This window comes from Haliotis cracherodii, unplaced genomic scaffold (genome assembly GCF_022045235.1).
Source record: "Haliotis cracherodii isolate W230 unplaced genomic scaffold, xgHalCrac1.p SCAF_1, whole genome shotgun sequence".
Classification (NCBI taxonomy): domain Eukaryota; kingdom Metazoa; phylum Mollusca; class Gastropoda; order Lepetellida; family Haliotidae; genus Haliotis; species Haliotis cracherodii.
This window is the reverse complement of record NW_027266264.1, coordinates 84,149,720-84,432,369: the sequence shown is the minus strand read 5'-3', so window position 1 is coordinate 84,432,369 and position 282,650 is coordinate 84,149,720. Positions and strand designations below refer to the sequence as shown.

The window sequence follows — 282,650 nt, the reverse complement described above, 5'->3', positions numbered from 1 at the left end:
GACGGGCAACAAGCCCTCTGCCCTCCACCCTCCATCAGAGTAGATATCAGGGGTGCTGAGGTAGATTATAATGCCCTTCTAGTTGTATTATGAAGGGCAACAAGCCCTCTGCCCTCCTCTCTCCATCAGAGTAGATATCAGGGGTGCTGAGGTAGATTATAATGCCCTTCTAGTTGTATTATGACGGGCAACAAGCCCTCTGCCCTCCACCCTCCATCAGAGTAGATATCAGGGGTGCTGAGGTAGATTATAATGCCCTTCTAGTTGTATTATGACGGGCAACAAGCCCTCTGCCCTCCACCCCTCCATCAGAGTAGATATCAGGGGTACTGAGGTAGATTATAATGCCCTTCTAGTTGTATTATGACGGGCAACAAGCACTCTGCCCTCCACCCTCCATCAGAGTAGATATCAGGGGTGCTGAGGTAGATTATAATGCCCTTCTAGTTGTATTATGACGGGCAACAAGCCCTCTGCCCTCCACCCTCCATCAGAGTATATATCAGGGGTGCTGAGGTAGATTATAATGCCCTTCTAGTTGTATTATGACGGGCAACAAGCACTCTGCACTTAACCCTCCATCAGAGTAGATATCAGGGGTGCTGAAGTAGATGATAATGCTCGTCTACTCATATTACGACAGGGGCAAAGTCCTCCACACTCCATAAGAGTAGATATCAGGGGTGCTGAAGTAGATTATAATACTCTTCTAGTTATTATTCCCCGCCACGAAGTGGAAGGGGGATATAGGAATGGGTGCCGTCCGTCCGTCTGTCACACTTCGTTTCCGGAGCAGATCTTGAAAACCGTACCATATTTCTTCACCAAACTTGGCACATAGCTAGATCTAGTGGTGAACTGGTGCCTTTTGTTAGTTTGGGATTTTTACAAAAGTTATTTTTTGAGTTTCCATGGCAACGACTTTGATTTAGACTGAAAATGGCAGTAGTCCTCGCTTCCAGAGCAGATCTTGAAAACCGTACCATATTTCTTCACCATACTTGGCACATAGATAGGTCTAGTGGTGAACTGGTGCCTTTTGATAGTTTGGGATTTTTTGGGGGAAAAAATTTTGACTTCCATGGCAACGACTTTGATTTAGACTGAAAATGGCAGTTGTCCTCGTTTCCGGAGCAGATCTTGAAAACCGACCAATTTTCTTCACCATATTTTGCACATTGATTGGTCTAGTGGTGAACTGGTGCCTTTGGATAGTTTTTTTAGTTTTTTAAGAGTTATTTTTCGAGTTTCCATGGCAACGACTTTGATTAAGACTGAAAATGGAGGTAGTCCTCGTTTCCGGAGCAGATCGTGAAAAATGTAGTTCATTTCTTTACAAAACGGCCCTGTGAACATAGTTCTCAGGGAGCTAATGCATTGCACACACCCGACATGTCATATTGGCGGGGGATGTGAGTATTTCATGCTTGTTTATGCTGACCTCCATCAGCGTAGATATCGGGTGTGCTGAGGTAGATTTTAATGCCCTTCTAGTGGTATTACATTAGGGGCAACGCCCTCCACCCTCCATAAGAGTAAATATCAGAGGTTGCTGAGGTAGATTATAACTCCTGTCTACACGTACATTGACTGACACCACAATCCCTCCACCCTCCCATCCTAGTAGATATCAGGTGAACTGAGGTAGATTATCACTCCTGCATAATGTACTATGAGAGGAGTCACAAAACATCTTTTGCTATGAAGTCAAAGTTATCAGTTGGGTCTGGGTACACTAGACAATAATTGAAGCTTGCATCAACTAGGAGAGGGCCAACAAGATGTCTGTAAATTCTATGAAGTCAATATTTTAGTTATCCAAGGTTCATGCAGGCTTGAAAAGGTCTGGAGTTTTAAATTCCCTCTTGAAAAGCCTAAATTTTTAGTGTCAACCTGGAAAAGCTTGGAAAGTCACCAAAATAGCTTTAAAAGTCTTGACTTTGTTCAAAATGACATAACCTTGTTAATAAAAGTTTTAAGACACACAAAACGTATAGTTATGTACAAAGAATGTTGAGTGTGTTTAATAACAGTGATAGATATAACAATGTGCCAAAAACCTTGAAGAATGCATAACAGACTTAATTTAAAGTATTTGTTGTGAAAATCATTCAATTGCCAATTTATGATGTTCATAATGCTTTTTAGGTCTTACAACTAATACATAGTATGCTGGATACTGACAGGCTGCTTCTTATAACCCAACTAAAAAAAATGACTTGAAAATGACAGTTGAAGGCCTCGAATGTTTATATCCCATGTATGTATGAACCTTGTTATCAGTTGGTGATGGGGTACACAAGATAATAACTCCTGAATTGAGGTACTGTGTCTGCTTTTGAACCAACTGTGTGACATTTATTACCATTGCCCATAATACATCAGATGGTCACAAGTTTTCTTCAGGGCCCTATTCCACAAGCTTCGTAAAAATGTTCTCATTATGCTTTACAGACTCCACTATTTCAATCTCATTAAAATCAAAATCTTAGTTCTCACTACCGCTAGACATCTTCCTGAGGCAAGGGACTGCAGTCTCCTCCCTTGCAGAACTGGGCTGGAATTATGGGGAGTAGTGCACTTTTTCAGATCCAATTAGCGCTGCTTCGCAAGCTTACCAATTTGGCAAATTTGTGCATTAATTAGCCGACGCTCTTCCACTGGACCAAGAGCGCCATCACATGCAATTAGTGCTCGTTTAACGGGTCATTAGCACCTCTTTAACACGCATGCACAGTTAACTAAACAATGATTGCACATGCATGTTACTGACGTCTCCATTCATCTTCTTGAAGAATCCACGCCTGCTATTGTCCATCAAAATGAGTAACCAATCGAGCAAAATACGTTAAAACAGGCTATACTCTAATAGGATTACCCTCATTGGATTATTGAGGACAGTGTGAAAAGGTAATTTATGGCTTAGCCTAGCCCTAAGCAGGCTAACCCTATGGATTGGAAAGGGGTGTTTGATAGGAAAGGCGTGACATTCAACTGTGAGACATGTATATAGCCTCACAACAGTAGTGCTTTGGCATGGTAATTGAGCTGTTGGTAGAGGGCAAAGCTGCACGCAGTAAACTGCATTGTTGCAGAATTAAAAAAAAATCTTTTCATGTTTTGAATCAAAGTGCTCAAGTAATTTGATGGACTTTGTGGGGTAAGCCTCGTTTCACTACAATGAAGATCCTTAATATCGACCAGATCGTCTTGCCTGGACGCCGCCATTTTGTTTGAAGCAAATGCAAGTGATATGAGAGGTGGAATCTGATTGGTCGTCAGTGTGGGAGACATAGAAGGGACATAATTCTCCCTATGTAGTCCAGGCAATCTAGGCCATTTTTTCACTAAACGTGGAACAAATTGCAACAGAATTTATTTAACCACAATGCATTTCTACAAGGTCCCAAAAACAACATACTAAAAGTCCCAAGCAATCCCAGTTTGGGAAATATGTCTAATTTGCATAATCCAATATGGCCACCAATTATCAATATATCTTCCATATGTCAGATGAGGGCAATGCTTTGATGAAAAAAAACATATGTTGTATTGCGAAATAACCATGATATGTTTCTAAAAAGATATTCACAACAACTGAACGTTTTTGATTATTGACAAATCTGCAAAAATTCAAGATGGCCGCCAAGTTTCCTAAATGTGTGTTTACACTGTTGAATCGTTTATCTCTAAAACAGTGTGCTAGGACATATATGCATATAACTTGGCACACTTACTCACTGAAGTATAGTTACCACTTTTAGATAAAAAATTCCGTCACCAGAGCCCCCTGGTGGCCCAAAATTCCAAGATGGCCGCCAAGAGTTTGATGGCTAGACATAGAATGTCAAGACACTGTTGGTCTCTGATGACATATTTGAGTGATTTGAACTTCTACATTGGGGTAAACAGACCCAAGGATGTATGTAGAATACTCAATCATTTGAATAAATCCAATATAACCACCAAATATCAATATTTATCTCTTAAATGACATGTTTTGGCGAATTTAGATATCAATGTTGATTGTTATTGTCTGAATCTACTTATTAACATGACAATAAAGGCTATAACAAGTTTCGTTTTCATTCCAATAAATACTTGTTGGAAACAAGTATGACCTATATGAGGTCCTCTCAGAATTTACCCCAAACCAGTTGTTTCCCTAGAATCAATGAGTTATCTCCCTTGTAGTTCATTTGCTTAAATTCAATATAACCACCAAATACCAATATTTGAATATAAATCTGAAACTCCATATCCACTGCGCATTCCGTCACATGATTGTGTGATCCATGAACATTATTACGTGATGAACAATGGAAAAAATGTCACAGTGAATGCTGCAACTTGACGTTGCAGGGTCATTATATACATGTACCTCTAATGTCTCAACAGGTTTGTCATCCCCCAAGAAGTCTGGTAACTGTTTATTGGTACAGCTTGTACCATGGTATTCCCTGCACACAACATTGCAAGTGAGACCATATTTCCGACAAGTGCATTTTCGCGTGTTACAGTCTTACTTTGAAATTACAGCAGATAATATCAAGGAGCGCTGAAGGTGCTGCAGTCTGATCTGACTGTGTTGATAAGCAACGTCCATCTGTCCTGTGTCATCCCTGCTTAAATGGATTCACATTGGACCCTTTCCACTCCTTTATCAGGTAGTTGACATGGGGGCTGTGGTATCTTGCGGCTGCAGATGTTGCTGGCAGAGTTAATGGCTCTTCATGTGATCAATTATTCGCCACCTTCTCCCAAAAATCGCTTGTATCATAAGCTATGCAGTCCTTCCACCTTATATCCGCCATATAAAGACATATGTTCACCTGCTTCGGTGATGACTTTTTCATCCCCAGTTTCCCTGTTTGGCTGAAATGTTTAGCCTGATGGCAGAACAAGGCATCATTCATGATTTTCTTCACTGCTAGGCCTTTTCCCAAGCCACACAGTCGAGAAGTGGTGCCAAGAATTGCATGTAAAAAGAGCACATGCTCACATACATCACTGCCCAGCAGCCGCTTTGATTGACCATGCACCAAATCATGTTCCTTCTTGAAGCTTGCTGGGGTTCTGGTGCCAGAAACGTTATGTGCTTCCTTTTCAACATGGTGAGGAAGCAGGATAAGCAAATCTGTGTCATCTCCAAACAGGACAGTGTCTGTTTTTCTTGCAGATGTGACAGCGTCTTGTTTTGCCAGCTTCTCCAGTTTGTCACCCAGATAGGCAATAAAATGCTGTTTGATTTTTGCTTTGTTCAAGAATTCCTCTTCTACGATCGAATGACCATTTCCCCCGTGAAATAATCTGTCTTACCAGAACAGGCCCCTGTTCTTCTCATGTGTGTGGCATCTTTCGTTGAAAGCCATGAAGCCATTGGCCATACAAGACAATGTTAGCAGCATATTTCTGCACAACATATAGATGGTATATACACTGTAGTTCAAATACGTGATATAAAGTAGAACCTCTTGGTCGGGGTAGCCCATGAAGTATAGCACTACCATCAAGAATGTACTGGACATTTCCAGGTTCTTGTTGTTTAACTTGAGGGTTTTCCAGATAGCATCAGCAAGGGTTGCCTTCCTGGCCTGCAGATAATTCAAACAATGCTGGCGGGTGACTACAGAGTTCTTACTTGAACAGTGCTGGTAGTTCAAGTAAGAACAGTACTGTAGTGGAGTGACAGTTTATTTCACAGAAAAGGGTCATTCGATCGAAGAAGGAAGCATTCATGAACAACGCAAAAAACAAACAGCACTTTATTGCACGTCTGGGTGACTAACTGGATAGATCTGGGTTAACTTCTGTACATACAAAACAGGCGAACATTAACTTGTGCCTTTATGTGATGTTAGGAGGAAGGAATGGATAGCTTTAGGCACAAGTGATTTTGTGAGAAGGTGACCAGGAACCTACCACATGTAGGCCACCAACACTGCCGCCATTGCAACCTCTGTAGCCACAGCCCCCCATGTCCTTTACCAGATAATGGAGGGGAAAGGATTCAATATGAATCCATCAGGGTGGGGATGACACAGGATAGATGGACGTTACTTACTAATACAGACAGATCAGCCTGCAACACTTTCAGCAGTCCTGGACATCATGGGACTGTAAAACAAGAGTGAGTGAGTGAGTTGGGTTTAACGCCGCTTTTAACACTATTCCAGTTATAGCGCGGAGTGTCAGCTTAATGTGGCAGGAAAGCCCAAAGTGATGCAGGTCTTAGACGTTTACCAATTCGGTGAAACCCGCGAGCACGGGTATGGTGCTGACAAACCTAGAAACATAATCTGGGCGAACCGGGATTCGAACCCACAATCATAGGTTTCTGGCACGCCCAAAGGACGCAACTCTGCACAGCGAATCGTGGCGCCTCAGACGACTGGGCCAACCGTGCCCCCCTGTAAAACAAGAACAAGCACTTACTAGAAATATGGTCTCATTTAAGTTTTGTGTGCGGGGAATGCCATTGTACAAGCTGATGATGTTCATGAATCACACAATCATGTAACGGAAAGAGCAGTGGATCCAGATTTCCAGATTTATATTCAAATATTGGTATTTGGTGGCTGCACAGGATTTCCACAAATGAACTACAAGGGAGATAACTCATTGATTCTAGTGAAACAACTGGTTTGGGGTAAATTCTGAGAGGACCTCATATAGGTCATACTTGTTTCCAACAAGTATTTTCATGAATGAAAACGAAACTTGTTATAGCCTTTATTGTCATGTTAATAAGTAGATTCAGACAATAACAATCAACATTGATATCTGAACTCGCCAAAACATGTCATTTAAGAGATAAATATTGATATTTGGTGGTTATATTGGATTTATTCAAATGATTGAGTATTCTGTTTACCCCAATGTAGAAGTTCAAATCACTCAAATATGTCATCAGAGACCAACAGTGTCTTGATATTATATTTCTAGCCATCAAACTCTAGGCGGCCATCTTGGAATTTTGGGCCACCAGGGGGCTCTGGTGACGGAATTTTTTTATCTAAAAGTGGTAACTATACTTCAGTGAGTAAGTGTGCCAAGTTATATGCATATATGTCCTAGCACACTGTTTTAGAGATAAACGATTCAACAGTGTAAACACACATTTAGGAAACTTGGCGGCCATCTTGAATTTTTGCAGATTTGTCAATAATCGAAAACGTTCAGTTGTTGTGAATATCTTTTTAGAAACATATCATGGTTATTTCGCAATACAACATATGTTTTTTTTTCATCAAAGCATTGCCCTCATCTGACATATGGAAGATATATTGATAATTGGTGGCCATATTGGATTATGCAAATTAGACATATTTCCCAAACTGGGATTGCTTGGGACTTTTAGTATGTTGTTTTGGGGACCTTGTAGAAATGCATTGTGGTTAAATAAATTCTGTTGCTATTTTTCAAGTGAAGCCTTATTTTTCCTGGACTAATGATCGAGTCCAGAAATTCTAGCCCATTCGGCAAGGGTGGAAACTGGACTTTTAAAGTCTGTTAATTCCCTTGCCACAGGAAGATGCTGCTGCATGAAGATCTGAGAACATCTCATTATGCATGGGTCATGTCAGACTAATCAGAGCTATGCCTACCAGATCAGGAAAGTGACATTCGGAATGTGTTTTCTAATCATGCAACCTCAAAAGATTTAACACGGGGTATTCTAAACCACAGTTACGGGTTTAAAAACTGAATCCGTCAAACTCATTGTTTATCTGTTCTTACAATGGGATAAACATTTGAACAGAGAGGACTTTGCATTGACCATGGGAACTACTGCCAATCTAGGCCATCTATTAGACATTCCAAAGTGTTCTTTTGTTCTGTTTTCAAATTTGAGACTTTGTCCAAAGAAAATTCAAAGCGAAGTCGCCTTTTTTAAAAGTAGTGTCGTATTGAGACACTGCCACTTTATGACTATCAATCTGCCATCTATTTTTATGAATATTAGAAGATTACATAGATGTAGTTAGTTGTGAGGCCTAACATGTGTTCCATTTCTTGCCATATTTTTATTTTGGCCTTGGTTCAACCTTGACAACATAATAGTTGGTGTCACAGGTGAAAATGCTGTCATGAGCAAGTAATTAAAATCAAAGTAGGTTCTTCTTAGACTGTAAACAAGATTTGGTTCCATGTGTGTTCCGGCGGAACTTTTACTACCAACATTTGTTCCTCTCGAGATGCATACAATGTCAAGTTTTGGAGGATATATGAATTTTAAGTATGGTACAAATACTTGCAATATATGCAACAAATCCTCTATGACATATACATTATTATTTAGAGGGACTGTCTTAATGGTGGTTCAGGCACAGTTTTACCAGACCAACTTTGGGAGATGCTGTCTTAAAGATGATTCAGGGACAGTTTGACTGAATCAAATTTGGGTGAAGATGTCTGAAGATGGTTCAGGAACTGTTTCATCATATCAGGCCAGCAGACCTTTTTTTTCAAAACTGCTACTGTTTTCGTTACCCCATGGCTGGTCACAACCAGACCAGGCATTACTTTGAATACTCAGGCAACAGCACTTTGCATTTTGCTGTAACACTTTGTATTTGTAACTGATAGCTAAATGCTACATGATCCTGTGATGCCAGTAACCCAACCCTAATCTATGCATATTTACCATGCTCCAAAGTATCTTCTTTTATTGATTGACTGATGAAGCTAAATTTTGACATGCAGCTTCCTTCTTATGAATGTGATTTTATTGTATTTTGCTTTTAAATAGTTAAAAAGTGCATTTTTAGAAAAGTATAAAACATTTGTTTTTAAAAAATACTGGGCACAGGGCTTAAATGTTGTAGGAATGTGATGACCATAAGAAGATCCAAGTATGTCCAATGCATCACTATTAATTTCACACTCAACATGGTTGTCCTTATTTTAAATGTTGCAGAAGCACGTAATATGTCTTCCCCCTTTAGCATTAATTTATCGTAACCTCACAATATATATTTGTACCAAAGTAAGGTTGAAGCATCATGAAATAACTTTGCAAGTCAGGTAAGCTATACATATTTGTAACAATTTCTGACATATTGCTGAATGTGGAGTTAAAAAACAAAACAAGAAATTAATTAGCAGGTGTGCTCTTTGTTGTATTTGTCACCATTAAAAAGATTGGATGGCAGAGGGAAGTCCCATGTCACAAATATCCATTGTCGTCCTTCATTCGTACTGTTTTGGCTGTATCTCGAGATATAAAGGTAAAAACAGTCCAAACATAAGGTAACAAATTCCCTGTGGGTCATATATTTTATAATAGTTAATCTTGTCTCTTAACATTAAAACAACTGGCATTTTTCACTTATTTTGATGACATATAATGCGGGGGCATATAGTCATCATCTGGTCTGTCCGTCAGTCCATTTCGTTTCCGCTTCAACTTAAAAACCGTGAAAGACTTTTCATCCAAACTTGGTACATCTATTAACCGTTTTAAGTGTAACCAGTTTGACTTTGACTCTGTTCACTGTGCATGTTGTGTTTGTCCGACCATATCTCTAAACCTAATAGGTATTCTTTCATGACACTTTGCACACACAAACACTGGTACCTTTTGATATATAGGGATTTTTAGAAAAACATATTTCCGTTTCCATGGCAACACATTTGACTCTGACACTGTTCATATTGGTGTGTACGTGACATAGAAATTCAAAGCTCAATAACTACTCATGTAGACTGAAAGGTACTTAGTCAATTTTAGCTCACCTGACTGAAAGTCAGATGAGCTTATTGTGTCATGGCCTGTTTGTCCGTGCATCCTCCATTAAGACGGTAAACATCTCAGAAACCACTAGATCGATGAATCGGAAACTCCACATGCTTGTTCCTCCCTCTTTCTTCACGAAGTTCGAATTCCATTTTCAGTAGGTCGTCGCCAGCCAGTGTTACCTGCATACACATCTCACACACACTTACACAAATAGGAAGGAAATATTTGAATTTGAAATATTTCTTGTGAGAATCGTAAGTTTTAGGAAAATGACACCTAAAGACGGTCACTTTCAACCCAGTTGTACACCAGTAGCCTTCCATCTTCCCGGGCATATCGTAATGTTGCTTGTTGACAACATGTTATTGATTTTGTATTCATGGATGCGACATTTTCTATATTGTGACCTGTCACTGTCTTATCTCCTGGCTATTTTAGCATGTGTACCATCCCAACAAGACCCTCTGAAAAAAACAGTACTAAACATCGTAAGACAGCTTCTGCTTCTCCAAACCACTTCGTTATAACAAGGAGAATACTTCAAATATCGTCATATACCGATATCGGACATATATCAAATATGTAAGTATTAAAATAGAGATGAAAAAATATTTTCCGATCTATCAACAATGAAAAAACAGTTAGAAAAATACCATGAAGAGGAGGTAAAAGGATCCCTAATTAGGAAAAGAATAACCTGGTACGAAGAAGGAGAGAAACCTACAAGCTATTTCTGCCATCTTGAAAATAGACATTATACCACTAAACTAATTAATAGCATTAAAACAGAAATGGGTGAAATTATTACAGATGGTAAAACAATCTTAGATGAATTAAAGGACTTTTATTCTAAACTATATAAACAGACCTACAATAATAATAATAATGTTAATAATAACCTGTTAGAAGAAATCAACACACCTATAATTAGTGCAAAAGAATATCAAGACCTAGAAAAAGATCTCTCAAAAGAGGAAATTAAAAAAACAGTCTTATCTATGAAAAATAATAAAAGTCCAGGAATAGACGGTTACCCTATAGAGTTTTTCAAATTTTTCTGGAATGATTTAGGAGAATGGATATTTAGATTCATACAGGAAACCTATGATGACAACTCATTATCATGTACAATGAACAGGGGAGTCATCACCTGTCTTCCTAAACCAAACAAAGACAGAAAATTGTTAAAAAACTGGCGCCCAATCTCACTACTAAACGCTTTATATAAAATTATCAGCTCATGTATTGCTAATAGAATTAAAAAAAACTTAAATACAATCATACACCATAATCAAACAGGATTTATTCCAGGTAGATGTATAAGCGAAAACACTAGGAAGCTCTATGATATCATCTTTGAAACCAAAAGATTTAACAAACCTGGCCTACTCCTACTAATAGATTTTGAAAAGACTTTTGATACAATTTCTAAATCTTTTATAATACAAGTAATGACAAAATTTGGTTTTGGACCGAACATCATTAAATGGGTAGGGTTTTTGACTTCTAATACCACTGCATCTGTTATGCAAAATGGACATCTATCATCATTCTTTGGGCTTGAGAGGGGATGTAGACAAGGAGATCCAATTTCACCCTATTTATTTATTATCGCTGTAGAAATTCTAGGTATTATGATAAGAACAAATCCAGATATAAAAGGTATAACAATTAACGATAAGGAAAGTAAACTAGGTCAGTATGCGGACGATGCTCAATTATTTCTAGATGGATCTGAAAAAAGACTTAATACTTCAATGGATACCCTCAACAAATTCTATCAAATGTCAGGACTTAAAATAAATGTAGAAAAAACAAAAGCAATTTGGATAGGATCATTGTCTGAAAGTAATCTAGTTTTAGCACATGACATTAAACTTGATTGGTATAAGGGAGATTTTGAAATTTTAGGGATAACTTTAAATGCTTCATTGAATGACCTCTGGGTAATCAATACTAGAAAAAGAATAGAACATATTAATAGACTACTAGCTAATTGGCGCAGAAGAACCTTAACTCTTATTGGAAAAATTACGGTTATCAAAACTCTTGCTATATCAACTCTGGTACACATCTTCTCTGCTCTACCCAATCCACCCAAAGCTTTTATTACCGACCTAAACACATTAATTTTTAGATTCCTTTGGAATAACAAAAACGACAAAATTAAGAGATCAACTATTAGCAGAAATTATGAAGATGGAGGTCTAAGGATGATAGATATTGAATGTTTTATCAATGCTCTCAAACTATCTTCATTACAAAAGTATATAAAAAAGTATGAAGATTCTATAACAATCTTCCCTCTAAAACATCTTTTCAAACTTGGTTCTAATGCTGTATAATGTTTATCTAAACATGACAACCCTTTTTGGAGAGATGTATTGTCTGCTTGGAAGATATTTTACCAAAAAATGAGTTTGTATGAATATGATTTAGACCACATTCTGAATCAACCACTCTGGCTGAACCATTTTTTTAATTCATCTTATATTATAAAAAACTGGTTTAATCGAGGTGTTCAGAGTGTTAGAGACCTTTGCGACAACAACGGTTTTCTTAGTTTTGAAAATTTCAAACAAAAATATAAGATCCAGGGAACTTTTCTAGACTTTCAAAAATTACTGAACAATATTCCAAAGAGTTGGAGATTTCAAATCAGAGACAAAACCCTTGATGTTAATGTAGTTCAGCTGAACAATGTATGTAAACACTTCTTTAATAACATTAAAAAATCAAGGACTTTTTATGATGAACTGATTAGGAATGATACCATACCGAAATCATTAGAATACTGGAATATGGTTTTTCCTCAAGGTTTGGATTGGAAAAATATACTTCTATGTTATAGAAAATGCACACGCGACTGTAAACTTTTAGATTTTCAATATCGATTTATAAACAGAATAATTTACACTAAGAAAGAATTATTCAAGATGAAACTTGTCGATGAAGATATTTGTACTTTCTGTAAAACTGCTTCTGAAGATATGTCTCATGTATCTTTTGATTGCCAATCTGTTCAACAATTTTGGCTTAAAGTTGAAAACTTCCTAAATAACAACCTGCAAACAAATTTTATCCTTTCGAAAGTTAATATCTTTTTTGGTGTTTCCACTCAAAACCATGTAACAAATCATATTATTATATTAGCAAAAAGATTCATCTACATATCAAACATAAAACAACAAGATTTATCTTTCGAGCAATTTCTTTCACTACTAAAAGACACAATTTGTTTGGAAAGTTTTATCGCTAAAAAAAATAATCAATTTAACCAGTATGCTCAGAAATGGCAAAACTTACAATTCATAATCTAACGAAGCAGTTGAATCATACTTCCTGTTAATTAGTAATCATTTATTTCTTGACAAATATTTATTATCTCCCTCTCAGTTTGAGAAAACGATACATCCAACACAACCTGCCTGTCCTCACCTATGAAAACTATAACTTGTGCTAATTCTGTCTTATATGTACATGTTAATACCTACACTTGTAACAATATATATGGAATGGAATAATAAATTTTAAAAAAAAAATTAACAAAATTTAGAGAAGGTAAGGCGTTAAGAGAAATCACACCCGGAGGACATTGAACAACAGGAATAAACAAGATGGAGCAAATATTCATATCATCGAATCTTTTTGATCACTTTTGAACGTCAAACGATGCAGCACTTGTTGAATTGGACTTCCGAGTCAATTTACGAATTATATAGAAATGCATCACTTTGAAATTCTAAAAAGTGGCATAACCACCTTAAAATTGCAAAAGGTATGGTTTAGATTTTGTTGACAGGAACGTCTTCAGATTTAGAACAATAGATATGAGTGGCTATGATATGAATTTCACACCGAACGAACTTTATTCATATCAACTATGTAAAATCAGTAGCGCAAGAGTTGGAAAAAAATCAAACCTGCCGATAATGAATTTGTTGTCTGCTGATAGAAATCAAACAAAATGCCTTCATAGTGATTTTACAAAAACTGATGATACAGTAGCATACTGGTACAGCAAAATGCATTAAATTGGTATTAAAGGTGGATACGTAAGTACAGCATATGTCTATTAACCTTTTATCAATTATGGTGCAATATAGAAATATACTTTTCGTATTTGTACCATCACATTCGAAGCATAACGTTTAGACAGATACAAAATAAATCGCCTATTTTTGTTTCATGTTCGCTGATTGGGAATAGACGTAAATATTAAGTTTGTGAATGTCATTTTACTGTATTGGCAGTAAAAAGGTTTATGCATTCCTTCCTGGTGACACACCGTTCGAGTTTGAAAAGAAAAGTCAACAACATGAATGGCATCCGGAGTGTTTCCGTCATCCTGCCAGCACTGTCGTCGTTCTGTGACTCAACGGTAACAATGTGTATATGTGGAACTGTTATCTACCATCGCACGACGTCCGCTTTACAGCAGACTTCGATCGTGTGTGGACGCTGGAGATAACATTGAGTTAGTGAGTGAATGTTGTTTAATACCTGTCAAACTTTGACGTCTCTATCACGACAGCCTTTTAAGTTAACGTATCTTGCCTAGGGAAACCAGTGAGTTTTAATATGAGCAACGCTCCGCGCCATCGGAAAGGCAAAGTCACAGGAGTACACTAAGTATTGTTCCATGGGATAGCATGAGTTGTGTTTAAGCCACATGAATAAAAAATTTAATTATATCGCGTCCTGTCAACGTAACGTGTGAGGACAGTCAAGAGATAAAGGCCGTAGGATTCGCCACACGAGTAAAATATGTGAAGCCAATGTCTGGTGTCCGGTGCCTTGATATTGCTGGAATATTGATAAAAGCGGCATAATAATATATCCACTGACTCTTAGACCGAGCATGGTTGGTACTAACCAAACAATGATCACGACATGAAACATCAAGAACGATATATTGCACCATGTCGAGAATCAAACCTCAAGTCTTCTGCGGAAGATTATTGGTAGGTGGGAAGGTATCTGAAAGTTCATCAGGAAGACTTGTGCAGAGTTCACTGACCATTCAAGGTTCTTTTCCACTGTCCGAGGGTCAAGTCTCGACTAATACAAAGCATTCCACACTTATCCCTAAGACGAGTCACTGTCAGACAGCTACGTACACATGCGATACAGGCCTTTGCTAGCCTGCAGTATCCCGCACCTCATCCACGACAGAGTTTGTTTCTTCCAATAAAGGGAAACAACATTGAACTTTCAGTCGTCCAGTCGGCGCCATTTTAACTAGCCCGCGTAATCACCAGGATCCAATTAGCGCCAGCGACCCAAAAAAAACTGGGCTTCTGACCAGCGAGGGGCCAACCGGAAAACTTTGTTGACAGTGAGGGGTAGTCCCCTCGAATCCTCGCATTTGATTGGATGATGCTTACTATAACCTTTCACCTTGCAAATTCATTTGCGCGTGTAAGTGTGTATGTACCATTATGTAGTTTGGTAAACAGAAAATACGTTTACGTAATATTTTTGTAACAGTTACTTTCAAAGGTGTATCAACGACCCTTCAGACAAATTGCATATAATACAACAATATCGACTCCCCTTCTTATCATTCCTGTTTCATGGTATAGCTCTCCACCTGTGTATTTAATTAGTGGTAGAACTACTCAGACAACTGGTAGTCATGATCAAGTGTGCGTTCGAATCAACCCCAAAAAGTACTAGAATCTGTACTTTGCTAAACCACTTTCTAAAATGGCATTGTGTGTTCATATCTTTCGGTCATGGGAGCCGTGCCAATTTACACCAGTCATTTTTGTGGAAGCCTTGGTGGCCGAGTGGTTTAGATCGCTGACTTTGTGTACTGGCAATTAGATGCCTCACTCTTGTAGTGTGGGTTCGAATCCCGGAATGAGGCTCATACCCAAAAAGTACTTGAGTCTGTACTTTACTAAGAAAGTGTTATCCCAAATATAACATTTGTTAAATCCTTGGTGGCAACTGTGGCAACAAAAAGTGGTGTCCGGAATGGAACCTACTCCAGAAATCAGATTGATATTTGTTCCCAGAAGCAGTGACACATTCCTCTCTTTGTGGTGGGCAAGGCTTTTGTCAAATGTGGCTGCAGTGAACCCAAGATTGTGTTTGTTTGTTGTTGTTTAACGCCTCACCCAGCAATATTCCACCTATATGACGGCGGTGACATCATGAGCATCGATCCACGCAATTGAGATACGATGAAATGCATAACCAAGTCACCGAGCTGACCACCCTAACCGGTAAGGCGGCATTTACGGCAAGTTATGAGTTGCTGAAGACCTATTCTATCCCGGATCTTCACGGGTCGTGAACTCAAGAAGTATCGAACAAACCATGGTCTCTGAATAAACATATGCAAGTGTTACAATACAAAACTGAATTGGAACAGCCCCTCTCCCCATAGTTTGAACTGCTTTAATAAATTACCCTTTGATGACTGATCACTGTAGCCTGAACTGCTCCAATAACAGATGTTCACATATTTGTCCGGGATAACAGTATTGTCATTTCACGTAATGACTGATTTCACAATCTGGCTGTAACATATACACACTAATAAGTGTGGAATTAATAGCAATTACACCTGTAATCCTGATTATTTGACCCTTGTGTAATTGCAAGCAAGTAGGTGTTGCGTAAGCAATCAACACATTACAACCAATTGCACTAAATTACCGCTCAAGCGCTTCCAATTGTATTTAATTGGCTTCCGTTTAATTAATAACGTATGAGAGACATTTGGCTATGTATATTTTTAAGTCTAAAGAAAAAAGGACAAAACTGCTGATGTTAATTTCAATTACAATAATGGCTGCTGTAACATAAGCCGATGGCCTACGCAACCTGAATAAACAACGATAATTTATGGATAATTCGTGGAGGGTAATTAACAAAAACATCTCCCTAAACTTGCTTCAAGAAAATTCGACTTCCTGAATTTACTCGCAATAACCTAATTATGATGCACTTGTTTGGTTTGTGATTTTTCATTAATGACAAGTGTGTATGTCGCATCAATAGTCTGTAGGTATGATCGTCGTTAATGGAGTGATTAACCAATAACAACGTAATAACTATAAATATAGCATATCTATCCGTGCAATTTCAATTCAAGTGGCTAGCCGGGAATTCTCAAACTTGTGTCCTGCACATGACTCTGCCCCTGGTCATGGTAATTAATCCAGCTGCTGTTGACAGCCCTGTGATTGATTAGGTAGATAGATATATTTAACGCAGGGAATATATACAACATAAATTCCCTGTTAAAACCTGTATCCCATCCATGATCAGAGTGCCTACGATACTGATTAGGAAATACATATATCATTTTCAAGACCATGTACGTGTGAAAGCTCATTGTGTTGACACTTTCTTCGTTGTGACATTAAAAGAATTAGTTGTTTTTCATTAATAACAGGCATCATGACCGTCCTTCAAATATCACGTTGCTGGTCCTCCCCTATTCCGGGGATTCCGTGTAGAATAATTCCCCAGCAACCTATGCTGGTCGTCCATGTCCATTTGTTCGCGACCCCCCAAAAACATGTGCTGTTCCTTAGTGATACCCGCTTGTAATCTACCAAGCACTGTACAGAAACACTGATGTCACGTCACATGATGACAACTCTGTTCATTAACTGTCGGTAGTTTCCGGAGTACGCGAGTACGTTTTAACGTTTTTTGTCACAAATATTGCCTTAAGATTTTCTTCCTTCAAGATGCTTGTTTTAATATGCTTTATAAATAGTTTAATCCCATATATCCAGCTTACTGTAAATCTCCTTTAAGAGTACCGTCACTTATTTAGAAAGAAGTACCTTTCATGCAATACATAGTATAGTTTCAGCTGTGATGCAACCGACTGAGAGAGGTTATTTTTATTTAAAAACCTGATTGTCTATTTTTAATTCCCCTTGAAGATCCGGGGTAGAATAGGTCTTCAGCAACCCATGCTTGCCTCAAGAGGCGACTATGCTTGCCGTAAGATGCGACTGACGGGATCGGGTGGCCAGTCTGGCCAACCTGACTTGGTTGATGCGTGTCATCGTATCCCAATAGCGTAGATCGATGATCATGATGTCAGTCATTGGATTGTCTGGTCCAGACGCTATTATTTACAGCCGTCATATATATGCTGAGTGCGGCGTTAAATAACAAACAAAACAAAACAAAAAAAGGCTTTCTAAAATCTGGTCGAATTACTCAAGCAGTATACATGTACACCACAGAGTACTTATTTGATCTGTACAAATTACAAAAAGTAATAATTTTAGTAGTACGTACGTACGTATAAGTGTAGTAATTACTCCAGGTCTAAACTTATCAAAACTCTGCAGTAAAGATGGACACAATAGCAATTGCATAACACTATAGCTTATAAAGGAAGGGGCACCCACTTCATGGCTCAGTCATTATGTTGCTACAGACAGGCTTACTTTCGCTTTGCGCCACAACAGTGCTTTGGGGAGTAGTGTATACCGTCGTCGATGATGTTGCAGTGAACGCTGTGATCAACGCGGGACTAAGATGTCACAAGACACCTGGCTTAGCGGTGGCAGTGGTGAAAGACGGCAACGTTGTCATGTCGCGGGGGTTCGGTGTTAGCAACATCGCCGCAGGAACACCCGTCACTAACACAACGTTGTTTGGAATAGCGTCGTTGTCTAAGGCGTTCACCACAACGTTGCTTAGTAAAATACTCAAAGACCGGACAAGGTAGGAAAACATACTTTTAACCACAAACAAATTATATTCAAAATCTACAGAACCAAACCTTAATGTCCTCATGCTCATTTCCAGGGAGCTGAGGGACAGAACATGAAAGAAAAAGGTTTAAGGCTGTTTTCATGGAGAATGCATTTTTCTGTTCAATTAATCGCAATTTGATTTTTTTTCACGAGCTGACAGTTACAAGTATGTTCTCTAACTTTTAAAACACACCTTTGCTTTTTAAACTTTGGCCCAAAGCATTCTTTCGAAAATTTGAAAAGTGCCTCTTTGAAGTTAGTATTTAAAATGCGCGCCGCCCTTGCGTATTGCACGTTCTTTATGTTCTCGGGTGTTCGTTTCGAGTTGATCTTTACAGTGCATGGTAAAAGGCGCTTTGTACAATTTCATTGGGTCCGAAACGAGTTTATCAATCCCTTGCACATGCTGATGGGAACTGTAAGAACGGGGCTCCGAACAAGGATATTGATGTTTGTCCTGTATTTTTCAGTATTCTCATCAAAGGGTTATCCAATTATTGTAACACGAACATCGTGATAGGTAAAATATCCGCCCAGTTGTTTAGGTCGCCCGGGGGTTAAAAATATAATGCAGGCGCGTCTTGTCAGATTGCCAGAAATGTGGTGACCTATTCACCTGGGACAGGTAATCCGTAATTCACTTTAAGCCATCTGTTAATCTCTAGCCGCTAAATAAGCACCAGTGTCATTAGGGCTTTAGAAATAGCTATACGGCGACCTTTATGATAGACTACATACACTGTGCATACAAGTAGTGAGGTGATGTGAAATGGGGTTTAACGGCGCTTCCAACATTATTGCACTTATATAGCGACGTGTGTGTGTGTGTGTGTGTGTGTGTGTGTGTGTGTGTGTGTGTGTGTGTGTGTACTAATGCCGATCTTTAGTGGTAGCCCACTGAGATGCCATGCCGCAGTTTAACATGAATATCCCACTCACACACAGTATACTGATTCCGAGCCGATCAGTCCCTATTTAACAACATTGATGCCGAGAGCCAGACAGGGTAACAGCAAGTACCATCTTTTAACGGCTTTTGGTATGACGCGGCTGGGGATCGAACACCGGACCTTCCTCTCTCCGGGCGGACGTACTACCACTAGGCGGTCCTAACAAATAGAAAGGCCGTATCGGTTGATGGAAAAGTATAGGTGATGTGAATAGGTTCGAACATCGCAAAACAATTAAAATAGTCGTATATGAACGAGTCACATCCTGCTTATTTTAAAATACAACGGCAGAGAAAATATTTAAGTCGTTCGTGTTTTCCGGTTCATAACACAAACTCCATTTCCAGTGAATGCGTTCCAATCGAAATGGGTTCCAAAATGGCCATTATATTCTTCAAATTGCACTTTAAATTTATCATAGCAAACGATGTGGTTGTGCGCGCGTGCGTGTGAGTGTGCACGTGTTTAACACCCCGTACCGTTGGAGTTTGAACATGAACCAAGTCACTGAGTGTGACGTAATGAACCACGTCAGTGAGTGACGTAATGAACCAAGTCACTGACCACCTCATCCACAAGTAATCATGTGTAAAAGTATACTAAAACCCCGCACATCACGGCATGGTTCACTGGACACGCAGAGGGGTATCGATTTTAAAATCTGATTTTAAATAGAGTGTATAAAACACAGCTCGGGGTTTTGCTATGAAACCCGAAATTGTTCATTCCAGGGATTATATATATATTCAAGCGGGTGAAAGGTGCATGTATATGAAAAACCTTTTTTGACTTTTAAAAGGACGTTAATTTAGGACTGGCGTGAGGGGAGAAACATACACGAAATACTAATGGACTAACAACATCAATGTAACACTACGTTGGATGTATAAGTTAATGAAGAGATGGCGACAGATTGGCATATTACCACGACATGGCAGTTTCGATGGTCGCCTGCAGAAATATCACTTCCGTTGATGTCCCCTGTCTGCGTTATCTCCATCGCGCCATCAGCATTACGGATGTCCTCAAGCCTGATTTCCCGGCGTCCCGACACAATATTGATGGGCCATTAACATTGTGTTGGGTGAACGCCGTAATATTAAACTTAGAATCTAAGAAATAAACTAGCGGGCAAAAGAAACACCACCAAATAAATAATGGTCGTCAGTTTTCAACAAATTTACCAAACAGCACGAACACAGTTGGGAGCACATAGCTGGAATGCAACTAACCTATTCCCTGTGAACATGTGCACGTGCTTCACGTGATTTGCGAGAAAAATGAATTTAATCACTAAAAATTGCAAAATGTGCAGAAAGTTACCCGTATGAAATTCTGGTATATATAAATATATCTATATATAAGCTTTTATTCCTCGAAAGGAGAGTACAATATGCAGGGCAAAATATTGAAAAATATTTAGAGGACTAGATACATGTTTTTAAAGTTCAGGAGTGAATGTGAATGGTGAAAGGTGCTGTATTACAGTCTTTGCATAGTTTATTGTATCTTCGTCTGGCAGAGGAAGTGGGGGGTCTGCACGAGAGCAGAGAACACACAAGATCAGAGTCATTTTTACTGTGGAGACAGACGCTCACTTCTACAGGACTACAGTCTATAATGTCCATCCAGAGACTGTCACGTATATGTGTACGGCACACACACAAACGCACACTGTAAACCAGGAGGTCACTGATGTCAGCATTACACAAGACGCGGGTTCCCTTTACTTTCCCTGGACTCCAGCAAGCACACAGCTTCACAACTAGTTTGCAGAGGGGCTTCATCAAGGGAAATAGTTGGGCAATCTGCCATGCAAAGTGAGGCTGTATTTCAGGATGGATTATTCTGAAGTGTTTTAGGTCTGGATCAGCAGCTATTCTACTGCTCTTTCTCATAAGTGAAGATAGCTTCCGTGACGATCTTCTTCCAGGAGATGTAACTCACAAAACTTCCAGAGTCTATGAACATTTCAAGATATTCTTTTAGTCCGTACTTCTTCACGAGTCGATAGACATCCGGGATGAATCCAAGTGAAACTGGACTACAGCTGATGTAGCAGAAGTGGCGGGTTATGAAGACACTGTGGGTTAAATTAGTGTGCTATATATAAGAAAGCTTTCCAAAGAACAACAGCTTCTTTTTATCAATTGCAGCTTCTGCAGGTAAGGTTCCCAAAAGAGAGTTACATAGGTCCGTTCTGGTGTGTTTGGGAAGTCCTTGTGCCATCATTAAGGCTAGTCTTTGTGAGCGTTCAATTGCTAGTAGCTCCCTCTGTGTCAAATATGACCACAACTCGCAACCATTCAATGCTTTAGGTAGGCATATTGTCTGGAACAACTTGAGACTGGTGAGGGGACTCCGTGCATTAGAGTGATAGCCTGATTTGATTAATGTGAATGCTGTAGACTTCATTTTCGAGCAAGCTGCTATTGTCCCGTTACACGAATTAAATGATTCATGAAGCTCTAATCCAAGATCGAAGTCGATTCTGCTTGTGTGATCGAATACTGGACAGTGCACCCAGCATGATAAACGTGCCTGCAGAGCTTTAAGTACACGGTTTATGGTCTTGTCATTTTCAAATACCGTTTTTGAATAATTGTTTTTTTATAATAAAACATCAACTGTTACTAACTTTTGCATCTGTTTTGTTTTAGACAAGAACATTGTTTGGTAACGTTTCTTTTGCCCGTCAGTTTATATGACCACTAACGATGATTATTATTTATGTAATCTTTGGAGGGTGTTAATAGCAATTTGAAATTGTGTCAGTGTTTCCAAGTTGTTGATATAGCTTCAACTATACTTCTTTTTTCATGATCCAAAACGCCTATCTGGAAAAAAACCCGACTGCCCCTAACGTGTCATGTTGTATGTTCACAATACTGAAAAAATAATAGAGTAATACAGTCGGTTTGACTGACATGTCAAATATGTAAATACGTGCTTGGTCATAGGTCTGATCAAATTTTTATCATATAGAATTCATTGACAGAACGTAAGCGTCCATCCATCTCATCCCGAGAATGTTCTATGGGCCAGAGGTCGGGAGAAATAGCCGGTCATGGCACAACAGCAATGTTATGCTGCCTCCAAAACTCTGTTGCAACACGTGGGACGTGCGGGCTGGAACTATGCTACTCAGACGGGACGTTACGTCCCAGCATTTGCACAGAGGGTAGAATATGATGTCGAACGATGTCGTCCCGGTAGCGTTCACCATTCAAACTGCCATTAACAATGATGCGTTGTGTTCTTCCATGAGTTGTGCTCCCTTGCCCCGGGAAGATGTACCATTACACTCCCACCCCTAAGCTGACGACGTTGAGTAACGTAAGCATCGCTGAAACGTTCTCCTGGACGCCTAAAGACCCTTGCAAAACCATCAGAGCTGTCCTTATTTGTGAACAGTCTACTGTCCCAGTCTTGTCTTCTAAACCTGAGTTGCTGTCTACACCAAGCTAGGCGTGGCTGACGGGGACGGGGAAGCAAACTTGGGCCTATAGCTTGAAGTCGGGGCCGCTTGTGGTGTTCCCTCAACCGATTGCGTCCGGTACTGCCACTCATTGGTCCATGAATTGTCCGAGCTGTCAATGTGGCAGTTTATTGTTTTATCGATTCCGTAGATGCACTAATCGAAAATGGTTGTCTTGTTGATGTGGCGTCACGCGTGGACGACCGACTCATGGCATGTCACGAGCGTTGCCCTGCTGTTGATAACGTCTCCAAAATGAGAAAATTGTGTTTCGATTTCCTGCTACTTCGTTCTGCGCCATTCCCGTTTGCAGCATACCAACGGTGCGTAGACGGTGACATTGTGTAAGCGTTATTTACGGTTAAGCGAAAGTGTTTTAATAGCACCTGATAGCTATACGATCATTGTGTGCTGTTCACATTATAAAACACTTGCATGAATACTATGCTCCCAACACTCAAACATGCAAATTGTGAATCGCGACCTTAAAGTCGAGATGTCTTTATGAATATGTATTGAAAGATGCATGATTTAGTTTCAGAATGAATTTATTTTTATTGAACTTTATGTGAAAAACAGTTACTTCTTTTCCGTTAGTATAGATATTTGCAGTTGTGTATCTATAATATGTTTATGGTGAGGACTACTTTAATGTAAAAGGGTAACACATTCTGGCAAATTAGCATCACAGTACAATAATATTGTGTCTGTATACCTACCCTGTCATGTTCATACCTTGTGCTTTGGAAAGGATCCACATCAGCAATACAGCTCCGCCCCTGTCTTTCCATGCATTACTGCTCTCCATTGGGGGATAATAGGACACAGCGTAGTAAGGTGACTTTGCCATACGAACTGCTAGCTCAGCATTTTTCCATCGACAACCCGATATCATTCAATCTTGGTCAGGATTCTGTAATCCTGAGTTCGAAAACCAGCAGTCAATCTTTTAACATGTTGTGCAGATTTTCAATCAACACGAACGTCTACAAAATCCTGGGTCGGTACAAGTTCAACAACACCCTGCGATCAGTGTACGCCACCGTGGAGGACCTGATGGCACACAGGATGGGCATCCCCAGGAACAACTACCTCCGGCTGGACAATACCCTCACACGGGAGAACCTTCTCAGGTGAGACTGGCAAAATAGAGGAGGGAATCTTTACGCCGCAAAAACAAATGTGCTGTTGGACTGTATGTACGTAAATTAGTATGCAAGGTGTCGAGGGATATGTACAATGTCTCTCCAATATGGTACTGACACTGACAGAATGGGCGTGGCCGCGTGTGTGTAAATGTGTCGTGCTTGCTTCTCAAAGTTCAAGCACCTGCCGTTAACCTAGTGGCTAAAACCACTCGGAAAACCCCGGGTGTGATTCCCTCAATTTGAGACACACATTCTTGGTATATGGTGATATATGGCTAGAATATTGATAAAAGTGTTCTAAAAGTCATTCTGCCATGACTTTGGAAAATATCGATTCTTATTGGTCAATCAGAGGTTTCAATGAAAACCTAAATGAAACAGTCGTCAGTATTCAAAAACGATTCGACTTTTCTATATTGTCCCCGATTTGAAAAGAAACTGCGCAAACTACTATTGTTTCGAAAATAGTACACATCTTTGCGTGTAGATGTCATGATGCTCAGTAAAACACGACCAATCTCTTTATTATTCTCCATCCAGAGCTATCGGTTAAACGTTCGTTTTGGAGATACATCAATCAAAAGTGCTGTTGCGAATGCTTCGCTCACTCGCACCAAGAATATAGAATCCTCCGCCCTGATTGGCTGACCACAAAGTTTACCTGACGTGACCTCGGGTTGATCTTCATCAGAAAGATATCGAATCGTAGTAAAATATCTGATTGAGGTGGCAGGTAGGCATGGTATTGGGGTTGGAGAAATTTGGGTGTGGTGGTGGGCGAGAACGGTTCAGATAAGGCAGGAGATATAAGGGAACCTTTTGTCTACATATTTTGATTTGAAAAGTCTACGGTTCTGCAGTTTGTATTCTATTTGTCTGTTATAAGTCGTGTCAAGTATCTGAAGAATGTGGGTGGATTCCGGGACAGCTTTGCCTACAACGACTTGATGTACGGACTTCTGACCCGTATCACGGAGGCCGTCACTGGCACCTTATGGGAAGACAACATGGTTGAACACCTCTTTACGCCCTTAGGAATGGACTCATCCACATTTGGCACAAGAGTGAACTTTTCCGCGCCAAATGTAGCGACACCATACGTCATTGAGAATGGTCAGATTGTAGCGGCCTCGACCCAGTTTGTACGGTGGGTGTCGTGTTGCCTGTATTCATGTGCGGTGGCCAATCGTGCATGAATTACATGATCGTGGGTTCAAATCTTTGATTCACTTTGATTATGTTTCTGGGTTTGACAGAACCGTACCCTTGCTCGTGGGTTCTCCAGTGTAGTAAACATCTAACCAGTGCATCACTTCAGGCTTCCCACCCACTGTTGCTTGACACATGCTGGTATGACTCAAAGTATGTTCAAGCCGTCTGTCCCTGTCTCGCTGTCTCCCTCAATCATATGTTCATATCACACCAAGAAATATTTGTATTTAGCTATGCTTTGTGCTGAATATAATTAAAGGTGGATTCCGGATTTGAAAACGTTGTGAAATGTGAAACAACATCAATCACTTGTATTTCTTGCCCAAACTGGACTATTATACACCACCATAATATAGCTGGAATATTGCTGAGTGCGGGGTAAAAACATTCAAACAATCCAGACTTAATTCTATTCAATTTCACTTCATAACAATTAAAAGCAAATGTTTTAATGTTGATTATCAAGCCTAAGTTTAAGCTACATGTCGAAGAAGAGCTCTGACATTAAATACGGAAAACGGTGAGGTAGCCAAGTGGCTGAGGAGTTGGGTTGTTCGGTGGAAGACCCGGGTTCAGGTCCCTACACCAGGCTTTTGTAAAATTCATCCTGGGTGTGCTTCGCCATGACAAGGGGCGGCGGGGTAGCCAAGTGGTTAAAGCGTTTGCTCGTTACGCCGAAGGCCCAAGTTCGATTACCGGGTACATGGGTACAATGTGTGAAGGACATTTCTGGTGTCCCCCGCCGTGATATTGCTGGAATATTGCTAAAAGTGGCGTAAAACCCAACTCACTCACTCGCCATGCCATGCCATGAACAATGCTGTCCGCGGCGAATATTCATGTCACGTGCTTTGACGGTTTATGAAGGCATGCGCGCATCTCTATTTCCGACGGTCAGATATAATATGAAACGATTTGTAAGAATTCTAACTAATTTTACTTTTCTGAGACAAGTAGATCAGAAGTCACGTGTTACCAAGCTATTCTCATATATCCATCAGTCACTGGGCAAAGTTGGGCGGTTCTGGCTCTGTGGTGAGCAGCGCAGAGGACATGACCAAGTGGATGTTGTTCCATCTGAGTGGCGGGAAAAACCGCCAGGGCAACCAAGTCGTGGCCGAAAACCTGCTGAAGGAAACATACAAACCCCGGAACGCTCTCGCCTCCAGTTCCATCAACACCTACTTCAGCAGACCCAAGACGCCGGTGACAATGAGCAACGACGGTTACGGCCTCGGCTGGAAGAGCGGGTATTACAGAGGTGGGCTTACGTTAGTCTTGCTTTCCTTTCGCATCATACACAGCGTACTATCAAAATGAACACACATACATGATCAGAAGGGACCAGCCATTGTATTATTCTGGGATGTTTGGCCATTTGATCCAGAAAGTACTGTTAATTTTTCGGCTCAATTGTGTGGCTTGAAGCAGTAACCGAAGGTCGTGTCGCTAATACCAATGGTATGGGAATGAGTGAGTGAGTGAGTTGGGTTTAACGCCGCTTTAAACAGTTTTCCATTTGTATCGCGGCGTATCAGCTTAATGTGGGTGGAAAGCCCGACGTGATGCAGGTCTCAGACTTATACCACTTCTGCGAAACCCATGGTGCTGACAAACCTAGAAATATAATCGGGGCGAACCGGGATTCGAACACACAATCATAGGTTTCTGGCGTGCCCAAGGGACGCAACTCTGAACAGCTAATCGTGGCGCCTTAGACGACACCTGTGTTTGAATCCTGAACTCACTCACCCACTTAACTTATTACATTTTCAATTGAAAAGTCAACACATTTAGATAAACATATATCACGACATGATGAAGTTTCATTGATCAAGTGCCATAAAACGGGAATATAAAGGATTTCTGTTTCTAAATAATTCGTTGAAGATAATACTGAAATATTTGTTTTGCCTCAGGTATTGAAAACATAAATGTTTGCGGGACATGCTAGATGCCTGAAGACATCGCGAAAGAAAGCTGTTCAGCTCCTATCTGAAAAAAGATCCCACCCAAACAGTCATCTGAGATGCGGAGTGTGATTCTGTAATGTAGCGACTACGACGTCAGTAACAGGTCCTGACGGGGACAAGTCACAATTATGCTGATGTTGACTGAAATCGTGTTGCAGGACTACCGATGGTACAACATTCAGGCACCACATTCGGCTACCGGAGTTTCCTAACCCTCATCCCGGACAAAAACCTGGGTGTGTTCGTGGTCATGACGGGCACCGACCCCAACTACTGGTTCCGGGGGTCGCTCAGTGCCTACCTGATGGACGTGTACCTGGGGGAGGCGCCCTGGATCAACACCAGCACCATCTGCTCCTTCCCCGACCCCTGGCGCACACGGAGACGTTCTGGGCGCCGTAATCGCCCGACAAGGGTCACGAGATACGTGAGTAGGGACACAACAGTCGGCTCGCGGAGTAGAGGTGGACGGGCAGTGCCAAGAACACTCCAAATATACCAAAACTGTTTATGTTTCCATGTGGTATCGCGAGTACCCCTTGTCTCCACATTCCGGGGAACAGTCTTGTTTCCGCCCTTGCCACATCCAGCCCACTTTCCTGTGCTGAATATGATTGGACTATCGCACATATCGATAGTCCAATCAGAGAACGTTTCACAAGTCAAACACCTTCATATGAAAGTGATTTACCGCTGCCTGTCTTTGTTGACACGAATATGTATTTTCATCTTTAAAGCCCCAAACGATTGCCTATGTTTTGGTGTAAGGCTAGTGGACACGCTTGCCTCGGGAAGGTGGTGGTTAAAATGTGTGACCTGATTTATGGTGTGTCATTGTACAAGACGATACGGATTATTGCCCATGCTGGCATCAAGTGAGTTGCCTGGTCCAGACGCGATAACGTTCAGACCACTGTGATATAACTGAAATAATGCTTACAAATATCATTGCCAAAAATAGTCCTCACTCACTCTTGAACGCTATTATTTCCACGAAAAATACTGTTTCAATAAATATGTGTGCCTTGATCATTCACCCTATTCACATCTATCTTTTGTTTTCAGCAGGCTAACCTAGCCCTCCCGGCATACACAGGCACCTTCAGGAACGAGGCCTACGGCAACCTCGTCGTCCACTACGACAGCGCGTCTCATCGGCTGAGGGCCATATATGGTATTGGAAGCTGGGTCCTGACGTCACGCGGTAGTGACACCTTTCGGGCAAACTGGGACAACCCAGCACCAACTCTTGACTTTGACTTCACGTTCCTCACGTCAAACGGGGAAGTATATGCACTGATACCTAGTTTTGAGAAGACATTGCCGCAGATATTTTTCCGCATCGGCAATGGAAATTCCATCATTAGTTGAACACGTAGTTCATATACAGGACACTTGTCTTTTGTTATCAAATAGCACGTTAATCCCATCTTGTGATCTGAGAGGTGAAAAGGTAAAAGGTCAGGAGATGAGATAAACATGTGTTAAGTAATGACGCTGAACCACTCATAATAATATCAACTTTATCAGGTATGAGATGGGAAATACATATTAATTGAGAAAAAAAGTCAAATATCCTTTCCTCACTCGTATTTGCTGAATGGTAATAACATTCTTTATGATAAACTATGGTTTCGTTAAAAGTAGTTCCGGAAGAAATATTTTGTCACAGGATCGATTTGTTTTCTGTTGTTTTTTTGTGTGGTTTTTTTTCAGGTAAATATATATACTGTATTACAAACACCATATTGTAATATGATAGTGATATACATAACTAAAAACACAATAAATATGGCGTTTTATGAATCATCGGTTTGTTATTATTTATGTCGATTGTCTAGAAGTTGGAAAATAATTCAGTAAATGAATAAAACATGGATTATATAATCAATATCACGTGACATGGTTGTTGTGCGAGTCCCGGATGTACTCTTTCTACATATGCATATAGTAGACTGGAGCCGTACATATGGTCAAGCCCACATGGCATTTGGCCCATGAAACGTATGGCAATACAGTGGACTATAACGAACTGACGCTGATTGATCACGGTTGCATATTCTGCTGTCCGACGACTACGGGCGATAGAATGTCATCTGAGGTTAAACAGCATTGCCATGTATCGTTCTACTCCTTTCATCTATCTGTAGTACGTATGCCTCGACTCCAACTAAGAGGTGAGGTGAAATGGGGTTTAACGTCGCGTCCAAGATTATTGCACTTATATAGCCACGTGCATGTACGTGTGTGTGTTTTGGTGGCTGCTTGTACTAGTCCGGACTGATGCCGATTTATAGTGCTAGCCCACTGAGATACCATGCCGCAGTTTAACATGAATATCCCGCTCAGACACAGTATACTGACTCCGAGCCGACCATTCCTTGTTTTAGCACATTAATGCCGAGCGCCAGACAGGGTAACAGCAAGTACCATCTTTTAACGTCTTTTGGTATGACGCGGCCGGGGATCGAACCCCGGACCTTCCGCTCTCCGGGCGGACGCTCTACCACTAGACCACAGAGGCGGTCCCCAACTAAGAACATCAGTCATGATGATGTGTTCTGTCGCTCGGATGTATACCCTTATGTGACGAGATTTTATAGATCAGCTCACGCTGGTGATTGTGTCCAGCGCTGCGACTGTTGTAAACCTGTGTTAAGTATCGGAGTTACGATCGTCTTAGCGCTACGATCCCTTTGTGGAACGGGGCCCTGTACTTGAACACAGATTTAATAGGTGTTGGCTGTGATCGCTTTGTGTAACTGTGTTCAAACCTATGAAAAACATTCGATAGGTCTGGGGTACAGTTCAGAGAGCGCATTACGTTTAGTGGAGATGTGAAGATCCTCCGTTATCGGAAGGACATATATGGGACGAACAATTGTGAACGAAATGAGTGAATGTTGTTTTACGGCACAGTCCGTAACCTTGAAGCCTTATCACGGCTTCCTGTGTCACGAATCTAGGCCAAACAAAACTTATGCACGTGATTCCACGACTTTTGCCACGATGACACACAATCAGCCCGCAACGGATCCTTATCGCCGTCGGTTCCTGTGACACAAATGGGGTACTAAAGAGACTTTTCTGCTTGGGGTTGCCACAGAGCCGCAGTAAAGTAAGGGGCCTCTTGACAGCAGAGGATAGGACTCGAACCCGGACATGTTGGGTTGGTGAAGTCTAGCCGCCACTGACGGTTTGTTCGCACAAGGCCTGAACTCTTTCTGGGCTGTGGCACAATATTGTCTTAAATAGTGTATTGCATAAAACAAACAGTTTTGCAAGATTTAAAAAAAAAAATCTATTTGGTACTGAAATAAACAAAATAGAGAGAAGGTGGTATGAGATTTCACGGGAAGATCATGTTTTCGAAGAGCGTCATGCGACTCTTGCTAAGAAGTTTCATCAGGGTTACAACAGTCAAGGCATTAGTAAAGATTAGTCAAGTCCGGTCTAAGGCCGATTTAATGGTGCCAGCCCACTGAGATACCATGCCGCATGTATCCAAATTGCGTGGATCGATGATCATGATGTCCATCACTGGATTGTCTGGTTCAGGCTCGATTATTTACAGACCGCCGCAATATAGCTGGAATATTGCTGAATGCAACATTAAACAACAAATCAACAAACAAACAGTTTGACATGAATACGCAACTCAGACATAGCATACTAACTCCGAGCCGGCCAGCCCTTGTTTTAGCCCCTTAATGCCGAGCGCCAGACAGGGTAATAACTAGTACCATCTTTTAACGTTATTTGGTATGACGCGTCTAGGGATCGAACCTCCGACCTTCCGCTCTACGGGCGGATGCTCTACCACAAGACCACAGAGGTGCTCTGATGATGATAATTAGAATCGTACACTGGGCTCTGCCTTCAGCAGAGATATCATGGATAGGGAATGGCCTTTCATACCTAGTCGTACCTGACGGCAACAGAGTCGCTCATTCTATCAATCACTGGTCTGGTCCAGACTAGATTATTCACAGACCGCCGTCATATTGCAGCAATATTGCTGAGTGCGGCGTTGAACAACAAACAACTAGGCGACTAACGGGATCGGGTGGTCAGGCTCGCTGACTTGGTTGATGCATGTCATGGATCCCATTTGCGTGGAACGATGTTCATGATGTAAATCACTGGATTGTCTGGTCCAGACTCGATTATTTACAGACCGCCGTCATATAGCTGGAATATTGCTGAGTGCGGCCTAAAACAACAAACCAAATCTTACCAAAACAACAAACAACTTCTACATAATCTCAACTGAACTTTGCGCTGCAATACACTATCATGGAATACACTCTATTCCTTATCTCCGTCATAAATCGGCCATGATGTTAGGAAGTTCACATCTGTTCTTTTTTTGGGTGACGACAACGGCACTGTGGGGAGTAGTGTATACCGTCGTCGATGATGTTGCAGTGGACGCTGTGATAAACGCGGGGCTGAAATGTCACCAGACACCTGGGTTAGCGGTGTCAGTGGTGAAAGATGGCAAAGTCGTCATGTCGCGGGGATTCGGTGTCACCGACCTTGCTACCAAAACACCTGTCACGAACACAACTCTGTTTGAGATAGCGTCGTTGTCCAAAGCGTTCACAACGGCGTTGTTGAGTAAAGTATTGCATGATCAAAGTAGGTAAGTAATGAAATATATTTTGACTCTCTGCTGTATTGTTTCTCAGCACCCCTCATCCCCTCCCCCCCAGCCCCCTCCATCCCCCGTCCACCCCCCACCCCCGAACGTTCTCCCTCTTTGACGCCAAGTAATTCTCATTACTAATTCTTATTTAGATATTTTATTACCAGATGATTTTTCCTGACTTGCAGCACAACACCCCAACCCCAACCCTATGTCGGCCCTTAACTTAGAACAGACTTGTCTTATGAGAGGACGGCTATTGTAAGCGTCGTGTAATTCGAACCGGGCTCAGCAAAGCTATGATGGCGAATGGACCCAGGGTATTTATCATAAATGAATCGATGATGCTAACATATACCAGTAACTATTTTGCATTTTGTTTCAACCCACAAAGCAAGTCATTCCCTGCCACCTCACTGAGTCTACGATCGGACAGGAAATACACGTTTGATGCTGACTGGTATTCTGTGCATATATCCCCAGTTACACTATCAAGACGAATGTGTACCACCTGTTAGGGAGGAACGGGTTCAACAACTCCCTGCGGTCAGTGTACGCCGTCGTGGAGGACCTGATGGCACACAGGATGGGCATCCCCAGGAACAACTACCTCCGGCTGGACGACACCCTCACACGGGAGAACCTCGTCAGGTATATAAGACTGTTCTAGCCAGACATATACACTTCAGGTATATCGCGAAAAGGGTAAGATGTCCTGCTTCAACGGTAGCACCCGCTACTCACGCAATTTACTAAAAAGGGCAGTTGTTTGTTGCCAAACGCCGCAATGCGTACTCCTGCCATTCTCATGTCTGTAAATAAACGAGTCAATCCAGTGACATGCAGCACGTTTACTAATTTATTGAAACTATAAATGACAAGTCAACTTTGATTTACATCTGCGTTAAAGTGCATAGTTTCAACTGGTCACAAGTTAAGAGAAACACTTCAGAAATATGTTCGTTTTACAACACTCTGAAGGGCAAGTTTAATGATTCAGTCGAAACATTATTTCTGCATTTCACTTAATTGATAAATGATACTAATGGTGAACCACTGGGACTTCAGTCCACCATCAGAACAGGGCCCTAATTCAAGGAATTATAAAACAGACAACAAGCAGTCTCGGGCACAGACCCAGTTAGATTTCATTGGGCGCAATGATGAACTAAATAATATCCGAATCGAAAAGTAAACTGTCCAGAATATGCGAGGAAAAAATAATAATGCTTCACAATGTTAATTTTTTTTTGTCTGCCACCAAAATTCCATTGTTGCTAGGTGTTATTTTTAAGAAAATATCTGGGTACTTTTTTCTTTCAATGTGAACTTTGAATAAGGATTCCAGATCGATAACGAAAACCGGTGGTGTTTCAGTGGGTGGCGATAGATCTAGAATCCTACTCAGTGTTCACAATCACAATATGAATAAATTGTTGTGTCCTGTGACAGCCGGGTGAAGTACCTTCCCAGCACCGGCGGCTTCAGGGGCAGCTTTTACTACAGCGACCTCATGTACGGACTGCTGACACACATCACGGAGTTGCTCACAAAGAAGACTTGGGAGGACAGTATGACTGACAACATCTTCAAGCCCTTGCACATGGACTCCAGCACATTCGGAACCAGAGCGGACCTCACCTCACCAAACATGGCGACACCTTACACTAAACAGGGTAGCAAGCTTGTAACGCCGTCGTCTGACTTTATCCGGTATGTGTGTGGCACTCCATAGTCATCTTCCCGAGGCAAGGGTGGAAACTGGACTTTTATAGTCAGTTAACTCCCTTGCCTCGGGAAGATGTCCATAGTAGGTATCAGTTGAGGTGAGAGAGTTTTAGGTCGCCTTGATACGTAATCCATCAAAGTTGGAGACAACAAAAATAGGTTTCACCCATTTCACCCATGTTGAGAATCGAACCAGCACCTTCAGCCTTGACAAGTGAACGTTATGATATTTGTTTGTTTGTTGTTTAACGCCGCGCTCAACAATATTCCAGCTATATGACGGAGATCTGTAAATAATCGAGTATGGACCAGACAAGCCAGTGATTGACATCATAAGCATCGATCCACGCAATTGGGATACAATGACATGCTTCAACCATGCGAACCTGACCGACAAGCATAGTCGCCTTTTACGGCAAGTATGGGTTGCTGAAGACCTATTTTACCCCGGATCTTCACGGGTGAACGTGTCCCCGACGTCAGTGGAAATTATATTTTTCTTAAAATAAAGAAAACATACCATACGAACACCTTATATGACTGGCTAGATACTACTTTAAAATTAAAGGGGGCTCTGGTAAAACCTAAAGCTGTAGTCTTCCAGGCTAAGTAGGAGTCCTGTCCCCACTGAGTTGTCTGACAATGCTGAGTGAGTGAGTATGGTTTAACGCCGCTTTTAACAATATTCACAAACTGTACCCATGTCGGGAATCGAACAAGGGTCTTCGGCGTGACGAGCGAACACTTTAACCACTAGGCTACCATAGCGCCCCTGACATTGCTGATCCAGAGTGGCAAGGGACAGGTTAACTGATTCTGTTATCTTACTGAAGTATCCATGACCTGTTTTCAAGATACACTCACATTATTCTTCATCAGTCACTGGGCAAAGATTGGTGGTTCTGGGTCTGTGATCAGCAGCGCAGACGACATGACCAAGTGGATGTTGTTCCATCTGAGTGGCGGGAAGAACCGCGAGGGCAACCAAGTCGTGGCCGAAAACCTGCTGAAGGAAACATACAAACCCCGGAACGCTCTCGCCTCCAGTTCCATCAACACCTACTTCAGCAGACCCAAGACGCCGGTGACAATGAGCAACGACGGTTACGGCCTCGGCTGGAAGAGCGGGTATTACAGAGGTGGGGTTTCTATAGATCAAGTTTTATGTAGGAGCGGTGGCTGAAAGTAACTACGAAAGGTATATATGCTGAACAACAAAAGTTCCTGTGACATTGAATAAGATTTAATGCAAAGTTATGTTTTTACCAAATCTGAAACAATTTCGGTTTGCAACAGATAAAAGAATCCTGTAAGTGTTCAAATGGTTTAATTTTCCATACTGACTTCAGAAAATGCGTGATCTCATATAAAAACATGAACATGCCAAAATGTCAATTTACAAATCAATAGCGTGTGTGTCCACCTCTGGCTGCGATGCAAGCAACACATCTTCGTCTCATGGGATGGATCAGGCGTCGCACAAAGTCCTGTGGGATATCTGTCCATATCTGCTTGAGCATGTTTCGAAGTTCATGGAGTGTCTGTGGTTGACGTCGAAGGCGCCGAACCATCTCATCCCATATGTGCTCGATTGGTGAGAGATCAGGGGAGCGAGCCGGCCAGGGGATGACATTCACGTTGTTTTGTTGAAGAGAATCCTGAACAAGTCGAGCAATATGAGGCCGGGCGTTGTCATGTTGAAAGGTAATGCCTGGTCCATGACGACGCAAAAACGGTAGAACAACAGGGTCAGTGATCTCGTCGCGGTAGCGCTGTCCATTGAGATTTCCCTATACCGCTATCAAACGGGTCCCTGTCTTGCTGTAATCCCACCCCATACCATAACGTTGCCGCCCCCGAACCGATCTTCTTCCGTGACACAATGATTGACGTAACGTTCACCTCGACGTCGGTACACTCGAATCCGTCCATCGCTGTGGCTGAGGTGAAAACGAGACTCGTCAGTGATTTGAACTTGTCCCCACTGCATGGCCGCCCAGCGTAGACGCTGTCTGCACCGCCGTAGACGTGCTTGATGGTGGTTTCCTGTCAAAATGGGACGTCTGGTGGGTCTTCTGGCGACAATCCCTGAACATCTGAGGCGGCGACGTACGGTTTGTGAAGATATTCGTCGAAGGCCAGGGATGCTTCTAGCAGTCACTGTTGCTGGCTGGAATCGATTTCGTAGGTGTGTTGTTCGAATCCGGTTGTCTTGTCGATTATTGGTTACGCGTGGCCTGCCACTCCGAGGATGGTCTCTGACTCCATTCGTCTGTTGCGAACGTTGCCATAAACACCAAATGGTGTTTCTGTGGACGTTAAATTGTCTTGCAACATCACCTTGACTCGATCCTGCTTCAAGCATACCAATGGCTCGCAGACGCACATTTTCGGACAGGCGTGGCATTTCGTAATGTTGAATGATTGCGTAATTTTGTTGTTTTTCTGAGTGGTTGTTGTCAGCACGATGCTAAACAATGCATATGGAATCCTGTTAACGCACATGTTTTTGTACCCATTCTTGGGTAGTGAAATGCATCGGACTTGCATGAAAGTCAACTTTTGCAAGGAATGCATGCTTTTCTGTAGCAGTTGCGATTTTGTGACTTGATTCCATACATGTACTACAATATTGAAAACCAAACTTTACTTCTTTGAAAAATACACTAAAATATTGGTGTCACAGGAACTTTTGTTGTTGAGTATAGTATATCCTTAAGGGTTTGCGTGTATTAAGTACAATACTTTCCATGCTTATTTCGACAGGCATCAAAGTGACTAGGTATTCTCTGTTGATGAAAAATAACCAAATTGGCTCCTTTTTTTGCCATTGTTAAGAGGTGTGTGAGTGAGTGAGAGAGTATGGTTTTACACCGCTTTAAGCAATATTCCAGCAATATCACGATGGGGGACACCAGAAATGGGCTTCACACATTGTACCCAAGTCAGGTATTGAACCCGGGTCTTCGGCGCGACGAGCGAACGCTTTAACCACTAGGCTACCCGACCGCCCCTGTTAGGAGGAGGTTGCGGAGTTCAAGAGGGGAAGAGAGAGTCTCGAGGAAGACCTTCAACCACTGAGGAAAATGTTGAAAACATGCATGATACGATTATGGATGATCGACGACCCATCACACGTCACGTGGCCAATATAGTAGACATCTCTTATGGGAAAGTTGAGAACATTCTAAGAAATGAACTAGGCATGGCAGAGGTTTCAACATGATGGATCATCTCACGTGATAACTTACGTGGTTTCGAGCAGACCTAGTTGATTTTGTATAGCGTTTTGTAACCATTGATGAGTCTTGGGTTAACCACTATCAGCCAGAAACAACTGTCAATGCAGTTTTTCTCCGAAGACAAAAGGAAATATTGTCCCATCAGCTGGCAAGGTGATAGCTTCACTTTTCCAAGTTTTCGAGGAATCCTAATTCGACAGTTTACGAACCGGATTTCGATTTCGTTGCGCGATTTTGATTGGACTATGCATAGAGTCGTTAGTCCAGCCAAACTGTAACTCCATAATACCAGCCTAGTTCGGCAAGGGTGGAAACTGGACTTTTAAAGTCAGTTAACTCTCTTGCCTCAGGAAAATGAGTGGATGATGTTGCAACCAACTCCATCAACACAGTGTATCATAGTAAAGCTCAGAACCTTTCAGCCTCCTCGTAATCCTAGGATAGGCTGAATCATTAGCTTTTGCTTGTTGTTTACCGACGCACTCAAGGTATACGGTGCCTGTAAATAATGGAGTCTGGATATTATGCGCAACAATGATCCACGCCGTAGGGGTACGATGACACTATGAACAATATTTCATTTATGTCTTGCAGCGTTTAGGATAATGTGGAAAAAAAACCTTAAAGGGACACAGGTCCTAAACCTGTTCCACTTCAGCACATATCACCAGCGGATCCTGACACTGTTGCAGGACTACCGATGGTACAACATTCAGGCAGCACATTCGGCTACCGGAGTTTCCTGACACTCATCCCGGACAAGAACCTTGGTGTGTTCCTGACCATGACGGGCACCGACCCCGACTACTGGTTCCGGGGGTCGCTCAGTGCCTACCTGATGGACGTATACCTGGGGGAGGCGCCCTGGATCAACACCAGCACCATCTGCTCCTTCCCCGACCCCTGGCGCACACGGAGACGTTCTGGATCCCGTAAACGCTCTGGGAGGAGGTTGACAAGGAGGAGACGTGCCACACACACTGTGAGTAAAGGATGGAACTGGAGAAGAGGACGTGCTATTAAATGCAATAATCGGTTCCAGTCTGGCTGAAAGAACTTGATGCTCAGTGGTAGAAATACAATGCATGAGCACATTAATGCCATTGTCCAATACGGTCTCGAAGCAACAGCAGCTTTACATCTTACGAGTCTTCAGGGCTATTTATTTTATATCCATTTCATTGTGACTTCGTCGAACTCAGGCAGGCCCCTCCACTTTCCCAACATCCGTACGGGCATAACAACATAGGGAGTAAGTGACGGGTGTGCCCACTATATCATTAGGGGTCTTGATCGTGGGCTCAGGTCAGATTGTTGGAGAAGTGAAATAACTGGAATAACTTGGTTTACATCAATTTTATTACCAATCTTTTAGAACACATGGATCAACATATATAATACATACATAATACATTTTATTATCAATAGTTTATGGTTTCACTATTGTATATAGATGACATATTTGATAGATCAACATCATTATATATCACATATATTTTGTTTTTAATTCATGTTTTACAACCAACAAGGGGAAAGCCGCGATTAAGTGAGACTGCCTTTCAACTCCTTTGAAGATACCTTATCTTCAAATTCGGCTTACATATATTTATTATGGTTTTTTTCGTGAAAGAGAACAACAAATAAATTCATGTTATCACTGGCAGTAGTTTCATGCATAAAAAGTGTATGTTTATCCCCAGGCTAACCTAGCCCTTCAAGCGTACACTGGGACGTTCCGACACCAGGCGTACGGCAACATCAGCATTCACTACGACAGCACGTCCCATCAGCTGAAGGCCACATACGGTATCGCCAGCTGGGTCCTTGCGTCACGTGGAGGCGACACTTTTAGAGGTAGCTGGGACAAACCGGCTCCCAGAATGGATTTCAACTTTACTTTCAAGACGTCAGCTGGACATACTTATGCTCTGATTCCTAGTTTTGAATCCAAATCTCCTCCTGTATTCTATCGAACTGGTAACAGTAACCCTATTATCGGATGACCTGTAACTGTTTCGAATAAACATTAATTGTTACTTGAAACCTGTATCGCCTGTAACTACACCGATGTTGTCATTTGTGAACAGGACAGTCTCCCTGGTCTAGTGGTAGAGCGTGCGCCCGGAGCCCCTAAGGTCCGGGGTTACACAAAATCATGTTTATCAAATCAGATGGAAAGAGTTGAAAACCACATAACTTTTTCATTGCAGCCTTACATGAAAACCTCTCCATCAACATGAAAATAATGTCAGTCACATTGTGACCAACTACTCAACTGACAGTAAGGGGGCCACAGGTGGCCCAGTCGTGTCAGGCGCAGCGATTCACTGTGCAGAGTTGCGTCCCTTGAAACCTATGCGCCAGATACCTATGATTGTGTGTTTCGAATCCGGGTTCGCCCCGATTATGTTTCTAGGTTTGTCAGCACCATACCCTTATCGTGGGTTTCACCAAAGTGGCAAACGTCTGAGACCTGCATCAGTTTGGGCTTTCCTCCCACATTAAGCTGACACACCGTGATATAACTGGAATACTGTTAAATGCAGTGTTAAACCCAACTCACTCACTCAACTGACAGATACTCTTAATGGCACACAGATAGAACGCTGCCACAGAGGTGGGGATGACTCTGGGCGGAGACACGCTAGCAGCATCATGCTGGTTTGTTTGTTGTTTAACACTGCACTCACCAATATTCCAGCTATAAGATGGTGTTCAGAAAATAATTCAGTCTCGACCAGACAATCCAGTGATTGAAATCATGGCATCAATCAACGCAATTGGGATACGATGACATGCATCCACCAAGTCAGCGAGGCTGACCACTGGTTGAAACAAAACCCTGATGGAATGCTGCCACAGAGGTGGGGACGACTCTGGGAGGAAACATGATGCTGGGCCACAACAGAGTTTCACCAGCCTTGAACACAGGATGCAGACTGGGAGTCATCATGACTCAATGCATATTTATTTGAGAGTCGCAAGCTCACTATAGCGAGCCATACATGAATTGAAGGGACTAAACAATAATAGATAATAAAGAAGAGGCAGAAATGATTTTATTTCAGTCATGAAGAGTCAATTCAAGTTACAGTCACCATTACGAAAATTCTGTTGTTTGAAACGAGCTGGGTTACCTGTAGATATAACCAGGCTAAACTTAACATTTCAGACCTCACGCTGTGCACAAAATCTACAGGTTTCCTAGCTCCTAATTAAGCAATTGATGTTTTTGTGGGAGCTGTTACAAACTGATAATAATATATTGTGTCAAGTAAGAAAAGATAGGAAGAAAACTGAAACAAATAAGCAGGATTCCTGTGTCTTGTGAAGGCCTGCAGTCCAAGCACCATCCACTCTCACCTCCTGCTGGTGCCACAACAGGGGCACCTGCTCAACACCGGACCTATACAGATCCCACTCATCTTCCCGAGGCAAGGGCTCCAACTGACCATAAAAGCCCAGTTTCCACCCTTGCCGATCGACGATGAAATGTCAAGGCTCGATCCTAGCACCACCAGTGGCTATTAGGAGTCCCTTCTATATCCCTCCTATTGACAAATGAGATGGCACCTCTCATATCGCTAGCAATTGCTTCAAGCACAATGGCTAGTGCCCAGTCAAGGCGATCTATATTGTAATAAAACGGGCCTTACCTTGCAAAGTGCATCAAAACACTTGAACACCTTAATGAAAAACATGAAAAGATTTGCAAAATATCTGTCAACATGTATTTATGGGTACATATGCTTTGCAAATCCTGCAGTTCGCCAAAATATGCATGTTGAAATCCGTGTCTAGTTCGTTGAGCGATTTTGATTGGACTGTGCATAGACTTGTTAGTCCAGGCAAAACAAAACTCCAGCCTAGTTTGGCAAGGGTGGAAACTGGACTCTTGTAGTCAGTTAATTCCCTTGCCTCAGGAAGATGGGTCCCACTATACACAGCTCCTGATATGCAGGTCCTAAAATATACTGTCCTGTTACACATGTCCGAGACAATATGTTGTCGAATAAATACTTAGGAAGCTGTTCATTGTAGCCATTATATACAGTCGATGTGTAGATTAGATATATAGACAATAAAACTTCATAAATATCACATTAACATCATCAATTTCAATAACACCGGGAAAAACAATATCAACTGGAACAAATGAGAGGAATTTTGATTATCAAATGATTAATACTGATGATTGATACCAGCAAACCTAGTAATACAATCAAAACTAATATGCCACATCGTTCCGTCATTACCATGGTTACATATAAGACAAGCACCACTTCCAATACAATAACATTTGTCTCTCATGGTGGCGGCATTTACCACTGTGCCCTGAACATGCTAAACTGCCTTAGCTAAAGTTCAGCTTATAGCAAAGTCAACATTGCTAGTAAAGCCATAATAAGTGTAATCATGGCAGTTAGCTCTTTGGTCATTTAACCAGGTGCTTACCACTTGTAAGGATATTACAACACTATTAGCAGAGTTCAAAGCATCACCAGACTACTGCGTAATAAAACAACAGAAGTATATTGATCACAATGATACAATTAGATTCTTGTGAACACAAAATGAATGCAAATTGAAATACATGTTTCCTCAACTTGTGTCGGTCTTGAAGTTGGAAAGAAGTTGGATAGAATCAGGGTCGAGGTTAACAACACCTTTATCAGGTATCCACACAGTTGGTCAATATTGGTCAATAACATGGGCAAACCTCATAATGGTCATAATCCCCTGGTGCACTTTCTAGATTTCTATAAATCGCCAGAGATGATTATGGGAAGTCCAGTATATTTAAGTTTGCATCCCCACTCAACAGAAATTATACCAGTTATTATACTATCGATGAATCATTCCATCCAAGCATGAAGTATACAATGTTGAAAGCTGAATCAAGTTCTCTGCATGACAAGCCACCACCAGTACCAAAGGCCACTACTCACTATCAGATATTGTTAACACTTCTGACTCAGCTGGTTCCGACATACACTGAACCGAGAAGTCTGAGATGGCCACTGATCCTGAGGAACGCTGAACAGACAAAGATAGACTGTCCGATATCTTGCAACCATTTTCCGTGGATAAATCCCCCACAGTGTTGGGCTGTTGGGAGGACTCCCCCTGCAACATCATCTGGAGTTCACTGGAATGCTGCTCCAGCTCATGCTCCTCCAGGTGGGACTCATAGCAGAACACCGCCCTACACACGCCACACGTCACACTCTGTTGCTTGTGCAGAAACATGATGTGGTAATTCAACTCCACCTTGCGCATAAAGGACTTTCCACACTCACTACAGATGTAGTTCTGCCCCGAACAGTTGAGAATATGCCCCTGGAATTCATCCTTCGACACCAACACTTTGTCACACTTCTCACACTTATACCATCCATTGTGTTGGTCAACATGAAGGACATACTTGTGAATATCGTGAAAAACTTCCCCACATTGTTTACATGTATGAACATCCTTCAACTTGTGAACCTGATCAGTAACATGCTGTGAACCTCGCTGTTTCTTGAGGTCTTTGGACTGAAACTGTTGGATGGTCTCATGGGTAATTCGATGCTCATTATGTTCCCTCTTAGTATCAAACACATCTCCACACACAGTGCACTTGTACACTACAGCAGGAGACAGCTTGCTCACATGGACCTTCGTGTGGTCCTCCAGCTCCTTGGCCGTCATGAACGACTGTGGACAGATGCTGCATCCAAAGGGCATGGACCCAAAATGGACATGCATGTGTTCTTCCAAGAGAGATGTAGATCTGAATGCACTGCCACAAAGTCTACACTGATAGGGACATTCTGTTGGCAGAGCAGATACACCTGAACCAACATCACGGAAGGAAGACTTGTCAGCAGATCTGCTTCGCCTTTTCCTGAGGCCAATCCTAAGTGATGCCATTTGTGTTTGGGTTGAAGTTCCGATAGTAAAGGGTTTGGGTCTTATCATTCTGAATTTACTGACCTGTTTAGCAGTTCGGACCTGGGAATGGCTTCTTTGGACTTGGGGTGAAATGTGACTCTGACTTAGAAAATTTGTGGATCCTATTCCAATTGTACTGGTAGTTGTGTCCAAAAGTCCTGACATCTTTGGCGTTTTTGCAAATGGCTCAGAGTTCTCTCCTTCATTGACACAATTAAGCATAGATTGTAAAATTGTAACATTTTGTTTCTTGGGTTCCTCTGAAACCTTTGAAGCTCCTACACTCTTGATGATGTTGAGCAGTTGTTGGCTGCAAGAGTTGACGTTCCGACTCAGACTTTCACACATGTCTAACTCCTGTAGTCCATCTACATTAGCTCTATCATGATTTATTGCCTGCGACATTGACTCAAACTGGTTCAGTGGGACCGCTTCTGCTGAATCCCTGAGATCATAGTTGGAGGCTGAACTCTCCTGTTTAACTGATGGAGTACCCTGGTCTTCACCAAGAAGGCTTAAATCCTGATGTTTTCTTTTATGTCTTGTGTTATATGAATGACTAGGACTGTCTAAATTTGTGGAAGCTTTAACCTCCATCAGTCCGCGGAGAATGGTGTCCTTATTGCCAGAAGAGGAGGAAGAGAGTCTGCTCAAAGACTGCAGAAATGTTGATGCTGAAACTTCAAATTCAGATCCACTGTCATCTCTTGGCCCATTGGTACCACCTTCAGAGGTAACCTCCTTCTTCAAAGCAGCTATCTTTTGACTTAGGGTTTGCTCATAATGTGGTCTTCCCTGTTTGGGTTTCAAGAAATTTTGAAAATCTACATTGTTCGTGGACTGATTATCACTATATTGTGTCCTTTGCTTCAGCATTGATTTTAATGTGGTCTCATCATTCACCAACAAAGAGCGCAAATTTAAGTTAGGAATATCTGAAGACTGTATTTTTGAAATATTCTTTGATATATTTGGTGAAGCTTCACCATGACAGCTGTTTGTCCAAGGATCTTGTGGTGTTGGTAACATGGGAGAGAATGGTTCAGACTTGACCTGCATCGTTTCCAAAGGGCTGCCAAGTGCAAGATCTGATGATTGTTCCACATGGTGAGTCCCTGCTGAATCTAACCTGGCATGGTGGAATCCTTCAGGCTGTGAATGGCTATCTTCCTCGTCTTCTTTGCTTTCCTCAGTTGAATGGAGGTCAGGTTCCTTCTTTATTCTTATGTTTTGATCATAAACTGAATCAGAGTCTTCACATTCCCTGGATGGAGTTTCTTGTGTAGCTAAGCTGTCATCCTCAGCCCCTGTCTTGGGTGACAGAGGTTCCGGCTTAATCTGCATTATTGGAATTGGTATGATCTGTGGAGAACTCTCAGCTGTATACCTACGCCTTGGAGACACAGGTTCAGTCTTTATATTGACCATCTCCACATCAGGTTCCTCAAGGATCTGCTGGCACTCACTTCCATCTTTGTCATCATCATCAAGATCACCATCATCAACGTCATCATCTGAAGTTGCTTGATCTACATACACAGTGTAGCCTTCAAATGTCTCCAAAGAGAGCGGTCTTTTCGTTTCTCTCTTTTCATCAGTGAATTTAGACAGTGCAGATCCTTCACATGATGTTTCATTAGGAGGAACATAAGTTGTCTCCAACATTTTCCTCAACAATCTTGTATCAGTTCTTTGATTTGTGACATCAGATGTAGACCCTAGATCTTCAGTGAGCATGGACTTCAACACACTGCCTCCATTAGAGGAGCTGTAGGCATTTGGAGAAAGGAACCGAGTGAAAGATAAAAAAGAGCCTGATCGTTGTTTCTTCTGGTGTTCCTGCAGAGCAATGTGCTGCAGAAGGAGGAATGACCGCCCAGAGATTCCCTCCAGATTCTGCTTGCCACCATCAGTGCTAACTGATGCCACACTGGTTGTGCTACTATTTGATGACTGTAAAGGAAAGTCATTCTTTCCTGGATCCTTATCCTGAACAGTTCTGATTAATGACTGGAGGAGCAGACTTGCACTTGGATGAGATCCACTGACCACAGATGATTGAACAGACTCTTCCAAGGCATTGTCTTCATGCAGTATGTTGGCTACTGACTTGACTGTGGCTGGAGAAATATCTGAACTGCACAGAGATGGCAATAGGTTTCTTCCACTTAAAACATTCTTAACTGTCTTCCTCAGAGTTTCATCGCTTTCTTTCTTTACCTTATCAGTAACATCCTGCCTGAGTAGCTTCCTATATTGTCCAAACATGCCTTTCGCTACAAGAGAATGAAGGTTGCTGATGTCTTTTCCTCCCTTAACATTTGATGCAAAGCTCACAACATCTACCTCTCTGAGACTGTACTTGAGTCTGTCAATCCTGCTTTGACAGGTGTCTCTGCTCCTTCCCCTCCCCCTCCCCCTTCCCCTTCCTCTAAAACTCCTTTTCCTCCTTGCACTTCTTGATCCATGTTTGTAATCACTGTCCCAACTGTCACCATCATCCCAATCAGGATCTGGACTCTTGTCATAGTCGGGGTCCAGATCTCTGTCAGAAGCAGTCTCAATTTCCTCCTCATCAGAGTCAACCTGATAGTCCAGGTAAGATACTTTCCAGTCTTTATCTTGAGAATCCTCAGAAATGTCCTCGGTACTTTCAATTTTTTCACTTGCACCTGGATCTGAACTGTAATGTCCTTCTGAAAGGATGTATGAAGCTTGTCCAGAGGAGAAGAAGTTGTGATGAAACCTCTCCGTGTCCAATGCCGTTTCTGCTTGCCAACCATCAGGAGCAGGTCCTGCTCCTCCTCTGCTACCCATAAAATCTTCAATGTTTGCTTCAAAAGTTTCAATCTTTATATTCATGTTCTCCCCCATCTTTCATCAGAATCGATTGGCATTGAACACATCTACAGATATTCCAACACCTATATCCAGACTTTTGAAGTTTGTATGTATTGGAAACTGTTACTCCTTGTGCTGTTGTTTCAAGGATACTAACTCAAGCTTCTAGATCTATTTTCGGTAGTTTTAATATCATGTTTATCTTCTTGAAGGCATATTTCCATCTGATGTGGTTTTCCTCACCAGCTAATGTTTACACTGTGTGGTTGCCTAGCTTTGTCCATCTGATTATTCATGGTAGGTAGAGACAAGGACACACCACATCACCATCTCCAACGTCTACCGAGAATAGGATTGCAGCCCATCCTGTTATTACACGTCACTACCTGGCAAAGAAAACAAAAGAAACAGCAATTATTACATGTTCTAAGATCAGCTGTTTTTGTGTCTTTTTCTTAGAAACATACATCCTAATGCAGAATGTTCTCCCATCGTCTTCCCAAGGCAAGGGAGTTAACTGACTGCAAAAGTCCAGTTTCCACCCTTGCCGAACTAGGCCGGAATTTCTGGGTTTGATCCAGTGACTATTTCGAGTTATGTCCCTTCAATAGTTATGGTCAATAGGAGAGAGATACCCTTCTAATGACCAATCAGATTCCACCTCTGATATAACTTGCATTTTTTCAAACAAAATAGTTGCATCCTGATCGATAATCAAGACATGTATTGTAATAAAAGGTGACTTCACGAACAACAGCAAGTCACGTGAACAACTTGATTAAAAACTTGAAAAGATTTGGAAAATATTAGTTGACGTTAAGTTGACCGTACACATACTTTGCAAATTCTGCAACTGAAATCGACCGAAATCTGCACAGCAGTTTACGAACTGGACGTTGATTTTCGTTAAGCGATTTTGATTGGACTATGCATAGACTCATTAGTCCAGCCAAAATATAACTCCATAATACCAGTCTAGTGAGGCAAAGGTGGAAACAGGACTTTTATGGTCAGTTAACTCCCTTGCCTCAGGAAGATGACATCTTACATAAAACAGACCACACAACAACATGTACAAAGCTTATTAATCATGTCAGTAGGAAACATTTTAACAACCACTTTTCCAACGTGATGGCTCAAGATTACCTCACGATGCTTTCAGCTCACACACAAAATACCTGGTGAGCAACACTCGCCTGTCATGTTTCATTTTAATAATTTTTCGATTTTCAATTCACTGAAACTCTATGACTGACTATGGAAATACAATGCAAATTACAAACAATATCATGAAAATCAAGCATGCCATAGGAAGAGCAACCATAGATATATTACTTCTCACAAACACATGCTCATGGAACTTCTGGGAATAGTAAACACCTATCATTATTACCTTTAACTTATTGAGGCGACCAATTCAGGACTTGGGGCGACCACTGGCACCATCACTGATTTTCAGTGATCCATTCATATAATCTTAACCTCTATTTTGCCCTTAAGGCCCAATCTGTTTTGGCAGATAATCTAGACTGCTTATTCTCGGACATTCACGTTTTATAGTTTTATAGATATTTGCACATGAACAGACTTGATAAAGAAATAAGATATCGTGTTTCTGAAATACCAAAGTGTCAGTTTATATGTATTTTACAACAAATATGTATATTATTTCTATAAAGTCACACCATTCTTGCACATCATTCTGATGTTTGTTATTTCTGACATGGTATAGATACATGAGTGGATCCAGGGTTTGCGTGCAAGCGTTACTGACAGCCTTCAGGCTTCAAAGAGCCATGTACAACCATCAACGCATGCCTGAAGCTGATCTACAAGTCAGACGTCTGCCAAGTGGGATGGTCTGCAGCTGATCTACATGTCAGACGTCTGCCAAGTGGGGTGGTCTGCAGCTGACCTACATGTCAGACGTCTGGCAAGTGGGGTGGCCTGCAGCTGATCTACATGTCAGACGTCTGCCAAGTGGGGTGGCCTGCAGCTGATCTACATGTCAGACGTCTGCCAAGTGGGGTGGTCTGCAGCTGATCTACATGTCAGACGTCTGCCAAGTGGGGTGGTCTGCAGCTGATCTACATGTCAGACGTCTGCCAAGTGGGGTGGTCTGCAGCTGATCTACAAGTCAGACGTCTGCCAAGTGGGGTGGTCTGCAGCTGATCTACATGTCAGACGTCTGCCAAGTGGGGTGGTCTGCAGCAAGACAACCTGCTGTGGACATCGACAGAGTGGGGTTGTATTCACAACATGTGTATCTGGCGCACAGTGACACATTTTATAAGCGAGATATAGCACTAACCATGTTCTTAACTGAATTTGGTTTTTACCTACTAACCAGATTCTCATTTTAACACAACATCTATTTTCAGTCTACAACAACCTCCATTCTCAACATCCATTCTCAGTTGAACACATCACATCATCCGTTCTCAGTTGAACACATCACATCATCCGTTCTCAGTTGAACACATCACATCATCCGTTCTCAGTTGAACACATCACATCATCCGTTCTCAGTTGAACACATCATATCATCCGTTCTCAGTTGAACACATCATATCATCCGTTCTCAGTTGAACACATCATATCATCCGTTCTCAGTTGAACACATCACATCATCCGTTCTCAGTTGAACACATCACATCATCCGTTCTCAGTTGAACACATCATATCATCCGTTCTCAGTTGAACACATCATATCATCCGTTCTCAGTTGAACACATCATCCGTTCTCAGTTGAACACATCACATCATCCATTCTCAGCTGAACACATCACATCATCCATTCTCAGTTGAACACATCACATCATCCGTTCTCAGTTGAACACATCACATCATCCATTCTCAGTTGAACACATCACATCATCCGTTCTCAGTTGAACACATCATATCATCCGTTCTCAGTTGAACACATCACATCATCCATTCTCAGTTGAACACATCATATCATCCGTTCTCAGTCTGCCTCAACATCCATCAGAGTGAGTGAGTGAGTATGGTTTTACGCCACTTTTAGCAATATTCCAGCAACATCACGGCGGGGGACACCAGAAATGGGCTTCACACATTGTACCCATGTCGGGAATCGAACCCAGGTCTTCGGCGTGGCAAGCGAACGCTTTAACCACTAGGCTACCCGACCACCCCACATCCATCAGAGGTTTGTTATGCACTATGTACTGAAATTAATCGTCCATAACGTTTTCATGACCCTCCCCAAAAAGACAAAATGCAAAAGCACTAAATATTGTATAAAATATATCCATTTTTTTCTTGACACTCCCCAAATGTGTATTATTTTTTATGACCTAACCCTTCAGAACCTCTCTCCCCACAACTAAATGGCCCATATTTTACACGTGACTTACTACATGCTAAGGGCTCCACTGGCACCTAGATTGTTCTATGTGACTATCAGAGCTCCAGATAACTTTTTGAAGAATTGAGTTTATACTCTAGGGTTTCTATTTTAATTAGGTTACTACATTTTTCATTGGGTAACCAATATTTTTTCACTCCTCTATTCATCACTCTATTGGGTTTTCCCAAAAGTAGTGAACATTTTAAGATTTATATCATGGTACAACATTTATACTAAGTTATCTTATAATAATTAGATCTACACCATGATAACTCATAAAAGCACTTGATGTAGATCTAATTATTATAAGATAACTTAGTATAAATGTTGTACCATGATATGAAATGGTGTATAAATATTACACCATGATAACTCATAAAAGCACTTGATGTAGATCTAATTATTATAAGATAACTTAGTATAAATGTTGTACCATGATATTTAAAAAAAATGAAATAATGCTTCAGATGTTTATAAATATATAAATATATAGGCTTGACTCGGAAAGTAAATTAGTTCGTAATTGTGTTTCGGGAATTAGCTCCTTTGAATGCATGCTGAAAAAGCTTCATTGGGTATTTTACACATGCTGTTTTTATACATTTTAGTTTTTCATTTAATGCATGCATTTCTGTTGTGTAGCTGTGGACTACTGTCCTACAATTTGAGGCAGCAGACAATCCAAGCGGATTTTGAATCTCTGCAACCTCCATGTGGCCACAGTGTTGCACTCCCTTGATGAACAATCACCAGTTGAGCAATCTCAACTGTTTTAATTAGGATAATGCCTAATGCTTTGAAGTTTTATAGGTTGTTTAGTGGGTTTAGAAGTGTTGCAAGATACATTTGGTTGTTACAGATTATTGTGGATTTGAGGGCTGTTCTGTGTTGGTGGCGGTGTGTGCAGTGTAATAGTGTGAGTTCAGGTGTTTCTATTGGTTACAATGAGGGCATTACCTGTTTGGTGTTTTCTGATTTTGTGTAGGTGAGAGTTTAATTTAGTGTGTCCTGTCTGTAATTTGATTAATGCCCTTTTATTTTTTATTGATGAAGGATTTTTGTTTTTTTCAGTGCCTTTTGGAGCACCTGGTTCAGTTTACAGTTTGATTTCTGATATTCGTTTTGCCACTTTTGGAAATATTCGACCAAAATTAAACTTGAAAATCGGAAATAGCATAAAAAAGGCAATAAAAAATGAGACATGAAATCATCCCCTAAATGAAAAAGAGGGGGAATCCTCTTACAGGACGTTAAAACATGTTTTGGCTGCTTGACTCGCGACACAATTTTATTGATCATGATGATCAGGCCTATGAACAGTCTGTCTGCTTCTGCCTTGGATGGTTTAATACATGTCTTTTTCTGTCTGCTCTTCTATTTGATTACCGTGTCCACAACTTATGTCACCTTAGGAACAACACTGAAGATGCCTTCAGTTGTTTACTCAGGGGATTAATCCCTGACAGGAATTAATTGTGTGGAATAGGGTCTAGTGCAGCTGGTGTTTTATTACCCAAACAGGATGTTAGTAATTGAATGCTAGTTACCGACTGTTAATTGCTATGTTACTTATTCACAATGTCAAGATCAAAGGTCATTTCACACAATGATCAATGTATGCAATGTTGTTATTTTTGTAGGTCTAACAGAAATTATTGTTTGATTATTGTTTAACGCCACACTCAGCAATATGCAAGCTATATGATGGCAGTCTATAAAAAACCGAGTCTGTAACACACGATCCAGTGACTGATATCATGAGCATCAATCCACGAAATTGGGATACAATAACATGCATCAACCAAGTCAGCAAGTATATGCATAATGGCTGAGTGTCACAAGATAGACAAACGTTGCAAACCTGTCAGCCAATGAAAACAGTTGTCAACGTTGCGCCAGTAGCTTATGCCATGCCCCCAAACAGGTTTATTTTGGAAGCTGGATTGCAGAGCTTGTTATTTCTGCACTATCACTATGACATTTAAATACTTTCTACGAATATTTTTATTTTTATTTTTTTTTAAATTAGTGAGTGAGGGAGTGAGTTGGGTTTAACGCCGCTTTTAACAGTATTCCAGTTATATCGCTGCGTGTCAGCTTAATGTGGGAGGAGAGCCCGAAGTGATGCAGGTCTCAGACGTTTACCACTTCGGTGAAACCCACGAGCACGGGTATGGTGCCGACAAACCTAGAAACATAATTTGGGCGAACCGGGATTCGAACCCACGATCATAGGTTTCTGGCGTGCCCATGGGACGCAACTCTGCACAGCGAATCGCGGCGCCTTAGACGACTGGGCCACCCGTGCCCCCTTTTTGGAAATTAACTAAATGTATCTAGTAATATTGATATTCACAACAAAACTGCAAACATCTTTTTAACTATACTTGCTCTTTAATGCCTATCGTGTGATCTTAAGTAGTGGTGGCACAGAAATGCTGGAGAATAAGCAACAGCATATTTTGTTTCAAGGCAGATGTTGTTCTGTAATTCAGATCAACAACCCACTCAAAACAATAGATTCATCCTATGCCGCCTCACTCAACAAACATTTGCAAAGAGTTTGTGTTATACTTAGAATAGATAAATAGCATGTTCAGTTCTAATTTCAATTTAGCTCTGTTAAATGTACAGGTAACACAGCTGTACGTTGAAAACACAGTAGGTTTATCTCTTATACAAACAAACAAAATATGGATTTGATTATGAAAACCTAGGATTAATGATCATAAAACTGATTAGCTGAATTATCCTAGGATAACTTAGGACAGACCCTGAAATATAACACCTAAACGTCTTACACTTTATCATTACCAAGGAATGAAAACACAAAACTATGAGGGGAAACAAGTGTCCCATTGTTTGGCAAAGCTTCCCCTGTTCTATTTCTTTGTAATGCATATTAGAGGGGCTGGGCCTAAGGGACTGACAGCTTCAGCTGGAAAACCCAGACATTTGTTTATTTAAGTCTATGAGCCTGAATTTTTTTTTTTTTTTTTTTTTTAAAAACACCTTGCAACAATGTAGTTATTGTGGCAATCAGTTTCTTTTTTTTTACAAACGTCTGAAGAATTTATTTTTTTTCAGGAATTTTCACAGACAATATTTATTTTTAGATAAAATCCTAGGCACACCCAAAGAATATCACATGGTCGGTCGCTTTGCTGCCCTGCTCTAATAAGCGCCCACTGTGATATTTGCTAATATATTGGCAAGTGAACAATCTCAATTAGCCCCCCTTCCGATTGATCAATGTACACAAGACTTATTTATTCGTGTATAAAACGCACTTGTGTGTTATATGCACCCTTAATCATGGGCAATTAAATTCTGGAAACATATATCTGTCGTACATAAACATTTCAGGCTGTCAGCATAAACCACGATACTTATCTTTCAACTATGTTTTTTTTTCACCAAAATTATATTCTAATAAGAGCTCCCTATTTTTAATTTTGAGAGCGGCCTGGGCCCTTATTATGTCGAATACGGTATTATTAGTTTTCTGAATTATCTTTTGTACCATGTACATATTTAGTGTCACTAAGGTAGAATGAAAGTCTTAGATTCCATGTTTTTTAAACATTGTATTTCATCACTAAATACATAATATAACTGAATGCACTATTGTAGGTGACGAAATCATTCGATGAACTCGCATCAAACAATGACTTGAAAAATAAAATGGAAGAAATGAAATATTTAAAGTGTTTGAAATTAGCATGACAGTCAAGGGGTCCTGGTCATATAACCAAATGTTAAACGTTACAGATTTAGAGGTCCCTAGCCTTAAGTTCCACCGTGGAAGATTTCAAAGAGCACCCTCAATTTTGATCACTGAATTACATTACAATATGAAAGGACTTGAACAAATGATTTTAAGTGTGGTGGCTACTTTCATTCCCAATACTCGTAATACAGTAACGTGATCAGGTGGAAACAGGAAGAAACATGATGAACAATAGTCATGCAGTTAATTTACTGGTGTAACGAGCTTCTGAATATTCAATCAGCTGATCAACAGGAATTATACCTTTGACAGAGAATTTGACATTTCTAGCTCAATGTGAGGGCCAAGTTGAATGGAGTGAAAGTCTGACATATATTACCTAGATATGTATATGTATAGACTGCGACCCTCCTGGTAACAGACTGGCCTTGAACCGGATAGAATTTAATAAATAAAAAACACTCACTCACATATTTAGGGAAAAATTTAATAAAGGCTACTTTCTAATCATTCATATTATTAAAATTACCATAATGTGCATTTTACCTTGTTTTGCATGTGGTGTCATATATTCTACACATTCAAGGGTATCTATAATTAGAGTGGACGTTATGGTGTGATTATTCAACTACAAAATGAAACCTTAACGTTGATATGACTGTATTGACATATTATACGGGGCATTTAGTTATACAGGGGTATAAAATGAACTGTCACACCTGACCGTAACATGCTTGGCGGACCACATCGCCGCTATTCGGGAGACCTTGTCACATAATGCAGATATATACCTCGTTATACGCCGAGGAAGATATAAATTACATAATGTGACCCTTACGTATAACACATTGTGATTATGTATCAGAAATACACGGTACAATCGATAACAACAGATCCTGAATTAAAAGATTTGGGAAATTGTCTCCTCTTGTTTATCAACACCAATAAACGATGTGCGCCCACACGGCATCGGAGTGACTGCGAGAGTGAGGAGGTTGACCTCGTTTCTGTGTCGATACTAACAGAAGTCAAAACGACTAAAACACGTCTCTATTACACCCTACAGATCAATACAAGCTACCTAAATCGTTTTAAACGACTTACCGTGGATGAAAGCTGCGTCTAAAACACAATTTGACCCTTGGCCTTCGAGAGAAAATGGTTCAATTCCCGATAAATGTCAAGGCCGTTACCGGGTTCAAGTATGGGTTCACATCTAGGTCAGACAGGTCAGAGGTGAAGGGTATGACCGGGTCAACGTGACCAACCTCACCGAACACTGCCTATTTCTGACTGTCGCCTTGTTTATCACAGGTACTTATCTAAGATAGGCTTTGCAGATTTCTTACTCGAATAACGTTTGACAGGACTGAACTATTTGATAAATGATAAGGTTACTATAATGTTGATGATTAATATCCAAGTATAAATTTATACTATGGTATCAGACATCTATTACATGCAAAAATATCAGGGAGGATTGCCAGGGTCACCATGACAACTGACACATTTGGAGTGAGTGAGTGAGTGAGTATGGTTTTACGCCGCTTTTAGCACTATTCCAGCAATATCACGGGGGGGGGGGGGGGGGGGGGGGGGGGGGGGGGGACACCAGAAATGGGCTTCACAGACACATTTGGAGGGGGAATGTTTTGAAAATATACAAATTATCATGAGTCATTTTTTTTTTTTTCATAAACCAATACAGACGAAATTTTCGTTTTCGTTATTGAATAATCGTGTAATTTTATTATCAACAAAAAGATGATTATTACAGGTTATAGCTGTATCATAGGGCCAGAAAAATACATGGTTAAATTGGAATTATAAGTAACAAGTAACAATCATGAATTTTGTGTAGCTTACATGATAACAATTTATTCTGTTGGCTATTTTGTTTGCCAAGTCCATTTTTACATATCAGTATGTGTCACATATCAACAACAACGTTCAGCATTCATAGGTACCTGACAGCATGCCATTGCTATGTTGGTACTTGCATGAGATGTTGCTTTGTTGGTTCCTGGTGATGTTGTTGCCATGTTGATACCTGGGTGGGATGTTGTTTTCATGTTGGCACATGTATGAGATGTTGTTACCATACTGGTACCTGGATGAGATGTTGTTACCATGCTGGTACCTGGATGAGATGTTGTTACCATGCTGGTACCTGGATGAGATGTTGTTACCATACTGGTACCTGGATGAGATGTTGTTACCATGCTGGTACCTGGATGAGATGTTGTTACCATGCTGGTACCTGGATGAGATGTTGTTACCATGCTGGTACCTGGATGAGATGTTGTTACCATACTGGTACCTGGATGAGATGTTGTTACCATGCTGGTACCTGGATGAGATGTTGTTACCATGCTGGTACCTGGATGAGATGTTGTTACCATGCTCGTACCTGGATGAGATGTTGTTACCATACTGGTACTTGGATGAGATGTTGTTACCATGCTGGTACCTGGATGAGATGTTGTTACCATGTTGGTACCTGGGTGGGATGTTGTTACCATGATGGTACCTGGGTGGGATGTTGTTTTCATGTTGGCACATGTATGAGATGTTGTTACCATGCTGGTACCTGGATGAGATGTTGTTACCATACTGGTACCTGGATGAGATGTTGTTACCATGCTGGTACCTGGATGAGATGTTGTTACCGTGTTGGTACCTGGATGAGATGTTGTTATGTTGGTACCTGGATGAGATGTTGTTACCATGCTGATACGTGGCTGGGATGTTGTTGTCATACTGGTACCTGAATGAGATGTTATTACCATGTTGGTACCTGGATGAGATGTTATTACCATGTTGGTACCTGAATGAGATGTTATTACCATGTTGGTACCTGGATGAGATGTTGTTCCCATTCTGGTACCTGAATGAGATGCTGTTACCATGTTGGTACCTGAATGAGATGTTTATGACATGTTGGTACCTGAATGAGATGTTATTACCGTGTTGGTACCTGGATGAAATGTTGTTATGTTGGTACCTGGATGAGATGTTGTTTCCGTGTTGGTACCTGGATGAGATGTTATTACTGTGTTGGTACCTGGATGAGATGTTGTTACCGTGTTGGTACCTGGATGAGATGTTATTACCGTGTTGGTACCTGGATGAGATGTTGTTATGTTGGTACCTGGATGAGATGTTATTACCATGTTGGTACTTGGATGAGATGTTGTTACCATGTTGGTACCTGGGTGGGATGTTGTTACCACGCTGGTACCTGGGTGGGATGTTGTTTTCATGTTGGCACATGTATGAGATGTTGTTACCATACTGGTACCTGGATGAGATGTTGTTACCATACTGGTACCTGGATGAGATGTTGTTACCACGCTGGTACCTGGATGAGATGTTGTTACTGTGTTGGTACCTGGATGAGATGTTGTTATGTTGGTACCTGGATGAGATGTTGTTACCATGCTGATACGTGGCTGGGATGTTGTTGTCATACTGGTACCTGAATGAGATGTTATTACCATGTTGGTACCTGGATGAGATGTTGTTTCCGTGTTGGTACCTGGATGAGATGTTATTACTGTGTTGGTACCTGGATGAGATGTTGTTACCGTGTTGGTACCTGGATGAGATGTTATTACCGTGTTGGTACCTGGATGAGATGTTGTTATGTTGGTACCTGGATGAGATGTTGTTACCATGTTGGTACCTGGGTGGGATGTTGTTACCACGCTGGTACCTGGGTGGGATGTTGTTTTCATGTTGGCACATGTATGAGATGTTGTTACCATACTGGTACCTGGATGAGATGTTGTTACCATACTGGTACCTGGATGAGATGTTGTTACCACGCTGGTACCTGGATGAGATGTTGTTACTGTGTTGGTACCTGGATGAGATGTTGTTATGTTGGTACCTGGATGAGATGTTGTTACCATGCTGATACGTGGCTGGGATGTTGTTGTCATACTGGTACCTGAATGAGATGTTATTACCATGTTGGTACCTGGATGAGATGTTATTACCATGTTGGTACCTGGATGAGATGTTATTACCATGTTGGTACCTGAATGAGATGTTATTACCATGTTGGTACCTGGATGAGATGTTGTTCCCATTCTGGTACCTGGATGAGATGCTGTTACCATGTTGGTACCTGAATGAGATGTTTATGACATGTTGGTATCTGAATGAGATGTTATTACCGTGTTGGTACCTGGATGGGATGTTATTATCGTGTTGGTACCTGAATGAGATGTTATTACCGTGTTGGTACCTGGATGAAATGTTGCTATGTTGGTACCTGGATGAGATGTTATTACCGTGTTGGTACCTGGATGAAATGTTACCGTGTTGGTACCTGAATGAGATGTTATTACCGTGTTGGTACCTGGATGAAATGTTGCTATGTTGGTACCTGGATGAGTTGTTGCTACCGTGTTGGTACCTGGATGAGATGTTGTTACCGTGTTGGTACCTGGATGAGATGTTATTACCGTGTTGGTACCTGAATGAGATGTTGTTATGTTGGTACCTGGATGAGATGTTATTACCGTGTTGGTACCTGGATGAGATGTTATTATCGTGTTGGTACCTGAATGAGATGTTATTACCGTGTTGGTACCTGGATGAGATGTTGTTATCTTGGTACCTGGATGAGATGTTACCGTGTTGGTACCTGAATGAGATGTTATTACCGTGTTGGTACCTGGATGAAATGTTATTATGTTGGTACCTGGATGAGATGTTGTTTCCGTGTTGGTACCTGGATGAGATGTTGTTATGTTGGTACCTGGATGAGATGTTGTTTCCGTGTTGGTACCTGGATGAGATGTTATTACTGTGTTGGTACCTGGATGAGATGTTGTTACCGTGTTGGTACCTGGATGAGATGTTGTTACCGTGTTGGTATCTGGATGAGATGTCATTACCGTGTTGGTACCTGGATGAGATGTTGTTATGTTGGTACCTGGATGAGATGTTATTACCATGTTGGTACCTGGATGAGATGTTGTTACCATACTGGTACCTGAATGAGATGTTGTTATGTTGGTACCTGAATGAGATGTTGTTACCATGCTGGTACCTGGATGAGATGTTGTTTCCATGTTGGTACCTGAATGAGATGTTATTACCATGTTGGTACCTGGATGAGATGTTATTACCATGTTGGTACCTGGATGAGATGTTGTTCCCATGTTGGTACCTGGATGAGATGTTACCGTGTTGGTACCTGGATGAGATGTTGTTACCATGTTGGTACCTGAATGAGATGTAATTACCACCTTGTTGGTACCTGGATGTGATGTTGTTATCTTGGTTCCTGGATGAGATGTTACCGTGTTGGTACCTGGACGATATGTTGGTACCTGAATGAGATGTAATTACCACCGTGTTGGTACCTGGATGAGATGTTGCTATGTTGGTACCTGGATGAGATGTTACCGTGTTGAGACCTGGATGAGATGTTGCTATGTTGGTACCTGGATGAAATGTTGTTATGTTGGTACCTGGATTAGATGTTACCGTGTTGGTACCTGTATGAGATGTTGTTACCATGTTGGTACCTGGATGAGATGTTGTTATGTTGGTACCTGGATGAGATGTTGTTACCGTGCTGGTACCTGGATGAGATGTTGTTATGTTGGTACCTGGATGAGATGTTACCGTGTTGGTACCTGGATGAGATGTTGTTATGTTGGTACCTGGATGAGATGTTGTTATGTTGGTACCTGGAGGAGATGTTGTTAAGTTGGTACCTGGATGAGATGTTGTAATGTTGGTACCTGGATGAGATGATGTTATGTTGGTACCTGGATGAGATGTTGTTTCCGTGTTGGTACTTGGATGAGATGTTGTTTCCGTGTTGGTACCTGGATGAGATGTTGTTATGTTGGTACCTGGATGAGTTGTTGTTATGTTGGTACCTGGATGAGATGATGTTATGTTGGTACCTGGATGAGATGTTGTTACCGTGTTGGTACCTGGATGAGATGTTGCTATGTTGGTACCTGGATGAGATGTTGTTACCGTGTTGGTACCTGGATGAGATGTTGTTACCGTGTTGGTACCTGCATGAGATGTTGTTCTGTGTTGGTACCTGGATGCGATGTTGCTATGTTGGTACCTGGATGAGATGTTGTAATGTTGGTACCTGGATGAGATGATGTTATGTTGGTACCTGGATGAGATGTTGTTTCCGTGTTGGTACTTGGATGAGATGTTGTTTCCGTGTTGGTACCTGGATGAGATGTTGTTATGTTGGTACCTGGATGAGTTGTTGTTATGTTGGTACCTGGATGAGATGTTGTTATGTTGGTACCTGGATGAGTTGTTGTTATGTTGGTACCTGGATGAGATGTTGTTATGTTGGTACCTGGATGAGATGTTGTTATGTTGGTACCTGGATGAGATGTTGTTACCGTGTTGGTACCTGGATGAGTTGTTGTTACCGTGTTGGTACCTGGATGAGATGTTGTTCTGTGTTGGTACCTGGATGCGATGTTGCTATGTTGGTACCTGGATGAGATGTTGTAATGTTGGTACCTGGATGAGATGATGTTATGTTGGTACCTGGATGAGATGTTGTTTCCGTGTTGGTACTTGGATGAGATGTTGTTTCCGTGTTGGTACCTGGATGAGATGTTGTTATGTTGGTACCTGGATGAGTTGTTGTTATGTTGGTACCTGGATGAGATGTTGTTATGTTGGTACTTGGATGAGTTGTTGTTATGTTGGTACCTGGATGAGATGTTGTTATGTTGGTACCTGGATGAGTTGTTGTTATGTTGGTACCTGGATGAGATGTTGTTATGTTGGTACCTGGATGAGATGTTGTTATGTTGGTACCTGGATGAGTTGTTGTTATGTTGGTACCTGGATGAGATGTTGTTATGTTGGTACCTGGATGAGTTGTTGTTACCGTGTTGGTACCTGGATGAGTTGTTGTTACCGTGTTGGTACTTGGATGAGATGTTGTTTCCGTGTTGGTACCTGGATGAGATGTTGTTATGTTGGTACCTGGATGAGTTGTTGTTATGTTGGTACCTGGATGAGTTGTTGTTATGTTGGTACCTGGATGAGATGATGTTATGTTGGTACTTGGATGAGTTGTTGTTATGTTGGTACCTGGATGAGTTGTTGTTATGTTGGTACTTGGATGAGTTGTTGTTATGTTGGTACCTGGATGAGATGTTGTTATGTTGGTACCTGGATGAGTTGTTGTTATGTTGGTACCTGGATGAGATGTTGTTACCGTGTTGGTACCTGGATGAGATGTTGTTACCGTGTTGGTACCTGGATGAGATGTTGTTACCGTGTTGGTACCTGGATGAGATGTTGTTACCATGCTGGTACCTGGAGATGTTGCCATGTTGGTACCTGGAGATGTTGTTATGTTGGTACCTGAGTGTGTGAGTGCATGTGTTTCCTTTTGGTCTTTAATACAACACCTCGGTATACTCCAGCTATATGATGGTGGCCTATAAAACATAATTGAGCCTGGACCATACAATTCAGTGATTGACACCATTAGCAATGATCCATGCTATCAACCAGGTCACAGAGCCTGACAACCTGATCCATCTTCTGACTAGCATACCTTGCTGGAGTCAACATAGGTTCCCAAGTAAGGTGCCTCTTACAACTAGCAATGGGGTGCTGGTGACAAGTTCTCCCCAGAATCCCCATGGGGTGACATATCGGTACCTGGATGAGATGCTGTTCATATATTGGTACTTCTTTACAAACATGGAATTGTAACCCTGACAACTGTCGACAAGGTACCACCTACTAGATTACCACAAACTCCATCAAATGTATCAATATTTCTCTGAACAGTGAAGAAGAAAAGATTTTTACATTCAACAAAACAAATAGTTTATTACAAAATATGTTTCAGTCATCCTGCAGTGAGGGAGAAAAGAAGAAATCATGATGATGTTAGCACTTCTTGGACAGACACACTATCTGGATCCACACCGGCAACTGATATAGTGAATGAAAGAGTTTGGTTTAACGCTGCTTTTATCAATATTTCAGCAATATTGCGGTGCGGGACACCAGAAATTGGCCTCACACATTGTACCTATGTCGGGAATCGAACCCAGGCCTTTGGCATGGCGACATAACACTTTAACCACAAGGCTACCCGACAGCCCTTCAACTGATACAAGCTTACTTGGATACTTTATGTACAGATATATTTATACAGCCAGATTTCATTAAGCCTAATGTGATATCTGACCTACATATAGATCTGTACAGCCAGATAGCCATCTCCTGTACCTGCTATATCCAATGAATACAAACATGTCTGGATATTAACATCATTCTACACATGAATGAAAGACAAGATGCATTAATCACAGTTTGATATTTACAAATTATAGAAAATGATACATCAATGGCAACTTTTATTTATATACACTGAATCATGACAATTCTCATACTTAAACTTGAGCATAATATCAATATTATCATAATATTAAGTCATGTTATGCTTGGAGTTTTATTTAACTCTATACAAAGCATTGTCAGATACATACTAATATAAGTAATATGATAAAAGTTTATTGCACATGAACAGAGAGTGGAACCAAGTCTGTGGGTTTACATAATGGCTATAGTATATACATCCAACATCACATCTGTACTAATGGTATATATTCAATAACACAGCTGTACATATAGTATATACATTTGTACATTTAGCATATACACCCGAATCATATCTGTACATATGGTATATACATCACACATAACATCTGTACATATGGTATATATTCATTATCACATCTGTACCCATCACCTGCTAATTCACTTCTTAAGTATAATGCCAACATAATAATACTTTTTAGTAATTTGATGAAGGAGCTGTTAATGTCATACATTTCTGCCTGTTCCATTTCATTTTGCATTGAAACTGTTCAAATTTTGGTTGATCATAATTTTAGTTTTTCCAATAGGGCATGGCCAATTCATAATCTTGTTTGTGAGCCGACCTATTTTGAAAACATTTTCTTTTTTGAAAACATGGTTTTTTTTAACTTTTCAATAAACTTTCAAGGCAAATTTACCTCAAACAACCCTGAAACCTTCTTGCCTCAGCTTCTTGTCATGTTGTCGAAGAAAATGTCTCCTAAAATAAACAACATTTTCCCCTGTGAAGTGAGCAGCACAGCACATTGATGACAACACAATGTGATGGAAGCAACACATGTCTGAAGCTCTACGACATGGCGACGATGTCTGTCAGATAGTTCCACGAGTCATTCTTCAACATTGAGGTAACAACGTCATTCAGCTGCAGATCCTTTGCTATGTTGTACTGCAAGCGTACATCCTTGCAGAACGGCAACAACTTCTTGATGTTGTTCATGTGTTGTTGTTGCGGGGCATTGTTTGCTGACTGCTGGAACCTGGAAACATAATACACAGGTGATCTTGTTGCTTGGTCTAGTTGCTTGTTAAAATATTAGGATTAGTCTCGTTACTTGTTATCGATTAGGATTAGTTCATAAGAATTGTCTGCAGTTTGAATTAAATAACCTTTAGCTTACATTACCTGGTGACCCAAACGTTGATGCAACTGAGACCCCATCATAGAGATCATGTGTACTACGTTTCTCCAAATTCCACTTATGAATACTCCTGTTGTTGTCAACTGTTTTTTTATAATCTAGTTATTACAATGTGGCCATGACCTTCAAGGTAATCCAATCACATGACCTTGACATTTAATAAAACCATGACATATGACAGGTATTGAGATAGTTATTGAGAGTCTATCATAAATGTAAAAAAAATGCTTTGATTTTTCATGAAGTAATCTGAAATTTAATGGAATTTGACCTTGAGTGACCTTGATCTAAACAGAGGTGACTTAAAACTTGATGCCATCCGAACCCTGCCTGAGAGATCATGTATACTAGGTCTCATCAGGGTGCTGCTTAATTCGGTATCACAATACATATCATATTATGATCCAAGTATCGATATAACAGTATCACTATATAAAGTGGTGTATCGTGGAAACAAAGTCTATTGGAAATAGCCCCCGTGCAGCAATGCTGGGGTGTACCTGTTTATGGCCTCCTGTATCATGGGAGCTGTGAGACGAATGTGTGACCGAAGATCCTGGAGGTAGCGGAAGTCGCCGTTCAGGATGATGTTGTAATAGATGGCCTCAGACCAGTTGGCACGTTTCCCATAAGCCTCGCTGACAATCAGGGACTGAAAATAAGAAGCTGCTACATGAATGAGTTTGGCTTATGCAGTCTTTAGCAATATCCTCACCACATCATAGCGGGGCCAAGTAATCAGGCTAGCCCCCTGCCCAGTCTGAATATGAAGTCATTGAAGCAATCTCAAATATTGTACATATATCTCGATACACACAACGATAATCACTAGAAAGGAATATGTATGTATATAAACTTTTTCATAGTCATACCTCGACAAACTTGGGGTGTTGTGAGATGAGAGCTGTCACGCCCTCTGGGGAGAGGTTGACGACCTGGACCCCTGATGACAGGTGCTGAAGTTGTAGCTCCAGCAGACGCGCCTGACGCAGACACTGATGTGCATGACGGAGACAGCTGTCCTGAAAGCAGTAGCAAATGTTAGCTTCTTGGACATTAAAAAGAATATTTATAATTCATGCACAATATATAGCTTTGTTTATTTGCCTGTTTCATGCTGCACTCAATATTCCAACTATGACAGTTGAAACATTGCTTATCACATGCACATTCAAATGTGCACATTCAAATGTTAAAAGTCCAAGTTCAAATACATGTATAGTCAAACACTGTTGTGTCGAATTTGACAGGACATACTTCAAGTTATCTGAAGTTCGACACAACCATAAAATGATGAATAAAGAAAGGATGCACAGGGAAGTTTTTATTCGACACATCAAAGTTTGGCAAAATAGTGTTTAACTATATTTAATGCTGGAATATTATTGTGGATCTTATATTTCATTACATAATATAATATTTTATAAGGCATTTACTGATATATGGTCTGTGCCTAGGAAATAAACGATACTAAAATAAGCATCCTAGGTTGGGTTTGACACCATTTTAAATAAATTTGAGAAATCTGCATTGAGGGAGCCCCTGGAAACTACTGTCATCGTGGTGCCGGACATGAATAGTACTGCAACAGCTGTTCCACTGCCCACAATAGTCAGTCTCCTTAATAGTACAGACAGCACCATGTACCTTAACGTAGCTTTCAGAAGCATCGGAGAAGTACTGGGCACTTCTTTTCAGATTCTCCTGGATATCTCGAGTGTTCTCTGTCAGATGTAAAGAAAAAAGATTGGTTGTCAACTCAAAGAATCTGCTACTTCTTCAAACAGATCTCAACTTTTTATTGACTCATGTTGATATATTTAATATCAAGATTCTCCATGCATTTTTAATCAAAATACAGGCCTGTGTACTGCTATAATGTACATCCTACAATAGATTCAGCTCACAGAGCGTTATGGTTTCTAAAAATATGACAATTAAACATTTTGATCTGACTAACTGTTTTTGAAGAACGTTGATCTATGTGTCGAAAAGAACTTTTCGTCCATGGGCAACAGATATTGGCAAAATTATTTCAATTATTCTCTGTGAGCATTAACATGTTTGCTGCATGTTGATAGTTCCATTGCTTGCAAAGAGATTCACAGTAACATGGCATCATGTGACCACATTACTGCAAACAATTAAAGATGACGTCATCCTTCGTTCATTACCTTACAAATGAGACCCATTGCATGTATCTGTGTAAGACTTAACATCTTGCAACTTGTGAACACTCGGAACTTACAACATTATATCACTCAGGACAGATAATTTGATAATCCGTAACTCTGTGTAGTCTCTCACTGACACCGGCCCTGAGTACAGACAACGCCTCACTGACTTATCTGCCTTGGCCTGCAATTGCTCCAATTAACTTTGTAATATTGATGGCATTTTGCACATTTGTATCAAACAGTATGTGGCCATTACTTTTCCTTACATTGGATTATGATATGGTCGCAGTTTTAAGCAATAGAATTTCAAATTTAATGTAAAATACAGTAATAGCTTGAGAGGTTGAGAGCTCCACACTTCACAGTGTGACACTATCACTCGAGAACAACATAAGACTTAATTCAATGTGGTTGAAAAAATGAACACATGACACTTTTATCTCCTGTCATGTGCAAAACATTCAGTGAGTTTAGAAGACAATAGGTGCAGAGTTAACATTTTAGTCTCAGACTGCTTGGACGTTACCGGTAGTTATGGTAAGATCAAATGTCTCTGACCGACTGGATCCCTATTGACTGATGCAGCTGTAACTCTCAGACAAGTGTTTACATCACAGAAGAAAAACAGACAAAAAACCCGGGCACAGCAGCTGCACTCTCTTAACACAATGACGGTAGTTCAATGTCAAGGACATTCTGCAGAGACTTTGAAACCACTGACTGACCTACAGTTGTTTCAAATCACGGACCCACATGAACGAGACTTTATCAACTTAACCGTGTCCCCCTTCCCCCCTACCTAAGGGTTTGTCTTTGAGGGCCTTCAGGTTCCGGCAGCCATACTCCTCCAGCATGTGAGCTATCTCGCGATGCATCATGAACTTGTGAGCCACCATGGTGTAGCTGTCCTTGTCCTCGGGGTGGAAGCGCTTCAGGTAGTCCAGTACTGCCGTCTTCAAGTTGTCACCCTGACAGGAACAAACCCCAACTCTTTCATGTTTTCCAGATAATGTTTTTACACACAATATAGAGGCACACATGACATCATGATCAAACAGTGGACAGGGAAGAAGTTTCTGCAGCCTTTTAACAGCGTAAATCTGAACTGCGCACGGGCAATAATTTCCGTAGATTTTAGTATAATAGTTTTTGTTTCTTTGTTTGTGCGTTGTTTAATGCAGCATTCAGCAATATTCCAGCTATATGAAGGCAGTCTGTAAATAATTGGGTCTGGACTAGACAATCCAGTGATTGACATCATGAGCATCGATCCATGCAAATGGGATATGATGACATGCATCAACCATGTCAGTGAGCATGACGACCCGATCCCGACAAGCAGAGCAGCCTTTTACGAAAAGCATAATCACCTTTTAAGGCAATCTGTTATGTTCAATCTGGTAGTCGCCTCTTACATGAGCTGCTGAAGGCCAATTCTAACTTGGATCTTCTGAGTGAGTGAGTGAGTGAGTGAGTGAGTGAGTGAGTGAGTGAGTGAGTGAGTGAGTGAGTGAGTGAGTGAGTGAGTGAGTGAGTGAGTGAGTGAGTGAGTGAGTGAGTGAGTGAGTGAGTGAGTGAGTGAGTGAGTGAGTGAGTGAGTGAGTGAGTGAGTGAGTGAGTGAGTGAGTGAGTGAGTGAGTGAGTGAGTGAGTGAGTGAGTGAGTGAGTGAGTGAGTGAGTGAGTGAGTGAGTGAGTGAGTGAGTGAGTGAGTGAGTGAGTGAGTGAGTGAGTGAGTGAGTGAATTTGATGACTTCGATGAATCCAACAAATACAGGTATGGAGTCAGAATCGCATGTGAATCTGTGAATCAGCTAAGGACATCCATGGTCCAGATGCAGGTAGATACCGCTGTGTACATACCCTCTCCATCCCTTTCCCCAGCAGCAGTTCAAACTTGTGGTGGAGTTTCAAGGCATCAAAGATATATGTCATCTCATTGAACCGGCCCACTCCAGTCAGCAGCCGAATCTGAAACAAAGATTGGCAAAGCATGTTGCATTTGTCATCATGAACAGTGACATTTGTCAGACATCATCTATAAAAAACTGAAAGATCCTTGATCTCATTAGTTGCTAGGAATGTACTACCCTTGATCTCCTGAAACGCTCGTCCCAAATTAAAATAAGGGGTACAATAAACTACAACTATAACAAACTTGATAACAACTAATTTAATTTTGTTATAACCGTAGTTCGTTATTAATATATATATAGCATATGGACAGGACCAAGAAAACAGTTTGTTATATATGCAGTTTGTTATAAGCGTGTTTGTTATTTATTATTTTATAGTGGAATTAAATCAAGTTTCAAAACACAGTAGGTTTATCTCCTAATTGCAGTTCATGCAGAGATGCCACCCTATAAGCCCTGGAATGGCAGCTGTTCTCTGTATTACCATCAGGGAGAACTCCTCTGCATGCGTGAGACTGTCAGTGCAGATGCGTGCAGCGCGCAGCACGTGTGAGATGCCCTCCATGTTGCAGGCCACCGTGTGGCAGTCGTGCGCCATGATCATCAGCTCCGTCTGTATGGACAGGGCTACAAGCAAGACACGCAGGTGAGCAGACGGATCTATCATACAGCCTTCTACATCAATGTGGGCACCCTAAAACCAACCCTGCTATTCCTGGTACATTGTATATCTACTGCTACAGTGTGACAGTCAGGGGAGGGCTGTAGGGTATACTGTAAATAGGAGCATTTGCTCATCTCGAACCAGTGGACAGATGGCAGATTTCAAAGAGAACACTTGCGGACAAGTGGCCGTATCAAACCTACATATAGATCAAGCTCCATATATTCTAGGTAATCAGTTCCCATGGCAACTGTTGGATTTGTGTAGGATTTGACCAATTAGTTATCATGACAAATACATTAACATTGATGATTGGTAGACAAATGATTCACTAATATTTTAGCATAAATGAAACAGGATGGCCGTGACTGAAGGAATCAAATTACGTACACAGCTTACAGATAATAGTTTTGTTTTAACTCTCATAGCTGTCGCACTATCAGAGAACACTTTGGCTACTGTATTTGGATCTTGGGACCCCTAAATCGACCATTATCACCATGACAAGAACCCCTTGACTGTCACCCTTATATTGTACACTGCTGAGTATTCATGATACAGGAATATTTGTCTTACTCTGGCCACTGGAGTGCAGGTCGTCGGAGCAGTCGCCCATGGCCAGGGAGGCCTCCAGCAGGTTCTCCCCGAGACGGGACGGTTCCTTACACAGCTTGATGAACTGGTCAAACATGGAGCTCCTCTCGATGGGGTTGAACATCAGGTCTCGGGGGCTGGAGGCCTTCATACCTACAAGAATTCAGTCAAGTCTCGTTAATCTCACACTCGGCTTTATCTGACACTAATGACAGGAACCGATTAAATCAGTGCTATTTAGACCCCTTAATCTCGCACTCCGACTCCGGCACACCTAATTTGCATCGAAATCACTCTCATTTCAGTCTCATTTATCCTACACAGTGATGCGTGGTCATCTGCCGCGACTACACAGCCCCGTATTTTGATGCGAGACGAGTCGGCTGGTAGCTACATAGTACAAATGATGCAGGGATAAACTTACTTAACAATAAACAATTAAGGCTTTAAATAAACCAAACTGGATTAATCACATGCTTAGATTACCTCAATATCATTAAAATCAGATACAAGTTCTCCCTACCGCTGAGAACGTCCCATTACTGATCACGTCAGAACGACCTTTCGCAAACTTTGACCGACCAATGAAATGACTAACAGGGAGTCGACATTAACCACTAAGAAAGCAGCTTTCTTGAGCTTTGTGGCACTAGTTTCAAACTGGCAACTTCCATTCCAGACTATGCTTTTTAAAATATCTTGAATCAGTCATACAGCCCTAACTGTTGTTTTGCGTTAAGCTTTAGAGTTTGCATGATTAGAAAACATATTCAGCAAATGTAACATAACAATATGAATATTACATCAGATTTCTGAGGCATTAGAAAACTTGGGAGATAAATTTGGAGATAAATTTGAGAAGTATACAAGAAGATATACTGAAAATCATTAAAATAATGCGAGCATGAAATTAACGTGAAAAATGTGAGTTCTCCTTGCTCGCAATAATAAAGGGACATATTATTGTCTGGACAGATTGGAGTTCATTTGTTCAGACGTATTACAGCTTATATGAAGTGCTGTGACTCATTAGTGTTTAGACACTCTATTCACTGACCTGACTGCCCTCCCATGCTGACCTTGAGAGCCTTGATGATTGAAACAGACAGGAAGCTGGCCACCTGGGACACAACAAACAATGAAACAACAAACATTATCTCTCTCATCAGGACAACCTCACATATTTTAAATATGTTAATTCTAATCTTTGGGATTCCATCATCTTATAGGTATTGGTGCATATGTTCCAAGAAAATTGCAAATGCTTCAATCTAAATAAGAAACAATAGTTAGTTTGTTGAAAAAAAATACGAAAATAAAATTGTCTCACTTTAAAGTCAATTTGTCGCAAGCTAAAAAGAGGATCCTTTCCAATCCTATGCTTTGTATGTGGCCATGAGGCCAGCTATGTGGGTGTTCCATGTCTCGCCAATAATATAACCATGCCTGGCCTAACTACAAATGAAGCCGTCCAATTTGGCGATATAATACATATAATAGCAATAATGCAATAGGAATATGTTAACTACCTGGTCATCTGACAGTGAACTGGTCCGATATAATACATATAATAGCAATAATGCAATAGGAATATGTTAACTACCTGGTTATCTGACAGTGAACTGGTGCTCAGATAGTCCCGGGCAAGGATAAACCGCTGGGGATACGATGTCCGCAATAGCTCATCCAGGATGGAAAACTCCTCTCTGTTAACGACTTGTGCATAATCCACATCAAGCACCTGTAAACACATCAAGCACCTGTAATCACATCAAGCACCTGTAAACACATCAAGCACCTGTAAACACATCAAGTATATGTAAACACATCAAACTGCTGTAAACACATCAAGTGTATGTAAACACATCAAGCACCTGTAAACACATCAAGCATCTGTAAACACATCAAACTGCTGTGAACACATCAAGCATCTGTAAACACATCAAACTGCTGTAAACACATCAAGCACCTGTAAACACATCAAGCACCTGTAATCACATCAAGCACCTGTAATCACATCAAGCACCTGTAAACACATCAAGTATATGTAAACACATCAAACTGCTGTAAACACATCAAGTGTATGTAAACACATCAAGTGTATGTAAACACATCAAGCACCTGTAAACACATCAAGCATCTGTAAACACATCAAACTGCTGTAAACACATCAAGCATCTGTAAACAAATCAAGTACATGTAAAAACATTCTGTATTCTTTTTTATATTAATAATATTGAAATAAAAGAGCTTTAAAAAGCTTTGAATTATGATTAAACCCCTGTTCCAATACATACACATGCAACTTTAAATGCGGTGATTATCCTCAGACAGCACTGTTGCCCATGGTTACAATGTCCTTGTAGCTTCTCCATGACAACAATGGCATCTTCCTTCTCAACAGGCAGAAAGTCCCAAGTTGAGGCAGTTGCCAGACTCACAGCTGAAGTGAAAGGAACTCAACATCGGTACATTCAGTGAGAGGTAATAGTGAGTGAGTTAGCATAGTTTTATCCAGCTTTCTGCAACATTCCAGCAATATCACGGTTGGGGACACCAGAAAAGATTCACACAATGTACCCCTGTGGGGAATTGAACCTGGGTATTCAGCATGACAAGTGACTGCTTTAACCACTTTAAGCACTAGGCTACCCCGACACCCCTCTTGCAGTCTTATTGTGCAAGAGTAAACAAACAAAAGGAAACTGAACTACCCAGCTCCCTCTAGTGGTACAACTGAACTACCCAGTTCCCTCTAGTGGTACAACTGAACTACCCAGTTCCCTCTAGTGGTACAACTGAACAACACAGCTCCCTCTAGTGGTACAACTGAACAACACAGCTCCCTCTAGTGGTACAACTGAACTACCCAGCTCCCTCTAGTGGTACAACTGAACAACACAGCTCCCTCTAGTGGTACAACTGAACTACCCAGCTCCCTCTAGTGGTACAACTGAACTACCCAGCTCCCTCTAGTGGTACAACTGAACTACCCAGCTCCCTCTAGTGGTACAACTGAACTACCCAGCTCCCTCTAGTGGTACAACTGAACAACACAGCTTCCTCTAGTGGTACAACTGAACTACCCAGCTCCCTCTAGTGGTACAACTGAACTACCCAGCTCCCTCTAGTGGTACAACTGAACAACACAGCTCCCTCTAGTGGTACAACTGAACTACCCACCTCCCTCTAGTGGTACAACTGAACTACCCACCTCCCTCTAGTGGTACAATTGAACTACCCAGCTCCCTCTAGTGGTACAACTGAGCAACACAGCTCCCTCTAGTGGTACAACTGAACTACCCAGCTCCCTCTAGTGGTACAACTGAACAACACAGCTCCCTCTAGTGGTCCAACTGAACATCACAGCTCCCTCTAGTGGTACAACTGAACTACCCAGCTCCCTCTAGTGGTAAAACTGAACTACCCAGCTCCCTCTAGTGGTCCAACTGAACAACACAGCTCCCTCTAGTGGTACAACTGAACAACACAGCTCCCTCTACTGGTACAACTGAACAACACAGCTCCCTCTAGTGGTACAACTGAACATCACAGCTCCCTCTAGTGGTACAACTGAACTAACCAGCTCCCTTGAGTGGTAAAACTGAACTACCCAGTTCCCTCTAGTGGTACAACTGAACAACACAGCTCCCTCTAGTGGTACAACTGAACTACCCAGCTCCCTCTAGTGGTACAACTGAACAACACAGCTCCCCCTAGTGGTACAACTGAACAACACAGCTCCCACTAGTGGTACAACTGAACAACACAGCTTCCTCTAGTGGTACAACTGAACTACCCAGCTTCCTCTAGTGGTACAACTGAACTACCCAGCTCCCCCTAGTGGTACAACTGAACAACACAGCTCCCTCTAGTGGAACAACTGAACAACACAGCTTCCTCTAGTGGTACAACTGAACTACCCAGCTCCCTCTAGTGGTACAACTGAACTACCCAGCTCCCTCTAGTGGTACAACTGAACTACCCAGCTCCCTCTAGTGGTACAACTGAACTACCCAGCTCCATCTAGTGGTACAACTGAACTACCCAGCTCCATCTAGTGGTACAACTGAACTACCCAGCTCCATCTAGTGGTACAACTGAACTACCCAGCTCCCTCTAGTGGTACAATTGAACAACACAGCTCCCTCTGGTGGTACAACTGAACTACCCAGCTCCCTCTAGTGGTACAACTGAACAACACAGCTCCCTCTAGTGGTACAACTGAACTACCCAGTTCCCTCTAGTGGTACAATTGAACAACACAGCTCCCTCTAGTGGTACAATTGAACAACACAGCTCCATCTAGTGGTACAACTGAACTACCCAGCTCCATCTAGTGGTACAACTGAACTACCCAGCTCCCTCTAGTGGTACAATTGAACAACACAGCTCCCTCTGGTGGTACAACTGAACAACACAGCTCCCTCTAGTGGTACAACTGAACTACCCAGTTCCCTCTAGTGGTACAATTGAACAACACAGCTCCCTCTAGTGGTACAACTGAACAACACAGCTCCCTCTAGTGGTACAACTGAACTACCCAGCTCCCTCTAGTGGTACAATTGAACAACACAGCTCCCTCTAGTGGTACAACTGAACAACACAGCTCCCTCTAGTGGTACAACTGAGCAACACAGCTCCCTCTAGTGGTACAACTGAACAACACAGCTCCCACTAGTGGTACAACTAAACTAAGCATTTCTAGTTATTACTTACAACTTGCTGTGCGACTAAAACCAGAAAATGAGCCAAGGCTTGACCTTGACCTTCTGTCTATTGTCAGCAGACGCCTAATCTCAGGCTCCATTGTTTCGCGAGTAACAGTTTCATTACTCAACCGTATACATGTCTGTAACACACAAAAATCAGCACTTTAGAAAAAGATAAACATTAAAAAAACACAACTGCATACTTCAATGACTAGATGCTACTTACATTTGTTAGTTTGTTTGTTGTTTAATGCTGTACTCAGCATTATTCCAGCTATATGATGGCAATCTGTAAATAGTCAAGTCTGGCCCAGACAATCCAGTGACTGACATCATGAACATCGATCCATGCAATTAGGATACAATGGCATGCATTAACCAAGTCAGCGAGCCTGACCAACCGATCCTGTTAGTCGTCTCATATGACAAGCATAGTCACCTCTTATGGCAAGCACGGGTTGCTGAAGACCTATTATACCCTGGATCTTCACAGGTCTACTTACAAGGATGATGGCAAGGTCCTGGCTGTAGTGATGGAAGACACTGGTCACCTGGCAACTCTCACGCATCTTCCCCTCATCCAGCAACTGGCCAATCAGTGAGTTTAGTGCTTCTGTTTCCTGAAACCATCATTTAAGTGCAAACAGCAACCCTATAACACGATGGCAGACCAAGCTTATTCTACTCTGTGGTGTATCAATCTCAGACCTCTGTGTCATAACCCACTATCCATATGACCACCCCTGAATATAGAATAAGGGAACAAATATATATTGCTTTATGTTGTATTAGATCAGGTGTATGAAATCAGGTGAAGTTAAGCAACGTCGGTCACGGAGAATCTTAGATGGGTGACTGCGTTTCGGCAGCTTGGCTCCTGAGAGTTTCTAAGGCATCGGTCCTGCCCCACACTGAAGCACATGTACCACATGTGGTGTCTCCTTGGGCAAGTGACTTTGTTCAAAATGTGCCTCTGTTCACCCAGCAGTGAATGGGTACCAGGTAGGATGAGATGGCAATGTGGGTGTTACCCTTCTAACACCTAACAGGCAGCTTGGGTTGTATACTCCCCAGGGAGCTGAGAATGATTCTTGAGTGCACCTTGATCCATTGACCAAGGTAATATTAGCACTTTGAGCATGCCCATGAGTGGTGTGGAAATATAAATGGCCTGTTATTATCAGCAATTATATAACTAAGAAACAAAAAAAAACTAAGTGTTTGATTATATAAATTGACATAATAATAGCATACAGTGTCACAAGCATAGTGTGTCCAGGATGGACAAAACAAGGCACCAAGCTGCAGGATTCACTACTGTACCTCTGTTGAGACATGGGACTGTCTTCTACTAGGTGGCATCTTGCCCAGACAGAGCAGCTCGGACTTGTCTGCTAACCACTTTCTATCCTCTGTTGCCTCCATGACAGACAGGATCTCCTCCACCGGCTCGCTACTCTCCTCGCTCTCCCCCTGTCACACACAACACTCATAACACCTTCTAACAAATAACTGTGTCTTCACATAAAAAATGGCTGCCGATCACCGAAAGAACAATAATAACTTCACAAACTGCTTATTTAATTATTAACTTAAAAACACTGTAGACAACAAAACAAAAGACAGGATAAATTGAATAAAAGGCAGAGGGTGAAACAAACATTGGTGTACTTCAATATCATCCAGCCATAGTGTGTCATATGTGTCAGTGTGTATAAGCAGTATACTCGATGGGGCTGCTGCCTCACCCCACCTGAAAAAGCTTCCATGGGAGGTATGTTCAGGAGCTGGAACTGGTCCAGGTGGGGTGAGGCAGTAGTCCTAGTGGGGTGAGGCAGTAGTGCAGGTGGGGTGAGTCAGTAGTCCAGGTGGGGTGAGTCAGTAGTCCAGGTGGGGTGAGGCAGAAGTCCAGGTGGGGTGAGTCAGTAGTCCAGGTGGGGTGAGTCAGTAGTCCAGGTGGGGTGTGTCAGTAGTCCAGGTGGGGTGAGGCAGTAGTGCAGGTGGGGTGAGGCAGTAGTCCAGGTGGGGTGAGTCAGTAGTCCAGGTGGGGTGAGTCAGTAGTCCAGGTGGGGTGAGTCAGTAGTCCAGGTGGGGTGAGTCAGTAGTCCAGGTGGGGTGAGTCAGTAGTCCAGGTGGGGTGAGTCAGTATTCCAGGTGGGGTGAGTCAGTAGTCCAGGTGGGGTGAGTCAGTAGTCCAGGTGGGGTGAGTCAGTAGTCCAGGTGGGGTGAGTCAGTATTCCAGGTGGGTTGAGTCAGTAGTCCAGGTGGAGTGAGTCAGTAGTCCAGGTGGGGTGAGGCAGTAGTCCAGGTGGGGTGAGTCAGTAGTCCAGGTGGGGTGAGTCAGTATTCCAGGTGGGTTGAGTCAGTAGTCCAGGTGGAGTGAGTCAGTAGTCCAGGTGAGGTGAGGCAGTAGTCCAGGTGGGGTGAGTCAGTAGTCCAGGTGGGGTGAGTCAGTAGTCCAGGTGGGGTGAGGCAGAAGTCCAGGTGGGGTGAGTCAGTAGTCCAGGTGGGGTGAGTCAGTAGTCCAGGTGGGGTGAGTCAGTAGTCCAGGTGGGGTGAGGCAGTAGTCCAGGTGGGGTGAGTCAGTAGTCCAGGTGGGGTGAGTCAGTAGTCCAGGTGGGGTGAGTCAGTAGTCCAGGTGGTGTGAGTCAGTAGTCCAGGTGGTGTGAGTCAGTAGTCCAGGTGGGGTGAGTCAGTAGTCCAGGTGGGGTGAGTCAGTAGTCCAGGTGGGGTGAGTCAGTAGTCCAGGTGGAGTGAGTCAGTAGTCCAGGTGGGGTGAGTCAGTAGTCCAGGTGGGGTGAGTCAGTAGTCCAGGTGGGGTGAGTCAGTAGTCCAGGTGGGGTGAGTCAGTAGTCCAGGTGGGGTGAGTCAGTAGTCCAGGTGGGGTGAGGCAGTAGTCCAGGTGGGGTGAGGCAGTAGTCCAGGTGGGGTGAGGCAGTACCCCCATCCTCTATACTACTGTATATGTTACCTTTTGTTGTGAAATCTTGGCCTGTATCCGGCAGTGCCACATCTGCCTGTGGAGCCCATCATACATGCTGTCTGTGGCCTCATGGCACGTCATCAGCTCCAGACACAGCTGGTAGATTCCGGCCTTCTCACTCATGCTGTCAATTGTTTCTGCTTCCAGCTGAACAGAAAGACAAGACTTCCAGCGTACGAATACAGACACGAGGCTCTGTAGCTCACCTGAATGGTTTCCTGCTTGCATCATTATACAGTAGATCAAATTCCACATAGTTTGAAATTGAAAAATTGGACTATAACTCTGTGGGCAATTGGTTCAGATGAAGTAAAAACTGAATTGTGTTATAGGACATTAATACAGTTGTCAATATGTTGTTTATGTTACAAAGAAACAAATCAACTATACTTGTGGTGAAGTCTTTCAAACAGCCCTGAATTTCAACACTGATGAGGTTATCTACAAAAGTCTCATATCTCCATAAACTTCTAATTCTAAATAATTTTCACAAGATACTGCAAAACAATCAAAAGGCCTCATGGGGAATATTGATATTTATTCAAAACAATGCATGAACACAGGGCACTTGTGAGTTAGTTCACTTTCTCTTCTCATGATCACTTTGTCTATGTACAGTCGGATCATAGGTTTTTGGGCGGCCATGTTTATTGCAAAAACTCGCGCTATAACAATGGGTGTGGCATCACACAGACATTGTAGATACCCAAATGATGGCTTCTTTTTAAGAGAAAGTCATCTTTTATTTGTTAGTGAGATGTTTTACAGTTGTTCTTGTGATTAGAGAGAAAACTATAATTGTTTCTTAAGCGTCTGAAAACCCATAACACGGGGATACTTCATCATCTCTGTCTAAAGCGTGTCCACTTGTTTCATCTTACTTTGAAGAAATCCATGACACTAGTGGTGGAGACTTGGTTAAGTCGGAACTTGTCCGCACATGACCTCCAGAAGCGGGACCTGGCGACCTTCGACCTCCACACCAGAGTCTTCTGCAACATCTCCTTCTCCGTCAACATCTGAAGGTTAAGCAAGCATGGTCACAACATGGGCTCCAGCTGAAGGCAGAACTAGAGAAGAACTTGAGCTATGTAAAATGACCAATTGTATATCTAAAAGAAATTAACATTTGAAATCCTGAGCCTAAGGGGCTGATCAGAAGCTCTTCCTCCGGAAGAATAATAATATCACACTCTCAACTCCTCTGCTATTCTCACCAAAGGCTTTGCTCTGAATGGGATACAAAGGTTGAAAATCATTTAACATTGATGTGCACTATTTACTGTTGTTGTAAAAGGCAAAAAAGAGTTGAAAATCATATATGAATTGATCACTAAAAATCAGTGGTGAGACCAGGATCCACTTGCACAAAGCAATCTTAGCGCTAAGACTATCCTAAGCCTATGTTAAAGTATGGGAGTTACAATCATCTTAGCTCGAAGACTATCCTAAGCCTATGTTAAAGTATGGGAGTTACAATCATCTTAGCGCTAAGACTATTGGTGTTACTGACAATCAAAATTAGTTACATGATATACTGCGCCAAACAACCGCAAACTCGTTCCAAAATTTTAACAATAGTTATTGGAGATGCAATACATAAACACTGGATTGTCTGGCACTGAAGCGCTCCATATGAAGCAAACACAAGCGGATGCTACCTCCTTCAGGGTGATCTCATCACAGGACAGGTTGGTGAGTCGGGCAAACTTGTACGCATCGGTGAACGCCCTCCTCTCTATCAGCACATCGATGGTCTTCTCCCTCTCCCTATGGCTGCTGTCATCCTGCTGCAGGAATTCTGGGAAGGCAACGGTGTCCAGGTTGTTTGCGTGTAGGATGCGCACCAACTTATGGAGACGACTGTAGTCGGGCACTGTCATACAGATGAGAACATTGCTTTACCTGTTACGGAATAGCTACGGAGACTGTATCAAGAAATTTGCAATCAGACTAGAATATATACAGGCCATTAGGTCTTTATGGTAGTAGAAAAACATAGACTGACCTGACAACGTTGATATTTTCAGGAGTGTCGCAACCCTTTATTGGGCAAGAACTATTGAATTTTCTATTTATTACGTTTTTACTAAAAGATCTCCATGATTTTACTCTGAAAACCATAGACTGATTGAAGAAGATACACAGCAGTTCCACAGAAAATTTTCACTCAATTGAAATATTCACTTCATACCTCTAAACAATGTTAAAGTATTTCATTATAAAATACATAAGCCGATCTTCTCATCGGAGAACATCATTGCCTGTTTCCTGTTCCAATCTTCAGAGGAACATACAGAGTAATATCTCAATGTTCAAACAACTGAATCCCGAAAGACATCATACCATCAAAACTGAAGACAAGGGCAATATTTTCTTGATCCAATAACTGAACGAATCGCAGTGCCTCATATAGATTTGGAGTGTGGCGCAACTGACGCTGTAGCAGCCGATTGGCTGTCTGTTCTAGCCAATGACAGTTCCCCAAAATTATCAGCTGTGAAGATTCGAATCTTCTGCCCTCACGGTACTGCAATGTTAAAAGATAACACAACTAAATTTCAAAAGTACACCTCACTAAATTCTTGACTATATTGAACTTGATTATCAATAACTGATAATTATAGAGTTCATAATGATGCCATTTTATATTTTGCTACCATAATTGGAAACTTGTGCAAACAACTGGCACACAATGGAACAATGAGCACTGTTGTGAGATAATCTACAGACATAACGGCTGATGTACAGTAGCGCAGACTTGACAGATGAGTGAATTTGTTTTAATGGCATAGGAAGACCCGGGTTTGATTCCCGACATGGGTACAATGTATGAAGCCCATTTCTGGTGTCCCCAGCTGTGATATTGCTGGAATATTGCTAAAAGCGGCGTAAAACCATACTCACTCACTCACCAAAGTGGTAAACGTCCGAGGCCTGCATCACCCTCAGGCTTTTATCCCTTATTAAAACCCAAATCACTCACTCACTCTAACGATAAAGTAGAGACGACTGGAGACCGATTCTGCCCTGGAATCACTACAGGAATTGTTAATACATAGGTGGATCCAGATAGATCCTCCTTTTGAACCCCTCTCCCCTCGCCCAGCAGCACTGAGAGAGGATGTCATCATGTTATTGGACCCCTCCCTCTTACAAATGCTGGATCCACCCTAGATTGTAATATGGGTGAACACGTAGCTGACACATGCTTGGTGTTTATGAAGTGGTGATAAATATGTGTTACTGCATATCTGTCCACCATGTATTGATTGAATCAAGTGTTATATGCTTACACTCCCTAGAGTTTGGAGCTCTATTATGTACAATTGGAGCATTGTCTTCACCACCACAGCCACACACAACACAAACCATTATTGGAAGACAGCAACCAGTATTTGGTAATAATTACATTGGACATTGCATCCTTGAAGTCTCCCAGGAGACCGGTGCAGGTGCTGTAGTTCCTTCCCTGTGTCAGCTCCGCCAGGAACTTCAGGAAGGGCAGCAGCGGTGAATACTGAAACAAAGGTAGGAACACACGAGCTCAGTCACATCTGCTGTCATTCTGTAGGTCAACAAACATTGGTTGAACGAGCTCAGTCATATCTGCTGTCATTCTGTAGGTCAACAAACATTGGTTGAACGAGCTCAGTCACATCTGCTGTCATTCTGTAGGTCAACAAACATTGGTTGAACGAGCTCAGTCATATCTGCTGTCATTCTGTAAGTTAACAAACATTATTCAACTAGATAGGCTTGACAAAAGGTTTTCTTCATAAAGCTTATATCTCCATGTCACATCTTTTCGATTCTCACTTCTTTTCGAGCCCCCAAACATATGCGTGACCACACGTTTAATGACGTAATCAAGGTAGACGCTTCAAAGCCACTGAAGACATTAAAGTGTCTGCCACTTTCCGCTGAAGTTATGTTAGGAATTAAGCTATGTTAAGCTATTAAGTTATGAAAACATACCTCAAAACTTAAACTTCACTAATGTCCATTTCAATCAAACTTGAACTGATGATAACTATGCATCAAAACAATCGTATTCACCGATGATGTATCATCTGCTGTTTGTAAACTTCCTGTCTGTAATTGCATGTGACTGATCATGTAGTGCATCTATTTTAAACTTTACTGTAATGGAATGGCTCCAAATCATGTAATGGTAACAAAATGTCACCTGATTGACTCGTCTAGCTTGGCGGGACATTATCAGTCTTGATTTGACAAAATATGGTCAACTGACCATCCAAATGTAAACAGGAATAAATGTTCTCAAAGGAAAGACTTAGTTTTAGTGTACTGGGATTGTTGTGAGACATGTGATCAGAAATACTTCTTAGGGGCTCAAAAACACAGAACGCAATGACATAAGACATAAAAAGTTATATTGAGCATGCTGAGCCATTGTCAACTATGAATGTATGACAAATCTTTGACATCAAAGTTTTTAACAAACCCATGATTGTATTCTTAATACTTACAGTCTGAAATATATCAAATCCTGTAGCAAGAGTATATTCCCAGTGTTTTCCAATGTAAAGTTCAATCAGAACTTCCAGCTCTGCCATATTCCAAACTGAGGCTGACTTCCCATGAGCCTCCAGGAACTGAGCATGCTCAGTTCGGTCCATCATTGCCACCAACCATCCACACAGACAGGCAGCCACAGAAGCATCCTGAACATCAAAAGTAAGAAGCTGAAGCATATGTTATCCCACACCTACCATAACTGTGATCAGTGCCCTTGAAATCAGACCTTTTATGCCAATCAATACCTCTGTGCATGAAGAAGTGAGGACACCTCAATGGAGGTTGCATAAGGTGAACTTTCTGAGGCTCCTACATTCTCAGTATGAGTGAAGAAAGTACCAGCACTGATTTCTGTATTTTGAAAATAAACTAACAATTCCTTTCCAGAATATACATAATAAAGATGCCGTCGCTATTCTGTGGATATTTTAGACAACCTGTCGTATTTCACGCCCAAAAGGGGATACCATCGAAGGCATGTATGTGTCTTGTGTGGTTTTGTTTGAGAAATCAATACATTGGAATTGAGGTGATATAGACATGAAGCCAAATCGTTTTAGAGAGCTGACATCTGATTGGCTCAAGAACCAACGCATCCTTCATGTAGATTGGGCGGTTAATGATCACTCAGGGTTCACCTGACACTACCTTGTATGGAGATGCCCTCAGATCTTCACGCAATAAGGTATTGTATCATAGTTAAGATTGGATTTTAATAAAATTGAACTGTAATTAGTTTTTAGATTTATATAAAATGTGAACCGAATTTAAGAAATCACTTCATGCATAAGAGTGTTGTAAACAGTTCTTATTTATGTTATTATACATTTGACAGGATTCAAGAAGTCAACAAATAATTCCTCATGTTGTCGTGTTTTCCTACCAAGATACAAATAGTAAAACAATAGAAAAGTTGTCTTGGTGTCCAATTGAATTGACCCCACATTCACATCAGACGACATGCAGAGGAAAACCAAACCTTGGAAAACACCAAGTGAAAGTCTACTCCGCTAAGCTCCTATACCTGTTGACAAGCAGCTAGTTCAGCAAAGAGGGAATTGCGGAGGACAACGGATGCTTGTAAGAGGGACTTCCAGGGAGAAGCTGCGGCCTGGGACGAGAACACCACCTGGAACACGTCCTCCCCCGCTGAGTCCTCCGTGAGGGTCAGGTCCACTACAACAGTCACACAGTGGACATGTGGGACTAAATTTCTGTGTCAAGTCCTACAGATTAGGAGCAAAACCTGTACACTATACAACCTCGCAACATAAAGTGTACTCCAGCCATTTATTCAGCATGTACATTTTACCTTTTCTATCTTGTTTGTAATATGGGCTTAAGGTACAGACTAAATTCTGTCTATCTGTCTGTCTGCTCTGTCTGTCTGTCTATCCGTCCATCCGTCCGTCATGTATAGATGGCATGGTTCATACAAAATCTGTAATGGCCTTCAAGGAAATGGGGGGCACGGGTGGCCCAGTCGTCTAAGGCGCCGCGATTCGCTGTGCAGAGTTGCGTCCCTTAGGCACGCCAGAAACCTATGATTGTGGGTTCGAATCCCGGTTCGACCCGATTATGTTTCTAGGTTTGTCAGCACCATACCCGTGCTCGTGGGTTTCACCGAAGTGGTAAACGTCTGAGACCTGCATCACTTCGGGCTTTCCTCCCACATTAAGCTGACACGCCGTGATATGACTGGAATACTGTTAAAAGCGGCGTTAAACCCAACTCACTCACTCACTCAAGGAAATGAGCAAACACGTAATACGCAGGGGTACATCAAACAGATTTATTAGGACATTCCTACTTTAGTTCATTGTCAGATTGGCTCAAACTGTACTAACAAAAACATGCTTAAAATAAGTCAACACAATGGTGTTTCAATATAGATTGACTTCTATTATTGTAGTTTTAATCACTAAACAGCCGTGATTGCAAAATTATAGTTAATTTCAAAGCGTTATTACTTTTTAAGGCCTCTTAAAGGCTGATTGAAATTCAGAGCCTTTTCAACGCAGTACTACGAAACCTAGCTCATGTGTGACCTTGGATGAAGTTTTCCTTGCTCACCTGGTTGTGACTGATCCAGAGAAAGTGCAGCTCCCTGGGGAGAGTCCAGGCTGAGGTGATCCTCCTCATCACTGCTCGCGTTCCCTGAACAGAGAACATGAATACCATGGTTTGCTAGGCAGGAGTCGCTGATAAGGTGGGTGGATGGGTGGATGGGTGGGTAGGTGGGTAGGCGGATAGGTGGGTGGATGGGTGGGTAGGTGGGTGGGTGGATGGGTGGGTGGATGGGTGGGTAGGTGGGTGGGTAGGTGGGTGGATGGGTGGGTAGGTGGGTAGGCGGATAGGTGGGTGGATGGATGGGGGGGTGGGTGGATGGGTGGATTGGCAGGTTGGTGGGTGGAAGGGTGGAGGGGTGGGCAAGCAAATGAGTGGGACACCAGAAAGGGGCCCTACAAACTGTGCCTATGTGGGGACCTCTCCCCTTTGACAGGCCAAACGTAGGATATTACATACAAGATTTAAAGGGACAGCCTTTGAAATTCACGCTAGTCTGCTAGCCTGAGACTACTAAATTGTGTTGACAACCAAAATCCAGTGATGGTAGTCCTCATTGATTAGCATCTGAGGGCTATAATTCTGATCCAGTTGCCAATGCTACAAATTGAAACTAAATAAAACTGACAGAAAATAAAACATAGTAGACATTTTGGTCTCAATCAATCGGGACCAGCTATAGACTCTGAAGACAAGTGAAGTAAGGTTCCAAAGAGTTAGTCCTAAAAAAGCCTGAATTTCTATGGCTGCAGACATGTTACAGACATAATACAGACAAGTTAACCTACCTCTCCCCTTTGACAGGCCAATCTTGGCATAAAGGGAAGATCTGACATCCTTTGTGGGGCCTCTTGTCTGAGTGTCAGTTGGCGTCTCCGACAACTTCCTCCGCAACATCACCGACTTGGCATCTGCATTTTCTATGACATAGTGGAGGTGTTCACGCAGATGTCGACTGCGGAACTGATGAAGCAGACCCTGCAACTGATCAACACACTTGGCGTCAGTCATCGAGAAGCTAGGGAATATCATCTCCATATCACTCCAAATGTGTGGTCAATAGTGTCTTTTGATTATTGACATTCAAGCTCAATAAGAAATACAAGTTGTTTCAGTGATAAATATCAGATTCTTGTTTCTGTGACAATTGTCAGGAACTTCTATAGTGACCCCCTACAGGAACTCAACAGGCTCCACATGTCATTAGCATGCAAAGTCAGGAATACCACAACCAGCAACCATCATGGAACAAGTATTGAATAAATAAGTTATTCGTGGTCGTTGTTTATCGTACAATAAAATACTGCTCAGAGAATAAACCATGAGAGGCGCCCCTCATGTTTTATTCTCCCTGCAGTGTTTTATTGTTCGATAAACGACAGACTCTTTAAGGCTGATAATAAAATGTACAAGCTTCAAAAATATTTGCTCATATTTTAATAATGATGACTCCCTAAATAGAAGTCCATTTTATTCACAGGTGGGTATTTCCGGCATATTCTCACAATCACATCGATTACCTGTACCTTCTCTCCAAATACCAATTTTCATATTGCTCCCACTTTTGGTTGCTATTGTTTGGCCATTACTCAGCTACATCTATTGAGAAAACTAACTAGACACTTCCCTCTCAAAAATAACGTCATGTGCGCATGTTCGAATCTCCAGAAATGACGTCATGATAAAACAATGTTTTATCATGATATAAACCACACTTCATTCTTCATTGTTCTTTGTAATTTATTGCATAGCTATCTTATATAGATCTACACAAATTATCTCTCACTGTTCCCTGGACCTAGAGACTCGCTGTTGGTAAACCCAAGTGACAGTACCGAGTGTTACATGAATGACATCGTCAGTACCGAGTGTTGCATGAATGACATCGTCAGTACTGAGTGTTGCACAAATGACATCGTCAGCACAGAGTGTTGCACAAATGACATCTTCAGTACCGAGTGTTGCATGAATGACATCGTCAGTACTGAATATTACACGAATGACATCGTCAGTGCCGAGTGTTACACAAATGACATCGTCAGTACCGAATATTACACGAATGACATCATCAGCACCGAGTGTTGCACGAATGACATTGTCAGTATCGAGTGTTGCACGAATGACATCATCAGTACCGAGTGTTACACAATGACATCGTCAGTACCGAATATTACACGAATGACATCATCAGCACCGAGTGTTGCACGAATGACATTGTCAGTATCGAGTGTTGCACGAATGACATCATCAGTACCGAGTGTTACACAATGACATCGTCAGTACCGAATATTACACGAATGACATCATCAGCACCGAGTGTTGCACGAATGACATCGTCAGCACCGAGTGTTACACGAATGACATCATCAGTACCGAGTGGTGCACGAATGACATCGTCTGTGTATCATCAGTACCTAGTGTTACACGAACCTGTTGTTTGGGGAACTGATGCAGCTGGGCAAACCAGAGGAAGGGCAGCCACTTGTCAGCCTGGGCACACTCCTCCAGGAACACCGTGGACAGAGGCAGGTGGAGCAGGTGGCAGACGGTCACCGTCAGCAGCCACTGGTGGGCAGCGTCGAAACTTGTACTGGGCAGGACAGACAAACAGACGCATGTCTTACACAACAGTAATGATGAGCAGAACTATTCAGTGTCTTCAAAAATATGTGAAAAATAGAGATAACTGAGATAATTGTTGATTGACAAAAAATCCCAAACTTGACACAAATGACCTTGTTGGGTCTCCAGCTGCCCAAGCGAAACAAGGGCTGGTACCGACCTGTTGATGCCCTTCTTGATGATGCTGTCCGCTGTAGCCCTCTCCAAGGCCTCCACCACGCTGGGGCCATTCCTCCTCCTTCGCCTCACACAGTTCAACAGCAGGTCCACTGTGCAACGTAATGGAGAATGGGTGGTGGTGAGTGTGAGTGAGTGAGTGAGTGAGTGAGTGACTGAGTGAGGTTTTACACAGCTTTAAGGAATGTTCCGGCAAAAATCATGGCGGGGGACACCAGTAATTGGCTTCACACATGGTACCCATGTGAGTCGTCAGTGTGACAACCGAAGGCGCACACCACTAGGCTACCCTAAAAACATTGGGTTTGAGTCTCTGTGTGGTGCTGACTGTTGACTTGTGGTTTGAGTCTCTGTGTGGTGCTGATTGGGGACATAGGGTTTGAGTCTCTGTGTGGTGCTGACTGGGGACATAGGGATTGAGTCTCTGTTTGGTGCTGACTGTTGACTTGTGGTTTGAGTCTCTGTGTGGTGCTGACTGGGGACATAGGGTTTGAGTCTCAGTGTGGTGCTGACTGGGGACATAGGGTTTGAGTCTCAGTGTGGTGCTGACTGGTGACATGGGGTTTGAGTCTCAGTGTGGTGCTGACTGGTGACATGGGGTTTGAGTCTCAGTGTGGTGCTGACTGGTGACATGGGGTTTGAGTCTCAGTGTGGTGCTGACTGGTGACAAAGGGTTTGTGTTTTAGTGTGGTGCTGACTGGTGACATGGGGTTTGAGTCTCAGTGTGGTGCTGATTGGTGACATGGGGTTTGAGTCTCAGTGTGGTGACATGGGGTTTGTGTTTTAGTGTGGTGCTGACTGGTGACATGGGGTTTAAGTCTCAGTGTGGTGCTGACTGGTGACATGGGGTTTGTGTTTCAGTGTGGTGCTGACTGGTGACATGGGGTTTAAGTCTCAGTGTGGTGCTGACTGGTGACATGGGGTTTGAGTCTCTGTGTGGTGCTGACTGGTGACATGGGGTTTGTGTTTCAGTGTGGTGCTGACTGGTGACTTGTGGTTTGAGTCTCTGTGTGGTGCTGACTGGTGACATGGGGTTTGTGTTTCAGTGTGGTGCTGACTGGTGACATGGGGTTTGAGTCTCAGTGTGGTGCTGACTGGTGACATGGGGTTTGAGTATGAGTGTGGTGCTGACTGGTGACATGGGGTTTGAGTTTTAGTGTGGTGCTGACTGGTGACATGGGGTTTGAGTCTCAGTGTGGTGCTGACTGGTGACATGGGGTTAGAGTTTTAGTGTGGTGCTGACTGGTGACATGGGGTTTGTGTTTTAGTGTGGTGCTGACTGGTGACATGGGGTTTGAGTCTCAGTGTGGTGCTGAATGGTGACATGGGGTTTAAGTCTCAGTGTGGTGCTGACTGGTGACATGGGGTTTGAGTCTCAGTGTGGTGCTGACTGGTGACATGGGGTTTAAGTCTCAGTGTGGTGCTGACTGGGGACAAAGAAAGTGGCTCCATCCATCTGACCCACTTTATTTATGGAGAATAACTTCTAAACCATTAGATTTTTCTTCTTGGAACTTTTTATTGTAATGTTTTATTTCCATTTATTTATTTCCAGGGCAACAATTTGGACTGAGGTTCAAAAAAGGGTAGGGTTTGTTTCCAGAGCACAACTCATTAACTGTTTGATATTCTTCTTGGAACTTGCACATCAGATCTCCTACATCATACACCCTGTGGGGACTCTAGTTGAGTAGGTCCTCAGAGACATGTGATTGTTGCAGGAGCCAACTAAATCACTGCAAATGAGTGAGTGAGTGAGTTGGGTTTAACACCTCTTTTAACAGTACTGTATTTCAGTTATATCATGGAGTGTTAGCTTAATGTGGTTGGAAAGCCAACAAGCACGGGTATGGTGCTGACAAACCTAGAAACATAAATGGGTCGAGCCAGGATTCAAACCCACAGTCATAGGTTTCTGGCATGCCCCAAGGACGCAACTCTGCACAGCGAATCGCGGCGCCTTAGACGACTGGGCCACTGTGTCGATTGTGTGACATTGCCACTTGCTGGAATATTGTCTTTATTATAGCTAAAAATCTTTATTGTGAGTGTTGAAAATATTTCACGGTGACATTACTCTAAAATGAAAGGTATTAAAAAGTACCATTACTTGATTGGAACATATAGAAAACATAGAAGAATAGAAGCAATCATTTTTGTGATCTCATAAACAATAATTTTGCTAAGGTGATATTGATGACTTTGTGTGCTTTTTCGCTTTGTAACAGGTGGCACTGCAGCTTTCAATATTTGTTGTGTTAATTCAATTATTTTACATACCACAGTAACCATGGTAACATGACTGAAACATAATGAAGTTGGAAAATTTGTCATCTTGGAAAAAGGATGTTTGTTTCATGTTTGAATACATCATTTCCAATTCCAACTCTTACCCACTTCCTCTTCATGTGCGTGCATCACCTCCTTCCTCTTGTCAATGGTACCCATGATGCCATTGTTCTTGTAAGCGAGAATTTCCACACCTATTTGAATGTATGTTCGCAATGGCAGACTGTCTTGGTCGATCATTTCCACAAAAGCTACACATGCACTTGTGATGGCAGCATTAGTGAAGTTCTTCACGGCTATCCATAGCGCCACCCCACACACAGTGTTAATCCTGGAACATGGAGTGATTGAGTAGTGAGTATGATTTTTTTTGCCGCTTTTAGCAATATTCTAGCAGTATCATGGCAGGGAACACCCAAAATGAATCAAACCCAGGCCTTTGGCGTGACAAGCAGACGCTTTAACCACTAGGCTTCCCCACTGCCCCAGAAAAATGGAGTGCACATCTCATAATATCCACTGGTCTATATATCATTATCAGCTATAAGGCACCGGTCTATATATCATTACCGGCTATAATGCACCAGTCTCTATATCATTATCAGCTATAAGGCACCAGTCTATATATCATTATCAGCTATAATGCACCGGTCTCTATATCATTATCAGCTATAAGGCACCGGTCTCTATATCATTATCAGCTATAATGCACCGGTCTATATATCATTATCAGCTATAATGCACTGGTCTATATATCATTACCAGCTATAATGCACCAGTCTATATATCATTATCAGCTATAATACACTGGTCTATAGATCATTACCGGCTATAATGCACCAGTCTATATATCATTATCAGCTATAATGCACTGGTCTATAGATCATTATAAGCTATAATGCACCAGTCTCTATATCATTATCAGCTATAATGCACCGGTCTATATATCATTATCAGCTATAAGGCACCGGTCTATATATCATTATCAGCTATAATGCACCGGTCTATATATCATTATCAGCTATAATGCACCGGTCTATATATCATTACCGGCTGTACTACAGGGCAACCATTCTGGTGTGGAAGGGCTAGGAGTTTCTTGAAATATATAATAACATAACATAATGTTACAAAAACACAAAGCTGTTCAATGGACATTGTTGGATGTCCTGCTAAAAAGTGTTATGAAAACAAATTTAAAATGCTCCCTTCAGCATTTGTTTGTAGCAGTGACCCAAAACTTATTTTGTCTCTAACCAAACTCCCGCAGAGTGAATAACGACGACATTATAACAGTCATGTGTGTATTATGTACACATGAGTCTTTTAAATCAGCCAAACATTCGCACACTCAGGTAATCCCACTTTATGTTTCACAGAAGACATAAAAACGTCTTATGGATTAATTGTCTTAGGAAACATTTTAGCGCTACTCCTTGCCCCTTCATCAGGTGAATACCAGATGAGTGAGTGAGTTGGTTTTAACGCCGCTTTGAACATTATTCCAGTTATATCACGGCGTGTCAGCTTAATGTGGGAGGAAAGCCCGAAGTGATGCAGGTCCCAGACGTTTACCACTTCGGTGAAACCCACGAGCACGGGTATGGTGCTGACAAACCTAGAAACATTATCTGGGCGAACTGGGATTCGAACCCACAATCATAGGTTTCTGGCGTGCCCAAGGGACGCAACTCTGCACAGCGAATCGCGGCGCCTTAGACGACTTGGCCACCCCAGTGGCTAGTTTCTGTCCTCAAAATTTGGTGTGAGGGCATTTCACTCTCAGGAGCAAGCCTTGTGACTGTATACCATTTCTCAATTTACTAAAAGCATCAGGTAGCAGAACTTACTCTTCCTTCAAGTGTCATACTGGTCCAGAACTGAGGTATTCTCCAATTGACAAATAATTTCTAGCAAGGAAATCTTACTGATTTTGTTGATGACTTCCAAACTAGGTATCTGTAAGACCTACCTCTTGTTGCTTATAGTTGTTGCCCCCGAGTCAATCTCCTCTGCCAGGAAGGAGAGAAAGGCATACGTAGGTCGGCCATGTTTTAGGTAGAACATGTAACGGATCTTCTCCGAGTAGGCGAACTGTGACACCAGGTCTGTCTGGGAGAAGTAGGGCAGCAGCCTTTGGCACTCTGCGGAACAAGACGTGGGACGGAACAGGTTCAACTTATTTGTTTGCTTGTTGTTTAATGCCCCCCTCTGCAATATTTGGTAGCCTGTAAATAATCAAGTCTGGACCAGACTATCCTGTGATTGATGTTATGAGCAGCGATCTATGCCGTGGGTGTATGATGACATTCTATCAACTAAGTCACCAGCAAATCTCCTCTTACAACAAGCATGGTATACTGGGGACAAGCATGGTGTACTGGGGACCAACTGGGTACTAGGTGATACATGAGGCTGTACAGTATCTTGTAGACAATCAGGAGGAAGTATCATGGGATGTGTGTCTGATATCGTGTGATGTGTGTATTATATCGTGTGATGTGTGTATAGTATCGTGTGATGTGTGTATAGTATCATGGGATGTGTGTCTGATATCGTGTGATGTGTGTATTATATCGTGTGATGTGTGTATAGTATCATGGGATGAGTGTATATAGTATTGTGTGATGTGTGTATTATATCGTGTGATGTGTGTATAGTATCGTGTGATGTGTGTATATAATATTGTGTGATGTGTGTATAGTATCATGTGATGTGTGTATTATATCGTGTGATGTGTGTATAGTATCGTGTGTTGTGTGTATAGTATCATGTGATGTGTGTATTATATCGTGTGATGTGTGTATAGTATCGTGTGTTGTGTGTATAGTATCATGTGATGTGTGTATAGTATCGTGTGATGTGTGTATAGTATCGTGAGATGTGTGTATAGTATCATGTGATGTGTGTATTATATCGTGTGATGTGTGTATTATATCATGTGATGTGTGTATAGCATCGTGTGATGTGTGTATAGCATCGTGTGATGTGTGTATAGTATCTTGTGATGTGTGTGCTAGGCCTACCTTCTCCAGCAACCGTGTTTCCATCCTGCCAACCAAACAAGCGCCTCGGGTCCAGTGGCGCACTTCCCTGAAGCAAGAAAAATCAGCAACCATAACAAAATTCTGAAACAATGTTTTCCTTTGTCACACAGACGCCTGGTATAAGTTGTGAATAAACACTCTCATTGTTCCATGTAATACTGTATCACTGAAATAGTTTCTTGTCATGAAAATAGCTGTCCAATTATGTCTTATCTTTAACAAAGTTGGGCATTTTCTTGAATGTCCTCTCATATCACCAACACCTTCACCCATCCCCTCCTATTGACCAACAGCCTAACTACAAGAATCTGTCCAAATACTTAGAAAACTGTTCAGCAAATGCCTTTCGTAAGTGAATAACTATCTGTATAAACCTGTTATATAGAGAGTCTCACCCGAGTGTCTTTTGATATCAATTATAATAACACGAGTTGATAAAAGTTGAAAAATTCCGAGGCTTGCCGAGGGCTTTTGTCACTTTTATCAACAAGTGTTGATATATATGATATCAAAAGACAAGAGGGTAAGATTTTATTTATCTTCCAACATCATTCTTCCAACTTTTTCAATTTGTAGACAGTAATTAGGAGTGTCTTCAGTGTAAAAAGCACTGCAAACAGCTTCAGTAGCAGAGCCATTAGTGATGTCATTTGATTGTGACGTCATGGTAACCAGTGATGTCACAATGGTCTGCAAAGCATTGTGATGTAATTTCATTGCAGCGATATCTACAGTGTAGGTATCGCTTGATCTCATCAAAGTGATATTTCCTGTGGGAGCCAGTTTTGGATGATAAATTTTATTTCTCATCACAAAATATACATGATAAGTGAAAAGAAAATGATGACTATTACTATGTATTACTCAGCACACTTTCATGACTCAGTCCTCATTTTGATGGGAGGGAGGATGGTCCTACACCACTTAAATAGCAAATATTTCAACAATACCACAGCAGGAAGACTTCACACATTGTGGCCATGTGGGGAATAGATCTGGGGCCTTTGGCATGACAAATACAGGCAACCCCACCTCCCTTACACAGACTATATAGAGTAGGAATTGTTTGAGAGGCATTACTTAGAAGTGGACAGATGACAAAGTAGACACAATTTTATGGATCACAATAAAATTTTAAAAAGTTGTTATCCGTGAATTGTGTCGACTTATATAGAGAGTTATATGGACTTTGCACCCAGGTTGTCTACCCACCATGAGCAGCTGGTAGACGCTGACATCGATGCGAGGGGAAGCTATGGATTCGGTGGGGAATAGAGCCGAATACAGTTTAGGGAACTCCTTCAGCTTGTCCTGCAGTAGATTCTGGTCCATGTTCCCGAAGACCTCCAGTCTCAACACATCCGAGTTCTGAAACATGCACAATGATGTAATAATGTGCATACTGATAATGCGCGAATCCACACCTAAAAGCATCCTCAAAGAGCTACATTATTAGCCCAGTCAACGGATTAGTGTGCACTCAAATAATATTCTCAGCTCCCTAGGGAGTATACCACATGAGCTGATGATGACTTTGTGTAAGAATCCAGCACCAGTTTTGGCAAACTTGATACATGATTGTATAACAAATCATTTAACCTTGTTAACCTTGTAAATAATGCATTATACTTAGATAATTATGCCATGTAATCATTTCATAATGTCCTAATCATGTTAATTCTTTGAAATCATACCTGATGTAAAGGTGTAGGTAGATATGGAAGTGTTGCTATGGCAACATTCACGTGGTCTTGTCTAATGAGGTCAGCGAGGGATGGGTCGTCTATCTTCCAAATACTGGCGGCACACATGAGACTGGCCTGATACACAGCTTCTGAATCTGGAAAAACCATGCCGCACATCGTACCAAACAGTGGCTGTGTGAGTTGGTGCTTACGCATCCTTGAGGTGAGGTGAAAGTGAGTTTAACATCGCATCCAAGATTATTGCACTTATATAGCGATTTGCATGCACGAGTGTGTGTGTGTGGCTGCTAGTGCTAGTCCGGACTAATGTCAATTTTACAGTGCTAGCCCACTGATATGCCATGCCGCAGTTTAACAGGAATATCCCACTCGGACACAGTATACTGACTCCGAGCCAACCAGTCCTTGATTTAGCCCCTTAGTGCTGAGCGCCAGGCAGGGTAACAACAAGTACCATCTTTTAACATCTTTTGGTATGACACAGCCAGGCATCGAACCCAGGACCTTCTGCTCTCAGGTCATACGCTCTACTACTACGCAGCTTTGAACAATATTCAAGTTATATCATAGCTGTATGCTTAATGTGAGACATTTACTATTTGGTAAAACCCAGGAACACGGGTATGGCGCTGACAAACGAAGAATCATCATCAGTGAATCTGTGATTTGAATGCCTAAGGGGTGCAACTCTGCACGGGAAGCTGCAGCACCTCAGAAAACAAATTCATCCCTGCCTCATACTACCAAACACTGTACTCTTTATGCTGTACAAGCCACGATCCAAACATCCCCAGATGGATTTCAGTATGTGATCAAAACATCCCAAGATGGATTTCAATATGTGATCCAAACATAACCAGATGGATTTCAATATGTGATCAAAACATCCCTAGATGGATTTCAGTATGTGATCAAAAACATCCCAAGATTGATTTCAGTATGTGATCAGAAGATCCCCATATGGATTTCAATATGTGATCAAAAACATCCCAAGATGGATTTCAATATGTGATCAAAAACATCCCCAGATGGATTTCAATATGTGATCAAAACATCCCCAGAAGGATTTCAATATGTGACCAAAACATCCCCAGAAGGATTTCAATATGTGATCAGAACATCCCCAGAAGGATTTCAATATGTGATCGAAACATCCCCAGACAGATTTCAGTGTGTGATCGAAACATCCCCAGACAGATTTCAGTGTGTGATCGAAACATCCCCAGACAAATTTCAGTGTGTGATCGAAACATCCCCAGACAGATTTCAGTGTGTGATCGAAACATCCCCAGACAGATTTCAGTGTGTGATCGAAACATCCCCAGACAAATTTCAGTGTGTGATCGAAACATCCCCAGACAGATTTCAGTGTGTGATCGAAACATCCCCAGACAAATTTCAGTGTGTGATCGAAACATCCCCAGACAGATTTCAGTATGTGATCAGAACATACACACATTACACCAAACATCATTGAAAACATGTGAAAATGTGAATGCCCTGACCATGCCAACTCGTCTTGCTGAACATCTCACAATGGGAAACAGGTTCTAATTTCACCACTGCTATTCAAACGTGAGTAAATGTTATTTTATGCATCAATTTGCAATATTTCAGCCATATCCAACAATAACAAGTTTGGACCAGGAATCAGTGACAAAAATCATGGTTACGGATCCAAGTCACTGAGCCAGACCATTCAATCCATTCCATCCGTGTTCAGTTGTGCAGATCCAGTGTAACAAATGCAATATGACTGTTACCATCCGGGTTGCGGCAGATGGTGAAGAAGTGCTGTAGGCTAGTCAGCCATGTCTTCAGGTCTTGGCTGTCAACATCAATCTTGTCCAGCTGCAGCCTACATAGACAAACACACACATTAAATACCTACACATCGCTAGTCATTCAATACCTACACCTCGCTAATACCTACACATCGCTAATCATTCAATACCTACACCTCACTAATCATTTAATACCTACACCTCACTAATCATTTAATACCTACACCCCACTAATCATTCAATACCTACACCTCACTAATCATTCAATACCTACACCTCACTAATCATTCAATACCTACACCTCACTAATCATTCAATACCTACACCTCACTAATCATTCAATACCTACACCTCACTAATCATTCAATACCTACACCTCACTAATCATTCAATACCTACACCTCACTAATCATTCAATACCTACACCTCACTAATCATTTAATACCTACACCTCACTAATCATTTAATACCTACACCCCACTAATCATTTAATACCTACACATCACTAATCATTTAATACCTACACCCCACTAATCATGTAATACCTACACCTCACTAATCATTTATTACCTACACCTCACTAATCATTTAATACCTACACCTCACTAATCATTTAATACCTACACCCCACTAATCATTCAATACCTACACCTCACTAATCATTTAATACCTACACCTCACTAATCATTTAATACCTACACCTCACTAATCATTTAATACCTACACCTCACTAATCATTCAATACCTACACCTCACTAATCATTTAATACCTACACCCCACTAATCATTCAATACCTACACCTCACTAATCATTCAATACCTACACCTCACTAATCATTCAATACCTACACCTCACTAATCATTTAATACCTACACCTCACTAATCATTCAATACCTACACCTCACTAATCATTTAATACCTACACCTCACCTATTGAGCTGTCATGGAAGCATATGTCCTCCATTGTATCATGTCATCACGTCACTATAACCTTCCAGAGTGAAGTCACGTCTCCCTCTCTCAACTAATGTATATTAGACTAAAAACCCATAGATATTGTTTTAAAACTTTGACAGAACCAATCTGTGACAGGGTTTAGTTAAAGCAACTGAATAAAGTCAACAGACAAAGCTGAATGTAATGTTAACACTATTGCCTAGACAAGTTACACATCATTAAATGCACCTAGCCTACAGCCTCTCTGATTAGGGTTTGACAACAAGACTCTGTCTGCACTATTGACTTGATTGGGACTAAGTGTTCTTATTCTGTAATGCATAAGTTCATCTGACAGTCATATGCATTTTCACATATAAATACACATGTACGCTGAAATAGAGCAGACAAGACTTTAATATGGTCAATGATGAAGTCTACACACAGTATACTTTTTGGTTTTGTTTGTTTGTTGTTTCAGCCGCACTCTGTATGTCTGTACCAGACAATCAAGTGATTGACATCATGTGCATCGATCCGCACAATTGATACAATCGATACAATGTCAGCGAGTTTGACCACCTGATCCCGTTAGTCACCTCCTACAACAAGCATAGTCGCCTCTTACAGCAAGCATGGGCTGCTGAAGACCTAGTCTACACCCGATCTTCACGGTCCCCTCACACTGTGTGCACACAAACCTGTGTCTTGTGCAGTATCTCCACAGCGCCAGGACCAGCTGGTGCCGGGCACAGTAGGCCAGGAAGTGGTGGTGGAAGTGGTGCACCGTGTGTTGATCCAGATGCTGCAGGGGGTGGGGGGAACACACCACCCCTCCCACCCTCGACAGGTGCTTCATCAGGACGGGGAAGTCGGAGAGCATCTCACTCCAGATAAAACCTTTCCTGTGAGTACAATAGACACTAATATCACAATAGCTACAACATTTCCTGTAAGTACAAAATATCCATACATCATTCCAGATAACGCTTTCCTATGAGTATGAAAATACACAGAGATCACCCAGGATAAAACCTTCTTGTGAGTATAAATACACAAATATCAATATAGATAAAACCTTCTTGTGAGTATAAATACACAAATATCACTATTGGTAAAACCATTCCTTTGAGTTGACATAATAACAATTACCTGCGAGTAGAAGACATCAATACACCAGATACAACATCTATGACCTTCCCTGGGACCGAGGCAGAAATTAATATTTCCTTCTTTACACATGGGAAGTAAAAAACATGTAACTGACCCAATCTGACATGGGCTCGACTAATCTTAGGAACCAGTCTAAACAGTCCTTCCTCTTGGTGATAAATATTAGACACTTTTGGTTCCTGTTTCCTTGTTGTGTTATAGGTTGTCTTCTGTGAACTTATGTAGGGCATATTTAGCTTCAGGAAGAAAATATCATTAACAATTCACAGTTACATGTCAAAATAGTGTTGATTTTTCTCTCATGATTTTTCTTCAGTTATATATGTAAAGTTAGTGTTTGTGTGATCACATTAGCAAATATCAGTGTAATCTGTATTCTGTACATTGCTCTACTTATCGCATTACTCTGGATTGTTTTCACTTACTTCATGAGACGTAAAGTAATTTCCATCTGCATTGATTCATTGCAGAGGTCAAGGTCACTGTAAAGGTCAATAATGCAGTCCTGACGTTGCCTGCAACTGCTACCATCTTCAGTGACCTCTCTGATCATTAGGTCAAGTAAGGTCAGTGCATCGTCATGGCGATTGTGGCTCAAGAGGTACTTCCACAACAATTTTCTGTTTGGATACATTTCCATGATGAAATCTGAAAGAGCAAAGTTTGATTAAAATTTGAAACTGAATTTGATCTTTTCATACCATGGCCATGACAGGTCGAAATATGTGGACAATATACGATACTGAGTGAGTAAGTATGGTGGACAACATACGATACTGAGTGAGTGAGTATGGTGGACAATATACGATACTGAGTGAGTGGGTATGGTGGACAATATAGGATACTGAGCGAGTGAGTATGGTTTTATGCCACTTTCAGCAATATTCCAGCACTACCACACCAGAAATAGGCTACACACATTTTACCCATGTGGGGAATCGAACCCGGACCTACAGAATTACAAGAAAACACTTCAACCACTGGGCTACCCCATCGTCTTAATATACCACAGATGTGATATAAAATGTACTTTCATCCTGTACCTATCACCATGACACCCTTTATAGTGGCAGTTTCACCTGTGTTAACAACTAGTAACAATTGTTAACATAGTTAACAATAGGATGTCACAATACATCTATCTCGGATATCAATTCATATAAAAATTGATTTCAATATTTTGTTATAACTTCATAAACACTGATAAATGCAAAAGAATACTGAAGACAATTCTAATAAGTAAATATGTCAGCAATAATAAGTTCACAGTCTGCTTATTTAACCATTAACACACAAAAAACTGCAGGAAATAACACGACTGAGTACAGTGTATAAAATTCCCCAAACGTTTAGTCAGACAACCAGACTGGGAACATTGCACAGTTACCAGACCAGATAAAATGTTGCCAGTCCAGAATTTTCTAGGATAACAAAAGGGTAAACATAAGAATAAAACTGTTTAATGATAGTTCTCAACAAACTGGTGGATTGTCAACTTAGTAACTTTAAGAACCTACCATCGGGTGTGCAACTTTTCAGAACTGACTGTCCGTTGGCAACATAGACTGTCACTGACTGTCCATCGGCAACATAGACTGTCACTGACTGTCGGGCACATGGGTATTCTAAACACTGTTCAGCAATGGTATTCAGTGAAATAGTGTGACACATACCCTGCCCACTCTAAAACTGTATCAACCAACCAGGAAACAGTAGACGATAAGTTGGTGTGGCCTATTCATGTTTTGAGTGAGTGAGTGAGTGAGTGAGTGAGTGAGTTTTGAGTGAGTGAGTGAATGATCGAGTGAGTGAGTGAGTGAATGAGTGAATGATCGAGTGAGTGAGTGAGTGAGTGAGCGACCATGGTTTAACACCATGTGTGAGTGAGTGAGTGAGCGAGCATGGTTTTACACTGCTTTTAGCTTCATTCCAAATACAATTGCATGGTTAGCCAATCAAATGTCACAGAATCATTTGCACCTTATTTTTATCGCAATGCTTGAGGAACTTCTCCATGTTCCATGCGACTCCGGTAACAAGAAGTTGCCACTAACAACCAGTTGGTGTTTAACTGACATGACATGGTAGCGTTATGTAATCAGATTTGGTATTTTGTTTTGAAAGAATATGGTAGTCTGAGTAGTCCCCAAACAAAGCTTTTATATATCACATTCAGAGAGTAAATACAGAACTAAAACATGAATCAATACAAAAGTATGCTGATTGTGTCTCATACTGTCAGGTGTCCATTCATGATGAATCAATACATTGGTGACTCATGGCTCCCCAGTCAACATCTAATCCACAATCATATTTGCATGTGATGCTGTTGTCAAATCTCTTATATAAAATTCCATGATTAAATAAATGACAGTGATTTATCTAGACTTGAATACAGGTCAATATTCAGCTCAAACTCGACAGGAAAGGTTAGTAAAAGGCCCTACAGATTTTCCAATTGATGGTATTATCATTAAAACTAATCATGACTATGTTGGTGTCAAGGATTTGTTGTGATGACTTGTATATCATTGATAACTGGACCAATAAAGAGGAGGCTTTATTGCTTAGTTCTACATTATAGAACTGAATGCAATGTTACCATGGTTACAATATAATGTTAAAATACCTCTGTATTTAGTAAACAAAGAGTTCGTAGGAAAGTTTTTACAACATGAGAGTTGGAACATGGGCATGTATGTCACATAGGTTGAAAAGGTGAGTCAAGTAACTACATTTAAGAACCCAAGTTTCTCAGAAATGGTGCGTGCGTGCATGCGTGTTTCTTCAGAAGTACATGACACTGGCTCCATGACAATCAGAAGAGCTGCATGGTAAAATTTCTTAACATATATATAAATCCATCATAGCTTATGATAGGCACCACTTACTTTTAACAGCACCATCCTCAACAGTAGTGTACAGATACTGTGGACATGAGCAAGTTCGGTTACCACTTTGATGTATCGCCTGTGCTAAGAGGGTGTAGGTTTTCTACACAACATTGCACATGTTCTTTATATAAATATCCTGTTTGTCTAAAAACAGGGAACATACACTATTGAAGAGGCTGCCAATTATCATACAACATCCTCCACTCTGACTTCCATATCCTATCAGAAAATCCAAGGTTCTCACCATCTTTTCCAATCTGTGCTTCTAACAGAATTCTCTCCCTTGTTTCTTGGTCCCAAGATCGTATCCATGTTAGAATGACCTCTGCATATAATCCATCTGGACTGCCCCCTGACCCTTGCCCACCAATATCACCACAGACACTGTTCACCTCGTGACTAGTTTTGTTCAGTAGAGATGCCAAGAGAGTCTCATCTGACCAGGCACTGCAAATAAGGCACATGATTACCTTGACACCTTTGTGTTGTACATATTGATAAGGGAAGAGGACATGGGGAAAGAATTCTCATAACTATGGCATACACAATTTTAAAGACAAATAATAACTAACAAGGAAGCCTCGGGGCCTGAGTGGGATAGATCGCTGACTTTGTGTGCTGGCGATTAGGTGCTTCACTGGCAGTGTGGGTTTGAATCCCAGACAGGACTCAACCCAAAAGAAGTACGAGAATCTGTATACTTAACTCAGAAAGTGTTATCCCAAATATAACATTTGTTACATTTGACGACTTTCTAAAAGGCATTGTGTGTTCAAATAATAACTACATAAATATGAATGATCATTTTCTATAAATGGAATAGCAACCATCAAAATAAATAAAATATTTATCCCAAACGGTGTCATTATCAGAAAAACAAGAGCAAGTTTGATATACCAGATATATGGAGATATGGTATTTTGTACCAGAATATAATCCTATGATCATGAGAGTAGCCATCTTGAACTTTTCCAAAATCAATTGCTGATGTGATGTACCCAGTATCTCAGCCATGAAATGTGGCACTAGCTGACATCGACATGCCATGGTAGCTCTAGTAACTATCACATATTCAGCTGGAACTATTAATCAATTTTTTCTAGTTTTGGTAGATTAAAATCTGAAAAATCAAAGTACAAATATAGCAACATAGATGTTCTATAGCTCATCTTGATACTTGGCTATATTTAAAAACAAGAACAATAAATTAAAGATGGCATTAGGAATCTAATAATAATCTTACAGAATAGAACAAACTATATCATCAAATACAGATTGGATGCTAGACTTTCTGCTGAACCACACCATTCAGCTCTGACAATGCTGACAATGTGGGTCACTACCTGCGGCGGTGCCCCGTTGTGGTGATCATGGCGTGGCTGAAGGAGCTGCATGGGTACAGCTGATACAGACGCTGCAGGAAGGACACCTCGCTGGCCTCCTCGGGGGTCAGACTTCCACTCTTGTGGAGCTTCGATGTGATGAACATTTGGAGGTCGCGAGACTTCACACGCTCTGCTAGGCGCCATAGTTTGGCAGAGACATCAAAACCCTGCAGGCAAAGTAATACGTTCAATTTCCATGAAAACAGCAGTCACTGAATCTGAACTACCTGGGTTATGAGTCAGATTTCCATCCACAAGCAGAAAGGTTTTGTCCAAATTGAAGCAGATAGACAAGCATATCTGATTAAGATTTATGTATCTTGAAACCAAACTAGACAACCACGTCTGAATGTACATAATTATGGCATTGCCATTATATTGTTTGGGATATTAGTTCAGTCAGTAGTTTCTGAGCACAATTAGTCAGTTAAATTGAATGAGGATTGAAAGTTACTTTGACTTACCAGATTAGACAGGAGCTCCTTCGCTTTGCTCATATCTCTGTTGCCCAGGTAGAGGAGAACCTGGTCCATACAGTTCTTAACGAGTTGCTCATACCTGGCGACACCTGTATCACTGCTCGTTAATAGGTGGGACTGCAGGAGAAGAAGTCGGTTCTTCAGGGTGGCTGCCTCTACCGCATCCTGGAATGGTTACCATGGTTACAGTAGTCATAGAATCCTCAACATAACATCACCTTGTGTTGCAAAGATAAAGGAAGACGCACGTTGGTATATTGCAGGGGTTTATCTAGACCTATTTAGAGACCGATTTTCGGCCGCAAATCTGCAGCAAAAAAAGTAAATAAAAATGCTTGTCATAAAAGGCGAGTATGCTTGTTGTAAGAGGTGATCAACAGGGTTAGGTGGTCGGGCTTGCTGACTTGGTTGATGCATGCCATCGTATCCCAAATGTGTGGATCGATGGATCGACTGGATTGTCTCGTCCAGACTTGATTATTTACAGACCGCCATCATATAGCTGGAATATTGCTGAGTGCAGCGTTAAACAACAAACACACAAACAAATGTAATACCTCTGAATTGAAGCAAATAAGGACTCTTTCCAATTTAGGGACAAAACATGTTTTATGCTCACCAATGGCTCACATAATATAATTTCTATTCCTAATATATCATGCTTATCACACAAAGACACATTTGGCTATTAACCTCTTTATCAGTTATATTGTAACAAGAATCCCACCTCTGCTGTCAAATGTGACCATTCAGAGTCCTCTACGCTGTCGTCAGTGGTAAGTCCATCAGCTGTGTCTGATGCCTTGATGATCAACTTGCCACGAGTCAGCTCCGCTAATGTCAGACACTGTCGTAGTTGAGCAATATATCCCATCAACAAGTCAACAGCCTTCTCAAGGTCACCTTTCTCCTCCTGGTCATGCTGGGTCTGACCAAGACCCCCATGAACCGACAGACCATTGTGGACAAGGCCATACAGAAACTCCAAAGTCAAGGTCAACAGTTTGTTGGCAAAGTCACGTGACTGCTGATCATTCACATTTTCTCTGACAGCTTGGACTAGGAAGGAGAGGGCAGACTCTAACTGCTGCACACTGTCGTAGTGGCAGAGGTGGGATGTCCACAGCATGGACTCCTCCCCAGCAGTCACAGGAGACACAGAGGGCTTCTCCTTGTTGGCTGTGAACACTGAAACATCAAGATGACTCCTGTTAAACAGGGATCTGAAATATGTCAGCCATAAGTCATTGACACGTAAAACAGCTTGACTTAAAATCATCATTTTGTAGAAAACATGTATTCAAAATAGGGTGACAGAGTTGTTCCCCTTAGACCACTGTTTCATAGTTTGCCTTGAGGGCGATGTCACCCTTGACCATTTGGGGATGCTTTCATTTCAAGTCTCACAAGCAATATGGCCGTAGTCAATTTAAAAAATTGTTTTGATACTAAGTGTTGAGTATGAAGAAGGGCAGTAAGAGTTAGAGGCAGTTGAAACAAAAGAGAAGAGAAAGGGGGCAGAGGCGAAGATGCCTGAAATTATGGATGAGTTGAGATTGATTCCAGTATTACGGCTGCAGCCACCCCCGGAAAAATAGCAGCACAAGCTGTCTTGCTGTTGTTGACTTAAAACAACACGTAAAAAGCCCAATGCTTAGTCAAGATTATTTTTGATGTCTGACATTACAATAAACAGATACTGTGTGTTCTGTTCATTCCACAAATGCATTAAAAATTTGTAGCATTTTACATTTTAAGCATAAAAAATGTTATATTTTCCCAATAATCTTATTATCTACAACTGAATTTAATCTATGTGTACATTATATGACTTATTTGTAAAAGTTGTCTTGAGGCGATGACATGCAAAGGAAACGGCTGCATTCACTTTAAATACTCAATGTTCAACTATTTAATTATCCGAAAAGACAAATGTTTCAGTATGTGTATTAAGGTGAAGACCAACATGTACATACAGTTCTCCTTGCTCTTCAGAAAGAAGGCCACAGTGTCAAGTTGCCGATGTTGTATCCCGATTTGTAGCGTGTGAACAGGCACCGTACAGCGTCCCCACTTGTTGAAGTCACACAACATATCGGCAGAGGTGGCGCCACCATACAGCATCAGCTACACACAGATATAATATATATATATTTATAGAAATGTTTCTATTCATAAGGTCTATTATCAGAATCATAAATGTATAAACATATAAAAAATAGGGATGGGTATTGGATGTTTAAAGTGTATCACGATGTTTTTCTATGCACATGGTCGTATTGCGATACGTATCGAAATATGTTGTATAATTCTAAAATTTGAATTCAGAAGCAATTTGAAACATCAATGTTATAACTGAAGTTCATCAATGGAACAAAACAAGATGCTGGAATAGTGAGTGAGTGAGTGTGTGAGTGAGTATGGTTTTACACCGCTTTTAGCAATATTCCAGCAATATCACGGCGGGGGACACCAGAAATGGGCTTCACACATTGTACCCATGTCGGGAATCGAACCCGGGTCTTCGGTGTGACGAGCCAACGCTTTAACCACTAGGCTACCCGACCGCCCCTGCTGGAATAGCATAATGTTTACTTATTTAACAAATACCCAAGGATGCAAGCTCCGGGACAGTGACGACTTGGTGTTACACCACTGCCACAGAAGAACTCCAGAATGTGAACTTGCATTTTGGAATTACAGAACATTTCACGGTACATGTATTTGGCAAGTATTATACTGTATCACATGATCAAAATTGCTATTTGAAATCACCCTAAATATACTGAGCATTAAAAAATGATGTTGTGATTTGTATCGTGAAAATAATGAACCTCAATTTACCCATATACTGGTAATACCACGCACCTTAAAAGGGAAGTGTACACGCAAAAATCACTTTCTTTCTTTTTCTAAACACAACGCAATTTTAGAATTAGTTAGTATCTGTGTTTGAAAATAAACACTCATTTTTTTTCACAGTGAAAGTAGGAAGCTCACAATAGTGTGAAAGTGATATGCCGTTATGAGGCCTTCGTTTTACGAGCAAAATAGGCCTGAGTTATCCCCCTTAGATTATGACGTAATTGGTGCCAATTCAACTGGGTCCCTGTCTATTCTCAACGCAAAAGATATCAAGGACCAGTTTGCGGTAAAACAACATGGTCTACGACACACTCCGGCGCAGTGGTGACTCAGCATAACACAATTCTGGCTGGCATCTGAGATGCTAGAATCACAAAACTGTACCTACACCACGTGAAGCGGCTCTAACAAAGCATGATGACGTCATAATGTTTATCAATTGGCACCAATGACGTCATATTGCAAGGGACATAAGCCATGGTGTTTTTGTTATGGAAATAGAACACTTGGTAAATGTGAAAAATATAAATCGTTTTAGTGCAAAAAATATGTTAATTAAATATGATGTTTTTATATTTTTGTCTATGACACTTCTATGTTAACACTTTTAATGTGGAAAAAGTACAAGAAAAAAATGTTCATTTCCGTGTGAACTTGCCCTTTAAATATAAAATACCCAAAATGTTTGAAAGTTAAAATAAAAGTTGTAATCAAAACAGTACAGTATTTCGCCATATTAAGTGCCCTGCTTCACTGAGCATCCTGTCCAACTTCTTGACCGATAAGCCTCTTCCAAATATGAGTTCTAGATACAAAATTTCAAATTCTTATATATATTCTAAAGATGCAAAAGGTGCTATAGACAATACATATATTCCGGCATCGATTCAGCATCAGCACCTTTTCAGACAAAACATTGCCATGTGGAGTTGTTACCTTGCTCACGAGGTCCTCCTGCTCTACATCAGCTTCAGTAACAATGTGGAAGACGAAGACATCGCTGACGACGAGGTGGGTATGGCCAGGTGTGGAGGACAACACGATTCTCTGACTGCTGGAAATGCTGCAACCACACACGAACACAGATTAACAGTTTCAGAGTAACATCTAGCTAATCAACTGCTCAGCACTTCATGAATTGCAATAGAAACATCTTTGACAATTACAAGCTACATATTTGGAGCTCTACTAAGTCAACTGTAACAGCCACTTACACAAAGTGATCGAAGCATTACAGTTATATATGTTGTAAGTCCACTTTAAACATTGAAGTTATGGTTGCCTTGTGCTTCCACAGTTGTAAATCTGTTAAATTATATAAGCTATGATAGTCAAAGTTCTACAAAACTTGTAAATATATGTTAAAGTAAAGGAAATACGACAGTCATAGTTCTGAGGTAGAAGTAAATCTTTGTAGGGAATAGCATGAGTCTATCAATGTTTTTAGTCCATGGGACACACAGTAAGGCTAAAAAAATAATAGTCTTGGTTCTCAGGCACCGCCCCCATCATCATTAAGTTCGCCTCACATTTCGTTACAATTTCGATTTTCATGTCAACAAAAACATTGTAATACTTAAAAATAATGCGATCCAAGATAGCACACAGTTACTTCCCTTTACATGTGCACTGCTGTACTGTGGATCTTGTGTTATGGTCATGGCGGCAATATGCAGGGAGGCCCTTTCCCAGGTTGATGGTACACAACTGTTTATTTGGTTACATACTAGTTTGAACAAGCAAAAAAAAAAAACAACCACTGCCACCCTGCACTATATTTTCAAAAGTCATTACCTGAGAACCATCTTTTATTTTTTAAGCCTAATACATTTCGAAAATCATTATCTGAAAATGATTACATCTAGGCTTCATTGTATTCGATGAGGAGACTTTATTGAGGCAAAGACGTGTATATACATCTTGGACTGATGAATTACCTTTTCATAATAATTTTGTGGAAGGCTGTATCTATGACACATATTGCCTTGCTGCCGCCAGCTGCCCTCTCAGCCAATGAAAGAGTCAGAGCGAACCTGCTCACTGCCATGTCGACTACCGTGTACTGGCATAGCTCTGACGGCAACTCATGGCTATCTACAATTGTTTCACTCGCCACTCCACCAACTGAAAATCTAGATTTGAAACCTGTGACATTCTTCCTTTTGCGTTTTGTCTCACTTCTTGTTTTACTCTGAAAGTATTTTCCACTGCTTTGTTTGAGGTGTTTTTCTTCATGCAGATTTAATAACTTTTCTCTCCATGTGGAATCGCCATGGCGACAAGTAGAGTGGTTTGGTCGAAATGTTCGGTCCCGGTAGGGGTGGAAGACTGATGACTCTACTTTAAGACATTTAGGATAAGCTTTGATGTAGGCATCAAGGGCCAATGTGTGGAGCATCCAGTCCTGGCCAATCAGAATCAGTCTGTGGAAATCATGTGATATCCTCCAGTGCATCTGATTGGCTGGATCAAGTTTGGAGAATTGTAAATCCACATGACACCACAGGTGACCAGCACCAATGTCAAAGATGTCTAAGTTACAGTTAAGGAACAACACAAGCTTAGCGCATCTCATTCCAACCAACTTGTGAAACAAAGAAATTTGACATGGTTAAAATAAAAACTTTATTGCTTGGTGACCAACTATTTGCTTTTGAGCTCTGGAAAGTGAGGGTTGTGAAAATAATAAATTGTTGTGAATTTTCTTTGCTTCATGTTACATGTTTTTATCAACAACAACAATTATTCACCACAATCATAGGAAGTCATGCACAAAATGTGCTAAAAAATTCAAATAAATTATGTTTTCCCAGCTAATTCTTCACCTAGAAATATGTAAACAAAGAAATGTTTGGCTTGGAACATCACCTGATCCAAACATTTCATTGTTTTGTTGCTTTAAACAAGTCCTACTGAACACGCCTGTATACATGTATCTACACTTTTGTTTGTGATTTCCTCCATGTGTATGTAATTGTTCAGTTTACATCATCTTCCTGAGGCAAGGGCATTAACTGACTATAAAAGTCCAGTTTCCACCCTTGCCGACTCAGGCTGGAATTCCGGAGTTACATTTTGGCTGGTCAAACAACTCTATGCATAGTACAATCAAAATCGTGACATCCAGTTCGTAAGAAAACATAGATTTCAATGTGCAGATTTGGGTCAACTGCAGGATTTGCAAAGCATGTGTACCGTCAATTGGGCACAACAGATATTTTGCAAATCTTTTCATGTTTTTAATAAAGGTGCTGAAGTGATTTCATGCACTTCGCTGGGTAAGACCTGTTTTAATTATTACAATATATATCTTGATTATCAATCAGATCGTCTTCACTGGGTGCCACCATTTTGTTTGAATCAAATGCAAGTGATATGAGAGATGGAATCTGATTGGTTAAGAGGGGGGACATTAAAGGGACATAACTCATAATAGCCACAGGTTATGATCGAGCCCAGAAATTCCAGCCTTGTTCAGCAAGGGTGGAAACTGGACTTTTTTATGGTCAGTTAACGTCACTGTGTCTGGAAGTTGAGTAAACATTTGAAATGTGCAATGTGTTATACATGACAACAGATGATCATCTGTCACAATAAAACCCATCTACTGATGGCAGTAGAAAGGATACAAAGAGTTTCAGTCTTCTCTGCAAGAACCACCAACTGATCTGCCACAATCTGAAACAAAGGTAGACAACTGTGACTTGCTCCAGGAATAGCCAAGGTAGCCACATGTTTGCAGAGTCCGTCATCCAGTAACTGGATGGAGACGAAGACGCTGGCATTGACAAGCAGGAGGCATGCCGTGGACGTGCAGTGAACGAGGGACAGTGTGTCTACTGTCGACAGCTCAGCTACTGAAACATAAAACAGAATAATTGGCCTACATGCATCATACAGACAATTGATGTGGACAGAACTAATCACCTACTCTCACCCTATATATTTCTAGATTCAAGACAAAGATATTTATCACATGATTATTAGTAAACAATGTTCGATTTTCAACCACAAAACAGGCTGGGAATCAGTCCAGTGCCCATGTAGTGGTGACACAGGACATACAAAATCATTCAGTGACTTTGGCCAAGTACGAAAAAAAAAACATGTTTTGTTGTTGGAATTGAAAATGCACACTTTCGAGAGGTCACCATGGCTGGTTATTGCATGCAGGTAGGGCTTACATGTGTCAAAAAGGATGATTACAGAGGTCATCAGAACAGTGTTCCTAATACATGTATAGGAACATGTTTTGGCAGATATTCCTAGGAGATGTAGATGACAATGCAGACATATGGTTCAGATATATCCCAGGTCATGGACTTGATCATAGTTACATTTTCTCCAGTTTTAAAAATAAACCTTATTCACTCATTGTATATATTCAGGATATATAGGTCAGGAAGACCAAAAGCTAGTTGTCAACCATCTGATCAATTATTTGATAATGTTCATACCAATATTTTCTACAGCAATAATATTTGACATTATCACATCCCCTCCTTATCATGTTTATTCTACCCCTTCTTATCATGCTTATCCTACCCCCTCCTAATCATGTTTATCCTACACCCCCCTTATCATGCTTATCCTACCCCTCCTAATCATGTTTATCCTACCCCCTCCTTATTATGTTTATCACATCCCCTCCTTATCATGTTTATCCTACTCCCTCCTTATCATGCTTATCCTACCCCTCCTAATCATGTTTATCCCAATCTCTCCTTATCATATTTATCCTACCCCTCCTTATGTTTACCTTACCCCCTCCTTATCATGTTTATCCCAACCTCTCCTTATGCTTATCCTACACCCTTCTTATCATGCTTATCCTACCCCCTCCTAATCATGTTTATAGTCCCTCCTCATCATGTTTATCCTACCCCTCCTTATCATGTTTATCCTACCCCTCCTTATCATGTTTATCCTACCCCTCCTTATCATGTTTATCCTATACCCTCCTTATCATGTTTATCCTACCCCTCCTTATGCTTATCCTACCCCTTTCTTATCATGTTTATCCTACCCCTCCTTATCATGTTTATCCTATACCCTCCTTATCATGTTTATCCTACCCCTCCTTATGCTTATCCTACCCCTTTCTTATCATGCTTATCCTACCCCTCCTTATCATGTTTATCCTACCCCTTCTTTATCATGTTTATCCTACACCCTTCTTACCATGTTTTTCCTACACCCTCCTTTCAGATTTTTTCTTACTCAATGTCCTAAGTTTCAAACCAGGAGTGGCACATGCTTTATCAAAGCAAAGATAGAAAGTTATTCTTTAATTTTAGTTCAAAGTCTTGTAAAATCTCTCATAAACCCTTGTACGTTAAGAACAAAATCAAGTTAAAAAGACAGTGAAACACAAGTTTGACTCAAGAAGCAAACATATTCAGCAAACTTTGAAAGTACTTCTTGTTGCTCATGGGAACCACTTTTGGACTTACCTCTTGTGAGTATTTCTGTCTGTAGTTTGTGGAAGGTCCAGCGGTGGGTGATAGTGGGTGCTGGTCCGTGCAGGGAGTACTGGGCTATGGTCATCTCACTGTCCACCACACACAGACCATCTCCTGGAGCTGGTTGCCATGCAAAGCTGAAGTAACCATGGTAACAGTAATGGTACTTGACACAGTTTCCATTTCTTAAGGTTTCTACTTCTCAATATATTTCTAAATAGATGATGAAGAGACAATGCCATTTAGATAGTGGTCAAATGTTATGTTTGGGATAACACTTTCTTAGTAAAGTTCTGATTCTAGTACATATTTGGGTTGAGTCCCATCCAGAATTGGAACCATCGCCAGCACACACTAAGTCAGCGATCTAACCCACTCAGCCACCGAGGCTTCAAAAAAAATTGAAAGTCTGACAACTGGTAGTCTAGATCACATACTTTGTGTACCCCTCTGACAAAAGTGTGGGTTAGAATCGGTACTTTACTAAGAAAGTGTTATTCCAAATATAACATTTGTTGAATAGGTCATATTCCAAACATAAACTTCATTTAGTCATATGGAACATACTGTCAACATGGTCAATTAAGTGTACAGTTCTAATGTGTCAGATGATGTTTTCACATTTGAAGGATGGCTTATACAGTTTGTAACAAAAGAGAGTTAGAGGTGGTTGGCTCATAACATCACCATGGTCACAAGAATAAGCAAAGTCTGCAGGTTGACCAGAGTCTGTTCTTTAATGCTGTATTTAATCAGGTCTGGAACAGACAATCCAGTGATTAATATCATGAGCATTGATCTGCACAATTGGGATACAATGACATGCATCAGCCAATACATCGAGTCTGACCACCCTATCCCGTAAGCTGCCTTTAACAACAAGCAAGGATTGCTGAAGACTAATTCTAACTCGGATCTTAACGGAATTCATGACTAAGAATCTGTAGCCGTGTGACCTTGTGATGACGTCATCTAGGGAAAGAGACACAATGTCAAGTTCCTGCCAGTGGAATTCAAGAACTTCTCCAGAATCATCAAGGTACAGGGAACTACAGTAGCTAACCTGACGTTTATATTTTATTTTAAAACCGTTGTCTATAGAAGTGAGATGCCTACTGTGTATATGGAGCTCTGGTTAATGTTACCAAAATGGCGACACTAGCGATGGGCATATGTTTTATATCGGTGGGTTATCAGCTGTCTTTGCTGTTCTGTAATTATTGATCTGAGATTTCAGATATGGATGAATCACAGTTGGAACTTGATGAATAAAATTTCAAAGAGTTAAAGTCACTTAGTTTATATCCACCAGTTTATTTTCTGAGAAGTAACATTAAACAGTACTAATCTTATGTTTACCCTTTTGTTACTTTTGTTCGTTTGTCTTAGAATTCTGAACTTGACACATTTTATCTGGTCTGGTAACTGTCCAAAGTTGCCAGTCCAGTTGTGTGACTTAAATTGGGGGGGATTTTATACACTGAAAAAACGTGTTTGGTTCAACAACGTTTGTATGTAATTGGTATCAATATCATGACAATATGCATCCTCCTTCGGGAGATCCTTGTTGACGGTGGAGGACTCTGTGTTTATTGCACCTCACACTTCCCATTGCTTCCTCATGCTGACAGCGTCATACACCTACCACTGGGACATGACAACGTGTTTGGTCAGAGTTCAGACTCACCTATATTCAATGACCAAACTTGAGAGTTAAAGATATGCCACCTAAAACAGCACAACCCAACAATTGGATATAATGGGTTTTCATTGTTATATTTCTTGGAACATGTTTTTGTGACCTTGTCTTTAGCTGCTCACAGTCATATTGCACAGTGATATGTGATACCAAGGATATCTGAGATCAAATAAATTAATTATGATTATTTGTAACATCCAGAAAATATATAACTTAAGATCTTACAGTCAACACTGTCAAATTCATGTAAACTGACATTCAGATACATCTAACATTCTAAAAGGTTATCTAGAAAAGAGTATATCCCACATCAAACCTTTTTTTATCAAAGCCCCTCCCTGACCAAATAGCCTGGAAGGTGGCTGTGTTTCCATTTCATACAGTGACTGACAGCATAAATACAACCAAGTGTTGAAAGTTTTTGATAACGAGAATGGGTGGTCAGGCTCACTGAATTGGTTGATGCATGTCATCGTATCCTGATTTCTTGGATCGATGCTCATGATGTCAATCACTGGATTGTCTGGTCCAGACTTGAATATTTACAGACCGCCGTCATATAGCTTGAATATTGCTGAGTGCGACGTTAAACAACAAAAAACAAAGCAAAGCACTGACTTATTCTACATATTCATTAATCTCATTTAAAGAACTTACAATCTACTGGCAGTGTAGAATTAGCCAGGGTTCTGTTATTTCTGTGGTTTTCAAATTTAGATAAATAAATAAAATGTATTGGAATCAATTATTAACACTGAAGTCAAAAGACCACTGCAGAAACAAGTGTGTAGGTAAACATAGTAAATAGACCTTATTATAACATTGGAGGATGCTTCTGGCCTGCACATGGTGGGTTTAACGCCGCTCTTAACTGTATTCCAGTTATATCCCGGCGTGTCAGCTTAATGCGGGAGGAAAGCCCGAAGTGATGCAGGTCTCAGACATTTACCACTTCGGTGAAACCCACGAACACGGGTATAGTGCTGACAAACCTAGAAACATAATTGGGGCGAACCGGGATTCGAACCCACAATCATAGGTTTCTGGCGTGCCCAAGGGACGCAACTCTGCACAGCGAATGGCGTCGCCTTAGACGACTTGGCCACCCATGCCCCCCTGCACATGAAGAGGGTGGATTGAAAAGTTAATATCCTAACGATGTATGACATGATTTTTATTTCGCTGACTGATGAAACTGTGAGAGCTGTTGACATCAAAAGACAACTGATGCAGGCACTTGTGAATTTGTTATCAAAGATTTTGTTCTAGCCATCCTCTACATCTCCACGGCTCGCATTTCGGTACACCTACACTAACCCCTGGATCCAATCCTGTGGTCCTGCGATTTTCGTTAATATTTTACCGACCAATGAATCGTTGAGATGAATTTCTGACAGGTTGATGAAATCAAGGCTGGGTAATTTGAGATCGTGGGAACCATGGGAATAAATGTGACATAGTGACAATTCTTTGCACTGAGTTTCCCTAGAGTTGTCTCCCCCTAGACCATCAACTTGAAGATCCTTACATCTACTGTGTTTGATCTTGTGTGCTGTACTCAAATTGTAAAATTAATGACATATGTGATAGTTAATTTCAAGAGCTGTTTCCCATTTCACAAAACCAACTGTAAAACATCTCACTCACTCATAAAAGTCAACTTTATCTTAACTTGGACCATCATCTGAGTATTCACAATGTCTGTGTGATGTCACACCCCTTGTTATAGCTCAAGTAATCGTGATAAACATGGGGTTATAGCGAAAATGGCACCTCAGCAAAACGTCACAGGGTGAAACGGCACCGATTGGCGAAAACGGCACCTCGACTCAAGCGAAAACAGCACCTCGACTCGAGCGAAAACGGCACCTTATTTTTTTTTTACCTTGGTCAAATAAATGATATTAAACTTACATTGTACCTTGCAAAAGCCAATAACTGTGAGATGTTAAAACAAGTTTACATTAGAAATTATCCTCTACTCCAAATATAATCCAGCTTAGCTTATACGCAACTCAACTTATTGTGAAAACATAACATGCTTTGAAGAAAAATAATAGAAATTAAACTCACATCGTCTCTTACAAACACAAATAATTGTGAAATAAAACAAATAAGAAATTAGCCCCCTACTCCAATTTACTCACCGACTCTGATTGGGAGGCGCAGTTAACTTATTGTGAAAACACTATACGCTTTCAAGTTTTAAGTACCTTTACTCAAATTAAGCTGAAACTGTATTTAAAGGGGCACTGATCTAACGCAATTTCCCGGACTGGTTGTTGCCTTTGTTATTGTTTTTCCCCCGTGAGTACCCGGATGATACGCAACGCAACTGAGCGTGACCAGAGACTGGGCTATCGTCTGCAAGGACAGCTAAATAAACTTGGAGGCTGGAGGCAATATTTGTTTTACGCATTTTTGCATAAACACTGATTGGTTAACTGTGATATATAAAGATTTCGACAAAGGGCGCATGTTAATTTCTTCAGCCTAAACAAACAGACAAAAAGAACGGCGGAGCTCATCGGATGACGTCATTGTGAAATACCCCAGATGGTTATAGTTTAATACTAAAAAAAGTATCCATGCAGTGAAAGCATTTTCGGATTTCGAATTGCGTCGATAATACGATTACTACTCCCTTGTCGTCATCCACGTTTTCTCGTATAACCCTACATTCGTGTATTTGTCGTCTCTCACATGATGCTCAGTTAATGAATTTATTACAGGTACAATTAGTGGTAGCACCACTTAGATTACCTGACAAAGGTTCCCATTTGGCATTTATTGTGTCTGGGGTAATTATTCAATCTAAATCCAGGTTTGAAGTGAGGTGAAATGTGTGTTATGTAATATGCACGTGGCAGACCAGCAAGAGGTGAATGATCAGTTGATTTAGTTTTTTTTGTAAATTAACGGATCGTTCCTAGTCATCAAAGGATTAACAGAAAATACGTTGATTGATTAATCACTGTTATCTTGCACAGTGGATATGTCAAAAGTGAGTGTTTACATGTCTAGGTTTACTAAAACAAAGGGAATACACTCATATCATGGCGTGAAGTGCCGATGTAAAAACAACATACTTTGTTCAAAGGGTTAACTGACAATACGTTGATTGATTGATCATTGTTATCTATCACTCAATGGAATTTTTAGGAACCGTGGACGTTAGGAAAATAGTTGTCACGTGGGCTTTGAGACTTGACACCTATGTGAAACACCTGAAACAATCCAAGTGATCAGTTGAGAAACGAACACGGGTTATAATATCCCGAAACGATATATATCTTTTAAAATATTTGATTGTTACAGAGATACGTAACATCGAATAAGTTTCTTTGTACAGCTGCAGACGAGTGGGATAGTGTTCCTTTGTGTGGATATTCACGGATACATTCCTCGAACAAGGAAGCTGCCAAAAATTTATACACATAAATTTGGTAGGTTGTAATTATGGTATTTGCATTTTGTTTTCCTGCTGTAGCATTGAACCGATTCGTCCTTGTTTCTCTACGTATTGGTTGGGAAATTCTTCAATGCGCGATAGACGTTGTTTTCACACGTCTTTCCTTTGTAAGCGTGTATATATTACCGTCAATTTGTAAAATGTGATTCTCTCAGGCAATTTATAAAATGTGTAAATATTTCAGTCATTTTGACTAAAAAATCTGTCCAGATTGATTAAGACGATCAAAAGGGCCTACAAACATCACAACAGATTATTATGTAGGATTAGAAGCCAAACAACATAGAAATGTACTTTTCAACGTAATATTTTCAGTCTCTTGGTGATGACATTAAACATCAAAATGTTTGGAATTCGTTATCATAATAAGACAGATGGAAATGTTTTTCAGTCACTTTGTAAAATAACTGAATATTTAGGCATTTAATAAATTTGAAAATGTTACATATTTTGACGGTAAAAAAATATAGACACTATAAAAAAAGCAAGGCTCAGGTGAAATATTTACTTAGTGTTGCAAGTCAAAATAGTGAAAACGAAAATCGCAAAATTACCAAACAAGTGACTTATCAAAACTTCGTCACCATTACCGATGCTACCCACAAAGATACCTACATTTCCTTATCATCTCGAAAACTGTGTTTCATTTTGTTGATCAATGTGACCATACGCCCTTATTACTACCCATAAAAGTGACTAATGCGCTTACGAATGGCGCAACAGAGGTCGCGAACTAGTCAAGATTTCTGCTATACATCCGGGTACTCACTGGGAAAAAACAATAACAAAGGCAACAACCAGTCCCGGGGAATTGCGTTAGATCAGCGCCCCTTTAAGAGGCCAAACATGGTGCTGTTAGATCACAATTATTCACAATGGCCTTTCGATGTGTTGCATGTGAGAAGAATGTCAGAAAAAAGCAACATGCTGTATCATGTGACTGATAACTGTGACCAGTGGACCCATCGCGTATGTGGAAAAGGACTCTCTGTGGCCCTTTATAGAGAAATTTGCCGGACTGAAGAAGACCCAAGAAAACCCAACATTTACTTATCTCGGAAAAGAGGAAATACAATGTAAATACATCACTAATCAATACCATGTAAATAAACCCTACATATTACTACAAAAATCATTGTTATCGTTATTAAAAACAGAGGGTTTGTTTTCACCTGACTCATAGTAGCCATTATCGCCAAATGCGGTGACGTTTTCGCCAGAGAAATCGGTGATGTTTTGCTGAGGTGCCATTTTTGCCTGCATCCATAATCATGACTGTCCGAAACCGTATGATGTCCGAAAATCTATGATCCGACAATGTATGAAAGACATAAAGTTAAAGATGAGAGGATGGTGGTCATAATGTTGATTTTGTGAACTCAGGGTTTGACATAACAGCTGAAATAGTGAGGCACCATGAAGGTTAAAGTTTGTTGAGTGGGTAGGGTGGGGGTACATTCATTTTTGTAAGTACATTTTGTTTCTGCAAAGAACGTCGCCGCCAACGTTTAGCAATAAAAGTTGTATTCCAGTCGCCCACCTTTCTTTTGTTTTGGCTTCTTGTATCAGAGTGTAAACTTGGCAAAATACTATATATAATGTCAATATTAGGAACATGGCGACAGATACACTCCCCTTCTTCTCTCAGTCGGGTGTAATGATCTGAACGAATGGAAATCTTACATACGTGAACATACACAGTACGTACCTGGTCACATTTTGGAGGGCGAAGTGACTGACGCCTTCTTTTGATTGTTTGTGGATTTTTGTCACGTTGAGACAGTTGTTGTCATCAAATACGGTAAGCCATGAATTTTTCGGACAAATACACAACTTTGCATTTTCTTTTAAATTAATCGGATTGCACAATTTGCACAAACGACACTGTAAACATGTGTTGTTTGACACACTGCCTTGCGTTACAGTCGCCATTTTGAACTGATCACATGACAGAAGGGGGAATTTGTTTTTCAGGATTTGACATACATTGCAAAAATGTATTTGCATTAATCATTTTAATTGAAAACAATGTAATAACATGTAAATGGTATTTATAGAATGCTATCATCTAAACCGTTGAATACAATTTTGTAACAGTTCGTTAAATGACAACACACACAAACAGTTTTCTTGACGCTGCTTTGGGTTCCTAAAATAGATGTCCTATTTTGATTGGACGCAGAGTTGATTTTGTCATTTACTTCCTGGTAGTACCCCAAAACGTGTTGCGATTCTTATGTGATGACATACCTTTGATGGATACTTGTTGTAAACAATCTGGTTGGAAGTGATCTAATAGCATCTGTCTGTAACAGATATGTCATAATAATATCTGCTTTATCTATAATAAAGGTAAGATTCGCCGTATTTCTGTTTAGCGTCTTTAACCAGAATTGTTTTTGTATAATTCCTATTAACTATGAAAAAGTTAAGCAATAGGTATTTGTTACTTCTACTTTCCCAGTTGTTGAAAACAGCTCATAGAAATGGAAAGAAATGTGTAATTAGAGAGACAGATTGTGATCAAGTGATAATGAATGGAGAAACACTTATATTTATATGTAAATTTCGGCCCAATAGCCTATATCCTGTTGTTAGTGGTAACATCCATCATGTTTATTTTCATTTGACCATGTACCGTGGTATTTTAATACAACATTAGCCATGTTGAACCTTCATGGTTTATTCTCCCTGCAGTGTTTTATCTGTATGATAAACGCCTCCTATGTGTCGTTTATTTCTTATGTGAGATATCAACATTTTGTACAACCTCTTTAATGATGTTAATAAATTGTACAAGCTTTAAAAATATTTACCCATATTTAGATACATTTAGATAATGATGAGTCCCTGAATACATTCTGATGTTGGACAAGTCCATTTTCGCAGGGGTTTGTGTGTGTGTGTGTGTGTGTGTGTGTGATATGTTTGGTATTTCCCGTCAATTATCTGCATCTTTTCTCCCAATATAGCACTTGTATCTCCAACTCTTGCATGCGATAGTTCATCCAATTTGCATTCATCTACGTTGCCAAGCCACATCTATGGGGAACAACTCACGAGACACTTCCCTTTCAGAAATTATGTTGTCCAAGTTATGACGTCATCAAGTTGCAAGTGCATGTTCGAATCTCCAGAAATGATGTCATGATAGAAAATGTTTTATCATGAAATCAACCATTTGTTATATCATTGTTCTTTGCAATTTATCTCATAGCTGTCTTATGAAAACAGATAATTACTTGATTCCATGACATCAATTATGATAGATTCTTTAAATCTTTTCAAGTTAAATCATCTTGTCTTTTTGTCGATGGATACCATTTAGAGCACAGACCTAAATAGAAAGACCAGTGTGGATTTACAGATTATGCTCTGTCTGTCAAACATAAAATTTACATTATTTTTAGTGGACATCGATAATAGGTGTCGACTTAAAATTACATCACAGTAAACATGATAGGGAGACCAAGCTTTGATGATGATCTTCCTTTATTTCCTTGTTTACATACCATCATTTTTCATATGATGGGGTAGGTTTCTCAGCAGGATGAACATGAAACATGATAGCATGGTCCTTGTATATTGGCGATCAAGTCAGAATTAACCAGGGTTGTATGCACCCACAATTGTGTGTCCAGTACACACAAATGTTTAGAATGGACACAGAAACAATATACTGCATCCCAAAGGACTCTCAATGATATTCATTGTACCTACAGCGTATTGGCCAATTCGGGTGTCTGTTATTTCATGCATCAATTATGACGTCTGTCCACGTGATCATTGATTCATTCTCTAAGAGTCACACAGCTGTTGCATTTTGCAAGTTTGGAAATATATATTGCAAAACAATTTCGTGAGGACACTGACGGAATCAGTTCCCTATCTGGACTTGTGGATCTCTGCTGCTTGGGTTTTTTCCCCCATTTTAAGACAGTTAGCTTTGTTTCCTGGTTTCAGTTTATTGTTGTGTGGACATAAGACTGCATTTAGTAACATCATGACAGGCCAGGCAGACTCTGAGATAATGTGATGTCTTATAGATTAGAGTAGCTTATAAATTCCCTTTGATAAAGGCAAATTACTCAAGTGGGCAGGCAGGCAGACCAATGGACTTCTGCAAAAGGCAAGTAGGATAAATATGTGCACACTGTAGGCACTTCTTATTTTGCCTATATGTAGCTACGCCAGTGTCTAAAAAGAAACAGGTTTCCTCTGGAACTATATCACTTTTTGTCACTGTTTGATAGACTGATCACTGATCTTCTGAAGTGATATTAATTAGTGAGCAATTTCCTGGAAAACTTGCTATGATTTGGAGAAAAGAGAATACTAGGCCTTTCCCCATCCTTAATAAGAGGAAGGCTTCACAAATATATGATTTGGAGAAAAGAGAATACTATGCCTTTCAAAGACAGAATTTAAGAATGACACTAAATGATAAAGAGGTTATCACACTTGTGTATTTTTGAATGGTATATATCCTGTATTAGTATAACAACCTCTGTATATGTACTGGGTATGTGTAAACTGGTTGTATGTTCTATTGTTTTCACATGTGTACTGCCATGATAACTATAATATCAACAATCAAAGTGTTATGTATATAATTTAGGAATGGATGCAAATAATTTGCACTGCATGTCCATGGTATGCAAAAAAGGTATTGAAGTTTGAATCCTTAGAACTAATTTAGTTGTATCAGTAGTGGCTATAAAATTTCCGAGTCCCATGATGGGATTCGAACCACGGACCTTCTGATCAGAGGTCGGACGCCTTGACCACATGACCAAAGAGGTTAACCCTGTCAGCAAGCTGACAAGGTAAGGATGTCATCTGTGGGATGCCTCCACGCCCTGCTACATGCTCCCCCGTCAACAGAAGGCGCGTCCTGGGCTGCCTAGTAGGGTACTGAGGCTTGTTTTGTTCAAATCTAATATGAACGTGCTCAGCCCCACGTTGGGCGCCAGTGAAGCGGCCATAAAATTTCCAAGTCCCGTGATGGGATTCGAACCACAGACCTTCTGATCTGAGGTCGGATGCCTTGTCCACATGACCAAAGAGGTTAACCCCATCAGCAAGCGGACAAGGTAAGGATGTCATCTGTGGGATGACATCATGCCCTGCTACATAGCCACGGTGGCAAGCACATAACATTATATTCTCTATGTTATGATTTTCTTTACTCAAATACTAAATCTGGTTCAGGAAATCCCCATCCTTAATAAGAGGAAGGCTTCACAAATACTTCCACATCAAACTGACATGCCGTGATAAAACCAATCTCATTAAAATCAGATCTCAGTTCTCACTATCGCTTAACTAAGATCTGAGGACATCCCATTACGCGTCACGTCAGAACGACCTTTCATCCAACCAATCAGAGCGTTGCTTTCCAGATCATGAAAGTGACAGACGGAATGTGTTTTCTAATCATGCAACCTCGAAATATTTAACAGATGGTACTCCGAACAACAGTTACAGGTTTTATGATTATGTCCATACAATCTATAAGCCATTCCAGAATGTTCTTTTTATTGGTTTTAAACTTTTGAACCGTGAATACGTCAAAATAGGTTTCGAAGCGTATTTGCCAGTTTGAAACTAGTGTCGTAAAGCTCGAGAAAGCTGCCTTCTGATTGGCTATGTCGATTTCTTGTCAGTCATTTCATTGATCAGTCAAAGTTCACGAGAGGTCGTTCTGACATGACCCGTAATGGGATGTCCTCAGATCTTTGTTAGCTGACATGCTGTGATATAACTGAAATACTCCCACATCAAACTGACACGCCGTGATATAACAGAAATACTCCCACATCAAACTGACACGCTGTGATATAACTGAAATGCTACCACATCAAGCTTACAATGACATCCTATAAATTTGTATTTGCTGTTGATCATTGTTGATAGATTTTGATTCAGTGGTAACTCATTTTCACGTATGCAACAGGGATGGAAATTATCACTAGCCCACTAACACAGTTTTTCTGATGTTAAAGGTATCCTTAGGGATAGTAGAATTTCAAATATTTGGGACAGTATTGTAATATTTTATCACTATTTGAACTCGTAGAAATCTTAGGTAATTTAAATCCTGTGACTGCAACCTCCCAGAATGGTTACTCAGAGTCCACAGTAAGCCAAATAGAAATAGGTAAATCCCCAGGAATTAGCATTACAGTTAACACTTATTAAATTTTTTTAAACTTTTTATTTTATTGCATGTTAGAGTTGCTGACAATTACAAGATATTATGGTGATATTTATGAAAAGAGTAAATGGCAGCTTTGTCTTTTTTAGTAGCCAAGTGATGACTGACTAATAAATAGCGGTTGTGACTTTGAGACCTGCAGCTGGATATCCAAATGACTTACTTTTTTGACAGCCCCTGAGTACTCTCAGGTGGTCATTTGTACATATAACGGGATACATGATGTCTTCTACTCATAGCGATTTCTTTGAAGTGTATCAACTGTTGTTTCACAAGGATTTGGACGACATTTGTTATTTTTATCCAATATTCGTACCAAGTGGAGTCAGAGGTCTGTGTTTACTTTTAAGAGGAAAACATTTCAGTATCTGAAAGGCTGGGTAGCAGCATCACTCCATCCAGTGAGCAGGTAGTGTCGTCTGCCTGTTGCAACAACAGATACTCAGTTGCTGAGTGCAGTGTTAGCAGCAAACATCAAACAGACTAACTGGATCAAGCCAGACATGGAACTCTTTTAGTCAATGACAATTTTGAAAATGCTGAAGAAATGATTTTTTGTTTTTTTTATCACTCTTGTTTGACAATGGTTAAAAGAAATGTCACTATTACGGTTTAATAAAGAAGTTGTTATCCATAAATTGTGTCTACTTTGTAGATTTGGGCATAATTACTATTATCATTAAGATAAGATCATGAAGACAATGATAGTTAACATGTGTTAATGTGGAAGTATTCTGTCGCAGCTACAAGATGACACTTCGCGTCCCGGCTAACGACAATATCGGCAGCCTCAATGGGAAGGTGATGCTTCAGCTTCGTGATGACCTTGACACCGCACCTGAATCACAGAACTGGAGGGCCTTAGCGGCAATACTCAAGAAGCCCTATGTTTTCAAGTAAGTCAGTGAAGTACAGGTTTTACCTCAGTCAACATGAACAGACACAAAGTTTTTTGAATGAAAGAGTAATTGAATTAATTTATGGATTCAGCCAACACTATATGAGGAAAAAAGTGTGAAAAGCAATATTTTGTTATTGTTATATGTTGTTTGTATGAGGTGACTTAATGGACTCAGTGACTTGGTTGATGGGGTGTCGACATACCCCGATGGCTGGGATTGTTGCTCATTATGTCATCCACTGGATTGTCTGGTCCAGACTTCATTATTTACAGGCCATTGTCTTATAGCTGGGATATTGCTGAGTCTGGCATTAAACTATAAACACACAAACTGGTACACTGGTGAACCATATGTAAATCAGTGAGTATACTGTTTAACTTGATAAAGTGTTACTTTGGTGACAAGAGAGCCTCTCAACTTTGAGATAATTCCTAAGAAGAGGTGAAAAGCTGATATGCATTGTTATTTTGGTCTTGAAAACAAAGGGCATTTTGAAAGTGGAAGCCTCTGTAATCATGGGAAAGTTATCATGAAATATGCAGGAGGAACAGGCTGTCTCACAACTCATGTGTGCTGATGTAGCAGGCTCAAATCAATCCCTTGAAATTTCACTCTGAAGGGCTTTTAGCCTAGGGTGAGGTCACTCCCCTTTGCTAGGCCCAAAATACTCACTCACTCAAGGCTCAGGTCACTCCCCTTTGCTAGGCCCAAAGCACTCACTCACTCAAGGCTCAGGTCACTCCCCTTTGCTAGGCCTAAAACACTCACTCACTCAAGGCTCAGGTCACTCCCCTTTGCTAGGCCCAAAATACTCACTCACTCAAGGCTCAGGTCATTCCTGTTTGCTTGGCCCAAAATACTCACTCACTCAAGGCTCAGGTCATTCCTGTTTGCTTGGCCCAAAATACTCACTCACTCAAGGCTCAGGTCATTCCTGTTTGCTGGGCCCAAATACTCACTCACTCAAGGCTGAGGTCACTCCCCTTTGCTAGGCCCAAAATACTCGCTCACTCAAGGCTCAGGTCATTCCTGTTTGCTTGGCCCAAAATACTCACTCACTCAAGGCTCAGGTCATTCCTGTTTGCTTGGCCCAAAATACTCACTCACTCACTCAAGGCTCAGGTCATTCTTGTTTGCTAGGCCCAAAATACTCACTCACTCAAGGCTCAGGTCATTCCTGTTTGCTAGGCCCAAAATACTCACTCACTCAAGGCTCAGGTCATTCCTGTTTGCTTGGCCCAAAATACTCACTCACTCAAGGCTCAGGTCATTCCTGTTTGCTTGGCCCAAAATACTCACTCACTCAAGGCTCAGGTCATTCCTGTTTGCTTGGCCCAAAAAACTCACTCACTCACTCAAGGCTCAGGTCATTCCTGTTTGCTGGGCCCAAATCCTCACTCACTCAAGGCTCAGGTCATTCCTGTTTGCTTGGCCCAAAATACTCACTCACTCAAGGCTCAGGTCATTCCTGTTTGCTTGGCCCAAAATACTCACTCACTCACTCAAGGCTCAGGTCATTCCTGTTTGCTTGGCCCAAAATACTCACTCACTCAAAGCTCAGGTCATTCCTGTTTGCTAGGCCCAAAATACTCACTCACTCAAGGCTCAGGTCATTCCTGTTTGCTTGGCCCAAAATACTCACTCACTCAAGGCTCAGGTCATTCCTGTTTGCTTGGCCCAAAATACTCACTCACTCACTCACTCAAGGCTCAGGTCATTCCTGTTTGCTTGGCCCAAATACTCACTCAAGGCTCAAATCAATCCCCTACTTTTGACGTCTTCTGCATCCTCTTTATCTCCAGGGTACGGAGTTCGGTAAGTTTACACGAACCCCTGAATCCATTTCTGTGGTTCATACAGCCTCAAATTATCCCAAGATGTACCTTGAGTGTATTGCTGGATTATTGCTAAAAGCAGTGTAAAACCATACTCACACGCTCACTCACTTATTGAAGAGAATATGTCTGTGAAGTTCCTGTATTTGTGTTTTTTTGCCAGTCAGTCAGAGATTGAGAAGTTTGCCATGCAGATCTACAGCAATGGAAGCCCATCCACCCAGTTGTTGTTATCCCTTGGAGCACGCGGAATGAAAGTCACGGAGCTTGTGCACTATCTGGATCAACTCAAACTTGAGAAGATTCTCAGGGAGTTCAAAAACTATGGTTTGTTTTTATTGATTTATCTGGCAGTTTACTTCAATATTGAAATTTAACCAGAATGTTTTTGATCATCCGTTGTAGACAGGGATGGTATACAGGGGCGGTATACAGGGGTGGTATACACAGGTGGTTTACAGGGACGGTATACAGGGGCAATATATACAGGCGTGGTATACAGGGTTGGTATACAGGGATGTATACAGAGGTGGTATACACGGATTGCCTACAGGGATGGTATACAGGGGTGATGGTATACAAGGGCGGTGTACAGGGGTGGTATACAGGTTGGTTGTATATAGTGATGGCGGTATACAGGGGTGGTGGTATACAGTGGTGGCGGTATACAGGGGTGGTGGTATACAGGGGTGGTGGTATACAGTGGTGGCGGTATACAGGGGTGGTGGTATACAGGGGTGGTGGTATACAGGGTTGGTTTACAGGTTGGTGGTATACAGGGGTGGCAGTATACAGGGGTCGTGGTATGCAGGTGTGGTAATATACAGGGGTCGTGGCATACAGGGGCAGTATACAGGGTTGGTGTATGTGGGGGTCGTATACAGGGGTGGTATTTAGGGATGATTTTCAGGGGTTTTGTTCAGGGTTGATATACAAGGATGGTATACAAGGGCACACCTATCATTAGAATGGTTTACTAATCATTTATAGTCTTTAGCCTTGATTCCTCTTTTAAACATGTAGAATTCTTATGCTGTATATGTTCAGCTAAAATAATCTACCTTGTGTACAATAGAAGAATTTTGATATAACTGGATCTATCAGATTTTGACATTGTGTCTCTACCAGAACCCATAGAGATCAAGGAGCAGCCAGAGAGCCAGCTGAAGCTGTATGGTGGTGAGAAGCTGGTTCTGCGGATCAGAGCTACCGGCTTTCCTTACCCCCGGTACCAGTGGTTTAATGGAGACTCCATCATCGACGGAGCCACAGAGAGCACGTTCACTATCAACAATGTTCAGTAAGGTTATGTTGGAATCACACTAAACAGTTTCATGAATACATGACACTTTAAAGGGATAACAACTTTTTTTATTCTTTGTAACAATGTTTCGGAGCAACTTCATCAGGAGAATTACTCAGGAGTCTATATATATAAAAAGCCACTATATATATAAAAAGCCACAATCGTCGGGGCTGGATGTACCCAAATAGATCCTGCTGCAACAAATTTATCTTACTGACATGTCTTAAAATGACAAACTCAGAATTTATAGAAAAAGCGGAGGTCAGCTTGTGCTATGTCGTGTGACTTTCATTTGACTCCAAAAAGCAGGCAGCTTTTTGCTTGGAAGCAGGGTATAAGAGATTTATTCTGCCTCTCAGAAATCCATGTGCATCCTGTCTTGCTCATGGCGGGGTATAAGAGATTTTTAATATAGCACATCGTTACAAAGAATCAAAGAAGTTTTCCATAAAAAATGTCATGCATTCATGTTCTTCCAACTTCTAAATGCCTGTCAAAGACTTTTAAACCATTTCAGCTTAAATCCAAGTCATAACATGGAAGTCCATGTTGCCAGTGTGTCAATATGAGAGTGCGGTAGGGCTGGGAGGATGGTTGGCGGGTGGGAGGAGTTGTTGTAGTATTGCATATATTGTCTCAAGTAACGCGGTTTTAGTCGACTACAGCTGGATCAAGAGCAAGGTGCTTCAATTTTTTCCTGGGTAATACATTTTTTTCCGTCCCTCCGAGCCCTACAATGACGTCCTTACATTCCTGGTTACAACAAAGTAACTGGGTTTTATTTTATAAATATCAGTCCATCTGATCCACGATTCTGAAAATACAGCCATTACTTGACTGATATAAGACGTGTCGCTATAACAAAGAGGTGCATGTAGGAAGAGGTAGCAGTTGCACCAATCAGGAGTTGTCTTCTGTAACAGGAGTATGACCTGGAACACCAGTGTGCAGTGTTCATCTCTTCAACTCGCCCAGGACGTCGTTCCACAAAGCGATCTTAGCATTATGATGATCATGAGCCTTCTTTGAAGTATGGGAGTTACGGTCAACTTAGCACTAGATCACTTTGTGGAACAGGTTCCAGGTTTATTTTAGACACAATCGTGTCATGTTTAATTTGGATGTTTTTTCTCCAGAGAGCAGGACAGTGGGGAGTATATCTGCCGCCTTCACAACAGTGCAGACAAGAGTCAAGTCAAATTTTCAGATTATGCCAGTATCAAAGTTTATACAAAAAGTCCAGGTTTGTGTATTTCATTTGGTAATGTATGTGTATCCTGGGAACTATTACATCCCTTGTAGTACCAAAGCTTGTCGTAATAGATGACAGAAAGGGGGCTGCTCTTTCTGGGGAGTGAGTGAGTATGGTTTCACGCTGCTTTTAGCAATATTCCAGCAATAACCCGGCGGGGGACACCAGAAATGGGCTTCACACATTGTACCCTTTTTGGAATCGAACACGGGTCTTCGGCATGACGAGCAAACACTTTAACCACTAGGCTACCCCACCGCCCCTGCTCTATGGGTGTTATTGAGAGTTAGTCTTTGGAATGCATCAGGCAATCCTCCAATCCCTGATAACCATAGTAACCACTGATCTCCCGAGGGAGCTGAGAATGAAAATCGAGTGCACACTGATCCACTGACCAGGGTAATAATAGTGTATCTTGGAAGCAGGAGACAGTGGACATCAATGTATTGTCTTAATCAAAAGTGGAGGGCCAGGCTACCTGACTACATTTTATTCTGCCAGACACCCTATCCCATGAGTCAATGCGTGGGGAGCATCCCGCTACGATAAGGAGCAGTCAGTATGCAACAATAACCAAAATTTGTTCTTTGATTCAAAATGACTGCTTACATCAAATGCACCTGTGATATAGAGTTTATTGTGTTGTGTTCAGTGCTGGAACAAACAGACATTCCCATGGACAAAGGCCATCACCATCAGCCAGCAGTACACGCAGCAGGCAAGTGACTCCCAACAGCTCTGTAGACGTGTCCTTCCCTTGAACTGAAAACATAGATATACTGACCATATAGATATATATACTGATAGATATACTGACTGATGTATCTATGTTGTTGCCCAGGACCCACGTGCGCAAAGTGGTCGTAGTGCTAAGACGATCATAACTTCCATACATGTGGTACAAGCATCATTACACTATTGTCACTTTGTGCACCTGGGCCCTCATGCCTTTGTCCAGAAACACCTGGGTGGAGAAATGTGGAGTTAATTTCGTGTCCTAGAAGAAAAGCTTTGCAAATTTTGGCAAATTGTTGGCTTCTGTGAAGATTCTGTCATAAAACTGTACAATAACACCTTGCGTATTCGATTATTTCTTCCAATAGGCTGAATTTGTCAACATTAACGACTACTTGAAGTTTCCAAACTGATACCATTTTGCAAAAAATTAATTTTCCTCGTGGATATGTATCGTTTTGCTAATGTCTTGTTATAACTGATCACACTGTGGGGAGTGCCCTTTGATGAATTTCTCTTTTTCAGCAGAACAAGGTTATCTTTTCCTAATGTGGGTTGTTTAATCTTAAACATTTACAAAGATTCCTGTAGTAGGAAAAATACCTGGGAACCTAATATTTCAGTTTATGGAGTTAATATGTTCCATGAGGTTTGTAAACATGTTAAAACAATAAAATGCTTTTACCTATTTTATTATATGCAAAACTAGTATATGTGATATTCACTGTGAAGTTGAATATCCATAGAATACTATGATGTGACAATTGAAATGATGAATGTTTTATTTCAGAAGATCAGTGTCCTCTTCCAGTGATAACCGGTCACCCAAGGGACAGCTATATCTTCAACGGCCATTCCTTCTTTCTGCTGTGTGAAGCCAAGGGGAGACAACCAATGCGCTACAGATGGTTTAAAGAAGACCTGTTCTACAAAGAATCTCCATGCCCCTATTTCCAGGTCAGGGACCAAATACTAGATAGATGCTGGGCATGGGATATAAAAAAAATCAAGAAAATACTGAGGAAATATAAGAATTTTGCCTCACAAATATTTGCTAGGGATGCTGAAAGTCCTGAAAAAAATGATAATGATAACTGATCTGCTTCACTCAGAAGCATTGACTACAAAACTAAACTCTCTCACAGAAATCTCAGGTAGCCGCTTCCTGGTACCAAATGGTCAGTCCCTATTTTGGGTCCAATCTTGACTGCAAAAAATACCTAGTTTCTGAAGTAGTATTGCCAGCTCTCATTGCATGCAGCTTCACCAGTAACTCTGCTTGCTTCAAGTAAGACATTTTGCAATTGTCTTGTTTTGTTTTAATTATTGACGTAATGTTGTTCCTTGTTTAGGTTGAAAGTGCTACTCCTCGTGACAGTGGGAGGTACAAGTGCCAAGTGATAAACGACTTCGGTGAAGCAATCAGCATTCCTGCTGTCATAATGGTGGCAAATGGTAAGCCTGTGTCAATATACCCCTGTCATAATGGTGGCAAATGGTAAGCCAGTGTCAATATACGCCTGTCATAATGGTGGCAAAAGGTAAGCCAGTGTCAATATACCCCTGTCATAATGGTGGCAAAAGGTAAGCCAGTGTCAATATACCCTCTGTGATAATGGTGGCAAAAGGTAAGCCAGTGTCAATATACCTGTCATAATGGTGGCAAAAGGTAAGCCAGTGTCGATATACCCTCTGTGATAATGGTGGCAAATGGTAAGCCTGTGTCAATATACCCCTGTCATAATGGTGGCAAATGGTAAGCCAGTGTCAATATACCCCTGTCATAATGGTGGCAAATGGTAAGCCAGTGTCAATATACCCCTGTCATAATGGTGGCAAATGGTAAGCCAGTGTCAATATACCTCTGTCATAATGGTGGCAAATGGTAAGCCAGTGTCAATATACCTCTGTCACAATGGTGGCAAATGGTAAGCCAGTGTCAATATACCTCTGTCATGATGGTTGCAAATGGTAAGCCAGTGTCAATATACCCCTGTCATAATGGTGGCAAATTGAAAGCCTGTGTCAATATACCCTCTGTGATAATGGTGGCAAATGGTAAGCCAGTGTCAATATACCCCTGTCATAATGGTGGCAAATGGTAAGCCAGTGTCAGTAAACCCTCTGTAATAATGGTTGCAAATGGTAAGCCAGTGTCAATATACCCTCTGTGATAATGGTTGCAAATGGTAAGCCAGTGTCAATATACCCTCTGTGATAATGGTGGCAAATGGTAAGCCAGTGTCAGTAAACCCTCTGTAATAATGGTTGCAAATGGTAAGCCAGTGTCAATATACCCTCTGTGATAATGGTTGCAAATGGTAAGCCAGTGGTAACGTGGAATGCAAAGGTAAATAACTCCATAACTGCAAAATGTGAAGGTCACTAAAAAAGATGGCCAATCATATAACTTGACAATTGTACAGTATTGTATGTCAATCTATGGCTGTCTACCACAGAACCCCAGCCCCATGCCGGATCCCTTCCCCAGATCATCCAGCAGCCTGTCAGCTGTCAGGCCGTCTGTGGCGGCGTTGCCATGTTTGTCTGCGAGGGCTGTGGACAACGACCTTTACAGTATCAGTGGTTTCAGGATGGCATCCCCATCCCAGGTAACAAGCTCATCAAGTTGTCTCCAGATCTCACGCCCTCTATTGGGCCCTCTATTATGAATGCTATATCTGAAATTGGTAATACCTGTCTGTGTTTTGATCTGAAAATGTACAGTTCAAAATGTAATCAGTCCAATTTCATTTACCCTGTATTTCTTGAAATGTTGTAAAATATAGCAAGATCCATCAATAATGGTGTTTTACTCATGGTCATGGTCAGTGTTAATTCTACAGCCATCAGTAATCTTGTTATAAGTAATGCAGACTGACAGAGGGAACTTACCCCTCTTAGCTTGAATTCTAAATACCTAATAATCAAATTTTTCACACGAAAACCTATAAAATACATAATGAAAGGGTGAGATTTGATGTTAATTTACTGAAAAAATATAAACAATAATAATAACAATAAATGATTTTTTTACGTACACCATGATATTTTTTAAAATATAGACTTTGTGTACCAATAATAATTATATTTAAGTCCTATATACCACGCTGCTGAGTCTGGAATAGCCTGCATATTGACCGCAGAACCTGCATGTCCACACTGCTCGGCCTACACAGATACTAGGATTTCTTCATGTTGGACAATCACACCTATTTTTTAATGAATTCCAGCTGTGGGAGGAAATAACATTGCTGTGGATATAACTGTTACTGTTGGTTGTTGCTAGGGGCGACAGCGCCACAGCTGGCTCTCCCCCACGTGCGGCAGGAAGCGGTGCTGCACTGCCAGGTGTCCAACAGATGGGGGCTGACCTGCTCCAACACAGTCTTCCTCCGAATCATATCCCCGATGCCACACACGGTCGGGGGATACACCGGTCAGTGACATCACTATATTCTGTCCTCCTTAACGCACGTTGCACACAGAATGTTCCCTCAACTCTTCCCTGACACATACGTCCCCAAATTCTTCCCATCCTCTAATGCTCGATGCTCCCAAAACAACCCAAAACACCCTGCACTCCGTCTAGACTGTCCCCTCACCAATACTTCCCAATTGATGATAACCCCCGTATTTACCCTCACACTCCCGCCATGATGCTCCAATGTTCCCCCTACATCCACTCATCCCCGACAAACCAAGTCCCCAATGCTCTCCCATGACTCGCTCACCCAATACTCCCTACTGTTGGGAATGCTCCTCCTAATCTCCCCCCACACTGCACCAACACTCTCTCAATGAATTCTCCACACATTCCTGGACCTCCCCTGACCTTTGAATAATCTATTTAACAAGAACCGTGCAAGTAGATGCTTATGTGAAGCAACTTGTCAATCCAGACAAACTTTAAGAAGTGAAAGGTAAGATAAGAATAAAAATGACTTGTTCTCTTCTTCCTTGGTAGCATCTTGTTATTCACTTTAAAAAGTCTGGCCAACACTCCATGATGAAACTAGAACATAACCATCTTCTTCTTCAGCCACAGACAAAGTAGCTCTTCTCATAGGGAACTACAACTACCGGTGTGAAATTAGTCTCAAAGCTCCAAAAACAGACATTCAGATCTTGTCCGATATCTTCCGGAGACTTGACTTCAAGGTCGTATCCTTGTTGAACTTGACCTTGACTGAGATGAAGGCAGCTGTTGATGCATTCTGTGAACTTCTGGGTGATGGGGTGTACAGTGTGTTTTATTTCTGTGGCCATGGGTTTGAGGAGAAGGGTCACTGCTACTTTGTACCGGAGGATGCTCAGACAGATTTCAAGGAAACCGATTGTCTCAGTGCCGACTCCGTGTTGGACTCCATGCAGCGGAAGAAGCCTCGGATCTGCACCATGATCCTGGACATCTGCAGGAAGAGGTAGTACTTTTACTTCATGAATGTGTACTGCAAGTTGATTGGTTGAAAAACATTGCTACATGGGATTGGATCCCGGAAATCTTTTGAACTGCATATTAATATTTTTCTTGATACGCTCCTTGTGTTCTCAATTCCAAATTTGAAATAAACATGCCATTCAGCTGGCAAAATGGATATCACTTTGATTCAATAAGTTTGATTAATGTTTGTTACAGAGGCATGTGACATCATCTATTGTCTCATGACATCAAAGCATACCAGCGTGACGTCATGTCTGTCACACAAATATGAGAGTTCACATAGACCGAGAGTGGGAAATAACTGATATCCTTCATGTTTTACGATGTTGATAAGCATGGCTAACACCATCGGTTCCAAACGTCTTTTCGAGGCATTGAATACTTTTCGAGACATGCAATTGACTACTTGTTATGAATTCCAGCTTTCTGATTGGTTACATAGCTGGTTCCCCATTGAGATTCCATGTTAGAATTAGCCTCCAGCAACCTGTGATTTCGTAAGAGGCGACTGAATGGATCGGGTTGTCAGACTTGGTGACTAGATGGCATGTCATCTAACTCTGATGGTGTGGATCATTGCTCACAATATCAATCACAAGATTGTGTGGCCTTGGTTTAATTTTTTGTCAGGCTGTCATGATATATACTCACTGCCAAAAGAAATGCAAATACCATAAATGTTGGTTAATATATGAAGACTTACTCATATTCATGAGATATTAGATTGGTTCAATGCACAAACCAGTGTACTGGTATATCCGGTGAAGCCATGCTCAACATTGCATCAATTTGATGTCTTGGATCCATGACTCGAGAGGCACCATTTGTTTCTTGCAGGGTTTATAGCGTGTTAAGTTTGGAAATCACGAGCAGCATGTCGTGATAAGAACAGACACTCTCTGGTAACACTTGACAGATTGTTAGTTTGTCATTAAGTGGTACACATTGGAAACATCTCTTCTTAACTTACATACTTCTTTATATGTTTTATGGTTCACACTTCTTTTGGCGAGGAGTATGGCAGAGCATGGTGTTAGATAACAAACAGGAAACCTAGCCACCCTGTACTGACTTCATGATGTTGGATGTGACTTCATGAAAAGTCCTGTGTGGACCATTACAAGAATCTTATATACACACAATGTATTTCAACAAAAATACATCTTTGTAACTCAATGCCAAATTTGTGAGATGTCATTAGTGAGATGTACAGGATTCATGAGCTAAATATATGCTGACTGCCATAGAAACGTATAGAGAAGTATGTACATTAAGAAGAGATGTTTCCAATGCGTACCAATTAATGACTTTATTCTTATTACGATATGCTGCACATGATTTCCAAATTGTACAAGACAAATGGTGGATCTCAAGTCATGGATCAATGACATCACATGTGATGGGATCATGAGCGTTGAATCCCAGATACCTTGCTTTGTTAGCAACATACCATGCTTGTAGGATTCATGAAAGGAAACCTGTAAAACCTGCACCCCTCTTGGCTTTCAACACACAAATAACTAAGGTGAATTTCCTTGTGTCAATGTTCAGTTGTGTTAATCCAAGTAATGTGTTCATGCCTAGCTACCTTGCAGTCACAGCAGATGGAGAAGTTGTCTTGTCGTCCTGGTCCTGGTTGTCTGATTATCATTCTGACATTTCCAGAAACAAGAATGGGCCACCAGTGGAGGAAAACGTTCGTGTAGCCCCAAGGGCCAACTCCGAAGGAAATTCCTGCATTTGTTATGCAACGTAAGTGATCGAGAACAATCATATTACCTATTCCATTTAGCAATGGCGGTGAGATCACTGATTGGTAAATCACCCTTGTTCCGAAGTACAATGTTGTTGTCACTCGCTGTGAAATGTCTGGGAAAATGCAAATGGCCACTTCACAGTTCACATGGACTGGATATGCCAGGACACAGCATTTTGGACACGTGCATGTCATGATCACAATATTTAGAAAGATAAGTTCTTGAAAAAATTGTGTTTGGTAGTTGTTTTATTTTCATTGAAAACGTCACAAAATGAGTTTGTCTTAGATGACCTGTATAAAACTTACAATGTGTGGATGTATGATTCAAGAAGGCGGTGAGCTTATTCCTGCTTGGATCATAGGGGAGAACTTCAGCACATTAAGGAAACAGTTACATTTGAACTACATTCAATTTGCAAATAGATCATAATTGGATAGTTGGCCAAAACTGCACCAAGAACTTGGTGAATGGAAATAGTCCTGAAAGTGATGTGTCTGTCATCAGGTGTGCCGGCTTGGCAGCCTACGAGATCGGAGAATCTGGCATCCTGGTGAAACACCTGCAGAAGTACCTCAGTCTGCCCATGAAGATAGAGGACGTCTTCTCCTGCATGAGACACGGTCAGTTGCTGCAGTCATTCATTCATTCCCTGGCAACCATGCTTGGTGTTGGGCAGGACAGGACAAGTTCCCGGTCATGACTCTCTTATGCGGAGTAGGGGTGAAACGATACATCATGCGATGATATAATACATGATACGTTTTTCTTCTGTATCGATACAAGACAATACATCTGCTAAAATATATTACTTACTACTTGGCAAATGACCCCCCTCCCCCTGCAATTTTGTCTGTCTAATATTGCAAAATGTGTGTAAATAGCGTTCGAAGTTCATGACTAAAAATAGCAGCTACAAACATGAGTCTGGAGCTAGCTTTTCCTTTAGAACATGCTATGAACTATTTATAGTTAAGAAGTTTGACGTAAATGTGTTTATCGCAATTTATCATCCACTGTAGATATCGCTGCAATGAAATGACATCACAAAGCTTTGCAGACCATTGTGACGTCACTGGTTACCATGACGTCACAATCAAATGACATCACTAATGGCTCTGCTACTGAAGCAGTTTGCAGTACTTTTTACACTGAAGACACTGCTAGTTACTGTCTACAAATTGAAAAAGTTGAAAGAATGATGTTGGATGATTAATAAAATCTCACCCTTTGTGTCTTTTGATATCATATATATCAACACTTGTTGATAAAAGTGGCAAAAATCCTCGGCAAGCCTCGGAATTTTTCCACTTTTATCAACTCGGGTGAGATTTTCTATATGTATCGTATCGTGACCTTGCTGTATCGTTTCACCCCTAATTAAGAGACAAGTAAAATTGGTACGGAGCGGTTTCAATGTTTGGCATTGTGCCCCAACGTTGCACAACTAGTTTTCCATTTCTCGTCTGCCATGTTGTAGCTGGAATGTTGCTGACTCGGCATAAAACAACATGCACTTGTTAAAATGTGACTGAAAGTGTAGTGATTAGCTTGGTGAATATTTTGAAGGAGAAACTTTCAGCCAAACACTGCGTACTTATGTTAACAGTTTACCACAGTGTGTTAGACTGATTCCTCCAAGTATGGTTTACCAGCACAAGCCCTTTCAGTGGGTTCAATTTTAATTTCAAGATTGTATGACATGTCTATATGGCAGTCACTCTGTGTTGTAATGGGAAGGCAGCATGTCACTGCTCCCAGCATAACAGATTGCCCTCATTAAGATTCTTGATTTGTCAGCACCTTGAAATTCTGTTCCAAGCATCATATAACCCACCTCACTCACTGATGTTCATGCAATACATTGACAGACATAGGGGAGGAACAGCTGGTTATTGGAAAACAGATTCCTGAAGTAATCACGAACATCCTCCAGCCAGGACGCTCCTTCACTGACCCAATTCAGTATCGCAATGGCTGGACTGAGGCCTTCAACAGGCGCCAAGTGGCCTGGGAACAGGCCCACAGTAAGTTGTGTGTGTCAACAGTTAGCCTGGGAACATGCCCACAGTAAGTTGTGTGTGTCAACAGTTAGCCTGGGAACATGCCCACAGTAAGTTGTGTGTGTCAACAGTTGGCCTTGGAACATGCCCACAGTAAGTTATGTGTGTCAACAGTTGGCCTGGGAACATGCCCACAGTAAGTTGTGTGTGTCAACAGTTGGCCTGGGAACATGCCCACAGTAAGTTGTGTGTGTCAACAGTTGGCCTTGGAACATGCCCACAGTAAGTTGTGTGTGTCAACAGTTGGCCTGGGAATTTGCCCACAGTAGGTTGTGTGTGTCAACAGGTGGCCTGGGAACATGCCCACAGTAAGTTGTGTGTGTCAACATGTGGCCTAGGAACATGCCCACAGTAAGATGTGTATGAGTCATGTGTGATCTGGTAACCATTTTGTGTGTCATGTTCATGTTGCCATGCTGCACTGAGGAGTCGTGTGTAACTGGGTGTGTTGTGCTGCACTGCCAAGTCGTGTGTAACTGGGTGTGTTGTGCTGCAGAGGTGCGAGGCATGTGTAACTGGGTGTGTTGTGTTGCAGAGGAGCCGACTTCTCAGACCATCGTGGCCAGCAAGGAGCTGGGGATCGTCCTGGAGCTGGAGTTTCAGTCTATTTTCTCTAATGTCCTCCATGTGTTCGTCACCGTCAAGGAAAAGGGCCAGACTGATGAGTGCACCGCCTGGATTTCTCGGATCCCAACAGTAAGTTATATGATGAGGACCAGTATATGAGATCAGACAATCTTGTGACTTGAACGACTAGTCAGGGTGCAATGGCATGCAATCTAGTAAAAGCTGACAACCGATGTATTAAGTCACGTCTTCATTTTTGACATCATGAGTCGACTCAGTGAGAAGGGTAACTACAGCATGAAGGTGCACATCTGTGTGGAATGTGTTACTGGAAGCAATGTTTGACTGCCTGTAACGACTAGTTGTTGCATGTAACCAGAGTTCTTCCTGCACAGGGGTGGTGGGGTAGCCTGGTGGTCGTCACGCCGGAGTCCCGGGTTCGATTCCTGACATAGGTACAAATTATGAAGCCCATTTGTCGTGTCCCCCGCCATGATATTGCTGGAACAGTGCTAAAAGCACTGTAAAACCATACTCACTCACTCTTATGTCCAGCCTGACAACCGATGTATCAAGTCACTCTTTGTCCAGCCTGACAACCGATGTATTAAGTCACTCTGTGTCAAGCCTGACAACCGATGTATTTAGTCACTCTGTGTCCAGTCTGACAACCGATGTATTAAGTCACTCTGTGTCCAGCCTGACAACCGATGTATTAAGTCACCTCTATGTCCAGCCTGACAACCGATGTATTAAGTCACTCTGTGTCCAGCCTGACAACCGATGTATTAAGTCACCTCTATGTCCAGCCTGACAACCGATGTATTAAGTCACTCTGTGTCCAGCCTGACAACCGATGTATTAAGTCACTTCTTGTGTCAAGCCTGACAACCGATGTATTAAGTCACTCTGTGTCCAGCCTGACAACTGATGTATTTAGTCACTCTGTGTCCAGCCTGACAACCGATGTATTTAGTCACTCTGTGTCCAGCCTGACAACCGATGTATTAAGTCACTCTGTGTCCAGCCTGACAACCGATGTATTAAGTCACCTCTATGTCCAGCCTGACAACTGATATGTCCAGCAAAAGTTGCTGGAGACCTATTCCTACCTGGGGCTCCAACAGTGAGTGGGTGAAAAAACAAGATCTTGTAGTTTGATCTCATTAGATTTCTTCTCTACAAACAGAACTTCTCTACTTTGGGAATTATGAAAAATTTGCAGTGCACCAATTTAAAACAGTAACTAGCACTGTTATGAACTGTTATGGTAGTTTTGTTCATTGATGACTTTCTGTAGAGTGAAATATTTCTTATTTTGTCAGACTGTCTCAATTGCTGAACAGCCTACAATTGTGACTGAGGGGAAGACACGCAACTCGATACAGGACATACAGAAACTGAAGGTACGATCAAAGTCCTGCTCCTCTAGAAACACTCCTAAACAGTAACCTTGCACACCATCCTACACAGTAACTTTGACCACAACCTACACAGTAACCTTGAACACAGCCTACACAGTTACCTTGAACACCATCCTACACAGTAACCTTGAACACCATCCTACACGGTAACCTTGAACACCATCCTACCTAGTAACCTTGAACACAGCCTACACAGTTACCTTGACCACAGCCTGCACAGTAACCTTGACCACAGCCTACACAGTAACCTTGCACACCATCCTACACATTTACCTTGAACACCATCCTACACAGTAACCTTGACCACAGCCTACACAGTAACCTTGAACACCATCCTACACAGTAACCTTGACCACAGCCTACACAGTAACCTTGACCACAGCCTACACAGTAACCTTGAACACCATCCTACACAGTAACCTTGACCACCATCCTACACAGTAACCTTGACCACAGCCTACACATTTACCTTGAACACCATCCTACACAGTAACCTTGAACACCATCCTACACAGTAACCTTGACCACAGCCTACACAGTAACCTTGGACACAGTCTACACAGTAACCTTGGACACAGCCTACACAGTAACCTTGAACACAGCCTACACAGTTACCTTGAACACCATCCTACACAGTAACCTTGAACACAGCCTACACAGTAACCTTGACCACAGCCTACACATTTACCTTGAACACCATCCTACACAGTAACCTTGAATACCACCCTACACAGTAACCTTGACCACAGCCTACACAGTAACCTTGACCACCATCCTACACAGTAACCTTGACCACAGCCTACACAGTAACCTTGCACACCATCCTACACAGTAACTTTGACCACAGCCTACACAGTAACCTTGAACACCATCCTACACAGTAACCTTGAACACCATCCTACACGGTAACCTTGAACACCATCCTACCCAGTAACCTTGAACACAGCCTACACTGTTACCTTCACCACAGCCTGCACAGTAACCTTGACCACAGCCTACACAGTAACCTTGCACACCATCCTACACAGTAACCTTGAACACCATCCTACACAGTAACCTTGACCACAGCCTACACAGTAACCTTGAACACCATCCTACACAGTAACCTTGACCACAGCCTACACAGTAACCTTGACCACAGCCTACACAGTAACCTTGAACACCATCCTACACAGTAACCTTGACCACCATCCTACACAGTAACCTTGACCACAGCCTACACATTTACCTTGAACACCATCCTACACAGTAACCTTGAACACCATCCTACACAGTAACCTTGACCACAGCCTACACAGTAACCTTGGACACAGTCTACACAGTAACCTTGGACACAGCCTACACAGTTACCTTGAACACCATCCTACACAGTAACCTTGAACACCATCCTACACAGTAACCTTGAACACAGCCTACACAGTAACCTTGGACACAGCCTACACAGTAACCTTGAACACAGCCTACACAGTAACCTTGGACACAGCCTACACAGTAACCTTGACCACCGCCTACACATTTACCTTGAACACCATCCTACACAGTAACCTTGAACACCACCCTACACAGTAACCTTGAACACCATCCTACCCAGTAACCTTGAACACAGCCTACACTGTTACCTTCACCACAGCCTGCACAGTAACCTTGACCACAGCCTACACAGTAACCTTGCACACCATCCTACACAGTAACCTTGAACACCATCCTACACAGTAACCTTGACCACAGCCTACACAGTAACCTTGAACACCATCCTACACAGTAACCTTGACCACAGCCTACACAGTAACCTTGACCACAGCCTACACAGTAACCTTGACCACAGCCTACACAGTAACCTTGAACACCATCCTACACAGTAACCTTGACCACCATCCTACACAGTAACCTTGACCACAGCCTACACATTTACCTTGAACACCATCCTACACAGTAACCTTGAACACCATCCTACACAGTAACCTTGACCACAGCCTACACAGTAACCTTGGACAAAGTCTACACAGTAACCTTGGACACAGCCTACACAGTTACCTTGAACACCATCCTACACAGTAACCTTGAACACCATCCTACACAGTAACCTTGACCACAGCCTACACAGTAACCTTGGACACAGTCTACACAGTAACCTTGGACACAGCCTACACAGTTACCTTGAACACCATCCTACACAGTAACCTTGAACACCATCCTACACAGTAACCTTGAACACAGCCTACACAGTAACCTTGGACACAGCCTACACAGTAACCTTGAACACAGCCTACACAGTAACCTTGGACACAGCCTACACAGTAACCTTGACCACCGCCTACACATTTACCTTGAACACCATCCTACACAGTAACCTTGAACACCACCCTACACAGTAACCTTGAACACCATCCTACACGGTAACCTTGAACACCATCCTACCCAGTAACCTTGAACACAGCCTACACTGTTACCTTCACCACAGCCTGCACAGTAACCTTGACCACAGCCTACACAGTAACCTTGCACACCATCCTACACAGTAACCTTGAACACCATCCTACACAGTAACCTTGACCACAGCCTACACAGTAACCTTGAACACCATCCTACACAGTAACCTTGACCACAGCCTACACAGTAACCTTGACCACAGCCTACACAGTAACCTTGACCACAGCCTACACAGTAACCTTGAACACCATCCTACACAGTAACCTTGACCACCATCCTACACAGTAACCTTGACCACAGCCTACACATTTACCTTGAACACCATCCTACACAGTAACCTTGAACACCATCCTACACAGTAACCTTGACCACAGCCTACACAGTAACCTTGGACAAAGTCTACACAGTAACCTTGGACACAGCCTACACAGTTACCTTGAACACCATCCTACACAGTAACCTTGAACACCATCCTACACAGTAACCTTGAACACAGCCTACACAGTAACCTTGCACACCATCCTACACAGTAACCTTGAACACCATCCTACACAGTAACCTTGACCACAGCCTACACAGTAACCTTGAACACCATCCTACACAGTAACCTTGACCACAGCCTACACAGTAACCTTGACCACAGCCTACACAGTAACCTTGACCACAGCCTACACAGTAACCTTGACCACCGCCTACACATTTACCTTGAACACCATCCTACACAGTAACCTTGAACACCACCCTACACAGTAACCTTGAACACCATCCTACACGGTAACCTTGAACACCATCCTACCCAGTAACCTTGAACACAGCCTACACTGTTACCTTCACCACAGCCTGCACAGTAACCTTGACCACAGCCTACACAGTAACCTTGCACACCATCCTACACAGTAACCTTGAACACCATCCTACACAGTAACCTTGACCACAGCCTACACAGTAACCTTGAACACCATCCTACACAGTAACCTTGACCACAGCCTACACAGTAACCTTGACCACAGCCTACACAGTAACCTTGACCACAGCCTACACAGTAACCTTGAACACCATCCTACACAGTAACCTTGACCACCATCCTACACAGTAACCTTGACCACAGCCTACACATTTACCTTGAACACCATCCTACACAGTAACCTTGAACACCATCCTACACAGTAACCTTGACCACAGCCTACACAGTAACCTTGGACAAAGTCTACACAGTAACCTTGGACACAGCCTACACAGTTACCTTGAACACCATCCTACACAGTAACCTTGAACACCATCCTACACAGTAACCTTGAACACAGCCTACACAGTAACCTTGAACACAGCCTACACAGTAACCTTGGACACAGCCTACACAGTAACCTTGACCACCGCCTACACATTTACCTTGAACACCATCCTACACAGTAACCTTGAACACCACCCTACACAGTAACCTTGAACACCATCCTACACAGTAACCTTGACCACAGCCTACACAGTAACCTTGAACACCATCCTACACAGTAACCTTGAACACCATCCTACACAGTAACCTTGACCACAGTCCAGTAGTTACCATGAACATTTTGTTCCTCTGCTTTTTGTGTCTTTAAATTTGGTTAGGATAATTAGATGGCAAGCTGTTACAGAAACAACGGAGAAAACATGACAGATGTTCCCATGACTTTATGAGTACTGCTTTACATTTTATTACAGCTACATTTTAATACTAATCAGAACAGTATATAGAAAGCATATCCAGGATATACACCTTACACTTTCCATGCAAATATCATTCTTAATAAGTCCACAGATAACTGTTTACTGTTGCACTTTCCACAGAATGACCTTGACATCACACTATCCGTCAAGTACCAAGTAAGGTCCGAGGCACCCCAGATCCTGTACCCCGACAAGGTCAACTTGGGCATGCCACTGGTGGCTCAGCTCAAACTATGGGAGCCCAGAAATGCCAAGTCGTCTCTCAGGGAGCCAACAGAACAGACTGAGGAGGTGGATGCAACCAGTGGAACTCACTCAATGTAACTGCATGATGGCACATACATGTTGCTGTAGTCATGGACATGGACAAGTGGCCATCTTCACACAAGTAGCAATGGACATGTATTGACGATACTATTTGTGTCTACTTCAGACAAGGGGTGACAGAACTGGATGGTTCTATCTTGGCAAATGTTGGTTCAGCCATATGGTTCATCTTCTTTCTGTGTTTGGGCGTTTGAAATTAGAAGATTTCTGGGTGTTTTTCTACCATCTGACTGTCCTATAACGTTTATTCCAGATGACACTTGATGTTTTTTTAAGTGAAATGTCTGTGGGCAATATCCTATAGCATACAGGTCTGGTTTTAATAAGTAACAAAACTGACATGCTATTATGAATAAATTGGCCTAGGACTTGTTTCAAAACAATAACTTGTACAAATACTTACAGAATTAGACACTATCAATTTGGTAATATGTCCCATCAATACAGATAAGTGTATTTCCTAGCAAATAATGGACTATTAAGACGAGTGAGTGAGTGAGAGTATGGTTTTACGCCGCTTTTAGCAATATTCCAGCAATATCAGGGCGGGGAAAACCAGAGACTATAAAGACGATAACACATGACAACTATAGCAAACATGTAAAGATAAAACAAGTTATCATTGTCAATAGTATTCACTTTTGACACTATCCCAAACAGGAAAGAAATGAGGTTTTCCTGCCTTGCGCATGAGGTACGGGTAGCAAGACACTATTACTTGCACAGCTAATTTTTGAAAGTTGACAGTCAAGTGTACTTCACATGAAAATCTTGAGATTCTTTTTAAGTGTGATGACAGCCAAGAATACCTGATTTATGGCAATGATGAAATAGAGGTAGGGTATTCACAAGAATTATATGTGTAGTACCTAAACTGGTCACAAGGGAAAATGTTATGTAACTGACATGGATTCATTGTTCCCATATTCATTTCCATCAGCATTGGTCAAAGATCATATGACAAGAACGAGAAAGGGCCTGAGACTTTCTTTTGATGATAGTCTAAACAACCAGCTGCTTCTTTTAATAGAACTAAAATTTTGTGATAAACAAAACATGTGAGTATAAAGGTAGGTGAGTTGCATCAGAACATCAGACCGGTCACATATCAATACAGAGGCCATCACATGATAGTGGTGTCGTTCACACAATCAAGCCAGTTGAGCACAGATCCAAAAGGATTCCCGAGTCATTATGATTTTTTCTCAACTTCCAGCTAATAAATTTAAAACCTTAATCGTGTTTTATTTCATGCTCACAGAATAAATCACATCCGACAACCAGCAGAGGTAACTGGGGTGGATGGGAGAAAGAACCCGTGTACAACTGGCCATGATATAATATAACACTTCCGAGTTTCAAGGATGTGCAGAATTGTCTGTTTTGTCTTAAATGTGACACGTCCCAGCTTTTGGGTTCCAGGATCTTCTTATTTTGTTCAAGAGTTTTGGGAGTGTGGGAGTGAATAGGTTTTAATACTGCCTTGACTAGTATTTCATGTCTTCACAATTTAAAGAGGAAGATAGCCCAAAACTTTGGTGAAACCAACAAGCACATGTATAGCTCTGGCAAACCAAGGAACACAATCATGGATTCAACCCAACAATCAGTGCCACCAGTTGTCCCATGAAACCTAGTGATTCATTGCTACTGCACTCACAACTGAAACATCACAACTACATGGATAGCATTTACCATCACCAACAAGGCAGAAGCTCCAATGCGGCCAAGAATCTTGCTAGGAACATTTCTTCAAGATCCATAACAATTTTAATGTCTCTTTTGACAAACAATTTAACAGGTTGGTTTGACTGATCCACCTTTTTTTTATTTATTGAAATAAGATATCAGTTCTGCTGCTCTCTATAGTGAGGAAGAACCCCTGGTTGCTAGCCCAGTGGTCTAAGGCACAACATGTCACGTTGAATATCATGAATGGGTCAAGGTCACGGGGGCATGAATCCCCACAACATGACATGTCGTCTTCAACATCATGAGGAAGGCATGGTCACTGGGTCATAGATTCTTTTGATCAAGTAGACCTACATTTCATGCAAAAAACATTCAGAAGATTTGTTACAATGCAAACAAGAGAAGAAACAGAACAGGACACTCCATGCTTCTGTTTATACATTTGTTTATTTCAGCTTAGATGTAAGACACTGAAAATTAAGGTTATGTGGCAGGAATGCATTAATTGAACTTAAAAGTAGGAACAGGTTAAGAACAGAAGTAAAGTTAAAGAGTATCTAAAACAGAGGATAATGCACAAGAAATTGGGTTGCATTTCTACAAAATTCTTAACACATTTGTTGGCATATTTACCAGATATCTGAATTGACCATGAAGACCAAATTTGCAATACATTTTAATATTTCTGGTCGAAGAATGGTCTTGTATAAACTAAAACTAAAGAAACAGTAAAAGGTTCTTCTGCTAAAATAAACAATCCCAATTTCTTCCGTCAAAGACATAAGGAAACTCTACAACATCTATAAATACATCCTAAAAATGATAATGAAATTCAATAAGAAATAAGAGGATGCACCATTAGCAATGCACTCTGGATTAAAAACAAAATCAACATGTAGTCCATAACTTCAGATGTGTAGTGTCTTCAATATGTTACACATCCCTTTGCTTATTCCTTCAATGTAACAGAAACAAGAGAAACTATAGGGTAGAAGTATTCTCCCAAGAAACCAATTGGACCAACAACACACCTGCAAACATGACATTCAGGATAAAAAGAGACACAATTATGATATTCATTGATGACTCACAGAATTCAACCACAAGCCTTATATCTAAAGTGAATACTTTTTTCACATCTTTGTATTTCAATATTTTCTAAATGTCATTCAAATGAAAATTCTTTCTGATGAAAAGGATTCCCCATCACTGGTAAGTGGGTCCGTCAAATGTTGCATACAAATATGATCCATTCAGTTGATAACTTTTTCTTGAAGAAAATAATACGAGGTAAGATTGTTAGGATGTTGGTTATTTTAAACCGAAACATCTGAAGAGCCATTATTATGGACTAGATATAGCATGGTAAGCTGCAGGCAAACATTGACAGAAAGTGCTGTGATTGGTCCCCTGATGTTCCTCACAATATGGTCTACCCTCTTGCTTCTGTTACAGCACCACTTGAACCATGCTAAACTGAGAAAAACCTTCACAAGCTTTCAAAGGCTTGGCACAATAATTAGAGGTCTTCATTATCCAACATACAACAATAAAAAAATTAAGTCTACATCTATAGTAAGAAGTTAAAGCATAAAACATCCCATCCCTTCCTATGAAATGGCTTTCATACCATGTGTAAAGAACGGGAGCTTCAACAAGGACCTCATAAACCAGCTGTTCCCTCCAATGTCAAGACCGATGGGCACAGCCATACCAGGATCTTAAGTATGCAAATCTACTCATGGAAAGGGATGGAAATGTCTATGAGCAATTTACATGATACATCAATAGAAATTCTTATTCACCAAACACAAAAAAGAAAAAGGTTACAAAATCTAAAGTGACATTATTAACTCTGGTAGCACTTCCTTGTTTTACAAATGATAAAGTTTACCACATAAAACAAAAGTCAACAACTCATGAGAAAGACACGTTCCAATAACAAACTGCTGATATTTGTTTGATAAAATTAATACAGACTGGCTGATAACCATTCATCATATTGATCGAATTGAGCTTTAAGCAATGTAAGTGGTACATACAAAAACAAACAGTGATGACCTTTATTGCTCATGTGCAGTGTTTATGAGGCTAGAAATCTAAGGATTTTCTTTCTTTTCAACTGCTATAAAAACAACATTTCATATCAACGTTTAAGAACAAATATCTTTACATCTGATACCTAACATGCAGGTTGACATGTCTCGAATTTTGAGTTCTCTGAATATTTGAAAATCAGAATTTGATACAAAGGACTTTTGACGAAATTGCGTAATGTAAATTGAGAACACTACTTTGTTACCTCAAAGCATGAACATTATCACAATTCAGATACTATACATGGTTGTCATTCATGTTTGAAGTAATCAAAGAAGTTATTGTGCTAACTTCCAGTCTAAGTCTCTATTAAAAGAAAAACATTTAAATGTCTTTTTGCCATGGCATGCTACAGACAAGAGATATACATATGTTATACAATACTAATCAAAGCATCAGCATTAGCTACACATAAAATACATCTAGGTTAAAAATGAAGCTTTACTGACTAAATCACACCACAGTTTGATATTTGTACCATTACACAAATAAGAAGCATCAAAACATTACAGTTACTGAAACAAAACAATGACAGCTCAAGACACAAGTCGCACCTACAAAGTATACAATCTGTGAAACACCATACTTGAACTCTCGCCGCCATATTGTGTCTACTTCACACCAGTATCCGTGGAGCTGAAATCAACTTCTACGTTCGAGGACACATTCTACACGACAAGACAAAAACTGATCTGGAGATAATATCCTAACACTGCCTAACCCTAGCTAATGATGTATTACTTTTAGCACTCAACAACACATTTTTCGCCTTCCATGTGACCAATAGCTTTTTTTGCAAAATGTTGTGATTAAAAGAATGTTTTTCAAACATGTTTTAGGTTTGGTTAAATCATAAACTTTGGTAAATAACAAACACTATCATAATCAACAAGCATTTTCAAAATATCTTACACTGAGAATATTCTTAATCTATAGCTATTTTAATCTTTTTTGCTATATCTATATGTATTATAGAAAATCTATTTTAAAATGCTAATTCTGGTCTGTGCTTATCATGTAACCTCAATTATACAATGTCCAGTATGGTATTCCTAGACTGCGAGCATCTGTTGGTGCCCATGTGTGCCCTATATCTAGTCCTGCGAACATCATGGAAATCTCAATGAATGGTATTGCTCAAGCACTTTCATCTCCCTACAAAGTCATAAAGCTTTCATTTAATAAACAAGGAAACCACATCTAGATAAGACTTAAACGCTACACACATCTAATCACAATAAATTATTGAACAAAGCATGACTCCAAAAGGATTTTAGGAACATCTATCAAGAGACAAATGGACAAATAAAAGACTAATTCAAGATAAACATGGTGATAAAACAATCTTCATTAACATGAACGTTACTGACAGCGATATCCAAGTATACTACTCAAAACAAGTTAATGAACAGCCAGGACCGGTTAACTATTGTCCAAAAAAAAATCAGGCGTTCTTTATCTTCTTTGAGTGGTATATTTATCAAAGATAAACATGAGCATCTATTCCTTCTGTAACAGGACAGAGTGACATGGGAAGCCTGGAAGTCAGGTGACACGAGATGAATACTTCCTGCCTGTGTAGCCTCTGAATTGGCACAGGCTGAGTCTTAGAGCAGCATCACAGGCCAAACAAAGGCATGAAACTCAAAATCACTGATGTAAAACTTTTACAAATAGACGACTTCAAATATATTCCTACTGTATTGTTTGGAATAGATCCAATCCTTTCATCTATCATTATTGTCCATGAACCATGATGATATATATACTTGAAGACGTTACGTCAGTAAAGAAATGAAAAAATGCATGGTGATATATCTTGACTAGAATGACACATCAATCAAAAACATCACAATGTCATAAAATATTGATATGTCCTGTCATTTTCTCGTTGAAGTGTTAATGCTGACCAAATGTGTTAAGGATTAAGGATTCAATGTTGTATAAATAACGTACACTTCTGTCATGTTCATGTAACCAACCTGGATAGGCTGAGCTCAAGTATTGGTTAAATTAACACTGAACTTGTCAGCATTTACACTTTAATATCTCAGTACCATTAACAATCAACACTGTACTAGAGCATCACTTTTCCCAGTAATAAGACCAAACTCCCAGCATGGAAATGGAATAGTTCATGGTCAAATGTGAGCTTAAGAGTGTTTTAGAGACAAAACATAAGAAGGTCTATTTCTTAAATGTGACCTAAGTTAAATTTCAAAGTAATCAATGCCACAAATAATAATCATGCAAAAACTAAAAACATTTAAACAAAAATTAATTTTGCAAGAGATATGACACAAATGTTACTGACAAGCAATGGTCAACAAAGATCAGAAAGACCTCCAGTGACCAGCTAATACACTTCAAGATGATAGATATTCCTGTGCAGGAAGAGTGAGTGAGTGAGTATTGTCCATCAATATCACGGCAGGGGGACACCAGGAATGGAATTTACACATTGTACCCATGTGGAGAATCAAACCCAGGTCTTTGGCGTGACGACCTCTAGGCTACCCCACTGCCCCTGTGCAGGAAGAACTCTGGTTACATGCAACAACTAGTCGTTACAAGCAAACATTGCTTCCATTAACACATTCCACACAGATGTGTACCTTCATGCTGTAGTTACCCTTCTCACTGAGTTGACTCATGAAGTCAAAAATGAAGTTTTCACCACAGAAAAAAACATGCCAACCATTGGCAGACAATCAACAAACTGAACATAATGAATGATAAATGACATAGCATATTCAGTGCAACATATGTAATGTGACAATGACTGACGAGACTAGTTCCCCTCGATGATTATGCTGCAGTGATATGTAATGAAGTTCCAAGTCAATATTACAAAATCCTGTGCTCGAAAACCAATGTGAAAATAAGTTAAAAAAACCTTTCCATTATCATACTCATCATCAGCTTCATAATCAGGAGCATGAAGCATTAGATAATGAGTACCCAAGTCTATCAGCTTGGAACACGGCAGCCTTGGGTTGAGTCATTATTTGTGGGGCAGCTTCATAAGCCAGGCCATGTGGATGGACAACTGATCCAGTGAAAACCTTGCATCTGGAACATGTAGGAGAGAATATTGCTTTCCAGCTACTTTGAGTTTCAAGTATGGAAGGACATTCTGAGTTGTGAAAATTTATCTCTCAAAAAGAAAGGATGAGGATGAGACTGAGGGTGTGACATCTGTCAATGATGTCCTGACAGAAATGAGGGATGGGGAAGGATAAGTTAGTCACAGAAGAGGTGTTGATGAAGTCCAAATCATAATGTTTAATGTCTTGAGGTACCTCAGGTGTGCACGTCTGAATGTGAAGGTTATCTACATAGTGAGCCAAACATGGCCTGGGTACAGCTAAATGTCACTAGTTCCACTGGGTGATGTCATGTAATGAGAGGATTAGACTTGCATGTGCCATTCAGTATAAAGATGATACACACAAAGAATGGCATGACTGATAAAGGATCACCTGTACTAGTACCTATGTGGGTACATTATAAGCCGATTTGGGCAAAAGTGGTAATCACAAATTGTAAAGAACCCCACCAAAACTATAAACACATATAAACACATACAAACAAAAAGACAAATCCTTAATCATCTGGTAGCCAACAAAAGACAAATAAAACAGTTAACAATAAAATACTTTCACTTTAAAAAGTTTTCTGAATAAATCTGCCTTTTTTGCTAACGGTGCAAGTCTATGTAACTAGACTAGATCAAGCATGTCAAGTGGAAGCATAAAACAGCACAGCAATAAATGCACTGAATGGACAAAACAGTGGTAAAGAGGTGTCTTGTAATGGAAGGGTCATCCCCCATTCATTGCACACCCAGATTCATTGCCTACACTACCTTCCATTAGCTTCCCAGGATGTTACATCAGCCAGAGATGTGCCTGCATTTTTACATCAACCTCATTAAAATCAGATCTTTTATTCCGATACAATACCTCTCTGCGTGAACATCAGGTGAACTTTCTAATCCTCCTCGCCATCGAGGCTTCTAAATTCTCAGTACCCAGCATATCTCATTTCTGTATCTCAAAAACAAACCAAAACAAATAGTTCTGAAATGAGGAATATTAGGTGTTGCTCCTATTATGTTGGGGATATCTTAAACATCCTGTCCATGGCACCTGCAGCCAAAAGGGAGTACCATCAAAGGAATATTCATGCTGTGTGAGGGTTTTCATTTGCACAAATCGAAACTTCAAAATCAAGGTGCTTAAAAAACAAAGAGGAATCATTCAGGACCACAGACATCTGATTGGCTCAAGAGCCCATGCATCTTTCATTTAGAAAGCTGACAACAGATTGGCTCAAGAACCAATGAATCCTTCATTTAGAAAGCTGACATCAGATTGGCTCTAGAGCCCACGCATCTTTCATTTAGAAAGCTGACATCAGATTAGCTCAAGAGCCCATGCACCTTTCATTTAGAAAGCTGACATCAGATTGGCTCAAAAACCAATGAATCCTTCATTTAGAAAGCTGACATCAGATTGGCTCAAGAACCAATGCATCCTTCATTTAGAAAGCTGACATCCGATTGGCACAAGAACCAATGCATCCTTAATTTAGAAAGCTGACATCAGATTGGCTCAAGAACCAATGCATCCTTCATTTAGAAAGCTGACATCAGATTGGTTCAAGAACCAATGCATGCTTCATTTAGAAAGCTGACATCTGATTAGCTCAAGAACCCATGCATCTTTCATTTAGAAAGGGTGGTCGAGCCTAACTCACTGTCTGCATGATGCGACCTTCTAAGGACACGTCCTCAAAACTTAAAGCAGTGAGTTATCAGAGTAATATATCTGAGATTAATGAGGTTGTTATTACAGGAGACTTGTTTCATATGTAATAAATACGACTGCTTGTTGAAGTGACAGTGTAGGTAATCAAACTGATCTCTGAGGATGGATGACCATATGAGGACCGGAAGTTCATAAGTAAAACAACTTGCGACATATATGGTTACAGCAACTTCATGTAATACAGTAGTGAGAGATCATTGGAACATACGGTGGATATGTACAGAGTGCCGAGCTTGAGAGATTAGATCCTCCCTAACCTTGCGCTAACAAGGAGAACTTACACAATGTCCTCTTCCTGCCAACACATCTAAATCATCAGTAAGTCATTGAAATATGCATATAGAACATTTTAAGAATATATCCACAAAATAAGTAGACCCAGCGTCAGTGTCTCAATTTGACGCAATTCGTGTTGTGTGAAGAGAACATAAGCCTCTTGTCACCTGAAAGGGCTGACATGTGTCAATGAGCTAGAAGGCAGTAAGCTTTCAGCTTCAATCATCTGTTGTATAATAGTCCTGACCATTTTATTAGTTCTTTGGCTTATATTTTCTTCATGCAAGAAGACACTGATATGCATATGACAAGACCCTCTGGACTTCCTCTTCATAGTTATCCATCACTTTTACATGTACATTTAAATATATGCACATCACAAAAATCTCTAACATAACTCTAAGTCAAAGAGCTATCATTAAAATTGATGAGATAAAAAACTCACAGATAGACACACATGATAACTAGAGCTATGGTCTTCTGTGAACAACAACCTCCCTCAATATGATAAAACCAATTGCAACATATGGCCGAGTCGGAGCAAACACCCTTATAACATAGCCCCATAACTATCTCAACAGGAAAACACTACATCACTTTGAATACTCTGTACAAGTGACATATTTCACTGCACTTTAAGGCAACATGTTTTGATTTTGAGTTGATGAGCAAATGCCCATTGCCATTTTAGTCACATTTTATTCACATAATTACCTTAGTTGGGTTACTTGTCTTTGATGCATCAAAGGGAGATACTTCTCCTAAAGCATTAGCTGCCAGAACATATGCTACTCACAATGTGTCATCAGATCACCAAAACAAAGCAATGAAACAATGACATGAAATGAATTCCTATTGTCACTGGGACTCATTGGAAGTGAAGATATTGATTCCAGAAGGGTGTCATTACCATCATGTGAAAAGGGTTGAAAAGGATATTTCTGAACAAGTACATTCATTGAAAGAAACAAAGATTGAACATTTTGACATGATACATCCCAATGGCTACACTATGAGTGGGCGCCATCCAGCCAGGCATAATCAAGCATAGTCTATACCATGAACACCCTACTGTCAACAATGTTAGCATCTTAACAACAGTCCTGGCCTAGAACTCCTCACAGATCTAACCTGCTGCCATCAGTCACAATTAATACCAGTGTTATCTGAAATGCTAATCTTTGCCTCCTCAATGTGAACCTGTTGCCCTGGTAACCAATATATTTTTATGACAATAGCATCAAAGACAACATCTTTCATGTTTATGAAAATTGTAAAGACACACAATACCCATACAAAATGTTCTCATTCTGTGTTTTTCCACTAGTGACTGGATGATATCATGAACTGCTACAAGACTTGAGGGTCCATCCCATCTTCTGTGGCTGGTTAGTGAATAGGCGGGTTGTACATTACACCGACATAGAGATGACATGGTCTGCATGAAGTCAATGGGATACTACAATAGTAAGCTTCTAGCCAATGTCCGTTTACAATTTTTCAACAAGCAATACTCATCACATAATGGCTAGAGTTATTGATGAGAAAAGCCAATCCGATAAACTTTGTATCACGATCCAATAAATATACAAATGAAGTACTACTTTCAAGTTCCATACATCCATGCAATGCATTCTTTCCCAGGACACTATTGAATAACGTTCCCAACAAGTTCATATAAAGTTTTCAAATGCGTCTGTGTTTCTGTACACAAACTTGGCTACAAACCATTTGATACTATAACATAAATTGGGCGCTTCACTCAATCATTGTATTTATACATGGTTTCTAAAGCTACTTCAGGGAAATAACATCTCAAACATCAACTATTTTGAGAATGACAATATGTAACTTGTTACCGGGTACAATCAACAATGCTCATGTTTCTGTATCATAAGTACACATATTACATATAATAATAGATATATCTTACTAAATATAGACTATTCCTAAAAAAATAACATGTATTTAACTTGCCAAAGGCTCGCACAATACTATTTTATTCCTAATATATGATATTTACGATACTGAAACACGAGGGTAATGAAGGCTCCCATTGTTCACTGTTATTCCTTCTTTCTGTGTATATTTAGGATATAGAAACATACTTGGCAAATACACTCTATTTTTCAAACTCATTGCTTGTACACATCCTCTGCTGTACTGGTCGATCTGATAATACACAAAATGTTTCTTTCAGGGCCCATACTGTTCTTCTCAAACAAACACAGCACTTCATTGGTGGAAGTTGAATAGCTAGTAGGCTATGACCACACACAGCCATGTCTGTCCTGCTTCACCCTTAACCTGAGGCGCGTGTCTCACATTCAGTCCACAAGTACCTGGAATCCAACCTTCACATTTCCAACAAGTACACTTCTCATCTGGCAAGTTAACATGGCAATGACTCAGTTCTTGTGACCTCAACATTCATCATTCATCATTCATGTTATCAACAATGTGACTCATATACAAACTGACCAAAGAATATTGCAACTGTGCCAGCAATTTTGTAAATACAAACATGAGGAACATTCAGCCTTTTCCACTAAGCATGACACTGAAATTAAAGCAAAAGGCACTGGCATTCTCCACCTAGGTATGCATGAGCATTTATATGTCAATGAAAACATTCATAGAATACAACACCTGTGAACATGATGAATTGTAATACACACACCTGACAACATATTTTTTGTCTAATGATAACCAGCTGTTGAGGCTATCCCATCGTAGTTGTGAACAAGCTTGGTTACGTTTGATTTGACTAATTGAAAGACCCATGAGTCAATAAGTCTAAGACACTACACCCTGACAAGCATCAGGCACCACCATGCACATACAGAACATGTTACCGTGGTTACATACCTACATCTGTCAAACAATTGAACCATACCGTAAGTCAAACAAGACCCATCCAGGTATGAAACGTAGATTAACACAGGACACCTGGTAACTAAGCACCAACTCTTACAGGCATTGATGAAAGCGTCCACTGCTGACAAGGTATTGGGCATGTTGCTGCCTTTCACTGAACACAAAGGTTCAATGAAGGACATTTCCTTGGAACACCGGGTCATCATGACCCAGTGCCTCAGTCATTCAACCCTCAGCACACCACAGTCTTGTCACAATTGTCTTCCTCAGTCCAAGCCTGGTATTCTGCAAGTTTGGTTTCTCTAGCATTTAATCAATCACTTGTTTTCAACCTTTCACTCATACATTCAATATGTCACATAAATATTCAAAGTTCTCCTTGGTCCCTACATCCTCAACTGTTATTACACTGACAAGGGACACAAAGTCATTATCACTTCAATGTTAATTACAATACCCACATCTAGGTTGGAGGATGGAGGAGGTGAGATTGTTATTATCACAGTTTATTCTACCTAATAATAGTACCTTTGGCAAGATATTTAGAAATTACTCTTTCCTTTTCTGATCCTTATTGTATTGTGATAATATGAGACCCAACTTGAAATGCAGGAACGTGTGATTTGTTCATGTGTTCCCATAGATGGTGGAAATATTCCTGGGTCACGGCAACTAGAGTTGCCATTGAGAGAGTGGAAAGAAACTGGCAGGACCAAGGAGCCAAGATAGCATGTCCAGCACACTCCACATTTTAGTACATAAATATATATATTTGTGATAATTCATCCTAAAATAACATTCTACACAAACCATGGAGCTTCAGTGGCCACCAGGACCTACTATTGACAAGACAGAACAAGCAGGTTGCTGTCTGTTCTGTACATAAAGCTGAGTTCTGTTCGATAAGCCAACACATGTCAGCTGTACATGCAGTAACAGAGCACTGATCTCATTTCTTCAGTGATCATGCTTCTCTTTTAGAGTTCATGATCAAAATGAGATCTGGAACACATGAGTTCTTCAAACACTTTCTTGTGTAGCAATTCCCTTTCCTAAGAGATCTTGTCACTTCTTTCATCTTCTTTGAAGCTGGATGTCTCAAGCTTTCAACACATTTCCTTTCAATACAACGATTCGTCATCAACTATCCTCCATTGCCATGGCTGTCAGGATTCCTACTTGGAAAACGGGTCACTCTAAATCTAGTCCATACTATCCTTAGTACATGAACATGGCAGTGGTCAAAACAAAATAACTTCAATCAATGATGAAGTTCAAAACAGTACAAGCAATCATAAATCTACAAACAAATCGAAATGTCACATGGCTTGCTTATCTGTCATTAAAAGAAAACAATTTTTGTCTACTTTTTTTTCAATGCCTGTATATAAAGACATCAGTTTTTTGTAAAAATATTGAGAAATCTTTCACAAATTGCATATACCTCAATCACAGAATACATAATATTCATGACTCCCCCAAGAAATTCATTTTCAAAGTTCCAAACATCACAAAAGAGTATCCACAATGTACTGAAGCACTCTCCTTCCATCACTTACGTACACAACAATTGTAGCCTTCAAAACAATACTGCATAGGTGGCTCATGCCATCAGAATACATACATCAGTAAAACTGAACATATTCATATTGATAAATATTTTTGTGTGTTTTGTATTAATGTAAAATATAGATCATTTGCAAATATGAATATGTTCAAGGTTTTGCTAAAAGTTAGAATGGTGAAAACAGTCAAAAAAAAATGAGTCCCTCTACAATATTGTCTACAATATGGTATATTGTTATTCAGCTGCTAAATGTGATATTTTGGCATTTTCAGAGCTGTACAAGGATCAAATACATATAAACTATCGTACACATGTGAAACTATTTTTGCTCGACCGAAAGTCTCCGATAAGTATTTTTATAGTGTGGTCACTGTCTGTATTTACAAGACCATGATCAGCAGATTCCTTCACACATGCAAGCTGTACAAGGCTCATTGAGGGCATTCAGATAGGCTGTATGTAGAACCGATAGGCTGTATATAGAACAATTGCTACAATATACAACTGATTGATTGCAATTCTTTACCTCTTTTTTGATCAAGAAAATAAGCATCTGATTCTGGAATATAAAACAGATATAGTCTTGTCAAGCTGACTCTATTTCTATCCACCTTAACAGAAATGACATTTTAAATTGTAATTTCTTTTGGCAAACTCCATCTGCAAAGGGGTGAATATCCTGTCAATAATAACTTACCTACTGTTTCTAGAGGCATATAAATTTGATAAAAGGACCTAGTAACCAAATTTTGTTTTGGACTGTGTTTTACAACTGTGGATTTCTATAACAATGATTGTCTACTGTGGTAAACTACTAACTGCTGTTGTTTTCATTCGTTTTTTCCAAATTCTGATTGTTAGAAGACACACTGGAATTATTTGGTTACATCACATTCTGCAGAATCAGCGGTTCCGCCATTGTGCTGGAACCATCAATGGCAGAGTGATTACCTACACCAGGGCCAAAGACTCATACACACTACAACAGAGAATGCATTCTTGTTTGCTACAACAAAGAATCCTTCAATATTGGATTGTGTTAGTCTTGTGAAGAAGCGTAGGTCTTGTCAGTGATCAAGATCTGCAAAATTCCTTCATTCAGAAGAGAGATTAATAAGTGATTGTAGCCTTGTATATCCTATTGTTCAAATCTTATCAAACCTAAACTTTCTATAAGTGATAATACTTTACTATTCCATCAGACTGTGCAATTCCTGAACAGTTAGCCAGATTCTGAAGTTCTTGGACAGATGAAAAAAATAATAACTTGGAATTCTAATGTCATTTAGCATCTGCGTTTAGGAACATATGAATAAACTTGTATCTATTATATAGTAAAAACATGCACAAGCACATTTCATCAAAGAAGATATTGATTAACCTAGAACATACATTGTATGGATGTGTGCTATACATCAACACTATACTTGACACACCTCAGCTGGGCTGACAAATATACTCTTTATATGATCAAAACAAAACTAAGTTTCATGTTGTGGAATCAATGATAAGTAAACAATGTAGTGGATATATTACATACATCACAAGCACTTGAATAACAAATATACCGGTTTAGTATTCTTAACTTGACACATAGCCTCATAAATAGGAAATAGACCACTACACTCCATGTGGACATGCTGAACATATTGTTGAGAAACAAACAGCAGTAGTTGCTGAATATCTGAATATATGTTGCACCACCCTAGTGACATTAATGTTGGTCATGACAGATAGCATGGAATGTTCCAATATGAAGTACATGTATATACACTCCTTATCATACAATGGGTCAGATGGTAAAATTGCCCACAGTAACAATAATAATGGTCTTGGCTATTCATGTCAATATTCAAATCAAAAATGGCATAAACTGTACACAGAATATTCCGAAATAATCCAAACATTGTTAAAATATATCACACATATCAACATGTTCAAATAAATCAACATTTTGTTAGTTAAATTCAAATGAAAACTTCCAATTAGCTGAACATTCATCTTCATATTTCTACTTTGAACGGGAAATTCATTATCTAAAAGATTTTGACATGGGTTAATCATTGTGAACAAAGGGACCTGTGGGGACATAGAATTCAAACAAGATAAAACATGTTCCAAATAAGTTACAAAACATGACAAATATATTTGTAGAAACTATCACATTTTTTAACAAACTGGCATCAGGATTTGTGTTCAGCTAATTGATAAATGTTAAAGGGTTAAACAACAGTAACCCATATTCTGTTTTCAGAATTCATGCTGTCAGCAGAACATGGGTTAAAGCAAAACCAAAATTGTTAAAATGATAACTTCAATGACAAGAGTTAAAAGATAAAGTGACTATTGCCTTTTCCCTGTTCAGAATAACAACAATATTTGGAGGTTTGTGAAACACATGAAATGTCAAGATCGTATGCTTAAAGACACCGACATGTTCCTATGATGAGAAACAAGTCAACGTTCATCACAATAATACATCTTATGTTGGATGTCAGTGTAACCTCCTCTTGGGTCAATAGAAATACATCATTATATGGCACTGGTTACGAAGTGATTCATCAATAAAATTTCTCCAACCAACATTAAGCAATGCTTTCAGGTAGTCATTATTTAATAGCATTGAGTTATTTAGCAGTTTGTATCAATGATTGTTCTAATGAATATAATATCATCTGTTTATGAGACAAAAGTGTGTAATACTGCCGCTCAAAGATCAAAATAGAATCCACAAACTGCATACAGAACAGATGAGCATCCATTTCCGATATTGATAGATAGTGATATTACCATGTCACATAATCTTGCTTAATGGTAATAATACTTTTAACATGTAAATCTTCCATCATGAGATAAAATAGCAAACACTGAACTCTGAATAGGGCTGAATTATTATCACTGTTGTTCATTTTGATAAAATATATCCTGATTAATAGTCTGTCTTGACTGTACAAAATACATGTTTTGAAAGTAAAAAATCCCATACTGAGGAAGAGAATGAACAGTCTCAGCCAACAATGAGACAGGACCTGCATACCCTATTCATGTGTTCCGATGGCAGGGACAGTATTGTAGGTATCAGCTCATGTGTTAGTCACAATTTATACAGCACCATAAATGCACAAATACACTGAAAGAGATGAACATGGATAAAATATACAGTCATATCATCTCTTTGCCACAATGGTTTATAAAACTAGTCTATTTTAGATTGGGACTCAATATCTCAAAGCACTTAGCATTGTTTCATAGCGTATCACAAGGAACGCCAGAGTAACAAGTTACCCTGAAGATTCAGTCAGTTCATGTACAGCTGTCCACGTATTTGGTATGTCTGTCATACATCTCCTAGAGTGTTAATGTTCCCTGAAAACTGAAGATATGCACAACCATCAGTGGAGAAGGTAAAACATGTTGAGGGTCCAGCTGTTGGAGACAGCTGTGCATGTAAGTACATAGGTGTGCAGTGTCCCTATTATTGCACATCGGCAGTTCCACGCTACCTCCTTGTCAATCATCTTCTGTGAAGTGGAATAACAAACTTGTGACTAAATGGTGACACATAACGAACACCTGATTCAACAAACACCTTCTTGGGCAGACCAAGGTCACACAAGTACATCTGACTCGCTGCACTCTTCAGGCTCAGAGGAAGACATATGCCCAGGCTCCATTTGGAGTCCAGTGCAGCTCCTTCTATGGGTGGGTCAATGGCAAGACAGGGAGCACGCTTGTTGCGAGCCCACTCTGTCAGACTTTTGTACCACGACTGGTCCTTCAGATTGGGGTTCTCATGGCTGTCAAGGGCATTCACTATCATGTCGGGCATGGTGGGTAGTTCTAAATAGAAACAAACAAATATATATTCCTACAGTCAAATAGAAATGGGATGAACATTTTAGTATTATCAACATATATTTCTGCGATAGAAATTGGCACTAGTCCTCTAGTCCTAACCAAACTGCTCAATAGTTTGGGTATTATATTAAAGGACCAGTAGACATTGGCCATTTTAAAGAGGTTGCTATATGGTATCATCATAAGGACTAGCGGACGAAAACTGTTAGTTTTGACGGCTGCAGATTCTGGAACATTACAAATCCTCAGAGAACGAAGTAATGCCACAATTTGATATGTTAGCAGCTTAATTGTATGAAAAGCCTACTTGCATCCAGAAGATATTGGGTTGAAAAACTGACTGACTATTCTCAGCAGTTGTCTAATAGTTTTAACACTCAGGCAAAGCGTTCAGATAACAATATCTGCATCATAAAAATACATATTCGTGTACCTACAAAAAATACCACAAACAAGTTAAAGAACACCCACTTCTGGAAGGATGTGTGTTGCAAGTGCAATACCCACCAACTATGACTGATTAACTCTACCTTAACTAATTCCATGTTAGTCCTTAACTAAATTCAATGTGTATCACCTTTGGTACTGGAAGTTTTCTTCCCATCACAAAATTCAAAAAGCTGGAGCTCCTTCTCCAGAATTTGGTTCATACGGACAAAATTTGGCACAAAAACAATTGTTTTAACATTGTGGTTGGCAAGATGCCTTGCACAGCTGATGCCCTGGGCTCCCTGCGTGTGTGGTCCACACAACACGATCACAGTCGGCAGCTGGTGGTCGTTCTGGGGATTTAGTCTGCATAACCAAAACAGTATTTCATTCACAACATAATAACAATGTTAAGGTTACACTGAAGATAACAAAAACAGAGATAGTCTAAGCATTCTGACTATGTTGAAGCCAGTGATCTCCTCTGCAATAAATATACAATCGTGAGTCTGGTTAAATGCAGCTGTTAACAGTATATAAGTTATGTCATGACAAGTTAATTTAACATTGGAGGAAACCCTGAAGTGATGAAGGACTTAGACATTTACCACTTTGTGGAAACTCACGAGGATAGGTATGGTGGTGCTGACAAACCTAGAATCATAATCAGTTCGAATCTGGCAACTTGAACCCATGATCATAGAAATATGCTTAGCATATGAACATGTTAACAAGTGTTTATGCTCAGTGTCATACCAGATATGGACATTTTCCATCCAAACAATACAGGGAGTGGCCAGTTGAAACTTGACATAGATGTAAACTATTGAGTGAATGGTGTTTTACATCACAGTGTGACAATCCAGCTACATCACAGCAGCTTGTACATAAATAAGTCAAGGATAAGAATAACATGAGCCACGATCCACACACAAACTGTCCGGGTATAATGGCACTCAATAAGGTAGACCACAAATTGAGTGAGTGAGTGAGTGAGTGAGTTAGGGTTCAAATTGAAACCACTGATGCTCAATATTTGGGTTTGGTGTGCAGGCTGTATTTAACACAAGCAGATGAGGCGACCATTCATAAATGTTTATGTTGCGGCCAGGAACAAGAACAAGATGTAAAAGAAGACTAATCTGACGTAGTTGTAAAGAAAATTTGTTAATGAACATCTTGAGGCCATGACATGAGGTCACAAAGTCACATTGATAATGTCAAGGCGCTGTACTACTTTCTCCACTGACAATGCTGACACATGTTTACTTGTCACCTGTTGATCAAGTTAATACTTCTTTCAGGTAACTAGAACTACTGCCACTCATACCCTAGGGCTCCATTAGACAACCTACCATACCTACCTAGTGTTCAAAATTAGGAGGTTCCTTAGGTCCTTGACCTTCAGTCCTGTAGTATTTGAATCCAGAGAGCCTAAATTTTTTCCTTTTAACACAAGGGTTATGATGAGATCTTTTATAATTAACTTCTACCACTGCTACTGCGGAATGTCAGACGCACCTGTGACTTCCCCCCAGCAACTGAAGCACCATCTCACTGGCAGACCTCCCCACCATCTCAATCTGCCTGTCCACACTCAGGCCACACTGTTCAGCAGTAGACAAGATCTTGTTTCGCAGTTGATATGTCACACTCGGCACCACCAAGCCGGCATCTGGGTCATCACCACATGGTGTTAATAGGTCAAAGAACAACATGTGTCATTCATAGTTTGTTTGTTTGTTTTTTATTGCCTCACTCAGCAATATTCCAGCTATATGTTGGCGGTCTGTAAATAATCAAGTCTAGACCAGACAATCCAGTGACTAAAATCATGGGCATCGATCCATGCAATTGGTATTCGATGACATGCATCAAGCAAATTAGCAAGCCTGACCACCAGATCCCATTGGTCGCCTCTTACGACAAGTTTAGTATCTATATATCAACTCAAAAGTATCACAAAATACATCAAAAATTGATTTTTATGAGATATGACAGTAACTTTGAGATATAGAACATGAATTTTGCAGAGTTAAGAACAATTGGGCATATTTCTGTACAAAATGAAAACATTCACAGAACATAGTGAATCGATGTGTTGGCACTGTTGGCAAATCAGTAGAACTGTTCAACACTGTGTCTCTCAAATCTTAACACCAATTGTAAAAGCTGATAGACTTAACCCACCTACATAGGTCCATGCTGATCAATTCGATTCATTAGCCACAATGATGTATGCCTACCTGTGACAAAATCTCCACCCCCTGATGCTGGCACATGGATCTGGCTAAGCTGCACAGGGCCAGACTGCAGGACATTCTCATCACAGCGGTACTTCTCACTCTTCTTGTCTGTCACACGCACAACCTCAGGAAACTGGTTTTCTATCTCCTCAAATACAGCCTTTTTGTCAAACAAGGCTAGGTTTTTTTCAAAGTCAAACTCTTTTGACAGAAAAGATTCCACCGGGGCACTGAAACAGTCTTCACGTGGTGTACTCTTCCTGATGTTGTTGCGTCCATCAATCTTCCGTGGTGTGGTAGACTTCCGGCCTTTAGAGTCAGAGACTAAAACAAATATGTATCAATAACTTCATTTAAATGTGTTAGTTATACAATTCAAATAACTCTGCATTGAATCATACCATAATAGAAATCCCCTTAAAAATATAGGGAATCAGAGTATTCCCCTTATTTTTATACTTATCCCACCACAACAGTATGCAAGGACGCCCACATTGGTTCTGAATGTTTTGTCCTTTCTACGGAATGACTGCTTCAACTCGGTAACAAGGGTACTACATATCATGAGGGCAACTATGGTTCATGATCTTTCGAGTACCTTCAGTTGCAGTGTCCAGTTTACTGGTAATTACCAGTTTTTTCCTGTTAAATTAGGCTTGGATCGGTAATCCACTTGACTGCCAGTCCCTGTGGACTGGCAAATATAACGACTTCATATGATGCATAATATGCATAAGAAAGTATCCTAAATTTTAATACACATCATATATTCAAAGTTAAGAAGGATCCTTGATAACACAAAGGTTAAAGTGAATGTGTGAGTGAGTTGGTTCTTCAGCATTATCACAGCAGGGGACACCAGAAATGGGTTTCACATATTGTGCTCATGAGGGGAATCAAACCCAGGCCTTTGTTGCAATGATCAAACTTTTTAACAACCAGGCTATGCATGTATACTGTAGAAAATCTCAAGGACCCCAACCACGCCAACACTTCTTTTAATTTCTGACACTGCTCATCAAGATAAAGTTGACTTCCTTTAGGAGAATACAGCCAACCGATTAAGACTTTACTCACACGAACTGCGTCTAGTTTTCTGCTCACCCTGTTCCCTGGTAGGTGTGTGTCTGGCACTGCCACTGCCACTTCCACTATGGTTATAGTAGAGACCATTGGAGTCATGATAGTCCCGGGTAGGGGTAATTCTCTGTCCATTAGCACTATGTCTGCCATTGTGATAGCCATTTGTGTGAATATGATTTGATGGTTGAATGACCTTGACTGGAGAGGGACAAGTTGGATTGACTGCCTCCTCAACTTCTTTTGATAGTTTTGATGGTGTGGCTTGCTTGTTTAACAAGCATCTTGCCTCAGATGGAGACTTCAGAATTTTCAGATCTTTTATGTCTCCAGCACTGAATTGAAAAGAAGATTCCAACTGAATGTGTTTACTACGATGACTATGATTACATCATATTGGCAGCCAGATGTGATACTACTGGGCCATAGACGTACTTGTGTACAAGATCTGGGCTACAACTGGTCTTAAAAAAAACCTTGCTTATCGTAAGAGGCAGTGAACGAGATCGAGTGATAAATGCATGTCAGCATATCCCATTTGCATAGACTGATAGATGTTCATGCTCATGATGTCAATCACTGTAGATTAGAGTAATTTACAAACTGCCGTCATATAGCTGGAATACTGCTGAGTGAGGCGTTAAACAACAAACAAACCTATGTACAGCATACAGCTTACATCTAGTTGGTTGAAAAAACAGTATCAATGACATTGATAAGACATTTTACAGGTGTATATGTCACAACAAAGATAACATCACAGGCTAATGATAGTCAACTTGCTTAACGTGTTCAACATGTTCAAAGAACTTCAATATGTTCAAATATATTCATACATGTACACCAGATCAAACATCATGATCACAGATGCCCATATACCATTTTGTTCATATTTTGTCTCTGCAAAATGTAGAACAATGTCTACACAATTCAACAGTTTCAAATCAACATGAAATACGACAAACACATAAAAAACCCATGAAAGACGGCTTACTTACTTGATTGTTAGCTCTGGGACTTCACACCTGAGACCATTCCTGTAGGCTTTGTAGATGGTGAGAGCCTGTGTGGCATTGTCGATTTTTCTCACCTGGCCTTGATATGTTCCTAGAGCCTCTCCACAGTCCAGAGACACAATGCTGCCCACCCATTCACAAGTCATGCCTGCATGAAAACATCATCCACATAACATGCATAATTAACAATCATAATAAATCATATACAACAACTGCACCTTGTTGTGCAATTTTCAAAATAGCAAAATAGTGTCTAGACAGGCAATAATTTTGTGTCAACTTTCATGTTTGTATTCAGACCCCTTTTTCAATGAAACGAACCAGAAATGTTTCTGTAACTGACATCAGCTGATTAGAATATTACAGTTTCTGCACATTGCTGGAATAGATAGCATTTTTCTGAAAGTATTTCAGTACAAACAGCCAAATACAGCAAAAGTAATGTCAGCAATTAATGTCATAACCGTATTGGAGTATTGGTAATCGTAAATACATTGACGAGCATGTGAAATTGATAAAATTTACTTTTTGAAATCTTTAGATGTTAACTGTCTGCGAGAGACTTATCGAACCATCAAACAACGAATGCAGTCATATTACGTGAGAGTAAACAGACGAGATTTCAAAACACAGATTTTAGGAGACAAAGGGACTGGTGCATTCTCCTTTTTTATCTGTAAAGCAAGGCCGTATAATTAATTAAAAGATTCGTAAATCAATCACCTTTGTTATTTGTTGAAATATTCCGATATGAAGAGATAACTTCGACAATATTTCCTAAATTGCACCACTATCCCACTTGATATCAAACAACAAACATGGCTTCCAATAACCCATATGTCGCTTGTGGTTTTGATCAAATATAGATAAAAGATAGTCCTATTCTATTGGCGTTGAGGAATTATCCACGAATAACATATACAGATTACAATCAAAACTAAATAAGACAAATCAAAATCTAAAATAGGTGTCATGTGTTGCAAACAGTAGCAAAACATTTCATTGTTAATGATGTAAGCGATAAAAACAAAAGTTCCAGACCGACACCAGTTACTTCCCCTTCACCTTATTTTTCATTTTGTTTGCTATGTTGTGTAGCAGTGTCCTTGACCTGATTTCGACTGAAACAGCGCCTAATTGTTAAATATTGCAGTGTGTGAGGCTTTCACACAAACACCGGTGACGAATGTTTTGAAAAGTTGCTGCTTCATAACAAGTTTCGATTGGCCATTATGGTTAAACTATAATTGTGCCATATACTTTCATTACAGGTATAGAATCAATGGTCTGGTTTAAGTTGACACTTTTATCAAGCGGATCCGTTGACCCCACGAAATAAAATGTGAAAATACTTTGAATAACAGACTGTTCGTTCATTATCATCATCATCATCATCATGGATGTAGGCCATCAGCCCATATATATATTTTTTTTAAGTAATGAATTACATGTTAACACGTTTCTTAATTATATTGCATAAAATACAAGCATTGACAGATGTCTAACGATTTCAATATTATCAACAGACATTATACTTCTCTAAAGTGGGATTACATACTATTACTTGTGAAGATAGATTTGACGCAGATCTGCAAAAGCCTCACTAACAAGCAAATAGAGAAACTGATTTTCTACATATCCTTAGTTACAATTTATAATTTCATTATCATTACAATTTCCTTCTTCTCTTGGTTTTATTTTTGTTTAATTTATTGGAAGTGCACCGAAACTATGCTAATGCTGGACGAAACGTATTTACCGCAATATACCATACATACATATATATCTGCTGTTTTTCCCAAATTTCAGCAAAACCTTCTCCACACAAAAACCTTCTGAGTTTTGAAGCCCAAATAATATTATCATGAGACTTGTCTAACAGCATCATATTATAACGAGTTTTGGGTAAACGTAAATCTGACATATATACTTTTTTTATACCAGTACTTATCTTTACCTGAGCTTTCAGAGTAAGAGGTTGTGTTGTCCGTGGTTCATCTGTGTCTCGTCCTTCGGAATCACTTAGTCTATCGCCATTCTCCTCTAAAACCATATAGAGCCTACAAAACCTTCCAAGGATGATCCGACCCGTGAAGGTCCGGGTTAGAATTGGTCTTTAGCAAACCATGCTTGTCGCAAGAGTCGAATATGCTTGTCGTAAGAGGGCAACTAACCGGATCGCTCGCTGACTTGGTTGATGCATGTCATCTTATCCCATTTGCGTAGATTGATGTACATGATGTCAGTCACTGGATTGATTACTCGATTATTTACAGACCGCCGTCATATAGCTGGAATATTGCTGAGTGCGACGTTAAACAACAAACAAACAAGGATGATCCCATCTTTGGCAACCATAACATGTGCTTCCAGAGATCCGAGCCGATTTGAAACATATATATGACAGCAATGGACACCTTTGCCCTCTACTCCGCTGTGTATTTGCATGTGTTGTTGTGGAATTTGAAAATGCAATAAGTGTGTGCTGAATGACGTATAACATTACACACACGCACGCACACATCAGATTTTCTCGTCAAGGCAAAGACCCGGGCTCGATAACCACATGGGTACAATGTGTGAAGCACATTTCTGGTGTCCCCGCCATTGCTAGAATATTGCTACATGCGGCGTAAAACGACACTCACAAGATTTTCTGCAGCTCATCTGACACCTCTTGGTTTATGCCAAGCGGGAATTTTGTGTGTATGATATTCGCAATGGTGAATCTAAATGTCTCAAATTTAACCATGGCTGCCATTGTAATGTTGTGTTTGCCCGGAAGTGGTCGAAATGTCCATGGAAAAATGGTCAACCTGACATGTATTATACATGTGCGCGTTTTTGGTTCGAAATTTATGCAATTTAGATTTGATAAAGGAGATTAATGTAGCAATGTTTTGTTTTATTTAATCCTTACTTAGTGTTGTTTATGTCCCAAATTTATGGATGGAATCACACACATAACTATATCATAAAAATATATGTTCAGATGATATCGATGATATATAATATAGATGTGCAAGACCATGGCCATTCCTCTTTTTCCCATTTTCTTTTTGGGTACTTACCGTTTTATACGTTTTTATTTAGACCTTTTAATCAGAAGTACATGTCATTGAAAAGAATCGTCATTATGTTTTTGCCTATAAGTCATATCTACAGCCCCGTGAAGAACCATGCCTATCGTAAAAGGCAAATAACGAAATTGGGTGGTCACGCACACTGTCTTGGTTGATGCATGGCATCGTACCCCAAAATGCGTAAATCGATGCTCATGATGTCAATCATGGGGTTTACAGACCTTCTTCATATAGGTGGAATATTGTTGAGCTCGAAGCTGATTCAGAAAGGTTCTTGCAACGATTTGTGACTATGGAGTTCACCGCCAACCTGAGTCATAATGGGGAACGTATATTGACTGAGTTCGAAGCCCAGCATCGGATATTATTATTGTTGCTGTTGTCATTATTATTATTATTATTATTATTTTGAACATTGTGCACTGCACCACCGATTGGGAGATGTTTTCTCGGAAACCGCTATGAAAACAGGGATGACATTAAGCATAAATGATAAGGGATATATATGATGATCGAGTTTGGAAACTATCATGGAAAAGCCATGTTTTACAGAGTTATGGGCCTTGTGGCTGGTCCATTGACAATACTCCCACTAAAGATGACATTTTGACCACATCATTAAGTGATGAATAGCAAGTTTAAAATCAGCCATTAAGAAATACGATCTTTGTATCATTTTTCTTTGGTTTGTTCAAATGAGGGTAGGGTTTGTTTCAAGAGGATAAGATACTAGCATTATAATTGTTTCGTATGTCGTGTAACTGTGTATACACATGAGGCAAATACTGAACTGGTGCTTTGATGTTCGGCATTATGGCTTTTGCTTTCACATAAATCCAAATTATTTGTTTACAGATGTAAGCATGCGAGGATGGCGGGGGACATGGATGATCCTGTCTTCCTCATGTTCTGAGTATGTAGGAAGAAAAACAAATTAATATCAATACTGACAGCATCTTGGGTCAGCGGGCTGTCTTTGTTGACAGTTTTAACTGTTGACTACATATCCAGGTGAGCTACAGTGCCATGGCTCTTTTTTATTGTTTAGTTTAACGCATTCAAAATACATTTCTACAGCGTATGTGTTGTTCATTGAAGTATATATTGTTCAACAAGTGTTCAACAAAGTACAGTATGTATGGTTCAACAGCGTAAGTATGGTTCAACAAAGTTTGTATTGTTCCAAAAAGTATGTATGTTTAACAAAATATGTATTATCCAACACAATATGTATTGTTCAACGAAGTATGTATTGTTCAACGAAGTCTGAATTGTTCAACGAAATAAATATTGTTCAACAAAGTATGTATGGTTCAACAAAGTATTAGTGTTTAACGGGCATGTATTGTTCAACGAAGTATGTATTGTTTAACGAAGCATGTATTGTTTAACGGAGCATGTATTGTTTAACGGAGTATGTATTGTTCAACGAAGTATGTGTTGGTAAACGATGTATGTGTTGTTCAACGAAATATGAATTGTTGCACGAGTGTGTATTGTTCAGATCTAAACATGGCTTGTATGTGTTTACATTCTAAACACACTTTTAACAGTGTATTTATTGTTCATTGAAGTATATATTGTTCAATAAAGTATTATTGTTCAACAAGTACCGGGAATGCACGTTTTTTTAAGCAATGGGGCTAATTGCGGACTTTGCCTAAGTTGAGTCACCAAGTAGTAAAAGATCTCTTGTATGTGTTTACATTCCAAAAAAACAAACATTTTACAGTGTATGTATTGTTCAACGAAGTAAATATGGTTCAACAAAGTATGTATGGTACAACAAAGTATTAGCGTTCAACGGGCATGTATCGTTCACGAAGTATGTATTGTTTAACGGAGTATGTATTGTTCAACGAAGTATGTGTTGGTAAACGATTATGTATTGTTCAACGAAATATGAATTGTTGCACGAGTGTGTATTGTTCAGATCTAAACATGGCTTGTATGTGTTTACATTCTAAACACACTTTTAACAGTGTATTTATTGTTCATTGAAATCTGTATGGTTCATTGAGCATGTATTGCTCGACACAGTACGTATTGCTCGACACAGCATGTATTGTTCGACACAGTATGTATTGTTCGACACAGTATGTATTGCTCGACACAGTATGTATTGTTCGACACAGTATGTATTGTTCGACACAGTATGTATTTCTCGACACAGCATGTATTGTTCGACACAGTATGTATTGCTCGACACAGTATGTATTGCTCGACACAGCATGTATTGTTCGACACAGTATGTATTGTTCGACACAGTACGTATTGCTCGACACAGCATGTATTGTTCGACACAGTATGTATTGTTCGACACAGCATGTATTGCTCGACACAGCATGTATTGTTCGACACAGTATGTATTGTTCGACACAGTATGTATTGCTCGACACAGCATGTATTGCTCGACACAGCATGTATTGTTCGACACAGTATGTATTGTTCGACACAGTACGTATTGCTCGACACAGCATGTATTGCTCGACACAGCATGTATTGTTCGACACAGTATGTATTGTTCGACACAGCATGTATTGTTCAACACAGTATGTATTGTTCAACACAGCATGTATTGCTCGACACAGCATGTATTGCTCGACACAGTATGTATTGTTCGACACAGTATGTATTGTTCAACACAGTATGTATTGTTCGACACAGTATGTATTGCTCGACACAGTATGTATTGCTCGACACAGTATGTATTGTTCGACACAGTATGTATTGTTCGACACAGTATGTATTGTTCAACACAGTATGTATTGCTCGACACAGCATGTATTGTTCGACACAGTATGTATTGCTCGACACAACATGTATTGTTCGACACTGTATGTATTGCTCGACACAGCATGTATTGTTCGACACAGCATGTATTGTTCGACACAGTATGTATTGTTCGACACAGCATGTATTGTTCGACACAGCATATATTGTTCGACACAGTATGTATTGTTCGACACAGCATGTATTGTTCGACACAGCATGTATTGTTCGACACAGCATGTATTGTTCGACACAGCATGTATTGTTCGACACAGCATGTATTGTTCGACACAGCATGTATTGTTCGACACAGCATGTATTGTTCGACACAGTATGTATTGTTCGACACAGTATGTATTGCTCGACACAACATGTATTGCTCGACACAGTATGTATTGTTCGACACAGTATGTATTGTTCGACACAGCATGTATTGTTCGACACAGTATGTATTTGTTGAGCGAAGCGTGTACAACAGCTATATAAATGATGACTGATTGATTGCAAAACCCTCTCCACAAGACTTTATGACAAGAGGGATGACTTCAACTCTCCAACAGTCAACTTTCCCTTCATGTCGAGCAATATTCCATTTACATTTCATAATTTTTGAGATACAGTCGAGCATGCTCTTTCTACCAAGATTTCAAAGAGCGTCATACGACTCTTGCTCAGAAGTTGTTTGATCAAGATTACAAAATTCAAGGCTCCAGCAGCTTTCAAAAAGTTTTATGGTAGTCATGTGGAGGACATTTCCAAATTTGACGCACCAGTGACAAGAATGATCTCAGATGCAATTCCCTATTTTGACTTGTTGCATTATATGTTCCAGTGTTTTTTTAGGTGAACAATTGACTTGCCTTTGCATTTGTTTGTGACGGGTGGCACCGGTGGAGCAGGATACGCTCACCTTTTCGCGAACACCTGGTATCATCACTATTTGATATTGATTCCTAAACACATGCTCATGATATAATCGGAATCGTACAATCGACTCTGCTTTATGAAGATATTTCTACTGGATATGGAAAGGGTTTTGTCGCTTTATTCACTGGAAAACCCGGTGTCATTGCATATTGTATCACGGAAACAATTTTTTAAGGTGTGGCCTGGTAAATGAGTACTGCTTCAAAATACGGAGATTAAAACATTGGATGAAATTAGTGAAATATATTCCTGTGTGGCTCCCTGGTGGACCTACAAGCAGCCGACACACACCGAGTCCAGCGAGACACTCAGCACGTCATCCCACACAGGTAAACACAGACGCTACTGGTGTGTCAGGCACATTAACCATGAGTCATCAAACGGCGAAACAGTAATCAAACGCCACACTGGAATTGCCGGCGGTGTGGACTCACCAGGTAGCATTGTGCGAGTTTAACAAGTTTGTTATAATGAAGCGCTGCAAGATGGGACGGAAATGTGATGACTCAGTGATTTATATAGTGAGGCTGAAGACGCAGTGTCAGTACGAGGGTTCGATTATTTTAAATTTAAGTGACCTTAGACAAAATGCAACCTTATATATATAACAAACACAACACACTTGTGTATTGCTATAACACACAACTGTAAGAGGTTAGCAAGTGTTTCGTTGCTTGACAAAACTGCCACTATACCTTTTCTATCCAATGCCTACAAAAACTTAAAATAAGGCATAGACAATCAAACAGAGATGTAAAATCATGATTAAGTTGCATTATTGATTCTGTGTCATTAATAGCAACAATCGAAAGTAAATTTCCCTGACGCATAATCTATCTATCTATCTGTGTGTGTGTGTGTGTGTGTGTGTGTGTGTGTGTGTGGTTGATAATGTTCATTAAAACGATATTAGTCATTATTGAATCAATACATGCAACTATTTTGGTTGCTTACCAGGATACCACGGTCAAGGGGGGTCAGTCGGTTAAAGGCAACTGAGGTCAAGCGAAGTATGAGGTAAATAATTTATTTATGAACGAAATCTACTTCCACATTGAGACTGTTTTGTCAACGGATAGTATAAGTCGTTCTTTTGGCTGTCCCAAAAGCTGCTATGACGTTGTCGTTCGAGTCGAACTGGGTTCGGGCCAGAGCTTTCTTCCTGTTTGGGGACAGATGGAAGTCTGAAGCAGCTAGATCAGGGGAATAAGTTGGGTGCCGAAGTTCAAAGCAACACTTATAGATTGTAGCGGTGGCAAAGAGTCCCGATGGAAGAACATCCCTTTTCTCAGCTACCCACGTCTCTTAGACTCACTATCATCTCGTGTTTGCCTCAAATTGCTCCCTTAATTTTCTGGCCTTATGAAAGACAGTCCACCACGAAGACACCCTCGGCATTCCAGAACACGGATGCCATAACCTTTCCAGCTGATGGGATTGTCTTTGCCTTTCCTAGATGTAGGCGATGCCAAATGTTTCCCATGTTTTGATTGTTTGAACTCAGGTTGGAAGTAGTGAACCCATGTTTCATCCACTCTCACAAATCGTTGCAAGAACCTGTCTGGATCGGCTTCAAACAGCGCTACACTATCACGAGACACGTGCCTTGTACTTTTTGATCAGATGTCAGAAGCTTTGAAACCCAAAGAATTGATACCTTTTTCATTAGCAACGTTTCTGTGATAACGTAGATCTTTAGTCACCTAGCATGTAATCCTTTAATCACCAAGCATATAGCTCGTTAGTCACCTACCAAGAAGCCCTTTAGTCACCTTATATCTAGTTCTTTAGTCACCTAGCATCTAGTTCTTTAGTCACCTAGCATGTAGTTCTTTAGTCACCTAGCATGTAGTTCTTTAGTCACCTAGCATGTAGTTCTTTAGTCACCTAGCATCTAGTTCTTTAGTCACCTAGCATGTAGTTCTTTAGTCACCTAGCATGTAGTTCTTTAGTCACCTAGCATGTAGTTCTTTAGTTACCAAGCATGTAGCCCTTTAGTCACCTTACATCTAGTTCTTTAGTCACCTAGCACGTAGTTCTTTAGTCACCTAGCATGTAGTTCTTTAGTCACCTAGCACGTAGTTCTTTAGTCACCTAGCATGTAGTTCTTTAGTCACCTAACATCTAGATCTTTAGTCACCTAGCATGTAGTTCTTTAGTCACCTAGCATGTAGTTCTTTAGTCACCTAGCATGTAGTTCTTTAGTCACCTAACATCTAGTTCTTTAGTCACCTAGCACGTAGTTCTTTAGTCACCTAGCATGTAGCTGTTTAGACACCTAGCATCTAGTTCTTTAGTCACCTAGCATGTACTCCTTTAGTCACCTTACATCTAGCTCTTTAGTCACCTAGCATGTAGCTGTTTAGACACCTAGCATCTAGTTCTTTAGTCACCTAGCATGTACTCCTTTAGTCACCTTACATCTAGCTCTTTAGTCACCTAGCATGTAGTTCTTAAGTCACCTTACATCCAGTTATTTAGTCACCTAGCATCTAGTTCTTTAGTCACCTAGCATGTAGTTCTTTAGTCACCTAGCATGTAGCTTTTTAGACACCTAGCATCTAGTTCTTTAGTCACCTAGCATGTAGTTCTTAAGTCACCTTACATGCAGTTATTTAGTCACCTAGCATCTAGTTCTTTAGTCACCTAACATTTAGCTCTTTAGTCACTGTACGTCTAGTCACCCAACTTCTAATTCTTTAGTCACCTTACATATCTTTCTTCAGTTTTTAGTTCTTTAGTCACACAACATCTAGTTCCGTATTTACCCAACATATGATTATTTAGTCCATCTAATAAAGAGGGCACCTAGCATATATCCCAAATGTTAGCATGTCTACCTTAAAAGGTAATATATTAATGTAAATTTATTTACTGGGAGGATCTTTTATCTGCAGTCAAGGAAAAGAAACGCTTCTATAAATTGCTCAGCCCACCTGTTATATGCCCTGACATAATCTGATCCGCTGTAGTCTTGGGGTAACTGTGCCTTTCTTAGTTCGTTGCACCATTCGTTGCGTACCTCAGCATTCCCACCAAGCACACTCCAACTGCGCCAACATTCGCTGACGATGTTGAGAGTTGCGGCATGTTCCGAGCAGACAATATCTATCCCTATATGGGCCCCACTCAATTGCCGCATCCAGCCGTCGTATTGACAAATTCTACACGCATGAATCGTTCAACTCATTCGTTATCTTAACATGGACGCGTTTCATAGCACGGCAACAATCGTCAAAGGGTTTCAGTTGGGATTACGAACGACTGACGTTTGGAAAATCTGGCTTTCCCGCTCGTAAGTATATGCACATACGATTTCAACTGCAGAGGCGAGCGGACTCCTCTCTCGTGTTACGCAGTGTTCAATGCCACTGCAGTCATTCCAACTGCTTCTCAGTCTACCGCAGTGTCTGATTTCAATCCTCACGCGACGGTCGACCTGTATTACAATTGGGCTGACAGTGTAAAAGCTCGATTTGGGATACGCGCCAAATGACTTAACAAAAACGTACTTCCTTGATGACAGTGTAACGTTTACAGGAGGGCATGTTGTTATTCGCCACACAGGAGTCCCGCAGTGGTGTTTACACCTACACTCACAACGACGTCAGTGGCGACATTACAGCATGTCTAGTCCAGGCTACAGTGTTGTGAACGAAAAACAGCTGAACCGAACGAGAAGTGGCAGATAAAGAGTCACTACTGTCTACACGGAGATATTGTGAGGACAGGCTTTAGATTATTTGGAGGAAGGGCCCTGACGATTAATCGATACTGACGCGGTAAGAAGACCAGGCGCGGATATTTCAAAGTTTCATGGTTGTTCAATTGGAGAGTCGATTGAGGAATTACAGGAACATATTTCATTTCGTGTTGAAGAGTTCACTGTCTATCTATGTACGTTGTTGGCGTTTACAGTGAGTGTGTAGAAGTTTGTACAGTGTCTGGTTGTGTTTTCTTATTTGATTGTGGCGTTCATTGTTCGTGCATTACGTGATCCTCGTTGTGGAATTGTCGTCTGCTCGAGAACATCTGGATCTATTTTCTACCGAGTTAAAAACTGGTGGCAACTGAATGACCCGCTAATTCTAGGCCAAGGCCCTATTTGTATGAGGCTGGTGTCAAACCTAGAAAATCTTATCGAGGGCACAGTTTTCCTCATTCTGATTCTGTATATTTCGTGCATCATTTACTGTGGATTAACTGAGGATTCGCGGGTGTTAATGAATCAACCTGGTTGAGGTGATCAGTTCGTTATCAGTTGGATCCTGCTTGTACAGTTCATACCGTTACTCCAAGATGAACCGAGGACCGCATCATAGAACACAGTCTGTGCCCAACCAGAGACGACGTCGTGAACGACCAGTGATCCGACACAACCGCTCCTTCGATGTCCCCCGGCACATGGGATCGGGCCGGCAGTCGGTAGGTGCTTTAACCCCGTCGTGGGACACCATGTCACACCATTGTCGGTCTTCTTATACATGCATATACACTATATAGGTATGACACTATATAGTTATACAACTACATGTTTGTGTTTACAGGTACACACAGAATGCACACACTAAATAAGTATGTATGAAGGCACTTGCTGCATCTATGAATACTATCATGTAGAACTGTGAGAGACGAGGTTCAACTATATACGTAGAAGTATGTGAAACATCTGTTTAGGTAGACACGTGTTGAAGCTGTATATATTGATAGACACGTGTTGAAGCTTTATATATTGGTAGACACGTGTTGAAGCTGTATATATAGGTAGACACGTGTTGAAGCTGTATATATTGATAGACACGTGTTGAAGCTGTATATATAGGTAGACACGTGGTACATCGGAATGTAGATAATCGTGTCATAAAGCTTTATACATGTAGACACGTGGTACATCTGTATATATGTAGACACGTGGTATATATGTAGGCACGTGGTACAGCTGTATATATGTAGACACGTGGTACACCTGTATATATGTAGACACGTGATACATCTGTATATAAGTATACGCATGGTACAGCTGTATATATGTAGACATGTGGTACTTCTGTATATATGTAAACACTTTACTGCTGTATATTTGTAGACACGTGGTACATTTGTATATATGTAAACACGTGGTACATCTTTATACAGCTGTTTTTTGGTAGATATTCGACGAAGCTGTATATAGGTAGACACGTGATGTACCTAATACCCGGCATTACAATTTACAAGCATCACTATATTATTTTTTACGATTGTTGCTGACCACCCAGCTGAACATTCAATAAAGCATTACACGCTTGTTTGTACACATGAAACCTACGCCATTTCACTGTACCTTCATGAAACCTACGCCATTTCACTGTACCTTCATGAAACCTACGCCATTTCACTGTACCTTCTGGAACATTAGCCCACAGTGATATCGACAAGGTACACAATGCTTAACATTGAATATTGCCTTACATTGCTCACATGTGTATTTCCGTGACCTGGTGACGTTCTCTGCCTGGCCATGTACAGGGTGTGTAAGTAGTGTGACTAGCGATCGTGATCTACTCACTCGAAAGAGGCCTACTTCAATTACACATTTGCACACTTCAGTTCAGGCAAACATGGTACAGCATAATTAAGAATAGTATTTTCTACGTTGCATGACTACAGGATAATGGTGATCTATGGGTGCCTACCTGGTTGGTCATATTTTTCACCTGTCTCGTTATGTGCAGATATCACCTTTCATAGTTTTTAAAACACCCCTTTCAGAAAGCAAACAGTAACTGTTTGCTAGAAACCCAGCCCCGTAACACAAGCTAGGTGTTTGTGCTAGATCCCTTTCTAAAGTTCTACATGGGTACACATGGGTTATATGGGTGAGTGAGGGAATGTTGTGTCACGCCGCAGTAAGCAATAGTTCAGCTATAACGCGATGACCTATAAAAATTACCCTGGGCCAAACAAACCACTGATTGATAGCATGAGCAGCGTTCCGTCGGGATACGATGTCATGCAATCAACAGCAACCGAACCCGACCACCCGATCCATTTTCGCCCTGTCTCACCACAAGCAGACGTTTCTGCTGGCTGCGCCTACACTGTAGTCCCTACGGGGATAGTTGGGGAGTAACATGTAAAACGAGAATTTGTTCTGAAAAAAGGAAAACCAATTCTTCTAGATGTTACAAGACCTGATCTATTGTATGCGAGTTCTTCTCAACGTGTGAAGCTGCTCTTGCTTCTACTGCCGGTTTGGAACGCGGTGTCTGAGGCAGCCGCACAGCCCACATCTACATCTGTGTGAGTCATGCTATCGATCTCCGCCGCTTGTGTATGGTCAATAGTTTACCAAGCGGAGCACCATGGCGAACACTGGAAATCTTTTCCCCATGAGTGAAACCAATAGAAGCATCAATACAGACTTGGGAAGTAGCCGAGTGCAATAATAGAGTCATTTGCGGAGCTGTAGAGACAAGAGAGTTTTTATTCAGACGACATACATTTTGTTTATTTATCCTTTGGACATGATTGATAGGGTTATGGTATAAATGTCTCTTATAAGTCAGCTAAATAAACTCAGTGCCTGTCAAACACGGTGATCCTGCTACTGTGTTTGTCCTTATACTCTACTGTACGTGTCCTATGTGTATTCTGTGTGTCCGGCAGGGGTCGAGGGTCGAGGGCTTGGACATGTTGCCATTCGGACAGTTCTCGTCATTGTCATTCAGTTGTATTGGCAGACCTAGACGGCTTAGAAAGCACATTTTTTTAAAGCATATGTTTTTTAGGGCTGTTGCGGTATGAATATAAGAGTACCCCTATCAATGTCGAGTAGTTTATTATTTGCTGCAGAGTTACGTTCCTTAGGTGTACCCGAAACCAACAATCGTGAGTTCGATCACTTTTCTAGGTTGGTCAGCACCATACCCGAGCTCGTGGGTTTCACCAAAGTGGTAAACTTGTAAGACCTGCATCATTTCGGGCTTTCATCCAACATGATATTCCTGAAATACTGTTCAAAGGCCGTAGGCGTCCAGCATGACGTCCCATTAATGCTGACATGAAGATGGAACGTACAACGATGTCTCGTATGGCACCAGTGTAAAGAAGGTGCCAACAGCCAGCCGTTCTCTCAGTGGCTGAGGCGTCCTGTGCACCGACTCAGAGTCGCAACATTTCGGCGACAGGACATGATGCACACTTTCTGCTCGTTTTGCACGTCTTTGGCAGAGCATGCATCATGTTGACAGGATCGCACATGTTATATTGGTGGGTCTCTCACGCACTTAGTCGTAAAACATTTCACTAGGTCAATAAGTCCGGTTTATTTCGTTAAACCATTCATCAGTCCATTCAGACAGGTGTGTTTCATTAAACCTTCCACAACTTCAAAAAGACAGGTTTGTTTCGTTAAACCATTCATCAGTTCAATCATTCATGTTTAGTTCACTGAACCATTCATCAGTTCAATCACTCAGGTTTAGTTCACTGAACCATTCATCAGTTCAATCACTCAGGTTTAGTTCACTGAACCATTCATCAGTTCAATCACTCAGGTTTAGTTCACTAAACCATTCATCAGTTCAATAACGCAGGTGTATTTTACTTAACCATTCACAAGTTCAATCACATAGGTTTATTTCACTAAACCATTCACAAGTTCAATCACACAGGTTTATTTAGTTAAAACATTCAAAGGTGCAATCACGTAGGCCTATTTTATTAAACCATTCATCAGTTCAATCAGACACGTGTATTTCGTTAAACCATACTCCAGTTCAATCACGCATGTATGTATCACTAAACCCTTCATTTCAATCACGCAGTTTTAGTTCCCTAAACCATTCACCAGTTGACCGACGGTGGGTTCGATTCTCCGCCGTGTCGAGTCGGTTGTCTCGGGAAACTGTAAAGGAGTCTGATGCTTCAACATGAAGTAGGAGTCTCCGCTATACCCTGACACTGCCCACACACAGAGAAGACGGCCTTGTCATATCAATGACGTCAACAAGATTAGTTGCAGCTGCACAAAAGTTGTTCAACGTCTCCCGCTGGCCAACACGTCTTTCTTGAATGTAACCTCAGACCGATGTAGCTGGTGTAGTTAGGCCTTCATTTTATTCTTACCATTCAAGTTAAAGTTCTGGTATTAATTTCCAATATAGTACCAACTCCCATCTCAGAGACCACTTACTTCCATCAAATGTTTTCTTGGTGCATTTCTTCAATTCAATTCAGGATATCTTTAAAACAATTGAAGATATCTGTAATTCCGTAATAAATGTGAAAACGGCTTGCCATACGTTCACCAGGCACATAGAAAGGAATTGTCTTATTATACAACGTGCAGAGTAAAGCAACGTGCTCGTCACACTTAGTTCACGTTGGGTCCGTCGTGGTTATCACGTGGCGGTACTGAAACATTGTATAAAACAGTGTGTGTGTGTGTGTTCTGTCATCTCCATGGTTCCGTGTGTGTCCTCGCTACCAGCGTGTCCCCCTCACTACCACGGCGTGTCCCCCTCACTACCACAGCGTGCCCCCCTCACTACCACAACGTGTCCCCCTCACTACCACAGCGTGTTCCCCTCACTACCACAGCGTGTCCCCCTCACTACCACAGCGTGTCCCCCTCACTACCACAGCGTGTCCCCCTCACTACCACAGCGTGCCCCCCTCACTACCACAACGTGTCCCCCTCACTACCACAACGTGTCCCCCTCACTACCACAGCGTGTGCCCCTCACTACCACGGCGTGTCCCCCTCACTACCACAGCGTGTGCCCCTCACTACCACGGCGTGTCCCCCTCACTACCACAGCGTGTGCCCCTCACTACCACGGCGTGTCCCTCTCACTACCACGGCGTGTCCCTCTCACTACCACAGCGTGCCCCCCTCACTACCACAGCGTGTCCCCCTCACTACCACGACGTGTCCCCCTCACTACCACAGCGTGTGCCCCTCACTACCACGGCGTGTCCCTCTCACTACCACGGCGTGTCCCTCTCACTACCACAGCGTGCCCCCCTCACTACCACAGCGTGTCCCCCTCACTACCACGGCGTGTCCCTCGCACTACTACAGCGTGTCCTCCTCACTACCACAGCGTGCCCCCTCACTACCACAGCGTGTGCCCCTCACTACCACAGCGTGTCCCCCTCACTACCACGGCGTGTCCCTCTCACTACCACAGCGTGTCCCCCTCACTACCACAGCGTGCCCCCTCACTAGCACAGCGTGCCCCCTCACTACCACAGCGGGTCCCCCTCATGTTGTCCCCGCTTTTCCTGTAATGTGAGAGCAAATCTGCCTGTGTGTCCTGTGTACTGAACCAGCCTTACTGGTCATGTCAACCTCCATCTCACATAGACAGATATCTGGTAAATAATTACTTACAAATAAAATTAAACAGTCAAAGTATGTACTTATGTTAAAAACTTTCGACTGACACATGCTGTGGAATGAACTTGCTACTCCACACAATGATTAAAAGGGTTTGATGCTCCGATGGGACCAGTGCCCAAGCAGTACAATACAGGGAGGTAGGCACTGGGCGTGTCTTCAACATCACAGCAGCACACAATGGAACTGTCACCACACGAATATCACGACTATTATAATGATAAGTGCTCAATCAGCATGATTCACCAGTATCATGTGTCAGTACGTCCATCGTGCTTTGACTCCTACTCTCTTTGCTACCTACATAATTTCTCCGATTTAAATTTGAATCAGTCTGTTAAAACAGAATCCGAGGTTTATTTTACTTGGGGGAAATCGTTTTGAATATTGAGTATTTTAAATATTTATTCAATAAATATTTGTCTTCGTTCTCGGTTATTGAAGGCGCTGACTGTCATCTAATATGTCCAGGCTAGATAACTGCAGTACGTGCGTATATATTGTCGGTATTATGAATATAATTTACGTTTCTTTTAAATGTTTACACGAGATATTTCCACGAACGATCCCGTTAAATGAGTTTATGTAACTTGTAGCATCCTGTTGAGCTCGCACCTGACTGCCGCGTTGTCTGCAGACCACTCCCCGCTCTCCTTCATCAATCTTGTCTGTCGTGTCAGCATACAACAGTAGCAGATACGAGCAGCGTGACATTCAAACAAAAGCTTTTATCAAATCTGATACAATTATTGTGCCTTCATAATTCCATCCTTCGGCTAGTGTTGAAACATGACTGTTCTATTATATGTGACTAACCTGGATGAGAAACTGAAACATTTGTTGATAGGAACAACTCATGCATTCACATATCAGTTTGATTGTTTGTTTGTTTGTTTAACGCCGAGCACAGCGATATTCCAGCTATATGACGACGATCTGTCATAATTTAATCTGGGCCAGACAATTCAGTGATTGACACCTTTGAGCCTGGTCACATTGGTTGCTAGAGACCTATATTCTTACCAGGAGTCGCGATGGTCGTATCGGATAGTACAAGGCGAGGTTCCTGTGTGTGATGGAACATGTTTAGCTCACCAGGCCCGAAAAGAGGTCGAACTCTTTGTTTTCGTTTTTCTACCTGAATGATTGCAACTAAAACGGTTATCTGGTGATCCCAGCGTCGTGTTGCTTGTCCGACATCACCTTTGTATTCGTGATTGTTATACATGTTTGATTGTTGTTTGAAATCAGGCCACGGATCGTATGCTAAGGCATGACTCTCTTCTAGTGGGCAGCACATTTGCCGGATGTGTAGCGACACACTTCCGACGTGACATTCGGTAATACGGACTAACGTGGGGATTCTGAGGCAGAATAGCTTCCAGTCGATCGTACTATGTGTGAAGACCATTTGTGGTGTCCCCCCTCTATGACATTGCTGGGATATAGCTAAAAGCGACGTAAAGCAATACTCATGGTAGGAGATAACTAAACCGGGTATCAGGTGGCTGCCATTGAGTCAGTGCTACTGGGTGTACGGGCTCTGCCAATCAGCAGCCTAGCACTAGATACTGTACAGTGTGTGTACGGGCTCTGCCAATCTGCAGCCTAGCACTATATACTGTACAGTGTGTGTACGGGCTCTGCCAATCAGCAGCCTAGCACTAGATACTGTACAGTGTGTGTACGGGCTCTGCCAATCAGCAGCCTAGCACTAGATACTGTACAGTGTGTACTGGCTCTGCCAATCAGCAGCCTAGCACTAGATACTGAACAGTGTGTACTGGCTCTGCCAATCAGCAGCCTAGCACTAGATACTGTACAGTGTGTACTGGCTCTGCCAATCAGCAGCCTAGCACTAGATACTGTACAGTGTGTGTACGGGCTCTGCCAAACAGCAGCCTAGCACTAGATACTGTACAGTGTGTACGGGCTCTGCCAATCAGCAGCCTAGCACTAGATACTGTACAGTGTGTGTACGGGCTCTGCCAAACAGCAGCCTAGCACTAGATACTGTACAGTGTGTACGGGCTCTGCCAATCAGCAGCCTAGCACTAGATACTGTACAGTGTGTACTGGCTCTGCCAATCAGCAGCCTAGCACTAGATACTGTACAGTGTGTGTACGGGCTCTGCCAAACAGCAGCCTAGCACTAGATACTGTACAGTGTGTACTGGCTCTGCCAATCAGCAGCCTAGCACTAGATACTGTACAGTGTGTACGGGCTCTGCCAATCAGCAGCCTAGCACTAGATACTCTACAGTGTGTACGGGCTCTGCCAATCAGCAGCCTAGCACTAGATACTGTACAGTGTGTACTGGCTCTGCCAATCAGCAGCCTAGCACTAGATACTGTACAGTGTGTACTGGCTCTGCCAATCAGCAGCCTAGCACTAGATACTGTACAGTGTGTACGGGCTCTGCCAATCAGCAGCCTAGCACTAGATACTGTACAGTGTGTACGGGCTCTGCCAATCAGCAGCCTAGCACTAGATACTGTACAGTGTGTGTACGGGCTCTGCCAAACAGCAGCCTAGCACTAGATACTGTACAGTGTGTACGGGCTCTGCCAATCAGCAGCCTAGCACTAGATACTGTACAGTGTGTGTACGGGCTCTGCCAATCAGCAGCCTAGCACTAGATACTGTACAGTGTGTACGGGCTCTGCCAATCAGCAGCCTAGCACTAGATACTGTACAGTGTGTGTACGGGCTCTGCCAAACAGCAGCCTAGCACTAGATACTGTACAGTGTGTACTGGCTCTGCCAATCAGCAGCCTAGCACTAGATACTGTACAGTGTGTACTGGCTCTGCCAATCAGCAGCCTAGCACTAGATACTGTACAGTGTGTACGGGCTCTGCCAATCAGCAGCCTAGCACTAGATACTGTACAGTGTGTACGGGCTCTGCCAATCAGCAGCCTAGCACTAGATACTGTACAGTGTGTGTACGGGCTCTGCCAAACAGCAGCCTAGCACTAGATACTGTACAGTGTGTACGGGCTCTGCCAATCAGCAGCCTAGCACTAGATACTGTACAGTGTGTGTACGGGCTCTGCCAATCAGCAGCCTAGCACTAGATACTGTACAGTGTGTACGGGCTCTGCCAATCAGCAGCCTAGCACTAGATACTGTACAGTGTGTGTACGGGCTCTGCCAAACAGCAGCCTAGCACTAGATACTGTACAGTGTGTACAGGCTCTGCCAATCAGCAGCCTAGCACTAGATACTGTACAGTGTGTGTACGGGCTCTGCCAATCTGCAGCCTAGCACTAGATACTGTACAGTGTGTGTACGGGCTCTGCCAATCTGCAGCCTAGCACTAGATACTGTACAGTGTGTACAGGCTCTGCCAATCTGCAGCCTAGCACTAGATACTGTACAGTGTGTGTACGGGCTCTGCCAATCAGCAGCCTAGCACTAGATACTGTACAGTGTGTGTAAGGGCTCTGCCAATCTGCAGCCTAGCACTAGATACTGTACAGTGTGTGTACGGGCTCTGCCAATCTGCAGCCTAGCACTAGATACTGTACAGTGTGTACAGGCTCTGCCAATCTGCAGCCTAGCACTAGATACTGTACAGTGTGTGTACGGGCTCTGTCAATCATTAGCCTAGCAATAGATACTGTACAGTGTGTGTACGGGCTCTCAGTCAGTCAGCACATGTGATGGTTACCAAGAACAACATTGTGCATTATGCCTGTTTATACAACCGTGTCCCAAGTTTTTCCAGAACAATTATCGGTTTGGTGTGGCTGAATATTTATTAAATTGTTACAAACAACGCGGATAAGGAGTGGTGGTGCATATATAGATTGTGACTGAAGAGGAAGTGGGTTGTCATGCGATATTGATATTGATCCAATACAAATTTTGTAATCTAATTTTCCTGATGCCTAGGTTCACGCTTGATAATAATAGCTGATTGTCCCCCACGCGAAGGCGCGGGACATAATGTTTCCATTCCATGCCGCACATTTACAGAGCTATAGGACATTATGCCAGTATATCTTGTTGTAGAATTATGATAAAATCTTATTTGGAGATTCATTATTTTTTCCATTTCTATTGAAGTAGTATTCTAATTTGAGATGAGGCTTCTTATCACAGTTCAAGAGCATGTTTAAATTCAGCTGATTTTATGCTAGTAAGGCATCCATCGCTATTCAGCTCAACGGAAGTCATGTTTTGAACGACTGAAAAGTTGAAGCATTAAAAAGGTAAGTTATTATCTGAGTTATATTTACTACTCAAAAGAAGTGGAACAACACCCGTCATGTGACTATAGTTTAATTGTCATGCTGCATGTCTGCCTCCGTACATCCTTCTCATTGTCATGTGTTGGTCATCATTGTCATGTGTTGGTCATCGTTGTCATATGTTGGTCATCATTGTCATGTGTTGGTCATCATTGTCACGAGTTGGTCATCATTGTCATGTGTTGGTCATCATTGTCATGTGTTGGTCATCATTATCATGAGTTGGTCATCATTGTAATGTGATGGTCATCATTGTCATGTGTTGGTCATCATTGTCATGTGTTGATCATCATTGTCATGTGTTGATCATCATTGTCATGTGTTGGTCATCATTGTCATGTGTTGATCATCATTGTCATGTGTTAGTCATCATTGTCATGTGTTGGTCATCATTGTCATAAGTTGATCATCAGTGTCATCGTTGTCATGTGTTGGTCATCATTGTCATAAGTTGATCATCAGTGTCATCGTTGTCACGTGTTGGTCATCAGTGTCATCGTTGTCATGTGTTGGTCATCGTTGTCATGTGTTGGTCATCATTGTCCAAAGTTGTTCATCATTGTCATGTGTTGGTCATCATTGTCATGTGTTGGTCATCATTGCCATAAGTTGGCCATCGTTGTCATGTATTGGTCATCATTGTCATGTGTTGGTCATCATTGTCATGTGTTGGTCATCATTGTCATGTATTGGTCATCATTGTCATGTGTTGGTCATCACTGTCATGTGTTGGTCATCATTGCCATGTGTTGGTCATCATTGTCATAAGTTGGTCATCATTGTCACGTGTTGGTCATCATTGTCATGTGCACATTGTCAGGACGTCTTTATGTTGGACGTTATTAACTGAAGGTCTGAAGCTCTCGTGGATCACGGAAGTTTCTGAAAGTAATACACGTGTTGTTTCTATCGTATACCAAAGGATGAAAAGGAACACACTGTAGGAACTGACTATGACTGTGATTCCTGGGGATTGTGATACATTTTGAGTTCGGGGTCCGTGGGGTCATGTGACTGGTATTCAATTATTTCTAATAATCAGTAGGCATAGACTTGCATACAGTCTGTAGCCACGTCTTCTTTACGCTAATTTGGGATGAAAATGTCTTTGTTTAATACGAAAATCGGACATGGATCTGTGGACAGTCTGAACTTTGACTATGAAAAATCGTTTTAATTTAATGTGCATGCTACAACTGAATTAATGTCTCAAACATCAGTGGGACACTCGATGCAAACTATTTGCGTCTATTCTCCAATTCTAGACGCATGGAAAACCCTGCCTTTTTGTATTTCATAATCAGAGCGTGTAGAATTATATATGCTATATTCACCGCACGCACTTTGTATTGAGGATATGATTCCGTATTTTCCCATTTGGTCAATATATTAAACACAGGTGCGTTGTATCTGTTGAGGAGACAAAGTCATCCTCATTGTCGCAATGTTTCATGTGTGTTGAATACGGAAAGTGTTTACCGACTTTTCATAGATTTGAGTCAGTAGCCATCCTTTGCTGAATTCTTGGTGCATTGACGTGCACGTGAAAGCACAGACACACAGACATGCTGGCGCATTGACGTGCACGTGTAACACAGACTAACAGACATGCTGGTGCACTGACGTGCACGTGTAACATAGACACACAGACATGCTGGTGCACTGACGTGCACGTGTAACATAGACACACAGACATGCTGGCGCAATGACGTGCACGTGTAACACAGACTAACAGACATGCTGGCGCATTGACGTGCACGTGTAACATAGACACCTAGACATGCTGGCGAATTGACGTGCACGTGTAACACAGACTAACAGACATGCTGGTGCATTGACGTGCACGTGTAACATAGACACACAGACATGCTGGCGCATTGACGTGCACGGGTAACATAGACTAACAGACATGCTGGCGAATTGACGTGCACGTGTAACATAGACACACAGACATGCTGGCGAATTGACGTGCACGGGTAACATAGACTAACAGACATGCTGGCGCATTGACGTGCACGTGTAACAGACTTACAGACATGCTGGCGAATTGACGTGCACGGGTAACATGGACTAACAGACATGCTGGCGAATTGACGTGCACGTGTAACACAGACTAACAGACATGCTGGCGCATTGACGTGCACGTGTAACACAGACTAACAGACATGCTGGTGCATTGACGTGCACGGGTAACACAGACTAACAGACATGCTGGTGCATTGACGTGCACGTGTAACATAGACACACAGACATGCTGGCGCATTGACGTGCACGGGTAACACAGACTAACAGACATGCTGGTGCATTGACGTGCACGTGTAACACAGACTAACAGACATGCTGGTGCATTGACGTGCACGTGTAACATAGACACACAGACATGCTGGCGCATTGACGTGCACGGGTAACACAGACTAACAGACATGCTGGTGCATTGACGTGCACGTGAATCAGACACCTAGACATGCTGGTGCATTGACGTGCACGTGAATCAGACACCTAGACATGATGGCACATTGACGTGCACGTATAACATAGACACACCACCCGTGAAGATCTGGGGGAGAACAGGTCTTCAGCAACCCATGCTTGCTGTAAAAGGGGATTATGTTTGTCATAAGCGCGACTAACGGGATCGGGTGGTCAGGCTCGCTGACTTGGTTAATGAATGTCACCGTATCCCAATTGCGTGGATCGATGCCATGATGTCAATTTTGGATTGTCTGGTCCAGACTCGATTATTTACAAACCGCCGTCATATAGCAAGAATATTGCTGAATGTGTTGTTAAAGAACAAACTAACAAACAAACACAGACACACAGACATGCTGGTGCATTAACGTGCATGTGTAACATAGACACACTGACATGCAGGTGCATTAGCGTGCACGTGTAACATAGACACACTGACATGCCGGTGCATTGGTGTGCATGTTTGCTCAGCGAGATAACCCTTCTCCCCCTGGCAACTGCACATGCATGTTAGTCATGACAGAACTATGCTAGGGTAGAAACGTTTACTGCTGATACGAGTAAGATGTTTACAATACATTGAAGAATTTGCTGTGTTTCTCTGGATACAAAAAAAGAACGAGTAAAAACAACATTATTGGCTAAAGATCTGCGATTCTTGGATATACTGTGTCATAACATGCATTTCTATCACACAAACGCAATATGTGAACATACAAGACATCATGATCCCGCACGCTTGTGAAGGCATCTATGATGTACGGTTAGTGTCTGGTTCTGCCTAAACAATGTGACCCCTGGCACAGCGTGGACTGTTAATGCTATAATGCATGACCTATTTCTTAAAGTCAAAGTTCATAATCTTTAAGACCAATTGTTTTGACATTATGTAGACATACCTATCCAACGGGTTTATCGACTACCATCAGCTAACTGGGAAGGATAAGTTACAAGATTATTCGAGAGCCGCCTTGGTCTAGTGGATAGAGCGTCTGCCCGGAGAGCGAAAGGGTCGGGGTTCGATCCCCGGCTGCATCATACGAAAACACGATAAAAGATGGTACTTTCTGTTACCATGCCTGACGCTGAGCATTTTGGGGATAAAACAAGGAATTGGGGTTCTCTTAAATACGGAGTTAGTATACTGTGTCTGAGTGGGGTATCCATGTTAAACTGCGGCATGGTATCTTAGTGGTATAGAAACATACATAGTCGTGAGTAACACACACACACACACACACACACGCACACACACACACACGTCGCTATATAAGTACAATAATCTTGAGCCCAACGTGAAACCCATTTCACCTCCGTACAGGATGATTCTTATGACCTAGTAACTGGACGCCTTGAGCAGCCACTGTGACATCGATTTTTCCTGTGGTCCCCCTTCCTTAAAGATCGATTAATTGCAAGTCTGTCGCAATGTGTGTTATGTCTTACAGTTCAGGTGCATCGTCAGAACAGGCGAGCATTTCAAACAGAAGGCAAAGAGGGTGGGTGGTTAACCTAAGACGCGGTTTGCCGTGGGGCCAGTCAGTTTTATATGTGTCAGTTTATTTACACTCTCAGACCCCGTTGAGTCCATTAATATCGTTATCCCATGTTTTACGTCGTCAGTTGACATCTCCCAGCACGATGCACTCAACGCTCATGTTCCGGGTAGCCACGCACACATGCTCGTACGGGTCACGGTCACTCTGATTCAGCGTCTGTGACATAGATTTGTTGTAGCAGGGTGTGTCATCGGGGAGCCGGGTGTGCTGTCTGGTGGCAGGGTGTGCTGTCTGGTAGCAGGGTGTGCTCTCTGGTGGCAGGGTGTGCTGTCTGGTGGCAGGGTGTGCTGTCTGGTGGCAGGGTGTGCTGTCTGGTGGCAGGGTGTACTGTCTGGTAGCAGGGTGTGCTGTCTGGCAGCGGTGTGTGCTGTCTGGTGGCAGGGTGTGCTGTCTGGTAGCAGGGTGTGCTGTCTGGTAGCAGTGTGTACTGTCTGGTAGCAGGGTGTGCTGTCTGGTAGTAGTGTGTACTGTCTGGTAGCAGGGTGTGCTGTCTGGTAGCGGTGTGTACTGTCTGGTAGCAGGGTGTGCTGTCTGGTAGCAGGGTGTGCTGTCTGGTAGCAGTGTGTACTGTCTGGTAGCAGGGTGTGCTGTCTGGCAGGGTGTGCTGTCTGGTGGCAGGGTATGCTGTCTGGTAGCAGTGTGTACTGTCTGGTAGCTGGGTGTGCTGTCTGGTAGCAGGGTGTGCTGTCTGGTAGCAGTGTGTACTGTCTGGTAGCAGGGTGTGCTGTCTGGTAGCAGTGTGTACTGTCTGGTGGCAGGGTGTGCTGTCTGGTAGCGGTGTGTGCTGTCTGGTAGCGGTGTGTGCTGTCTGGTGGCAGGGTGTGCTGTCTGGTGGCAGGGTGTGCTGTCTGGTGGCAGGGTGTGCTGTCTGGTAGCAGGGTGTGCTGTCTGGTAGCAGGGTGTGCTGTTGGGTAGCAGAGTCTGTTTTAAGGGGTGTTTGATTATGATTGTGAAAGACTTTGTCCTGGACCAGAGAAACTCAACAACTAGACCTGAGAACCCGTTATCCCAGTTGCATTACATATACGCCCACCCCCTAAAAACAAATATGTGAAGATATATTAGTAACATAAGTAACAATAAACAGCCACAAGCGACAATTGAAAACCCAAGCGTAGTTTTAACAGCTTGCATATCCATATTTCACTACTGATCCATACTTTCTGAACGAATGTAGGCAACAAATACACGAAATCGCCTGCAGTGAACGGTGCACAACATGACTGTCTTACGCTTATTGCAAGAACAAGGCTGCCTATCGCTTTTTGCAAGAACAAGGCTGCCAGTCGCTTATTGCAAGAACAAGGCTGCATATCGCTTATTGCAAGAACAGAGCTGTCTCTCGCTTATTGCAAGAACAGAGCTGCCTATCGCTTATTGCAAGAACAGACCTGTCAGTCGCTTATTGCAAGAACAAGGCTGCCAGTCGCTTATTGCAAGAACAAGGCTGCATATCGCTTATTGCAAGAACAGAGCTGCCTATCGCTTATTGCAAGAACAGAGCTGCCTATCGCTTATTGCAAGAACAGAGCTGCCTATCGCTTATTGCAAGAACAGAGCTGCCTATCGCTTATTGCAAGAACAGAGCTGCATATCGCTTATTGCAAGAATAGAGCTGCCTATCGCTTATTGCAAGAATAGAGCTGCCTATCGCTTATTGCAAGAACAGAGCTGCCAGTCGCTTATTGCAAGAACAAGGCTGCATATCGCTTATTGCAAGAACAGAGCTGTATATCGCTTATTGCAAGAACAGAGCTGCCTATCGCTTATTGCAAGAACAGAGCTGCCAGTCGCTTATTGCAAGAACAAGGCTGTATATCGCTTATTGCAAGAACAGAGCTGCCTATCGCTTATTGCAAGAACAGAGCTGCCTATCGCTTATTGCAAGAACAGAGCTGCCTATCGCTTATTGCAAGAACAGAGCTGCCTATCGCTTATTGCAAGAATAGAGCTGCCTATCGCTTATTGCAAGAACAGTCTCTCGCTCATTGTAAGCCGGGAAACAACACACGCGCACTATTTTTCAGTTTAGTGATTAAGAGTACCCAAAGTAAAACTTAAAAACCGCAATGCAAAAGATTACGTGTGAGTAAATACGGCCATCTTCATCTACCTTCTTGGACAGAAGAATAATCACTTTCGTTCAAGTAATTACGAACGTAAACCGCCAATGTAGGTAAGCCCAATAACTTGCCAGCAAAATCACACCTTTGTCGTGCACGGCAAACTAGCGTTGATTACTTATTGACCTTAACTCTTTGGCAATGAACAGCCCTTAGATGTTTTTATCTTACAAATTAGCTTGAGAAAAATCAATTTTCTCCACTTTTGAACTGAGAAATTGTGCCCGTTTAAGGCCGTCGAGTATTGCATTGTATGCCGCAGAGGCACCATGGGGCTGATATAGACACGCTGAGTTACAAGATTATCACATACAGGAACCTTTTGATGTGTAACAGAGAAGCATTGAACTGGGCGTGATAACATGAGCAAATACCGTTTATGTCATATAAATGTAATCATTTAATTCGGGAGGGGGGAGGGGGGAGGGGGGAGTTATTATGTAAGTGCAATAATTTTGACCGCGACGTTAAACCCAATAGTAAGAGAGAATTAATATTATACGTTGAAATACCACTGCATTTGTGAATCTACATTGCACTTCCCATTTATTATATCAGATCATAAGAATCAATATGCTCACGTTTGGCTACGTGAGTGTATCACATGAGGATTAGAGATGAATGGTTGTCTGATGTCGTCCCCTGCACCGCGGCCTCTGAGATACTCGGCCTTGTCCTGTCGTGACGCGAGACCATACTGAATGAGGCATAGCGGGGTTTAACATGTAAAGCGAAGCAGCTACCAGGAAATAGTTCAAGTGCTGTCTCGTAAACAAACTTGGCTTTTTATCTAAAACATTTCAAACATCTAGCTGCCTAATACACATACAATGTTCTTGTTTTGTTAAGGTTAAAAGCTGCAGTTATACGTTCGTTTCATGCTATAAACACATACTGAAAATAAAGTTTTAAAAACTAAACAGACGAAAGTACACGTTTGCCTCGCCAGTTTCTGTTCGTACAAATTTCGACAAGCTAAGTCCACGTTTATCGTCGCTGTTACATCGTCAATAGGGGGAGGGAAGGGTCTTAGTGAAGTCAAAGGCTGTGCCCCTCTGCAGCGTCTTGGGCTTAGTCGTCCAAGTTGTATGTGTCCTGCATGCGTCTAACCCTTAACATGGCAGCTGTTTACAACACAGACACATCGAGGTAGCCTGTGGCCAGGATGTGCATGGGTACATCAGAGAGGTATTTAAATGATGTGATGCGATGCACTGGTGAGTGACAGATGTGTACATGCCGTTGCGAGAAATGTTCCCGAACAACACGGCGGCCCAATGAGTTTATTCGGGTTCGGCGTGAGCGATGGCCTCAAGAGTGTGAATGGAATCACGTCGTGTAGGACACGACTCGGTTAGGTCGTCCACGTCACCACCCAATACATGACGCCCATCAGAAGCTTAACGTTGGATGCCGCCTAGGACTACGTTTTCCTTCTCACGCTATTGTCACTGTTACATCATAGGCATTGTGACGCCACACATACTACTTGTGCAATGTACGTTAAAGTTTTCATTACGCCTGAAGAGCCGATGAACGGCGAAAGATCTTTTGTGGATAAAGGAGTTTTGCAATCATATTCATTCCTCACTATCCAGCACGAACCTTGTCCGATAAGCACGGTATATGTTGGTCCCGTGCACGATATTCACCTCCCATCTTCCACGTATTTCACCATCCAACTCGACACGAAATGCATGTCAAACCTACCACCTAATTCAACACTCACCACCCAGCATCCAACGCATGTCCGATTAGATGAGCATGACATACATTTATCCCGTGCACCACTTTATTAGCACCCCTACTCGCCACATATCACACCATTGACTTCACCATCCAACTCACCACCCAAACACCCTACCACCTGATTCACCACTCGTGGAGATCCGGGTAAGAATTGGTCCTCAGTAACTCATGCTTGTCGTAAGCGACGGCTAACGGGATCGGGTCATCAGGCTCGCTGACTTGGTTAATGCATCTCATCGTATCCCAATTGTGTAGGTCGATGCTCGTGATGTCAGTCACTGGATTGTTTGGGCCAGTCTTCATTATTTAGAGACCGCCGTCATATAGCTGGACTATTGCTGTGTGCAGCGTTAAACAACAAACAAACAAACAAACCAAACCTGATTCAGCCAATTCTTCACTCACCACCCTATATTGTTGGATTAGAATGGTATATTTGGATTCAAACTCATCTCCAACCTACTCCCTGATTCGCCTGATTTTTAACTCACCACCCAACTCAGCTCTACTTTGATAAGCATGCATATTGTGATGCCGTGCAATATACCATTGCCCCTAAGTCCCTCCTGTGACGGACGTACTATAGGGAGGGAAGATAGGTTGTATGTACCATCTCATACATCGCAAAGTGCTCTTGGATCAAGCAAAGGTCATGATATTATTACAAGGGTTGGTGAACTGCAGTCGTCTGTGACAGACGCCCTACAGGATCACCTGCAACACCCGTGCAGCTATATATTTCCTTCAGCGTGTGGTTGATACTGTTCACACACGCTGGGTTGTGGCAGTGTGTGAAATACTCCAGCATATAGCGCGGATCCCGTCATAATATCATGGCGATTGATCTGGACATAATACCTTATCGATTCCAGGTCATGCAGATCGGTGGCGGATAGCGTGACCAAGGATCCGTGGCTGCGAGCGACGACACAGTCATCCAGGTCACACATTGTTCCGCGGATGTTCTGTGGATAGCTGACACCACTCCACTGTGCATGTGTAGGAATATTTGTATACTGACACAACAGTGATCAACATATGGATAATTAAGACTTACAGATCTCGTAATTAGTTACCAATTTACAACATATTATAAAAACAAATAAACCGTCATTCACACCATTTCACTGTACATGTGTAGGAATATTTATACTAATACAACATTGGTCGTTATATGGATAGTTAAGACTTACAGATCTCATTATTGGTGACCAATTTACAACATATTATAAAAACAAATAAACATCTATCACACCATTTCACTGTACATGTGTAGGAATATTTATACTTATACAACATTGGTCGTTATATGGATAGTTAAGACTTACAGATCTCATTATTGGTGACCAATTTACAACATATTATAAAAACAAATAAACATCTATCACACCATTTCACTGTACATGTGTAGGAATATTTATACTAATACAACATTGGTCGTTAAATGGATAGTTAAGACTTACAGATCTCATTATTGGTGACCAATTTACAACATATTATAAAAACAAATAAACATCTATCACACCATTTCACTGTACATGTGTAGGAATATTTATAATAATACAACATTGGTCGTTATATGGATAGTTAAGACTTACAGATCTCATTATTGGTGACCAATTTACAACATATTATAAAAACAAATAAACATCTATCACACCATTTCACTGTACATGTGTAGGAATATTTATACTAATACAACATTGGTCGTTATATGGATAGTTAAGACTTACAGATCTCATTATTGGTGACCAATTTACAACATATTATAAAAACAAATAAACATCATTCACACCATTTCACTGTACATTGGGTATGAATATATGTATACCAATACAACATTGTCATAATCTCGATAGTTAGACTTACAGATCTCATTATTGGTGACCAAATATATAATACTATATAATACAAGACAAATAAACCGTGCATTCACACACGTATGTCTTCTTGTTATTATTAACACTTTCTAAACACGACTCGCTCACTACCCCACACGACCCACACCTAGCGGCAGTGTAATTATCGCCTGATTGGAATTCAACTTTTATTACGTGCTTTCAATATACACAAACAACCATTGGCCGCATACAGAACTATGTTTTGATCTGCACTTTGCATTAATTATTCAACCTCTGTTATTTTAGATACTAGCTGCATCAGTTTTATGTCAGAGCGTTTCCAACAACCAGTTAACGATGGCTGATCTGAATTTCGTGAATGTAATTTAAATATTCTATTTCTATATCAGTAGTATAAAATATTTTCGCTGAATTAATAGCACACACTGCACTTATAGCACATATATATTGCATTGAAGTAACACACGGCCCGACTCAACAATGGTATAGACGTTCTGTATATTATGATTATATGAATATGATATTAACGAATCAATTGGTGACGGCAATTTAAACACTTCAGCCCTGTAACGGGTAGTTAAAGGGAGGCTTACATCGATCTTTGACTCAGGATGAATAAAGATATATTCCATATATTCTGACAAGTGCTGGGAGGACTTGCAGCATCGACGAATGACGTAAACGGGTTCGCGCACTATCGCCCATGGACGTGGTTCACGTCAGTTAAACTCGGTTTCTTCGCCTCTGGCCTTTTCCTTGAACTAAGAGAGGGGATATTGTGTGAGAAGGGCCGGCGAATGTTGGATGGTCGCGATGGCTGGTGTGTAACGCCAATGTTGGTTTGTTTGTTTATTGTTTAACGCGGCTATCATCATTATTCCACACTGCAGGGCGGAGGCCTGTAAATAATCGAGGCTGGACCCAACAAACCAGTGTTTGGTGTTGTGGGAAACGATCCACCCCGTCGGGGTACGATCAGCAATCAGCCGACGTGCCGTTGCTGGTCGGTTGTTTTACGCCGCACTCAGCAATATTCCAGCTATATGACCCATATTTTAACATAGACTTACGACAGTGGTAGCGCTAAGGTTGTATTGTATAACGGCACCCAAGTCACTGAATCCGATCCATTAAGTTGCCTCGTAAGACAAGTACGGGTTGCTGTAATATATTCTAACTCGGAACAGGGGTAGGGGTGGGGGTGGGGGTGTACGTGAAGTGTAAGTGTTATTTGTGATGCCCATAGTGTAGATGCTTCAGAAATGTTCAATAAATGTTGAGGTTGCGATGAATCTCGTGTGGTGTCGAATCCCTTAACTTGATCCTTGGTTTATCAGTACAAGAGTCGTGCTCGTGGATCGCAGCTGGACTTGCGACACTTTGGGGTTTCTCTCCTACATTAAACTGTCGCGCTGTAATATAATTCAAATATTGTTCAAATGGTGTTGAACCCAGTTCACTCACTCAGCAAATTGTCTAACCGAGATCACCCAGTATTGGTAGCCTGCATATTTCCATATCCAAATAATCAATACATTCACGACCGATCGATATACCGGTATAACAGTTTCAATTGATCAAAGAGACTTTACGCGCAGTCTTACTTTTTACTCTCGATCACTCCTTAAAAGTACTACAGTATTACCCCTCAATGTAATTAAATGGAGGACTTATTACTCAACAAGTGGACATTTACACCCCATTTGTTCCAAGAAGACGTTGTTATGAAAAAAGTATGTCATGAGGTATCACATGGTTTGACAAAACGCTTAAATAGTTATGTGAAACAAGATATGGTATATATATCTTGGACAATCTCAGACCGTGGCTCAAAGTGATATAAACCTCACTCACTCTCAGACAGTGGCTTAAAGTTGCGGTCACCCTCGCTCACTATCAGACAGCGGCGTAATGGACGGTCGCCTGAAAGCGCGGTCACCTTCACAGACAGCGGCTTAATTGTAAAGTGCGGTGATCCGAAAGTGGCTTGAAGTGCGGTCATCCGAAAGTGGCTTAAAGTGCGGCCACCCTCACCCACTCTCAGACAGTGGCTTGAAGTGCGGTCATCCGGCAGTGGCTTAAGTGCGGTTACCCTCACCAACTCTCAGACAGTGGCTTAAAGTGCGGTCACCCTCACCAACTCTCAGACAGTGGCTTAAAGTACGGTCATCCGAAATTGGCTTGAAGTGCGGCCACCCTCACCCACTCTCAGACAGTGGCTTAAAGTGCGGCCACCCTCACCCACTCTCAGACAGTGGCTTAAAGTACGGTCATCTGGCAGTGGCTTAAGTGCAGTCACCCTCACCCACTCTCAGACAGTGGCTTAAAGTGCGGTCATCCGGCAGTGGCATAAGTGCAGTCACCCCCACCAACTCTCAGACAGTGGCTTAAAGTGCGGTCATCCGGCAGTGGCTTAAGTGCAGTCACCCCCACCAACTCTCAGACAGTGGCTTAAAGTGCGGTCATCCGAAATTGGCTTGAAGTGCGGCCACCCTCACCCACTCTCAGACAGTGGCTTAAAGTGCGGCCACCCTCACCCACTCTCAGACAGTGGCTTAAAGTGCGGCCACCCTCACCCACTCTCAGACAGTGGCTTAAAGTACGGTCATCTGGCAGTGGCTTAAGTGCGGTCACCCCCACCCACTCTCAGACAGTGGCTTAAAGTACGGCCACCCTCACCCACTCTCAGACAGCGTCTCACAGTGTTGTAACCATCAGTGCAGTGAGAAACATCCAGTTCGAATGTAGACTGGTCCAGGTGTGTAGTCCAGGATTCCGGGCCCCCACGGAGTGAGTTGTGTGTTGCCAGGCCGCGACGCCGGGAGGTGGCAAGTCCGGAGATCTGGACTAACGAGTGTCTGCCACCTGACCCTGGTGCTCTGGAACATACTCAATATGGGCGAATACCCTTTACACCGGGGTGAGACATACGTCATCGCCTGTAGTTGATTTACAGGGCCCCGTTCCACAAAGGGATCGTAGCGCTACGACTGTCGTAAGTCTATGTTAAAGTATAGGAGTAACGGTCACCTTATACCCCAATCACACCAAACTAGTTCTCAATACGTTCGTGAAAATGTTGTCGAACGGGTTCCAACTGTGTATGAACGTAGTGGACGTAGTAGCAACTATTGACAGTCTTTTTACGAACTTCATGGACGGGCTCGGACGGGGAGGTTGCTCTAGAACTTTGATTCTGCTCAAAATTTTATCCCGTCCATCACGTTCTGCAATTAGTCGGATTAACAATGTACTTAAAACGAGAAAGACGTATTACGAACGGAATTGCCGTACTTCGAACGGAATTGCCGTGCTTCGAACCTACTAGGGACGTGTTACGACGTGTTGCAGTCGGACATAAATTTCAGTACGTTGCACACCGACCGGGTCGACTTCTCTTTGGAGGCATGATGTGTACAGCTCGGAGCCCTGAACTTGAATGAAGACTGGCTACGCGCTCGGTATCCATACACACGCACTTGGGACGAGATGAGGACGTACTGCGAACGAGTTGATCGGGTTAAGAATTAGTTAGAACTGGCTTGGACGTATTGTGAACGAGGTAGAACGAGGTTGAACTGGTTAAGAACGGGTTCAGAACGGCTACGGACGTGCTCGAACTGCTTCGAAACGTTGTTGGGATGAAGTGAACGGGCACTTTTACACGATCTGAACTGCATACAAACGGACTGCAGACTGGCTAAGTACGACAAGTCATATTGAGCACTGCTTATGAACGAACTAGCATCGTATTTTATGCCAAACTACGCGTTCTACCGTGATCACAGCCCGTTCTAGTATTTTGTTTAGAACGGGATAGAACGGGATAGAACTACTTTGGTGTGATGGTAGCATTAGCGCTACGTTCGCTTTGTGGAAGGTCAGGGCTGGATTTGGACATGCGTTTGCTATTCCCTAATGGGACAGCAAACAAAATAATCGTGGCCATGTGTTCGTTTCCCACACTCTTATTCAAAGAAGAGACTCTGGTTTCGATTATGTAAAACCATCCAACTAAATATATAAATAACTGTTGTTCGACACTCCCACGGAACTGTTATCGTCTATCGTTATTCGCGTAGACAATGTGTATTCGATAATGGACAGAAGAGACGAGACAGGCATGACACGTTAGATTCATATTTCCTGAGTTTATTCTAATTTAGAGAAAGCATTGTGTTGTCCGATTCTATCTTGGCATATTTCCAGATTGTAAGGTCGTTTCCAGACTGTTTTTGTACCCTAAGCCCGCAGGGGTTTCGCTCGCGTTTTCGTTCGGAAGTAACGAATAAGTTTCATTATGCCCCTATGCGTGGCACCAACATGTGGACATACGCAGCACTCGACTCTCGGTGTGTCCACCAAGCTTGGCAGCTACACGTGGACACACGTAGCTCTCAAAACTCGTCATGTCCCCACGCGTGGCAGCTACACGTGAACATACGCAGCACTCAACTTTCGTCATGTTCCCAAACTGGGCGGCTACACGTGGACGTACGCAGAACTCAACTCCCGTCATGTCCCCAAACTTGGCAGCTGCACGTGAACATACGACGCATTCAACTCTCGTCAACGCCCCCAAACTTGGCAGCTACACGTGGACATACGCAGCACTCAACACTCGTCATGTCCCCATGCGTGGCAGCTACACGTGGGCATACGCAGCGCTCAACACTCGTCATGTCCCCATGCGTGGCAGTTACACGTGGACATACGCAGCACTCAACACTCGTCATGTCCCCATGCGTGGCAGCTACACGTGGACATACGCAGCACTCAACACTCGTCATGTCCCCATGCGTGGCAGCTACACGTGGACATACGCAGCGCTCAACACTCGTCATGTCCCCATGCGTGGCAGTTACACGTGGACGTAGGCAGCACTCAACTCTCGTCATGTCCCCATGCGTGGCAGCTACACGTGGACACACGTAGCTCTCAAAACTCGGCATGTCCCCACGCGTGGCAGCTACACGTGAACATACGCAGCACTCAACTTTCGTCATGTTCCCAAACTGGGCGGCTACACGTGGACGTACGCAGAACTCAACTCCCGTCATGTCCCCAAACTTGGCAGCTGCATGTGAACATACGCAGCATTCAACTCTCGTCAACGCCCCCAAACTTGGCAGCTGCACGTGGACATACGCAGCACACAACTCTCGTCATGTCCCAATGCGTGGCAGTTACACGTGGGCATACGCAGCATTCAACTCTCGTCATGTCCCCATGCGTGGCAGCTGCACGTGGACATACGCAGCACTCAATACTCGTCATGTCCCCATGCGTGGTAGCTACACGTGGACATACGCAGCCCTCAACACTCGTCATGTCCCCATGCGTGGCAGCTACACGTGGGCATACGCAGCGCTCAACACTCGTCATGTCCCCATGCGTGGCAGTTACACGTGGACATACGCAGCGCTCAACACTCGTCATGTCCCCATGCGTGGCAGCTACACGTGAACATACGCAGCATTCAACTCTCGTCATGTCCCCATGCGTGGCAGCTACACGTGAACATACGCAGCATTCAACTCTCGTCATGTCCCCATGCGTGGCAGCTGCACGTGGACATACGCAGCATTCAACACTCGTCATGTCCCCATGCGTGGTAGCTACACGTGGACATACGCAGCACTCAACACTCGTCATGTCCCCATGCGTGGCAGCTGCACGTGGACATACGTAACACTCAACACTCGGCGGGCAGCCCCACATTAAGTATTATTTCCATACATATTTGTGTTCCGTCGCATATAACGCTGCCGTACATTGGGAGATGACTTAGTTGATGTATGTTATTGTATCCCACTTGCGTAGATCGATGCTCATGGTGTCAATCACTGGATTGTCTGGTCAAGACTCGATGATTATTAACAGACCGCCGTCATATAGCTTGAATATTGCTGAATGCGGCGTTAAACAACAAATAAACAAACAAACCAGCCACACGTGGGGTCTGTAACAAGAGAAATCTGTGTACACACGTCAAGAGTGCTGGTGAGTTGCAACTAATGAGTGTATTTGGTTGATTTCCAAAGTAAACCTATCAAAATAGGATATAGGATTGATTCAAACCCACTTTCTTTCAGAGGACATTAACAGGCGACTATGCGTAATAATCGCCATGATTTGTTTTAACGTTCAGGACTAAATCGCTTCATTACAGCAAACTCTATTTAAACACTGACATGTGTCAGTGTATCATATACATTGTTGTCGGAATTTGAAATTTTCATTAGGAGCGTATTTACCTGGCAAATCTATATTTACAATCAGTTGCTATTTCCGGAACTGATCAATGATTAGTTTCCTTGTATCTAAATTGAGATAATGGGCCGACGGGGTTTTGATTGATTACAGCAACACCGACAAACATACCAGTATTTAACGTTAGCAGAATATTCTTAGGAATAACAGCCACGCACACTGTCGGACCATTAAATTGTGGCTTCTACAACAGTGGTATGGGCTACACCCAGTATGTCATTGTGACAGGGACATCACTGTTCTATCACTGTTGTGGGCATCACAGTTAAATAACAGTCATATGCTACACCCGGTACTGCTATATAATTGTGTTCTATAACAGGCATATACTACACCCAGTACCGCTATATCATTGTGTTCTATAACAGTCATAAGCTACACATCGTACTGCTATTTCATTGTGTTCTATAACAGTCATATACTACACCCGGTACTGCGATATCATTGTGTTCTATAACAGTCATATACTACACCCGGTACTGCGATATCATTGTGTTCTATAACAGTCATAAGCTACACATCGTACTGCTATTTCATTGTGTTCTATAACAGTCATATACTACACCCGGTACTGCTATATCATTGTGTTCTATAACAGTCATATACTACACCCGGTACTGCGATATCATTGTGTTCTATAACAGTCATATACTACACCCGGTACTGCGATGTCATTGTGTTCTATAACAGTCATATACTACACCCGGTACTGCGATATCATTGTGTTCTATAACAGTCATATACTACACCCGGTACTGCTATATCATTGTGTTCTATAACAGTCATATACTACACCCAGTACTGCTATATCATTGTGTTCTATAACAGTCATATACTACACCCAGTACTGCTATATCATTGTGTTCTATAACAGTCATATACTACACCCGGTACTGCGATATCATTGTGTTCTATAACAGTCATATACTACACCCGGTACTGCTATATCATTGTGTTCTATAACAGTCATATACTACACCCAGTACTGCTATATCATTGTGTTCTATAACAGTCATATACTACACCCGGTACTGCGATATCATTGTGTTCTATAACAGTCATATACTACACCCGGTACTGCTATATCATTGTGTTCTATAACAGTCATATACTACACCCAGTACTGCTATACCATTGTGTTCTATAACAGTCATAAGCTACACAAAGTACTGCTATGTCATTGTGTTATTTTTGCACGGTATCCACTTTCGTTTGCTTCATGTGGAATTCTAAGGAATCTGAAGGAAAATACTCGAAAAAATCTGATTTTACCTCAGAGTTTCATGAAACATAACTGTTCGCTGGATATGCTCATTGTTATCATTGAACGGTATGTACCCTGTACATTTATACAAGGAAATAATCGGTCAATGACATATTCACCAAAACCTTACCATGCAAACACTATCTTCGACATTTTCCGGGTACAGATGACATGTGTTGAATTTTAACAATTATTGAACCTATTTTCCGGTTTGAAATTTGAATTTGTATCTCCAATAATTTGAGTTTGTATGTTGTCTCCGATAAATCAATATTTTGTTATGATATTTTCGTTATGCGTATCTGAGCATCTTTCTTGTTACTTGTTTAAGGGATATTTATTTTGAATTTCATATCCTAAAATTTGAGTTTTTCTACCTAGGTAACCATGGTATTGAACACTAAGCTACTGACAGTTTACTAGATTATGTTTATAGCACATCAGTAGAAATCGTCAGTTTTAAAGATTAGTAAGTCGCATTATTTATTATTTAATAAAGAGGGTAACAATTCGGTGTGTTACTTCAAGGTAGGCTAATAGCAGGTAGTAAGGGCTGCCAATATCGACCAAGGTGTGCGGCAACTCTAAGCTGCTAATATGATCAAACTGAAAGTATGCTAGCGTTGATAAATCTGCCCTGCCCTGCCCTGCCCTGTCTTGTTTACCCCCGTCATGTCCGCGGGCCGAACATAGGATCCCCTGAAATTAAGGAATAACTATTAAGCTTGGAAGACGATTTATGACACGCAAATCCTTTCTGTTAGTTCAGACTGGCTACGGTCACGGGTCTCCTTAGTGCATAGGGACGATCTGCACTGACTTAACAGGTACCCGTTGGCGCTTATCAACCTGCACTTGGCAGCCTAAAATCCTGGCATTACTTGGGGTCTGCTAGCATATAACAGGGTAAGAAAGTGGTAACAATGGTAGGTGTGTGTCGTGTGCCTTCAGACTGCTTGTTTCAAGCCGCGTTATCCAGGCCCGACACAGCCATGATGCCAGTGACGTCAGACAGATAAAAACGGCCACGTTTGAACGGAAGGAAATACTCTTCAAAGTGCTGTACGTGTTACGTTGCACTAATGGACGACATTCGGACGACGCGATTTGCACATATGGCCATTAGGGTAGCGTCATGCTGTTCTGTCGCCATCCCCGGCATCAACGGCATCACGACAAGGCAACGTTGTTACGCCGGGAAATAGCCCCAGTGGCCCGGCGGAAGGTGGTAGACGTCGATTAACATCTCCAGCAGTAATTGGCAACTGGCTTGTCCCTCTTATCTTTGTTCATACACCTTTCAAAAACTTAACATCAATGTCGGGAGCATAGAATATTGTGAATGCATCTGTATCTAATTTGGATAAGTATTTTGTTGTCGGTGATAGAGTAGCTGCAATGGAACAACATGGAGATGGGCGGTGGGATGGTGGTTAAAGTGTTTGCCCAGGTTCGATACCCAGCAGGGGCGGTCGGGTATCCTAGTGGTTAAAGCGTTGGCTCGTCACGCCGAAGACCCGAGTTCGATTCCCGACATGGGTACAATGTGTGAAGCCCATTTCTGGTGTCCCCCGCCGTGATATTGCTGGAATATTGCTAAAAGCGGCGTAAAACCATACTCACTCACTCGATATCCAGCACGGTTTGTGTGTGTTAAGCAGGGATTATAGGTGTACACCACCGTGACATGACTGGAAAATTACTAAACATGACGTAAAACCACACTCACTCACTAACTCTCGCTGGTGAAGAGAAAAGATGTTGCTATAGCACAGTGAAAAGAGCCAATTTCGATATGAACCTTGATCCGGGTTCGGTTCCGGCGTTGCTCGGAGACAGGTGATTTATCGTTATCACTGTCAGCCGCCATTCAGATTTGTTTCAGGGAAGGTGTGAAACTACGTATACTAGAAGGGGGTACAAATAGCGTGAAATGCGATCCACAGTTTATTATGTACTGGTGGGTAGGCTATATCTAACAACAAATATCTACATTTATCATACAATGGGTAGGTTTCTCGGCAGGATAAAGCCAACGGATAAAAACGATATCCGTTGGGGTCATATGCGGATAGAGATGCAAATACCAAAGGTCAAGTAGGGACTACTTTCACGGTTTATAAACAAACATGGCGTCGCACTTGTCATTCGGCGATCGAGTCAGAATTAACCATCGTGAATCTGGCTATCATTATCATAAGAACACTCTAATATACTGAAAATCTGTGTTTAACTGTGACGTAGCTAAGGCATTTTATAAGTTTGGCAACTTTGGAGATATAAATTTCGAAACAATTTGGCGAGCGCACGAGGCCTAGCCAAGTGGGATCAGTAGCCATATCTGTGCTTGTAGACCTCTGCCGCTTAAAACCTCCTTCCACAAATCAAAATAGTTGGATTTGGCGGAAATATTTTTGAATTGTTACCTTGTTTCGTTTTGTCGCTGTGTGTACATTTGACTACAATTCTTATCGTTATGACAGGACAGACCGACTGTCAACAACATCTGACCGTGGCCGTGACGTCTCATAGTATAGGGTTAGAGTAGCTTCCCTTTGACAAAGGACAGTTACTCTAGCGGTCAGACCGATGGATTGCCGCGAAAGGCAATAAAATTTTTTGTTTGTTTTGCGTATATGTTGCTTCGCCACTGTATAAGAAACCTATTTCAGTTGGAACTATATTGGCTACTGTCACTGTCTGACAGACACATCACTTTCCCTGTGACGTAACAATTATTAATGCGCGCATTCCAGGAAAACTCGCAATGTTTCGGTTATGTGTGTGAGAGAGGGAAAGCGATTTTGAATCACAGAATTAAAGAATGACATTATATGATAAAGAGGTTATCACGCTTGTGTGTTTGGGGAAGGTAAATATCCTGTATTAGGAATAAACACTATGTATTTAGCTCGCCAAGGCTCGCTAAATACAATGTTTATTCCTAATGCAGGATATTTACCATCCCCAAACACACTCGCGTGATAACCTCTATATGTCAATATATATATATATATATATATATATATATATATATATATATATATATATAAAATAAAGTCCACGTTAGTCCATCATCTTCTTTATATCAGTTTTTATATATATATATATATATATATATATATATATATATATATATATATATATATATATATATATATACACAAAAATGAGGTAAATGTTCACTCGGTGTACATGTAATAAATAATAAAATAATAAAGTCCACGTTAGTCCATCATCTTCTTTATATCAGTTTCAGTTTCATACATAGTACTTTCGCTGTCTCATAACTACACTGAAGAGCTGTCATAAGACAGCGAAAGTACTATGTATGAAACTGATATAAAGAAGATGATGGACAAACGTGGACTCTATTATTTTATTTTATATATATATATATATGTATATATATATATATATATATATCTTACTTACCCATGTGGGGAATCGAACCCGCGTCTTCGGCATGACGAGCGAACGCTTTAACCAGCTTAACTAGGTTACCACACCACCAAATATAAAATAAGAGAAGAAGCAGAATAGTCGCGTATGTTCCTAAAGGCATGTCTACTTGACACACACACACACACACACACACACACACACACACATATATATATATATGTGCATTCCTTGTGTTAAGTAGCCATAAAAGTATAAAAGTAAGAACACATCACTAATATAATGACTAGTAATCGACGAGTTTCTTTGATGCTAGTTAATTTGAAAGCGTATTCGGCGACAGATGCACTGGTACATAGGCATCCTAGAATTCTTGATCTTCAGCCGTTGGGCTAATGAGTGTTCGGGTTAGATCGCTGACTTTGTGTGCTGCCTCACCCTGACAGGTGTGGGTTCGAATCCCGGACGGGACTCAACCCCAAAAAGTACTAGAATCTGTACTTTACTAAGAAAGTGTTATCCCAAATATAACATTAGTTACAATTGACCACTTTCTAAACGGCATTGTGTATTCATAGCTTTCGGCCATGGGAGCCGTGCCAATTTACACTTGTCAGGGGGGGTACTCAAAGTATGTGATCTAGACTACCAGTTGTCGTACTTTCATTTTTGTGGAAGCCTCGGTGGCTGAGTGGGTTAGATCGCTGACTTTGTATGCTGGCGATTAAGTGCTTCGCCCTGACAGGTGTGGGGTCGAATCCCGCACGGGACCGAACCCAAAAAAGTACTAGAATCTGTACTTTACTAAGAAAGTGTTATCCCAAATATAACATTAGTTACGAGTGATCGGTTGTCTTTTTAATCACATTAGAAACGCCACATTTTGACACGTCATGAAACATGACGGCGTGGGATGAAATTACTTCACACTCAATAATTTTGCTGATGGGCAAAGTTGTTTTTTACAATATTATGAGAGACATGTAACAAATTGATATTGTATGAATTTAACACGATTTTATGTGTGGGAATACTTCCTGGTGCGTTCGCTTATGATGAATACAACATCGATATGATCAAGACACCCTATGCTAGTCCTGAGTCTCTGGTATGGTTAATGCCAGTTTATTTCCTGGTTGGAGCGCTTTGCTGCAGAGCTCATTGGACGCCGCCGCTAGTTCATGCTGGTGTGCTTTCAGATCCTATCTTGGTCTTTACATGTCGGTCAATTTAGGACGTGGACTCTTCTGTCACCCACAGGGGCCAAAGCGGGGTGTTACACTTCGATGCAACATGCAGTAAGAGCTGTACCATCATCGACACCGAGTTTGTGGTGAAACAGATCAAGTCGACATCAAAGATTCGCGCTATACTTTGAAACATAATCGCCCAGGTGTATAACATATATTAATGCCCTGAATTAACTGTCTAGAAAGATTTATAAAAAAACGCTTCTTAAATGCATACAATGTAATACAAGTCGCGTTGTTGATTTTGGAATATCACCCCTCGTTTTCCCTGTGAAGAGATGTGAGGCAAAATGTAGTTTTATAAGCATCCAAATAGATAAGGAAAAAATTCATATTTACATTATTCAGTGTGATATGTGTATATATGATATACGAACGACACACAGGTCATAGACATAATGTTAAATATCATTGTGTCTTCCGATTCAAAGTGAAATATGAAATAGAGCTACGGTAAACTACGTTTTTAACGAACACCCTTATAACGAACTGCCAGATATAACGTACTGTTTTTTAGTCCCGTCTATGTGCTGTATATTTTCTTATATAACGAACTACGGTTATAACGAATTAAAAGAGTCTTGAGTTCGTTATAACCTTAGTTTACTGTATATGGTATAGTAGTTCCGAAGTAAAGAACAATAGGTGTTGATATCAACACCTATTGTTCTTTACTTCGGAACTACTATATATATATATATATTCTCCGATTGTTATAAAATAGTTTGTACCCAGTTTTACAACTGTTTATACCTATATGCCAATATTTAACCAATAAAGTATGTAGAAACATAAAGATATATCCCAAATTGTGAGGTTGTATACACGAGGAATACACCTCTAAAGGTACCATGTGTATTCACTTGGATATAGCCTGCCTGGTGGCCTATCACATGAATATCTTGTACATAGATGTCAATTAATGTACCTAGGTATATATATATAGGTCATGTAATATGTATGTGTGTCCCCTCGTGACTGTAAACACTATGCTCGCCTCGGGTCAACAATGACATTGGGAAAAGCGGCAATCTTTTATTCACGATCTGGCTCGTGGCCAGGTATATTGTCGTACAGCTGGCTGAGACTGTCAATTATTAAGGTGACAAACTGTACAGGTAGAACTACGAGTTCATGGTTGGTTGCAGAAAATGCGTGAAGCTTCTTCGTCCGTAGGGGCGTTATCCTTGCGTACAGACTGTAAGAAATGCATGGATGGATGTGGAAGTGTCGAGTTCCGTCATGACTCTATCCGTCACTATCCACTCAAACTTTATGAAACTATTATTAAGTAAACACGGCCGAGTGCGAAATCGGGTCCACTGGAAGCGCTCGTTAAATCTCTGCCATCATCATCTGTGCCGGGACAGAAGTTTGTAAGCAGAGATGTTCTACATGAGAGTAAAATATACGTAGATGTCGAACTGCTTTCCCCAGTTATATGGACAATTTGACCTTGGATATATTTTTAATATTCATTCTTATTTACTTCTAGTGTAGATAAAAAGTTCTTGCAACGATAGGGGCACGGGTGGCCCAGTCGTCTGAGGCGCCACGTTTTGCTGTGCGGAGTTGCGTCCCTTGGGCACGCCAGAAACCTATCATTGTGGATTCGAATCCCGGTTCGACCCGATTATGTTTCTAGGTTTGTCAGCACCATACCCGTGCTCGTGGGTTTCACCGAAGGGGAAAACGTCCTGAGACCTGCATCACTTTGAGCTTTCCTCCTAGTTGTTAAAGCGTTCGCTCGTCACGCTGAAGACCCGGGCTCGATTTCCGACATGGGCACATTGTGTGAAGCCCATTTCTGGTGTCCCCCGCCGTGGTATTGCTGGACTATTGCTAAATGCGGCGTAAAACCATAGTCACTCACTCACTCTTATGCTAAGACTACAAGCGAGTCAACAACTTGAATATAATTTTGAGTTAATACTTGACCTACAACCAGCTTACACCTTGGTTGAAATATACAGTTTTTGCTGCGAATGCTCTGCCCTGATTAATTCAAGCAAAACTGTAGGCTGAAGGCTTTCTCTGGTGTTGAGGGGGAAGCTAGCTGCGTACCTGTCGAAGAAATCTCGGTAAAGGGTGTTGATTCTCTGGAATCTCTTGCTGCCTGAAAGTATTGTCGCCTGTGACGTGGTCGTCGGATTATATTTCACATTCTTCATCTTCCTCAGACAATAATTTATACAATGAACGAATTGTGGAAATAATGACACTGGGATACTGTTAGAGTGATGGATTCTACACAACGTGTACGGACATCGGATTTAGTCTCTCTTACAGCCCTTGCAGCATTTATTAATAAAACATTCACCCCCATTATATTATCCCCTTCTCAGCTCTAGCAGCCTATACTCATCCCTTCTCAGCTCTAGCAGCCTATACTCATCCCCTTCTCAGCTCTAGCAGCCTATACTCATCCCCTTATCAGCTCTAGCAGCCTATACTCATCCCCTTATCAGCTCTAGCAGCCTATACTCACCCCCTTATCAACACTAGCAGCCTATATTCATCCCCTTCTCAGCACTAGCAGCGTATACTCATCCCCTCCTCAGCTCTAGCAGCCTATACTCATCCCTTTCTCAGCTCTAGCAGCCTATACCCATCCCTTTCTCAGCTCTAGCAGCCTACACTCATCCCCTTCTCAGCTCTAGCAGCCTATACACACCCTTTCTCAGCTCTAGCAGCCTATACTCACCCTTTCTCAGCTCTAGCAGCCTATACTCACCCCTTTCTCAGATCTAGCAGCCTATACTCATCCCTTTCTCAGCTCTAGCAGCCTATATTCATCCCCTTATCAGCTCTAGCAGCCTATACTCACTCACTCACTCACTCAGCTAAGCAGCCTATACTCATCTTATTCTCAGTGCAGCCTATACTCATCCCCTTCTCAGCTCTAGCAGCCTATACTCATCCCCTTCTCAGCTCTAGCAGCCTATACTCATCCCCTTCTCAGCTCTAGCAGCCTAACCTCATCCCCACCTCAGCTCTAGCAGCCTATACTCATCCCTTTCCCAGCTCTAGCAGCCTATACTCATCTCACCCTTTCTTAGCTCTAGCAACCAATACTCATCCCTTTCTCAGCTCTAGCAGCCTATACCCATCCCTTTCTCAGCTCTAGCAGCCTATACACACCCTTTCTCAGCTCTAGCAGCCTATACTCACCCTTTCTCAGCTCTAGCAGCCTATACTCACCCCTTTCTCAGCTCTAGCAGCCTATACTCACCCTTTCTCAGCTCTAGCAGCCTATACACACCCTTTCTCAGCTCTAGCAGCCTATACACACCCTTTCTCAGCTCTAGCAGCCTATACTCACCCTTTCTCAGCTCTAGCAGCCTATACTCACCCCTTTCTCAGATCTAACAGGCTATACTCATCCCTTTCTCAGCTCTAGCAGCCTATATTCATCCCCTTATCAGCTCTATCAGCCTATACTCACTCACTCACTCAGCTCTAGCAGCCTATACTCATCTTATTCTCAGTGCAGCCTATACTCATCCCCTTCTCAGCTCTAGCAGCCTAACCTCATCCCCTTCTCAGCTCTAGCAGCCTATACTCATCCCCTTCTCAGCTCTAGCAGCCTATACTCATCCCCTTCTCAGCTCTAGCAGCCTATACTCATCCCCAGCCTCTCATCCCTTTCTCCACTGTGATAAGGAGGTACTTCAGAGCTATACTCGTGGGTATATAAGCAACCCCTAAAAGACCCCTCATGGGTTGCACACACCACTTTCGCCCCTTTCGGAAACACATTAAATGGCCTGGCCGGGCCCGTGTGCGAAATACGCATCAGTTGGAAAGCGCACGTTAAATCTCCAAAGTAAGTAAGTAAGTAAGTAAGTAAGTAAGTAAGTAACTCGTGGGTTCCCTTGTCGAATGGATTGTATTGAACCTTCCACTCATCTTTATTCCATGCACTAAGTAAGTAAGTAAGTAAGTAACTCGTGGGTTCCCTTGTCGAATGGATTGTATTGAACCTTCCACTCATCTTTATTCCATGCACTAAAAGTTAGTCCACATCAAGTTCAAACCCCTCGTAAATGTGTCTGCTTATCGATTCACACGGAGGAAAAAAACCCCAACAAATGCGCAATTACCATATTTGTGTACAATTTCACGATACAGTCTACAGATACTGCCCTTGGAGAAGGAATTCGTCTATTGAATTTCATACATTGTTAGTACATTGAATACAGTATATATGACCGATACAGCATATACATATATTAATATACCACTGAGGAAGGTCAATATATGGACTATTAAACCATTATTATCTGTTCCGATACAGTTAATATGGTGATTACCAACATTGTACAGATGTATACACGGTTTTCGCACAGCCTCGCATGCATGGTGAATCAGTCCATTGTGAGTTAACTTTTAAAGTCGCATCAGCAGCATTTCAGCCACGTAACAACGAAAATGATAAGAAATGGGACATGAAGTCAGCCAGGTGTGTCGCCCAAACAACAAGTCTCTACTCGCGACACCGTCGTTGACTTCTGTCAACACGGTGGCAGCTTGCACTCTACGTCAAGATAAATAGAAAACGAACTTACACAAGCTGGCGATAGAAATCAAGAGCCTGTTATTTGCTGACTGTTTAAAATTGTATTCCGGTCATACATGTACATTAAAGAATACTCATCACGCATGCAGTACATAATCTTTATGTGGGGTGTAGGGTAGTGTTTATGAAAATATAAATGTCAAAATCAGTTCCGAAGTAAATGCCTATTAATTTGGTTAGTTTAGTAAATGAGACTTGAAGAAGGTCCACAGGCATCGCGAATGTTTATTTATGTAAGTCCAACCACATACAATGTAACAAAAGACTTATGTCGCATCTCTTTAAATTTAAATTTAGCCTGATGGGTTATTGTTGTTGTTGTGTTTTGGGTGAGGAGTGTATCAATATTCTGTTTTTCTCAGGAAATTCCCATTCCTATTCTACATGGTATGCACCAACATAGAAGTGATCCAGATTAACAACAAAATCATGTGTTGTTAGAGTCGACAACAATATCGCTGCTCATAAAATTAAAAAAGTTGTTTGAAGCCTGATTAATGTAACGTTATCAACTCCCTCTCGCAGGGGGTACTGTAGTTAGTAGCAACACGGACGACAAAATTTAAGACTGTACATGTACATGCAGCTAAGTGTTACGAAGGATAAAGGCAAGCAACCATTGAACACTCTTCATATACCAATACTAAATACACACCAGTCTGGTATACAATAGTTGCGATTAGTTTACCCAACAAAGCACTGATTGACTTTCAAAGTATAACTTACCCCGGATCTAAGTCACGTGTTTTGCATACACTATGTTTTTATATAGTGTGCAAAATAGGATTATGCTTGTCACGTTTACAACACGCGCAGATATATAACAGCGACATGTCATGTTGGAACATAGAGGTTATCGCGCGACTGTGTTTAGGGATGGTAAATGTATTAGGAATGAACATTGTTTTCAGGGAGCGTTGGCGACAAAGTTGAAAAGTGATATGTAGGCATCTGTCGTTTCCCTATATGGTAGTTAAGCCACACCTGTCTAAAACACACGTTTCAGCTGAGACTAAGTTGACTATTGTCACTGTCCGACTGACCAATCACTCGCCTTAGGACGTAATACTAATGCGCACATTCCAGGAAAACTGTTCAGGTGCCGTTTGTGAGAGGTTTTCGACGACCGAATGTAAGAATGATATTGTATGATACAGAGGTTAAGCGTTTTTGGATGGGAAATATCAAGTATTAGGAAAAATAAATTCTGTCGTGCACAACTTGATATGATCAAACTCACTTATGAGCGGAACAATTTGAAATTACTAATCCGATGTATTACATTTAGCTTTTCGTTATGAGTATCTGAGTACATGTGTGTAAGGCATCTTTCTTATTACTTGCATGGTTAACGGAGTTTTTTTATGATGAATACCATAGGGTCGGTATTAAACAAGAATAAAACAAATATAAATTATAATAGTATGGTTGCTGGATGAAATATACACAACGTAAAAACAATAGGATATTGATCAGTTTTTTTAACAGTCTTAAAAGATTACCAAAGTTTATGCTGATGGTCGGCGAGAGCGTATTTCAAGCTGAATAACAGAAATAAAATGTTACCAAAGTTTATACTGATGGTCGTCGAGAGCGTAACTCAAGCTGTATAACAGCAATAAAATGTTACCAAAGTTTATACTGATGGTCGTCGAGTGCGTAATTCAAACTATAACAGTAATAACGACTCTCCGTGGTCGGCGAGGTGGCAAGGGATCCTTTCAGTTCTCCATAACGCACGATCATCATCTAGCCTGGTATCCGAGGCACCTCTGGTTTAATAATCATATGAGTTTTGTGTGTGCAGTATGCCACTATTGTACTTAAAACATTATTTTTTTTAAATGTGTAGAACTCGTCACGACAATTACAACAGGAGACAGCAAATAACATTGTATTGTTGTGTAATTTAATACATGCAAGTTAAAAAAAATAATTTCAGGAATATATTATTTTTAAAATATGACGACATCAAAATTAAAAGAAATACTTCAATCTTATAGTCACTGCTCTTGACATTTGCCACACTCGCACATTTAAACAGATCAGTATAAGCGTGAACGCAAAATCAAGAGCTTGCACATCAAGTTTGCTAGAGTGACCTCCCTTCCATTATTAGTCCGTGGGCCCGCTATTCACATGACTTCATTTATCGAAATTAGTGTATAATGTATTTTACGCCTGCAGGTTTAGTTTATATCTCGTCAACAGACATCAAGGGATAGCTCTCCATGACGGACAGAGGAATGAGGCGATAAGTTGTCGTTATTATTTTGTACACTCATGTGCCAAAGTATGTCAACTATTGGCCGTAGCCAAGTGTGTTATTCCATTCAATCCCCTGTGACGTCACACGGGCAGTGTCAATTTTCAGCGTACCTATGACTACCAATTAATTCAGCAGAAATCCTAAATAGTATGTATGTTGTTGAAGTTTAAATTAACATCAGTTATATATCGATAGTCCACAGGTATATTTTTAACATTTATACTCGTTTGAAAATCCAAACACGTACGTGGAGACGTGGGACGACATTGGTGTCAGAAAGACAAAGTATTCATGTCCATATGCGTCTCTTTTTGCATCGATCCGATTTAATGCACACAATACAATCTGACCTTGTCCTGTTATACGGTATATGGCACATGTATGTGTGATGTGGCGGGAAAAATATCCCGATGACATTCTACCCCACACACCATACGTGAATTGTACCATCTTTGAATAAAACGCCCAGTATTTTGTGTACGTTGTTTACACGGCCGGTTTAAGTCGGCCCCTCGCTGTGTTGACAGGTTAACTGGTTGTATGACTAAGCGACGTTGCGGTCAAGTGACGGACTATTGCAACACGTCCATTGCGTGCCGTCCCCGTGTATCCCAGTCAGTAAACCTTATCTGCCTGTGATAGAAATGCATACTGATGTAGGTGTGGATCCAAACGGGCGATTTAGTGGTGGCCATACAACAATGACGGATAGCTCAATAGAAACGCCGGCAACCGAACAGCCGTCTGTAAACGAACAAACATCTGTAAACGAACAGCCAACGGCGAACGTAAGCATACAGTTAATATATTCTCATTCTCATCAACCTGTCACGGGTCACAGTGAGCTGACACTTCATTTCCTGAATATCGCGAGACGCGAGATGTCGCCAGTTTAAATCCGTCAATATGTGTGTACGGACATAATAATATATATTATCGTTACAAGTATACATACTGCTCAGTCACATGTTGGTACACACGTATAATCGTTAAATCAGCGAACGTTCTCCGGACTAAAACAGGGTTCCTTCGTCGGGAGTGTATTTGATCTCGGTCAGATGCTGTAATTCGTGTTGTGTAAGTGGATTGTGACATTGTCTCTGTATAGGCCATGAATTGCTAGATTGATCCGCATTATAAAACTTAGCACACAAGTGGTACCAATCTCATGTAATGGGACTGCAAATCTTCCCGAGTCCAGACCCCCTTTAACGTCAGACTTCCGCACGTCTGGCGCAATACTGCGGGTCAGGTGATACAGCTCCATCTCGGAAAGGCGAAACTGTAACTTTGAATGTAGATGTTTATGGCCCATAGAGGCAATGCGGATGATAAATATGTATAGCGGATGTTTCGGCGGTCGGCCATACGTTATGATTCGCCGTTATAATGCTACCTCGTACTGTGTACCTTTATATTAATTAATTCGGGACAACAGATTTGTAGATTCACATTGCTCGTGTGGGTCTGTATTGTCTTTTTTGTGTATCAAATTAACACTGGTGCTTCGAAACTGTTCGAAAGGGTACATCACGTTCATGTTATAAGGTTATGATTAATACAACCTTGATGGGGCCTCTCGTGATTTGCAATCCGTGGCCTTCCTGCAGTTTCCTTTCTTAATAATGGTGATAAACATTAATAAGTATCACCGGGTTTATTATATACATGAAATATAGTTATATGTTATGGGGAGCATAACCTAAGATCGATATCACTTAAATTCTTGTGATATATTTAGCTGTTTACTTTGAAGATCTCAAACTTTAATATTAATGTATAGGAAAAGAACCATTATTCATACGAGTTTGAGAAATAACGTTGATTACTTTTGAGTTATTCCCCCACTGTATCCGATCTTAAACCCACTCTTATTGGTCATCCGTTTGCTCCGATATTTTTCTTTCCTCTTCAATTATATTAGGAACATTTTATTTTATTTTTGTGTTAGGCGTGGCTTTCATGTCAGTCGGACACGTGAAAAAGGTTATTTTTCCAGTGATATGTATATTTGATCACAGTAACCCCGGTTACAAAGAGATGGCTTCAATAACCAATTTTATTCTATACCAGCTGCAGTAGATATATGTTTGTATACGAATCTGCCGAATCAAAATTAAAACGTGAAATATAATCAGATCCCCCCTCACACGGATTCCGTTCACAGGTTTAGGTAATGAAAACTAGATCGACATGGGGAGGGATGTTATTATATGATGTCGTTTAAAGACCAATCTAAACATTTGGTTGCTACTGTTGTTGTTTTGTCTTCTGTCTAAAAAAATCAGATATTTTGCCCTGATGCGATACCTCTGTATGAAGGTCTGAAAAACTCCCTGTCGGGTGTAAATGCCATAGCGCTCAAAAACGACAAATGTCCACAACTACATTATAGCACTGCGTTATTATTTAATTTCGTAAACGCCCGCTTGTGTTCGTTCTCGAGAATCAGATACAGGTATGCCGGTCTGAATGCGAGAATTTAGAGCCTCGACGCAGATTGGCCGCGTGGGAAACGATCTTTAATGAGATTGTTTTTTTACCTCTTGTTACCATTTTTGTGAGAAAGATGATTAAGTAATGTCCCAAAGCAATATTCATTGCAGATTATTAGCATAAACCGGGCGGTACCACGCCGCGCAGTCATGTCGTCCGGATTAACGAATAATGTACAGAGTTACGGCTACTGGTATGGATTTAAACAAACAACAGTGACAATGGGATTACATAGATCCATTTATGTTACCATATCAGTTTTCACAATGAACACACTACTCTTCGCTTCTAGTCTTTTTACGTGCATTCTAGAAGGTTCGACTGAATGGCAAATAATTCCTAACGCTTACAAAAGATAGATGCCGTGCATATTACAAGTCCCAGCGGCCCATACAATCTTCTTTGTATTAGTTTGTCAGAGATTATTCCATGCCACCGAAACCTCGGTAGACTGCCACTACAGTGGAATTTATACCCGGAAAATATTTGCACGACGCTATTTTCAACCGGTATTGATATATAGGCAAATGTGTAGAAAGGTTTTGTGTGAATATCAAAGCATATGAACAACATGTAGTTTTTTCGCATCCCAGTCTCCATTCTAATGTAATTCGATGCGGGGATGCAGTGGGGTGTGCAAGGATGCACACCCTTTGTCTTGAAGCATACTGATGATGGTGCCGCATTAAAAACATGGTGACAATATTTTCAACAACAATATATTTAACAACTGGACCATTTTTTTGCCATCAAACGCAAAATATTTCCCGACTTATTTAATATTTATACTATTACCCCGTACAACACGCACCTTTCCAAACATCTGTGCAATCTCCTTTTCAAAACGATGTTTCCTCGCTAGAGTTTCGCTTGAGGGTTTCCAACCTGGTATTGCTGCTCACTGGCTAGACTTGCACAAGTCTCTAAGGCAATCATTATTAGTTAAAATCATAATTTCTAGATTATGTAAATAATAACAAGTTGTTCCTGTAGGAGACTGGAGTACTGTCCACATATCTAGACTTGCCTATTATAAGGATAAAATTACTATACATCCATGGATTTTTCTTTCAGTACAGCCATGGAGCCAGGCTACTCATTGGCCCTCTGGTCCAGATTCTATTTGACACGGAGGTATTATATCTCCACTATAATAAACATTGTGTAACACAAAAATAACCACTAAGTTCATTAAGATCAGACAAAACTTCTCGCTGCTGCTAAACAAAGTGGGAGCGAGACCTTAGACCTGATTTTAATGATATTGCAGCAACCACTCACCTTCAGGGCTTGTTCCATGGCATGGTCTGTGACTTTCTTGTGTGTTTTAACAAGAGTTGTCACTTTAATATTTTCTTTGATTGAAGTAGGTAGTTAAACTGGAGATAGCAGACAAGGCAATGTTGAATGACTTCAATCAGTCGCGCCGTAAAGGCCCCCAAATAGCCCTACAGCACTCGTTTGTAAAGAGCGTCGACTTGTCGTCTGCTTCGAAAAGGGAGGTTACTCTATAGGGTTTACATCTGTCGCCATGCGGGAGAAAGCCTTGGCGAGAGATGCGTACGCAGCATATAGCTCTATAGGCCATATCAATATGGCTTTTTGTTCGATGCTTTGTACTCATGTACAGGAGGGGGTCGCGGATAGATCTGGGATCTTAAGGCATCGCATCTCCAGAGTTGCGCCCCTTGGTCGTGCAATGATTCGCTGTCGTAGCCTATTGGTGTGAATCCCAGAATCCCCCAGCTCTTGAGTTTGTCAAGACCATATATGCCAGTGCTCATAGGTTGCACTAAAGTGGTAAAAGTCTACGACCTTAATAATACCGGGCTTTCATCCCACATAACTGATTAGCAAAGTAGACACAATTTATGGACAACAATCTGTTTATTTTACTGTAATAGTGACGTGTCGGTATAGATCTGTATACCGCTGTCAAGCAATGTACAGTACATCCTTATTATAGTAAACTTAAGAAGTGTTTAAATTGTGTTTACTTGTCACCCGTCAATTTCTAAGAAATTCCTGTCAAACAATTCATAACAGTATAGATATGATAACTGAACAATATCGTGAACGTATGCGGCGTTAAACACACCCCCAATTATCAAGTGTATTAATTATCCATTCTACTATGACAAACATGGGGCAAAGAAATGGAGATACGACACTGGAAAATCGAGATTATATGAAACCAATCGGCTGCAGGTTGTCCCAATTAAAGTAAGTGTGTGAAAAAATCAAGCGCGGAATCCAGCAGTTTTAAAGGGAGGGGTCCAAAATATCAATATTCTTACTCAGTCAATTTTACTGCCTACAACATACTACACACACACACACTGTACACTACGATCCAGTGTCAGATGGCAGACCAACGTCAATAGTAAACGTCACAATAGTAAAAGTATGTATTAAAGTCCTTAAGAAATGTAAATACTGAGATGAACTGCGTCACCTGCTAAACGATTGCATCAGTCCTGAATAGTTTCATTGTCTGCTGTTAACCGTTCCGCATGCCCCATATTCCTCCACCATGACTGTGGAATATATTTATTTTATGGAATAAAAAAACAATCTAGAAACGCGTACAAGTCCAGCCAGCTCTAGCTGGCTCTATTTCACAGCATAAGGAACTTTTTATTTTTTTATTTTTAGAGCCAAGAAGGATATTGTGTAATATTAGATTTCATGACTAAATGTTGGTCTTCATGCCCCACTGCAGCGTGGAATATTACATATCAAGAAAGGAAATTCCCAGTCTGATTTCGAAACCTTGGCAAGATGCCAACGCTGTCCTCATCCCTTATCGTCAGTGGAAGCTTTCTTCCAGACACCGACACGAGGCGTCACCGATACTGGTATTTCAATGGTATTGAAACTGTACGACGTGAGAAGTTATGACAATCGATAGCTGAACATTATCTCCTGTTCAGCTTTATTCACGCACATACACAATAACTGCTTCCGGTAGTCCAACAGACATGTTCCTGTTCTTCCTCAGTAGAATGACAGTGGATATCCTCTTAAAAGCCCATGACCCATGTGTATATTGGCGCTACTATCATATAGGCTGATATATGTGTCTGCTATAAAGACTGGGTATTGTCCCTAAAACAATCCAACATGTAATGCTTTCGTTTGAACATGATGCACATATCTTAGACAGACATTTGTTAAAATGTAACAAGAACGAATACCTAAGTATGAATGAAGAAAGGGATTGATGGCACGTGACCTCTTTAAAGAATTGGTTATCACATGTGTTTCATAACATATCTTGGGTGTAAAACATTGATGGGCAGGTGCACGAGCTTCCTGTTTTGAAGTCACTTCCATGACTTTTGACATTAACATCAACCGCCCTACACATGTTGGAACAATGAAAGTTAATCAACTATAGTCTCCTTTCAGCCGAAATAATCAACTTAATCATTTCAACTGTTAATATATTCACTTGCTTGGTCTCGAGTTTGTTTTTAGTTTTGATCGTTAAATTCACGCTTAACCTTACATCGTACAATCTTTTCAATATAAATTAAAGCATTACAACGAATATATTGTCATGCGCGTTCACATACACAGCTGATATTAAAGTATTGCTTGCCTTCCCACTTGACCTGAATTAAAACACGTTTTCTTAGCAGTATTTTAAAGAGCGTCGTCACTGTCATGTGAATAGAGGGGCCCTCTTTGGGTTGATGAAAGATTTGCTATTCAAAACCAATAAACAAGTCCATGTACTGACACCTTTATGATGCTACATGACGTGACATATTGCGCAACACTACACCTCTTTTCTGTACATAAAGGACAAGTATTTGTATTGACCCAATCCCCCAGTGTTTACATGAGCTATTTTAAACCTGGCGGCATGCAAATGAGTCAGGTCGTGACGTTAGTAAGGTCATTGTGCAACTACATCCGGGTACGTTCCCCGGACTTGCGCATTTCATCATCAACATTCAGCACAGATCTAGTATACAAGTTAACCGACTTTTAGTATAGCAAACAGTTTATGGCGAGTATAACTGAGGTATTTGGATTGCCAGAGATTCCAGTAAGTAGCGGACGATTTGTACACTAGATCGATAAACATCGGGCGCTGTATTTGAACCATGGCTAATTAGTCCGATTTGTTTTTCAGAATGAGCCCCCAGGAACCACCCGACTTCTCCGGATTAAAGTGGAGCAGGGTGTTAACCTAGCGAAGAAGGATATCTTTGGAGCAAGGTAAGAGTGACATTTCACGTGGGGAGCAGCTGGGGGGCGGGCGCGGCGGCGTCAGACGCCCCGACGCGTGTATCCTCAAGAAGCGACAGGACAGCAGTGCATGTAACCTACATTCACGTGACTTGTTCATGTTTACAAGTTGATATTATCATTATCCCGGTTGACAATTCGGCGCTGTCCGTTGATCCAGGAACGTCTACCGCGCTTACCGACTTATTCCTCGTGTCACACTGAATGACTTGTGTCATGGTGATGGTGAGACAAACGTACATGACATTTATATCCTTTGGCATAGGATTATTATACTTACCTGATTGATACAAATATATCACTCACCACTGTCATAACATACCATATTTGCTGAGCAGAGGGGTGAGTGGGGGCGGGAAGCTCGTCAAAGGTGCCAAAATCTCTCAACACCATACCTGTTTTTGTGGATATTACTAATGTGTTTTAAGAACTGCATCACTTGAGGCTTTCTGCCACAGAAACATGTTAAAGCTGACATGACATAATTTATCTGAAATACTGTTCAAAGCAGCATTGAATACAATCCTGGCTTACCATAGTACCATGTGCGAAAAGTATTACATGACTTGAAGACCTATGACAATAAGTTCAATGTACCAAACAGTGTCAATTTAAGTAAATGTGATATTAGCGTGAAAAATTGGAAATGTTTTCTGAAAATAATGAAGTAGTGATAATAGTCCACATTGTAAACAATTGGAATAAGAAATGATGTTCACAGCATGATTTCCATAATTCTCATCAGAAATGGTGAAATTACAATTTAGACGCCCTAAGGAAGCTTATGAAACAACACCTCCCAAATGAAATTGCACTGTGAAAATTAATACTACTGGTTACTGATTTAGACTTATTTGAATGTGAGTGAGGGAGTATTCCATTTTACCGGGTGCACTGTTTCAGGTTTCAATTAGTGCTGTGTGGAGGATTGAACTCATGCTGCCAGCTTGAAGCTAAGCTAGGCTGATGAGTTACTCTAATTAGGCAGCACCCTACCAGGTGACCAGGGGCACAGCTAGTTAGTGCTGATGTACCAAGTCAGCAGCAGCAGGTTGTTTACCTTTATATAAGGGTTATGTCTATGCACAATGGCCAATATTCTCCTCGAAACCCAAAACTTGATATTAATTGTACAGAGTTTCCTCAAATTACAATGGATTAATTCATAAAAAAGAGATGGCTGACCAGGGCTTGATCAAAGGAACTTGATTTAACCTGCACAGGGTTTATGTTGACTAAATCAGGTTGCACCCTGGTCACATAAATTTATCAAAACTGAAACAGATGCATAAACTCTTCTTAATAAGTAAAATCACAGATCTCTGATGACTGTGTCATGTGTCATGAAGTATGGTAAATATAAATTTGAGATGATGACTTTGTCCAAAGATTGATGTAGTGTGGACATGTAAGGGTTAATCAGACATGAAGTTTTATGTGCACTTGGTGCATGTGGACATAAATATTAGGTTGCAATGGTGCATATTTCATATAGCTAAATTGAGCCCTGCAAATCAAACCCCGCCTCACAACTAACCTTGAGGATCGTAAAGGGGTGTTTGATTGGCAAATGGTGCCCAACCCTTATGATCGTAAAGGGGTGTTTGAGTGGCAAATGGTTCCCAACCCTTATGATCGAAAAGGGGTGTTTGAGTGGCAAATGGTTCCCAACCCTTATGATCGAAAAGGGGTGTTTGAGTGGCAAATGGTTCCCAACCCTTATGATCGTAAAGGGGTGTTTGAGTGGCAAGTGGTTCCCAACCCTTATGACCGTAAAGGGGTGTTTGAGTGGCAAATGGTTCCCAACCCTTATGATCGTAAAGGGGTGTTTGAGTGGCAAATGGTTCCCAACCCTTATGATCGTAAAGGGGTGTTTGAGTGGCAAATGGTTCCCAACCCTTATGATCGTAAAGGGGTGTTTGAGTGGCAAGTGGTTCCCAACCCTTATGATCGTAAAGGGGTGTTTGAGTGGCAAATGGTTCCCAACCCTTATGATCGTAAAGGGGTGTTTGAGTGGCAAGTGGTTCCCAACCCTTATGATCGTAAAGGGGTGTTTGAGTGGCAAATGGTTCTCAACCCTTATGATCGTAAAGGGGTGTTTGAGTGGCAAATGGTTCCCAACCCTTATGACCGTAAAGGGGTGTTTGAGTGGCAAATGGTTCTCAACCCTTATGATCGTAAAGGGGTGTTTGAGTGGCAAATGGTTCCCAACCCTTATGATCGTAAAGGGGTGTTTGAGTGGCAAGTGGTGGGGAACCTAAGGAACCACTGTCAGCAGCCAGAGCCAGTTAGCGCAATAGTAAGCTGCACCCAGTCAACAGCATTGTTACAGTGAGTGAGTGAGTGAGGTTTTAGCACTATTCCAGCAATAATCATGGCAGAGACACCGGTTATTGGCTTCACACATTGTACTCGTTGGGTGCTGAACCCAGGTCACTGGCGTGACGAGCCAACACTTTAACCACAGACTACCCCACCACTTGATGCAATGTCGGTAGAATGAAAGGCAGGTTTATGCTGTGCTGATGAGATCTGACATTGTATGATGACTTGAAAAAATCTGTTTGAAAATGAACTTTGACATGTTTTCCAATGAAAAGGGATAATTTAAACAATTAAACATGATTTTTCACATTTCTTTTAATAGAAAATTTTGTAATAGTAAGGTTTCCTCAAGTTTTGCCCCCAAATATAATATTCGCTGTAATTGCTCAGGATTTCAAAAGAATATGTTGTGAAGCAAAATATGATAGATGGTTCCTTCTTTCAGTGAAATATTTGTAGATGGTTCCTTCTTTCAGTGAAATATTTGCAAGTCTTGAAAGCAGAGACAATAAAAATTTCTGTCTGAAAAAATACCCATCCCCTAGAATATTAGATGGTCACCTCCTAATGCATATGACTCTTGTGTCAATGATGATGTAGCCCAACAGTGCATGTGTTCGCTTGTCATGGTTTGATTCTACTCATGGATACAGTTGACAAAACACAGAATCCCAAACCGTGATGTATTCGTATCATTAGCATGATGCGGGGAGTGTGTTCCATGAGGCCATCTATATTCAGTGAGGTCATGAGGAGGCTGATGTGAATATAGAGTGCTTGCCATTGTGTCCTGCATGTTTCCATGATTTCAGTGGAACCTGTTTATTGTGCATCTCTACTGGCCATGTTATACCCTGCTTGTTAGACTTGTCCAGGCTCTATTTGTTTATCTCATGTAAACTTTGAGTGTGGTATATTTATTAAGATAGTTTATGCATGTTACATATGATCATTCTCCTTACAATATATGACTGTTATATAAGTACAAATATCAGAGTTCGTCACTCCTAGTATGAGAATGCTTAAGTGCACAGAAGAAATATGTTCCTGGTGCCAAGAGATCGCACATGGAATTTATTTTTCACAAATGTGATCTAGACAAACACTTGGAAAATGAAGACCATAGACAAATGATTACAGCATGGTAAATTCACAAAATAAAACTGGAATTCAGAAATGTAAGCATGTTCAAAGATTTTTATCAAACTCTCTGGGAAGGAAGAGGACAGATTTTCTCAAGTGTATTACAAGTGTTATTTTATTATCCCCCCGGCATCTAATGTGGGGGGATATAGCTATGGGCATGTCTGTCTGAATCGTTTCCGGAGCAGAACTCGAAATTCGTTAAATAATCCATCATCAAACTTTGCATTTATATCACTTAAGTGGTGAAGTTGTGCCTTTTGCTATTTTGGAATTTTTCCAATTTTTTTATTTTCCAATATTCATGAAAGCATGCTGGACATAGGCTAACTTTGTGAGTGATGGTTGTTTCCGGAGCAGAACTCGGAAACTGGTAAACACTTCTTCATCAAACTTTGCATTTGTATCACTCAAGTGGTGAAGTTGTGCCTTTTGCTATTTAGGAATTTTAGAAATTTTTATTTTTTTACGTTTCCATGGCAACAAGTTGGACTTAGGTTCTATAAGGGTGGTGTTCGTTTCCGGAGCGTAACTCAAAAACTGTTAAATGCTTTCTTACAAAACTTTGCATGACTACCAGGCACATACTAAACTGGTGCCTGTTGCTATTACAGAATTTTAGAATTTTTTATTTTTTACGTTTCCATGGCAACAAGTTGGATTTAAGTTTTGATATAGGGTGGGTTCACTTATGGAATATAACAAATAAACTGTTAAATATTTCCTTGCCAAGCATTGCATGTCCATATATAAAGCACATACTGAATTGGTGTCATTTGATATTCAGGGGTTTTAGAAATGTTTATTTTAGAATTTCCATTGCAGCTTTTTTGACATGGGCTAAGAGAAGTGTTGGGTCAGTTACCTGGTTTGGGACCATAACGTGTTAAAATGGGCGGGGGATATAGATGACTTTGTTGACTATACGCTTGTTTAGTTATTGTTTCTTGTAAGTTGTCATTTGTTTGCATAAAAAAACACCACAGAAACACACTTGTTTTACTTTCCATTTCATATGGATGCGACCATGGTGGATCTTTTGTGGGTGAACAATATATGCTTCTTCAAGAACATTCAACTCTTGACTCATTACATACAGAATTGCACATTTACTTGTGGTTACTTTACAGACAGCTGCAGGGGGGACATGTCATCTTTCTGATGACTCTTGTTTATCTACTTCATGATGAAATGACATTCACCGAGTACGAAGGTGGATGAAAGGTGTTCTGTTAGCATTAGTACCAGTAAATTGCTAAACAAACATAAACGTCCTTGTCGGTGCATGTTGCACACTTTAAAAAAATGTGTATCAAGGAGTTCCTATAGTGTATTCATTCTTGTAAATATAGCAGTGTTAAAACTTTGTTATCAAATGTTAAATGAGAATTTTGTTATTAATGGAAGCACTGATGTTACTGAAGGGGCTGTTATTTTTACAAACGGGGCCATAGTATTGAAGTATTGCATTATTCAACAGGTTGGACGTTGAACATGTTTTAACATTGTAATTCATTAACAGTCATTTTATGAACATTTTTGTAACAGTGTAGCTGGTATTGTGTCAAACATTGGTTGTTTTTATCTCTGTATTGACAGCCCACAATTGTATCTTTTTGTGTTTCATTGTGTATGGGGTGTATGTGATACTATTCTTATTAATCCAATGAGCAGCATGTTCAGACAGGGAATGATTGATGACATGCTTGAGGAAAGGCAGGAATGTTTCAGTTTGTGGTATGCTTATTGTGAGTGCTTTACTGGACCCTCAGGGAGCTAGTGAGTCTGTGTTCTGTTACAGACAGGACTGAGAGATAAGTTATTCATTATAAATGTTTTATGCTGCTATTTAAATCAGAGCATGTTGTCATGGATATTGTGATTTGAACCTCGGATTATCCAGTAGATCCTATACAGAATGGAATTGTTTATTTAGGTGTGTATTTCCGTATTGAAAATTGACGTGTACACACAAGTGGACATAACAAAACATGGTTTCAGATACTGATTAAAGAGTGTAAATGTCTTTCTGTGTTTTATCATGCAGAGTTGATGTTGGCTTAAAACACTGATGGCCCCAAAGAGATCAAACTTAGGTAAACACTTGATGGATTAGCTCAGTGATTGAAGAGCATGGCCATGTTGATTGTTATTGATTGACACGATTATGGGACATCACCATTCTGTTTCCATCAATGATGGATGAATGCTGTTCAAGATTTGCAATGATGTTCATAGAGATATATGTTTACTGATCGACAATGACAGAGGGGTCCTGTGTGTAGAGGCAAGGCGTGATGTGAAGACTCAAAATCAAAACCACTACATCAAAATGGCTTCAACTGTATGAGTTCAGGTCTTTGACATGTTGGTAGTGATGGTCTGGTATTTCTAAGCCATATTAGTCAAGATACCTATGTCTTAAAGAGTTGGCCTACTTTTAAAATCCAGTACCACAAAATTTTCAAACACTTCACAATACCCTATGACATAACTTGTAGTATTTTGTTGCCAGTCACACCAGGGGCTATTATAGATTCAATAGTGGCTCCTATTATTCTTCACACAAAAACTTGAGAAAAGCAGGATGAAATGGTTTAGTGTTGAATATTTTGGCTACTGGAAACAGTCCTGGAACATTCATACAAGCCACTTTTATCCACTACATTTATTCAGTAATGATTCAAAAGTGGACTCACCCTTGTGGCGTCACTACCCATACTTATTCCTCCTTTGTTCCTTACTACGAGACCCGTGAACATCCAGGGTAGAATAGCGCTTCAGCAACCCGTTCTTGACGTAAAAGGCGACTATGCTTGTCGTAAGAGGCGACTAACGAGATCAGGTGGTCAAGCTTGCTGACTTGGTTGAAGCATGTCATCGATCCCAATTGTGTGGATCAATGCTCATGATATCAATCCCTGGTTGTGCTGGTCCAGACTCTATAATTTACAGACCGCCGTCATATAGCTGGAATATTGCTGAGTGCTGCATAATAAAACAACAAACCAACCAACCTTGCTATGATCACTACCACACATTTCTGTCAAAAATCACTCGACAAATTAGTAAATCCCATGTCATTCATGCGTACCTGTAACCATCATAATGTCTGTCACCTATTTGACCCTTTTTGTTCAGTTCTTTAACGTTGTGGGCATGACTAGGTAAGTTCTCACTTAGTTTTACGGTGTGGACCTAGCTCAGTTGGTTAGCTGTCGGGCTAGCAATCCGAAGGTCGCGAGTTCGTATCTGATGTATTCTCACACAAAAGCTGGTTGCTTGTCGTGATCGTCCTCACGAGGAGTTGTGGTACTGTATTCAAAAGGTGCTCCAAAGAGTTTGTCCTCCATCAGTGTATAATTCCCTAAAATTTCAGTCAGACAGCCGGACTGGCAACTTTACAAAGTTTCCAGACCAGATAAAATGTTGCCTGTCGAGAAATTTCAAAATAAACGAAAGGTAGTAGGAATAGTAGTTTAATGTTAGTTCTCAGAAAGTGACTATAAACTGAAGGATTGTCAACCTAGTAACTAATTGAAATTTTATTCATCAGTAATGTGTTTAACATTTACAGTTAATTTACATCTTACATTGAATTACAGCTTAGCTAATATGGAGAATATAGTAATAGCTCGACAATAGGGCATGCAACTTTTAAAAACTGACTGTCCGTCAACAAAATTGACCGTCTCGGACTGTCGGAACTGCCTCCATTTACAAATATCAAGACAATGCTTGAAAGACTAGAGATGGATATTGGGCTTGCCCACAAAACAATCTGTATTTGAAATGGGAATCTTCCAATAACTGACATTGTCCGGCAGTAGTGCCATGTCAATGTCACAAGTGGGCAGCGCCAAGTGATCACAGTGTTTGCTGGTCACACTGAAAAACCCAGGCTTTTTGCTGTTGCCCACAATGTTCTTGCCGGAATATTGCTAAAAACAACATTAACTCACTCACTCACTCACTTGCTTATCAAGTTTTCACTCATTAATTTTACAGCTGTCAGTATCAGTTGAATAATTAATCTACTCAAGCTAGTCCTAGAATAATATATATTTTTGACTTTCACAATAATAAACAGTTTTAGATCTCCCTACCTCTTACTGTATTAGGGTTCCTTACTACAATAACAAGTCTGTACAATAGCTCCGGCTGATGAAAAGGTTTTTAGTCTGACAGTGCTATAGACGTAGTGTCAGGTAAGTATAAAAGTATTGCATGTCATCAGAAATACCCATGTTTTACCTTACCTGACGCTACACCTATAGCACTGTGTTGTGTCAGGTAAGTATAAATCATTGTATTTAATCAGAAATGCTCGATATTGCTAAGTACGTCAGTACGTCAACAAACAAACATCGTAAATGTGTCTGCCTTCATTTAATGGGGCACCTCATGGCCGAGTGGATAGAGCATCTTCCTGTTGTGCAGAAAGTCGGTGGTTCGATCCTTTAACCACATCATACCAAACTATATGAAAAGATGGTACTTTTTGTTACCCTGCCTGGTGCTCGGCAGTAGGGGAATAAAACAAGGACCAGCCAGCTCGGAGTCCGTATAAAGTGTCTAACTGCTGTCCATGTTTAAACTGTGGCTTGGTAGCTCAGTGGGCTAGCACAATAAAACCGGTATTCATCCAGACAAGTACAAGCAGCCACACACACACATGCATGCACATGGCTTTACGTTTTATTTAATATTGAATACGACGTTAAACCCCGTTTCACATCATGATCATATTTATTATGAAGTTGTGATTATTCTGTGTTACAGTCAGTAGACAGTGGTGAGGGCCGAGGAGTATATGACTTTGTGTGTAGTGGTCGGTGCTGAGAAGAAGGAGACCACTTGACATGCTGCGTGATGCTCTTCAGATCGTAACGTGCCACACTAATAGTGCATGTGTGTTAAATGAAAGATAGGGCACACTTTATTAGCTATGTCAATATAACATTCAGGATACCTTAGTGAAGTGATAATTTGTCCTCAACTTGTATCGTGATATACTATTAAGGGGGAAAGATGTTTCATATTTCAGAATCCCTCCTTCATTTTTCCTGTGTCTTTAGGGCACAACAAATTGTTAGTCATAGTCATGCATGTCAGCATGAATATGTTTGGTCATTATATGTCTGCCATGTCCTATTAATTTCTTATAGAGTAGTATTACCTATGATCATTTGACTCACGAAAATCTGGGTTAGAAAAGGTCTTCAGAAACCCATGCTTGCCAAAAAGGGTGACTATGCTTGTCATAAGAGGCGACCAGGGTGGTCAGAGGGTGGTCAGGCATGCTGACTTTGTTGAAGCATGTCATCGATCCCATGTGCGTGGATCGATGCTCATGATATCAATCACTGGATTGTCCGGTCCAGATCTCGACTCGACTGCAGTCATATAGCTAGAATATTGCTGAGTGGAGCACTAAACAACAAACAAGTATATCATTCATCACCTGCACCCTCTCAGGATTTGTGTGGGTAAGAGTGGAGTGGAAGGAGTTTTGTGGAAGTTACCATACTGTTGGGTTGCTCTTGGGTGACAGGGTAGCATTCAGCAGCATCTGAAGAATGGGTGGTGGGAGGGGAGACTGGACCCCTTTCTTGATTCACCTGTACAAAAGGATTTCGAGGTTGATGTGTTTCTGTCAATACCTGCAGCTATAAAGTGTGTATAATTATGTTGCACTCAGCAAGATCAGGGGCTGGCATGTTGAAAAACTTGGAATAGCTGTACCTGATTGGCTGGAATGTTATTCATCACTGTTGACCTTAGCTTTTGTCATGATGTCAGTCACTGGAATGTCTGGTTTAAACAGACCACAGTCATAGCTGGAATATTGCTGTGTGCGGCATTAAACAACAAACAAACAAACAAGCAAATAATAAGTATTATCATATAATGGGTAGGTTTCTCGGCAGGATAAAGCCAACGGATAAAAACGATATCCGTTGGCGTCATATGCGGATAGAGATGCAAATTTCAAAGGTCAAATAGGGACTACTTTCACTGTTTATAAACAAACACGGCGTCACCCTCGTCATTCGGCGATCGAGTCAGAATTAACCATTGGGAATCAGGATAAACTACAGGGATTATTGCTATCATTATCAAAAGAACAGTCTAATATGCTGAAAATCAGTGTCTAACTGTGATGTAGCTAAGTTTTGGCAACTTTGGAGATATAAATTTTGTCCAAATTTTGAAACAATTTTGCGAGGGCACGAGGCCTAGCCAAGTGGGATCAGTCGCCATATCTGTGCTTGTAGACCTCTGTGGCTTGAAACCTTCTCCACAAACTGAAATAGTTGGATTTGGCCGAAATATGTTTGAATTGTTACCTTGTTTTGTTTTGTCGCTGTATGTACATCTGACTACACTTCTTAACGTTATGACAGGACAGACCGACTGTCAACAACGGCTGACCGTGGCTGTGACGTCTAATAGACTAGGGTTAGAGTAGCTTCCCTTTGACAAAGGGCAGTTACTCTAGTGGACAAACCGATGGATTGCCGCGAAAGGCCATTAAAAACAAGGATTGTTGTTTTGTGTTTATGCTGCTTCGCCACTGTATAGGAAACAGATTTCAGTTGGAACTAAATTGGCTCGCTAAATACAATGTTTATTCCTAATGCAGGATATTTGCCATCCCCTAACTCACTCGCGTGATAACCTCTATTTCTCTAGACATTATATTTCTGGCGTTACCCAATTAGCCATGAATGACCGTGAAAATAGTTTCTGTCATTCTCAGTGAGCGTATGTTATTACCTGTTATTTCCTGCAGATTGGCTAGTCCCTGCCAATTGATCCATTGTTTTCTTTCTTTGTGAAGCAATCCACAATGTGACATAATACTCGTAACAACCCATCATCACACACAATTGAAGATGACATAATCCATTGTTCATGCTGTCACAGACAATTGTATGTCAGCAGAGCTGCCTATAAGCAGCTTGTGTCAAATATACGCAAAATATACCTCGACTACCCAATTAGGTTAGAGTTACTTGTGTATAAATAAACATGAAAACTTACAAAAAACACTAGTTTTACAACAATTTGCATAATTACCCAATGATCGTTTTCAACTTGCCTTCCTATAACATGAGTAATTCTTTACAGATATATGTTTACTGATATATGTATCACACATACATGAACTCTACTGCAGTGAATAATACAGGCACAACATGTACAAGGCGATGGCTGTGATATGCTCTTATTGTTAAATAGACATGCATATCTTTGTTGTAAGTCAGTGAAACACTTGGAGCACACACCAACAGGTGCATATGTCACCTCAATCAGCAGTAGCGCAGAATTATATGAGAAAATACTGATGTAAAATACCCAACAGACTGAACCCAGAGAAGTAAAAAAATATTGAATACCCCCCAAAAATTGTCAATATTCAATAAGATAAGAACTTGTGAGTAAGTACTCTGTGACTTAACACTTATAAGGAGCCTTGTGACATCATTTATCATTCAAACCGTGGACTCCCGAGGTGTCCTACACCAGAACACCCAACCTATGCATGTTCTTGTGAACAGCGCTGAGTAAAAACAATGAATAACCAACACCAATATAGAAGTATGGATTTTGTGTCCCTTGTGAAATAGGGGTGAAAGGTGAAGCCATGCCTTGGGACTTACAAATTAATTTACTTTGAACAGATAATCTGTAATTCCTCGTTGCTTGTAGGTTATCCTCTACTTTGTTCGTGGTATTGATACACCATGCTGATTACTTTCTGTTGAACATGTTGCGGAGTGTTGATTTGATTGGTGCTCAACCTAAACAGAGTTGGCTCACCACTGTGTAGTCCTGGGTTTGAGTCCCACGTGGGTAGAACATGTGAAGCCCATTTGTGGTGTGAGCTGGTTAGATATTGCTGAAAGTGGCAAACACCCATACTAACTCAGTTATTCATGTATGACTTGGAAGTTATTGGCCTCGGACAGCTGCTGTGTTTCAATATCCATGTCAGGAGTTGAGGCATATGGCTGCTGCAGTGTTGATGTGGAGCTAGTGCTCTGAAGATGGTCGGGTAGCCTAGTGGTTAAAGCGTTCGCTCGTAAGGCCGAAGACCCGGGTTCGATTCCCGACATGGGTAAAATGTGTGAAGCCCATTTCTGGTGTCCCCCACCGTGATGTTGCTGGAATATTGCTAAAAGCGGCGTTAAACCATACTCACTCACTCTGAAGATCAACTACATTGTGGTACATTCTGCCACTTTGTATGGTTGGATAGGGCATGTGTCAGTTAGAAAAGCAATGTATGTATGTAACAAGTGATGTACTAAAGCATGTGTCAGTCAAGGATATACAAAATATTAAAGGGTGACATGAATACATGTATATAGATATGGATGGCAGCTGATACACAATGTAATGTGATACAAACTTGAAGTGATCCCCATGTGCGCTTGTCTGTGTTCAGGGGGATGGATGTAACCATGGTAATGGTCTTGTCACTGACGTATGCTGTTTTGTTGCAGTGATCCCTATGTGTGCTTGTCTCTGCTCAGGGGGATAGATGTAACCGTGGTAATGGTCTTGTCACTGACGTATGTTGTTTTGTTGCAGTGATCCCTATGTGCGCTTGTCTCTGTTCAGAGGGGATAGAGAGGATGGTCTTATTGATACAAAACAGACAAAGGTTATTAAGAAGGTAAGTCTCATGATTGTATTTCACACCTTCAACTCACTGATAAACTCTCTTGTTGTTAAAGTCATTTATGATATTATCAGCTGTTTCAGTATATTTGGGGTATATGCTTGTAAGCAGACCCGTGAAGATCCGGGGTAGAATAGGTCCTCAGCAACCCATACTTGCCTTAAAGGCGACTATGCTTGTCATCAGAGGCGAATAACGGGATTGGTTGGTCAGGCTCACTGACTTGGTTCATACATGTCATCGATCCCAATTGCGTGGATTGTCTGGTCCAGGCTCGAATATTATACAGACCGACTTCATATAACTGGAAGTTTGTCCTTACCTGACGCTACACAGTGCTATAGGTCAGTCTCTAGAGATAGACAGACTCTACAAGCTGTGTCTTACTGTATTTACAACATGTAATACTATTTTCTGACTGAGAATGAGAATTTTGTTATTAATGGAAGTACTGATGTTACTGAAGGGCTGTTACTTTTACAAATGGGGCCATAGTATTGAGTATTGCATTATTCAACAGGTTGGACGTTGAACATGTTTAAACATTGTAATTCATTAAGTCACTTTATGAACATCGTTGTAACAGTGTAGCTGGTATTGTGTCAAACATTTGTTGTTTTATATTGACAGCTGTACATTGTATCTTTTTGTGTTTCATTGTGTATTGGGTGTATGTGATACTATTCTCATTAATCCAATGAGCAGCATGTTCAACATGTAATACAAGCTCTAACTGTATTCTGATTTAGAACATGTAATACTATTTTCTGACTGAATATGTAATGCAAGCCATATTACTGTATTCTGATTTACCAGTTTGGTCTTCAGGATGTGAAGTTAATGAAAGTGGGATACAAATGAAAAAGAAAATTATTTTTATCCTATTTAGGTCATTATCTAAACTTGAGCAATGTAAACTTTGCAAGTAATAATAATAACAGGTCTGAAGACTTTGGATGTGGAAAACCATGATTTCCTGAACAGAAACCACTAAGATAGTAGTGAAGACGTAGATCCTGTATTGTTGCCATGGTTACAAATGATTATTCCAGTAACCCGAGTGTTGATGGAAAGTATTGTACATTGGTGTGTATTAGCTGTTTGTCACTGAATCGACCTATCAGGCGAACCCAGTACCTAGTGCCAGCCTGGTGCCTGCTGAGGCCTCACCTTGTTATATCGGTAGTTCAACACATCTGTTGGGAGAATGTGGTAGAAGAGAAGTGTTTTTGTTTATGTTCTGTTGCATTATTTCAAATGCCAGTGTTACAAGTTACATTGTTACCATGGTTACATGTACCAGTGTTACAAGTTACAATTATTTTGTTGGGAACAATATTACAATTTGCCAAAGGAAGCTCATCAAGTCACACTGTTAAGTACTGTCCTTGGACCTTAATGTCAATCCCCAGAATCTTGGGCCATTTTCGGCCACTCAAAGACCATGTAATTAGTGCCATGTGTGAAACTGAAACATTGTGTCGGTGTAATTAGGATGATCATCAACCACTAGACTGATTCACATCAATACTTTAGAGTTAGCAGAAGTGTTTCTGTAACTATGCATTATTCCAAGCCTAGTGTCCCCTATCTCCACGATTTCCTAGCCCCACCCCTGTCCCCTATCTCCACCCATTCCCTAGCCCAAACCCTGTACCCTATCTCCACCCATTCCCTAGCCCAAACCCTGTCCCCTATCTCCACCCATTCCCTAGCCCAAACCCTGTACCCTATCTCCACCCATTCCCTAGCCCAAACCCTGTACCCTATCTCCACCCATTCCCTAGCCCAAACCCTGTACCCTATCTCCACCCATTCCCTAGCCCAAACCCTGTCCCCTATCTCCACCCATTCCCTAGCCCAAACCCTGTACCCTATCTCCACCCATTCCCTAGCCCAAACCCTGTACCCTATCTCCACCCCTGTCACCTATCTCCACCCATGTCCCCTAGCCCCACCCCTGTCACCTATCTCCACCCCTGTCCCCTATCTCCACCCCTGTCACCTATCTCCACCCATGTCCCCTAGCCCCACCCCTGTCCCCTAGCCCCACCCCTGTCCCCTAGCCCCACCCCTGTCCCCTATCTCCACCCCTGTCACCTATCTCCACCCCTGTCACCTATCTCCACCCATGTCCCCTAGCCCCACCCCTGTCCCCTATCTCCACCCCTGTCACCTATCTCCACCCCTGTCCCCTAGCCCCACCCCTGTCCCCTATCTCCACCCCTGTCCCCTATCTCCACCCCTGTCCCCTATCTCCACCCCTGTCACCTATCTCCACCCATGTCCCCTAGCCCCACCCCTGTCCCCTATCTCCACCCCTGTCCCCTATCTCCACCCCTGTCACCTATCTCCACCCCTGTCCCCTATCTCCACCCCTGTCCCCTATCTCCACCCCTGTCCCCTATCTCCACCCCTGTCACCTATCTCCACCCATGTCCCCTAGCCCCACCCCTGTCCCCTATCTCCACCCCTGTCACCTATCTCCACCCCTGTCCCCTAGCCCCACCCCTGTCCCCTATCTCCACCCCTGTCCCCTATCTCCACCCCTGTCCCCTATCTCCACCCCTGTCACCTATCTCCACCCCTGTCCCCTATCTCCACCCCTGTCCCCTATCTCCACCCCTGTCCCCTATCTCCACCCCTGTCACCTATCTCCACCCATGTCCCCTAGCCCCACCCCTGTCCCCTATCTCCACCCCTGTCCCCTATCTCCACCCCTGTCCCCTAGCCCCACCCCTGTCCCCTATCTCCACCCCTGTCCCCTATCTCCACCCCTGTCCCCTATCTCCACCCCTGTCACCTATCTCCACCCCTGTCCCCTAGCCCCACCCCTGTCACCTATCTCCACCCCTGTCACCTATCTCCACCCCTGTCCCCTATCTCCACCCCTGTCACCTATCTCCACCCCTGTCCCCTATCTCCACCCCTGTCCCCTAGCTCCACTCGTCCCCTAGCCCCACCCTTGTCCCCTAGACCCATGCCTGTCCCTCTGTTCCTTAGCCCCCTCCCCTGCTCCCTGTCCCCCTCACCTGTCCCCTAGCCCTCACCACTGCCCTCTCCTTCCTTCAGGTGTGTATACTTGTAGCAGCTGGAGGAGTGCTGTTTGCTAAGCCTAAACCAAGGCCCTTCTGATTAGATAACTATCTAGGTCACCATGAGATGCCAGCTCTCCCTTGCTTTAAATCAGGTCGCTTGGTTTAACATGCAGGGTAGGTATATGGGCTGGCTAGCTGTTAGGCCAAAGTGTTTAATTTCTGTATATCCTCCCCTCACTGGTTTTAGTGGAGTTTACTCTGATTTGAAAAGTATTTTCAGATTTATCACAGTGTTTCAGCTTGATATGGGGAAAAAAGTGATGCTGGTCTTTGGCCTTCGAACCCATGATCATAGGCTTTTAGTATGCCTTACATGCCCAAGGGATGCAACTCTGCACAGCAAAGTGTGGCACTTAAATGACTGGGCCGCCCTTGCCTCTGGTGTCCAGTACATGACAGGCTCCTCTGTATCGAAGGTGTCTACCTAACACCCCACTGTGTGTATTGGAGTGACTGTTAGGTCTTTGGTGATGAGTGGGACATTCTTCTAATCCCTTTCAACTGTGTCGCTGGAGCCTAGGAATTCACGTCTTTGTATATCTGAGGTCGTGACATTTGTGATCAGAGGCAAAAGGTGAAGAGCTTCTTTTAGAACAACCCGAAGTTGTGAAGACCTGAGCGGGACTCCTAATAGGACATCTTGTCAGTCATTGTCCTGATCTGTACATGTTGAAGGGCATTAGGCCACACATTTTCTATTTTTCGCTTCACAGGCCTGCTGCCTCTGCTGCAAAGCAGCTGTTTGAAGAAATAAATTAAGAATTGACCTTCACTTTGTGTGAGTTCATTGGAGTATGAACCTTCATAGAGTGAGGGCCAAACTGTATGAACGTCGGAGCTTGCGACGACATACATACAATGTTTGGCCCTCACTCTATGAAGGTTCATACTCCAATGAACTCACACAAAGTGAAAGTCAAATCTTATAATTTTTTCATCACAATTTCTTACCTCAAAGGATGTAGGCCAAGATCTAAACACAATTTCATTTACATACGTGTGACTTCATGTTTACACTGACAGCCATACAACAACCAGCTATATCGCGGAGTAAATAGTTCCTCAAAAAGAGAAGTGACATGGGCGTATGGATGCACAACTTGCTCTTCAGAAACATCTTAAGCAGCACATGTGTTCAAATCATATCCTCATTAGATGAGAAAGGTCTGTAAAGAACTACCTCATAAAGTCAGTCACAATGACAGCGCGTCGTAATACATTTACATCAAGTACAAGACGTCAAAATGGCCGACACGATAGACGTGACGGGAGAGATTTCGTGTGGCGGTTACATGTGTACGTCATCACTGATCAACTCGCTGATCATTGAAAGGTGAATAAAGATGCGTCAAACAGACACTGAGGTAAATTCATAGATTGCTGGAGACGGTCAATGTCAGCCTTGGCACGGATCGAGTCGAAACTACGATAGTTTAGATGTGCATTTCATCGTTTGTTCATTAGGAAAGGGCGCAGCGAGGATATTCATGAACAATCATGCAGTCACGCTCTCTGACATTTCTCAATGTATACTGAAACGCTGAGACCAAGAATAAAGGTTCTAAATGATCAGAAAGAACGCTTATGTGTGTTTTCGTGCTAGGGAATTCCCGGGGGTTTCCCCAGGAATGTGGAAGTAGTCCGTCAGTGATTACGTCATATCAAGAACACGGTCCCGTGAAAAACGTATGAACGTTCAATTGTGTCGTTCATACACTTATGAACGTCAATTTCGTGGTCATGTGACCGACCTTTCGTCCAATGGAAAAGCCATATATTGTGTAAACTTCAAATTAAAAAATTATTCAAACATAAACCTGTCCCACAAGCAATATAGACCCTCTTATACATTAATTCCATGTCTGCATCACTATCAGTGATTCAAGAAGCCAGCTGCTGTTTTAACTCCACGGCAGAATGACTTTCATATGAATAAATAAATAAATCAATAAATCAATAAATAATTGACATAGCTATATGTTTTTATTTTTATTTCAACAGACTGTGTGTGGAAAAGCTGGAATAAATCCGTGAAACATAAACTTAAAATAGTGTGGCCTTATATAATGGGGTCAGGAATATTGTATAATAAAACCTGGATTCCTGTCAGGGAGGGTTGTATACCCCACATGGAGCTGAGAAAGCTTATTGTTTTCGGAGGTAAAAATTGCATATGCTGTGTGTATTTCACTTTTATATAAATGCACTACTATTATTATCCCTGTCAGTGTCATTATTATTTTGAAACTAAACCTCATTGCCTCATTACCTTATGACTCTCTGCATGATTGTACAAAAAGTCAGTCCATAAATTAGGTTATTCTGACAGCCTCCCATATAAAGCTGACATGCCGTGATATAACTGGAATACTGTTGAAGAATGCTATTAAACCCAACCTCGCTCGCTCACTCACTCACTTTCACTCACTCACTCACTCACTCACTCACAAAAGCCCCACCTGTAAGCAACAAGAAATGGACTGCCTGCCTTATCTAGCTGTGTTGGCCAGTTGGCCAGATTATGGACAATAAACCATCTTTACTGCAAGCTGATATGTACTGATTTGGCTGCCTCTGCCGCTGACTACAGAAACATCACAACGGCTTCATCAATCAATAAGTACCGAAATATGGGAGGTTTACAAATCGCCTTGCATGCTTGATCCTGCTTTAATCTGGACACTGAGGAACATATGAATAGGCAATTATGTGTGCAAAGTAGCCTGAAAAAACAGAATTCATTTGACTTGAAGAATTCACAAGCTCTGGGACATTCATGATCAGGCATCTATTGAATTGTGTGGGTGAAGTAGCAGACCAAGAAAAGATGGAGATTTCATTTTGTTACTTCCCTGAAGGCAGCTTAAGCTTTAAAACTGTTCCAGAATTGCTGAGACCGACTTGCTAGATCACTTGAGTAAAATGAGAATATTTTGTAAGTTTGTCTCTTCAGCAACAAGACTCCCCAAAAAACAATCTGCAGGAGGGTGGGGAAACCTTGTGGCTGACTTGTGTTCCGGTCAGCCCAGGTCACAGTACCATTACTCTCTCATACAGACCCTGAAACAAATATATAGCCAATACAGCCCATGCAAGTCTATAATGTTTGGCAAGTCTAGATTACTGCAGGCTCCTTTTTATTATATTTTATAACTATAGTTTAACAACTGTTAAAATAATATATGTAAAAATGTTCATTTCAGAGACTAGATATTAGTATGAAGCCCAGGCTTAGTCTTCCCCAGCATTACGTTGCATGAACAGTGGCTGAACACGGGCTAGAACAATACTCACATCACCATTGATGACTTAATATGTACACTGGCAAGCTGGGAATAACTTTGACAAACAATTACTTTTTGAAAGGCATTTAGAAGTGATACACATAAGGAAGAAAATTTATGGATGTCAATCTTTATTATGAGGATCACAACGTTCCGGAGTATATGCCTACTCCCTCATCAGGTGACTAAGAGCAGCCTAATGCCATATTGATTATCAGTTATTTCACTGAATCAGTGAGTAAGATGTATGTGAACTAGGTCAATATGTGCTTACTTTCTTGTGAGCCATATAAACTGTCAACACACGGACTACATATCCTCCCGATCAGTGAGTTGGTGCCAAGTCTCTGTGTCTGGGAAGACATTTCAATCTGGGAACCAGTGGGGTCAAACTGTATCCTGCCGATCGGTGAGTTGGTGCCAAGTCTCTGTGTCTGGGAGGACATTTCAATCTGGGAACCAGTGGGGTCAAACTGTATCCTGCCGATCAGTGAGTTGGTGCCAAGTCTCTGTGTCTGGGAGGACATTTCAATCTGGGAACCAGTGGGGTCAAACTGTATCCTGCCGATCAGTGAGTTGGTGCCAAGTCTCTGTGTCTGGGAGGACATTTCAATCTGGGAACCAGTGGGGTCAAACTGTATCCTGCCGATCAGTGAGTTGGTGCCAAGTCTCTGTGACTGGGAGGACATTTCAGTCTGGGAACCAGTGGGGTCAAACTGTAGAGTGCTGGTTATCATTCATAGGCTGTTTAACGCTGGCGTAGTCCAGCTGTAATATGAATGAAGTCTGGACCAGACAAACCAGGGATGAATGTCATGAAAAACATCCCACACTTTGACTTGCACTCAACCAAGTGAGTCGGACCACTGCTCCATGTACTTGCCTCATAGGCCCTAGGTAGCTGGGGAGGTGGTCCAGCTCCGAAGAAGGACTCTGTTTGAGTGATAAAGAAAAGCTTGAGATTTCTCCCAAAGACTGTCATTGTTTGGCACAACTTGGAAGGGTCATTCATGTAATTTCTAATGCTGTAAATGCAAAATGTGAAATAATGTATGACATCTTTCCAGAATAGTATTCAGCTCTTCATGCCAGCTGGGCACTTTTGCTTCTGTTAATTACGTGCCTCCACTGAGATAATGTTTTAAGCCCCAGATTGCCTTGCAGTTGTGAACATTATCTTCCTGCACTCATTGGTGACCATACTGATACTCTGGCATGAGTGAACAAGGAGAAGGATGATGGGAGGACATTGTACGTTAGCCAGGCAGCGACACAAAAATACTTCTCGGTTTGAATAACATACATGTAAGATATATACTACTCAAAAGAAGCTAAAGTGTTTCTTTTGAGGGGTATATTTTATGTGTATTACCCTTGTGAGGGAAACCTGCGTTCTGACACAGTCATCAATATTCCAGCTAAATCACGGCTTTTTATCACAACAAGGCAGACTAGTGCTTGGCGTCATGAACCAGAATTCATACCCGCTGCTGTACAGTGACAGATAGATGATAGCCAGGTCATACATTGTACTGGGGACATTTTGACCTGGAAAAACTGGGGAATTATCAACAATATTGAGTTGCCAATGTGATACATTGTAAACATGAACTTGACTGTCATGCACACAGTTTTATTGTTTACACTTTGTATTAAAAACCTGAACAGAATCCATTGACTGAATCAGAATTATTTGTTGTAATTTTGGGTGGCCCAGTTGCCTCAGGCTCTGCAGTTCACTTCACAGTTGCTTCCCTTAGATCTGCTAAAAGCATGATGGTGGGTTTGAAACCCATGCTGATCTGCTGAAGCGGACAGGTTTCGGTGTAACTGAAATACTGTTGAAAGTTGCATAACACTGAACTCACTCAGTCGTAATAGTTATGTGTTATACAGTATGTATCTCAACTTGGGGGTGCTATGTATTGTATCACACATCTTTCAAACAGTTACACTACTGGTCTTTGAAAGGCATTTATAAGTGATTCACATAAGGGAGAGAATATATGGATGTCAACTTCCATAATAATAAGGAAATGACCCTCATAATAAAGAAGTTGACACCCATATATTCTCTTCCTTAGTTACACTACTGTTTTCAATCAGTTATACTCTACATGTGAGAGGGTGTGGCTTGTCTCTCTTTATACCTCAAAGGTACAAGTGCCTTTGTGCATGAGGCAAGACAACCTGCTTGCTACATTAAACTGACATACAAGTGTCACACAGGTGGCGGGGCTCTTTCATAAACCTTGTGTACTATATCACTTTGACCTACATATAATAATGTGACCTAGTTTACGAAGAGAGAGGAGAGTTAACATAAGCCAGTTTGTTTAGGACACCCTGTTACAGAAGAGCTAGGGGAAGATGGAAGATTCACGGTGGATCTTGGGAAGGCGGGAGGGGGAACACTAGCTCTGTGTACAGATCATCTATGTTGTCAATCATCTATGACTCATTGATTATGTGTTCAGAGATAAGGCATATTTTAAAGGTCTGATGTTATTTTTAGAATTGGTTACATAATAATGAGTCTGTATCACAGTTGTTGATTGTGATGTTGTGAATGACTGGTTTACTTTAATTCTCATGATTTATGTATTTTCGCTCTTTTTATAATTTTAAGGTGTAACACTTCAACACAGTATTATATCAGTGTGAATACAGAACAGATATTCTACTTTCATGAACGTTAGAATGATGACTTTTATCGACTGAATTCCACACGTCTCTACAGTTTCAAGAGCGTTGTCATTTACGTGACATAGTTTGTAATCAGTTACAGGAAAGCATAAGACACTGGTTCCAGTACAGAACTGAATTTGTTTCATTTTTTATGCATTTATTCATTAAGAGATGATGAGTTTTCAGTGAAGATATGGTTATTTTGATTTGAAACCTCTGATCGACCAACCTGTTTTCTAAGTCATTGAATTTTGTAAAAAATAAAATGCTTTCGTAAATTAGTGCTTGCTATAAAATGGGACACTGCAGGATGTATTTAGTAAACAAATATTCAAAACTCTCAACACCACTGGGCGTATTCAATGACATTGCATGTAGAGATAATAGATCTCTGGGAGGAGCTTATGCACACTCGATGACCCACGACGTCAATGGTCATTGTTTTGCCGGGGTGACTGGCAACAAAATAGTACAAATTATGTCATAGGGTATTGTCACGTGTTGAAAGTTTGTGGTACTGTATTCTAAAGGTAGGCCTAATTTTCTTTGTGGTCCCACATGCTTTAGTTTATAACGAACTGTAAATCTCTGAGCTGTTCACGTGTCACCAATCGGCCTATCAAAACATCCGCGACCACACGCAGCTGTTCAAAACGGCAATAAACAATTGAAGGCAAGTGATTAAATGGATTAAGTACTGACATCTTGACCACAATTAACACCCACAATTAACAATAGTAAAACAGTGATTAGACTATAGCCTCTTAAGTGGATAAATTCTGCCTTTAAATCGCGACGACTACACAGGAAATTCAGTTGAAATGCGAATTACAAATTACAGTTATAATGAACTGATTTTAAGTTCTGTCAGTGGATGTGTATTTGTGAATTAAAAACTGATCATAACAATCACAGAATAACTGAATAAATGAGGTATTGTGATGCTGCAGAATGTAATGATTACGTAGATACTATTTCAGCCGGTGTCGCATGTGCTCAGCCAACAGAAGGGTAGAAACATAATCAATCAGCAGCCAGGACAGCCTGAATAGTGTAACCGAAAACCAGGGCTATTAACAGTAGCTGTGTCTCTGGAGGACAAAGGATCTTCTCGTTACTGGAGTATTTAGTTGTTTTTTTCTAGTGATATTGTTCTTATTTGCAGACACTGAATCCAAAATGGCATGAAGAGTTTGTGTTCCGGGTAAGTCTACTATATATCCCTTTAAAACTCATTTTGTTTTTCGTTTCCCTCAGGACCTGTAAAGATCTGGGTTAGAATAGGTCTTCAGCAAACTCAATACTTGCGTGCCATAAAAGGCAACTAACGGGATCGGGTGGTCAGGCTCGCATTTCATCGTATCCCAATAAAGTGGATCAATGCTCATAATTTCAATCACTGGATTGTCTGGTCCATACTCAATTGTTTACAGACCGCCGGCATATGTCTGGAACACTGCCGAGTGCGGTGTAAACAAGAAACAAATAAACAAACAAATGTTTTCCCTCAGGATGTAAGGCCAAATCAAATTTTGTGGAAACTTTGCTTGCAAACGCAACCCTTTGCAACATGAATTTGAAAGACATATACAAGCAGAGAATTGAAACATGCCTTACTTCGATCTAATATTCACCTTTTCAATGTTTGGTAGCCAAGTAGAGGATGCTGTTCATTTTGCTGTGAAAGGAAATGTTGTTTGTGGGTTTGAATCCCGGATTACGATCCTTTGTCTGTCAGTACCGTACACATGCTTGTAAATGTACATGTCAACAATTTGTGTCATTTTCAGCTGTTCAAACTGGCATTAAACCCAATTCATTCTCACTCACTCCTACAAATGTAATTATTTGTCTTGTTTGTTTGTGATATTTATTTGCTTGTCTTCTTCAGGTGAATCCCCGAGACAATGTGGTGCTGCTGGAGGTGTTCGATTCTAACCGAGTGGTGAGTAGTCTGGACCAAGGGCACTCGCAGCTGGGTGATGTTGTACAGCAGGACGTATGTCAGAGATCTCAATAGTACCTCCAATAGACAGGGGGCTTTAATTACTCTGCAGATAGAAAATAGGCAATATATGACAATGCTATATCATTGGTTATTGTATGTCGTCAGTGGCCCAGGTGGCCGGTTGTCTAAGGCAGCACATGACCCTTGCAGAGTTGGGACCCTTTGCTGTGCCAGAAATCTGTGTTGGGTTTGAATCCCAGATTCAACCTTATTCTGTTCTAGGTTTGTCAGCACCATACCTACACTCTTGGTTTCCACCAAAGGGGGATATTGTCTTAGCCCTGCATCACTTCGGCTTTTCTCTGACATGCCATGATATAACTGAAATACTGTTCAAAGTGGCGTTTCAACCAAATTGACGTTTATTTGTGTAAGGTTATTTATGTGGATATACAACCCATGAACAAGGAAATACTGTCCTTCTTGGTATGAGCTGTTATTCCCTGGTAAAGTTTGTCCAATGGTGAGAGATGTTGTTCCAGACGAGGGATGACTTTCTTGGTCTGGTGGAGATCCCACTCAGCCACACGGGCGTGGTCACAGAAAGGTCAGGTCGAGATGTTGGCGTCAAGAGCTTCATGCTTAGACCAAGAAGGTAAGCCACAGACCATCAGTTAATGGTTTAGTTATACCAATGTTTGTGATACTGGCAATAAGTAGATATTATGATATTGGTCTTAGGAATATAGCATTATTTGCTGCCATTTGTTTCATACATGTAACATTTGAACTTTGATATAATGATGACAATCAAAAATCAATCCATATTCTCCAATGAATTGAGTAAGGGGCTAGTAGCCTTATGTTATCTATGAAAAAAGTAGAGTGGTTTAAGAAATAGCACAACTATGTGAGTAAAGAGCAGTGGTCAAAACAGAAGCAATATGTTATTTATCAGAGACGAACTGGTGAAACTAGTAGCACTACTTTATGAGTAGTGGTCAGACAAGTAGCATTTTGTTGTAAGAAAAGAACATTGGGGGACTAGTAGCTTTACTTCATGACTAAGGAGTATTGGTGAGTCTAGTAGCATCATAAATGACCTTGATGAAGCTGTACCCTCTCCACTTGCAGCATCCGCTCCCGAGTTCGAGGGCACCTGATGCTGTACTTGGCATATGTGGCTACAGAAGGGGACAGCAATGCTGATGATGAGGCGTCAGGACAGACGACCAACGAGGTTAGTGTAAGTTATTACATTTTGTGTTTCACAACAAATATCAACTCAAATGGCTGTCAGCCAATATATTTTCCAGAATTGAAAGAAAAATTGTTCATGGTATTTTTGGTAGCTAACAATACTATTTGTGTTGGCTCTTATTGTTTAAACCTGGGTGCTGTTGTACAAAGCAATCTTAGCGCTAAGGTGATCGTTACTCCCATACCTTATTGACTTACGACAGTCGTAGTGCTAAGGTTGTTAAGGAAACGCCACCCTGAATATTTTGTTATCCACACACACCATGATGAACTATTTGCCAAGTATTTGGAGTTCCTACTCATTTCTCACCTAGGCTAGTACTTGAATAGGCAAGAATGCATTTTACCCGACACCTTCCACCATTTTGGAAAAACCAACAAACGTGGCTCGGTTGCTATATGTTTCGTGTTTCTTGCACAGCCCGGCTGGGAGATGGTAGACATCGAGACAGCCATCAATGAAGCGGGGGCGTCAGGCCCCACCACTGTGGGGGCCACAGCCTCGGCCCACGGGGAGAACCTGGAACCCCTGCCCCCGGGCTGGGAGGAGAGGCGGGACCCTCAGGGCAGGAAGTACTACATCAATCACAATGACAGGACCACGCACTGGGAAAGACCCTCACCAAGGTAAAACAAACATATAGAAACATTGGTGGTTTTGTGTCCACTGAACTGTGTGAAGTAGTTGGGTTTTAGTTCCTGTTTGGAGTAGGACACAGAATCGGGCTTTTAACATTTTACCAAAGTGGGAAATTGAACGTAGGTATACGGTGTGACAAACCAACACTTTAACCACTAGGCAACCCTACCACCCCAGTGTTACGTATAATGAGTTTAGAAGCAAATGTGACCCCTTTTGATGCTCAAGGAAACATTTGCCTAAATGCGATAAATATGACACATCTTTAAGTGTTGGTGTGTACTGGGCGACCCATTGGCCTAAGGCATCACAAATGGTGCAGAGTTGTGTCCCTGCTCGTACCAGGATCTGCTGGTCAAGGGTTTGAGTCCCAGATTCACCGTAGGGTTTATAATACTTGGTTTGTTAGCACTATTCCCATACTTGTTGGTTTTACCAATAGTAAACCTCTACAGTCTGCATCACACAGGCTTTTCTCCCATATTAAGCTGACAAGGTGGGATTAAGCACGAATATCGTTAAAAGCGGCATTAAGTTTCTGAGCACACATACCATGTTTCCCTCTTACCATGCTGGGGCGGTGGGGTAGCCTAGTGATTAAAGCATTGGCTTCATCCCGAAGACCTGGTTTGATTCCCCACATGGGAACAATGAGTGAACCCCATTTTCAGTCGTCCCCCGCTGTGATATTGCTGGAGTATTGCTAAAAGCGGTGTAAAACCATACTCACTCACTCATTCGCTCTTCAAATAGCTATTTCCTGTCAAGTTCTTGATAAGCAGCGGAGCGTCACACTCTGCTATCGTACTTATTGTTTCTACTACAGTTCTGATAACGGGAATTTCAGCAGTTCGAGTCTGCCGACGGGATGGGCGGAGAGGATGGATGCCAATGGCCGAACCTACTACGTGAACCACACCTCACGTTCATCACAGTGGCAGCGCCCAACAAAGTGAGTTACTGGACTTTCCAAACCCATCCAGCTACAGTAACAGTTGGCTATGTAGAGAATATACAGGACATAGGGTCACAGCCTATAGTACTTATGTTTATACTCTGATAGAATTGATAAGTACACATTCTTGAGATATATGCTTTGGAAATTGGAATTATTCTGTCAGCTAGTCAGTTACAGTTATATTGTTCATCTGTGACATGAAGCGTATGACATGCCCATGAAGATCTATACCAAACAGTGGTCAAAATAGACATCTGCCCGTAGGCCCGAGGCCAACAGATTTCTTCTTGGGCTGAAAGTTTTAAAATTTCAGCAGGCCCTTATGGCCTGCAATTGATTTAAGTAATTATGTATTCCTCAGTATTTATGTAATGTGATAAACATAACTTTCATATTTATAAGCAATAGGATTAGACCTTTGAAATGGTGTATGACATGTAGTTGGAAAGATGTTTTACAAGCTGAAAATTTCCTGATAAATGTTGTCAACATCTATCACCAAGTCTCGGGGACTCGATGTGATAGCAGTAAGAGCTTCTGGTTGATTGTGTTTTCTAATTTATGTTGCAAGAGTATGTCGCCCTGCTTCCACTGGGCTTACAGTTTTTCCACTGGGCCTGCAGTTTTTCAACTGGGCCTACAGTTTTTTAACTGGGCCTACAGTTTTTCCACTGGGCCTACAGTTTTTCAACTGGGCCTACAGTTTTTGAAATGTACTGGCCCTCCGGGCTCTCAGTTTACTCTGCTGAGTTTCAGACACTAATATCAAACTTGCATTTAGAGAATAATTTGGAGTGCTTGTTAATTTCTAGTTTATCAGCAAGAGAAATTTTATTCTTGGGTATTTATTGTAATGGAAGGGAGATATGATAAAAGGATGTGCTAATCCATCTGGCACACTCTGTATGCGATTATGTCAGACTACCAGTTTATTGCATGTAGTCTGCTTTCTCTGTATGCCAAGCCTGTAATGGCCGCCACCTTGTGTTTCAGCAACCTCACGGAGGTTTCAGAGCAGGAGATGAATCGTCAGCGCAGCATGGAGGCAGCTCAGCTCTACCTGCAGCGACGCCACATCAGTCAGGACGACACCATCAGCGTCCACTCCAACAGTGACGAGACAGAAACCACGAACACAGAGAGGGTAAGTTACACAATACAGTCTGGGGATGTTAGTGCCCTTGAAGGTGACACAAGTGTGTTGGGGAAGTATTGAGGTATATGGGTGCTGATGACACAGGTAAATGTGTAACAGACCTTGCTAATGACAAGTAATGATATTGGCTCTTGTTCTAAATTGCTGTTTTCAAATTGTCCTATAAACATAAAGCCTCTTGGATAAAATGGTAACAACATGGTAACGAGGATGTGTAAGGAAAGACTGAACGGGGTACAATTAATCCTCCGAACATTGGTGATGTTATCAATGCAGAATAATAAGAGAATACATTCTGCATATACATCTTTGTATACACTCAAAAATAGGACTAAAATTTCAGTATTCCTGTAAGAGGTAGGCATATTTTACAGCTCTCCTGACATACGCTTGTCATGGGTGACAACTTGGTGTGTACAACACGTAAAAACATGGGTCTGGTTGTATTTGTGACCCTGATGCCAATTGCTGTTGTACATCTATGTTTTCTTTGTTTCAGACTCCACCATTTTCTCCTTCATCAGTAAGTATAGTTTCACATGAGGGACTTGGAACTAACCTGATGTTGTCATGTTGATCACGTTGGTAGTCACGTGATGTTGATCACGTTGGTAGTCACGGGATGTTGATCACATTGGTCGTCACGAGATGTTGATCACGTTGGTTGTCATGAGATGTTGATCACGTTGGTTGTCATGAGATGTTGATCACGTTGGTAGTCACGGGATGTTGATCACGTTGGTCGTCACGAGAAGTTGATCACGTTGGTCGTCACGAGATGTTGATCACGTTGGTAGTCACGTGATGTTGATCACGTTGGAAGTCACGTGATGTTGATCACGTTGGTTGTCACGTGATGTTGATCACGTTGGTAGTCATGTGATGTTGATCACATTGGTTGTCACGTGATGTTGATCACGTTGGTAGTCATGTGATGTTGATCACATTGGTTGTCACGAGATGTTGATCACATTGGTTGTCACGAGATGTTGATCACGTTGGTAGTCATGTGATGTTGATCACCTTGGTAGTCACGTGATGTTGATCACATTGGTTGTCACGAGATGTTGATCACGTTGGTAGTCACGTGATGTTGATCACATTGGTTGTCACGAGATGTTGATCACGTTGGTAGTTGATGTAGATTGGTTTTAGCCTCTGCTGACCTGTTGATGTGCAAGCCTCATAATCTCTTAACATTAACCTGTTAAGATTTGGATTGATAAACAAAAATGATTCCTGAAAATGGTAGCAAAATGTAAGATAACGAAGATAATGCATTTCTGTGCCTGACACTGACTATTGGTGTGTTGACAGAGTCAGCACCGGGCACTGGTTCACAGGCCACTAGACGGGGACGAGGAGCCACTTCCAGCTGGCTGGGCCATGGGCATGGCACCCAATGGCCGCAAGTTCTTCATAGATCACAACACACAAATAACAACATGGGTATGCTCTCCGAAGCTTTCTCTAATCTCAATGTCTGTGTCATTTACATTTACCAAGTTTTGAATTTTGTGTATGGGGTCGCATATATGACCTTCTCTTCTGGACAATTGACTAGATTCATGACAGTGAAACATCTGCAAATGAACAATATGGTTAGAATTGGTGTGCTAATAACATTATTCTCTCCATCATGAACTGGTGTGTTAGTAACATTGTTTTTACTTCTTGGATGAACTGGTGTGTTAGTAATGTTATTATTCCCTCCAGGATGAACTAGTATGTTAGTAACATTATTATTCCCTACAGGATGAACTAGTACGTTATTAATGTTATTATTTCCTATAGGATGAACTAGTACGTAAATAATTTTATTATTTCCTATAGGATGAACTAGTATGTTAGTAATGTTATTATTCTCTCCAGGGAGAACTAGTATGTTAGTAATGTTATTATTCCCTCCAAGGAGAACTAGTATGTTAGTAATGTTATTATTCCCTCCAGGGAGAACTAGTATGTTAGTAATGTTATTATTCCCTCCAGGATGAACTAGTATGTTAGTAATGTTGTTATTTCCTATAGGATGAACTAATATGTTAGTAATGTTATTATTCCCTCCAGGGAGAACTAGTATGTTAGTAATGTTATTATTCTCTCCAGGGAGAACTAGTATGTTAGTAACGTTATTATTCCCTACAGGATGACCCGCGCCGCTCAAGACCAAGCTCCATGCCCAACCTGGACACACCCAGCGGCATCTGGAGGCCATCCTCCAATGAAGATCTTCTCAGAAATCTTGGGCCTTTGCCGGTAAGCTACGACTGTTGTAACTTGGGAGCTTCCATACTTTGATACCTTTGTGAATGTGGGCCCAGGTAGTTGTCATAGTTTCTTCTTTGCTAATCTAAGTTGTACTGACATTGGTGTCTAATGATGGTGTTTTGTGTCCATGGTTAGCCTAACCTGAAGAGGATGTTTCAGTTTCTGCCTGTTTGTTCTAGGCTGGCTGGGAGGAGCGGACGCACACAGATGGGAGAGTGTTCTACATTGACCACAGTAAGTCTGATGGCTTCACCAGGACTTTGAACCATGTAACATTGTCGGCCATATACTTCCCTGCCCTCAGCAGTAAACAGATGAATAAGTGTAGCAAGGATTATAAATTGATGTTTAATCTTGATCCTTGATGCAATGCTTGAACAGAAAATGTCCCCAGTGCTAATAAGATGCAGTATTTCAAATTTAGGATGTACATCCATGGTTAACCTCCTGGAAAGACTCACCTGTGATCTGACTGGTTCTCTGGCCACAGTGATGTGCACTGATGCTAATGCTAAGATCTAATGTGAGGTTAGGGATCAGGTGTACTGAATGCTCTGTGCCACAAGGTGTGAACAGCATCAATGTGTTGCAGGTGTACTGAGTGCTCTGTGTCACAAGGTGTGGACAGCAACAATGTGTTGCAGGTGCACTCAGTGCTCTGTGTCACAAGGTGTGGATAGCTGCAAGATTGCTGTTGCATTAAGCTGTAAACACTTGCTCTGTAACACCCAACCCCTCTAACTTTGGTTCATTGTGTTCAGATACCCGAGGTACGCAGTGGGAGGACCCAAGGTTACAGAAGCTAGGAGGTCCCGTAAGTACAGCTGTTACAGTTTTATAAAACTTGCTTACAATATATTTGCATTTTATAAAAACTGCTTACATAGCCTATTACAGTTTCACCAATCAGTTGTTTCTAAATATATATTGATTTCTTGTGGATAAATGTAGCTGTGACTTCATGTATATTAATTTTGATGGTGTGTGAAATGGTCAAGGGGGAGATAATTGAAAATTACACTACAAAAGTTATCTCCCTTATATTAGTATTTGTTAGAATTCATCCCATGACAATGATTTTCACATTGTTGTTTTCAGGCTGTACCCTATTCCAGAGACTATAAGAGGAAATATGACTACTTCAGGTCCAAGTTAAGAAAGCCAGTAAGGATAATTGTTTTTAGTTAAACAATTTTTACAAAAGGTTGAGTGTTTGTAGTTTCTATCATATTCAAGGTTTCGACAACCCATGAAGATCCAGGTTAGAATTGGTCTTCAGCATCTTATGCTTGCCATAAGAGGCAGCTAACAGGATCGGTTGGTCAGGCCTGTCATTATATCCCAGTTGCATAGCTGCATATGATATCAATCACTCAATTATCTGGTCCAGACTTGATTATGTAAAGACTGCTGTCATACAGCTAGAATATTAATGAGTGCAGTGTTGAAACAATAAACAAACAAAAGAAAAAGAAAGAAAAAAGGTTTGTTCGGTGATTTGGGGTAGAATTTGATCACAGTCAACCAGGTTTCTTTTAGTTATCACAAAATTGTTTATCTTGATTAATATCTATTTAAATGATTTCTTCATGAATGATAGTTTTATATTAGTTGGATGATCTTTTCTGTATAATTATTAAAACGCTCATGAACGATCATTCATTTTGTTTTTCAGAATAATGTACCAAATAAGATCGACATCAAGGTAACGCGGAGAAATGTGTTCGAAGATTCCTATAGAATAATCATGAGTGTGAAGAACACAGACAATCTCAAAACCAGGTTATGGATCGAGTTCGATGGGGAGACTGGCCTGGATTACGGTGGTGTGGCCAGGGAATGGTTCTACCTGTTGTCCAAAGAAATGTTCAACCCCTACTATGGCCTCTTTGAGTACTCAGCCACGTACGTACACATTCCTTAACACTTTTTCCAGGGACTTATCCTCAGCGACTGTCTTGACAATGATATGCTTGTGATGCCACTATTTCTTCTGCTCATAACTACTTCATTAGATTTTGTTGTTTCAAGTCATTTCCTTCCGATATAAGTAGTAAGAGTGTGCAATATCCCAAGATGTAATTGACTTTGTCCTCTTTGTAGTATCCCTTATAATGAATCTGTGTATCATGTCTGACTGAGCATATATCTGACTGAGCATATATCTGACTGAGCATGTGTATCTGACTGTGAGCATATATCTGACTGTCAGCATATATCTGACTGTGAGCATATATCTGACTGTCAGCATGTGTATCTGACTGTCAGCATATATCTGACTGTCAGCATGTGTATCTGACTGAGAGTACACCTGATTGTGAGCATATATCTGACTGTGGAGCATCTATATCTGACTATGGGGTATGTGTATCTGACTGAGAGTACACCTGATGGTGAGCATATATCTGACTGTGGAGCATATATCTGACTGTGGATCACCTGTATCTGACTGAGAGTACACCTGGTGGTGAGCATATATCTGACTGTGGAGGATATATCTGACTGTGGAGGTGTGTGTTTCAGGGACAACTACACCCTCCAGATCAACCCTCTGTCTGGAATGGCTAATGATGATCACCTGTCCTACTTCGAGTTCATTGGTCGTGTTGCTGGGATGGCAGTGTTCCATGGGAAACTGCTTGATGGTAGGTAGACCTTTCCATGGGAAGGCACATATGACAACATAGCCATTACAATAGTGTTGTGACAGCATAATGTCTTGCCTTCTGGGGTGTCCCCTAACATAGATGGAAATAACATACTTAGAAAATGGATATACCCAGGTAAAGTGCTGCATTGATCAGTCGTTACACTGCACATTGTCACCAGTAGTGTGATGAAGTCTCTATTATTTGCAATGAGTGTTTAGATTCATAAGACCAAAGCATATTTGTTCAATTGCATATAGATATGATAATGTTAGTGGAAACTTTTTAAACTATTTAATTTAACTTTAAGATTTTCTTAAGCCGCTTGAAATTAATAGATATTCAACGCCACATACCTCTCTGCCCTACAAACATATGTTGTCCCAAGGGGTATGGGTGGCCAAGTCGTCTAAGGTGCCGCGATTCGCTATGCAGAGCTCCACCTGTGTTGCCTTGTGTTGCCTTGAGTGTTTTACCAGTACACTCTATGTGTATGCCTGCCTAATGCTGTATCAGTTTGGCTAATGGTTAATTGATAATTCTGCACCTGTCGGCATTCCAAAAACCTGTACATGTAGGCATATTCTTGTCAAGAGCAGAAATTATATCAGTCGATAGTTCGAGTACACATTTGTCTTAAAGGGTTTGTACAGTTCCTCATGGTGGTTATGAAGCAAGCCTGGTCATGGTGACATCTAACTCTCTGTTTCCCTTGCAGCCTTCTTCATCCGTCCTTTCTACAGGATGATGTTGCGGAAGCCCATCACTTTACAGGACATGGAGTCCGTGGTGAGTGCCTTCACTTATCTGTGTCACGAGCTCCGTGCTCCTGACAGAGTACAAAGACTTGATTGTTGATGTTTCGTGTCTGACAGTTACTCACAAAACAGTGTGTTTACTGTGTCTGGTGCAAGTGTCTCTTCAGTATTTGGGAACAAAGGCTCAAATTAAGCTAATTGCCTGACAAATATTTTTAAAATCCAAAGCAAAAGATTTGGGATAATATTTTGAAAATACCTATTTATTGTAAGAGAAGGTGTTGAGTTTCCTCAAAATCAAATACATGAGTATTTCCTCGCTGTAGTTAAGTTAGGGACAGCCTCATCTGTAAAGGAACTGTCATGCATTACCTCAGAACATTACGTTGAGCAGTAGTTTCACATATCCTGTTTCACTTATTCTCCAGGACTCGGAGTATTACAACTCCTTAGTGTGGATCAAGGAGAACGACCCAGAAGATCTGGAGCTTCATTTCTCTGTTGAGGAAGATCAGTTTGGAGAGGTGAGTTGAGATCTGCAGTATGCAGCCACCCTCTGTGTTGGGTCATGGTGTGATGTAGGAGTTACCTCCCCTGACAACAGCCAGGAAACAACGTTTGTCAGAAAAAAGTCAGAAACAGTATTTTCTTTCTCCAGATTATCAGTCATTTAGGAGCAATCGCAAAATATTTTTGGACTGTGGCCCAGGTTCCACATTTGTTCTGTCATCTTTTTTACTAAAATATTACCTGGAAGTGACATTCCCATATCTCAGCCAATCAGCTTTCTCCTTGAATGCATATCCTGCTTGACATCCCAGACTTAGGATCCAAGCAATCCCAAGTAATGAGCTTCTTTCTTAGGAACATAATGAAGCTCTGTCAACCACTGATATTAGAACTGTGTGTCTGTGTGCTGGGTAAGGCTGGAGACTGGAGCTGAATTGTTACACGTTGTTGTCCATAGATCACAGAGCGAGAACTGAAGCCAGGTGGCACGGATTTAATCGTCACCAATGACAACAAGATGGAGTATATTGAGTGAGTAGAAATTGAGTTCATTCTCTCTTTCAAATGTCACATTTCATGCCTTATAAAGAGATCAGTAGTTGATGTGTTATGCCCTGACACATCATTTTCCTGTTGTTGACAATAAAATGAAATCAAAATATTTACCATCTTATTCGTTAGTCAGCCCTGTTTGAGCAAGTTTGGTTCAACACTGCTGTATACAGTATTTCATTTTAATCATGTCAGCTTTGTGTTCGAGGCTGAATTGATGCCTATGTTATCTGTTTACCCCTTTGGTGAACCCATGACTGAGGATGGGACTGACAACCCTAGAAACGTAATCATGCGATACCCGGGATTCAAACAGTGAATTGTGGCACCTCTGACAACTGGGCCACCTGTGCCTCCTCCAGTGTTTAATGTCCTCCATGTTGTGTTGCAGCCTTGTGATCAAGTGGAGATTCGTGCAGCGTGTGGAGTCACAGATGAAGTCGCTGATGAAGGGATTTAACTCCCTCATCTCGCGGGACCACCTGCAGATATTTGACGAGAACGAGCTGGAGCTGCTGATGTGTGGGCTGCAAGACGTCGACGTCAACGACTGGAAGAGTCACACGGCCTACAAGGGAGAATACAACCCCAACCACCCGACCATCCTCTATTTCTGGAAGGTCAGTTACCCCTTCCCTGTGATCAGTGATGATGTAACGAGAGACTCTATGCATTACTGTGGGATTCTGGAGCTGAAACTATAGACCATCCTTGTTGTGAGACAGTGACACTGTGAGACTGAGCTGGGTAACAGGTGTGACAGTGTGAGACTGACCTGGGTAACGGGTTTGACAGTGTGAGACTGAGCTGGGTAACAGGTGTGACAGTGTGAGACTGACCTGGGTAACGGGTTTGACAGTGTGAGACTGAGCTGGGTAACAGGTGTGACAGTGTGAGACTGACCTGGGTAACGGGTGTGACGGTGTGAGACTGACCTGAGTAACAGGTGTGAGACTGATCTGGGTAACGGGTGTGACAGTGTGAGACTGACCTGGGTAACGGGTGTGACAGTGTGAGACTGACCTGGGTAATGGGTGTGACAGTGAGACTGAGCTGGGTAACAGGTGTGAGACTGATCTGGGTAACGGGTGTGACAGTGTGAGACTGACCTGGGTAACGGGTGTGACAGTGTGAGACTGACCTGGGTAATGGGTGTGACAGTGAGACTGAGCTGGGTAACAGGTGTTAGACGGACCTGGGTAACGGGTGTGACAGTGTGAGACTGACCTGGGTAATGGGTGTGACAGTGAGACTGAGCTGGGTAACAGGTGTTAGACTGACCTGGGTAACAGGTGTGACAGTGTTAGACTGACCTGGGTAACGGGTGTGAGACTGACCTGGGTAACGGGTGTGACAGTGTTAGACTGACCTGGGTAACGGGTGTGACAGTGAGACTGACCTGGGTAACGGGTGTGACAGTGTTAGACTGACCTGGGTAACAGGTGTGACAGAGTGAGACTGACCTGGGTAACGGGTGTGACAGAGTGAGACTGACCTGGGTAACGGGTGTGACAGTGTGAGACTGACCTGGGTAACGGGTGGGACAGTGAGACTGACCTGGGTAACGGATGTGACAGAGTGAGACTGACCTGGGTAACAGGTGTGACAGTGTGAGACTGACCTGGGTAACGGATGTGAGACTGACCTGGGTAACGGGTGTGACAGTATGAGACTGACCTGGGTATCAGGTGTGAGACTGACCTGGGTAACGGGTGTGACAGTGAGACTGACCTGGGTAACGGGTGTGACAGTGTGAGACTGACCTGGGTATCAGGTGTGAGACTGACCTGGGTAACAGGTGTGACAGTGTGAGACTGACCTGAGTAACGGGTGTGACAGTGAGACTGACCTGGGTAACGGGTGTGAGACTGACCTGGGTAACGGGTGTGACAGTGTGAGACTGACCTGGATAACGGGTGTGACAGTGTTAGACTGACCTGGGTAACGGGTGTGACAGTGTGAGACTGACCTGGGTAACGGGTGTGACAGTGTGAGACTGACCTGGGTAACGGGTGTGACAGTGAGACTGACCTGGATAACGGGTGTGAGACTGACCTGGGTAACGGGTGTGACAGAGTGAGACTGACCTGGGTAACGGGTGTGAGACTGACCTGGGTAACGGGTGTGAGACTGACCTGGGTAACGGGTGTGACAGTGTGAGACTGACCTGGGTAACGGGTGTGAGACTGACCTGAGTAACGGGTGTGACAGTGAGACTGACCTGAGTAACGGATGTGACAGTGAGACTGACCTGGGTAATGGGTGTGAGACTGACCTGGGTAACGGGTGTGACAGTGAGACACAGTTCATGGCATCTTCACGCCCTGAGTGAAGGGCTCATTGCTGATACCATTAACAACTGGTTGGCCAGGCCAGACTTGATTATTGAAGAGGCACCTTGTAACTGGAATATTGCTGACTGAGGTGAAAACGACATGTATGGAATTATGCAAGCAGTTTAACATAGAACAGAAACTTGAAGTTTGCATATTTGCTACTTATTATTGCTACTGCTTGCCTCACTCGTTATACCATATCAGTGTGCTTGTAACCCCACTCCCTGTTCTGAATGTGACCATCTCCTCTTCAGGCTGTCTACTCCTGCAACAATGAAATGAGATCAAGATTGCTGCAGTTTGTCACCGGGACATCTCGAGTTCCAATGAATGGATTTGCCGAGCTGTATGGAAGCAATGGGCCCCAGCTGTTCACCATCGAGAAGTGGGGTCATCCTGGACAGCTGCCCAGAGCACACACATGGTACATTAGTTTGGCAGTGTACAAGCTGTTGTATCTCAGGGCTGACGAATGGTGTTCAACTTGATTGTTCTTTTGGTCCAGGCACCTGTAGTGAAACGTCACTTACTTTATAAAGGTCCAAGCACCTGTACTGAAGCGTCTCTTGCTTGATAAAGGCAGAAGCACCTGTACTGAAAAGTTGCTTGCTTGATAAAGGTACAAACACCTTTGCTGAAACATCACTTCCTTGATAAAGGTCCAAGCACCTGTACTGAAATGTCACTGGCTAAATAAAGGTACAAGCACCTGTAGCAAAACGTCACTTGCTTGATAAAGGTACAAACACCTTTGCTGAAACGTCTCTTGCTTGATAGAGGTCCAAGCACCTGTTGTGAAACGTCTCTTGCTTGATAGAGGTACAAGCACCTGTAATGGGACGTCTCTTGCTTGATAAAGGTCCAAGCACCTGAAATGAAACATTGCATTCAAAGATTAAAGTCAGCTGTGTCTCCATACATGGTACCTGTTCAGAAACAGGAATGAAAGAACTACTCTAGTAAGGTTGTAGAAAGAATTTATGTTTTTTTGTAGCCCTGCTATTGTGATGCTATTTAGAAACGTTTGAGTCATAGTCATATGCAATGCTAGCCCTCAGTGGGGTTGGTGTGTCTGATGCCAACACGCTCTGCAATGCTTCCAGGCATTTTCGTGGCCTTGTGTGTCAGTTGGTCAGCTTTAGTGTGGGTCATCATACCTGTTTTGTGACTGTTTCAAGCTGCCACAAACTCTGGTTTGTCTGGTCCAGACTTGAACATTTATAGGGTGTTTATACAGCTGCAGTACCAGTGTATAGCTTCAACAGTCATGCTTTGTTTCTGATATTCAGAAGTGATCAAGTGAATTGTGGTTCCATTTGGTATTCAAACAATTTCAAATTCATTTTTTTTTTTACACTTCCATGGAAATAATTGGTGGTTATGACGCTTTTTGTCTTATTGAAACATTTGTTGTGTATACTTCAATGAAGGTAGTTTTATTTTCAGTCATTAATTTTCTTTTGTTTGTTTTTCAGTTTCAACCGTCTGGACTTGCCTCCCTATGAGTCTTATACCGAACTACGTACAAAGCTAATCACGGCGGTCGAGAATACCCAGGGCTTCGAGGGTGTGGACTAACATGGGTTCTACGCCCACTACACTGTATATACCATAAAGGGGTCTCCACTCACAGGAAGAGTTACCTTCCCTTGTCAGCCATGACATTCTGCTAACGTGGAGAACGTCTCAACAAATGAAGGGTTGTCGTCTTTGGACGAAATATTTCAAAGCACAATGTGATACTAACCAGCTCAAACGCCCCTCAGATGGGTGTCAGAGTGTCATGGTAGTGTATCCCCCGGAAGTGCGATGGTCTGGGGATGTATGTTGGCCATGTACACAGATGTATCTAACCATATGATGTGTATGCCGCATCGTTAATTCCAATAATGTATACGACATCTAGGTGTGCTGGCAGTCTGCTTGCTTTTTTTTTTTGCAATGTCATTGATACATATTAATAACCTGTGCTGTGAAGTACTTATTGAATCCACATCATATGTTGTGTGATGAAGATTCAGGAACACTATCAACAGGAGGAGGCAATGTGCGACTATTCACGGAGGATGTCACTGTGATTTGGAAGTCAAACCCGTCCAATAAATGTCATGATGTCTATGAAATGGATAGTTCTTGTCAGTTCAACATTGCAGTTTCATCATGGCCCATAAGGTGTTTCAAACCAGATTGAATGGTAATATATTGTAAAAGTTTAACATGAACAGATTTACATTTCTAAAACATACACCTTTTTATCGTTCCCCAACTGTAATCAGAATGAGAAGGAGAAGGTAGTTGGACAGAGCCACATGATAGAAGTGCCCAACTTTAGGGGTCCTGGGAATGATGTGTCACTTGAATGCACAGAGACCATATACTAGTCTTGGAATTTCAGGGTCCTCATAGACAGAATGGCTGGAGTGTTGCGTTTCTGTATTTTGTTTGTCCTGAAGCTCCCATCAATAAAGTGTCTCGGGATATTTCTATTACTGGTACCTGTCATTGATCACCTATGGAAATGTTGGTTGAAAACATACTTAAGTGTTCAACAATAGAATTATAAACCTGGCAACAGTATATTATTGTGCAATAAAAAGACTATAAGATGTAAATTTATCTTGATATAATAATATGTGTTCCAAGGAAACCAACAGTTATGATAACAGTTAGCTGAAATCAGAGGACTGTGATTTGTCTGGAGGAATAATTGAGATACAAATAGTACAAAACAAAGGGAGGTAACTGTGATAGTACAAAACAAGGGGAAGTAACAAGATAGTAATAATCAAAGGGAGGTAAATGCAAAATAAGGGGAAGTAACTATGCTAGAACAGTACTAACGGAGGTATCTATGATATATTACTAGGATGATGACTCCTTTGTGGTATTGAGGGATAATGTCAATGGACATATAAGATATCTACAGCTGTGAGGACTGCAGTAAACACAGTAGTATTGCTTGACCTTCTCTGTGTGTCATGCTAATATACTGTATGATGTTCTTGCCTTACTGTACATAATGTCCCAACCTGTGCAACCAAATAAACAATGGCGTCATGCAGTGTTGCTTTGCTTTAAAAGATGCATTTGAAGACACATTATAACGACCAATTTCACCGCTCGTGAAAATTATAGTCTTGAGATAAATTAATCTAGTGCTTCTTAGTTCTTGCCAGGTAAGTCTCACTTGCACATTCTGCATATGTGATTGGATGATATTAGGTGATGAAATTTCTTATATTAATTAAGAATCAGAGAAGGAATGGAATTTCAGTTTATCAAAAATAATAACTGTTGATTTGTGCTTGATCTGTGAAACTATAATATTTCAATGAAACAAGTTTATGGTAAGATTACAGACAGATAAGATAGAGATTAGACATTGTATCTTGCAAGTTTGTTTCCATTTGAATACAGCCTGTTCCAGATGTAACATAGATGGGTATTGACACTATAAATTTTAAACAAATAACCCACAAGTAGTTAACAGAAATGACCCTTGGAAAAGACATGTACGGATATTTGTCCCTTGTAGGGCTGGAAGGGAGACCAGGTTGGGACGGATAGAATGGCAGTAGATAGCTTTCCAAATTTAAAGGGAGACTAGAATCAGTTTATATGGCAGCCCCAGCCTATTTGGTTCAAGTCCCTCAAACACCACTTTGTCTGCTAGTTCAGTGTTTATGGTACTGTAATTATGATTACAGCACAGTTGTTATTGACAGCAGTTACACACAGACACAGTCTCACACAAATGGTATTAATGACAATGTTTAGTCCCAGAAGATGGGAACCAGACCAGGGAGGGTGGTTGGACAGACTGTAAGGTGATCCTCGTTCCACGCGTTGTCTGCTCACAGGTTGTGCTTTAAGTCACTTTGAGTGTAATCAGATATTGCATATTACTGAATATTTCTTCCTCAATGTTTGACGTCTATTCATTTCTTGTATTTTCAATACATGTGTACAGTTGACGCCCATGCTTGTGTGTATATGTGTTTATATGTGTAACATACTGGTGTCTATATTATACAGTTGGATTATTATTATAGTGTACATAAAAACTCTACTCCATCTGATGTAAAAATATTTCATACTTGGATTTTATAAATTCTAATTGTGCAAGTCATATGCAACCCTGTACCATTATTTATGCATGTGTATAGCATCAGTAGAGGAGCACTTTTTCACTTGTTTCTTACTGGGAGGGAGGGTTAAAAATTGTCAATAAATTTGAGATCAGTGAATATGTCTTTGTTTTGATGAATTAAAACCTGCAAAAGATGATTGTATCGCTTGTGCTGTCCTAAATGTGTCGGGGACGGTCGGGTAGCCTAATGGTTAAAGTGTTCACTTGTCACGCAGAAGACCCAGGTTTGATTCCCCACATGGGTACAATTTGTGAAGCCGATATATCTGGTGTCCCACGCCGTGATATTGATGGAATATTGCTAAGAGCGACGTAAAACCATATTCACTCACTCACTCTAAATGTGGGGTACAGAATGGGAGTTGAGTCGTCGTTCGGATTGCTTGAGGAACAAGTCGTCTCATGTTGTAAGACAGCATGGGGCGGTTGGGGTAGCCTAGTGGTCAAAGCGTTCGCTCATCATGCCAAAGACCTTGGTTTGATTCCTGACATGGGTACAATGTGTGAAGCCCATTTTTGGTCTCTACCGACGTGATATTGATGGAATATTGCTAAAAGCGGCATAAAACGTCACTCACTCACTCACTCACTCACTGTTAGCATAAGAAATTAACATTTAGGGAATGACATTCTTGAAAATTGGAATTATGGGTTATTTGCTCCTTGTAGATGAATTGTGTAACCCCTAGTGACGGGCTCACCGCTGACAAACTGGACTATATGATCCCCCATACACATAATTTGGCATCGATTCGCATTAGCCCAGTATCAATTGTCGAAGTGTTGTATGCTGTATGGAGATAATATGGTATTGTGGCTTCTGTCTGGAGATACGCATCGTATCGTGTCACACCTGTATCCTGACATCCCGTGTACCTCGCCTGGTACTTTGCCGAGGGATTTCATTCAGACAGATCGTCCTTAAATTCGAGTTTCAAGGTTATTCTTTATACTGCTCTCACACACACATATATATTGTATATATTGGAACACTTTGTTTTAGACACAGTAAAATGATATGCTATCACGGGTTCCCATCCCTGTCTACAAAATATGGGTTGGAAAATATTCACAGAAACACATTTCAACATTTGATTGTAACATCTTTTAATATGTATGTGTATGGTCATATGAGAAGTTTGTAGTCACACTTGTAGTCAGAAACTTCACTTCATCTTGGTTGTGAGGAGTATTTACCAGTATGATATGTGTATTGGGAAACATTGAATAGCAGAAGGTGTTTGACGCGGACTTGTGAGATGAAACTAGCCTGCACACCTACAGTTTAATATCTTCACATATGAAATAGGGTTATTTATGATTAAAAATGGCTTCAACAGGCGATTACTGTTTACAAACTGAAAAATTTGGAAGAATGATTTTGGGTGATAAATTAAAATCTGACCCTCATGTCTGTTAATATCAAATATATCACCATGAGTGAATAAAAGTTTGAGAAAAACTTTGAGATGCTATTAAGTCATTTCTGGGTGTAATTTGTTGGAGAGATTCCTCAATATTTGCTGCAGTACTCCACATGGTTATGCTTAATGACTAGTCAAGTAACCTACACATAGAAGTTACTGAAAGTTAACTTAAATGTACTGTCCCATTTGGAAAAGTTCTGAATACAACATTTCTGGTGTCCATCGCTGTGATATTGATGGAATATTGCTAAAAGCGGTGTAAAACCATACTCACTCACTCACTCTTAATACAAAGTATTAAGATATATATTTATTTTCTAGTAAAGTACAAATCCGGGATTCGAACCCACACTGCCAGAGCAAGGCACCTAATCGCCAGCACACAAAGTCAGTGATCTAACCTACTCAGCCACCGAGGCTTCCACAAAAATGGAGTGAGTGTGTGAGTGAGTTGGTTTAACGCCGCTTTTAACAGTATTCAAGATATATCACGACGTGTCAGCTTCATGTGGGAGGAAAGCCCGAAGTGATGCAGGTTTCGGACGTTTACCACTTCGGTGAAACCCATGAGCACAGGTTTGGTGCTGAAAAACCTAGAAACATATTCGGGGCGAACAGGGATTCGAACCCACAATCATAGGTTTCTGGCGTGCGCAAGGGACACAACTCTCCACCTTAGACGGCTTGGCCACCTGTGCCCCTTCTACAAAAATAGAAATCTGACAACTGGTAGTCTAAATCACATACTTTGTGTTACCCTCTGATTAGTGTAAATTGGCATGACCCATGGCCGCAAGCTAAGAATACACAATGCCTTTTAGAAAGTTGTCAAATGTAACAAATGTTTTATTTGGGATAGCACTTCTTTGGTAAAGTACAAATACTGGTACTTTTTGGGGTTGTGTGTAGTTTTTCATATGACACGAGTGAGTGAGTGAGTGAGTATGCTTTTATGCCCCTTTTAACAATATTCCAGCAATATCACAGCGGGGAACATCAGAAATGGGCTTCACACATTGTACCCATGTGGGGAATTGAACCTGGGTCTTCGACATGACGAACAAACGCTTTAGCCACTAGGCTACCCCATCGACATGACACACTGTAGTAGTATATGTGAAAATGGGATGTTCTGTAACTTGCAGACTAACATATAGTCTCTTAAATGAACATATCGTACAGAAAAAAACAGTTGTTCAGTTATCTTAATAAAATTCGAATAAAAAGGGAGCCCAGTGATTCTCTTCATTTCCTGATACTGCAGTAATCTAGACTTGCCAAACATTATAGACTTGCATGGGCTGTAGTTGATATAAATGTATCAGGGTCTGTAAGACAGACTATGTAACTTGTTTTACCTTCTATTAAGTAGTATGTGTTGATGGGCAGGGATGGAGAAATTTATACAGGCGAGCGAGGCAGTTAAAATTTAACATTGCATTGGCATTGTTTCTGCCATATTGCAGTGACAAATTATGGAAGCTAAATCAATCTGTCAAACATATTTTTTAGCATAGCAATAACTGTGCAAAGTACTAGTATTGACTCCAGCCCCGGGGAGAGAGAATGTACAATATATACAACTCGAAACAAGTAAAGAACATCCGCAAATGGACGGCTGTGTGTTGCAATAACCACCAGCCATGACAGATTAATTATAGTGATAAGATAAGATGTTCTTTGACTTACTTTGAGTACTATACATCTACTACTGCTAGATACAGTTGCTGGATTGCTGGTAGTCTGCTGTAGCTCTCTATGGGAGTAGAGCCGTTAGGTTGATATCCAATGTAATCTTCATTAGGAATCGGTTTCTTTAGCTCATTGACCAGTTATTTGTAACTTAGATCATTCATGATTTTGTATTAAATTGGGACTGGAAAGTGATTGCACTCAAGAAGTCATTTTTATGAAGGACCAAAAAAATTAGTTTTGATTAATTGAAGCAATCAGTAATTAAAACATCAGAATTTGTGTTCTCTACGCCATTTTAATGCAGTAATACCCCCAGATGTCAGGGTATTTTAGTACTTGGTGACTTGCTTGATTGACAGCATGCGGCATTGCTCATATTATCAATCACTGGTTTATCTAGCTGGTGTGTGTGTGTTTTCGTGTGTGCGTGCGTGTGTGTGTGTGTGTGTGTGCGTGCGTGCGTGCGTGCATGCATGTGTTGTGTGAGAGCCCACTGAGATATGGTGCAGTTTATCATGGTTTGCCCACCTTGTCCTTGTTTTATCCTCTTAATGCTGAGCACCAGACAGGCTCACAAGTACTATCTTTTACAGTGTTTTTATATAATGTGACCTTCCGCTCTATCCACTAGACCACGGAGGCAGTCCTTGTTTTATCCCCTTAATGCTGAGCACCAGACAGGCTAACAAGTACTATCTTTTACAGTGTTTTTATATAATGTGACCTTCCGCTCTATCCACTAGACCACGGAGGCAGTCCTTGTTTTATCCCCTTAATGCTGAGCACCAGACAGGCTCGCAAGTACTATCTTTTACAGTGTTTTTATATAATGTGACCTTCCGCTCTATCCACTAGACCACGGAGGCAGTCCCAAGAGAGAGGGCATGAACATCCCATTAAACTATTGAACCATGGTTTCTGAGAAGACATTTGTGTGAAGTCTGTACTCTACACCTGTGTATAGGGACAACCATTTTGAATATTTCAAGCTGTCAAGTCAAGTAGCAGGGGTGTGTGTAGATTTTGTGAATGTGAATGTCCTACAGATAAATTAGATTGGAAGTTACTTGAATTCGGTGCTCATGGAAAGACACATTTAATGATGACAGAGATCAATGACATGAGCTGATGTGTAAGTGAGCTTCAGAGTCAGGTTAGTTAGATGAGGTTCCATAGCTGTCAACCCCTGGATGTCTAAATGAGTGAGAAGCCAGGGTGCAGGTGCAGGTGCTGCAAGCCCCGCTGGGTCCAGGGCTAAGCCCTGGTGTGTGCGTGCGTACGTGCGTGCGTGCGTGTGATTGGCCTTAGAGAGCATGTATTCTGAAAAATTATATTTTTATCTACATTTTACATGAATGCGTGAGAATTTCCCAACCTTGCATGTGAGTGTGACATAGGTGATAAATGAGTGAGACTCACGCGAGATGCGTGATAGTTGACAGGTATGAGGTTCTCATGAGAATTATATGTTGTTTATATCAACAGGCTGTGTATTATGGTATCAATGTAACACTCTACTTTAGAGAACAATATCTAAATATTCATTGAAATAATAGTTTCGGGCGATTTCTGAGTGAACCCTTGTCTATTTGGAAACCCAGTCTTATCAAAATCAAATCTTCTACTTCGAAACACCACTCTGTGCACTTTGTTTTTTAACACTGTAATCAGCAATGTTCCAGCTATTTGACAACAGCCGGTATATTATGGGCCAGATAATACTGTGATTATGATCAATGATCCATGGTATAGGCAGATCAAGGGGGGTTCAGGGGGTCCCCTCCCTCTTGAAAACCAAATGCATGTTATAGGCAGTGAAATTGACAAGAGGATTTTGATACTTTGGACCCTCCCTTTTAAAAATGCTGGATCCAGCCCTGCATGGCATCACGGTACGGCAATCATCCAAGGTAGTGCCTGACCACCTGATTCATTGGGTCACCTTTTCACCACCAGCATGGGGGCACGGGTGGCCTAGTCGTCTAAGGCGCCTCGGTTCGCCGTGCAGAGTTGTGTCTCTATGGCACTCCAGAAACCGATGATTGTGGGTTCGAATCCCGGTTTGCCCCGCTCATGTTTCTCTGGTTGTCAGCACCATACCCGTGCTCGTTGGTTTCACCGAAGTGGTAAACGTGCTTTCCTCCCACATTAAGCTGACATGCTGTGATATAACTGGAATACTGTTAAAAGCGGCGTTAAACCCAACTCACTCACTCACAACCAGCATGGGATGCTGGGGACCAGGAATGCCCACTGGGTAGGAAGAGTTACTGATTATCTGCCCCAAGTGAAGCAGTGGTGTAAGCCCCAAGCCTTTGGGGTGTTGCATTTGCTTGTTCTATATATAACTTGTCTTTTTTATGAAAGACAGTGAAGAAAACGTGTATGAACAATGGATGACATCACATCAGATGGTACTGAACTGCCTCCCCGTGTAGTGAATAGAACATCTCCCAGAGAGCAGAACATTGTTGGTTCCTACCAAAAGACGTCAACAGATGGCACTTGTTTACCCTGTCTAGCCCTCGTTGCGAGGATCGCTCGATATTAAGGAATTAGAACAAGGACTGGTAGGCATGGAGTCTGTATTGTGTGCCCGAGTGGGGTAGGGCAGTGGGGTAGCCAAGTGGTTAAAGTGTTCGCTCGTCAACTAGAAGGCCCGGGTTCGATTCCCCACATGGGTACAATGTGTGAAGCCCATTACAGGGGTCCCCCGCCATGATATTGCTGGAATATTGCTAAAAGAATGTAAATCCATACTCACGCACTCTGAGTGGTGTAACCATAGACTGTGGCATGGTGGTCTAGCTCAAATTGTCCTAAGAGTGAGTGAGTGAGTGAGTTTGATTTTACGCCGCTTTTAGCATTATTCCAGCAATATCACGGCGGGGGACACCAGAAATGGGCTTCACACATTGTACACATGTCGGGAATCGAACCCGGGTCTTCGGCGTGACTAGCGAACGCTTTAACCACTAGGCTACCCGACCGCCCCTAAATTGGCCTAAGAACGATCAGACACACACGTACATTTGTGTGAAAATGTTTTGTACAGGTCAATAAACCCAATATCACCTCAGCCATAGCATATTATCAACAAAAAAGCAATGTCACTTGAACTGTGTTACCATGCTTGTTGATTAAACTGGGCATCATGTGATACATTGTGTCTAAAGAGATGGCCAGGCTGTGACTTGGTTGATTGCCTGAAGGTTTCAAGTTATTGGTTTGTCTGGTCCAGAATTAATTTTGACAAGCCTCCATGCCAACCGTAGAACTCATCGCCCAGTTATCTCTTTTCAAATTTTAAAACAAAATTCCATGCCAAACATGTTTTTCTTGATAGGGTATTTACGAATTTGTTGCCAATTACCCATAATTTGTTTATCCTGTTCAACCAGTGTTCATAGTTTATGTTCATGGATTTTTCCTATGAATGTAAACAAAAATTCTTGAAGTTCTGCCATGTTTCACGTGACATCAGATGACCTTGAACGAAAATCATCCAGACATACATGTGAGCTGCAATAAGGAAGTTTTTAGTTAATTCCAGGTTGCAAAAACAGCAAGAATGCCACCATGGAATGCAGCCACACACATTAAAAAGCTCTTTTTTTCCCAGGTGTTATGGGGTTTAACGCAAAGTTCAAGATTATATCACTTACATGACGTGCCTTTCTCCACAAAGGTTTTTTCATGCTGCAACATGGACCCGAAGTCAACAACATATGCAGAACTGTCAACTTCTTTGTTTGCTTAATGCCTCACCAAGCACCATTCAAGCCTGTAAATAACTGAGTCTGCACCAGAGAAACCATTGGTTGATATTATTATGAGTTAAGATACCAGGTCATCAGGCTATATCACATAATAAGCCAAGTCAGAGCATGTCTGACTAATCCAAATGACCTATTCTAACCAAGTACACCTCAATCTAAGCTTGTCAAATAGCAAAAATCATCAATACAAATATTCAAGAAATAGGTTTTATTCACCATCTTAGCTACGAACATTGTGCAGAACTGCAAGTGCATACTGATATTCTGCACCAAACATCCTGCTGTGACGGCGCTGTGGCCCACTTATACACACATCTTCATCAACTGATGACCCTGCACTGCTGGGGCAGGAAGACTCATCACAACAAAATCAACAGAGCTGGTACGATTCACCCATTCACCATGAAACTCTAGTCATGAAACGGTACGGACCATAACACTGGTTAACCTACTGATTTATCAAAATTCAGCATCGAGATTTGAATTTGATTGTAGTCAAGAAGGTCAGGGTTCAAACAGATGGCATACTTTGTCAATGCTCAACGATACTGTTCACCCAGTTCAATGGAACTCATTTGTAGGTCTGTTTAAGTGAGTTTGTAAATTAGCAGTTTTGGTGTGAATCTAGGAGGATTAGTCATTATTCTCACAATCTATTTACAACAAATGACTGCTAGCATCATGATCGGTAGACACATCAGATACACAAAGTGACGTGTGCCCTTGAGATTGACGCAGTTGGAAATATATGTCAATGCATTGGATGAGTATTTATTTTAATATATCATTAAGTGACACACAAGTTTGTGTGATTTGCTAATAAATATTGAAAGATCAAGTGTTACGAGTCATAAGATGATTGATAAATCGAGCAATTAGGTAACACCTGACCACCATGAACTATGTCTTGTAGTGCAAATGTCTCATGTTATAACAAAACACTAAGCTGCAAACAAATTAAGTCCTACAGTTTTGAGGAAACGGACCATGCAAAATTGTCCCCCGGCAATCATGGTAACAACACAAACTGGCTTCTTCCTGCACAACGTGACTGTGATTCCTATACTGACAAGTCCGAGACGCAGATGGGAGGTTAAGACTGGTAAGAAAAGGAACTGTCCTCTGTTGAAATTGTTAAACTGCAAGAACACTAAGGTGACCATTTACCATTTTCTAAGTTCTCATCATGGGCCATGTGGTTGGGCTGGCTTATCTGCAGCCATTGCTGGACAACCTAAACTTAAATGATTGCTGCAGTGACTCTTTTAGGATAACACCACGTTACCACAGAAAGTGCAACCGTTCCAGTCACACAATGCTCTTATGAAGAGGTTTTTACAGAAGTGCCTGTGAATATAGTTCTACAGCATACTCATCAACATGTCTGTACATTGTTCAAGGCTTTGTTAGCTCATAAATTATCAAATTGAATATTTGTATTAAAGAGCAAGCACTTATTGATTATGACACCCAAATCTATGGCATAATGATACATTAAAAGCTAATGTCGTCGTCACGAGGGCTATACATTGCATGACGCCTGGCCAGGCAGTTCTGCTATATACTGCTGAGAATGTTCCAATCCTTGTGAGGGTTACATATGGCTACATCACAGCCCAGGTCAAACCCAGCAATGACCCTAGCAATACCATCAATACAAAATTGGTTCCACTGTTTGAATGTGCTAAATCAAGCCAGTGCCTGAAGAGCCACTAGTGTAATCAACTAAAACAAGATTACTGATCAGATGGTACTATCAATCAAAGATACCATAAACCAAATATCACCATTTTCTTAACTTAACAAACACGTCTGTTTTGTAAAATAATATAAGCGGTATGGATACGATAGATAAGATGTGATGCCTTGAAGTACCAGAATAAGCTCACATATATCACCGGAAAAACCTTGCTACAATGTGACATTTAACTAAAATGTCTAAACTTGAATTATAAGTGAAATAAATACATAAATCGAAAATGAAAGAAACCAAAAAAAAGGATTTCTGGATGAGTCTATCATCAGTGAATCTATTTCCATCAATAGTTTTCATTACCAGAGTGAATTTGCATAATTAAATCCTTTACTGATACATACAAGTCATCCTTTATGTATCACAAACTTCCATTATTCAAGTGAATCGCCCCAGCTCCAAATCATAAGAAATCCGGACCGGTAGCCCCGATAAGTTGGGAGTCCAACATTGCTTATTAAACATATCACCAAATGCCGGCAGGAACAGTGGCCACAAACACAGCATAAATAACATATTCACTGTGATAGTGTCATATATAGGCTTGTACAACAGGAGTCACTGTAGAGGGTGGTTCCCTGCTTCCGGTCCCAGGACACAAGGTGAACTGAACACAACAACGGAATCGTGTGATCAGAAATTAATGAATTTACAGACGGTTACTGTCCCAGAGTATGGCCAAGTCCACTACAGTTATTACGGTGAGTTCACTATGAAAGCATGATTTGACAAAGGACAATGAGTGATGGTGCAGGGTACATGATATTCATCAGCCGAGTTTCCAGTCATCCTGTGGTACCCTGTCAGTGATATATATATATATATATATATATATCTTGAGAATAACTACAAATGACAATGTCTGTTTTAAGCAGCAAGTAATTTCAACACACACACACTTCCATGATTATTAGTGCTACGTCACAACAGAATTATATCTGAATGGAATTTTTCTACAAATTGCAGACAATCTGCCTTTAGTCATAAACTTCTTCGAAGTTATTGTCACTGATTCATGATTGATGTTACTGATTTGTCTTGTTGTTTGTTCTGAGAACAGCTTCTATCAATAAATAACGTATCATCTTCATGATTTCCATGACATGGCTCCTCCTCGAGGTATGAGGTCCAGCAAATATTGTCGTTGTAGGTCCGAAGGTTTGGTGAATGGGATCTGGTATGGGAAAGGTCCGCGGTGTCCAAAGGGTTGTAGTCCGAGAGGTTGTCCTGCTCTCAGCTGGGCTTGATGAGCCTGGATGAAATTTTGGTGTTGTCGCAACTGCTCCTGACTAGGCTTGTAGGAGGGTGTGAGGTTCATTGGTGAGTTTGTGGAGAGACCCATGGCAGAACTGGACACTAGACCAAGAGGTGTTGTAGACACGGGGGTTGAGGCAGTGGTGGTTGTGCTTGACCTCGGTGTCGGGGGCTCATTCACACTCTGAGCCTGCATCCGCTCGATCTCCTGTTCCTGTTGCAGAGCCTTAACAAAGGCACTCTTCAAACGATTTGTGTGTTCCTGCTTCAACGCCTTCTTCTGGTTTGATGTAACACAGTGTTCACAGATAACGTTTTTAGAACCTGGCTTCTCTCTTTTCCAGACTGGGGTGAAGTCGGAGTTACACTGCACACACGAGAAGGGGTTACACACAAACTTCTCATCAGGGTTCTTCTCTCCCCGGGCAATCAGCTGAGAATCAATGATGTAATTAACCACTTCTTCTAAACCCAGCAACAAAACAAAATCAGGGCAGGACAGGCTGGGAATGAAGTTCATCTCTGGTGGTGGTGGTTTGGGTGGTGGTATCTGTAGCAATGTCTTCTCTAGCTGTTTGCGTAGAGCCAGTTTGGCTGCTGCCTGTCTCTGAGCTGGTGTCTGCACCTCCTCCTGCTGTTGTTGCTGTTGCTGCTGCTGTTGTTGTTGCTGCTGCTGCTGCTCCCTCTGTCTGTGGGCCTGCTGCTGCGACATGCTACGGAACCCAGAAATCAGACTTGGAGGAGTTCCTCCAGGCACCATGCCCCCTCTCATGCCGTGAGTCATCAGGTGACTGTGACTGTTGCCCATTCTTGGAGCCATGACTAAAGGTGGTGGTCCATGCATCTGGGAGCGAGAGGACTGCGAAATTTGTTGTCCCCTCATTGGTGGCCCATGACCATTGTGTGGTACCATCTTGGAGGAAGAACTCTGCTGTCCGCCCCTGACTAGAGGTGGTGGTCCACTATTGCTCTGTCTGCTAGAGCTAGGAGGCTTAGTACGTTCTGGTGGATGATCTTGAAGCTGATGGGACAGTTGACTTTGTCTCAATTTCTTCAGTAGGACCAGTTTAGCTTCTTCATTGCGAAGTTCAGCCTGCAGTCTTTTAATAAGCCTGCGTCTGTGTCTTAGTTCCTCTTCAGTTGGTTCTTTAAAGACTATTCCATTTGGCATTTTAGCATCCTCGTCTTCATCATCAGACAATGTAATAATATCTGACCCACTTTTCTTTGGTGCAGTCAAATCTACAGGGTTCTCCGGTATCCTAATATTTTCTTTCTCACTATCATCTGATTTCACCGTGGAGGCATCATCATTCCCATTTTGTGCTGGAGAATCAGTGTATCTTTGTTCCTCCGAATGTTTCACAGAATTAGTCACTTTAACCGTTAAATCTTCCACAACTTCCTTACTTGGCGCCTCCTTCGATGACCCACCACCATCTTCATTCGTAGCACTGATTTTCTCCTGTGTGTCATGTGTGGATGTCTTTTCATCCTTCACATCGTCTTCTTTCTTTGGCCCAGTCATGTCATCATCAGACACTGATTGAGGACTTTCAGTTTTGGCAATATCTTTGTCTTTTGATGATTCTTCATCGGGATTTACAGCTTTGTTAATATTGTCAGGTTCTGCTTCATCTTTTGCGTTGGTAGCAACATCCGTGTCTTCATCAAGCGGTACTGACGTCTCTCCAGCAGGAGTTACCACTTCTTCATCAGGAATTTCTGATATATCTTCCTTCTTGGGGTCGCCAATACTTCCTACTGCCTCTGTAGAATCTGTATCCTCCAATCTGGCCCTGAAAAACAAGAAACACAACCACATAAATTCCTGGTCATAATATACATCCCCAGTTACATAAACCTGTCGCAAGGGGAGACCAAATGGATCAGGGGGTAAAGTTCAGTGACTTGGTTGCTTTGGTCCAGACTCGATTATTCATATCATATAGATGGAGTATTGCTGATTTCAGCATTAGTCCACAAACAATTTAACTGAACAGAAACCCCATTCAAAAGAAAGCATATACAATGTTCAGACTAGTAGCCTTAAAAGTTTTTGGGTACAGACTGATAACATCATTGGTGTAAGAAGCCTGCTTTTCCAGGTCACTGCTTAAGTACAGACCTTGACACATAGAGAATCTCACCCGAGTGTCTTTTGATATCACATATATCAACATGAGTTGATAAAAGTGGAAAAATTCCGAGGCTTGCCGAGGATTTTTGCCACTTTTATCAACGAGTGTTGATATATTTGATATCAAAAGACACACAAGGGTGAGAGTTTATTTATCATCCTACATCATTCTTTCAACTTTTTCAATTTGTAGACAGTAATTAGCAGTGTCTTCTGTGTAAAAACTACTGCAAACAGCTTCAGTATCAGAGCCATTAGTATTGTCATTTGATTGTGATGTCATGGTAACCAGTGACGTCACAATGGTCACAAAGCATAGTGATGTAATTTCATTGCAGCGATATCTACAGTGTAGATATTGCTTGATCTCATCCAAGCGATATCTCCTGTGGGAGCCAGTTTTGGATGATAAATTGTGGTATCGGGCACATAGGGTACACCAAGCATGTAAAGTGTAAAACCTTATTCAATTTCTACTTATTCAAATACCTTATTTCAGAAAGTATGCATCAAACTAGTGTTCACAACTTCTTAGAAGACTTCTGCATAAACGCTAAAAGTTTTGAAAACTGATATTGGCTGCCGAAACTGAAAACCTGACCTTTGTGAAGCCGGCTACACAGAGAACATAAGCTGCAAACATAACTCTCACATCCCTCATGTTATGGGAGTGAGTGGGTGAATCAGTAAAGCAATATTCCCTCCATGTAGGATACTATCACTGCACTTTGTAACAAATCAAGTCTGGTTGACTCTGATGGCATGAGCAACAATCCATGTGTTTGGGGGACCATGACATGGACTCAGCCAGGTCACCCTTACATATTTCTCTCAATCAGCGCGGGCACGTAAGAGCTACCCTGCCTCTGAATCTTCCCATTGGTATTGGTGGGAGATGCTGACAACAGATACAATTCACTGACTGTAGAAACCTGAAGAAATATATGGGGTCTTGTGATGTGCCACAATATTTACAAATATTTATTTGGCAGCTAGGTTGGTTGGTTGGTTGGTTTGTTGTTTAACGCCGCACTCAGCAATATTCCAGCTATATGACGGCGGTCTGTAAATAATCGAGCCTGGACCAGACAATCCAGTGATTGATATCATGAGCATCGATCCACGCAATTGGGATCGATGACATGCATCAACCAAGTCAGCGAGCCTGACCACCCGATCCCGTTAGTCGCCTTTTACGACAAGCATAGTCACCTTTTACAGCAAGCATGGGTTGCTGAAGACCTATTCTACCCCGGAATCTTCACGGGTCTATTTGGCAGCTAAAATCTAATTTTGTCCATCACCCTTTGGTGTGTTCCATGAGCTACTTAACAATCTACCCGTCAAGATCTGGGTATGGAATAGGCCTTCAGCAACCCATGCTTGTTCCTCAGAATGTTACACAGAATTCTTGTCCTTAAGATCGGGATCAGGTGGTCAGGCTTGGTGATTTGGTTGACGCATGCCATCCCAGTTGCATAGATCAATGCTCATAATGTCAATCACTGGATTATCCGGTCAAAACTTGATTATTTACAGACTGCCGTCATATAGTTTGAAAACTGCTGATACAGGTCCCTCTATATGTAAGTGAATGACAGAAAATATATCTTTTACTTTGAGCTATTCAACACAACTGAAACTTAGTTAATTACAATATGCACTGCATTTTGGAAAAGACAATATCATAAGCAGATGTTAAAATCAAACATGAAAACCAAAGAGTCCTCATCATAACACCAATGTTAAAAGTTCAAAATGTGGCATGTTTAGGCAGGATTAGAAATTAACACCAGCCTGCTAGCCTGGGGCTAGTACAATTTTTCCAATTTCCTCATTTTTTAACGTTCCAAGGGCATTTTATCTTTACCTGGGATTTTTAAGCATGCTTAGGGGCCCCAAGATGTAAAACACAAAAGTAGCTGATCAAAGCAAGGACTTCAGTTTCCCTATTTACTTTCAAACACAGCCGACCATGCATATCTTGACTTTCTCTATTACTACAACACTAGTTATTACAGTTCAGACACTATTGGTGAAATCGTTGTTCTGATGTTTACTGCAACTGAATGTGTCAGCATCATTACTGACATGGACCTACATAACAAATGTATGTACAGATTCTGAGAGAACAAACCTCTTCTCTGGCATCTCTTCCTCATCCTCATCGTCCTCATCGTCCGGCGATGATCGCTTCCGACTTGTCTCCACAACGGCTGTGTCCTCCTCTTTCACATCACCATCGGGGACGCAGGCCTCAGCCTCCCCACTGTCACAGAAAACATGTCATCAGTGTGACTAGATCAAACATGTGCCCATCTCTGAACTGCACAATGATTGTTACATCTTGTAGAATGGTCAAAGACTTCTTTGCACGACTGACCTACATCTACCACTGCATGGACATAACATTGACATTATCATTGAGATAAATGAAGAGTAAAATCTGGCCCAAAAACTTTTATTTTATTAGCATACGTTTGTTTTTCAGCATCATTTTTAGCACATTTTAGTGTCAATACATTGGGTACAATAACCAAAGCATAACACCTTAAAAGGTTAACTAGATGCAGGCTTCGGATGAGGCGCTTCTGTGTAGAGATGTCCCTTTTCAGAGGCATGTTAGACATAGGTGATCTTGGCACGATAACAGCAACAACTCTCATACTTCATCATTTCTTTGCTCTATCTCATGGCTTTCAAAATTACAATTAACAATAAGTTAAAGTGTTTTCAAATTCAAATGGGTAAGACTTCTGTCTGTATCCTCCCTCAAAAATACATATAGTTGGAAGAAACATGTTATATGTAAATACATATAACATTTGGAGGGTATAAGGGAAGTCTTTCCATATTCCAATCAGGGCAGGTTATCATGCATGCTGCAGTAGAAGACAGCAGGTGGAATTATTTCAGAGACCATCTGTGAGGCTGTATACTCTGTATTTGGTATGTCTCCATCAATACATGAAAGAAGATACCAGCCAAACATAGCACTTACGTTTCATCAGCATTCTTAGTTTCATCAGGTGTACTTGCATCCATGGCCTGCAAGGATAACATTAACACAATAAGACACTGATTATCATGACCATGCAATGGACATATCAGCCACTAAGGCTAACTCAGGTAACTGCATGCATTCTAAAATGTTGCAACAATTTAAGTATTTTCCTATTTTGATTATAAGATATTGAAAAGTATACATGTACTGCATTAACAACTGTTGGAGATTAAATACCATCCCATGAATGTTGAGATTTCTTGAAGTATATTAATCCAAGAACACCAAGATAATCTAAAATCTTGAGTCATGACAACCCCACTTATTCCTAAATTTAATAAACTCAGCAGCCTAGAACTAACCAGTATGTAATTAGAAAATATCTACTATGTTAAAACAACAGTGTACAAAATGAAAATATAGAAATAAACTTGATTATATTGAAATTTAGTGAACACCAACAAAATCAAACAAAGAAATACATTGGTAGGGAAAAGGGAAAACCCCTCCCAACGTTTTATCATTTTTCATTCAAAATATAAATGCATCCGACAAATAAGATACATAAATTACAAGAATGAACATCGATTTAGGGAATATTACAGTTAAAATTTTCATTTGATGTTGAAATAACATTATTATTCCATTACAAATGAGCCTACTGGTCTAAGAATTCAGTGGTGTTTCCCTTCATATGCCGGTCATTGCTAAAAATAGAGAAATCCAGAACGAGGCTACTAACACCGTGACCTTTTCTAACACCGGAAAATTAACAGATTAATAAAATTAACTGATTTGGGTGAGGTGTCCTGTGCGATCATTGACCTATTCCATATTCTCAACCCATTCCTTGATGTCTTTACCACCTAAAAACAACGAATAGTTGTATATTTACCGGTAGTTATTGACATATATTTCACATATCAACACAAACATGCGCTGATCTTTTGTTGTGCAATGAATCAGATAAACGACCGGAACATTCGAGCAAGACGCGATCCTGGGCGATTCAAATCTAAACTTGTTCGAGTGCAATTCTGACTTAATAAGTAGTAAAATAAGTCGATAATATAGCAAAAATACGTCGATTTTCACGGGGGAATCTCCGTTCTAAGATTAGATTTCACACGTTATTCATAGCGCGGAATCCACCTTTCGGGCACTTGCTTCAAATCGGAAAGTAGGCCAAGCTTGGCATAGCTCAACTAAAATGGCGATATTGCAGTTAAGGAAGCATGTTGGGACTTCAGTGAAACATATCAACCATGAAAATAAGCTACAAGTCGAGTGGATTACAAATATACCCCAAACTGGTATGGGCCACTTACTCACCGTCACCGATCAGAACAATCCACTTCACGATGGGTAGACAGGGTAAAGTTTCAGTTTCCACGGAGCACTCGTGCCCGACCGTCTCCAATCGACCCGCGAATCACTGCACGGCGTGTTTCGCACGCCTCAAATATGTCTCCGAGTGCGTTAATGAGTACCTCCGGCGTCAATCCGCAATCAAATTCACCTCATTGTTCTTTTCTCTCCATCTTTCCTTTCAACATGGCTTCCTTCTGTTCATCTTCATGTATGGGGTTCTCCCCTGGCTCGGCACGGCGCAAACAAACAAATTGTTTACAGATAAACAATCTATAAATAGTGATTGGATTGAAAAGTCACGTGACCCTCAAGGAAACAAGCTACCGCGCATTATGTGACCACCGTCTGTTGACCTTGTTTCCAAAAATAGGCATCCCATTTTTCCATCATCTTGACAACTCGGCACCTCAAGTCATTGGCGTAACATTACATACGCGGGAAGGAACTCTGTGAAAAATTCGCACAATGATTCGTTTTCTCCTAAAATCGTTATTTCCGGCAAATCCATATTGAATAATTTATCGTGTGTCTACTGCCACTTATCTGCCATGTTTTACACAAATCTTCTTATATAATGTTGAGCACTTGTATCACAGTATTGATTTTGAGCACTTTGGGTCTTATGCATGGCGAAATGATATTGCGTGTCATGTTGAGTGTAGATATATGTACTGACATAATTTTATTTTCTAAGGAGCTGTCTGATATAGACCGATCGATTTAACAATTTAATGCGACCACCATTTAAGGAATTGTAAAATTCCACTCTGTACCATTCGCGATATCATCAGTTGAAATCCTTGCCTCGTGTGATATCCCACAAATCTTCATCTCACCACATTTTTTTTACTAAAGAATAGCCCTGTGGGGTATGCATGCTGTCAGGGTTAGAGTATAAACCCAAATAAATGGAATGCATATAAATAGGACCCATGAAGATCCGGGGTAGGATAGGTCTTAAGCAACCCATGCTTGTCGTAAGAGGCGACTATATAGCGGGATCGGGTAGTCTGGCTCGCTGACTTGGGTGATGCATGTCATCGTACCCCAATTGCTTGAATCGATGCTCATGATTTCAATCACTGAATTGTCTGGTCAAGACGGGATTATTTATAGACCACCGTCATATAACTGGAATATTGCTGAGTGCAGCGTTCAACAACAAACAAACAAACAAAGCATATTGTTAGATCGGATGTTTTCTGTTTATCAACTGTGTACAAACTTCAATAGAAATGCCGTTTAAGTCCAATTTAACCCACTGTATTTACAAGTCCACTCTATCCTCAAAAGCGTGGCGTTCAGAAGAGATTAAATGAGATAATTCTTAAGACAGGATCTCAAAACGAAATCGAGAACTGTATCAAGTGCAACTGCACGTTTCATAATCTGGACTCCAGGTCCGTGTGTTTAAATCTCGTCATGGTTATACAAATACGGCCAGAGTATAACATTCTAGCTAACTCTCTAATACTCTGTAACGCCCAAACGTGACTACTCTCCGACAGTCACTCACACGCTGCATCATACCCACCCTACCCTACACGAACTATAACACCCAAACACGCCCGCTTAAACCCGGCACTGTACTAACGCGCTTTAACATGGCCTTTCTAACCCTCTGACACTCCCCAACGCTCTAACACGGCCCCTCTAACACTCCCCAACGCTCTAACACGGCCTCTCTAACACTCTGACCCTCCCCAACACTCTATCATGGCCCCTCTAACCCTCTGACACTCCCCAACACTCTAACACGGCCCCTCTAACGCTCTGACACTCCCCAACAGTCTATCATGGCCCCTCTAACGCTCTGACGCTCCCCAACACTCTAACATGGCCCCTCTAACACTCTGACACTCCCCAACCCTCTATCATGGCCCCTCTAACACTCTGACACTCCCCAACACTCTAACATGGTCTCTCTAACACTCTGACACTCCCCAACACTCTAACACGGCCCCTCTAACACTCTGACACTCCCCAACGCTCTAACATGGCCCCTCTAACACTCTGACACTCCCCAACACTCTACCATGGCCCCTCTAACGCCCTGACGCTCCCCAACACTCTAACATGGCCTCTCTAACACTCTGACACTCCCCAACCCTCTGACACTCCCCAACACTCTAACACTCTGACACTCCCCAATACTCTATCATGGCCCCTCTAACCCTCTGACACACCCCAACACTCTAACATGGTCTCTCTAACACTCTGACACTCCCCAACGCTCTAACACGGCCCCTCTAACGCCCTGACACTCCAAAACACTCTAACATGGTCTCTCTAACTCTCTGACACTCCCCAACACTCCAACACTCTGACACTTATCAACACTCTAACACTCTGACATTCCCCAACACTCTAACATGGCCTCTCTAATACTCTGACACTCCCCAACGCTCCAACACTCTGACTCTCCCCAACACTCTAACTCTCTGACACTCCCCAACACTCTAACATGCCCCCTCTAACACTCTGACACTCCCCAACACTCCAACATGCCCGCTCTATAAGACCCTATCACTAACTCTAAAACTAAGAACAAAATTAAGAGAACATTGCGAAATTTGTATGAGATATTCATCTTCCTTTTAACATGTGAACATGCAAAAGACATACATAGATTGTTCACATATATATATGTAGTGTGTATATGTACATGTATAAGGAATATACTATAAGCATCACACCATACATGCATGTATAATTCATGGACTTTAGACTCCTGGAACATCAATATATTGTTAACCTGTAGCCAAAGGCAATACATTTTGTATAGCTTATATCTGAATGTTAGCAAATGGTGTATTACAATTTAATTAAATTTTGCAGTTCACAGAATCATGCATATTTATGCTCATCTAACTGTTATACTGGCATGGTGGGATTTGCCGAGATACGTATGGACATTTCAAAATGTGTATAGTTTTATGTTGAAAGGTATTGATTAATAGAAACATGCCATTTATAGGGCAGGCTCAAAGGGAAATTTGTTATTTGTCAACTTTATGTTTTTCCTTTATGTTGATCGTGTTATGTCTTTAATCGTTTCGTGGTGGACATCCAATGATGGTGCTCCCATGCTACTATCTGATGCACGCCTCCTTCCTACCCCCTGGTAACAACCAACAGATGCCATACAGACAGACAGACAGCCAGACAGCCAGACAGATGTTGTACCCCAGAGAAACCGACTGACTAATCCAGTCAACGTATACACGGTTATGTAAACTCGCGAAGTATTCACATATATACTGAACTGCAAAAGAAACGTCACCATGGATAGATATATGAGAGAACTTATTTGTCCAAACACTGTACACATACTTTGCGACATATTAAAAAGATGAAACTTGGCAAACCTTATCATCAAGGTTGAAATTAAAGTGTTAAATGTTCTTAAAGTGAAACACAACACTAGTCTCTGAGAAAATGGCATCACAAGTCAGTGTCTCGTGTGTCCTTCCTGTGCATTGATGGCTGCCCTGCAACGTCGATACATGGAATGGATGAGGCGGTTGATGAAGGCCATAGGCACTTGCGCTCACACTCTGAGGAACGCCTGACGCACCTCAGCTGCAGTTGCCGGACTTGGTCGGACGTCATTCAGCCGTCTTTGAATCTCGTCCCACAGGTGCTCAATAGGATTTAAATCGGGACTGAGGGCAGGCCACTGCATGAGTCTGATGCCATTCTGCTGGAGGAAGTATCTTGTTGCTCTTGCAGTGTGGGGACGGGCGTTATCATGCTGAAACTCGTGGTTGCGGCGACGTGCCAAATGAGGTATGGCGTGTGGTCTCAAGACTTGATCAATGTACCGAGCTGCTCTGACACCAATGACTTTCCCTGGACCGATGTTCTGGAAGACCACAGGGCCGACCCTCTGTGCAAGACCAATTCCATCCCACACCATAATGCTCGGACCACCCCACGAGTCTCTCTCAACAACACAACCATTCGAATAACGTTCCCCACGGCGCCGCCAGACTCTCTCTCTGCCATCTGCTGTTGAGATACAGTAACGGCTCTTGTCTGAGAAGAGGATTCTACTCCACTTCTGGTGGTGCAAATGCTGGTGCTGTGTTGCCCACTGGAGACGGTCCAGGCGATGACGTGGTGTCAGAATGGGTCCTCGGTGTGGCCTGTGACAGTGGAGGTGTCTGCTCGTCAATGTGTCGCTGGTGTGTCCCCATGGTCTGTCGAGCAGTTTCCGCAGCAGTAACAAAGCGATCTTGAAGATGCTGTTGCGCAATCTGACGTTCCTGACGTCGGGTGGCGACCCTTGGTCTTCCACTACGGGGTCGGTCATCTGTAGTGTTGGTGGTCTTGTACCGTTGCTGGAGCCTGTATATGGTCCTAACATGGACTTGAAATGCATTGGCTACTTGCCGGGCGGTTTGTCCAGCTTGCAATCGCCCAAGGGCTTGGTGTCGCTGATTTCTTGTCAATCTTGGCATCTGGTAGCAATTCAATAACGAATGAATGGTATCCGATGTGGATGGATTTTTATAGGGCAAGAAATGGGGGAACGCATGTGCATTTCAATTTGCACGGAACGCACGTGCATCGGGTTACCATGGCCGTTGCCGTGATGCCTTTGGGCAGTCGGTCATACTGTTATCTGCTTTGTTTTTTTATCATCAAATTTCACTTTCCGGACAAGGTAATGTTAAATTTTAGAAACTTTGACAAATATTACCTACGCATTTAAATGATAACTTTTCATGCAATATTACTTGGGGTGACGTTTCTTTTGCGGCTCACTATATATTTATCAACTTATCATGTGTGATACAGCCTAAATTTTACTCCCCGCAATATTTTATCTGTAACCATTGCAAGTATTTTGGAATGTTGCTATCTGTTCAAAAGTTATGACATATGTTAATAGAACAAACTAGATAGCACGGTAGCGTGTACGACGTTAAAGGGAGTCTCCTTTGTCCAATTAAAGTCTAGACGTTGTAATTTGTGACAAGTGTTAAACTGAAACAGTGCCCCTGTTTACTTAAGGTGACCATTAATCGCTATTTTGATACATATAATGATATTTGAGCTTGCATGCTAACAAAGAAGTGTTGAAGGACCGTGCATCAAATTTGCAAGTATTATTAATTAATCTGAACCTTGATCCATTTAATGAGAGATTATATACAGCACGGTGTGGTGTCTATTTCAAGCCTACGACTGTATGTTGTAATAAGTGCATGTGAGAAAGTGGGACAGTGTGTGTATGTGTTGTCAGAATAATAAATATCTGCCCGATCTGCATTACACAGCAGATTGTATATACAATGAGACAAATAAGTGAGCGTCGAATGCCGCGAGTCAAATTTGCCGGGATGGCCATTCATCCCGTGCCACCTCTTTGATGGGCGTTTGTAGCGACCTTGAATGACGTCCTCGCTACCCCAAACCTTCAAAGTAGCTACCTCTACCTGCCTTTCCAACTGCGTACATATCACAACACAGTAATGTATACGATTGAGCCTCATGTGTCTAAAGTAACCAGAACATGACCTTCATCAGTGTGTCCAGTCTGATTTTCTGTGTGCACATTATGTGAAGAAGTTAAAGAATGTTAAATAACATTTCACTCGCGCAGTTTGTTGTTTGTACAAACGATATATAATGGTATATATACCATACTCTAGACTTCATCATGTGCTTACATGTGTCGTGCGTTTATTATAAGCAGATGCATAACTATGAATGAGAGAGGCCACAGGCTCATCCCTACAGCAAGTTGGAATCAGGACATGCCAAGAACACAAGAACACGCGACACGTCTATAATTTATCTGCCTGCTTCATAAGTGAGTGAGTGAGTGAATATGGTTTTACGCCGCTTTTAGCAATTTTCCAGCTATATCACGGCGGGGGACACCAGAAATGGGCTTCACACATTGTACCCATGTCGGGAATCGAACCCGGGTCTTCGGCGTGATGAGCGAACGCTTTAACCACTAGGCTACCCGACCGCCCCTCCTGCTTTATAAGAGTTTCCAATAGAGAGTCAGCTGTATACTGGAAATGGGCACCAGTCCGGCCCGTCTGCACCAGCATGCGGTCTCACGTACACATTCAGAATGTCATTCCAGAGCCAGCTCCATACCGGTGGTGTTCAGCTACGTTGTAATCCAGAAATCTTTCTCCTTATCAGCCAGGAGAAACCCGTCTTCCCGCTGTGTCGTGAACGCTGTCGACCACCTGCATACCGCTGGGTAGCTGATCCCAACGTCTGGCATCGATTCCATTGTCCTGCTGACAACGTGACGTTGAGTAGACCCACTTTCAAGCATGCCTATGCATCCGCCTAATTCTTCGGTCGCCAAACGACGTCATTGACGCTGAGGGGGCATATGTGCATTCAGTTGTTGCAATCCCCAGTAGCAAATGTTGTTACACTCTCTGACAAGGACGTGAAACGATTCTGTCACGATACACCCAAACACAGATTTGAAGGACCTCGTGCCCATGATTGCATGACTCTGTCCGTTCATCATGGAATTGAGGTCGGGGTTACCCAATTATTGTTCCGGGATATTTCACTCTTTATTTGTTGGATGATCAAAACTTGATCCTCGGCAAACTTCGTGTAGTATATTTATTCGCACACTGACAACCCACTTGTTATATTTCTCTATGTACGTTTGTTGTATTCATCGATTCAAGCAAAATTATTATGATGAACAGTGTTTCCGTTGTTTACAGTTTCTATACAAAATTATTTATAGTGTAAATTCTAATTTTGCTATTGATCCTGATATGTTTACGTGGCCGTCATTATGTTAAATTACCGTTTGCAATTCAGACATAATAACTCCTTATTCATTTCCAATAGAACTTCCGTTCACACCTTCATCACAACAGTCTGTAGCTGGTGTATTAATATAGGCAACAGTTGGGGGGTTATCTCTGCATTAAGCCATATAGTTTGTTTGTT

General features: G+C 41.4%; 8 protein-coding genes across 16 annotated transcripts; 3 read left to right on the top strand and 5 right to left on the bottom strand.

Annotated features, from left to right (window-relative positions):
* The first annotated feature begins 18,129 nt into the window (after positions 1 to 18,129).
* On the top strand, positions 18,130 to 38,905 carry LOC139458128 (uncharacterized). The gene is made up of 12 exons (XM_071239438.1): positions 18,130 to 18,451; positions 23,877 to 24,044; positions 24,946 to 25,206; positions 26,273 to 26,532; positions 27,403 to 27,671; positions 28,310 to 28,610; positions 31,574 to 31,889; positions 32,376 to 32,543; positions 33,345 to 33,605; positions 34,500 to 34,759; positions 37,555 to 37,844; positions 38,563 to 38,905. The coding sequence occupies exons 1-12, from the start codon at positions 18,150 to 18,152 to the stop codon at positions 38,863 to 38,865; spliced, it is 3,159 nt and encodes a 1,052-aa protein (XP_071095539.1). The 5' UTR covers positions 18,130 to 18,149; the 3' UTR covers positions 38,866 to 38,905.
* Positions 38,906 to 40,239: 1,334 nt separating this feature from the next.
* Positions 40,240 to 53,932, bottom strand: LOC139469912 (uncharacterized). 2 transcript variants are annotated; one of them, XM_071252274.1, is made up of 2 exons: positions 53,848 to 53,932; positions 40,240 to 46,026 (listed from the first exon to the last, which is right to left on the bottom strand). In XM_071252274.1, the coding sequence occupies exon 2, from the start codon at positions 45,671 to 45,673 to the stop codon at positions 41,804 to 41,806; it is 3,870 nt and encodes a 1,289-aa protein (XP_071108375.1). In that variant the 5' UTR covers positions 45,674 to 46,026; positions 53,848 to 53,932; the 3' UTR covers positions 40,240 to 41,803. The 2 variants fall into 2 exon arrangements, with proteins under 2 accessions (XP_071108375.1, XP_071108367.1); XM_071252266.1 differs by lacking the exon at positions 53,848 to 53,932 and adding an exon at positions 47,034 to 47,112.
* Positions 53,933 to 54,693: 761 nt separating this feature from the next.
* On the bottom strand, positions 54,694 to 60,091 carry LOC139458118 (shematrin-like protein 1). The gene is made up of 6 exons (XM_071239429.1): positions 59,956 to 60,091; positions 59,172 to 59,352; positions 56,399 to 56,695; positions 55,895 to 56,221; positions 55,154 to 55,510; positions 54,694 to 54,913 (listed from the first exon to the last, which is right to left on the bottom strand). Exons 1-6 carry the CDS (start codon positions 60,089 to 60,091, stop codon positions 54,694 to 54,696), a joined length of 1,518 nt encoding a protein of 505 aa, XP_071095530.1.
* A 511-nt stretch (positions 60,092 to 60,602) lies between these two features.
* Positions 60,603 to 115,876, bottom strand: LOC139450205 (spatacsin-like). The gene is made up of 43 exons (XM_071231910.1): positions 115,653 to 115,876; positions 108,765 to 108,910; positions 106,941 to 107,168; positions 105,249 to 105,843; positions 104,248 to 104,374; positions 102,423 to 102,573; positions 101,174 to 101,634; positions 100,432 to 100,611; positions 99,926 to 100,134; positions 98,827 to 99,029; positions 96,114 to 96,336; positions 95,217 to 95,420; positions 93,558 to 93,652; positions 91,783 to 91,928; positions 91,301 to 91,456; positions 90,068 to 90,134; positions 89,014 to 89,185; positions 87,146 to 87,372; positions 84,736 to 84,844; positions 84,384 to 84,543; positions 82,742 to 82,937; positions 81,960 to 82,043; positions 80,911 to 81,062; positions 79,838 to 80,032; positions 78,757 to 78,864; positions 77,691 to 77,874; positions 77,006 to 77,220; positions 76,226 to 76,363; positions 75,333 to 75,491; positions 73,685 to 73,834; positions 72,865 to 72,981; positions 72,369 to 72,501; positions 69,947 to 70,092; positions 69,253 to 69,390; positions 68,707 to 68,770; positions 67,632 to 67,802; positions 66,876 to 67,018; positions 66,339 to 66,446; positions 65,277 to 65,445; positions 63,948 to 64,024; positions 63,173 to 63,322; positions 62,801 to 62,952; positions 60,603 to 62,138 (listed from the first exon to the last, which is right to left on the bottom strand). The coding sequence occupies exons 1-43, from the start codon at positions 115,874 to 115,876 to the stop codon at positions 61,949 to 61,951; spliced, it is 7,422 nt and encodes a 2,473-aa protein (XP_071088011.1). The 3' UTR covers positions 60,603 to 61,948.
* Positions 115,877 to 116,164: 288 nt separating this feature from the next.
* LOC139450117 (mucosa-associated lymphoid tissue lymphoma translocation protein 1 homolog) lies at positions 116,165 to 142,120 on the top strand. Its single transcript, XM_071231810.1, has 17 exons — positions 116,165 to 116,296; positions 120,905 to 121,057; positions 123,062 to 123,225; positions 124,027 to 124,198; positions 125,341 to 125,447; positions 126,109 to 126,174; positions 126,982 to 127,148; positions 127,544 to 127,646; positions 128,651 to 128,803; positions 129,481 to 129,630; positions 130,234 to 130,615; positions 132,301 to 132,387; positions 132,900 to 133,015; positions 134,264 to 134,419; positions 134,991 to 135,151; positions 136,348 to 136,428; positions 140,704 to 142,120. The coding sequence occupies exons 2-17, from the start codon at positions 120,912 to 120,914 to the stop codon at positions 140,905 to 140,907; spliced, it is 2,415 nt and encodes an 804-aa protein (XP_071087911.1). The 5' UTR covers positions 116,165 to 116,296; positions 120,905 to 120,911; the 3' UTR covers positions 140,908 to 142,120.
* A 921-nt stretch (positions 142,121 to 143,041) lies between these two features.
* On the bottom strand, positions 143,042 to 163,702 carry LOC139449965 (enhancer of mRNA-decapping protein 3-like). 2 transcript variants are annotated; one of them, XM_071231613.1, is made up of 7 exons: positions 163,604 to 163,702; positions 162,863 to 163,028; positions 161,862 to 162,199; positions 160,785 to 161,108; positions 160,060 to 160,213; positions 158,687 to 158,904; positions 143,042 to 158,091 (listed from the first exon to the last, which is right to left on the bottom strand). In XM_071231613.1, exons 2-7 carry the CDS (start codon positions 163,024 to 163,026, stop codon positions 157,766 to 157,768), a joined length of 1,524 nt encoding a protein of 507 aa, XP_071087714.1. In that variant the 5' UTR covers positions 163,027 to 163,028; positions 163,604 to 163,702; the 3' UTR covers positions 143,042 to 157,765. The 2 variants fall into 2 exon arrangements, with proteins under 2 accessions (XP_071087714.1, XP_071087794.1); XM_071231693.1 differs by having other exon boundaries at positions 161,889 to 162,199.
* Positions 163,703 to 172,789: 9,087 nt separating this feature from the next.
* LOC139449598 (E3 ubiquitin-protein ligase NEDD4-like) lies at positions 172,790 to 259,365 on the top strand. Of its 6 annotated transcripts, none has more exons than XM_071231265.1 (24): positions 172,790 to 174,087; positions 218,747 to 218,832; positions 230,932 to 231,016; positions 241,258 to 241,296; positions 241,984 to 242,037; positions 242,583 to 242,695; positions 243,175 to 243,286; positions 243,722 to 243,927; positions 244,767 to 244,892; positions 245,892 to 246,042; positions 246,554 to 246,577; positions 247,372 to 247,503; positions 248,200 to 248,310; positions 248,502 to 248,556; positions 249,084 to 249,136; positions 249,421 to 249,486; positions 249,998 to 250,227; positions 250,846 to 250,967; positions 251,689 to 251,759; positions 252,157 to 252,252; positions 252,696 to 252,769; positions 253,182 to 253,410; positions 255,381 to 255,550; positions 256,602 to 259,365. In XM_071231265.1, the coding sequence occupies exons 1-24, from the start codon at positions 173,962 to 173,964 to the stop codon at positions 256,702 to 256,704; spliced, it is 2,634 nt and encodes an 877-aa protein (XP_071087366.1). In that variant the 5' UTR covers positions 172,790 to 173,961; the 3' UTR covers positions 256,705 to 259,365. The 6 variants fall into 6 exon arrangements, with proteins under 6 accessions (XP_071087366.1, XP_071087285.1, XP_071087205.1 ...); XM_071231184.1 differs by lacking the exon at positions 172,790 to 174,087 and adding an exon at positions 212,737 to 212,894 and having other exon boundaries at positions 243,175 to 243,280; XM_071231104.1 differs by lacking the exon at positions 172,790 to 174,087 and adding an exon at positions 212,737 to 212,894.
* A 7,032-nt stretch (positions 259,366 to 266,397) lies between these two features.
* Positions 266,398 to 275,921, bottom strand: LOC139449457 (transcriptional repressor p66-alpha-like). 2 transcript variants are annotated; one of them, XM_071230982.1, is made up of 4 exons: positions 275,657 to 275,921; positions 274,326 to 274,372; positions 273,462 to 273,593; positions 266,398 to 270,983 (listed from the first exon to the last, which is right to left on the bottom strand). In XM_071230982.1, exons 2-4 carry the CDS (start codon positions 274,367 to 274,369, stop codon positions 269,018 to 269,020), a joined length of 2,142 nt encoding a protein of 713 aa, XP_071087083.1. In that variant the 5' UTR covers positions 274,370 to 274,372; positions 275,657 to 275,921; the 3' UTR covers positions 266,398 to 269,017. The 2 variants fall into 2 exon arrangements, with proteins under 2 accessions (XP_071087083.1, XP_071087004.1); XM_071230903.1 differs by having other exon boundaries at positions 275,661 to 275,921.
* Between the last annotated feature and the right edge of the window lie 6,729 nt (positions 275,922 to 282,650).

Bases quoted from the DNA above. Each gene is read 5' to 3' on its own strand.
- LOC139458128 (XM_071239438.1), top strand. From the start codon at position 18,150: ATGTTGCTACAGACAGGCTTACTTTCGCTTTGCGCCACAACAGTGCTT. The intron at 25,207-26,272 runs GTGGGTGTCGTG...TATATCCATCAG, and splicing joins GCCTCGACCCAGTTTGTACG to TCACTGGGCAAAGTTGGGCG. The intron at 33,606-34,499 runs GTATGTGTGTGG...ATTCTTCATCAG, and splicing joins CCGTCGTCTGACTTTATCCG to TCACTGGGCAAAGATTGGTG.
- LOC139458118 (XM_071239429.1), bottom strand. From the start codon at position 60,091: ATGGCAACATCTCCAGGTACCAGCATGGTAACAACATCTCATCCAGGT. The intron at 59,353-59,955 runs GTACCAACATAA...CATCTCATCCAG, and splicing joins GGTAACAACATCTCATCCAG to GTACCAACACGGAAACAACA. The intron at 56,222-56,398 runs GTACCAACATAA...CATCTCATTCAG, and splicing joins GGTAACAACATCTCATCCAG to GTACCAGTATGACAACAACA.
- LOC139450117 (XM_071231810.1), top strand. From the start codon at position 120,912: ATGACACTTCGCGTCCCGGCTAACGACAATATCGGCAGCCTCAATGGG. The intron at 133,016-134,263 runs GTCAGTTGCTGC...ATACATTGACAG, and splicing joins CTTCTCCTGCATGAGACACG to ACATAGGGGAGGAACAGCTG. The intron at 135,152-136,347 runs GTAAGTTATATG...TTATTTTGTCAG, and splicing joins GGATTTCTCGGATCCCAACA to ACTGTCTCAATTGCTGAACA.
- LOC139449598 (XM_071231104.1), top strand. From the start codon at position 212,751: ATGCATACTGATGTAGGTGTGGATCCAAACGGGCGATTTAGTGGTGGC. The intron at 250,228-250,845 runs GTACGTACACAT...TGTGTGTTTCAG, and splicing joins CTCTTTGAGTACTCAGCCAC to GGACAACTACACCCTCCAGA. The intron at 252,253-252,695 runs GTGAGTTGAGAT...TGTTGTCCATAG, and splicing joins AGGAAGATCAGTTTGGAGAG to ATCACAGAGCGAGAACTGAA.
- LOC139469912 (XM_071252274.1), bottom strand. From the start codon at position 45,673: ATGGGGGAGAACATGAATATAAAGATTGAAACTTTTGAAGCAAACATT.
- LOC139450205 (XM_071231910.1), bottom strand. From the start codon at position 115,876: ATGGCGACTGTAACGCAAGGCAGTGTGTCAAACAACACATGTTTACAG. The intron at 78,865-79,837 runs GTAAGTATTAAG...CCTTTGTTTCAG, and splicing joins GATTTGATATATTTCAGACT to TATTCACCGCTGCTGCCCTT. The intron at 70,093-72,368 runs GTAAGTAATAAC...CTTTCACTTCAG, and splicing joins TTTTAGTCGCACAGCAAGTT to CTGTGAGTCTGGCAACTGCC.
- LOC139449457 (XM_071230982.1), bottom strand. From the start codon at position 274,369: ATGGATGCAAGTACACCTGATGAAACTAAGAATGCTGATGAAAC. The intron at 273,594-274,325 runs GTAAGTGCTATG...TTTCTGTGACAG, and splicing joins ACTAAGAATGCTGATGAAAC to TGGGGAGGCTGAGGCCTGCG. The intron at 270,984-273,461 runs GTTTGTTCTCTC...CTTGTTTTTCAG, and splicing joins GAAGAGATGCCAGAGAAGAG to GGCCAGATTGGAGGATACAG.
- LOC139449965 (XM_071231613.1), bottom strand. From the start codon at position 163,026: ATGACTTGTGAATGGGTGGGCAGCATTGTGTCTCTGGACTGTGGAGAG. The intron at 161,109-161,861 runs GTGAGTAAAGTC...TATTTGTTTTAG, and splicing joins GAAAACTAGACGCAGTTCGT to TCTCTGACTCTAAAGGCCGG. The intron at 158,092-158,686 runs GTGATACACATT...GTTTCTATTTAG, and splicing joins GAAAACTTCCAGTACCAAAG to AACTACCCACCATGCCCGAC.